Below are 226,565 nucleotides of genomic sequence, written 5' to 3' on the forward strand. Positions count from 1 at the left end.
GTGGAGCCTCACCTGATTTCTCCATAGAGAGGGTGCAGGGGAAGGAGCAGGTGTGTTGGGAGGATTGCAAAGTCCAAGCAGACGTCAGCTGAGCTCATTCCACACGCCGCTGTCCCACTCTTTGGGGGCACTCCCAGCCCTTGTTGGTCTCAATGGCATTTCTCCCCTCCTGGGTTTCCTGGTCTGGTATCCTACCTACTGTACACATGCCCCAAACTCTGCTTTGAAGCCCAATTCTCACCACGTGGCATGACTGTCCCAGCTGGCCACCTTCCTGGAATTCAGCCCAAATCAGTACTTTTGGGAACTTCCTGCAAGGTTTCAAAGAAGCTTTTCTGACACACAGCCACCATGGAGGGTGTTCCAGTCCCCGGACCCTGCTGTGGACATGAGGACACCCATCCCCCACCAGCCGAGCCAGCTGCAAAGGCCTCATAATCCAGCCCCGGCCACCCAGAAGGACAGTGAGCACAGCCTATCTGAGAATGGTATTTGAATCTTTAAGAAAATGAGACTGACTCCAAAATCTAAAACTACCTTTATTGTGGTTGGCTCGACATAAGATGCCGCCATCAGCAGAATTATAAAACTGTACAGGAGGCACAAAAATAGGCTGTTTAACTTAGATAATGACCCTCATGTCTTCAAGCTTTAAAAATGCACATAAAAGTTGTACAATCTGGCAGTTTATAAAATATAAAGCTAAAAAGAGGATTTTGGGTTCCACAAAGAAGACTGTATCACACAATTAACACGTACTAATTAAACAATTAACCATCCACACAGAAGACATAATGGCACAGAATTCTTAAAAATCACCTAAAAATTAACATTTTACCCCGACCAAATTAATCACCCTTTAATAATAAGACTACTGTAAAGCATCCATCCCATGGAAGGATACAGTATCACTTTTCCAGTTTTAAAATGGTCAAGGGTGTTGTCCAAAACAAATCTGATGTGCTTTAAGCAAGTACAATTGTAACTGGATACATTTCAGAGTAAAAATTAAATAAATATAAATAGGTTAAATAAATAGGTCATTGCAAAAAGAACACTACACAAGGTTTACATCTGAGAATGCAGAGTAGGTGACTGGTAATGCTTTCTAGGTAAGTGGGGACTCCCCATCACAGCTTTAGGGACACTGAAAAGGAATACTGTATCCACCAAACACACACACAGTACACAGGGGAGGTGGGGGGGCTTTGGCCAAAGTGTTGGTTAAGGCTGCTCCAGTGGGAGGCTCACTGCAGTCACGTTCTTTGTGGCTTTCCAACGTCTACAGAAAGAATTTAAGCGCCGGTACAAAAAATCAGAACCAGAGTTACTCACGGGAAATCACTGTTTCATAAAGAAGGAGGGGAGTAGACCATTGGGTTTAAAAGATGATGTCCAACCTGGGAGGGTGGAATTTCGGCTCACCTGGAGAGGATGCCTGATGACTTCCTGCCAGGAGAAGCCAAAGCCAGGACATAGTCAACCAAAATAACTCCAGGTTGGTGAGGGAAGGGACAAGGAAAAGAAACACTGGGAAATTCAAAGAAAGGCAATCTCAGACACTAAAAGAGCAGAGAGAGAAAGCGACATGGGGGACTTAAAGAGGCTCCTTCCAGGGCGCTGGGCTTCTCTTCCAGCACAGAAGGCTGCAAAAGTGGAACTGGCCCCCAGTTCCCAGAGGATCACAAGGCCAAGGATCCAATGGGCACACCATGAGGACCCAAGGAAAGGACAGAGAAAGGAACGGCTCTGGGAAAGCCAAACCTGGCCAAAGTCCAACTTCCTGAAAAGAAAGCAGCCAAGAGGAGAAAGCCGTACAATCCAAAGGTCCCCCCATCTGCATGAACGGTTTGATCAGCAACCAATTAATCTCTCACTGCAGCAAGAAAAGAATTGCCAAAGATAACTGAATCGCATGCACACAAAACCTTACCAAAGGCTCAGGGTCAACTCTGATAAGGCCCTTTCTTCTAGAGTTGGTGGGAAGAAACTCTGCTGGATCTACTCACCTGCAGATCTTCCAGAACATCTATCTGTAACTGATCAGAGTGATGTCTCCTTGGAAGGGCCTCTGACCACCACTGCACTGAGAACACGGCGGGAGTGAGAACACCTGCGCACCCAGGATTTCACACTTAGCCACTAGATTGCTTCACAGCTAATCAGGGAAATGCCAGTGTTCCCCAGGTGAAAATGTTTTGGTGCCTAATGACTTGTGGAGCACTTCAAAAACTGAGATTAGGCCGGGTGCGGTGGCTCAAGCCTGTAATCCCAGCACTTTGGGAGGCTGAGGCAGGCGGATCACGAGGTTAGGAGATCGAGACCATCCTGCCTAACATGGGGAAACCCCGTCTCTACTAAAAAAAATATAAAAAATTAGCCGAGCGTGGTGGCACACACCTGTAATCCCAGCTACTCGGGAGGCTGAGGCAGGAGAATTGCTTGAACCAAGGAGGCGGAGGTTGCAGTGAGCTGAGGTCGTGCCACTGCACTCCAGCCTGGGTGACAGAGCGAGACTCTGTCTCAAAAAAACAAAAAACAAACGAAAAAACACTGAAATTAAAAAGACTCAAGAAGCAACAAGAGAAATTCTGGCACACGTGCCCAAGAGAGGTTTAGTAAGACAAGATTTAAATAAGTCATAGTGTCCTTTGGATTCCTAACAGATGTGACCAAGCTCCATCTTGAAGATAGCGTACAGTACTTCTAAAAAGCTCAACAGCCTTCCAGGATTGGAGAAGTCCCATAACCTGAACTACAGACCAAACAGCTAAGCCGCAACACGATATGTGATGGTGCAGAGCTGTTCTGGCCTGAAAAGAACTTTCCACTTGCTGAGCACAGTGGGAAACCAGAATTCTCGAGACTAGAACTGGATACACCAGATGATGCCCAAGGTGTTTTCATGACAAGTACCCACACGAGATCTCTTCAAACAAACCCCCCAGAGGATGGACGGGAACCAGGGCTCCTAAAGGCGACTAAGAGGAAAGACCAGAGGTGACCGGACCAGATCCCTGTGATTCTGGGACAGAAGAGATGTAAACCGCAAACACGCGCCCTTCCCCACACACTTTGGTTTCTTTGTGGCAGCAACACTTTTTTATTGTTCTCTCTCATCACAAGTTTTAGGAAAGCAGAAGTTTTGCCTGTCTTGTTCATCGCTGTATCTCCGGCACCCTATATCCTGCCTAGCTCAATACACTAAGTGCTCAAATAAAATACATTGAATAAATGATTTTGAGAAATCTGCGTGGTTAGAAACTAGTATGATAAGCAGAAAAGGCATCGGAAACAGTTGTCTCTAGGCAAGTGGGGCTAAAACAGGGAGATGACACAAAATTGGGTCACTAGAAATCACCTGGGTACTCCCAAAGAGAAAACCTGTGCTGAGAACGAGCTGGGCTGGGGGCACTCCCTGTGGCAGGCCTGTTAAATCACTCGTGGCACCTTCTCCACCTTCTGATCCTCTCTTGGGTTACTGCCAAAGCCCACAGGTAAAGCACCTTGCAGCCGTATGGGGAGCTCTGTCTCAGGCCACCTGGCATGCGGCATGGGAGCAGCAGGAAATGCGGTCTGGCCACGTTTCTGAACAACGCACAGCCTTGCTTAGAAGACGCCAAGGACACCGACCAAGGGCCAAGGTTCCAAGGCCTAAGTGAGGTAATCGATGAGATTTAAGGATGTAGGATCACGTTAATAGTAGGGAAAAAAGTCACTTTAGCTATGATGAAAGGAAGGGAACTGAATTCTACAAAGGCAGAATGAGAGCTTTTGATGAGTAACCATGATACAAATACACAAACAGAAAACATCTTACAACATGAAGAAACAGTGATTTCTCTGTGAGTAAAATTCAACAATCCCATTCTTAATACTGAATGGAATCTCTGAGTTCACCAGGCCTGAGCTGCAATGATCCCCCAACTGGCTGGAGAAAGTACATGGACAACATCTCCTTACACGGTAGGCTGATTGCATTTTAACCTCTAAGGCTCTCGGGAGAGAAAAGACAAAGTTTTGACTGAAACTAAAGCTAAAAATTATGTTAAGTTTAGAAAAAAAAATATGGTACAAACAATTTAGAGACTATTTCTTTGATACTGTTCAATACATTTACATAGTGTTGCTATAATGTTTTACTCTTCAGCATTAGAGAATGTTCTATACATGAACACTCTTGAGGGGATGGTGATTTTTGGTACCACAAAAAATAGAAGATGTATTCTATCTTGCATTTATTCTTCACAAGAAAGCTTCAAGTTTAGCTTACTTATGCTGACATAGCATTCTACAGTATAATCAAAATATAGTTATTAAAATTTGCCAAGAAAAACAAAAAAGCTGGCCCATGAAGCACACGGTGACCCTGGCCTTGGCCACCCACCCTGGCCCTGACTCACCACGAGCCTCTTGTTCCACCGGCCTTGGGGACGAAGGAGTTTGACTGCCTACTCGCTGGCCCAGGGCTTTCTCCTGGTGACCAGGAGGGTCCCATTCGGCGGCCTCCCTCTGGTCCTGAAGGCTGGCCCCTGTCTGGGTCTTCGCTGCTCTCCTTGAAGGCCAGGGAACTCTTTACCTCTTGCCCCAGGCGCTCCTGAGCACCACCCCGAGATGGCCCGGGACACACCCACCAAAGGCCACTGTTCTGGCCACTGGCACTGGGCCACGGCTGCCTCCAGAACAGAGCAGCCTCTTCATTTCTGAGACCTGCAGACACAACCCCACCTGCCAGCATGCATAGCTGACCAGTCCCTAATGCCACACCTCATGCTCATGGCTCCTGCTGCCTCTGCAGAAACACTAGTTAACAGTGACCTGGGCTACTCTGGGCACATCTGTGATCAATGAGAAATCTCACACTGCAGGACGACACCCTCTGAACTCCGTCCTCCCCCTCCTCAGCATCCCCCACCTCTCAATTCCGGTCTCCAGTGAAGGCTGTACTTGGTGCATCTCAGCCTAGCTGTCCCAGCACGCAAGCAAAATGTACGATTCCCTCCTCTCCCTTCCTGAAAGGCCTGTAGACTGACATTAAGCAGGAATTTAAAAAGTCTGAAGCAAGTTTATCCAGTAGATGGCTGGGGGTGCTACTCGCGCTGTCTCTGAGGCCCTCCTTTGCAGACATCATGACCGTAAGGCTTTTGGGGCCAGCATCTTCCCAGTTCCCTGTAGGTCACGAGGGGCCACTTCTCCCACTTCCTGGGGTCAGCACTGTCCTCTGTGGGCTGCAGAGCAGGCAGCTCAAGGCACTTGGTTTGGGAAGCCTGGTCTCCCTGCAAAGCCGGGAGGCATCAAGCTCTAATTGTGGTGACCAGGCCCTCAGTCACAGCTGGGGCCACCAGAACAGAGGGGCCGCCCTCGCTCAGAGGGCGTCTGGAGTCACTGGGGGCTGGGGCTCTGGGGGCTCGTGGAAGTAGTAGGGCTGGAAGAGTCTCTCGTGGCTGCACAGCTCCATGGCCCGGTAGGTGTGTGCGAGGAGGTGGGGGAAGCGAGATGTGAAGTAGCACACGAAGTCGTCGGGGAGGGACCCCAGCGTCTCCCGCACCTCTGCAGGCAGCTCCCGGTAGTGGTGCTTCTGCAAAGAGTTAGAAAGCTCGGGAGATTAGAAAGGGGTTAGAAAGCTCGGGAAATGTTGGCAAAACACCCTTTCATCATGCAAGGAAGAGACAGAATGTGAGTGTTGGTTTTTGGTAAAGAAAAAGAAAAAAGGCTTATGTATCCAAGAATCCAGCCCCGTCATCTCGCCTGCTACCCTCACTCAGGAGGAGGCCTTGAAGTGAGCAAGGCCCAGCCAGTCCAGGGGGTGCTCAGGCCTTCTGTGACAGTCAGGACCTGGAGACACTCCTGGCCACCTCAGGAGGAGTAAAGTCGCCTGAGATTGGAGTGTCCGTCCCAGTGGGGTCCCCGCATTTGAGGTATGTTTATACATGTTTACACACAGTGGCTGCATCAGACAGGGAGAGGGCCCCACAAAAGTCAGCGACCAGAGACCATGAGGGACATGGGCCGCAGAGCACTGCTTCCCGGAGCTTCACCTGCACCTACGTCCCTGAAGGGAAAATCAGCGTAAGAGAGGCAACAGCCTGCAGTTTGCCAAGTCCAGCTGAAGCCGCCTAGCTCCTGAGAGATGAGAATGCCAGTACAGATAAAAGATTTATAAAGAATGGATGAAAGGAGGAAGGTGTCCATGTCATGGCCACTGGGTCTCCTCCCCAGCATTTACAAACTGCTTACCTTATTTCTCATGGCTCGGAGGAGATCTCTGACAGAACCACCTTTATAGGTCCTGAATTTACGCAGGTCTAGAAAAACATTGAGGGAAGCAATGGGTAATCAAATTTAAAACTAATACATTTTAAAAGAAAACAATTCATGGGGTCCTGGGATTAGGGAGTTGGACTGAAAGGTGAGGTCACTCCACACCTAGGCATGGGAGCAGATCCTCCCATCCAACCCAAGGGTGGTATCCCCCTGAACCCCACCTGGTGATCACACCCAGGTCAGAAATGACCACCTAGAGCACGACACCATCACTCACCTGTCACTCTAGGGAACAAAAATGAAACACACATCAGTGTAACCAAACCACAGAGGACACACCCAAGAAAGTCTCAAACCTGACAGGTGGGATGTGGGGCCTGAACAGCCTGGAGCGGCCATTTCCACGTTTACTTTTTGGAAAGGCGGCAGCGACTTTTGCAACCTGCCCTCTCACACGCTGCAGCATGATCACCTGTCTGGAGGGGGACAGTGATGTTCTCCCGCCAGTCCATCTTCACCACGGCTCTCCCGCCTCTCTCTAACTGCTTCACGATCGGGCCATCCAGGGATTCCTTTTCTATTCTGTCGCTCACGTCCTGTGAGAGAAACAAGGGCAGCAGATGATGGTCAGTGCTGGAGATGCTGAGAGCTGTGCGACTGGGACTCAGTAACAGATCATCACTGACACATAAGCCTGCCCCAGAGCTGGGCAGCAGGCACCCTGCCCCCTCCCTCCCTCATCCATGACTTTCCCTGTGAGCTGCTCTGTTCCTCACGAAGCACAGGCCCACAGAGAGCTTCTCCCATGTCAGAGAGGTGTCACAGAGTACACCTGCATATAGACCACGAACGCATACCCTGAATTTCACATGTGCACACACACGCCATGTGTACGGAGCCGCAAGTGCAATCTATATCCAATGAACCAAAACCAAAAAGAAAAGGAAAGCTCAGATTTGATGTGCATCCCGTGCTTTGTCTACTCACTGAAACAGGGTATGCTCAAGCCCATAACTGGTGGAGGGTCGCCACTCTTCCCTCCACCAGTAGAAAAGACCTGTGAAGCTGGGCCTTCTTCTCAAAGAGGAAACTTGGTGGCAAGAGTATGGGCTCCAGAGGCTCCTGTTGGGATTCAAACCTTGCTCTGCATTTGACTTTGGTAATAAGGAGAGGGTCAGGAAGCACCCAAGTATGGCCTCTTGAAGTCCCACCAGTAAGACAGGTCGACAGCTGAGGACACAGGGAGTGGTGAGCCCTGTCTACATCAATGTTAAGTAGCCTTAGGAGACCCTTTTCTCAGAGCAGCCTTTTCTATGATGAAGATGAAGCCAGACTGGCTGAACTCCTAATTTACAATTGTCAGAGAGAAGCTGTGGAGAGGTTAGATTGTCAACTTGGGTACACTGGGAACACACGTGTCTGAGCTGCAAAGCTGTTACGGCTAAATGACCTGAGTGGAAGCCAGGTGTGTTCGAGAGACATATGACCTGGAGATACTAAGCATTTAAATCCTGTCCCTTGGTGGGTGAAGGTCCCTTTGTGTGGGTTTTATTCCTGTTCTATATTTTGCGATCAAAATGACCTGGTTAGTTTTCACAAGTCCCTGGAAGACATATGGACTTGAGAATTTTCACATTATGTCCATGGACACAGTGACCAATCCATATGCTACAACATGGAAGACAGCATTAAACTCTTCCCAACCCGATCCATCTGAATGGTTGGGCCAGGCAGCGTCCTCCCTAGGAGGCAGGGACACAGTAGTGAATGCAGCAGTCAAGCACTCCTGTCCTCGAGGAGCTTACATTCTGGGGGCTTCCCTCTGGCCAAGGCCCCAGTCAGACCCCAGGAGAGCATGATGGTCACTTCTCAGTACGGTGCCCACCAAGCTGCACTCTGCCTGGACCCAAGGGGAAAAGCACTGCCCCACAAGCCTGCTTTCAGAGCCACGTGCTGGGCAGGAGGCGTTCGGGTGAGTTATGTTCAATTCATACATGGAAGACTTTGAAAAACACATTACCTCTTCAAAAGTCACCTGACATTGTCACAAAGCTTTAAAACAGTCAAATCACCAAAGGAGTTCTAACTTTGCAGAACCTATTTTAAGCAAAAGGAGATCTGGGCCAAGACTGTGTAAAAGATGATAGAAACAAATACAATATAAGAAAGCACTGAAATTTATGACACTTGGGCTGGGCCTGGTGGCTCATGCCTGTAATCCCAGCACTTTGGGAGGCTGAGGCGGGCAGATCACCTGAGGTCCGGAGTTCAAGACCAGCCTGGCCAACATGGTGAAACCCCATCTCTACTAAAAATACAAAAAAACTTAGGCAGGCGTGGTGGTGCATATCTGTAATCCCAGCTACTCAGGAAGCTGAGGCAGGAGAATCACTTGAACCCGGGAGGCAGAGGTTGCAGTGAGCCAAGATTGCACCACTGTACTCCAGCCTGGGTAACGGAGTGAAACGCTGTCTCAAAAAAAATAAAAATAAATAAATAAGCTTATGACACTTGAATGAAATTATATGATGCCTGAGATTTACTTCGAAATAACCTGGGGTGGGGAGAGGGTGAAGGTTAATATTTATTGAACCTGAGGGATGAATAAAGGAGTGCTCATTATAGCATTTAAACATTTATGTATTATATATTTGGAAATTCCATAATATAAAGCTTAACCATTATGGCACATCCATATGATAGAATACTATGGTCATTGGAATTTTAGAACTTTAACATGAAAGAAACTTAAAATATCATGTACAGTTAAAAAAAGGGATTCTGAAACTGTATATACGGTTAGATCCCAATTATACTTTTATATATGAAGAAAACATTAAAACATCAGCCATGATTATCTTCCAGTTTTAGGGTAATGGGCAATTTATTTTATTCTTTGTCCTTTTCTGTATTTTCAAAATCTGAAAAACATTAAATGAAGACTCTGGATAAAGAGAACAGACGTCTCTACCTGGAAGAACTGGAGCTGCTTCTCTAGGCTCCAGAAGAACGGGTGTTTGAGCACATGCTTCGCTGAGGGGCGTTTCTGAGGATCCATCGCAATCATCTTCTCTATCAATTCACGTGCAATGACGTCTTCTATAAAGGAGGAAAATAAGCAACTCATGACTACCAGTCCAAAGCCACAGTGAAATACCAAAAACTTTAAAAAGCTGCACACCCTCTCATTTATGATTCTATTTACAGGAATTTATTCCAATAAAATAATTAGGAACAGACACAAAACCTCAGCCAAAGAGGTGAGTCCTCACTGCATGGTTTGTGAAGGAAGTGACTGTAAACATCCAGTATCAGAGGCCCAAGTGGATACACTACGGTGCCTCCCTACGCTGGGCCATGAGCTGTTAAAGTGCGGCTGTGACTAAATATGGATTGACGTGGAGAGAGATTCAAGGTGACGCTGAAAAACGTGCATGCTGCAAAACAGTATGCAGGATTTAACTGTATTTTTATAAAATATGCAATCACGTCTAGATAAATGACTGGAATAACGTATATGCAAAGGTATCAATAGCCATCATTCATCCCTGTATAATGGGAATATATGGGCCTTTATGCTAATCTGTGTTTTCTATAATAAGAAAAATTAAGCATAAACAAAACAATAATTTAGTTGTAATTTTTTCAAAAGGCAGCACTGGAGTGTCATGGGCCAATTACCACCCAGGAAAACCTGAAGTCTGGAAGAAAGACTTGTTGCACCCATACCAGGAGACCAGGAGGGTGAGGATAAAGCTTGTCTGTCCCCAGCCCAGCACAGACTGCACCTACTGACCACTCGCCATCCCAAGAGAGAAGACAATTTGTCTTCCCAAATGCCAGTGCAGGAAGGGACCTCTGATTATTCAACCCTCATGTCACCAGGTAGAAAAAGAAGGTCTCCAAAGGGGGCTTTGCCTAGGTCACACAAGTAGTTGGTGACCTGGAGGAACCTTGGAGCATCTCAGCTTTAGAAGGTGGCGCCCCAGAGATAACCCTACCAACCCTCTACCAGATTTGGCACAAGTCTGGAGGTCCTGAGGCCTGCGGGGTGAGCAGCTGGGGCACCACGGCCTCTGTGAGTGCAAAGGTGGCACCAGCCCAGCTCTGCAGGGCCACCTGAGGCAGCTGAGGAGCTGCTCCCAACCCCAACCCCTGGACCGCTCACCGTGCTTCTCTGGGTGCAAGCAGTCAAGGCTGCAGGCACCCAGGAGGATGTTGGCCTGCCGCTGCAGGGACTTGCCAAAAGGGTGGCTGCCCTCAGAGATTACGTAGTAAAAGACGCAGCCTGCAGAAAAGATGTCCACCGTGTAGGTCTGAAAAGAGACATGAGGCGTGAGAGGTCTGGGAGCAGAGTTTTCATCCTCACTCACAGTCAGGGAGGGAGGAGCATTGCTGCTGCTTCTGCCACCTAGAAGGTGTCCTGGGAGAATCAGCTGACATATGTGAGCTGCACAGAGCAGCGAGGGCTAACCTGCAGCACTGCATGGGTGTCAGAGGTCCCAGTGGAGAACCTGGGCTTGGAGCCACCTGGAAGCCCCTGGTTCCCTCTCATGTGAGATGAGGACACTGACAGCATGGGGCTGTTGTCAAAAGAGATGCATTAATATGCAAAAATGGTTGCTTACGACAGTGCTTGGCCCATCAAAAGCCCTCCTGGCTGTTATATATTCCTTACCCCCAACACGAAAGTGCTCACAGACAGGGTCTCTGTGTCGTTGCTTCCCTGCTGTACCCCCAGGGCCCAGAATGGTGCCTGCACACAGTAGGTATCAAAATTGCTAATAAGTGAATAAAACAGCTTATGATTCAAAAACAGCCCTAGAAAGAAACTATCTGACAAGTTACCAAGGAGGTCATGTTTGATGTTAATCCGAGAAAGCCTCTCACTTATCCCATGAAACCATTCTGTGTCTACAGAATAGCTTCCTTCGAGGGAAATGTACGTTTGTGTTTTTTAGCTCATGCTACCTGGGGTGTAATACCAAGGTGGTTCCTGAGCACAGCTTGGGTCCCTGTTAGTAGGCCCTGCCTCTGAGATTCTCCACCAGGTGAAGTGAGGGTCTAGTGTGAGGAAGCAGGGGCTCATCACCTCCCATGCTGGAGGAGACACACCTTGAACAACACAGCACTCTCATTCAGCCTCACAACAACCTTGTGAGGCGAGCAGAGCAAATGCTTTCATCCCCAGATGAGAACGTGGACAGAAAGGTTGCATGACAAGCTCAGGGTCACTGCTGGATGTGATAAACCAGGATGGGACTCAGGTCTTCCAATCTCCAAACCTACCATGCTTTATTCTACCTCACTGGATTTTCCCTTAGGAAGGTGCTGGATTCGGGACAGGAGGAACATGGCCACCACAGCTGGAGCTCGCCCCTGACTCCCAGAGCTCTCTGGGTCTTTCACGCCCCCCACACTCTCTGCAGCCTGCTGTCCCCAGCACAGACAACACTAAGGTGAAGAGGCATCTTTCCTACCTGCCTGGCCCCAATTATGTTCTTTCCCAAACTTATTATTGCCACTTGTCCTTGTAATTTGGATATTCCATAAGCTGTTAAACATGAGTGCCACGAAGTCTGAGGTAAGCTGAATCTTTAGAAAGACTCGATAAAGGAAAGGGAATGGTTACAAGAGCTGCTGCGGCATTTGGTGTGGTGGATTCAACCGTAAGGGACTGGGTCATGAAGCGTTAAAAACCAGGCTTCTGCTCTCAAATCGCTTAGGAAGTGTTTGAAGTGTCCAAGCCTCCATGCAGAAGTCACAGAAGTGGTACAGAAGTGTGCTTAATGCAAGGGGGAAAATGAGGACTCCAGTCAGTCAGACCCAAATCTGAAAAGACCTTAGCCTACAGCACAAGATTTCTATGACTTAAGGGCTAATATTACTTGCTTTAAGTTAAAATTAAGTGTTACGGCGTGCGTGCGTGTTTTTATGATTCTTCGCTGTAACTGACTTCTTTGATGATCTGACCAGCTGCTGGTCCCCAGTGAGCTGGATAAGAGGCAGCCATATCTAATCCACTCAAGATGACTGACCCACCCAGGTCTCCATCGGGGAGTGTCCAAGGTGAGCCTCGGCGACTTGTGCTAGAATAAGGTGCTCAAGTGTGAGTGCGCTCCCAGCAAATGGATGCAGAAGCCAGCTTGAAGGGGTTTCCAGGTTGGCCAAATTTGGAACAATTTGTGTATCAAAAGAAGTAAATAACAAAAAAAGGACTAAAATGGATTATAACATTAGTTTCAAAATCCTTGAGCCCATAGCGATTAAGAAAAAAAAAAAAGAGAGAGAGAAGAAAGTGAAAAGAAAGCTCTGCTTTACAGAAAAATGTCAGCTAACAATGTAGAAGAATTTCTACTCAACTGAGTACTTCAGGCAAGGGTGATCAACACATGCTAAACCACTGGGTGAGTGACTGTCAGTAAACAGGATATTCACATTGTGCTGAAGTATCACCCCAAATACTAACAAGAGAGGAGGAAATGAACCCTTATGGTAGAGAGATCAGCTGTAGCATCACTAAGAGGAGGTGATAATAATCTTACAGATACAATCTGCCATCACATGCTTTCTGATGTAGAGACCTGCCAAAAACATTCGTGCCAAAAACATTTAACTTGAACCTAATCAAGCCTCTCCACCTAACTTCTGGTTTCCAGGAAATACAAGGAATACAGAGAAATGTTCAACGCTGTCATGAGGAAAAAAGCAAACAAACCAGAATGGGGCATCCTATAACCCACTGCCTGGACTCTTCAAAATGGAACTTCAACATGGAACAAAATATAGGTGGAAAGATTTGTAAATTCCAAGAGACAGAATCAAATGTAACGCAAGACACCTGATTCCATCCTGGTATATAAAACCCAGTAGGTATCAAAACCCAGTAGGTAGCAAAATACCAACTCTATAAAAGACATTTGGGGACTAATTGGGGAAATTTGAATATGGATTGAATATGAGATGATGGATAGAAACAGTATTAACTGTTGAGGTGGGATAATGGTATTGTGGTTGGAAACACAATGTATTCCTTAGGAGACACGTGCTGAGGTCTTCAGGGATGAAGGGCCAGGATGCCTGCTACTTATATTCAAATGGTTCAGTAATAGGTAAAGATAAAGCAAATGTGGCAAAAGTATTAACAAATGTTGAATCTAGGTGGAGATACACAGGTATTCATGTTAACATTCTTTCAGCCAGATGCTGTGGCTCATGTCTGCAATCCCAGCACTTTGGGAGGCTAAGCCTGAGCCCAGGAGTTCAAGACCAGCCTGGGCAAAATAGCGAGATCGCACTTCTAAAAAATTTTTTTCTTTTAATTTTCTCTATGTCTAAAAATTATCAAAATAAGTTGAGAAAACAAAAACAAAATTTTAAAAATAATGAAAACTTGAAGTTTGCTCACGCTAAGCAAGCCCTGACTTCCCAGTTTACCAAAATTAAAAAGGGGTTAAAAAGTGATTGATTTAGCTGGGTGTGGTGGCAGGTACCTGTAATCCTAGCTACTCAGGAGGCTGAAGCAGGAGAATCGCTTGAACCTGGGAGGTGGAGATTGCAGTGAGCTGAGATCATGCCACTACACTCCAGCCTGGGTGACAGTAAGACTCTGTCACACAAAAAAAACAAAAAAACAGCCAACCAACCAAACAAAAAAAAAAAACAAGTGATTGGAAGAATAGGGAAAAAAAATAGATAATTGCCCACATTTGCCCCTTTAATCAGCTGAACATGAGATGACACAGAATGTTCACACAGAAGCTCTTGGTGAAAGGAATGCCATTCTCCAGCTACACGGGCACCAGCCCCCAAACCTGGAATTTAAAGGTTCTACTCCTGAAGATACAATGGGCTGGTTCTGTAGTTTTCAAAGGGCCATAGCCTATTACTCACAGGGTTCTCCTTACAGTCTTCGCTCAGCATCTCTGGAGCGATCCAGCCTTCTGTGCCAGGCACCCCAGATCGGCGGCTGAAACTGTGTCTGCCCACTGCCAGCTTCTTGCAGAGGCCAAAGTCGGAGATCATGGCCTTGATCTTGCCGTGTGCATTGGGCATGGATATGAGGATGTTGTGTGGCTTTAGGTCTCTGTGAACTAACAGAGAACTCCAGATTAGTCCAATGCTTACCAGGAGCAACCCCAGGCCTCCTCCAATGGGGAATGTGTCCTCGTCAGACTCCCAATATGCCTGCCGCCACCTCCAAATGTTCTGATTTTCAACTATGTCGGATTCCTCCTCAAATTCTTACACCACTCATCTTTGCTACTGGTGATATAGCCAAGAGCTTGAACAGAAGCAAGGCCCACCCGAGCTACTGGTTAGCCCCACCTGGGCCACTGATTCTCCCCACCCGGGCCGCTGGCCTGGTAAAGTGCAGCCTCTCACCGATGTTGAGGGAGTGGAGGTGGGCCAGGCCCGAGGTGGTCTGCTGCAGCAAGGTGATGGGCTCCAGGCCGAGATGCGCAAAGTCCTTCTGCTCCACATACTGCAAAAGACATGACAGCAAGGTCACGGCACACAGTCCTCAGGACTTGGCCCCTCGGCTCACTTTCTTTGATACCATTTTAAGAAAGAAATGGCAAGTTTTACTGACAACATTCTGTCTAAATCCATGTTTTCCAGCAAGGAGCAAACCTCCAAATCTACTAATTTACAATGAGAAAGATAAGAAGGCAAGAAACTCAAGTTCATTGCCTCATATAAGTAAACCTACAAAGGAATCCAAATGATACTGATATGGTTTCAAAGTGAGCCTGGAAAATGAGCAAAAGGAGCTTGCTGGATGATCTTAAAGCCTGGAGTTACCAACTGGCATCCTCCAAGCCCACACCAGCCATGACTGAAGAGGGAAAGAACAACTGTCCAGGTTTCCTGGAGGCAAAGAGGGAGAGACATGCCAACTGCAAGCAGACTGCCCAGGCATGCTGGGGGGACCACCCTGTTACAACCAGAGGGATAAAAATGCTCCACATTTTGACTGTGTATGTGGTTAAATGGGTATAGACATTTGTCAAAATTCATCAAGCTATTACATTTAAAATTAGTACAATTCACTGTAACTTTTTTTTAATTTGACGGGGTCTCACTCTGTTGTCCAGGCTGGAGTGCAGTGGCACAATCACTGCTTACTGCAGCCTTGATCTCCCAGGCTCAAGCAATCTTCCCACCTCAGCCTCCCAAGTAGCTGGGGCTACAGGAACACATCGCTAGGCCTGGCTAATTTTTGGTTTCTTTGTAGAGATGGGGTTTCACCATGTTGTCCAGGCTGGTCTCAAACTCCTGAGCTCACGTGATCTGCTCACTTTGGCCTCCCAAAGTGCTATGACTTTAATAAAGTTAACAAAATAAAAAAAATAAATCCACCTCTTGCAGGGTGGCTGCACACAGCTCGATGGCAATGTACTGGAATTGCCGGTCCTTCTCCGTGCAGAAGTAGCGGATCACGTTCGGGTGCTCATCCGATTCTCGCAACAGCTGGACCTCACGGTCTGCGAAGCTAAAACACTCGGGGAGGATCCTCTTCACGGCCACGTCGCGGTTGTCAAACATGCCCCTGCGGGATGAGGAGTGGGAGTTGTGTCTGGGAAGCACGAGTCAGGCTGTGTAAATGAGGTGAGAACCTGGGTCCACAGCATTCACCTACTGCCTCCCAGCCTAGAGAGCCCCGCCTGACTGCCTGGTGGCCCCGGAATCATCGCTTGTCTCAGTGTGCAAGCTCCCTGGAGGCCGGACTCCATGCGTCTAGGTCACTGCTTTGACCCTGCTGTGCTCTGAGCCTGGCACCAGGCTCGCAACCTGACAGGCACTTAGACACCAGGCGGTGAGGGCAGGGGGCTGGCTAATCCACTCACCGGTACACAATTGTGCCCTCAGCTCCATGGCCCAGGACATCCTTGGGACAGAAGGAAATTTTCCCAACTATCACCACGCTGGTTTCCTCATCTGGGACAAAATAGGAAAAAGAGATTGTTTCAAACAGATATCACCTAAAGAACCTTGAGGTTAACATAGTGACAAGCTTCCTGACCTCAGATTAAAAGATGGGATTTAAGAGGCACTGCACCCCAGACTGCTGCTCAGCAAGAGCCTGCCAGGCCCACTCCCCATGTACACCCAGGACTGCCTCTTCCCCCTGCCCCTGCATTCTGTCTCCGCCTTTACCTTATTGTGCGATTGCATATCTTAAAACCTTCTGGAAGGCAGGGATTCTCCATAGCGTTTCACACACTTATACATATTCATTGTGATATAGTTAGAATGGTTTAATAGTTAACAACCACCACAAAGTCCACTGTAAAGATCCGCACTGAAGCATTCAGGTGGCGGCAATGGACATGTAAAACGAGGAGACTCCTTGGGACAGAGGGCTCTGAGTTCCCTGCACCAGCTCTGTGCCAGTTCCCTCAGAATTGGGGCTCTGACAACTGGCTTGAGCCAACTTCCACAGAGGAAAGCAGACCAACTGTGACACTTCCACACTTGGCCACCGGCTGGCCCTGGGAACTCTCTTCAGCCCAATGGGCAGCTCACCTCTGGTCAGCCGCGACGCCCAGCCCTTGTGGAGAAAGACAGGAGGATGGCCAGGGTGGTTCCCAGAAGGCCCTCTGAAGGGGAGATGCCAAGGGATGGGGCAGAAGCCTTCCCACAGAGACCCCCAGAGTGGAAGTTAGAGGAGAACACAGTGAACCCCTGAGAATGGTAGTTTACAATCTTATGGAGACTCCTTGGACTTCTCAGGAGGTGCTCGAATAAAACATAAAATAGCACCAAGATGGCAACTGGCTTTACCTCCATCGTCTTGTTCCAGGGAGGGGCTGCTGCCAGCCTTGGAGGCAGAGCTGCCGGAGCAGAGCGAGTGGTTGGAGGCCCTGGGGGACGTGCTGGGGCTGCTGGTGCCCGAGCTCTCTGAGTACGGGCCAGACGTGTCCAGGAGCTCGCCGTCCTGAGCCGTGTCTCCAGGTGGGTGGAAGGGCAGCTGCTGCTGCTGCTGCTGCAGGAGCTGGATCTTCTCCAGTTCCTTCTGGAACTGCTGGTGCTGGAGCTGCTGCTGCTGATGCATGCTCTGGGAAGAGAAACCCACATCCAGACAAGGGCAGCTGTTCCCACAGGGAAACAAGCAGCTGGGAAGGGACAGGTCCCAGTGGCGGAGGGAGCATGTGTACTTTATGTGACCCAACAGGGCACAAAGAGACCAGTGAGAAGGCACCTGGAAGCAGAATTGCTTCGATGACTGGACGTCTTTCCACCGACTAGTTAGATCCTTGCTCATACAGCCCACTCCCCAACCCTAGGAGGGGCTGGATGGCCACCAGGGGAGGGACTGTGCCCTAGGTTGAGGGCTGTGCCAGTTTCATTCAGTTCTAAAATTCTGTGATTTTCATGAAAGTCTGAGAGTTGTTGCAAAGGTGAAACCAAACAGGAAGCACAGGTAGCATGGCTGAGCCAGTGGTGGGTGAGAGCAAGCCCCAGGTTCGCCACCCACCGTGTCTGTGTGTTGGCTAGAGGCTAGCGCACAGACACTCAGTAATCCAGAGGGGCAGGTGAGGAAGCTCTAGTATTCTAGGTATGCAGAGTACATCTGCATACACATAGCCAGGAGGTGGCAGTGGGGCTGACACATGGTGAGCCTGGCTGAGGTCCTGCTTCCGCCTTTCATCCCACTGCCTTCCCCGAGGCCACATGCCTCTCAAATACTCTGAAGGATTCATTCTGTCATTATCTGAAGTAGCAGCGATCTGTGATCATCCCTACCCATGTGCAGGAGGTGGACTGAAGGGACTTCTGTGAGCCACCAACCCACCAGGGAGTCGTCTCTTCTTCTCTCCACCATGGGGTGGAGTCCTAGAAATGCCGTCTACTAGCTGGGTACCCGTGGGGAAAGTTACTTAGCTTCTCAGGGTCTACTTCCTTCTTTTGTGGACAAGGGATCAATAATAATGACCTCATAGGACTGAGTGAGGTGAAAAGTGAAACTATCAGGTGCAGACGTGCCAGTGGGGAGTGCCATAAAGAGTCTGTCATTCCCATTCCTGGGCGGGTCATTAGCTTCCTGAGCTCTCAGGTAACAGCATCTCGATGCTCTGAGCAACCTGCTGAAGGACCATGCCCCTCACATATTTCATCCCACCCATGGCCTGTTCTGCTACAGAACTTGCTCATTTCCAACTAGGAAGTAAAGGGATGGCCACACTGCCTTTTTCACACAAGCTGATCTCACAGGCAGCTTCTTTTTTCTTTTTTTGGTTCTTCTCCCCAGCAGAAGTTCTAATGGCAGTTTTTAAGGGAGGAAAGGTCTTCATCTATTATCCTTATTCTTTAAAAATACAGATAACTATTCAAAATCATCTTTGAGCAAGGCTTATAAATCAGCTCTTAGCTGAAAAACACTAAGATTTAGGAACAAAATTGTCCTTTTCTGGGAGGCTAGTGTCTCTTTAATTATGTTTTTGAAGATAAACAAACACTGACTTTTTTTTTCTTTTTTTTTGAGATGGAGTCTTGCTCTGTCGCCTTGCTCTGTCGCCCAGGCTGGAGTGCAGTGGTGTGATCTCAGCTCACTATAAGCTCCGCCTCACGGGTTCACGCCATTCTCCTGCCTCAGCCTCCAGAGTGGCTGGGACTACAGGCCCCTGCCACCATGCCCGGCTAATTTTTTGTATTTTTAGTAGAGACAGGGTTTCACTGTGTTAGCCAGGATGGTCTTGATCTCCTGACCTTGTGATCCACCCGCCTCGGCCTCCCAAAGTGCTGGGATTACAGGCGTGAGCCACTGTGCCCGCCCGGCCAACAAACACTGACTTTTAAATGGGGAAAGAAATGTGCTGGTTGTTTTTGTCTGGATCTCACTGACATGAGGCGACAGGCAGAGAAGCCCCAGAAATAGGTGGATGGCAAAGGGGAATTGTTGAGCTTTACCAGGGGATAGGTGATGATGAAGGCCACCCAGCCAATCAGCAGGAAGGTGCTCAGGATGATGGTAGCCATGTCCTTAAGCATGGAGTCCACGGGGGCCTCGGGCCGGGCAGGGGCATGGGCGGGCTTCTCCTCCACATCCCGAGACACGGTGGTAGGTGCGTTTTCTGAAGTCTGGTCAACCAGGTTGATAACCTTGCATGGGAGAGAGTTGCGACATCACTGCAAAATTTCTAGCCAGATACAGATGAGGCCAGCAATCAAGAGAAGCAATCACTGTTTACAAGGATATGACTGTACTGCAGGGGGTTTTATTTGTTTTAAGCTCACCAAAGATCATGTAGCCAGATAACTGTTGCCTCTTTCAAAGCAATTGCTTTGAGAGGCCATGCATCTTTGCAGTGAGGTTATCATTATTCAAAAATAGTTTTTGGAGCAATACTTTTGGCAGGTGTCTTCAGACCCTACATATTTTTTTCAAAAATCCTCAAAAAGGCAAACACTTCCTCCTTTGATGGTAGGTTCAGTATCCAGGAAAACACTGAAGTCATCTGTAACAAAGTCTGGTGAAAAATTGGTATTTGATTTAATAATACCATTTCACATTAAAAGGAAATCCGCACGTATACAGAGGCACATGGCTAGAAAGCAATAAAGCAGTTTTCTCGTGTTGCCTGTAAACTGTCAGTGCAATCCCAAAATTATAATTTATTCCAGTAGTCCACTATTTCTTCAAAGTTTTTAAGAAGCATCAGAAGCGTTTGTTAAAGAAAATTTAGAAGCCCAAAATTAAATCAGATAAAAATGGAGCTTCCCTAGAGTTCCTCAGAATCTCTAAGACTTCACGGAACAGGCATTTAGAAAAATGCATTGACTCACTTTCAAATATCTAGTATTCTAGGTATGCCGTTATCATTTGCCCAACAAAACTAACACAGCCTCCCTGGCACATGCTGAATTTCCCACATGCTAAACCTCCCACACGCTCACGCCATTTCACCCCTCCCCCCAGATGGCTGCCTAGAATGTTCTTCTCTCCCCTCCAGGTGTACCCCTCTTATTCATGCCTCTCCCACAGTGCCTCCCACATTTTTGGGGGTTTGTAGCCTGCAGAGTATATAGGAAGCACCTGGGCATGTGGCCAGGGACATCTGTATGTCTCATCACCATACAGATGCACCTGAGAGTATTTTAAAACATACTTTTTCAAAGACCGTTATCCAAGACCAGATGGTTAAATACAAAGATTTGACACGTGGCTACCTCTGGGTGTTAAATTAAGGGCACTGTCTTATTTTCTTCTGTATGTGTTTATTTTCTAAGTGTTCAATAATGAATATGCAGGACTTTAATAAGATTATAGGACAATGCTGTTTAAGATTGCTGTTTTAGGAATCAATGTATTTCTCCAACCTGGCTACTTCCGTAGATGATGGTAAACAGATACTGTGCCCTGGAATCTTGAAAGTCTACAATTTCCTTTGTCTCTGGATAAAATCTAAATCTCTCAACTGAGTTTGTTGTGCTTTTGGTCTCGGCATCAGTCAGCCATTCTCTTCTTCTTCTGACCCTACTCATGTAGCCCAGGTGCATCTCTGTCCCTGGGCCCTCCATGGCAGGGCTGCTGAAGCTGCCAGGCCTGAATCGGTCACTAAGCCTCAGACGTCCCCTCTTCCCCTTCCCTGGCCATGTTGGGTTCCCTCCTGCAGAGCCACCCTTCCACCTCCTCCACCGGCTCTGTGCCCCAGAAGGCTGACCTGTATGGGCCAAAGCAATGGCTTCCCCAACCCCCTGGGGTTTTTGACTGGGTAAAGCTAACAGGGGACACCAGCAGATGAGAGAGAGAGGTAAGAGAAAGAGGTTGACTTCTGTGGGGCTGCTGAATTCCTCAACTGATGCTTTCAGCTCCCGGTCTAGAGTCCTTTCTACTCCCTCTCCTCTGGCTTTAGGCCAAGGTGTGCTAAGAGAGCCCCTGGAACTCTGTGCAAATAGTCCCAGGCCACTCTCTGTCTGCTTCATAAAACTTCAGATCTCATCACTTCTTCAACAATTTTTTTTTTTTTTTTTTTTTTTTTAGCAATAGGGTCTTGCTATGTTGCCCAGGCTGGTCTCAAACTCCTGGGCTCAAGCGATCCTCCTGCCTTGGTCTCCCAAAGCACTGGGATTACAGGTGTGAGACACCCAACCCAGCCTTCAACAACTCTTAAACTCCTCCACAGGGCTTGTTTCAGGCCCTGTAACATGGTTCCTTTTTACCCATGTGAGCCCATTTCCTACTACCCCCTACTTAGTAGCCTCGGGTCTGGCCAGGCCTTTCTCCCCACAGCCTGTGAGCTGGGCACACCAGCATTCTTCCCACTCCAGGCTTTTGCCCTTGCTGTTCCATTCCCTCCTGTGCCCTCTTGCTCCCTCCACCTGGCCAAATCCTACCCATTCATCCAGGTCCAGGCCTAGCTTGGTCCTGCTGCCTTTCCTGCACCTTCTTTCACAAGTTGCTTCCTATTCCTCTCCACTAGCCCTTAACCATTTATGTTTTTTGCTTTGGATTCTGGTGCATTCCTCTTCCCTCCCAGACTAGGCTGCAAGCTCAGAAGGCAGAGTCAAAGTCTAATGCCTCACCCTCCCAACACCTAACACCAACAACCCCCGACTGGTCGCTTCCTCACTCACTTCCTCAAAGCTCTTTTTCTCTGAATCAGCAGGAATCACATTTTCCCGATGTTTGGGTAGATTGTTGGGAAATCTCTCCAGCATCTTGGTAGACGCAGACAGTGGGGTTTCATGGTGTCCTATGACAGGAAACAAAACCTTTAGTGAGAACAATTTCCCGAGCTGTGGTGGCACTCAATGCTAAACTTAGGCAACAGGTGCTACCCACTGAGGGGTCCACAATGCAAACTCTCAGCAGGACTGTGAGTTAGAGAAAATGAGTGGCAGTTACCAGAAAATTCCATCAAAGCAGGACCCTTATTACTTCATGGCAGAATACAGTATTCCAAGTCTCCTACTGAGGAGTGAAGAAGTATCCTTGCATGACAGGGATCAGGACATTTGGGAGGCACCAGACGCAAGGCTCGTGGGGCTGCATGGGCCCGATCCACAGGTGAAGTATGATGAGGCTTCATTAAAAGTTCAAGGAGTTCTCCTTTCAATGCTTTTTCCTGTAACATCACTCTTCTATGGCCGCCGAATTCCCATCTTGGTATTTAAATTGCTCAGGTGGAGTTCCAGTCCTACTATTATCTAAATGTGAGCTTCCATCGGGGAAAGTGGTACATTACTTGCGAGAAAGCAGTAGGACACACCTGCTAGATGGATGGGGCCATAGCTTGCTCCACGTTCATTTGCTGTTCACTACACAACTATCGCATGGCTACTGAGCATTCATTACACATTTATTGAGCATCTATTGTGTGCAAATTGCTGTAAGAGATACAAAGCTGACTAGAATAGGGAACTGGGATTTGATAGGGCTTGATAATCCATTCAGCTCTAAAAATGAGTCCACATACTGCCCCAAAGAGCCAGGTCACTGTTTCAGATTAGGCTGCCAGTAGCCTGGCTGACTTTCCTTTCTGTTCTCTGGCTATGAGCAGATCTCACTCTGACTCACGTCTCTTTCACCTTATGATCTTTCCATTGTTCCCCTAAACCTATCAAAGATTTCATGACATACATGCCAAGATGACAACAAACAGGAACTAGTCTAAGCTGTGTACATTTCTTGATCTGGAAAATTCCTCTTTGAGTTCCCATCTTTAGGTCAGTTCTCTATCTACAACATAATATCATTCTTTAAGGGAAACCTACTTTTGTTTTGAGCCACCACTAGTTTCTCTTGTGTACCAAGGAGCTCTGAGACATGCTTTGCTTGGGAGCAGGATTTCTCCACTTGTGGTCTGCCCACTTCAGACCACTGAATCAGACTTGCTGGTAGGGCCCAGGAATCCGAATGTGAGTATGTGCGGGTAACTCTGAGGCTCACTAACAAGAGACCTACGGTCTAAGAAAAGTGAGGTGTTCTTCCACATGCCACGCTGTGCAGCAGTGTCCTGCCCTTCCCACAACACCCACTCAGTGCTCAGGGTCCTACCTGTCTGGTAGGACACCTGCCAAGAGACTGCTATGGAAGGCATTAGCCTGAATCCCCCTAGTTCTTCTGTCAACCTTCTTGTAAACAGGCTTCTCCTGGAGCTGGGCCTTCACTGATATCACGCTGTACACACTGGACCAACCACTGTACAACCTTACTCATGAGACCACTAAATATTTTGTACAAATATTACCTGGTCTCCTTGATGTATTCATCTATCATTATCTCTTAGGTCCAGATTCCAGAGCAAAAAGCAGATGGCTAGGCCCTGCCCCAGACCTACTGAATCAGGCTCTCCCGGGCTTATATATGCCTAGTTAACTAAGCTCTGATGCCGAAAGCACCCAAGGTCAGGGCCATGGCTTTGGGGCAACCCACAGACCATGCCTCTCAAGCTAATTGGATCCTTGTATTTTCACGATTAATGACAACCTGGAATATCTTTAATGCTTTCCACAAAGAGAAAATGAAAGGACATATCTGGACATAGTAGGGCATATCCTTTTACTTGTGGCCCTCGTCAACAGGAGACACTGCCATAGTCTCAGTGCCATATTTTAAGATGACGAGCTTTGGAGGTCCTCAGAAGAGGCTTTCGAATTGTGGGATCCTTACACTTAATAGATTCCTTATACTTTGCTGTTTTCGCAGTTTCCTTACTTGGACAACCTTTCCATTTTAAAGGGATCTCATTTTACAAGTTAACCATGAAGACTCCCTGCCCCCATATTTTCTGTATTCTCATATATACACATTTCCTTAATTCCACTTCTTAATCACTGGTGGGCAGTCTGTGAGCCCCTTAACTGGCACATAATGCTGAGCAGCCTTGTAATTGCAATGACCTCTTCTCATTAGCTATTTTTTTCTCACCATGGGCCTATTCATACATGCTCCTCCAACTACTTCTGTTAATAAAAACGTATTATTATTTTGTCATCTCCTTTACCCGTTATTTGGTAAAAATAAAATAAAAATGGCTACAAGGAAACAGGATGAAAAAAGAAATGGACCTTGACAATCTATAAAGGAAGCGAGCAGGGCTCAAGGATACCTGGTTTCCCCCCATAATACCTGGTTACACACATCCCCACCTACACCGCACTGCCTGGCAGATCCTGCTGTTTCCTGGTCCCCACATGCTCCCAGCTGCCCCACATCTCTTTTCCAGAGCCCCAGCCCTGACCTCTTTCTCCCCTAGTACCTGTCACCAGCAAGCACGACAGGAAGAGAACAGAGAGAAGAAACTGCACCGGCCCCTGGGTGCTCCAGCACCCGACTGACCTCCTGCCCTGCTCTGCCCCTACTGGGGCTGGGAGGTGGCAGAACAGTGAGGGATGGGGCACAGGAAGGGCAGATGGGGTTCAAGAAAACTCCCTCCTGCTCTAATGACTTGGCACACTTGCCAGGAACACAGCTCTTCTCACTTCCGCCTTCGTTTGTCACACTCACTGCCAACTCAAGAAGTGTCATCTCAACTTATCTCTCTTGGGACAGGGCCTCTAGTTCAATCCCTGGCCATTAGTGATGGCAGCAAAAACAAGAGAAAGAGGAAAAAAGGGACCTTCCCACACACCTGGGATGACACTGCCCTAGAACCACAACCAGCCCCTGACTCTGCTGCTCTCAATCCATCCTGGGATTTAATCCCTCCCGGGTCCTCAGCCCTCGCCTCTCCAACCCCTCACCCTCATGCCCACGTGGACTCCAAGTTAATTCTTCCATAGAAACAGTCTCAGTTTTCTTAACTATAAAATGGAAATGACAAGGGTACCTACCTCACACAGGGTTGCTGTGAGGAGTGAGGAAATGCATTCTAAAGGGCTTAATGTCGGATACTCACACAAGGTTTACATTAATTTAGTACCTGAGTTTTGGAACATTAAACAGTTTTCAAAAACTGACTCAGAAACACAGCTACCTTGTTGATTTTCCTTGGGGGTAAAAATGTCCCAAGGTCTCAGGGGCCAGCCGGGAAGGGCTCTGAGCACAAGGCCTTCCGAGCTCAGTACGGTGTAACTACCAGGGCCGGCGGTCGCCCACCAGGAGGCAGCACGCTGTCACCTCAGGCTACTGTGGGAGACCTGCTCTTACCTATCAGAAGCCAGTAATTCCTCAAGTAGTTGAGCTTGTTCTTGCTTTTGAGTCCGGGATCAAACTTGACGTCCGTGCTGGGCGTGATCACACACTCCCCCTTGTCCCCAATGGTGACGCCATCAGTCTGGGGCCCTTCCAGCAAAGGAAGTGTGCTGCCGCGGGGCTGTGGAGAGGGTGCAGTGAGGGTCAGGAGCCCTGGAGGGAGAGCGGGTCCCACGGCACACCATCCCAGCCACTGTCCTGAAAGGTGAGCAATTTCTAGTGCAGGGCTAGTCCAGGACAGAGCAAGACACAAAGGCCCAAAGTCTGGGCAAAGAAGCTTCTCCCTCAGGATGTGACAAGCTGCACTGATGTCTTTATGGACGTCTTTTTAGATTCTTATGTCTGGGTACTGGGGAACAAGAAGTGTGTGTGTAGAACTCCAAGAAGCTATTATGAGAAGCAGACATAAGTGAAGGAGAATGAATGGATATCTCTGTTAGTCACAATCTACGCAACCAATGGGGCGGAATAAAGTCCAGCCACACGCCCAGTGCTGGCTCAGGTGCTGCTGGAACTATGACAGAGGCAGGCGCTGTCTATTCACAGAAGCAGCCGCCCAAATCACTGGGAAGACAAGAGAGCCAACCACACAGCCCAAGCATTGTAGGGATCAGGACAAACAGCTAGGATTATGACGCCTTGGACTTTCAGAGACAGAATGCTTGAGGCAGGCTTGTGAGGCCCAAGGAGGCTCGGCGAGATTGCAAAAGCATGCAAAGGGTTTGAGTAGGGAAAAGGAAGAAGAAAGGGCATTTGAAGTGTGAGGTGAGGAGCAGCCTGAACAAAGGCCCCGGGGAAAGATGAACATGGGGCTTGTAGAAGTCAGGGAGAAGGTGCACATGGTTGGGCCACGCAACTCACATAGAGAAACTAACAGGGTGGAGGAAGGGCATCGTGGGACTGGATGAAGCAGGGCCATGAACACCAGCCTGGGGAGTTTAGATTTGATCACAAAAGCAAAAGGGAATAATCAGGGATTCCTCGGCTTTAAGAAGCTGTTTTTGTCATGTATCTTTCTTTCAAAGTAGAATGTGGCATGTGCAGAAACTGTTTTTGAGAACTTAAGATTTGTGTTTTTCATTCTTAACCTGCAGGATGCTCATGCATAGCAAAGTCATTCTTTGCTAAAATGGAACAGAAGTGGTTAGGCAGCTGCGAGCCCTCCGTAGTGGACTTACCACGACAGCAACCCCCTCGTGTACCATTGAGGGAGAGGCATAGAGGCTGGTAGAGTATTTCCCAACATACAGAGTGGGCCTAGGAGAAAAACAGATACATGCATTCCAGAGTCATTGAATTTCCAGATCCCACAGAAGGGAGTAATCATCACCCCAAATACCACCCGCAGGGATGACCACATTAACCCCCCAGACATGGAGGAACGCAGTAGGGGTGTGAAGCTAGGGGCACTGCCCTGGGAACAGGACCACAGGACTTCATCCCAGCTGTCACTCACTGCAGAAACATGGACAAGCCACCTAATGGCAAGCCTCAGCAAAATCGCAGGGCTGGACTAGACGATGCCCATGATGCCTGCAGAAAGGACTACGCCCAGTGGCCACAGAGGAGACTGAGTGCTTACTACCACCGCCGAGGCCCCTCAGATGACTCTCTACAACACACTTTCACTCCAGCGATCACTCCAGCGACCACCAGAACTACCCCCATTCTGCCTTGTGCTTTCTAAGGATCCTGGAGGTTTTACAGAACTCCTGAGAAATGGTCAGCTGCTCTACTCTGGATGCTGAGAGCAAAAGGGATGCATAAGAAATTCCAGACTTGGTGAGACTTCTGGTTCCCCAGCTGTGTAGTCTGTCCCCATGTGGGACATCAGGGAGACAGAAAATGGTGAGAGCTACACCTCCTGGCCCTTCTGCTTACTGTCAAGAGCCCACCTGGGATCGGTCATCCACTACATTATCTAAACCTCTCTCAACGAATACCTTACATTTGAATGCTGTTTTACAATCTAAACACTTGCCGGCATATTATCTTGTTTGATCTTCCACACAACTCTATATATAAAGTAGGAAACTGAGGCTTGGGGAGTTTAAGTGACTCGGTGATAGGCTATGAAGAGGGGGATGGAGAACAGAAGCCTGCTGAGTCTTGGACACACACACACACTGTAACTATTTTTTCTGATTTTTAAAATGAATATAACCTAAAAACTTAGAAAATATAGAAAGTTAAAAAAATAAATCTCTTGCATCCCTACCACCTAAGATAGATCCAAACTATACTTACACTGGCAGTCTCTTTCCTATACCTTTATTTGTGTGTGTGTGGTGGCAGGGGGAGGGTCTTGCCATGTTGCCCAGGTTGGCCTCAAACTCCTGTGCTCAAACAATCCTCCCACCTCAGCCTCTCAAGTAGCTGGAATTACAGGTGTATGCCATGGTGCCCGACACCTCCCATCCATGATTTTTATGTAATATTTAATAACTCTGAAGTGTTAATGGGTGCCCCTCAGCTCTTGTATTCTGAGGTTTCCAAATGAAACAGTCTTGGCTCTGAATATTCCTCATGGCTTCAGAGACTGCCCTGTCTTTGGCCTCCCGTGCAGGGCCTGCTACACTGCAACAGCACCAGAACACGAAGGCCACGGCCGCCCTCTCCTTCCCCGAGCTCCCAACTCACGTCAGCTTGCTCTTGGCCTCTGTCTCCTTGGGGAACGGGTACTTCCACTTTGTGATGCGCCCCACCTCCCCAGACATGAAGGTCAGATAGCGCAGGGTCTCCACAGCGACATTGATGTGCATCACCTTCCTCAGACCCTCCCGCTGCCAGACATAAAAGGCCACCACAGGGGAGGCGTAGTTTTGGATCCACAGGACGTCCCCAGATTCACTGTCCACAGTCACCACCAGCCCATCACCATTGGACACAAAGTGGGACATCTCTGTACAGATCAAATAAACAAAGCATGCTGAGTCTCACCCCATCTTGCAACCACATCCTCTACTCTTGTGGCAGGCTCTAGTCACTCAGTTAGAGGAAACAAGACTTCTGGAATATTCTCAGATCTCCTCTGAGCAATTTCACTTGTTTCCAATGAACTCGCTTAGTCTCTGTAATATCAAGACACTGAGAGCTGGCTGGCGTATAAACACAAGCCAGGATCACTCTCCCAAAGGCAATTTATTTGGTGATGTTCTTTAACACTCTATTCAATAAGTGAGAGTAAATACTGAGGAGGAAGGAGCCAGTGGAGATGCCTATTAATCTGGCATTTCATAGCAGTCACTTGAAACCCATCGATCAAACTGAAAGTCAGGGACAGCTGTGGTGGCTCATGTCTATAAGCCCAAGAATTTGGGAGGCTGAGGTAGGAAGATCACTTGAGTCCAGGACTTCAAGACCAGCCTGGGCAACATAGTGAGACCCCCGTCTCTACAAAAAAAAAAAAAAAAAAAAATTAGCCAGGTAGGTGGGGGAGTGGCGGTACGTGCCTGTGGTCCCAGCTACTCAGTAGGCTGAGGTGGGAAGATCGCTTGAGCCTAGGAGTTTCAGGCTGCAGTGAGCCCTGACTGCACTCCTGCACACATCCTGGGGAACAGAGGGAGAACTTGCCTCAAAAAAAAAAACAACAAAAAAACACCCTGAAAGTCAGACCTGAACCACTGACACTGTCCCATCAGATTCACAAAGGAGTCCTCAGAGAAAAACGAAAATATTCTAGGTCCTTGACAAGAAAAAGCAGAGTCCAACTTTGATACCAATGTTAAGGTGGCAAATTGGTTTTTAGTTTTCATTTGAGTTGGGTGAATGTTAACTGCAGAAATAACTAGGGATGAGTCACATTTGCAGAGTGGCCTTCTTGACAGGGTTGTTAATGTCCTATGCTGATTTTACTTCTACTTTCCATGGGCTTGCAGTAAATTCCTTCTGTGACATAGAAAGACTCAACGAGGGATGTCCTCCTTCCTCTCTGGCTAAGCTTGTCACCATTTTACTTCGGTTTCCCTTCAGACTTCACCAAGGCCCCTGCACATTGACTGTGGGAAGTATTTATGATAAGCCCATGAAAAGTCCATGGAAAGAAAGAACCTGGTGACAAAGAGTATCTTAAAAGAAAATCCTACTTTCTGGAGCCACTGTTTCCACATAGGTCAAAAGTACTGGCCCAAGCTTGTGAAATCCAGCAGAGAGCACTTACTGTAGTCCACGTCGTCCTCAGGCAGTGAGGCCGCATAGTCAAAGTAGGTGGCATTCCACCGGAGCTCTCGGGTTTTGGTGTCGTACATGGTGATGGTGTATTCTAAAGAACACAGACCAGCCAGCCCATTACCACGGAGGGGCCATAGTACCTACTGAGGTGTGGTCCTTATCTAATTATAACAAACAAATCCTCCCTAAACTGTAGGCCAAAAAGTCCAGACTATCCATGTCGATAGAGAAAGGCAATGTGAGGAGAACTGAAGGCCCAGACACATGAGTGAAACTGGCTGACAGCATGTGGAAGCAGAGACGACCCACCCTCGCTATGCCCTTGGACTCATGGCTCACAGAAGTGTAAGCAATAGAATGTTGTTGTTAGCCATTAAGCTTCGGGGTGCCTTATTACATAGCAATGGATTGCTGACAATTAAAAATTGGCACCTTGAAGCAGGATGGCGCCATAACAAACACCTAAAACATGTGGCATTGACTTTAGGACCAGCTGGCAGGTGGAGGCTGGGAGGCTGATAAAAAGGTTGGTGGAGACTTGCTAGTGCAGAGGGGGCACTGCTATTGAAAATGGAAAAGGGGTGACCCAGCTTGTGGAGGGTGCCATGATGAGCATGACTATTGCTTGCAGTAACTTGGAAGACAGAAAAAGTACCTAATCAACTCAGGGATCCAACTAAGGAGATTTCCAGACAGAAGGCAGAAAATGTTGAATGGTTTCTCTTAGCTGTCTATGATATATTGTGAGACAAATGAGCTGAGGAAGAAATCATTCAGCAGAATACAGAGGAACTATAAAGGGTCCAGGACTGAATATCGCTGGAAAAGATTCTCAATATAAAAAATAACTTTAGGGAAAAGATCAAATCCAGGGTACTGCCAGCAACAAAAAATGGGCTCAGGGTAAAGATCAACCAAATCAAAGTTGAAGCTGTAAGATCCTTCTTTGAGACCTCTGAAAGATTTTAAGGTGGTCCCTCATAGACCCTCTGCCCCCATCAAGGGAGTTCTAAAAACCATGTGTTGTCCCATTGCACTCACATTCCAAAGTCTAGAAACTTGTGGGTATGGCTTTTATCTAATGGAATAAATTATAATTTGACACATGGGAAGCCCACATAGTTTTTAAAGGAGTGGTATCAGCATAGACTAAAAGGAACAGAGACAGTCAAATTGAAAAAAAAGGGCTTCTAGATCCCCAAATTTCAATGGACAAGGAACGGACTGAGAAAGATACAAAACTGGCCATTTGTTATGGAAAAGAAAGGACTTCTCAGAGGGCAGAACCAAGAGCCACTGAGAGCACTATATTAGGGAACCAATCCCAGAGGGCAAAACTGGGCCCTAATGAAGGAATATTCCCTACCCCTGGAGGAGGGGAACCTGAAAACATGTGCCTGGCTGGATTTCAGAATTACTAAGGCCCAATGTGTGATATGTGTCTCTCTTTCCTGCCCTTTTTTGAGTGAACATGTTTACTGCAGCTATCCTGTCTCTGTCTCACCACTGCATGTTGGGTGGGGGATGGGAAGGGGAGAAAGACCCTGTCTCTTTAATTCACAGGTCTCCGATCAAGAGGTGCCACACTTGAGGAGCATCATCTACCTCCAGACCTCATGCAGATAATGAGAGGTGAGATTTTGGGACTGATGCTGGGATTGGACTTTGGGGGTCTTTGGAGGGAGTGGGAGGGTTGTAAACTACTGCAGCCTGAGGGAGGACTGCAGTAGAACATCTCTAAAGGTCACTACCACCAATTCTTCCCATTCCTGTAATGCATGTTACTCTTCCCATCAAGAAGCCGAGTCTATATCTCTACCCTTGATTCTCAGCTGGCCTTGAGACTTGCTTTGACCAACAGACTGCAGTGGAAGGAAGGTTCTGGAACTTTTGAGCCCAGACCTTAGGAGGCACTGTAACACCCATTTTTACTCAAGAGGGAGCCCGCTGCCATATCAAGAGTCCAGGCTATCTGTATGGAGAAAGGTCACACGGAACTGAACTGAAGTCTCAGATACATGAGTGAGGCCAACCAAGCATGTGGAATAAAGATGATGGGTTCTTGTTGAGTCCTTCCTGAATTCCCTACAGAATCATTAACAATAAAATGCTAAGTTGGGGTGGTTTGTCATGCAGCAATAGATAATGGAGGCAATGGATTTACACACCTATGCACACACATTCCACCTCATGCATATCCCAGCTCCTTCGAACACCACAATTTCACCTGAGAATGACGCAATTTTTATATCTGGATGAAGCTGGGGCCACTGTAAGAATTTACTTAATGGAAAAGGTAAACACATAAATCCTAAGCAGTCACTACAGTCAGAAGCTGGAATACATGATTTCTACAGTCTAAGACCTTCCACCCATTTCCAGGAGAGCCCGGCCAGCTTCTGCAGGGCCCAAGATTAGTCTCACTGAGTTTTAGAAATGCAGTGCTTTCCCCAACACTTTCAGGACGGTTCTCTTTTTTCAAATCCTTGGCTGCCTGAAAGTTTAGACCTAAATGTAGTGCTCAATTGTAATGAATTCATCCTAGGTTTTTGGTATAATTTCTTCCTTCTAAATGTTTTTTGTTTCTCCTTTTAGCTTTAAGTATCGTTCAACAATTTTCATGGCATCCCCGACATGTGTGAGGTGCTGCACATATGGTAATAAGTAAGGCAGGTCTCTGCAATAATGGGACCCACCCATTCATACATTCAAACATTGAGCCCCTGCTACACATCAGGCAATATGCCTGATGTAGAGAGACAGCAGCTGAGCAAAACAAAGTCGTACCCTCAGGGAACTGATATTCTAGTGAGGGAGGCAGGAAGTAGGCACATTGAATTTATAAATATGCAGTGCCAAGTGTTAAGAAGAAAGAGGCTGAAAAGGGAGGAAACACAAAATGGTGCGGTGAAGAGGGTGCAAGCCATGCCTGTCAAGGGACAATGACGAGGGGTGAGATGGCTGCCACTACAGGCCTGTTAACTGCTACGTGTGCCCCTAGAATGGGAGAGCCGGGTGTTCCTGAGCAGGGTGCAGGCTGTGAGGCTGCAGAAGAGGCTTCACAGAGAAGGTGACTTTTGAGTACAGTTGTGAGAGAGGATATTTGCCAGATAGGCAAAAACAGGCATACCTGGTGGAGAGGACCACACCACTACAAGTCTTTAAAAACAACACTGCTATTCTGGGAGCTGCAGGTAGTTCATCCTAATTGGGAAACTTTTTTTTTTTTGGGCAGGGGGGATGGAGTTTTACTCTTGTTGCCCAGGCTGGAGTGCAGTGGCTTGATCTTGGCTCACTGCAACCTCCACCTCCCCAGTTCAGGCAATTCTCCTGCCTCAGCCTCCTGAGTAGCTGGGATTACAGGCACATGCCACCACACCTGACTAATTTTGTATTTTTTTAGTACAGATGGGGTTTCGCCATGTTGGTCAGGCTGGTCTCGAACTCCTGACCTCAGGTGATCCACCTGCCTCGGCCTCCCAAAGTACTGGAATTACAGGCGTGAGCCACCACGCCCGGCCAGGCAACTTTGAAATGAGAGAAATGAGGCGAGAAAGGTGGCAGCGGCGTCACAGGGGTTTTTCTGGGCCGTGGTGCAGTTTGGACTGTATCCCTTGCACACTGGGGGGACACTGAAGGGTCTTATAAAGGAAAATGACATGATGGGACCTGTGTTTGGAAAAAAGCAGCTCTGGCCACCTTCTAGGGAAGGAGGCTGGGGAGCTTCTTCCGATCTTCTGGAAACAGGCAGGTTGTAGAAGACAAAGGTTCATTTCTTACCTGTTCGCCCAAGATACAGAAGAGAGGTTGATGGGCAGAGACTATCTGCAAAGGCCGATGACAAAGTCTGCTGCTTCTCTCCGGTCAGGAGGTCAATAACATACCAGATGTCCTGCTTTTTACCTGAAAGGACACAAAAACACATCGTCGTTTACACCATATGGAAAAAAGTATCGCTGCCAAACTAGCAGCCAAGATGCTCTGTATTGAGAGAGATAGACCTGAATTTCTTAGGATGTCATTTCTAAGGTGATGATATAAATGGTAATGCAGAGATAATAAAACTTCTTAGGTCCATAGGTCTTATAATAATTTAATAACCTAAACATGGTATACAAATTCCTCCAAACCCAATAACATAATTATAGTTTCAAAAAGTTCCCCAAACTTTCAAGTTAGATTTTATTGCTTTGATGAGTGGCTTTAAATATGAAAAGTCTTGCCTGTGAAGGGCAATCCTTTTCCCGTGGACTGGGATCTATAGAAATACAGAAATGTGCCCAGGGGTTCATCTCCCTAATAACCATCATTCACATTTCTCAACCTCCCTAATAACCAGCCACCATGTGAGAAGGATCCACAGTTACTGTTTATGACTATAATTAACTAGTACCTGGGACTGGTCAGTGGAGTTGGTTGCAACCTGATGCTAAGGATGTCAAAGTTGTCTCGGCCTCTGTTCCCAGCCAGTAAGTAATTCCCTGGCCTCGGGCCATACCCCCTAATCTTGGTCAGCTGATTATGACAGGCAGACAGCACAGTAAATAACACTATATATTAAGAAAACCCAAAGCATATGTATCAATGGTATATACCCAACAGCATCCTAGGAATGGAGAGTCTGTAGCAAGGGCCTCCAATGTGAAGGTCAACACAGTCACTGTGATGCGTGTATTTCCATTTTGTAAAGCATGATCTCTGGTGGTCATTTTTATCTTCCTAACTTATTGGAAAAGTCTCCTGTTTTGGAGACTCTTAGAAGAAGAATATTGAGATGCTGGAGAAGGTCACAGAGCCTTTGAAATTTTTTTTTTTTTTTTTTTGAGACAGAGTCTTGCTCTGTCGCCCAAGGAGGAGTACAGAGGTGTGGTCACGGCTCACTGCAGCCTCAAACTCCTGGACTCAAGTCATCCTTTTGCCTCAGCCTCCCCATAGTTGAGACTACAGGCATGTGCCACTATGCCTGGCTCTTTTTTTATTTTTTTTGGGATGGAGTCTCGCTCTGCCGCCCAGGCTGGAGTGCAGTGGAGTGATCTCGGCTCACTGCAACCTCCACCTCCCAGGTTCAAGCGATTCTCCTGCCTCAGCCTCCTGAGTAGCTGGGACTACAGGTGCGTGCCACCACACCCAGCAAATTTTTTTTTTTTTTTTTTTTTAGTAGAGACAGGGTTTCACCGTGTTAGTCAGGATGGTCTCCATCTCCTGACTTCGTGATCCACCCAACTCGGCCTCCCAAAGTGCTGGGATTACAGGTGTGAGCCACCATGCCCGGCCACCTGGCTAATTTTTATTTATTTTTTATTTTTTTTGAGACGGAGTCTCGCTCTGTCGCCCAGGCTGGAGTGCAGTGGTGCAATCTCAGCTCACTGCAACCTCCGCCTCCAGGGTTCAAGCGATACTGCTGCCTCAGCCTCCTGAGTAGCTGGGACTACAAGCATGTGCTACCACGCTTGGCTTATTTTTCGTATTTTTAGTAGAGATGGGGTTTCACTGTGTTAGCCAGGATGGTCTCGATCTCCTGACCTCGTGATCTGCCCGCCTCAGCCTCCCAAAGTGTTGGGATTACAGGCGTGAGCCACTGCACCTGGCCTACACCTGGCTGATTTTTTAAAAATGTTTCTTCTGTAGAGACGGGGTCTCACTATGTTGACCAGGCTAGTTTCAAACTCCTGGCCTCAAGCAAACCTCCTGCCTCACCCTCCCAAGGTACTGGGATTACAGTTGTGAGCCACTGCACCTGGCCTGTAATTTGCTAATGCTATACCTCTAAAGTTCTAACAGATGTTGCATACATGCCTGCTCCACATGTGTGCAACTTACCCATGGATCGCAACTCTGTTCTCACTGACAAAATCATAATATGAATATGATCTGAAGGTAGAGGAGAACAGAGCTAGGACCACGAACCTTTTCCATCTAGCATGACATAGCTGGTTACTTCAAGAACCACTAGAGTTTACATAACTCAGTTATTACTTTAATGGGTAGATTGGGCAACTACCATGCTCTTAAATATGTTTAATGAACTCGCCTAAGAGGCCACAGCACAAAGATGATAAGAAGACAATATCCTAAGCAGACTATAAGTGATGAATTGCTGGCAAAAGCTGGAAGACCAGATAGGACACAGTGACATGGATGGTCAGAAGATTATCAGATGTTCCCAGGTCACGGCCCACAGAGAGAAAAATCTGTGCCGATCGTTTCCTCCAAATTCCTAGGCTGGGAGTTCCTCATTCTGAAGGTGTGGAAGGAAGCAAGAGTCTCAGTGTCCTGAGCAAAACCTTAAAAGTCTGGCCTGCACTTGAGACCCAGAAATACACATAAAGCTCCTCGAGGCATGAATAGGCAATAAGCACTTTCAGTTCCTCAAAAAGAAAGCTGCTGTATAAATACGGGCTATTATTGCTACTATGATTTCAAGATAAATACAGCTCTCCTTTGTGTTGCAAATGCTTTTTTATTGACATTTTGGCAGCAACATAGTAAAAGAAAAGCAGGTGATCTGATGCTTTGAAAGCTGTGACCCCATAGGTATGAAGGCAGTTTATCTAGGCAAGCTATTAAGTGCTGTTCTATCAAACATTCTGATAGCAGGAAATACTAAGAAAGCGCTATAATTAACAGGCAGAGCCTGGCTTTCCTTCCTTGGCTTAGATGATTGTACTCACTTTAAATTTCATCCATTTGCCACTGGGTATGTTGCAATCTTGGAATCTCAGGACTAAGTCAACACAGCAACTAAAAGCTTGTTAAATGAGTAACCATATTAATGATGTCAATTCTTCTCCCAAGTTGGGGGAGCCCTTTCTTAATTGGTCAGCTGATCCTGGGGAGAACAGCACCTGAAGCACAACCCAGGAAAGAAAGGGTTGGCAAGGCGGTGACTGCGCCCTCTCTCTCCGCATGCCACTTTCCCAGATTCCGGGACTTACATCAAAGAGACACAAGTTTCTGGAGACAGGAACTCTTACCCATGTAGAGGATTCCATCTGAACTTCGGCATGGGGATGCCTGCACCAATTCTGGGATGGTAAAAGGAAGTTTCTTTAAAAAAAAAAAAAAAGAAAAAAAAAAGTTAACCAAGTCTTGTGCAATTATTACAATTTTACCAGGCAGTTTGTTTCTATTACCTAATTCTGCTAAAAAGAGAGAAGCACTTTGCAGATGAGAGTTTTCCTAACTGAATACAAAGGAGAAGGGGGCACCCTATGCTTCCACATCTACTGTGTTTTTATTTTCATTTTTTTGAGACAGGGTCTCATTCTGTCGCCCAGGCTGGAGTGCAGTGGCACCATCTTGGCTCACTGCAACCTCTGCCTCCTGGGTTCAAGTGATTCTCTCACCTCAGCCTCCCAAGTAGCTGGGATTACAGGCATGTTGCCACTACACCCAGCTAATTTTCCACATCTATTTTGACAAGCTCCCAGGTCCCTGAGCTCTGTAAACATCCACTCCTTTACTTGACACCATGTGCAGAGGCCCCTCAAGGTCTCCTGTCCAGGGTGCTTCCCAGGGGTGACACAAACCTTTTCTGAAAAGATTTACACAAATATGGAGAGTTATATATTCTTTGAAATGCTAAGAAAGAATTGTCCTGGCTTGGAATACAGAGCCAGAGCTGGCTAGACTGAGTAAAATGACAGTGCTTTGTAGAGCCCCATGGGAGGGAGCCAGGACATTGATGCTGAAGGGATGCAACCTTGGTGCCAAGCTCAAGCTTCGAGGGAAAGGAGAAGTCGCCATTACAGGGGCAACACAAGAGTTTGAGGTGGAAAAGAGTTTTGATGTTTTCTTCAGTAAATAATTCACTATTGAAAAACAAGAAAAATTGAGACTTTTGGTTTTAAAGAGGAAGTTAAGATAGGTGCCAGGAAAAGAAACTCAAAGGAATCCAAATGTTTCAACTGCATTTCATCATAAAACTGATTCTTCTGAGTCTACAGCTGACATCTGACGAGCTCTTTTGGTTAATGCTTGTTTCAGTATACTTTATTTTTAGAACATTCTGTGTTTTTGAAATTGTTCTATAGATACCTGCTTTTATAGAAATGCCTCTACTGCATGGTCACCTTTTTCTCCAAGAAAGAAAAGATTTCTCTCTAGCTTTAATAAGCAGAGCTTTGCATACTAAATAACTTGGATTTTCCCATCATCCCAACATTCAAACCAAGCCTCAGAGGAGGAAAAATGCTTCAGAGAGGCTGCAATGACTGGGTTTTGCCATGTGTTTCTGAGAATCAGAAAGGCACTGCAGATCTTCTAGTCTTCTGGAGTCCTGTGGTCTCTGCTGAGCACTGCCACTGGTGCCCTGATTCAAGGCCCAAGCTTGGGAAACATTGTTTCTGGAGCTGCTAAACCACAACCCAGAAAGGAGCACAAGGGAGTGATGAAGGGCATCCTCTTTTTTTTTTTTTTTGAGACGGAGTCTCACTCTCACCCAGGCTGAAGTGCAGTGGCGTGATCTCGGCTCACTGCAAGCTCCGCCTCCCGGGTTGATGCCATTCTCCTGCCTCAGCCTCCCAAGTAGCTGGGACTACAGGCGCCCGCCACTGCGCCTGGCTAATTTTTTGTATTTTTTAGTAGAGACGGGGTTTCACCGTGTTAGCCAGGATGGTCTCGATCTCCTGACCTTGTGATCCGCCCGCCTCGGCCTCCCAAAGTGCTGGGATTACAGGCCCGGCTGGGCATCCTCTTTAAGAACCAACTCCAACACTAGAAGACTCAGCCCTGGACATATTCCTTCACTTCTCCAGGCTGTTTCCACACCTCTAAAACGGGGATATCACCCACAGGGCTGCTGAGAGATTCCAATGAGATAACTTATACAACTCACTCACCCCAGTTTCTGGCAAACAAATTGCTTAAGAAATGGGGACTACAGAGCTGTGGAGAGAAACCAACGGAGAGCAGTGTTGAAGGTGAAATACACACAGCTCTATACAAACTTGCCCTCCTCCCCTCTGTTTTGGTCACAGGCATTCACAAAATAATTTTAAAACACCCAAGTTAAAGTCCACAATCCACTTACAGCCTAGATCAGTGGTTCTCATCCTTGGTTGCCCATGAGAATTACTTGGAAGCTTTAAAAACTTCCTACTGATGCATAATACGCAAACAGAAAAGCACTCATCATCACACAGCTCAGTCAAGTTTCACAAAGTGAACATACCCACGTAACCGGCATCCAGGTGAAGAAACAGAAGCCCCCCTCCTCTCTTGCCCCCCTTTCTAGCCATAACTCTCCAGGGGTAACTATTATCCTAACTTCAAAACAGCAGAGACTCGTTTTTCCTGTTTTTGGCTTTACATAAGTGAATGGCAGCGTGTGGCCTTTTTTGTCTGTCATGTTTTGCTCAACATCACGCTTGTGAGTCATCCGCGGCGTGTGTCGTCATAGACTGTTGGTCCTCATCACCGTGCATGCCGCTTCCAGAGTTTATTTTTCCACTCCACTGTGGATGTTATTTGGCCACCCTCTGCTTATTATAAATGGTGCTGCTGTACATTTGGGCACATGTCCATTGGTGAACAAAAGTGCATTTCTTCTTTTTTTTTTTTTTGAGATGGAGTCTCGCTCTGTTGCCCAGGCTGGAGTGTAGTGGCGTGATCTCAGCTCACTGCAAGCTCCACCTCCCGGGTTCACGCCATTTTCCTGCCTCAGCCTCCCAAGTAGCTGGGACTATAGGCGCCCGCCACCGCACCTGGCTAATTTTTTGTATTTTTAGTAGAGACGGGGTTTCACCATGGTCTCGATCTCCTGACCTCGTGATCCGCCCACCTTGGCCTCCCAAAGTGCTGGGATTACAGGCATGAGCCACCGCACCCAGCCACAAATGTGCATTTCTGTTGGGTCTGTAACCTAGGAGGGCATTACTGGGTCCTAAGGACTTTAGCACTTACTGCCAACAGTTTTCCAAATCACTTGTGCCACCCTGCACTTCCGCCAGCAGTAGGTGAGAGTCCTGGTTGCTCCACATCACCAACATGTTTTCTTTTTCTACTTTCCTTGTTTTGGCCATTCTGGTGAGTAGCAGTATGGCACTGTGGCTTTAATTTGCATTTCCAAATGACTAATAAAATGGAACATCTTTTCATATGTTTATGACCATTTGGATATTCTCTTCTGTTATTCTTCCATTGGGCTGTCTTTTTTTAACGTACCATAGGATTTCTTCATATATTCTGAATATGAACTTTTGTTGGATGTGTATACTACAAATACTTTGTGGCCTCTTAATGAGGAAAAGTTCTTAATTTTAATATAATCAATATATTGATTTTTTCCTAAATTTATAGTGTTCTTTAATATCCTACTTAATAAATCTCTACTTACTCTAAGATCATGAAGATGGTTCCATTACTTTTTTTCTTAAAGCTTTATTATTTTGCATTTCACATTTAGATGTGTGATCTATCTGGAACTGATTTTATATGTGTTGTAGGGGGGTAGGAGTCAATACTTTTATTCCTATATGGATATCCCAATTGACCTACACCACTTATTGCAAAAACACTGTAAGCTGGGTGGTGGTGGCTCACGTCTGTAATCCCAGCACTTTGGGAGGCTGAGGTGGGTGGATCGCTTGAGCCCAGAAGTTGGAGACCAGCCTAGGCAATATGATGAAACCCCATTTCTACCAAAAATACAAAAAATTAGCTGGGCGTGGAGATGTACACCTGTGGTCCCAGCTACTCAGGAGGCTGAGGTGGGAGGCTGGCTTGAGCCTGTGAGACGGAGGTTGTAGTGAGCCAAGATTGTGCCACTGCATTCCAACCTGGGTGACAAAGTGAGACCCTGTCTCAAAAGAAAAGAGAAAAGACAAGACAGGACACTGCAGTGTCACCTTTGTCACATATCAGATGACCATATGTGTGGGCCTGTTTCTAAATTCTCTTATCTGGGGAGCTTTTAAAAAGTCCTGATGACTTAGATCAATTAAATCGGGACCTTCTGGGATTGGGCCCTATGTTCTAGGTCCTAATGCTGTTTTTTCGAATTCCAGGTTATTACAATGTATAATTAAGGCTGAAAACCACTGGTTTAGATTCTCAAATGGAAATGAGGGTAGAATATCACATGACTCCCTTAAGGAGTCATCGGAAGGTGGGGCAGGTGGAGACAGCATTTCAAACTATATCCCTCCCTCCTAAGGTGAGGGTCACCAGTTAGAGCAAACCCTGTTCTTAACATTATATCCTCCAGTGTATGGGCTGGGCCATGAGAACCTGCTGGTCTGCATCCGTGTTTCTGAACTCTGGCACCACATTTAAAAGCTCATTTAGGAAGCTCTCTGAAAAGACTGATGCCCAGGCTCCTCTCTAGACCACCTGAATCAGAATCCCCAGGGGTTGTTTTTAAAAGCTCCAGGTGGGAGACACAGTAAGACACTGTGCAGACACACTTAAGGACCGCTGGTCTAGAACCCCTGGAGTACAAAAAGCAGCTAAATATACTCACCGTCAGGCCTTCATTATTCTTGCTTCCAAGCGTATACAGGCTGCCATCATTAGGATCTGGGAGAAAGGCAGGCCTAGAGATTAAATAATAAATATCAAAGATAAATTACAGCCCAGGGCATGGAACAACATACCAAAGCCACGCAAACCCATGATGGAGGAATAGAGAGTGGAGGGTGGTTGTGTGTAGGTGTATAAGTGAGTATATAAGACAATTCCACCCACTACTCTCTCTCACTTCAACCACAGATAAATAAAATACCCCTATGGTGGTATACACTATCCTTGAGTGGAGAAAAGCGGCCTGAAAGGAAAAATCATACAAAACCATAGAAGACAAATTATCATTTGGTCAAAGCACTCTGGATGAAGGCAAAATATGTGAAAAGGACCCAGTAAGTCCACTTTTCAATTTCTACATCAATTGTATATAGAACTCCAGCCATTAATATTTGATAGGATGGCATGGTACATAAACAGGTAGAACAAATCTGCTTTTAGTTTTCAAGAGATATTTTTTGTTTAACTGGAGGCAATAAAAGCAGACTCTAACAGCTTGACATCAGAGAGAACCCGCCAAGGGGACAGATCAAGGTCCCTCCGTCAGTAGCTTCCCTTGAAGCAGATGTGAAGTGGTCTTTTGTCAAGTTAATCTGCTAAAGACTAAACTATAACTACAGTCCCTCAGAAACCCTTGGCTGAATCGTTCCTTAGGTTGTGCCATCATTTAAGGCTCTTACCAGTGCTATCCAGCTTTTACCCCAACACACACTCTGTAGTAGCAGGTCACATTCACCTTTTTTCTCCATGATATGACACAGCAAAGAGGAAGAGGTCCAGTCCCCCTGAGGACTTTGGAAGTTTAAGTTCAAAGCTCAACTTGAGTTTCATCTCAAATAAGCCTTTTTAAAACCACTACCCTTCTCCCTCAGGAAACTGACCACCTCCTCCTCAACACAAGCTTTCATCATAGCACCTGTAAGACTTTATATGTCACTCACTGTTATTCCTCAAACTTACACATATATGCACTCCCAGCAACTGGCCTCATAAACACTGATTGAATGAAGAAGACTGAATTAAAGGGAAGTACTGAGCGAATCAGAAAACTTACTCTTCCACATGTGTTGGGACCTGCAGGACTGGATCTGTGCAAAAGAACAACAAAGCCATCATCAGAAACATCCCAAAATGTCAAGATTCCCAGAGGCTTCCCAGGACCAGGCCAAGTTGTACCGGTAATAACTTTCTCCCTCCTGTTAACCTACATGGGCTAGTGCACGTGAAGGTTATATGCATTTTTGTATCACCGTGCATATCTTTTAGAAAACATATCCACAATGATGCAAATGTAAGCTCTTGGATAGTTACTGAGGCTGGATAGAGAACTGAGACCAGAACAGAACTGCTTTCAAGAAACTTGCATATAACTTGGGGGATGGATGCAGAACGAAGAACCAGTCACCACACACCGTGGACAAGGGGTCAGAGCATCACTATCTGACACCTCAAAGACTTCTAAAACCTTAATCATTACCTTGTCCGATGCCTGGAGTAGCTCTACATATTCCCATTAGGAAAAGTAAAATGGGTTTAAGAACTAACTTTGATTGGCCAGTAAATGGACACACCTCTTTGGAGCGGCAATTCTAGAGCCTCCAAGTGTTCATTCCCTTTGGCCCCCCCATTGCATTTTTATAAAATCTAATTTAAAGACAATATAAACTATAGAAAATGGTTTTTGTACAAAGATGTGTACGTAGCAGCATTACAAATGACCTACCCAATAATATGGTTAAGTTATAGAATGTCCACTTGGCAAAAAATTAAGGCTTCTAAGAGGGCTAATAAAATTTTAAGACATATACAAACCTATGCTATTATGTTCAGGAGAAAAGATAACATTGTACATAGAGTATTAATGCAACTATGGGGAAAGGCTTCAATGTACCTAATTAGATGGAAAGATCAAAAATGCTAATTGTAAGTTATCCTTGTTGGAAATGCAACTCCCCCCAACCTTTTCTATATCTTAAAATTTCTGCAAGAGCAGGCATTACTTTTTAAATTGAGAACACGTTTTTTTCTCTAAGTCAATTTTACATTTGCAGCAATTAATGGCAGAATTCTTCCCTCCCTAGATTTTCCTGGGCACAAAGCAAGAGGAAGCTCCTGATTCCAGGGGCAGATGGTGGTGGCAGTGAGAGAGCATGAACACTGGCACAGCAGCACTGTGTAGTGACAGATCCAAAAGTCCGCAGGCAGGAGACTCACAGCGATGAGGTATTTCCAGCAACCAAAACCCCACAGCCATGCTATACACAACTTAATCTCTGGGGGGCAAGAACAGCAAGTATTCTTACATGATTTTGTATGCAGAATTCCAGACTCTGTAGGCTCTGCTTATGGTGACAGACGGCTGTCCAATCCATCCAATTATTGGATGAAGGAAAATCTTTTAAGCCTTATCATATGTTGACTTTGCTTAAAAGCCCAGCTCCTATACAAAGGCATATGGTGTTCACAACAACAGAGGTGTACACACACCATATGCGGTCTGTGGGCAGCAAACAAACAACTCACTAAACCAAAAACACTCTAGGAAACAGGAAGAACTTTCAGTCAGTAAGCACATGTTTATCTTTCCCATTAATCACCTCTCGGTACACTCTCACAAACAGACTGATGCAAGAGACAGGAAATAAAGGCACACCACACTCATCCTACTGAAACAAGCTAGTCAAGGTGCAATAACCCAGTTATTTTAACACCGGCCTGAAGGCATGCAAGCCAAGAAGAGCAAGAATATCATATTCCGAAGAAAACACAGCAGTAAAATGGCATCTTTTTTGTTTGTTTCAGCCACTTAAAGGTATCACAGATAAACACAGATTAAGAGGACATGGCCAAATTCCAGGAATTCACCAGAAACAAGACATGCAGACCAACATGATTTAAATTCCTGTTCATAACCTGATCTTTGCTGTACAGTGTTTGCTCAGTCACACAGACTCGTCTTCAGATGCAGATTTTCCTGGTTTTCTATAGCTTATCCACTGGTCACCTGACACTGAGGCCTCAGGTCCCAAGATATGCCCTGTATCAGGAAGGTTCCAGTTAAGATTCAGGACATTGGCAGGAGACAGGGGAAGATTCCCGGGACAACTACATTGGTGTTTAAGAACTGTGATTTTTTTTTTCTAGGCTTAGGAGAAGATAAACTCCAGTAGGAGGGCCTTATGGTTATCTTAGCATTTCCCATCCACTCAGTAAAATAAGCACCTGGAATAAGCCTCTTCAAAGCTGCAGCCCAGGTAAAGACACAATTATTAAGACAGTTCTGACAGAGGCAGACACACTGCTGCTTGGCTTCTGAAATGTAACAATGACCTAATTCTGTAAATGTTTTTCTTTAAGAATCATCTGAATTCAAGATTTGCTTTAAAATACTACAGAAAATAATTATACGGGGGGCGGGGAGGACAGATAAAACAAGAAGTGGCAGGCTGTTGATAACAGTTAAAGATGAGACACGGGAACACTGGAGTGTTATTTTACTACTCTCTGTACATATGGTTAAATTTTTTCATATTAAAAAAGGTTAAAGAGAAAATTATCTTTGGAAAGTCAGCAAAAATAAAAAGAGCATTATCTGAAAATGTGCACTAAAAGAGTAACATGAAAAAGTGGTTTTGATTTAATAATGAGAACTGATATCAGGTAAGATTCTTGCTTTAAAAAAAAAAGTTTTCAGCCATGTGAAAAGAAACACTGTCCTACCTGTAGGGATGTAAACAAATACTGCTGTAAAATAAGCCACTATCTATATGGGGCCCGATAAGAATAAAAGCCAATGTCACCAAGTTGTTTTACTTTCAGAAAAAAAAAGTTGTGGGGGAGTTACTTCACAAATATAAAAAGTGGCTGTTATGTAAGGTAAAGGTAAGGTTATCTGGTAAAGGTAGAGGGAAAATATAGCTGAAATCAAGGTTTGGTCTCCCAGGATTAACACGGGAAAGAAACAAACCTGCTCACTGATCCCCTGGGAGCAGCCACTGGCCTCAACTCCACTCCCCGGCCCCCATCGTGTGTCCAGCTGAGGCCTGGAATGGCACAAGTTTTACACCTGCAGGAACTGACATCCTGGGTGAGGTCACAAGATGCTCATTGCTAGGCTAATCTAAATCACTTCTTTAAGCTCAAATAACAAAACAGACGTCCACATCTTTCCTTTGTCCAAGTTCATAAGGGTAAAGTTTTAAACATTTCTGTCCCCAAAAGCAGTGAATTTTTGTCCCCACTCCCTCCTCCACACAGGGAGGAACATTGCCAGCTTCTCCCTTCAGCCTTTCTTCTCACTCAGAGAGCACATGCCTCTCTATAACTTCCACCCTAACCACAGTGGGGTTCTAGGCTCCCCTCTCCCGGGTCCTTTCTCTGGATCAACTGGACACGCCCACTACTTCCCACCAACGCCTCAGCCTCTGCTTGCCCAAGTCACGCCCTCTGTCTTTTGCCTGAGACTGGCTTCTACTCCTGACTACCGTATTTTATTAACAGTACCACCATTCTCCTAGAAGAAAGCCATGACTCAAACGACACTGTTGATGTCTATTTCTCCCTAACACATGCTATCAGTTGCCAAACTCTGTGGTCTGTTTCGATGCCAACCATAATTCTGTGTCCTGTTCCCATTCCCTTCAACACCATAGGAACCCTTTGTCTCTCAAGCCTTCCCTCCTCTCTTAATCTGTGTGGACTTTGGAATCAGACAAACCAAGGCATAAATCCTGGCTCTGCCAATCACCAGCTGAGTGACCTTGGCAAAGTTACTTAAGCTCGTGGAGCCTCAATTTCCTCATCAGTAAGGAAAAAAAAAATAGAGATAACATCAACCTCATGGGGCATCTCTATGTGGATTAAATGTTTGTCAAGACTATAAGTCAATGCCTTGACACTGAGAAGAGTGATCCTTTTAAAGGCATAAATCAGATTAAGCTTCTCTGTGACTCAAAATCCTTTGGTGGTTCCCCATCTCACTCAGTGAAGGCCAGTGTTTACACAGTGGTTCATAAATCCCAAGCAGTCCCTCCCTTTCAACCTGTCACCCTTTAACAATCTCCCACTATTTCCCACACACTCCATTCCAGCCATGCCGGCCTCCAAGTATTCAACAAGCACTGCCAGGCCTGCCCATGCCTCAGGACCTTTGCACTGGCTGTTCCTCTGCCTAGGTCTTTGATCAACTGTTGCCACCTCAGAGCGGTCTTCCATGATCACCTCCTACTGCCCAGGATTTCCAACCCTTCTTCCCTGCTTAATTTTTCTCCATGTCACTTACCACCTCTGTAGTTCTGTATATTTTATTGCTTACTTAATGCCCAACTCTGGCCACGGAGGGTTGGGATTTATTTTTTGTTGTCTGCATCTTCCCAAGGATCTAAAACAATACCTGACACACAGGTGGTAACCAACGTATTTGCTGAATGGAGTAATTAAGTGTCATTTCCTGTCTTAGTCTGTTTGTGTTCCTATAAAGGAATACCTGAGGCTGGGTAATTTATAAAGAAAAGAGGTTTATTTGGCTCACGTTTCTGCAGGCTGTACAAGAAGCATGGCATTAGCATTTGCCTCTGATGAGGGCTTCTGGCTGCTTCCACTAGTGGCAGAAGGCAAAGGGGAACCGGAGTGTACAGAGCTCACAGGGCGAGAGAAGCAGCGAGAGGGGAGAAGGTGCCAGGCTCTTTTTAAGAACCATCTCTCACAGGAATTAATAGGGTGAGGATTCACTCACTACAATGAGGACAGCGCCAAGCCATTCATGAGGGATCCACCCCCAAGACCCAAACACTTCCCATTAGGCTCCACCTCCATCACTGGGAATCAAATTTCAACATGAGGTTTGGAGGGTCAAATATTCAAACTAGCGCAGTTTCTTTCCTACTTCCACTCTTGGCCAGCCTGGAAATCCATTGTTGATCACTTTTAATAATCCAGCAGATAAGCTCTACTCACCCTGAACCCAGGATCTGCATAGCAGTCCCTGTTCCTCCACCCAGCCTTCTGAGCACAGCTGTAGAAAACACTGCGATCATTAGTGGAGATACCATGATACGTGGTATCTCCATGGTGTGGCCAGCTAGGCCCCTGCCACTAGGAGATCCTGGCTGGCTTCTGTTCTCACCCCTGTAGCTGATATTTCAAACTACTCCTTGCCTCAAGGTCCCTGTCTCTCCACAAATGACTCTGCCTTCTGTGTCATAGGGGATATTAAGGGAGACTGAGTGAGCTTGCTGAAACTTCCTACCCTTTGTCTTCTACATTTGCCCAGCTCCACCCTTCCCTTCACATCTCTATAAAGGGACAATGCTTTTGTCTTCACACTCATAGATTTTTCACACTCACATCTAGATCCTGTCTCCAAGGATCTTCAACTCCTCCTTTGCCTATAAACACAAAAACCTCTTGGCTCTGCCTGCTCTTCTGCACACTCTCCTTTTCCTCCAAAGTGCAACCATTTTAAGTTTACAGTTCAATCAATCTTGAAAAACACACACCCATGTAACTATCTTCACCATCAAGATACAGAACATTTCCATCACCCTAAAACATTTTTTCACATCCCTTTGGATTCAGTATTTCCAAATCTTGCTCCAGATAAGTACCAGTTCATTTTGTTTGTTCTAAAATTTCACAAATGACCACGTCATAGATACTCATTTGTGCCTGGCCTCTTTATCTCACATAATGTCTTGGAAATTCATCCATATTGTTGTATGTATCATAGTTCGCTCTTTTTTATTACCAAATAGTATTCTACTATAAGAATTTACCACAATCTGTTTACCTATTTACCTGCTGAGGGACATTTGAGTTGTTTTTATTTTCTTGGCTGGTGTGAATAAAGCTTCTGTGAACATTTGTGTACGAGTGTTTATTTGGACCTATTTTCATTTCTTTTTTTTTCTTTTCTTTCCTTTTTTTTTTTTTTTTTTTTTTTTTTTGAGATGGAGTCTCGCTCTGTCGCCCAGGCTGGAGTGCAGTGGCACAATCTCAGCAACCTGCAACCTCCACCTCCTGAGTTCAAGTGACTCTCCTGCCTCAGCCTACCGAGTAGCTGGGACTACAGGCGTGTGCCACCACACCCAGCTAATTTTTGTATTTGTAGTAGAGATGGGGTTTCACCTATTGGTCAGGCTGGTCTTGAATTCCTGACCTCGTGATTCACCCGCCGTGGCCTCCCAAAGTGCTGGGATTATAGGTGTGTGCCCAGCCTATTTTCATTTCTTAAAACAAGGAGGGGGACTGGCTGCATCATATTGTTTACCTCTGACAAAAAATTGACAAACAGTTTGCAAAACTGGTAGTACTGTTTTATATTTCCACCAGCAATGTATTAGAGATTCCTATGGAATTTTTAGAATGTTGATTCCTAGGTTCTTCCCCCAGGAAGCTGGCTTTGTAGGTAGAGACAAGGAATTTGCCTTTATAACCCAAGCTGGGTGATTGAGCCATGTGGGGAAACTACACTGCTCCGAATCCTCTGTTCCACCTTCCTGCCTTCTTACCTTCCTCCACTCACTGCCCTCCGGCCCCTACCCTCAGAATAAGATCAGAACTGCCACTGTCAAGTTCCCGTGATCAAAACCAACACTTGCAAATCCTCCGCATGGCATCTGAGGATGTTCTCCCTTGGACTCCTGACCCAGTCCCACTTGCAACTGCTATGGGTGTCTCAGCCCAAGGCCATACCCCCAGGACCTGCTCCTCAGTTCACATTCCCCAGATTGGCTAGTGGGTCCCACTTCCACCCAGTCACACAACCTAGAAACTCAGGAAGTCCCCAAACCAGTCCCTTTTAAGTGTACCTCTAGCAGTGACTGTAAATGTTTTGGGTTGGCCCTTTTGAAAAGTATTTAAGGGAGAGGGACAGGGATTACCCCGCATTGATAATTATTGAAGCTGGGTGCTGGGTACATGGTTTCATGATACTACTCTTCTTACTTTGGGGTATGTATAAAGTTTTTATAAAATGAAAAGTTAAAAAAAAAGCTAAAAACAGAAGCTATTTAAGGCAAACATCTGCAATAGGTTGGAGAGAATGGCCTGTTCCTCCTGCTCTCACCTGTGGCATAATTCTGAAGAGCCTGCTCTTCCAGTTGCACAGGGCACAGAGAGACTGAAGGGAAACCCAAGTTAAGAGCATGAAGGACCCTGTCAGGACCATCCCAGGCTTCCCTAAATGCAGGGCTGGCAAAATTCGTGAGGGCCTGGGGAAAACATGGGGTGATAAGTCAGCTGAACAGAAAAATGTCTTTGATGCAATCAACCAAAATTTAAATAATTGTTTCAAACCAGACTTCGAGATTGACGGCCTCTCTCTGGAGGTAGCTCTGGGCAGACTTCCTTCCATGTAGGAAGAAGTAAGATCCCTTTGATTACAGAAGCCACAAGAACAGGTTGCTCACTTAACTGGAGCTCAAGGAGCCTTGCAAGATCCTTCTCTTATCTTTCCCAGATGAGCACGGATATTTCTGGAACACCCTGCTTTTGCTTTTCCGTTGGACTCTAGATGACCTCTGGCTTTACTGCCCTCCTCCACCTTGTTCTTTCTGACCCCATCTGACCACCCTTCTGACCCCCATAACGCAGCAATGGAAATCAGCTCTCTCTTCTGCACAACTAAGATATTACCACACAGTTAGAAAGTCCCCAAACCAGTCCCTTCTAAGTGTAACCCTAGCAGTGATTTTAAATGTTCTGGGTTGGTATTCAAAATACCTTTTGAAAGGTATTTAAGGACCCAAAGAGCAGAGATGAAGTCTCAAATGCTTTATAGTCTGTGTAATCCTCTACACACATGCACCCCCATTCCCCGCCGAGGAGGAAGAGGACTGACAACCCTGCTACTAGTAACTTTCTGTTGAGATGCGCCAAACACATCTCAGAAACAACTGTCAGATATCTGCTTCAGCTGGGTTCTCTGTTAAGTGCCATGCAGGATAAAGAAGGGAGCTTATGGTTTGAGTTACGAAGCTAATACACATGAACCACACATAACGAACTGCTAGAACATGGGGCATGCACCACAGGCTTTCCTAGGTGGGGACCGGAATACTCGGAGCAGAAAACCCTCATAAAGGCAGCCGGCCCCAAGCACAGGGATGACAAGACAACATGAGTGAAAAAATGTCACTGTGTTCACGGGACAGAGGACGCAGGCTCAGTAAGTGTGACATGTTCCTCCTGAGGAACAACACAAATGAAGCTGGACTGCAGGCAGTGACACCATGGGGAAGAAAGCCTTGAAAACTTTGTGATGTGGAATGTTGGTCACTAGAGTCCAACTGGAAGCCTCTGAGAAAAAGAGGAATGTGGGCCGGGCGCAGTGGCTCACGCCTGTAATCCCAGCACTTTGGGAGGCCAAGGTGGGTGGATCATGAGGTCAGGAGATCGAAACCATCCTGGCTAACATGGTGAAACCTTCTCTCTACTAAAAATACAAAAAATTAGCCGGGCATGGTGGCAGGCACGTGTAGTCCCAGCTACTCAGGAGGCTGAGGCAGGAGAATGGCGTGAACCTGGGAGGCAGAGCTTGCAGTGAGCCGAGATCGTGCCACTGCACCCCAGCCTGGGCAAAAGAGTGAGAATCCATCTCAAAAAAAAAAAAAAAAAAAAAAAAAAAGAGGAACGTGACACAGGGTGAGCATCCCAAATCCGAAAATCCAAAATCTGAAATGTTCCAAAATCTGAAGCCTGAGCGCCAACGTGATGTGCAAAGGAAATGCTCACTGGAACATTTTGGGTTTCAGATTTTCAGATTTGAGATGTTCAACTGGTAAATATAATGCAAATATTCCAAACCTAAAAAAATCCAAAATCAGAAACACTTCAGGTCCCAAGCATTTCGGGTAAGGGATATTCAACCTGTACAAGTCCTCTGAAGGCAAGTTAGACAGGCGGGCATTGAGGCACAAAATGAAGGGAAAAAGGGAGAAGGAATCACAAAGGTGCTGCAACAGATAGACCCGAGCCGGGGTGGAGGGGAGTCAGAAACAGACAGGAGGGAAAAGAGTGTCAGCAAAACTGAGCCCTGTCTAGATAAATGCAGTGGGAGAAAGGAACGATTTAAAGGTGACATGGAGATTTTAACCCTGGCTGACAGGTAACAGTGAAACTAGAAAGGCATAGTCTGAATGAGGTAAACAACTGCTATTTTCTCAAGAATGTGCTTAAGGTTCTAATACTGTTTTCTTATTAAAAAAAAAAATTACTGGCAGAAACAAAGCCATTCACCCTTCCTTAACTCAAACCTTCAGTCTCCCAAATATGTTTCATACATTCGAGTGGCCCAATTAGGGAGTACTTCTCCCCAGTGGCAGCTCATTCCTTCCCTCCAGAGAAAAAGCACTTCATTAACCTAAGCCATAAACTCCCATTAAAGCTGTTAGGTCCAAATTTTAAGACAGAAAGTCTCAAACATTCTTTACAGTTCAGCTTTCATGAGGAAAGCATTTTTTTTTAAAGACATCTAATCAAAAGCTCCTCAATTTCTAATCTCAGCAGAACTGGAAAAGGATGTAATAAGTTTTCTTTGGAGGTAACCTCCATAAGTCACGAAGTGTCACACTTGGCAAAGACGATCACATAGAAATGACCAAGTAATCCGGAAAACTGCCCATACTAAAAGCAGCTGAAGTCTACTGCGTTCTCATTTATCTCTACTTTGGCAGAAGTAACTCAGGCCAAAAAACACACTGAACGTTATAATCAATCATGAAGGCACTGAAGACAATTCAACACTACAGCCTGTGTCCAAATGCCTCTCAGGATGTCATAACTTCACAGAATTCATTCCTGAGTGATGGAGTGCCATCAAACCAGACACTCAAAAGTGAACAAAGGGACAGGTAACTAAGTCACAGACAAAATAAGGCACTTTATCCATGTACTTCAACAATCACAACCATATTCCAACACACACCAACCAATGCTGCAAAGACGACCCATCGGAGCTGAGATCCACGCTACTACGTGTGTGGCAGCTGCTAAGAGGAGCCATCCGAAATGAGAAATGCATTACTTTGAAGCAAGTCCCAAAAATAAGGGAAGAAAGTGAGTGGGGGTGCAGGTGAACAAGGCTAGATACAAACCAGTCCCTGTTGAAGCTGAGTGATGAGTACATGGGGGTTCTTTACATAATACTTCTACATTTGGATATGTTTTAAACCGTCTATGTTTAAAAGTAAAATACAAAAAAAGAAAGAACCAACACATTTCCAAGATGCTCAAAAGTAAAAACAGGTTTCTCTCACAGCCCCTTTCATAAAACTTAATTTTCAATCCTTCACAACAATGAAGAGGAAATAAACACCTTTCTTATACTTAAGCAGTGAGGGTAAAAAGGTAGATGATGCATATTGTAAGCCTAGAAAAGTCCTTGAGAGAAAACAGGTTAGATCTATTAACAAAACATCATCACTTTTCACAATTTCCCCTTCTCATGTTTCCATTGCACTTCTGAAGACAGATCTCCAACTCTTCCAGAGTCCCACACACTGCCTAAAGCAGGACAGAAAAACCAACTGCCAAAGGCCATGCAAAACTCAAGATCAGAAACCAGAACCGGAAACTGTCATGACTATGATACAAGCAACAAATGATTCATCCTGAGAAGGCAGTCAAGTCCCATTTGTTTCTCAGGACTCCCAAAAGACGTCCAGGCAGAAGAGTTCTGGGACCCGAGTCAGCATCAAGTGCCTTGGACATTTACTGAGCATCCTGGCTGCCCAGAGCCCCAGTAAGGAGGTAGAAATCCACTAGGAAGCAAATGAGAACAAAAATTTACAACACAAGCCAGAAGTGCCACAACAGAGGGTTCAGAAAAGCACCTCCAGAACCCAGAGAAAAAATGGGCTCACCCTGCTTGAGAAGCCAGGGAGGTAAATGGGGTCTTCACAGATGAACAGGAGCTTGTCTAACATTGCAGGCTGCTGGTAGAGAGGGAGCATGAGCAAAGGCCAGAGGTCTCCAAGGCCTGGTAAGGAGTTACATGGCTGCAAGTAGGGCACCTGCTGGGCAGGGGAGGGAGCCCAGGGAGTTGGGGCGGGGGGGCGGCGGTGAGAGACCACGAATGGCCTTGCACATGCACTAAGGAGCTTAGACTTGACCCTGTGGAGCAGCACTTCTCAAACTAGCAGTGGTGAAGGGCCAGTTGTTGAAACGGCCAACCCATCATGGATGATGCTCACGCTCCCTATTTATCCTTTCCTCATCATTCACAGGTAACACACCACACACACTGATGCAGGCACAACGCCACCACTATAGACAACACCAAGAGCATTTCAGCAGGCAGGGGTACAGCTAGGTCCAATTGGTCTTTTTGGGGGTGTATCTGAGGGCAGTGTGATGAGTGAACGAGAGGGCTAAGGTGCGGGGGGCATGGATGGTGGTCAGGAGGCTGCTGCATTCACCTAGGAAATAAGTGCCAAGAGCCTGGCTAAGGCACCAGCAATGGGGCCAGAGAGGAGTCAGGTTTGCAGGGTCCTTCCCAGTCTGCATGACAGGGCTTGGTGACCACTGGGCATCAAGGGGGAAGTAGCACAGCATCATTCTATTTTCTCTAGTTTCTATACTGCTTGGCCGTGATTCTGTCAGCACAGGGAGGAACTGTGGCAAGAGGCACATGTTTAGAAAGAGACACTCACGTGAGAATAAAATTGTCTTCAAATTTCAAATAACTTTGTTCTGACTCTTCCCTCCTAAGAAATCTCCAGTATTATGTCCTGTTTTGTTCACCTGCTGTATACTCAGAACCTGGAGTAGTATCTGGATAGCTTTATCATTTATCTAAATGTCCACTCAAGGGACATCTCCGGAGTCTGGGCCCAGCTGGCTAGGAGAGTAGTCATATTGCATATTTAGCAGATTTTCATGATTAGTAAAGAATGGTTCTAATTTGACCCAGCTCTTCATGCCTACTATTATTGGAAAGGAGACAGAAAAGAATAGAGCAGGGTTGCTATAGAATAACCTGTAATTTGATGGGGATTTGAGTGTTAAATATCAGCATTAACTAGTATTTTAAGGTGAGCTCAAGAAGCCCTACACCAGCCCTGGAAATACTAAAGAAAGTCCTCTCAACTCCATCAGGCCAAAGCAAGCTAATCTAAAACAAAACATGATGGCAACATTCTCAGTTTGCATTTCGTCTAAAAGTACAGAGATGAAATATATTCAACTCTATTCACTGGTGAGGTTTTAGAGAAAGACAGACTACAGCTACAAAATCAGTGCTTAGAAGGATGGCCCCTAAAGTAAAATGTCACAACCCAAATGAGTTCCAGAAAACAAAACGCATTTTCTCTATTACGTATAATTTGCCACTATGGTGTAAGAAACCACCATTTCTGGGAACTACAACACGTTTGGCTGAGGAACAAAAGCACCTGCCAAACCACCACAGAAAGCAAAAAAAAAAAGTAAATAAATACATAAAAATGTCCAGTTCATTGGCTCCTGAAAAAAGTAAACAGCCGAATGGAGTTGCAGGCCTCTATTCTGAAGAACCCCAGTTTGGTGAGTTAAAGGTATGTGTTTGCATCAGCAAGTTTATTCCATTCAGCTCTGAATCCCTCTTTGAGACTCAGACCCAAGCTTGTATCCTCTCTTGTCTGGACTAGTGCAGTACACCCCTGCCTGGCCTCCCAGTTTCTTCCTGGCCCCATCTGTTCAGTTTCAACACAGCACTTGTTGATCTTGTAAAGTGGAGGCCATGTGCCTTACTCTGCTCAGACTACTATAACAAAATACCATAGACTAGAGGGCTTGAACAACAGAAATTTATTTCTTATGGTTCTGGAAGCTGGAAGTCTGAGATTGGTTTCTGGTGAGGGCTCTCTTCTTGGCTTGCAGACGGCCACCTTCTCACCATGTCCTCACATGGTGGAGAGAGAATGAGCGAGCTCTGGTCTCTCCCTTCTCATAAGGACACTCATCCATCCTAAGGGCCCCATCTTCATGATTATCTCCCAAAGGCCCCATCTCAAAGTACCATCACACTGAGGGCCAGGGCTTCAGCTTATGAATGGCAGTGGAAGGATGACACAAATATTCAGTCCAGAACAACAGGGCATGTTGCTCCTTGCCTCAGGTTCCTCCAACGGCTGAGGAAAAGCCAATGTCCTCACACCAGCCACTAGGCCCTACACCAGTGGTATCCGTAGGGAGAGCACAGCTCCCCAGGGAATGCTTGAGAAATCGATGAAGGTATTTTCTGGTGGTCACAGAGACTAGCGGACTTTACAGGCACTAAGTGTGGGGGACCAGGGATGCTAGCGGTCCTGTACAACCAAGGATTGCCCTGCATCTGCATGCCACTCTGATGTCCTGCCAGACATTCTCATGGGCCAAAACCCTTTACTAATTATCCGAGGCTATAGCCTGTTTTACACATAAGCACAAATGTACTTTTTCATAATATACAGAATTTTCTTGGAACGTAACTACTGTGTAAGGCAGGTAAGGCTGTACTTCTTTTGTTTGAAACACTACCAAGAACAGTTCACCGTCCTGGAAATCCAGTTGCCGTGGCTATGGTGGTAAACTATCCTGCACTTGTCTCCATCTGCATCAACAGGCACAGCATTTGTTCCTGGGGGGAGTGTCAGCGTGTGTCCGAGCATTTACATGCTATATCTATGTGATTAAAAAAATACTTTCCTATTATTTGTTTTAGATTACCAGTTCGGTAATATGTTTATTTCTTTTTGAAACTGTGTATACGTAGTTTACTGACTATAAATTTTGTTTCAGTAAGCAACTTTATAGTACATGTGAAGTAAAGGAAGCGCTGGGTCCCTCCTGCCCTGTATGACTGGCCCATCTCTCTCTGAGCTGATCTCCTCCCGCCACATCAACTCTGTGCTCCTCCTCTACCGTGCCAGGGACACTCCCATCCTTTCTTTTTTTTTTTTTTTTTAAGGACACTCCACCTTTGACCCGCTATGCCGGCTGTCTACAAGACTCCCTTGCCTCCTTGAGCTCTTGCTCAAATGACACCTTCTCCGTGGAGCCCTCCCTGTTTAAAACTGCAGACTCCCACCCCAACCTGGTACTGCCCATTCCATGTCCCCACTTCATTTTTTCTTCAAACCTCTCGTCACTACTAAGTAACTGATTTCCTGTTTTCCCACTAGAATGAAAGCTTTATGATAAAAGGGTTTGCCTGTTTTGTTCACTTGCTGTATCCTCAGGACCTAGAGTAGCATCTGGATACCTTTATCATTTATCTATATTTAACAATTTAGAAAAATGTTGAAATCTTCAGTTATAACCACAAGATTAAACTGAAAACTCAGGGTATCTGCACATTACCATCTTTAATCTTTGTATAGAAATATAAGTCAAGGCCACTGGTATCCAGGGCTGAACTAAAACATGCCAGTTTATTCTTAGAAAAACAGATCATCATGAATACTACTGGAAATTATTAGGCTGGGCACAGTGGCTCACATCTTTAATCCCAGCACTTTGAGAGGCAGATCACTTGAGGCCAGGAGTTTGAGACCACCCTGGCCAACATGGTGAAACTCCATCTCTACTGAAAATACAAAAATTAGCCAGGCATAGTGGCGCATGCCTGTAATCCAAGCTACTCAAGAGGCTGAGGCATGAGAATCACTTCAACCTAAGAGGCAAAGGTTTCAGTGAGCCAAGATCGCACCATTGCACTCCAGCCTGGGCAACAGAGGGAAACTCTGTCTCAAAAAAAGAAAAGAAAAGAAAAGAAATTATTAGACCTTAATTGGATTTATCTAATTCTTCTTTAAGTGTCTTGTAACTCCTCCTCCCTAGTCAGTCACTAGATTCTACTGATTCTATTTCTGGCTTGCCTCTCACCCTTCCCATCCCTCCTCCCTTTCCAGGTCTGCTTCCTGTTTCTAGTCATCCCACACACAGCTGCTAGAGTCATCGAAAAGCGAGCACCTGTTGAGTCACTCACCTGTTCAATCACATTAACAGCTCCCAATTTCCTGTTCAGTCAGATACAAATGCCTAAGTGCTCCATCCAGTAAGGCTCAACATCCCCTTGTAATCCTCCCTCCCTCTACCTGGAAACGCTAAGCTCCTGCTAAACGGGATAAGCTCCTGCACCCTAGACCTGCTGCCTCCTTCGCTCTTCTCCAGGCCTCACTCCTGACTGAACTCAATTCATTCACCAGGGTTTACCTCTGACACCCCACTTCACAGAGCCTCCTGCCCTCCAAATGGATGTGGGCTCACAGCACATTACTAGTCCCTCTCATGAGTGGTTACAGGACTCGGCTGTGTTGAAGTCCTGTGTTCTCATATTTTCACCATGGGTTTAGATCATGGGCTTCTTGAGGACAAGGTCTGCCTTTTTCATTTTGGGGTCCTACAGAACAGGGGTCCCCAACCCCCAGGTTGTGGACCCATACTGGTCTGTGGATGGGTCTGTGGCCTGTTAGGAACTGGGCCACACAGCAAGAGGTGAGCAGTGAGTGAGCAAGCAAAGCTTCATCTGTATTTACAGCCGCTCCTTGTCACTGGCATTACTGCCTAAGCTCCACCTCCTGTCAGATCAGTGGCAGCATTAGATTTTCATAGGAGTGTGAACCCTATTGTGTACTACGCATGCAAGTGTAGTGTGGCATGTTTCTTATGAGAATCTAATGCCTGATGATCTGTCACTGTTTCCCATCACGCCCAGATGGGACTGTCTAGTTGCAGGAAAAGAAGCTCAGGGCTCCTACTGATTCTACATTATGGTGAGTTGTATAATTATTTCATTCTACATTACAATGTAGTAATAATTATAGAAATAAAGTGCACAATAAATGTAATGCACTTGAGTCATCCCAAAACATTCCCTGCCCCTGCTCCCCCGGTCCATGGAAAAACTTCCACGAAACTGGTCCCTGATGCAAAAAAGGTTGGGCACTGCTGCTATACAGTATCTCTCACATTCTAGGTTCTCTAAATACACATTCAATTGAGTTAAAAAGAGGCAAATTCTTTCAGCTCTAAGTTAGAAGAGAAAACAGGTTAATTCTTATGTTTGACTAAGTAACGGAGAGGACACAGTTTTGTTGCATACAGATGACATTACTTGCAGAAATGAAGACTTGGAAAAAACCAACTTAAAGCATTATGTGCAGGGAAAAGCAAAGCAGAATGAAGTGGCTCAGGGTGAAGATGCCCTGCCTGGGAACAATGAAACTGAAAGACATGCCCTAACATTCCACAGCCAAAGTGTTTCTCTCAATTCTTGTGTGATTTGTTGATTTTCATCTCTGGACAAAATAGGAAATCCTGAAGTTTGAAGGACTCTGTTTCATTTTAAAAACATTAAAAGGCTTAAATGTGATGGAGATACAGTACAGATGATGTTCTTGGAACCTGTAATAAAACACTCTACAGTCTTCCTGTGGCCACACACTCCTGAGAGAGCTGGTCTTTGGGCTGCTTAAAGTTCCTGCTGATCCAAGCAGGGCCCATGCAGGTGGGGCAGGATGGCTTGTGGTAACCCAGCTGCCATCATCTATGGATGGTAACGAGGTTTGCTGCTGAATTCACAAGACAATGTGTGACCTTCTGACATATGCCAATATTTTTCCATCTAGCATACTGTTTTGGAACACTTTATTAAGGAAGGAAAAACATTGGCTGTGCTCGTGAAAGTAATGAGTCACAGAGTAGTGACGAAAGAGAACGATGCTGTTCAGACCCGAACCTCGGGCCAAATGAGATTTATTACTAGACAGATTAAATAATATAGATGACTCTGAAAGTCCCAAATCCTGGGATTTGCATGGCTTTATCTGGAAAGATTACTTTGGAAATCAAATACAATTTCCCAGCTGTAGGGCTTGACTCTGCTAGTTACCACCAGGAAGATCAGATCATAACATGGACGCATGGTATGTTAAGTAAGAAAGAAGCTCAGTCTTTATTCCCCTCACCATAACAACCCAATAAAGTGGTTAACTTGGATGAATGTCAAATCTTACAGCCCTCTATTATTTCAGCCTCTATAAAAACAAATGAGTAATTTGAGGTGTTGAGAAGATACCTTCTTGTAATTATGATTACAAGATTCTAATCATGAGAACAAATTTAGTGCAGCATGTCTTCATAAAGACCAACTAGCTAGAGCTATTAATAGAAAAGCCTAGAGCCATTTTAACATGAAGTCTAAACAGAAGCAAAAAAGAAGATAAAACGTGCTTCTTTAACTGATGCACTTAGTGGATAACCACAGCAAAGCTATAAACGTCCTTTGAGCAGAATGCCTTTTCCTCTCTTGATCCCATTCTTCTTTATTTCTTATTTATTTTATTAGATAATGAGTAATGTTTTCTCTTTCTCCAGAATATGTTTCTGTGGAACCAGTTAAGCAAATGTCCATGTCGCCCAAGGACCAAATCCAAATTACCTTCTTTTAAAGTCCATTTGATTGAGCCTGTCCTCTTGCTGACAGCATGCAAACTTCCATCCAGCGTTGACACAAACAACAAGGTTTCAGGAAGCGTCACTGTGCTGGTACTTCCAAAAATCTGCAACGAGATGTAGAAGACTCTTAATGTTGATATGATTCTTCACCTTGGGCATGTACAATCACAGACCCCCCACTCCCAAGGTTATCCTACTAAAACCCTCCATTTTACAGATGAAGAAATGGAAGGTGGAGAGCCTAAATTCCCACTCAGTCAGGACTAGAACCCAGGTCACCTCACTCTAAGCAGTGATCCTGCCTGCAGACAGGCAGGCTCATGACCTAACATTACAAGGACAAGAATTCTGAAATAATCCATGGGCAACCTCCACTGAAACAGAGGGGCAAAGTATGCTCAGCTTTCTGACTTCCTTCTCTTGGGCCTATTCTATTCTCTAAAACCTGGGCATCTCATAAGACGTTATGATAAAAAAGAATGCCAATACCCACGCATACACACATTCATGAAATTTTAAAAAGCAAAGAATTAGGGGAAAATGCTTAAAGCAAAATAGGAAAAACAGCTTTCATTATACAAAGAATTTATAAAATAAAACACTAAGATTCCAGTAAAGATATGTTATAAAAGTAAATGAATAAAAAGCATAACCCCAAACTGGTCCTCACTTAGAATAAAAATAAAATTTAAATTAAAATGTACCTTTTTTCTCAACAAACTTAAAACAAAACAAAAAAAATTTTAAAAGAAATAACCAAAGGCTGTGACATTTCCCATCCATTGCTAGTAGCACTGAAAATTACTAGTATCATCTTTCTGGAAAATATAAAAGTGCTCTTAGTTTTTGATCCTGTAATTCCACTTCTATACTCTAAAGAAATAACTCCAGAAATGGAAAAAGTTCTGTGCACAATGATACTCATGACGTCCCATTTATAAACACAAAAACTGGAAAGAACCAAACTTCCAATAATATCTAAATGGCTAAGATAAATAAAGACATATGTTCAGTGAAATAATTATCATTAAAATAACACTTGGAAAAATCTACAATATAGAAAAATGCTTATATACATTATCAATTAAATATAGAATCCAAGATTTGATATCCACTGTGGTTACAATTATACTGGACAGATTTTTTTTTTTGTCTGCCTGTCTTCTGGCTTTGCTAGGAATTGTACCCTCATTCCACAGGGTTTCCATGGGAGCAGGTGTGTGCGCACATGTACACACGGACGCATATGCAGGTGACAGCTGGTAAGGTTTCCTGGATAAGATTTCCCTTTTGAGGTAGGGGTCCCTTCAGCAACCCCACCCTTGTAATGAGATTTTCTCTTCTTTTGTCACATACTATCCTACAAATAGCTTTTTCCCCAGGTCTTCAATTAAAAAAAAAAATGCCAATGCAACTTGCTTATACTGCAACAGTTTGAATTCTGGCACAAATGCTATTTTTGAAATACAGAAGTATGGAGCATTAAATGTAAAAGGATTGGGGTTATTTGTGCATGGGAGCCTGATCCCAGAAGGCCCGGCTACTCTCGGTAAGAGCCAGGATGCCTAGTTAATCCTTCAAAGGGAAGGCCCCACAGGCTCTCTCTGGGGCAGCCTGAGGTGGCAGGACAAATACTCTGGGGTCCCGTATTCCTTTTCTGTGGTGGAGACCCACCAACGGAGGGAGTGAAACAGCTGCTAGAACTTTGCACATCCCACCTCTTCGCTTTGCCCAGGGCCAGGGCCTGGGCCCACTCCCTGGAATGGGAGAAAGGACAGTAAGCTGTGTTGCCACCTACCGAGTCTACTCTGTGCAAAGCCTGAAGTCTGAGGAAGAAGAGTGCTTTTAATTCTACCTCTGGAACTAGGAAATTAATATCAGAGTATAAATCGGCCAGGAAAACATAAGCCTCAAGGGTGGTATCTGCCCTAGCCGGGGATGCAAAGGTCACTGTTTGGGAGTGGTTAGAATTATTTCAGCCCAGAGGGTCCAGATGGTGACAAGCCACCTGAACCACAGGTACCTGGGCCTGGAGAACTGTGGCCCTATGACAAGGCCACTGGGAGTTCATGAGTAAACAGGGGCTAAGTGAATTGGGGCTGTCTGCCACTGAGGAGGGGGAATGGGTGTGCAGCTTGGTGTGGGATGGCTGGATTATGTTAGGTGTGACAGTTTGGAGGATGAATAAATGAAAGGGCAAATTATGCATACCTGGGGCCAAGAAGTGGAAATCCCTGCTGAGCCCTCCTCCACCCCCCAAAGTTACCACAGGAATAACCACTCTGTACAACAGGTCTTGGGAGGCCACACAAGAAAGTGAGTTAAACTCTGGGTGGCTAAAGTGGAAATAAGGCCAGGCGTGGTGGCTCACACCTGTAATCCCAACATTTTGGGAGGCCAAGGCAGGCGGATCACTTGAGGTCAGGAGTTCGAGACCAGCCTGGCCAACATGGTGAAAACCCATCTCTACTAAACACACAAAAATTAGCCAGGCATGGTGGCATGTGCCTGTATTCCCAGCTATTCAGAAGGCTGAGGCAGGAGAATTGCTTGAACCTGGGAGGTAGAGTTTGCAGGGAGGTTACACTGAGCCAAGGTCACACCACTGCACTCTAGCCTGGGTGACAGAGTGAGACTCTGTCTCAATAAATAAATAAATAAATAAATAAAATGGAAATAAAACTTCAGAGAGCTCTGTGAATGTGTTTTCTGCCACATGGAAAAAGCTGAATGAGAAAGACACAGAAACAGAAAGCAGCCTGAGAAGAAACATGACTGAAAGGACTGGGAGAGCCCACCCTGGCTTCCACAGCTCCTCAGGCCCAGCTAAGTTCTTGCCCTTGGGCTCAGAGACCCTCCAGTCCTTACAATAAATTCCCCTCTTTGCTTAAGCCTGTTAGAATTAGGTTTCTGTCACTTGCAGCCCAAACAGTCCCCACCACACACCCAATGAGGAAAAATGCAGATAGAAAAAGGGAAAAAAAGGGCCAGGCGTGGTGACTCATGACTACATGTAATCCCAGCACTTTGGGAGGCCGAGGCAGGCAGATCACTTGAGGTCAGATGTTCGAGACCAGCCTGGCCAACATGGCGAAACCTCGTCTCTACTAAAAATACAAAAATTAGCCGGGCGTGGTGGTGGGTGCCTGTAATCCCAGCTACTAGAGACGCTGAGGCAGAAGAAATCACTTGAACCCAGGAGGTGGAGGTTGCAGTGAGCTGAGATCACGCCACTGTACGCCAGCCTGGGGGATAGAGCGAGGCTCTGTCTCCAAAAAAAAAAGAAAGGGAAAACAATACTGCAAAATTATAGCAATATTTCTTCTTTTCTCATTTTTTAAACTTCCAATAATATGATTTGCTAATCTGTAGATTAGCAAATTTTTCACAAAGTAGAAGTTTTCACAAAGTAGAAAGGAGATGGACAAGCTAGCAGGTAGGAGAGAAGCTTGAATTCGAAGGAGCTTCAGCAAGTGCCTAAGTTCCACATGAAGCACTTTCCACCTCAGGATAGTAGGCAAGTCAACCACCTTTGATCATTAATCTCCACCAAACAAGGGACCAGAGTTTAGAAACACAGGGGTCTCCCAATAAGAATGTATGCATCCAAGAATAAGAAGAGTTTGCTGTTATTAAAGCCTACAGTACAACCATAATGAACTAAGTGCCCCCAAGTATATCTTATCACAGTATTAATATTAAAAAGGGTTAATATTCACCAAAACATATCAGTGCTCCTTTGCTACTAGTGGAAGCACTAGTGGAAACAAAAGCCACCTGCCTTGTCTGAGCATCTTGGAAGCCACTGGAAGAGCAACATTCTACAATTGGTTTATGGATCAAAATAAAACACTAATCATGGCCGGGACCGGTGGCTCATGCCTGTAATCTCAGCACTTTGGGAGGCCGAGGTGGGTGGATCACCTGAGGTCAGAAGTTTGAGACCAGCCTAGTCAACATGGTGAAACCCCGTCTGTACTAAAAAAAAATACTAAAAAATCAGCCAGGCCTGGTGGCAGACACCTGCAATCCCAGCTACTTGGGAGGCTGAAGCAGGAGAATTGCTTGAACCCGGGAGGCAGAGGTTGCAGTGAGCTAAGATCATACCATTGCACTCCAGCCTAGGCAACAGAGCAAGACTCTGTCTCAAAAACAAAAACAACAACAACACTAATCACATGACTAATTTAGTCTTGGAAAAATCTCAAAAATACAAAGTTTAGAGAGAAGCTGAATTTGGCAACTGAGAATTCTGTCAATCACAATGTCTACAGAAATGCCACAAACTATTACAACTGGCAGGTTCTTCTCAAGGCTCTCAACTGTACCAAATCGAAACTCCTGGGAGCCACTCGGAACAGTGTTATTCTCTCATAAGGCAAACAAAAATGACAAATTTTCTGGCTTTTTCCCCTCTGGCATTTTTAAAAGCATGAACATGCCTGAGTTCAAATGTAGTTGCTATAGCTAACATGAATTAAACATGTTTCCAGATGCCTTGTGTGATACTGAGCACAGCTGAGAACTATTTGTACCTGAACACTGAAAAACGCTGCTTCACAAAGATGAACTTGTGCCTTGTCTTTGCCCAGCCATTTCAGTCCTCAGTGCTCACTTTTCTCTACAAGCAACATACCCTACGGCACACACACTGGTTTCCAGAGAGCCTGAAAATGGAAAGAAAATGTCGAGTCTGCAGATCTGTTTCAAGTTAACAACCATTTGAAATTTGATTCAGTTTTAAAACTAGTAGTTGGGAGGTTAAAAAAAAAAAGTGGAATATATACTCCTGGCTTTGATGGTGACTTGTAGGAAGTAACCAACAGTAACTGTGGAGGGTGGGAAGGGTAGTGGCAGGCATCTAGTCTAGCCTAAAACTAAACATCCATTAGCTAATTGGTCCCCACAGACATCAGACTCTGTCCAGCATGTGTCACTCAGTGGGCTTCAGCAGTATAAGGGTCCTCACTGCAGCCCTACTCAGCTGGACTGCAGCAAGTCTCCCTCCTATGAAAGCCAACACAAGACCAGCACTGGATCCTGATGTTCAATGTTCTGATCATAAAGCAATGTTACGGCTGGACGTGGTGACTCACACCTGTAATCCCAGCACCTTTGGGAGGCCGAGGTGGGCGGATCACTTGAGGTCAGGAATTCAAGACCAGCCTGGCCAACATGGTGAAACCCTGTCTCTACTAAAAACACAAAAATTAGCTGGATGTGGTGGCAGTCACCTGTAATCCCAGCTACTTGGGAGGCTGAGGCAGGAGAATCGCTTGAACCCAGGAGGCGGAGGCTGCAGTGAGCCGAGATCACGCCACTGCACTCCAGGCTGGGCAACAGAGTAAGACTCCATCTCAAAAAAAAAAAAAAAAAAGCAATGTTACACAAAATCCAGCAGCTTCCCCATTCATAAAATCCACCATTCACTCTGCATTTACTACAAAGATACAGAAGTGGCTATCAACTGCTTATGCAGAGATGATTGAAAGGTACATCACCAACAATTTAATCATTCCCTAATATTGTGAATTCAGCTAATTGTTAGGGCTCTTCCATTAATTAACTACTTATATATATTTCAGGTAAGAAAAAAATATTTTCTTAAATGCCTTCTGAAATAACTTCATTTAGAAAAAGTTTTCAGTAAAGAGAATTATGGACACAGGGGCAGACAGGTGTTCAAACAGCACAAAAACAAATGAAATGGCCTCTAACAAAAAACCACCAGTTTCTAAACTTGCATTTGGGACTGACTGGTCAGGCAGGGAGGCAAGCTCATCAGTGGCTAGAGAACAACCAGCAAAAAAACCACAGCTTCCTGGGCATGGTGACTCACGCCTGTAATTCCAATACTTTGGGAGGCCCAGGCAGGAGGATTGCTTGAACCCAGGAGTTTCAGGCCAGCCTGTGCAATATAGGGAGACCCCATCTTGACAAAAAAAAAAAAATTAATTTGCCAGGTGTTGTGGTTTATGTATGTAGTCCCAGCTACTCAGGAAGCCAAGGAGGGAGGATTGCTTGAGCCTGGGAAGCAAAGGTTGCAGTGAGCCAAGACAGTGCTACTGCACTCTAACCTGAGCAACAGAGCCAGACTCTGTCTCAAAATAAAACAAACAAATAAACAAACAAAAAACACAGGGCTTGATTTCAGCAGCCTTATCACTGAAGTTTTGGTTTGTTTCCACTTACCACTGCCTTGTTGCCCCCTGCAATGGTAAGTACAGCAGGGAAGACCCTGCAAGCTCCTCTGAGATTCAGAACGTGTGAAAGCTGAATGTTCCTTATCAGGGGTTTCAGAAATGTTGCTTTTGCCAAAAAAAAAAATGCAGCTTGTCAATTTCAGACATACATTTCAAGAACTGATTCCCAGGTTGACTACCTGATAACAAGGGTCAGGGCCAGGTGTGGTGGCTAATGCCTGTAATCCCAGCACTTTGGGAGGCCCAGGCAGGTGGATCACCTGAGGTCAGGAGTTCGAGAACAGCCTGGTCAACATAGTGAAACCCTGTCTCTACTAAAAATACAAAAATTAGCCAGGCGTGGTGGTGCACACCTGTAATCCCAGCCACCCAGGAGACTGAGTCAGGAGAATCGCTTGAATCCAGGAGGAAGGGGTTGCAGTGAGCCAAGATCGCACCACTGCACTCCAGCCTGGGTGACAGAGAGAGACTCCATCTCAAAAAAAAAGGGTCAGAAATAAGATCATTAAAATGGCACAGACTTTTCACCTCTAAGTCAATGGCAAGATACAGTGTCATGCACACGTGTTCCATACCCACAGTTTTCCAGTGATCTATACTTAACGAGGTTTATAATCTCTGCTCCATTTACAAAACTGGAGCATCTTATCCCTGCAAAAAAAAAGGCGTGTACACACACACACACACAGAAAACCTACGATTGTGAACAAGAGAGTCACACACTTCTCAGGTGGCATGTAAATGGATCAAGTCCAACCCAACTGTACATCCCTCTCTCTTTTTTCTTCTTTTTTCCTGAGATGAGGTCTTTGTCACCCAGGTGGGAGTGCAGTTGAGCGATCAGAGCTCACTGCAGCCTTGAGGCTCAAGCAATCCTCTCCCCTCAGTCTTCCAAGTAGCTGGGACTACAGGTGTGTGACACCAGCCTGGCCAATTTTTAAATTTTTTGTAGAGTCGGGAGTTTCACTACATTGACCAGTCTGGTCTTGAACTCCTGGCCTCATGCAATCCTTCCACCTCAGCCTCCTGAGTTGCTGAGATTACAGGCATAAGCTTAAAAATAATAATAATAAAAAAAAGACTTCAAATAAAAATCTTTTCTATGAATCTTCTTCCCATCACACCTCCACTCCAACAGACCAGAAGTTTATATAATCATCTGGCTAATAATAAAAATTTGTTTTAGGAATATCACACCAATGTCTAGAATTTGTTCAGAGGCTGGTTTTTTCTCTGTGTGTGTGTGTTTTTGTTTGTTTTGCTAATAGTCCTCTGTGTTCATTGGATTACTGTTATATTGCATAATCCCAACTTTAGTTTTATTTATTTAAGGTTAAGAAAACAGCCGGGCACAGTGGCTCACGCCTGTAATCCCAGCATTTTGGGAGGCCAAGGTGGGCAGATCACCTGAGATCAGGAGTTCGAGACCAGCCTGGCCAACGTGGTGAAACCCTGTCTCTACTAAAAATACAAAAATTAGCCAGGCATGGTGTAATCCCAGCTACTTGGGAAGCTGAGGCAGGAGAATCGATTGAACCTGGGAGGCGGAGGTTGCAGTGAGCCGAGATGGTGCCGTTGCACTCCAGTCCAGCCTAGGCGACAAGAGCAAAACTCCAACTCAAAAAAAAAAAAAAGAAAGAAAACCATTCCTCCAAACTAAAAATACTTACATAATTTGAGCAAGGACAATAGAATATCATACAATACCATGTGTACCTCAGTTCCTGGAACCCGCAACCTGCCAACAACAGCCAGGCTGCCTTTTGCAGTGCAGGGTTCCTTGCCAGGACTCAAATCTACTGGATGGTTGGCACAGAGGTAAAGCAATAAATTGGCGTTAAGGGTTCCTTTTAGTTGGCTACTGAATACATATTACAGTATTAAAGGTAAGACTTGAAACAAGTTATGCAAGTGAGAGAAGGATTATATAAGAAAGATTTCCAAGATATTTTGTTTTACTGCCCAGTTAGGACATATGAAATCTTGAGAACAATTAAAAGTGCATGTTGCTAAATGTAGAATAATGATTTCAAGTGGATTAGAATGTGCTAAGGAATTAGAGCTTATAATTATTAACCTTGGCAATCATGCTTGGAGGTGGGAAGGGCATGCCACACAGGGGAATGTGCCTATGCCAAAGCACCTATCAAAAAAAGCAAGATAAGGCTGATCCACCACACATGTGGATGTGGTGAGGGGTGCTGTCTAGATGGATAAGAAAGTAGGGGTTAATAATGAGTAATGGCAAATAGACTGGATTATTCTGCTGGCTATAACCGGCTGAAAGCCACAGGATGGATCAGCTGATTTTAAGAAATACCAGTAAGACACTTTCTGGCATGCCATAACAGGACACCAGTCCTACAGGGTTTCTTACACACACACACACACACACACACACACACACACACACACACACACACAAGCTCGCTGTCTCTTTCTCTCATAGGACACCAGTCCTACAGGGTTTCTTATACACACACACAAGCTCTCTCTCACTCAACCTGTGCAGTAACATCAAAACAACAGGAAGAAGTACCTCAAAATGGTATTCTATAACACAGACCCTTGAAAGGCACTAAAGGATATTCAAAACAAGGACATCTGTGTCTACAATTCTTCTACTTGCAGCAATATTATCTGTCTCAGACTATAAACTCAAAGCCTGGGCATTTGTGATTCTCTGCTTTATAAAGGCAGCCAGCAGAGTACCGCTTTCTAATACCATTTCATCACATAGTAGGAGACTGTCCGATCATGGCCAAAAAGACATCAAAAATTCACCAAAGCAGTAGAACACTGAAATCAGTGCCCAGTAAGTGCAAAGGTCCATGACATAAAACTCTCTCAATGATTAAAGCAAGCCCTCAGAGTAAAAGCCTCACAATGATCAGGAGGGGCTCAACTCTCCGCTCACAAAGGACTATCTTTGAAGTTATGTTAAGTAAAGACTTAATTAAGACAGATACAAAAAAAATTTGTTTTGTTTTGTTTCTTTGAGACAGGGTCTTGCTCTGTCACCCAGGCTGGAGTACAGCAGCACAAATCATGGCTCACTGCAGCCTCGACCTCCTGGGCTCAAGCGATTCTCCCACCTCAGCCTCCCGAGTAGCTGCGACTACAAGCATGCACCACTATGCCTGGCTTTTTATTTCATTTTTTGTAGAGATGGGGTCCTACTATGTTGCCCAGGCTGGTGTTGAACTCCTGGGCTCAAGCAATCTTCCCGCCTCACCTCTCAAAGTGCTGGGATTACAGGCTTGAGCGGCTGGCCTACAAAACAGATTTTTATTCAAATCAAACCCTGTTCCCTGACCCTCATCTCATTTACACATACTGCAGCAAAGTACTTATACCCAAATATGGAGATTTCTATACAGCCACCTGAACAGTGAGTAACAAATATTTCACTACTTTTAGTCTCCTGTCTGTGGAAGAACATTCAGAACTGAATTAAAACATCAGCCATAGACACAAACAAAAGTCTTACTGTTTTAAAGATTTCAGTCCACCAGTAAATCATTCCAAATTCTGTTATACTTCGTTTACCTGTGTGTAGGTCAGCAATAATCCATCAACCATACAGTTCCTTCTAACCAGTCTATCGGCTGTTATGTTTCCTGATATTAAGTCAATAAAGGCAACCATGACATTTGCTTTGGATGGGAGTCAAGTGTCTAGCTGGGATGCAGAAAAGGCCAAGGCCTAACTGAACAGCACTGTGTGGTTTCCAAACTAAGCAGCTGAGAGAGTTAAACTTTCAGTGTTTGTGGCAAGTCTGCCGTATGGTGTAATTAACCACCACCCAAGACAGTTAGGACTCTTCTTCAGTTTAGGCTACTGTCCTCCTTTAATAGATCTGATTAAAAAAAAAAAAAAGTACCTCATAAATCCACTGTATTCCTGAATGCAAAGGTATGCTAATTTCATAATAGGTGAATACAGTTCCCCCCAAACTGGTTTTGGGGCCTGGGCTGAGTGTCTGAGTTCAACCATTTGCAGTTCTGTTTATGTTCATGGTTGCTCTGCCATCAACTTACATTGCCATCATTGGAAGAAGAAACATATCTGGACATGAATGGTGCTACATGAAATCGTTTTCCCTGACGTGGTTAGGAAAACAAGCCCTTTTTCTTAGGGTGGTATCAAATCCCTAAGGTCCCTCAGGATACCTGGGGAGCTAAGCCAAATCCCACACTTTAGGAAAACTGAAACCCAAGGTTACATGCTCATTTAGTGGCTGAGCTTTAGAATGCAGGTGTCACTACTCTATTTTGTTGTCTTTGCTAAAGGGAAACAGCATCAACTGATATCTAGTAACAACCAAGAAACGTATCAGGCTAATTTACTTTAATGGAGAAACATCCTAAACAAACTAAACTAATACAGGCCTGACAGACTATAAATTTGTATGTGCACCATTGGCCTTACAAAAAGTCAAATTTTATCCATTTGAGTATGTCTACTCATATGCAGTTAAACCTACTATTAAGAAGTCCTGGCCGGGTGCAGTAGCTCATGCCTGTAATCCCAGCACTTTGGGAGGCCAACGCAGGTGGATCACCTGAGGTCAGGAGTTCGCGACCAGCCTGGTCAACATGGGGAAACCCCGTCTCTACTAAAAACACAAAAAATTAGCTGGGCGTGGTGGCGGGCACCTGTAATCCCAATTACTTGGGAGGCTGAGGCAGAAGAATCACTTGAACCCAGGAGGCAGAGGTTGCAGTGAGCTGAGATCGCACCATTGCACTCCAGCCTGGGTGACAAGAGGGAAACTCCATCTCAAAAAAAATAGAAAAAAAAAAGAAGTCCTCACGTAGAAACCCCAAGGGAAAAAAATTTAATTACATACCAAGTTTTTCAGTCCTGGTAACAGCAACTAATCTGAAACTGTCAATTTTGCTCTTCATATTTAGTTAGGAATTTCTTGCAGGGGACAGTAGAGGAGTAGACAGGAGAGTCAAGTAGAAAGTGGAAAAATACTCTAGTTAAATTAAAATTACCTACAAACAACTGTATTTATGACATAATTGCTACCTACACTGGCCAGATGTTGCCAAACTTTAGGCTAGAAAAGAAGTACTATGAAATACACCCCGAGTTGAGATATCTGGCTTGACTGACTTCTGCCAGCCAGGACCCCCATTGTTTGAAGTTGATTTGAGGATCACACACTTCTCTACCGGCCCAGGCCACCATACCACCTTCCTCTCTCCAATTAGCTGGATAATCCTTTAAGTCCATGCGGTTCCACACAATGCAGATCAACCAGTAGGGACTGTTTACTGCTTCTGGGATGTGTAATTTTTGAGATGAAAAGGACCGAAGAGATTACCTTACCCAACCCTCTCATTTCACAGGAAAAGAAATCAAGGCTCAGAGAGGTGAAGTGACTTGCCCAGGGCACCACAGACAGTTAACCATAGACACAGGACTGGAACCAAGGTCTCCGCCTCCCCGTCTAGCCCTTTTGCCCACTATGCCACACTATAATTTCACTACTTTAAATCACGGTTCACTGAGAGCCAAAGCCTAAATTACTTCAGGCCTGAAGCTCCCCCTTTGAATCCTGCTGGGGTAGATGAAGATCAGCACTCCACTTTGATATGAGGGTTGGATCTTTTGGATGAGACCAAAATGTAATTTTTAGAGTCTCTATAGAAACCCAATATACCAAATGGCACTGCAAATTATACAGGGAGGGGTCTTTAAAAAATGTTCAGCATGAAAATTCCTGAGATCTCACTGTACATCTAAGTGGGTGGGAATGGGAATAACACAACAAAAGGTCAAAGGTCTCAGCTTTAACCACCATAAAAAAATTCCTACAATACACACTTACCCAAACCAGTCTTTTTAAAAAAAGTTTGTTTTTATTTTTTACACTGACATATAAAAATTATATATACTTACGGTGTACAACATGATGTTCTGACGTATGTATACATTGTGGAATGGCTACATCAAGCTAATTAACATATCCATTACCTTACATACTTATCATTTTTTTGTGGTGAGAACATTTCAAATCTACTCTCTTAGCCATTTTCAAGTATATAATATGTTGTTATTAACTATAGTCACCATGTTATATAATAGATCTCCTGAACAGCCCAGTTCTAATGGTTTTAAAAAATGTCCTTTGATGAAGACGATGATAATGTAGCCACTGCCAATTCCTTTGATGAAGCCAACATTCTTTTAATGTCAGTGCCAAGGAAACGCGCATTACTGATCAGCACAGGACAACTCCTTTGAACTGTAAGGCCCATTTTAATGACCAAGCATAAACTGATGGGCCCCACACAGTAAGCTATGGCTGCTTCACTTGGTAGCAATAAGATGCTCACACAAAAGAAAGCCTATTCTGATACTGACTTTTTCATGTCAATATTACATCAGATTTCTGTAATTTCAGCATAGGTTTTCTATTATCTAGGCTTCTCTGAGAAGCGATCTTTATGCAGCCTCACACGTTTGAATAGAGATTGGAAAGCACAAGAAACTGCTGGGAAGACTGTGCTGGCACAACCAAACCTTCCGAGTTGAGGCTCGAAAACAGGACTCAGAAAAAGGGGCAAAGCATGAGGAACCGGCCAAGAGCGAACAACGTTGCTTTCTCCAGCTTATCAAGTGGTCGGCAGGAAACAGAAGCAGGAAAGAATTACCAGCCAGAAGATAGCAAACCTATGGGCTCAAAGAGGAGGCCTTTCCAGACATCAAAGGAAGAACTCCCTCGTGAAAAGGGAAAAATGGCTGTCCCAGGCAGGAATGGACAAGGGACCATATTATAAAATATTTTTTAAAAGTTTGTTTTTATTTTTTACATTGACATATAAAATTTATATATACTTATGGTATACAACATGATGTTCTGATATATGTACACATTGTGGAATGGCTATAATGATCCTATAAAGGATATTCTCTGCTGTCATTCTCAGTTTTCCCAGGAATCTCTCTTTCTAAAGTCACTACCCTGGTCAGGCTTCCGCCTAGCCTGGAGGTCATCCAATGTTTTTTTTTTTTTTTGAGACAGAGTTTGACTCTTGTTGTCTAAGCTGGAGTGCAATGGCGCAATCTCGGCTCACGGCAACCTCCACCTCCTGGGTTCAAGCGATTCTCCTGCCTCAGCCTCCCGAGTAGCTGGGATTACAGGCACATGCCACCATGCCCAGCTAATTTTTTGTATTTTTAGTAGAAACGAGGTTTCACCATGTTAGCCAGGCTGGTCTCAAACTCCTGACTTTAGGTGATCCATCCACCTCAGCCTCCCAAAGTGCTGGGATTACAGGCATGAGCCATCGCGCCCGGCCAGGTCATCCAATCTTATTGCCATCTTCTCTAGGTCCCAGAAGTGGACCTGGGCATCTGGATTGTGGGGCAAGGTGGCTAAGCTTCCACATTTGTTTTTTCTTTTAAAAACTGAAGAATAGCAACATCTCTCTAAACACTAAGAAAGCAAAACAAATATTGAGAATTTCAAAAGTAAGAGTTATACAAATATTAAGGGAGACTATTTAATTTAAAAAAAAATTGGTGGCAGCCAAAGAAATCATCAGGAAGTAAACCAAACTCAAAAACCTGATAATCCACTGCTCCTCATCTCTTACCTCCATTGCTCCTCATCTCTTACCCTCATGGGCAGACAGCAATAATGTAACAACTGGTGCTAGGAGACAATCAGGAATAATTAAGGAAGAGTTAAAATATGTTTGGCTCGTGGTGTTCAAGAAGGAAGCAGTGGCCGGGAGCAGTGGCTCATGCCTGTAATCCCAGCACTTTGGGATGCCAAGGTGGGCAGATCACTTGAGGTCAGGAGTTCAAGACCAGCCTAGCCAACGTGGTAAAACCCCATCTCTATTAAATACTCAAAAATTAGCCGGACACGGTGGCACATGCTTGTAATCCCAGCTCCTCGAGTGGGTGAGGCAGGAGAATCACTTGAACCCAGGAGGTGGACAGCGCAGTGAGCTGAGATTGCACCATTGCACTCCAGCTTGGGCGACAGACCGAGACTCTGTCTCAAAAAAAAAAAAAAAGAAGAAGAAGAAGGAAGCAGAGTATAACTGCTGAGGAGGTTGTCAGTAAACATTACTATATTTTAAGTTATGGGATTGTATTTCCATCATTTGGAAACTCACCTATGATGCTGCGGCTAAACGATTCAATAGATACTTGTTAAGTTCAGTGTAGTTCCTGAGCAGTATAATGTGGTTGTTAAAAAGGTAGATTGTGGAGCCAGACCACCTCAGGCAATCACTTACCTCTCTGTGCCTTCAGTTTCTCATCCATAAAATGGGGATAATGCTAATTAACTTTAAAAAGTTGTTGGGAAAAGCTTCTGCACAGCTGAACACATGGAGATTCCTGATGGGTGGGGCATACCCCAAGGGCATGAGATCTCCATGCCCCTTCCCGCATGCCTTGCCCTATGCGTCTCTTCATCTGTATCCTTTATCATAAACCAGTAAATGCAAAAGTCACCAACTCTAGTCTAATTGGAGTGGGCTACACACAGACTCTGAGGCCTGGTGTGAGGCTCACACTGTCTGCTCTGGTAGACAAGAGATCATCAATGCTGGAGATCACAAACTTGGGTGTGCTCTGGAGGTGGAGGCTTAATCTAGCTGAAAGAAACCTCTGGGAATGGATATCAGAAGATCGGGCCTTAATATATTTCCACTGTGACTAGCAGGCTTTTTTCCCAAGAAGGTGATCCAAAGGATGATCTAAACAAAAGCTGTATTTTAAATATTTTAACAGTTACTGGTTAGTTGGTTCCCTGGCTATCTAGTTACCAGTGCGGCATCATGCAGTGACCTATATGTTTAAGCTGTTAAATGTGCTACCCCCACCAATAATGAGATAGACTTTCATGAGAACTGTGCAGCTGTGTGGATGTTTGTTTTTATGTTCCCTTAACCACTGCATATTGCCATTGAATGAGATGGATCAGTGGATATTTTAGGATGAGGTTAAAAACATTTTATTAAATTCAACCATGATTCACATTACTTTTGCTATCCTAGACCATTACAAATTATGAATAAAACAAGTATACATAATTAGTGGCTCCAAGTATTCGCAGAGTTAAACATTTCCAGCTATGGCCAAATCTCCCTGGTATCTAACACTTTATTTTTCCAGAGCATTTTGCCCTTTACGTAAATCTTTTTTTTTTTTTGAGACAGAGTCTCGCTCTGTCACCCAGGCTGGAGTGCAGTGGCGTGATCCCGGCTCACTGCAACCTCTGCCTCCCAGGTTCCAGCAATTTTCCCGCCTCAGCCTCTGGAGTAGCTGGGATTATAGGCACGAGTCACCATGCCGCCAGGCAATTTTTTTGTTTTGTTTTGTTTTGGAGACAGAGTCTCACTCTGTCGCCCAGGCTGGAGTGCAGTGGCGTGATCTCGGCCCACTGCAACCTTCACCTCCTGGGTTCAAGCAATTCTCTGCCTCAGCCTCCCGAGTAGCTGGGATTACAGGCGCCCACCACCATGCCCGGCTAATTTTTGTATTTTCAGTAGAGATGGGGGTTTCACCATCTTGGCCAGGCTGGTCTTGAACTCCTGACCTTGTGATCCACCCACCTCGGCCTCCCAAAGTGCTGGGATTACCGGCGTGAACCACCGTGCCCGGTGACCTTTACCTAAATCTATGCCACAAAGTCCTCTGTGTCCCTAGAATAATTCCATGGGCTTTCAAAGACTGTAATAAGAAGGTAAATGCTAAAAAAAAAAAAAAAAAAGCTTTTGCAAGGAGTGTTGAGTCAACATAAGTAAAGCTCTTGAACGGGCCTAATATACAGTAAGCATCATGTAAGTGTCAGTTACTATTATTCATTAAGAACTGTATGAGACACTAGGATCTAATCACAACAAATGAGATCTGGTTTCCTGCTTTCATGGAGCTTACAGTCCAATAGGAGACCCCAGTAATCAATAATGACACAAACATAAAATGACAAATTGTAGTAAGTGCCATGAAAGGGACATACTGGAAACTGCGACAGCATAACAGAAGAAGAGCATCTGGTCTTGTGATGGTGGGGGAAGCACAGTGTTAAAAATGATGTTTGAGTTAAGATCTATAGGAAAGGGAGAAGGAAAGAAGAATTTCCTGGGCAGAGGGAATAGCCTATGCAAAATTCTGAGACTGCAGAGAATTTGTTGTGTTTGAGGACCCGGTGGACCAGTGTAGCTGGACAGAGAAGGCAGAGGGGATATGGGACACGGTGAGGTTGGGGGAGAAGTCCCAGAATGGCGTGGGCCACAAGAGTCAGAATCTTTTTTTTACGTGTCTTATTTGTTATCTATGCAGCTGAAGGAAAGAACAGGAAGGTTGCTGTTCACATCGTTGTAAAGCCACCTGGAAGAAAAAAAAGCACTCTCCCTAAGGTGAGGCGTGTAATACACCAACCACAATCTGTTCACACTCTCGGTGAGTCTCCTCCAGTGTTTTAATTTATACTAACATTCGACTGATGTTGCCTAGCTGGTTTACAGCTGAATATTAGCAGAACACATCAGAACTTCGTAGGAGAGCGTAGTAAATATGGCTGTTTTTGTGATGAAATGTGGCCTTCAGAACAAACCCCAAGGCAGGTTTTCTTGCTTCCTAAGACTCCTCATTTGAGGGGGAGCCATTTCTCTGACTAGCCATCATGCATGGAATCAGAAAGCTCCCTCTGAAGGGTTGAGGAGTTAAACCTGCACCTTCCCGTCTTTTTAATCTTCCAGGCGCCCCATCTCCACAGTACCTGCAGTCAGTGCCAGGACTATTTTCATTACAAGAGGCAGAAATCTTGGGGATACTAAACTTACAGGACAAGGTAAGTCATTGGCTCATGGTCTCACATTACTCAAGTAGGCTGGCAAGGACTTCAGGATTTGCCAATCTCTTCCAGGCACTCCCTGCCTCATACTTCTTCCTGTTGGCTGACTCTTCTATTTCAACTCCTGTGTGCTAGTTCACTTACTCCAACCCTGCCCCTAAGCTGGACTCTTATCCTACATATATGCAGAAAGAAGGGTCCTGTTACACACAAGGCAATGCCGCCCCAAGGCCTGTAAAACTCCTGGCTTCAAGGGGTTTGCCGTCTAGCAGGAGAGTCGTGTAATGCAGAAAAAAAGACGGCAAGTTCCATGGCCGAACTTCCCGAAAGCTGACTTGGCAGCATATCCAGGTCCTGCCCAGAGCAGTTCCAAGAGTCTGGTCCCACCCTACCCTGCTCAGCTGTCTTCTCACTCCTTGCCCTAGCCTGTGTCCATATAGCTTCAAAACCTGTTATTTTATCCTCTCAAAACTCTTTGGTTTAAAAACAAAACCAAAGTTCCTCAGGTATCCTCATGAGTCTGGAACATATAGATGCTTTTGGGGTGAATGAAGCTGACAGAAGATGAGGTGGGCACACAGATGCATGGTCTGGTTTGAGCTCTGGGCAAGTCATTAGATTTTTCCAGGCATGGGTTTCCAAGAAAGTAAGAAGCCTGAGGTGGATGGTGGCTGCAGCTCTGAAGCATGATGATCCATGACTTACCAGACCCTCATCTCTCCTCAGGCTTTGCTGCAGCTTCTTCTAGCCCCAACCAATCAAAACATGCCCAAAATCCGCATAACAATTTGACAGAGTTTAGAAGTCCTAATGCCTTTGAACATAGTCATTTCCAATCCTGGTCTTGCAACATCTAAGTGTCTCCGCTTATCTCAAAATATTGCAACATTAGAAATTAGTAATAATCTGACTCACTTTAAGGTTCAGGATGGGGAAAAGAAATACCATGAAAATCAACTAATGTTACATGGGACCAGGTGGCTGATTCCCAGGCACACCTACCTACTATAGACTCTAAAAGCAACCATCTCCTAAACTGAAAGGGTGATACCTTTTCTTCTGCCAACCACAAATCAGATAAGTGATTGAACTTTTACCAGGCACCGAAAGCCCCAGAGATTTCCAAGCACTGAACCATCAAGATCAAGATAACTTAGGGTCCGTTTTACAAGCAACTGTGGCTTGGTTCCCAGTTAGTCGAGCACCAAAACTACAGATAAACTTGTTCTTAATCTCCACATATAAAGGAAACCGTTTTCTTCTTTGCAAAACCAGCTCATGGCAAGTGGAAAACGAACCCTAACAGAATTCTAGAATAAGGTCACTGGATTGCTCATAATGAGGTAGTACCTTTAAAGGTCAGAGATTCCCCAAATTTGTTCTTAGAACTTTCTTACCGCATTTCAATTTATCGGGAGATGTTACAAATACTCCTACAATGGAAAAAAAATGTAATCTTATTTAATGTAAAAAAAAAATAACACACACACACACACACACAAACACACCCATTTGTGTATTTGGGTGCACAGCCATCACAAAAATCAAAGAATGGCTGGTTCTGACCCCTCTGAGTTGTGGGGGTTTTCTGAGGTTTCCCTGACAGGATTTAATGTCTTATCATGTTATCCTTAAAAATCAACAACGTGGCCGGGAGCGGTGGCTCATGCCTGTAATCCCAGCACTTTGGGAGGCCGAGGTGGGCGGATCACAAGGTCCGGAGATTGAGACCATCCTGGCTAACACGGTGAAACCCTGTCTTTACTAAAAATACAAAAAAAAAAAAAAAAAGCCAGGTGTTGTGGCGTGTGCCTGTATTCCCAGCTACTTGGGAGGCTGAGGCAGGAGAATGGTGTGAACCCGGGAGGCGGAGCTTGCAGTGAGCAGAGATCATGCCACTGCCCTCACTCCAGCCTCAACGACAGAGTGAGATTCCATCTCAAAAAATAAATAAATAATAAAAATTTTTAAAAAAATCAACAATGTGGCCAGGCGCAGTGGCTCATGCCTGTAACCCCAGCACTTTGGGAGGCCAAAGCAGGTGGATCACTTGAGGCCAGGAGTTTGAGACTCACCTGGGCAACATGGCGAAACCCCGTCTCTACTAAAAATACAAAAATTAGCTGGGCGTATTGGCACATGGCTGTAATCCCAGCTACTCGGGAGGCTGAAGCACGAAAATCACTTGAACCCGGGAGGCGGAGGTTGCAGTAAGCCAAAATCACGCCACTGCACTCCAGTGTGGGCGACACAGTGAGACTCTATCTCAAAAAAAAAGAAAGAAAAAGAAAAAGAAAAGAAAAAAGAAATAGAAAGTAAAGAAAAATCAACAATGTTCACGCTCAGTCCCTCATATTTGCTCAGGATTTTCAGACATACCTGAGGACTATCAACACCAGTCCTCCAGAAGATTAGACAAGAAACAAACAGGAGCACCAACCTGTACATTACCCCAACACTAAGTGACGTGGTGCTATTTGGAGTGCAGGAAGGGATCTAGTCTACGAGAGTACAGTGGTCAGGGAAGGCCCTAGGCCCTATACAAGACAGGTGAGCGAGAGCCGATGAAACCACACCACGGTGTGTGGCAACTTACGAGGCCTCCATCTCCCTTGCTCTGCTCTATGTTTCTCCCCTGCAACCCCTGCAGAATTTTATCACCTTATCACATTCTATATAATGTATTTACCATGCTGTTGTCTATCCCAACCAACTAGGTAGAAGTTCCATGAGGGCGGGGGTCTTTGTTTTGTTCATGTTTCCCAAGCATCTCAAACAGTGCTTGGCATAAAATATGTACTCAAAAAGTTGATAAATAAATGGATGAACAGATGAAATTCACTACATTCAAGAGCTAGGAAGCTGGGAGGCTCAAAGCAAAGCAGCCCTCCCATCTTCTACCTCCCCGTATGAGGCTGCACCAGAAAAAGAGGCGGCTGGGGGACTAGTCGCTTTCACCTAAATGGTGATCCTAATTTGGGAAGACATTTGGAAACAGGCCCACCAAAGAGATTTTCTGGTTCCGTTGCTTTGTTTTACAGATGAGGAAGCAGAGGGGGAAATAACTCATTTGCCCAAAGTTGCACAGCTAGCTAGTACAGAACCTCCGGACTCTCACTTGCTGAAAGAATGCATACAATTTCATCATATGGGGCAAACACACATATAGAAACAAGATACTGGCCCTATGATTACATTTAAAAACAGCTAAAATGATTTTACATTTAAAAACAGCTAAATGCCTATCTGCTCAAGGAGTGCAGAACTGGTCTGCCACTTGGGATTTCCTTTAAGCATTAAGTTAAATTAGGAAACAGCCCTGGTGCTGGAGTCCACACAGCGCTTTCAGGCCAGGTGCCAAGCCCCATTCCAAGGTTGTATTCAAAGAGCGGGCTCCCAATTCTACTGACATTTGTCAACTTGGTTCCAGCAGAGTTTTGGATTTGGTCCAGCCCACTCAATGTGATGCTTGAAAGCAAGTGTCCTCCTGTTTCTAAACCAGCTAATAAAGATCCTCTGAGAAACAACTGAGATGGGTCCGGGAGCTGAGACAACTGACTGGTCCTCTCCTGTGTTCTACAGTTGGGCTTGTCAGCTCGGCACCTGCTATAAAAACCCTTCGAGGGAACTCTGCCTGACTCAGGCAATGAGGCTAATAGCCAGCTCTCACATGAAAAGGGGAAGGGAGTGTCACAGCCTGCACCCTCCCACCATTTGCTTCCAAAACATATGTTCCCACCCTGATAGGAAAGTTCCTGTTGGTTCACAAGCTTCTTCTTGTGCTTTAACTAACTCACTCCTTCTACAAATCCCTTCTCCTCACTCGCAATGGCTATTTCATTTTTGTTATGGAAGGTTCTTTTAAAACCATGAAGATGATTTTACCCATCAGGATACTGTGAAGGAGCCTGGAAAACAACATTGTTTTGATTTCTTAAGCCTCTTAATATATGGAAAAGGCAATAAACAAATATATAAATAAATAAACAAGCATAAGTCGGGTAACTTTAAATAAACATTTAAACATCTTACAATTCAGTAACTAAATATGTTTTAATATAAGGCCTATTAGTTAAAGCTGATAAAAGCAATTTCAACAGTTTGTATTCAAAGGAAAAAATCCATTAAATTACCTGCTCTTTAAAAGTTGAATGATATAGTACAGTAGAGAAAATGTAATATTAGGTTCCTTTTTTTCTAGGTTTTTTTTTTTTTTTTTTTTTTTTTTTTTGAGATTGAGTTTCACTCTTGTTCCCCAGGCTGGAGTGCAGTGGTGGGATCTTGGCTCACTGCAACCTCTGCCTCCTGGGTTCAAGCAATTCTCCTGCCTCAGCCTCCCAAGCAGCTGGGATTACAGGCACGCGCCACCACGCCTGGCTAATTTTTGTCATTTTTTTAGTAGAGACGGGGTTTCACCATGTTGGCCAGGCTGATCTCCAACTCCTGACCTCAGATGATCCGCCCGTCTCAGCCTCCCAAAGTGCTGGGATTACAGGCATGAGCCACCACGCCTAGAACTAGAAATAAAGTTAGAACTTTATTTCTAGTTCTAACACTAACTAGCGGACTCTATCAATCCTAACCTCTCTGTAAAATGAGCCAAATGCTGTGTCTAGTCTGGTCCCGTGCTCTGTGACGTGACTGGGAATTTGGAGATGCATTTGTTCTTTCCAGGATTAAGGTACAAAAATTACTTGAAGGCCTCATCCTGGCTGCACATCAGAGTCACTTGGGCCTTAAAACATTTTTTGCTGGTTTATTTGGTAGAGATGGGGTCTTTCATTGTTGCCCAGTCTGGTCTCAAACTCCTGACTTCAAGTGATCCTCTTGTCTTGGCCTCCCAAAGTGCTGGGATTACAGGTGTAAGCCACTGAGCCTGGCCTTAAACATTTTTTTTTTAAAAAAGAAAAGATGCCGGCCCCCACTCCCAGAGATTCCAATTTCATTCACATAGGATGGGGCCCCAGCACAGCGTTTTTAAAAAGCTCCCCAGGTGACTGAGTCATGGCTGGGAAGCACCGCCTCAAGTAACACATTCCTAGCCACAGTTGTGGCCCCCTGTACAGGTGATTCTCTCACTCCTAGTGGCCCCTCAGGAGTCATGGGCCATTTGCTTTAAGAGAAGAGAGATCTGATTTACCTTGGTCAACAAACTTCTCTGACTCAACTGGAGATCAATGACAATGTCAGGTTCTAGGGATGTGACAGCACTGTTTGTTCAGAGAATGTACAGAAAAATTCGGTTTCCATGACAGACACTCCTGCAGCCCAGACAAACAATTATTCCTTCATCTGACAGAGAGGGGGGAAATAATCCACTGGAGAATGGGATGGTTTTGAATTATAATTATAAATTAGTCTACTAACAAAGGAAGTCATGTTTAATACATGAGAGGACAACTCTGGGCCAAGGTTCATTTTTTTAACAGTGAAACATCATGCTGAGTGAAAAATGAAACTGACATGAAATAATCACAAACTGTTTACCTCATGGAGTTTGGCAATGGAAAAATTAATCTCATTACTGATAAGAAGAGCCCACCAAAAGAACACTACACACTATGGGTCACGTCCACCCAAGCAAATATCCTGAAAGCTCCTCTAGTTCTGTAGAAAGACACACAACTGGTGCAATCCCATTAAAGAATATAAAATATAGCTGAAGCAATACCTCCCACCCCCATCCACAACCCACTTGCTTGATGATATAATACAGCCCCTTTATTGGTCTTAATGAGTCTCAAAGAAGAATTCAATAAATATTTGCTGAGTGCCCCCTACAGTGGGTATAACCAGCATGCCACGTTAAATGCCACAGAGGATGCAACCATCAGCAAGCCAGGGTCCCTGCCTTCTCGGATGAACCAGCAAGGGAAGTGAGACACACTCCCAGGGGCACCTTCCTTCCCCCCTTGCTCCTTCCTTCCCTCATTAGTCTCCTCTGAGAGCTACCTAAGCTAACTTGAATCCCTCCATTGTGGTTTAAGAGCCAGAGTCACAGCCACTGTCTCTCTCCTGTCATCACAGACCTGCTCCCTGGTGCCAGAACTGCTTGGCAGGTGGCGCCTCTGCAAAGGCAAACACCCAGAACCAGCACGGTAATGCAAGAGTTCTATCTTTTCAGGACTTCTTGGTGAAGGCTGTGACTGAGCTAGAGAAGAGCGGCTTGGGTTAAAGGCCTCTAAGGAAAGAACTTTCAGTTTTGTTCTTTCAGACATATGACTAGGCGAGATGTTACTGAAAACATGCACCTGCTTGGATATTATTAGACTCCAAGCAAAGAAATTAGCTTAAACTGTGAATTAGGCTTAGCAGGCAATTTTTTGTTGTTGTTGTTGAGACGGAGTCTCTGTTGCCCAGGCTGGAGTGCAATGGCAGGATCTCAGCTCACTGCAACCTCCGCCTCCCAGGTTCAAGCGATTCTTCTGCCTCAGCCTCATGAGTAGCTGGGATTACAGGTGCCCGCCACCATGCCTGGCTAATTTTTGTATTTTTGTAGAGATGGGGTTTCACCATGTTGGCCAGGCTGGTCTTGAACTCCTGACCTTATGATCCGCCCGCCTCAGCTTCCTGAAGTGCTGGAATTACAGGCGTGAGCCACTGTGCCCAGCCGAGCAGGCTTTTAATCCCTACTCTCTCCATGATTGCTGGATTTGACTCTACAGTTGAAAATGGCCAATTTCCTTGATGGAGACTCTCAGGTGAAGGCAGCATTCCCATCTCAAAATGGCATCTTCGCACAACTGCAACAAAGGGTAGAAGGCCATGATTCTTAACGGAGGAAAAATAACATTATCTGGGTATTTTCCTGAAGCTTACAAGAAAGCCTACTGGCCTAGACCTTCTCTAGATCCTTCTCTCATGGCCACATAGTTTGGTCAGCTCCTCAGGGTATGACTGAGGGTAGCCAGACTGGTTTGTCCCAACATACGCACCAGAACATAAGCACTGCAGGGGCTTCTCTTCAAAGGGAGGTAGGAGGATCAAGTTTAAGGTTTGGTTCTGCCACTCACACATGACCCTGGACAGGTTACCAGCCCTTGCTGGTTGCCTTTTCCCATCTGTCTGCTCTGGAAGACAGAGCAGGGTAGTAATTTTTCTCAGCTTGGGAGAGGAGGGTAATGCCTGAGAGAGGGTGCCCCAAACACCACCCTCCTAGGTTCTGATGTGCTCATACTGTTACTGAGGGATGTGCGCCATATTTCTTATGTGCAGCTGGAAGGGGAAAAAATTGAGACTCATTGGACTACATGGCCGAGAGCCCATCAAGCAGTCTAATGCACTCTGATTCCAGTTATCTTGGGAGGCTACACATCTATTCATACATGCTTCTAGGGCTCAAAATATTTCTGGAATTCTTTGGAAATTCCCTTCAAAGAATATACTTTTGAATCCCCTAAATGGTAAAAATCCTGTTCACTTTAGGATGGATTTCATTTTAATAAATAGCTGAAAACCAAATCCAAGTGTCCTCAATAAATTGTGTGATCAAACTGGGTAATAACAATTTTGATCAAAAGTGTAGTGTGAATCATGTAAAAGTCCTATTAAGCAAAGACTGGAAGGAATTGGAGAATGTTTTAACTTGTATAAGGATAACTGGCTTAAGAGTAAATATTTGTTTTCAAAGGTTCGTTTTTGTTTTAAAGTTGAATTATTAAATGGGTTAGATAAGTTGTTAAATTTAACTGGAAATTTTTTTAAGACTGATTTCAATAACCCGTAAATTCACGCCAAAGGGTGATTATTTTGAAAGGGACATTTTTTTTGGAAGAATAAATTTGCAGGAAAAGCAAAACAAAACAAAAAATAAAACACCACAGATATTACATTTTATTTTTAATTTTTTGTTCCCTTTTTTTTTCCAGGTAGATAATCCCAGCAAAAGGTAGTACTTTATTATCAAGTGGTACTTAAATATTCCTAGGAAAAACAGCCACATGTTTTAAGAACTGCAGCCTCCAAAAGGGACAATCAATGTATCAACTCTGATTTATGAAGTCTTAAGGCAAAAGTTTTAAATGGCCTCACAACCGACCATACAAAGAATCTTATCTGTAGGAGGCGGGCCACCCTCAAAACCAGAGAATTATCCCGAGGTATTTCAGGGTGCTCATGGGTGCCACATCTCCTAGAAAGTTGATCTGAAACCACTGCAAACTAAAGGACCCCACAAATGAGTCATTTAACAAATCCAAATAAAACATTTTCTCAATAGCTTTTAGGTACAAAGGGTATCATCCAGAGACTGCCTTGGTTTATTTACATCTTCAAAATATAAACAAAATGTAAACATTCTATTTTCATCCAACTTTTAAAGTCTACGCTCCTAAAAGAAAGTGGCCACTGATAAAAGAAAATAGCATACTTTAAACCGCCTATCATAAAAACAATTTAAGGTTAGTTTTGTTTTTAAAACACTCAACATTGCTTAGGGCTGGGGGAGAGGGCTGTAAAATACTACATACAATCAGCAAATTTCAATTCTAGGAATCTATCTCCAGGAAATAACTAAGCACTTAAAACTCATTCAAGAGTTTAGCAACAAGAAAGTTCATTACATTGTTATAATTTTTATAATGAAAATAAAAACATATCTGTGTAGTGAAAAAATAAAAAAAAATAAAAACAGCCTCAATATCTAAATGATTGAGTGGTCAAATTATGGTACATCCATTCCATTCAGAGAAATACTACGCAGCCAATTAAGAATAATGTTGCAGAATTAAGCTGATTGACATAGATCTATATGTTCCAGTGTGGGGAAGAAAAGTATTACCTGTAAATATGTGCACAGAAAAAGCATCTGAAAGAACATATGTCAAGATATTAGATTAGTTATTAGAGAAATGCAAATCAAAGCTATAATGAGTTACCACTCCACATCCACCAGGATGGCTAAGATTAAAAAGATAGGTAATAACGAGTATCAGTGAGGGTATAAGAGACACTGTAACCCTCCTTCCTACATTGCAGGTGGGAATGTAAAATAGTGCAGCTGCCTTGGAAAACAGTCAGACAGTTCCTTGAAAGGTTAAACAAAGAGTTACCATATGACCCAACAATCTCTTTCCTAGATATATGCCCAAGAAGAGTGAAAATAAATGTCCACGCAAAAATTTGTACACAAATGTTCATGGCAGAATTATTAATAGTCCCAAAGCAGAAACAATCCAAATGTCCCTCAATGGATGGATGATATGGTTTGGCTCTGTGTCCCCACCCAAATCTCATCTTGTAGCTCCCACTATTCCCATGTGCTGTTGGAGGGACCCCGTGGGAGACAACTGAATCATGGGGATGGGTCTTTCCCGTGCTGTTCTTGTGATAGTGAATAAGTCTCACGAGATTTGATGGTATTAAAAATGGGAAGCTCCCTGCACAAGCTCTCTCTTTCCCTGCTGCCATCAACGTAAGATGTGACTTGCTCCTCCTTACCTTTTTTCATGATTGTGAGGCCTCCCCAGCCACGTGGAACTGTAAGTCCATTAAACCTACTTCTTTTGTAAATTGCCCAGTCTCGGGTATGTCTTTATCAGCAGCATGAAAATGGACTAATACAATGGATAAATAAAATGTGGTATATTCATATAATGGAATATTATTCAGCAATAAAAAGGAACAAAGTACTGACACATGTTATTATACAACATGGATGAACCTTGAGAACATGATGCTAAGTTAAAGAGGCCAGTTACAAAAGACCACATAATGTATGATTCCATTTATATAAGAGGTCCAGAATAGGCAAATTTATAGACAGAAAGTAGATTTGTGGTTGCCAAGGACTAGGAGGTTTGGGGGGAAACGGTGTGTAACAGCTAATAGGTATGAAGTTTATTTCTGGGATGATGAAAATGTTCTAAAATGGACTGTGGTGATGACTGCAGAATTCTGTCAATATACTAAAACCCACCGAATTGTACACTTTAAATGGGTGAATTGTGATGATAGGTGAATTATATCTCAATAAAATTGTTTAAAATCTTCATAGAGGTAATGTTTGGAAAATAAGATAATAGAAGGCTTGTTTTTTATTTTTTAATTTAGGCTTATCTATCCTTTCTAACTTTTCTACAATGAATATGATTACTTTGAGATAATGCCTCAAAAAAAAATATCTTCCCCTGTTATCATACAGAAAGCACCAAACATAAAATAATTGAAAAAATGAAAATACCCCTTTCTTTATGATCCCTATGGCCACAGCAAGATGACTGGCAGGCAAAGCTCGGCTTATTACCACATCAACCCTGATCAGTTATAACCCCAGTCCCCAACCCACGGCTGGGCACAGAAGCTCAATGTTTTTTGTTTTTTGTTTTTCTTTTTGAGACAGAGTCTCGCTCTGTTGCCAAGGCTGCAGTGCAGTGGTGTGATCTCAGCTCACTGCAACCTCTACCTCCCAGGTTCAAGCGATTCTCCTGCCTCGGCCTCCCGAGTAGCTGGGATTACAGGTGCATGCCACCTTGCCCAGCTAATTTTTGTATTTTTAGTACAGACGGAGTTTTGCCATGTTGGCCAGGCTGCTCTCGAACGCCTGACCTCAAGTGATTCACCCGCCTTGGCCTCCTAAAGTGCTGGGATTACAGGCGCAAACCACCAAGCCCGGCTGAGAAGCTCAATGTTTTTTTACATGGATGATGGTTTACTAAGGTGCTACTAAAGTGACAAATGTGATGGTGTACTCAGAACATTTTCTACCGGGTTACAGAAGATGTTCTGTGGGGAAAAAGTGAACAAAAATAGATAACATCGTATTTTTATACCGTTGTATTTGCTGTATGTTTGTACATGAGCAAAGATTATAAGATATTGATAGAAAGACTGTCTAAAACCAGCTGTGTTGCTCTAAGGCAGGGAAGTTTGAAACCAAACATGGGATATAGGTAAAGATAGAAAGGAAAAAAAAAACTGCTTCTGGGAAATATTTCCAACCAGTAGTTTATTATTCACAAACTGTGATTCACCAGTCCTATTTTTTAAGCCAGCATCACGCTCTAATCATATTCCTAGGTTACAAGCCCAGTTATTTGTGCATAATAAAAACTGAATCCATTAAGATGATACATTAGGCTTTTCTTCCCTATGTCATCTCTTTAGGGAGACATTTGATTATAAAACCTACAAAATATTGAACCTACATATTACTTTGGATCCCGAAACCAAAGAGGTTTCCTATGAAAATGAAACAGTTATCCAAGGATTCTTTCACCTGAAAAACGGAGTCCAAATCTGGGGCAGGCAAATAATGAAACCCTCAGACCTATGCAAGTGACACTATTCCATCCAGACATGAAGAAACTTTAATGCGGCTCACTAGATTTATGTTCGGAAATATGGGCTATTGTTGAACTCTCTCTCGAATAACTCTCAGATACATTTTTCTCCTGTGCTCTGAGAAGCTACATTACTGCAGAAGGCTGAATAGGCAGGCAAGTTAATGAAACAATACACATGTGCACAACTACAGTTTAATTTCATGATCAGCAGCCCTGATAACAAACTCAATGAACATTCTACTTATGGCCTCAGTATAAACACTTGATATCGCCTATTAGGATAATTAATGCAGGTGATCACTGTCAGAATAAATGATAAGCAAAGACATTGCTAGTTAAGACTCATCTATCAGATTACAGTGTTTCTATACACACATGATCCTCAGTTCTCGGTGACTTTTTAAAAACCTCCCTCTAAAACCAAAATATTGGCTAAATGAAAGAAATCTGATATCTTATAGCTTTTAAAAAAAAAGGTACTTTGCCTCACATTGTACTGATCTCTTTGGTAATTGAGAGATGTGGCACCTAAATAACCATAAAATGAGGACTGCTGACAGTGATGATGTAACCCTAACCAACTCTAGGAGCAAGATATAGGTCTAGGAAGAAAGGAAAAACTCACTGACTAAATAAGCACATTCTGGATTAACAAAAGACAGCCTCAAGTGCTTAATAATACCAATGTTATTGCGTTTTGGATCTGGTAGCCTAAAGTCTCAACTCATAATGAGTCAATGTCTGGCTCAATAAGACACACACTGAAAGAAAATCACAGTATTGCCTCCAATGCAATAGTTACTACATCAATCAAAAAGAAATATCAAAAACTATTTCTTGCAGAGGCATAGTATAACATTCAAAAAATGATGGCTTAGAGTAAAAAGCATCTTTGGAGCATAAAGAGAATTTACATTTATTATCTATTAAGCACGTGTGAAGGTGGTGCCTTCTTTCACATGTTAGCTGTCCCCATTTCACCTATCAGGAAGGAGTCTCTAAGAAGTAAAATCATGGCCGGGTGCGGTGGCTCATGCCTGTAATCCCAGCATTTTGGAAGGCCAAGGTGGGTGGATCACTTGAGGTCAGGAGTTCGAGACCAACCTGGCCAACATGGTGAAACCACGTCTCTACTAAAAATACAAAAATTAGCCGGGTGTAGTGGTGGGCTCCTGTAATCCCAGCTACTCGGGAGGCTGAGGCAGGAGAATCGCTTGAACCCGGGAGGCGGAGGTTGCAGTGAGCTGAGACCACACCATTGCACTCCAGCCTGGGCAACAAGAGCGAAGAAACTCCATATCAAAAAAAAAAAAAAAAAGAAGTAGTAGTAGTAGTAGTAAAAGAATATGCCTAGGGCACAGCTAGCAAGTGACCAGTTAGAACTCAGGTTTGTCTGATTTTATACCCACTGCGTTCTGCACATCACTGTTGCCTGGTTTAACTGCAAACTTTGCTATGAGTTTCATTTACAATTTTAAAATAATAATTCTTACTATGTTTGGGGGTAAAAACCCTTGGGAGAAAATTCTAGGAGTGAAATTCTGACCTTTCTTTTTTTTTTTTGAGACAGAGTCTTGCTCTGTCACCCAGGCTGGAGCACAGTGACTCCATCTCTGCAACCTCTGCCTCCCAGGTTCGGGTGATTCTCCTGCCTCAGCCTCCCCAGTAGCTGGGATTACAGGCCTGCGCTACCACGCCCGGCTAATTTTTTTTTTTTTTTTTTTTTGTATGTTTAGTAGAGACAAGGTTTCACCATGTTGGCCAGGCTGGTCTCAAACTCCTGACCTCAAGTGATCCACCCACCTCAGCCTCCCAAAGTGCTGGGATTACAGGCATGAGCCACCGGGCCCGGCCTGACCTTTCACCTAAATATAGTTACGCTAAACTATAACCTTTTGATAAGGGTCTGGAATATTTTATCATGAACTCTGAGAAGTTTGGATTTCTAAATACAAATTGGAAATATTTACACGAACTGAAACTATAGTTCCAACTACAGCTAAATCGTTATTTTTGGCTCTTTAGCCTAAGTTATTCAATAACCAAACACTAGAATCCAGTGACAAAGTAGCAAAAGGAAAGATGTGGCAAAGGAAACCATTATACACCTATCCCTTGACGTTATGAAATGATCGAATTCATGTCAAACATTTGGTCATTCTGCTTATACCTTCGTTTGTGAACAGATGCCAGGCAGTAGTTACCAATCCAAGGTGAGGTGCTCAAGTTCAAAACCTGACCTTAGTTGTAAAAGTGGGGTTTTTATTTGAAAGAAAAACTTAACTTCCACAAGTTCTATTATAAAGAGTCTACAAATTTTCCTTTATTTAAAAAAAAAAACCCTGAATTTGAAAAAGGCAACCTTATTTATTTACTTCTCCTGTTTCCAAATTCTTGTTACTCCAAGAGTACAGACAGTTATTTACCTAAAATGCAAAACCTCCAAAGAGTTCACACGGTGGCTGGCACTCAGGCACACACATGTCAGTGCTCTACTGGGACACCTGGTACATGATATCCCTATTAAAGAGTACACAGTACCTTTAAAGAGGTCATTAAACAGAACACGGACAAATTTGCCACGCTCACATCCTGAACAATACATTTTGTGAAAAACATTCGCTAATTTAGGTTCTTCCAACCAGAAGAAAAAAAAAAGCCAAGTCTCCCACAAAGTGCCCCCAAATCCACAGCTGAGTGAAGGTCATAAAGAGTTAAATGAATGTAAACCAGGCCCTATCATTCGTCTCCTCCAGAAAAAGATGAAAAGACATTTCTGATGGCCCCAGGTGCTCTCCCACGAGGAGACAGTCTTTCATTTGAGGTTCTGAAGCGGCCTCACCTCGAACCCATGCGGGATCTTCCAAGAGTGCAATTCCCACAGCTCCACTTGCTCAAGGAAGTCTCGGTGCACAGAAGGAAGCCTGCAGCCTCCCAGTACCAAGAAACCGGCAGGGCAAGTGGCAGAAGCCAGCTCTCGGGTGAGAGTCCTTACTCCCTGTTGCATTCGTTCCCCAAAGTTTTCGAATTTTTAAAAAGTTCAAACAAGGATTCGAAGCGCAGGACAGACCCTTCCCCTGGATCCCAACGCCCTTTCGGCTCCTCCGCGGCCCCCGCCAGGCAGCGCCGGCGCCCGCCCGCGAGGAGGAGGGTCCCGCAGGTGGGCGGCCTCCTCAGGCCGGGGCCTTCTGGGACCCCCAAGTGCCGTGCAGGACGCCACGAAGTTGCGCCCGAGCCCGCGGGGTCCGGGGAGCCGCTGCCCGTGACAGCCGCGCTGGCTTGGGAGGCTCTTCGGGCGGCCGACGCCTCGGTGGGGCCGCGACTCCCGTCAGGGAAGCTCTCCCGGCCCGGTGCCGCCTCCTACGCCCGGCCCGAGCCTCCCACGGCTGGGCTCACGGGGCATCTGGCCGCCGCCGTCGCGCTCCCAGCTCGGACTCCAGCCCCGGCGCCGCGACGCTGCCCCGGCCCCGACCCGGCCGTCGCGAGCTGTCCTCCACCCCACGCTCCCCGGTCACTCACCCCGAGGCCGGGCAGCAGCAGCGTCAGCAGCAGCAGCAGCCGCCGGGCCGGCATGGCGAGGACTCGGCCCTGGCTCCGGGGGCGGTACGGACAGAGGACGGGGCGGGGGCGCCGCGACGACAGCGAGGCGGTGACCGAGCCTCAGCGGACGCAGAACTGACTAGGCAGCGGCGGCACCCCCATTCCCGGCCCTATAAGCGCTGGGTGCCGCGGCTTCTTCCGGTCGGGGCGGAGTTGCGGGCGGGGACGGGGCGGGGCCAATCTAGGGGCGTGTTCGGGGCGGAGATGGGGGCGGGCCGAGGGCGTGCCCCGGGCGGGGATGTGGGAGGGGCTGGCTCGGGGCGGGGCCGAAGGCGGTGCTGGCATCTGGCTGGCTTCGCTCATGAGGCGTCGGCGGCTGTAAAGGACCAGGCCTCGGCATCCAGCGTCTGGGGGCGCTGGGGGATCGAGGCGCGAAGCTTGTCTGTGGCTGGGAAAGACCGGCAATGCCCCACCAGGCCGTCCCATTAACCCTGCCGAGGGACCTGCCGCGTCAGACTTCATCGGGGAAAAGGGCGGGACACGGGCGGTCCCGGGTGCCTAGAAGCCTCCTTTTCGTCTTTCCGCCGTGGTGGAATCATCCGCAAGGTTTACCGAGGCGACCTCCGGAGCGAAGGTTTCAGCAGCTACCGGAGGCTTCCAGCAAACACGGCGCAGCTGCCCCGCGCGGCAGTCGCAGTGTTCACAGCCCTAGGGTTCTCCAGCTGTGCCTCGTCTTCTCTGGGGCCCCTTTCTTCCTTTTCCTTGCCCTCAGGAATTCCCCTCAAGTCATATCCACCAGCCATCACTTCCGCTTGGAATGAACCACGGCCAAGTCACTCACCAAAAATTATAAGGAGGAAACCATTTCGGCCACTTGTGTCACGTGCGTTGATGTGACACGTGTGGATGTGAAGTTTGAGATGGTCTGCGTCACAACTCGTTGGAGGGAGTGGGTGGGTTGAGGCCTCCTGCAAGGTCTATGTGAGGGTGTGGAGTACTAATTAGAGTTAAAGAGCTCGGCAGCTGTTTGGTCACTGGCACTGGCCTCCACTGAGAGGGACATGGGTAGGGAGGACACGTCTTTTGCAAGGAAAGACAGTAAACTGAGATTTGGAGCCCAGGGAAAGGTATCTAACTTATCCTAGGAGAAAAAGAAAACGGCTATGAAATTCTCTAATTTTTCCTGACTTGCTTATATGAGAGCCTAAGATTTTTCAGGTTTGAAGGAAAAGAATAAGCACTCCTAGACAAAACAACAAAGTAGTAGTGGGGGACTGGCCAAATGTCCAGTCTGTGTGCATTGTGGTCAATCTTATCCAACTAAAACAGACCAAAATGACAGTAAGCCCAAATCCTGCAAATAGAGCTCCCCATTCCTAACCCCCTAGGCCTGGATTACAGTGAAGGGACTAAGTCCTACCGCATGCTGGAGACTCCAACACATCTCTGTAAGAGTGGGAAGAATCTTGGCAACTGTGAAAACAGTAGAGACATTTTGAAAAGTGTTACCTGAATGTCTAAATGCAAACAGAGGTTTGGGATTGGCAGAGAGATGTACTGAGAGGCCCAGCACTCCTGAGCAGTATAGCCGGGCTTCCAGGGAGGCCTACAGCCCTGAAACTGGGAGGAGCTCTTTATTTCTTGACCTTTTATCTTTTCTTTTTAGAGATGAGGTCTCACGGTGTTGCCCAGGCTGCTCTCAAACTCCTGGGCTCAAGAGATCCTCCCCAGTAGCTGGGACTTCAGGTGTGCCCCACGACACCTGGCTTGGGAGGACCTCTTTAGTGATTACCTGTCCAGTTTGCCAGCTGACAACAGCATCTGTTAGACCCTGTATACTTGACTTAAAAGAGAAGCTTGACTGAAAAATGTCACTTTCACATCCCCCCCTCTGGTGCTTTTTCTCAAACAGAGTAAGTCTAGGAGGGGAAAATTTGCTGTACTGGAACTCTGGCAGCCCTTTTACAATTCAAAATGTCACTGTGACCCTGTAACATCAGCAGATGAAACACAAAGGGGAATGCTGACCTCAATTTCACTCATAAATCAGTTTTAAAGATCGTAGAAAGAAAAAAAATCTGTTCCAAGAAGCCTGGACAGTTAGGTATTATTTATCTTACACTCAGTTGGACCAAATCCCCAGGGCTTAATTGCACTGTTACATGTTCTCTGAATTTCTTTCTTTTTTTTTTTTTTTTGAGACAGAGTTTCACTCTTTTGCCCAGGCTAGAGTGCAGTGGCACGATCGTGGCTCACTGCAACCTCTGCCTTTTCGGTTTCAAGCGATTCTCCTGCCTGAGACTCCCGAGTAGCTGGGATTACAGGTGCCTGCCACCACGCCTGGCTAATTTTTGTATTTTTATAGAGACGGGGTTTCACCATGTTGGCCAGGCTGGTCTCGAACTCCTGACCTCGTGATCTGCCCACCTCCGCCTCCTAAAGTGCTGGGATTACAGGCGTGAGCCACTGTGCCCGGCCCCATTCTCTGAATTTCTTATGCATCGTCCACATGCTTCATGCACTTCTTCACTTGATTGGCAATCCAGACAGATAAGCACTGGTTTTATTTATGGTGGCATTGCCCATAATCTTGCTCTACAGTCAAGTACTTCTTTAGGCAGCTTTTTGCTTATGATAAAGTAAAAGCTGATAGCACTGATAAACACAAACAGAAATGGAATATTTTGTAGGGTGCCTTTGAAGTGGACCTGACCATATAAAAGACCTGCAAATGGGCAGTAAATGACCTTTCTGCAAGTCACATTAAATAACATCCACTGAATAAAGCAAAGGTCATGGTCTTAGTGTAAAGATAAGGCCTCTTTTCCACCAGTGTAAGAAACATATATACATCAGATTCAACAAAGAAGTACAGCAGGATCTGACTATGGGGAGGTGGGAGAAAATCTTATTTTCACTTCCCTTTAAACCACTGGTTCCCAAACTTGGAGAGCTAAAAAAACAAAACAAAACAACAACAACAAAAAACAGATTTCCAGGCCAGGCATGGTGGCTCACGCCTGTAATCCCAGCACTTTGGGAGGCCGAAGCAGGAGGATTGCTTGAGATCAAGACCAGCCTAGGGAACATGGTGAGACCCTGTTTCTGTAAAAAAAAAAAAACAAAAAACCAAAAAATTAGTCAGGCATAGTGGTTCACACCTGTAGTTCCAGTGACTTGGGAAGCTGAGGTGGGAGGATGGCTTGAGCCCAGGAGGTCAAGGCTGCAGTGAGCTTTGATCGTGCCATGGCACTCCAGCCTGGACGACAGAGCAAGACCCTGTCTCAAAAAAATAGAAATAAAAAGCTGGGCATGGTGGCTCACACCTGTAATCCCAGCACTTTGGGAGGACGAGGCAGGTGGATCACGAGGTCAGGAGTTCAAGACCAACCAGCCTGAGCAACATGGTGAAACCCTGTCTCTACTAAAAAAACAAAAATTAGCCGGGCGTGGTGGTGTGCGCCTGTAGTCCCAGCTACTTGGGAGGCTGAGGGAGAAAAATCTCTTGAACCCGGGAGGCAGAGGTTGCAGTGAGCCAAGACTGCGCCACTGCACTCCAGTCTGGGCGACAGAGTGAGACTCCATCTCAAAAAACAAACAAAAAAAAAGAAATTAAAAACATATTTCCAATAACTTCTTGTACCCCTTTCCCTGACTGATTCACAATGTCCAGGGGCAGAGCCCAGAGACCTGTGCGTTTTGCAGTTTCCACCGTACACTGAAGGCAGTCAAGATCCAGGGCTCCAGCTCAATCATGATGTCCAGCCTTCATCCCTGCAACCATGAATCCCTTTTAGTTTAGCAAATATCGCCCTCTAGTGTAATAAATTATGACCCAAAAAAGGAGCTTGTGCCTGTCTCATTTGTGTTTAAAACCCTTCAAAATCTCATTTAAAAATGCTTGTGAGGTTGATTTGCAGATAGCTAGTGACAGGATAGATACCTTTGAAGGCGGAGACTTGAAAGAAAAATCTAGTAAAACCAGAAAGAAAGGTCATGGTTGAAAACTCCAGTAACATTTCAAAGGAATAGTATCTTTATCAGAATAAATCAAGTCAGTTTTTTTGTTGTTGTTGTTTTTAGTGATATCGCTGCTGCTGCTTCTTGAACTGAACCTACAGAGTGTGTGGAAGTAGTTATGGGATAAATATTAATACAACCATAAAGGGGCAAGGCGCTGTGACTTACACCTGTAATCCCGCACTTTGGGAGGCTGAGGTGGCGGGTATCTTCAGCCTAAGAGTTTGAAACCAGTCTGGGCAACATAGTGACACTTTGTCCCTACAAAAAAATAAAATAATTAGCCAGGTGCCATGGTGCACACCTGTAGTCCCAGCTACTCTGGAAGCTGAGGTGAGAGGATTGCTTGAGCCTGAGAGGTGGAGGCTGCAGTGAGCTGTCATAGCACCACTGCACTCCAGCCTGGGCAGCAGAGCGAGACCCTGTCTCAAAACAAACAAACAAACAAACACAAAAAACAATGAAGCAAGAGTCTCTGATAGCAAGCTAAATTCTCATCTCCGTCCTCCCGTCACGTTTAAGGGACATTTTAAAAGTTGTTCTCACTGTGAACACTTTGGTTTTTAGGTAAATAGGACTTTGGCTTTTCCTGTTCTAGGATGACTGGATTTGAAAAGATTGTGACACTTGTTTAAGAACTTCCCTTTACCACAGAATCCCACTCACTACACACTTTCTTAGGTTGCAAAAGTGATTATTTCTTTTTTTTCACATTATACCATAAGGAGTAAAAAGTGATTATTTCTTATTATCTTTTTTATTGGCTGTTTGCTGTTTGGAAATGTGCAACTACATGCTTTATGGTATCATCTTGTCTTATCTTTACTCTAAGACCATGACCTTTGCCTGATGTAGTGGATGTTATTTAATTTTAAGAGACAAGGCCTCTGCCCCGCTACCTATCACTCACCACCCCACTCCCAGGTTCTACCCTGTGGGGTAGCTTAGGCTAATCCTGACTGGTTATTTGTTCACTTGTCTCTGGGTGTTGTATTTCACACGCATTTGTGCCAAGTCTATACACCGCCACAGAAAGTATCCGTGTCCCCAGTTTATATACATTAATATTCTCAAAGGGCCAAGGCAGCACCAAGATGGAAACGGCCATCTCTCAAAGTACCTCCACTTCCTCACTGGCCAGGCCGTCCTAATCCCCTGAGGTCTGGCTTAATTCCACAGAACTCTCTGGAAACTTCTCTCAAGCACTTCATAAACATTCTTCCTCTTGTAAAATCCCTTTGGACCTAATTCCTGGGTTTGTTTTTTTCCCCCCAGCCACCGGGCCTCTTTTCAATTCAGGTATATTAAGGGTTCTTTTCTCTTGAACTTTTCCTCCTTGGATATTACCATTTTCTGGCTTTCCTCCTGTGTCTCTGCTTTTTTTCCTCCTTCCAGATTCTGTGTGGTTTATTTGGGGGGCAGGGGGTGGGGGTAGGGACGGGGTTTGAGTCAGGGTCTGCGTCTATTGCCCAGGCTAGAGTGCAGTGGTGTGATCTAGGCTCACTGCAACCTCTGCCTCCCAGGCTGAAACCTCCAGGGGCATACCATCCTCTCTTCTCGGCCTCTGGAGTAGCTGGGACCACAGACAGGCACCATCACACCCAGCTAATTTTTTTATATTTTGTAGATGCCAGGCGAGTGGGTCTCACTTTGTTGCCCAGGCTGGTCTCAAACTCATGAGCTCAAGCAATCAGCCTGCCTAAGCCTCCCAGAGTGCTGGGATTTGGCCTGGTGCGGTGGCTCACGCCTGTAATCCCAGCACTTTGGGAGGCCAGGGAGGGCGGATCAGGAGGTCAGGAGTTCGAGACCAGCCTGGCCAATATGGTGAAACCCCATCTCTACTTAAAATACAAAAATTAGCCGGGCGTGGTGGCACGTGCTTGTAGTCCCAGCTACTCGGGAGGCTGAGGCAGAAGAATCACTTGGACCCCAGAGGCAGAGATTGCAGTGAGCCGAGATCGTGCCAGTGCACTCCAGCCTGGGCGATAGAGCAAGACTCTGTCTCAAAAAAAAAAAAAAAAAAAAAGTGTTGGAATTACAGGCATGAGCCCCTGTGGCCAGCCAGTACATTGCTTGAGGCTTAATATGTAGACCTTATCTATTTTCTCTTTCCTTTCTTCCTAGGAGGACTCATTTAACATATTTTATATACCAAATTTTATTTTATTTTATTATTTATTTTTGAGACAGAGTCTTTCTGTCGCCCAGGCTAGAGTGCAGTGGCGTGATCTTGGCTCACTGCAACCTCTGCCTCCCGGGTTCAAGCAATTCTCTGCCTCAGCCTCCCAGGTAGCTGGGATTACAGGTGCCTGCCACCAAGCCTGGCTAATTTTTTGTATTTTTAGTAGAGGCGGGGTTTCACCATCTTGGCCAGGCTGGTCTTGAACTCCTGACGTCATGATCCACCCGCCTCAGCCTCCCAAAGTGCTGGGATTACAGGCATGAGCCACCGCGCCCGGCCTTTTATATACCAAATTTTAGAGCAGAAAGGCACTTTAGCCATAATGTAGTCAGCTTCATTTCGCAGATGACTTCATCTTTGACCTCTACATGGATAACTACAATGCATTCATTCAACAAAAATCACTGAAGGCTTCCAAGTACCAGGGATTAGTGCCATAAGGAAATATTAGAGAATTTTCAGGTTGATACAGGACATGCACAGAAATAACCAAGGTACAAGACTGATGGTGAAGGCCTGGTGTGGTGGCTCACGCTTGTGATCCCAGCACTTTGGGAGGCCGAGGCAGGCAGATCACCTGAGGTCAGGAGTTTGAGACCAGCCTGGCCAACATGGTGAAACCCTGTCTCTGTTAAAAATACAAAAATTAGCTGGGTGTGGTGGCAGATGCCTTTAGTACCAGCTACTTGGGAGACTGAGGCAGGAGAATCACTTGAACCCCAGGAGGCAGAGGTTGCAGTTAGCTGAGATCATGCCATTGCACTCCAGCCTGGGCGACAAGAGCAAAACTTCATCTAAAAATAATAATAATAATAATAATAATAATAATAATAAAGACTGACTGTGAAAAGTGCAAGAGGGAGGGAATAAACTTAGAGAAACAGAACTTTGGTCATCAAGAGAGAGATCAGGAAGGAAGGTGGTGGATGGATAGAGCAGGGAGGGCTTCATGGAAGAAGTGATGTCTGGAATGTGCCATCTGTCAGATTTGACTAGAAAGGACATTCTAGAGGCACAAGGAGGATCTGAACAAAGGCCTGGGGAAAGGAAAGCACCGAGTAACTTCATGGAAGCCCTTCCCACAGTAGTTGGTTCAGGATGAACCCATGATATGAAAAATCTTCAGGGGGAATGCATGTGAGGGAGCAGGGAGCCCAGGAGCTGCTGGGTCTGCCCTTAGGATGATGCTGTCAGCACGGTGGCTGAGTGGGGCCATGGGGCAAGTGTTGCCTGGAGTCTGGCTCCTCTGGTTTTTTTTTTTTTTTTTTTTTTCTTGAGACGGAGTCTTGCTCTGTCACCCAGGCTGGAGTGGAATGGCACAATCTCATCTCACTGCAACCTCTGCCTCCTGGGTTCAAGTGATTCTTGTGCCTCAACCTCCCGAGTAGCTGAGACTACAGGTGTGTGCCACCGTGCCCAGCTAATTTTTGTATTTTTAGTAGAGATGGGGTTCCACCATGTTGGTCAGGCTGGTCTCGAACTCCTGACCTCAAGTGATCCGCCCACCTCAGTCTCCCAAAATGCTGGGATTACAGGTGTGAGCCACCATGCCCGGCTGTGGTTCCTCTGGGTTTTCAAGTTGTGTCAGCTGGTCAGTTACTTTACGTTTTCCATTAAAATAAAAAGCATTCTGAAATTATATATATATAATTTATATATATGTAAAAATTACATAATTTTACATAGTATTTACGAACAGCACTAGAGAGAACTTAGAAAATTTTAAAAGGTGGCTTGATTACAAATTACTACAGAAGATGAAACAAAATGAAACAAAACATAGTCAGCATAGTAAATTACAAAAAAACAAGGGGAACTTCCCAATTAAAAAGCAAATACTTCCCGAAGAGAAATTAAAACACACTGCCGGGTGCAGTGGCTCACGCCTGTAATCCCAGCACTTTGGGAGGCCAAGGCAGGCAGATCACCTGAGGTCGGGAGTTTGAGACCAGCCTGACCAACATGGCGAAACCCCGTCTCTACTAAAAATAAAAAATCAGCTGGGCATGCTGGCGCATGCCTGTAATCCCAGCTACTCAGGAGGCTGAGGCAGGAGAATCACTTGAACCCGGGAGGCAGAGGTTACAGTGAGCCAAGATCACACCATTGCACTCCAGCCTGGGCAACAAGAACAAAACTCTGTCTAAAAAATAAAAATAAAAAAAAATACACCCATACAAAAACTTGTACACAAATGTTCATGGCAACATTATTCATAATAGTCAAAAAGTGGAACCAACCCAAGTGTCCATCAACTGAAATGGATCAACAAAATATGGCATTATCTATTTAATGGAATATTTAACAATTGAAAAGCAATGGAGTATTGATACATGCTCCAATAGGGATGAACCTTGAGGAAGTTATGCTTAGTGAAAGAAGCCAGTCACAAAAGACCATATGTTGTACCATTCTGTGTATATAACATGTCCAAATCTAGAAAGACAGAAAGTAGATGAGCGGTTGCTTAGGGAAGGGGAAGCAGATGAGGGAGACTGGAGAGTGATGATAAAGGAGTGTGGATTTCTATTTGGGTTAATGAAAATATTTTGAAGTCGATGGCAGTGATGGCTGCACAACTCTGTTAATACACCAAAGCCATTGAATTTGTACTTTATTTTCTTTGAGACAAAGTTTCACTTTGTTGCCCAGGCTAGAGTGCAGTGGTGTGATCATGGCTCATTGCAGCCTCAACCTCCTGGGCTCAAGCAATTCTCCCGCTTCAGCCTTCGGAGTAGCTGGGACTACAGGTGCCCCGCCACCGTGCCTGGCTAATTTTTTAAAAATTATTTGTAGAGATGAGGTCTCCCTATGTTGCCTAGGTTGGTTTCCAACTCCTGGGCTCAAGCAATCCTCCCACCTTGGCCTCCCAAAGTGCTGGGATTACAGCCATGAGCCACGGTGCCCAGCCTGAATTTTTACCTAAATGAGTTCGTTGTATGGTATGTAAATTATTCTTCAATAAAGCTATTATAAAAATATAAGTGGTCTATACAGGCCAAGTAAAAGGCTGAAAATGACCAAGCTGAAAAAAAATCGGCCGGGCGCGGTGGCTCACGCCTGTAATCCCAGCACTTTGGGAGGCCGAGGCGGGTGGATCACGAGGTCAGGGGATCGAGACCATCCTGGCTAACACAGTGAAACCCCGTCTCTACTAAAAAATACAAAAAAATTAGCCGGGCATGGTGGCGGGCGCCTATAGTCCCAGCTACTTAGGAGGCTGAGGCAGGAGAATGGTGTGAACCCAGGAGGCGGAGCTTGCAGTGAGCCGAGATAATGCCGCTGCACTCCAGCCTGGGCAACAGAGCAAGAGAGCGAGACTCTGTCTCAAAAAAAAAGAAAGAAAGAAAGAAAGAAATCAAGACCATTATATGATGACTACAAAAATTAAACTTCAGATACAAAGGCATAGGTAGACTAAAAGTGAAAAGATGGAGAAAAATAAGATAGACCTTGTGAAACCGATAAGAAAGTTGGAAAGGTTATACTGACATTGGAACTGACTTTAATACAAGGAATGTTACCAGAGATAAAAAGCGGCATTTCACAATGATAAAGAGTCTGTTCATGCACAAAACATAGCAATCCTAAACGTGTAAACACCTAAAAACGGTTTGAAAATACGTGAAGGAAAAATTGAAACAACTGATGGGGTGAAAAAAATAAACCCACAATTAGATTAGATTTCAACACTCATTTACTGATAGGATAAGTAGGCAGACACTAAATTATAAGAGAACGATTTTCAGCCTCTGTGTTACTGACATTTTTGGCCAGATAATTTGTTTGTTTGTATTTATTTATTTATTTATTTATTTGAGATGGAGTCTCACTCTGTCACCCAGGCTGGTGTGCAGTGGCGCTGCCTCGGCTCACTGCAACCTCTGCCTCCCGGGTTCAAGTGATTCTCCTGCCTCAGCCTCCTGAGTAGCTGGGACTATATGTGAGCCACCACGCCTGGCTAATTTTTGTATTTTTGGTGGAGACTGGGTTTCACCATGTTGGCCGGGCTGTTCTTGAACTCCTGACCTCAGGAGATCCGCCCACCTCGGCCTCCCGAAGTGCTGGGATTACAAGCGTGAGCCACCATGCCTGGCCAAGTTTTTAATTTTACTTGTAATTGACCAGCTCAGTCTTTGTTGTGGGGGGCTGTCTTGTGCATTGTGGTATGTTTAGCAGCAGGCCAGGTGTGGTGGCTCACGCCTGTAATCATAGCACTTTGAGAGGCCGAGGAGAGCGAATCACTTGAGTCCGGGAGTTTGAGACCAGCCCAGGCAACATGGTGAAACCTCATCTCTACAAAAATAAATAAATAAACAAACATATATATGAATGTTTAGCAGTATCCCTGGTCTTTATCTGTATGAGTTACCTAGGGCTGCCATATCAAAGTACTGCAAACTGGGTGGCTCAAAACAACAGAAATTTATTCTTTCACAGTTCTGGGGCTAGAAGTCTGAGACAAAAGTGTTGGCAGGGCCACGCTGTCTCCGAACCCTCTAGGGAAGGGTCCTTCTATGCATCTTCCAGCTTCTGGGAGCCCCAGGTATCCTTGGCTTGTGGCAGACTAACTCCAATCTCTACCTCTGTCCTCAAATGGCTGTTTTCCCCTCGTGTGTCTCTGTATCCAAATTTATCCTGCTTCTTATAAGAACATCAAATTGGATTAGGGCCCATCCTATGAACTCACCTTGATTATATCTGTAAAGACCCTGTTTCCAAATAAGGTCACATTCACAGGTGATGGGGGTTAAGGTTACAACATTTTTTTTTTTTTTGACACAGAGTCTCTGTCACCTAGGCTTGAGTGCAGTGGCACGATCATGGCTCACTGCAGCCTCCAACTCCTGGGTTCAAGCCATCCTCCTGCCTTAGCCTCCTGAGTAGCTGGGACTACAGGCACAAATCACTGTGGCTGGCTAACTTTTTAAATTTTTTTGTAGAGATGGGGGTCTTGCTTGTTGCCCAGGCTGGTCTTGAAATCCTAGCCTCAAGCAATTCTCCTGCCTCAGCTTCCCAAAGTGCTGAGATTACAAGCATGAGCCACCATGCCTGGCCAGCTTCAGCATTTCCTTTTGGAGGATACAACCCATAACACTACCTAATAGGTGTCAGGGCATCCCTCCTAGTTGTGAAAAACAAAAATGTCTCCAGATATTGCCAAATGTTCCCTGGATGGCAAAATCGCCACCCTCCCATTGAGATTTGAATAACACTATCAACTACCTTGATCTCCTTTACACTTATAAAACATTATACCCAACAACAAAAGAATACACATTCTGGAAACACTTATTCTATTTTATGGAATGAAGTGTTGCCAATTTAAAAAAAAAAAAAAGGAGGGTAGCATGGTGGCGCACACCTGTAATCCCAGCACTTTGGAAGGCAGAGGGGGAAGGACTGCCTGAGACTGTGAGTTCAAGACCAGTGTGGCCAACATAATGAGACTCTGTCTCTAAAATAAAATTTAAAAACTTAGCGGGGCATGGTAGTGCACTCCTGTAGTCCCAGCTACTTAGGAGGCTGAGGCCCAGGGATCTCTTGAGTTCAGGAGGGTGAGGCTGCAGTGACCCATGATTGCACCACTGCATTCCACTCCAGCCTGGGTGACAGAGTGAGACCATGTCTCAAAAATAAAATAAAAACACATAAATAAATAAATAAATATTTAAAAATATAGGCCAGGTGCAGTGGCTTATGCCTGTAATCCCAGCACTTTGGGAGTCCGATGTGGGTGGACCACTTGAGGTCAGGAGTTCAAGACCAGCTTGGCCAACATGGTGAAACCCTGTCTTTACTAAAAATACAAAAAAAAAAAAATTAGCTGGGCATGGTGGCATGTGCCTGTAATCACCATATTGGCCAGGCTTGTCTCGAACTCCTGAACTTGTGGTCCGCCCACCTCAGCCTCCCAAAGTGCTGGGATGACAGGCGTGAGCCACCATTCCCGGTCACTATTTGGAAATTAACATCATTCTTCTAAATAACCCATGGGCCTTTTCTGCCTCAACTGCTTCCAGGGCACCTGTGGAAAAAGCTTGTGATGAGGTGGGGCAAAAAATAGAAGCCAGTTCTCAAGTTCACCTTTGATTGTACCCACCCTACAGAAGATGGAATCAATTTACAAAAATTTACCAAATTACAAAAATTTATTAAAATGATTTTAGTAAAATTAGATTTAAATTAATAGAAATTGCATTTCTATATACCAGCAATGAACTCTTGGAAATTGAAATTTAAAAATAGTATCTCTCATGTTAGAGGCTTGACTAAAAAAAAAAGAATAAATATAGTATCATTCATAATAGCATTATAAATGAAATCCTGAGGGATAAATTTCACAAAATATATGCAAGATTGTACAATGAAAACTATGACATTGCTGAGGGAAATGAATAAGACTTAAATGAAGAAATATACTGTATTCATGGGATGAAAGACTGAGTGTTGTTAAGATGTCAATTATTCCCAAATTGATCTACAGATTCAATATAATTTCAGGCAAAATTCCTACTGGTCTTCTGTAGAAATTGACAAGCTGATTCTAAAATGTTTCTGGAAATACAAACAACCTAAAATAGTCAAAATAATTTTGAAAGAGGACAAAGTTACAGATCTTGTATATCTGATTTTAAGATGTACTATAAAGCAATGGTAATAAAGGGTAGATAAATAACAGTGCAAAAGAAGATACTGCTTAGAAACAAACCAACTCATATATGGTCAATTTTTTTTTTTTTTACAAACATGACAAGGTACTTTAAGTGAAAGGATATCCTCTTCAACAAATGGTGCTGGAACAAGTGAATATCCATATACAAACAAATGAACCTAACTCTTGTCTCACACTAGACACAAAAATTAACTTGAAAAAGATAATAGACCTGAATGCGAGAGCAAACACTATAAAACTTCTCGAAGAGCGGGCGCAGTGGCTCACGCCTGTAATCTCAAGAAATTTGGGAGGTCAAGGTGGGCGGAACACGAGGTCAAGACATTGAGATCATCCTGGCCAACATGGTGAAACCCCATCTCTACTAAAAATACAAAAATTAGCCAGGCATGGTGGCGTGCGCCTGTAATCCCAGCTACTCGGGAGGCTGGGGCAAGAGAATCACTTGAACCTGGGAGACAGAGGTTGTAGTGAGCTGAGATCGCACCACTGCACTCCAGCCTGGTGACAGAGCGAGACTTCGTCTCAATAAATTAATTAATTAATTAAATTAAATTAAATTAAACTTCTAGAAGAAACCATATAAAAGAAAAATCTGTATTAGGCCAAGATTTCTTAGATATGAAACCAGAAGTACTGTCTATTAAAAAATTGATAAATTAGATTTTCATCAAAATTAAAAATGTCTCCTCTTTGAAAGACACTGTCAAGAAAATAAAAAAGCAGGCCAGGCACGGTGGCTCATGCCTGTAATCCCAGCACTTTGGGAGGCTGAGGCGGGTGGATCACTTGAGGTCAGGAGTTCAAGACCAGCCTGGCCAACATGGTGAAACCCCGTCTCTACTAAAAATACAAAAATTAGCCGGGCATGGTGGTCCGTGCCTGTAGTCCCAGCACTAGGGAGGCTGAGGCAGCAGAGTCGCTTGAACCCGGGTGGCAGAGGTTGCAGTGAGCCAAGATAGTGCCACTGTACTCCAGCCTGGGCGACAGAGCCAGACTCTGTCTCAAAAAAGAAAAGAAAAGAAAAGAGAAGAGGAGAAGAAAAGAAAAGAGCAGGCCGGGCGCGGCGGCTCACGCCTGTAATCCCAGCACTTTGGGACGCTGAGGCGGGAGGATCATGAGGTCAGGAGTTTGAGACCAGCCTGGCCAATATGGTAAAACCCCATCTCTACTAAAAATACAAAAATTAGCCAGGCATGGTTGTGCATGCCTGTAATTCCAGCTACTGGGGAGGCTGACGCAGGAGAATTGCTTGAAGTCGGGAGGCGGAGGTTGCAGTAAGCCAAGATTGTGCCACCGCACTCCAGCCTGGGCAACAGAGTGAGACTGTCTCAAAAAACAAAACGAAACAAGTAATGGAGCAAAGCTTCTGTTGCTCCACATCCTCACTGGCATTTGGTATTTGAGGCATAATCTTAACACATCACAATCAAAGCCAACAGCCAACTTCCAAGCAAGTACATAATACACAAAGCAGAGCTGTGGACAATGTAATTACAACACAACTAAGGTTGAATTAATAAATAAATATTTTATACCATGTTTGTACTTGATAGTGAAAACATCTTCGTTTCAACAATCTGTGGAACACTTATAAAAACTGATATTTTAGGTCACAAAGAAAACTTTCATACATTGCCCAATGCGGAAACTGTACCATAATGTAATAAATGTTGAGATAACGAAAGTTAAAACAGCAACAAAAATAAATAGAGACTACTAAACACTTGTCAAAGTCATTATTGCTTTGGATTAAAGAGGTTTTTTTTTTTTTTTTTGAGATGGAGTCTCGCTCTGTTGCTCAGGTTAGAGTGTAATGGCGCGATCTCAGCTCATTGCAACCTCCGCCTCCCGGGTTCAAGCGATTCTCCTGCCTCAACCTCCTGAGTAGCTGGGATTACAGGGGCCTGCCACCACGCCCGGCTAATTTTTGTATTTTTAGTAGAGACAGGGTTTCGCCATGTTGGCCAGGCTGTTCTTGAACTCCTGACCTGATCCATCCGCCTCCGTCTCCCAGAGTGCTGGGATTACAGGCGTGAGCCACCGCGCCCGGCCAAAGAGGAATTTTTTGAATTTAAAGTCTATATAGAAAATAAGGAAAATAAGAGCCCATTCAACTACAAACCCATAGGGTGAAATGATTTCACTGTCACATACACACACACACACAAAACAATAAATTTTCCGTATTAAGAGGAAAAAAAGGAAAAGAATTCCCAAGGAAAACAGGGAGGCAATAAAGATAACCGGCGACTGTGACTGCTGGTGTACTGTGTCCTCCCCCAGTTAAGCAAACTATCATTCATCCACCTGTATGTCCGGGGAACAGGCTCAATCAACTCTGCGAAGCTTTCCCAAAGTCAGGCTTTCTGTCCTTTGGGCTTCTACAGTAGGCTGTTCATAGCGCTATGTTAGTATTTATTAAAGTTTTGCAATCCCAGGAAGTTTTTCACATCACTCTGCCCTTTAAATACCTTTGTTTACCACTTAGAATGTGCCAGGCAATTGGCATTAATTCACCGAATCCTTACAATTTTTTTTTTTCGCGGTGTGTGTGTGTTGGGGGGGGGCGGCGGGGGGGTATTCCTAATTTCCAGAAACTGAATCTCAGAAAGGTTAACTGAGCAAGGTCACAGAGCGAACGCATCACAAAGTCAGGATGTGGTGCAGATCGGTCCATTTTCAATACAAGCTCTTTCTACCACGACAGGTTATTTTGCACTTGGGGACAGTTTTTAACTTTCCATTCTCAACTCCTATCCTAGCTCCTGGCACAGAACATGTCATCCAAGTTAGGCATCATCGTCGCCTGCTCTTGGTGAAGTTTTCTTTTGCGTACTGCGGAGAGATGCGCTCATTACCAGCTGGCGGTGGAGTCGCTGAAACGCAAATGGATTTGAGACTGAGCGACTCCCATCTCTATGGTTGGTATGTGACCCATCTATCCTCTGGAGGACTCAGCAAGGACTACCAGTCACCAGACAACTTTACGCGCACGTGGTCGCAAGGTGAACTTGCTATTGGTTAATGGCAGTAAAGCCCGCCCATCAGCGCTGGTCTGCTCCTTTAAAAGAACGCCATCGACGCTCCCCTGTCTTTCAGCGCCTGCAGGTTCCGGGAGGTCAGGTTGTATTCCTGGCGGGTCGTCTGGCTGGGTGGGCCCCGGAGGTCGTGGCTCGGGAGCAGGGAGGCGTAGGGGGGCCGGCCTGCTGTGATGACATTCCAATTAAAGCACGTGTTAGACTGCTGACGCGGGTGATGCGAACTGGAGTCTGAGCCTGCCCGAGCGGAGCTGGGAGGGGGCTGGCGGGCGGGCGCGCGCACACCCGCTGATCTATCACTCTCGTTCTTGTAGCTCCCAGCCGAGGACGTCGGATGTCATCGTCCTTGCTGCTTTGCCACCCCATTCCCGTCAATAAAGTGGTTTGAACCCAACCCTGGTGTCGGTGTGTGTCGTTGGCGACGCGCTGTCTTTGAGCCCCCGCCGAGCTTCCTCGTGGCGCCGGGGGTCAATCTGCAGCGCTAGAGCATGTGCTTGCGCATAACTGGGGCCGCCTGGCCTCCCGCGGGCGGCCTTTTTAACCGCGAGCGACAAGAAGTAACCTGACTGTCCGGCTGCTAGGCTGGGCAATTTTCCAGCTGTTTTGCCACGACAGGCCTCAATCCGTAATACCAAGGCTGGAATGGCGTGTTAGGGGGGCGGTGGCTGACGGGGATACGCGGACTCTTGATGCGTAAGGAGTGCCCCTCTGCTCCCATACGTTCCCCAGCCCAGCCTTCCCTGAGTGTATCGCGCGCGCTGTGCCTTCGCCGTGAGTTCGACATAAGTCCCAGGCTGTCGCGTCTGCCATCAGACGCGCAGATTTAGTTGAAGGCAGCGTGGAATGGCGTCTGCAGGGCTGTTGTGTACTTGACATAAACAGATTCGGTGTGGAACTGCATTGAGTTAACTCCTGACTAAAGGGTAATCGACCTGTTTACAAATAACCATGCAGGAGTACTGACAAGCATGGGACTAAAGCTTTGGGCAGGTTAATCTGTCACTCCTAAACAGTTCAAAATTATAGGGCGGTTGTGAAGGTGAATTAGATTTTATATATGGTTGGGGACAACATAGACACCTAGTTACACAGTCCAGATTCAGTGATTGGTAAAAGATCTTCCACAAGGGCTCCAGTGAAAGGTGCATCAGTTCTGAGTACAGGGCAGCAATGGTGGGCAAGGATGCACGTATGCGTTCACTACATGGACATTCGATGAATGAAGGTGTCCCGAATTAACATTATACTAGACAATGAAGGGTGTAAACTGCAGCCCAGGAGCACCACTGCCCTACCCCCTCAGTTACGAACTTTCACTGGATTCTTTAAATGTGGGCTGAAGATAATGGCACATAGTTTGAAGGATGTAGTGAGGATGGCTTTGTAGCCTTAGGACTGGGCAGTGATCAACGCAGTAAATGAAAGCTGCGATTGCCAGGTGAGGGCCCCGGTGCTCTGTACTCATTTTATTGTGCCCCTATCTGAACAGGATTCCGTAGAAATGACTTAGATGCTTATCTAGTATTTGACATTGAGATATTTATTTTGTGAAACAATGCAAGCGATTTTAAATCCCCACATACTATTTGATTAAGTGCAACATGGTACAGTCATGTGTAATCTCTTTACACGATAGTGCATCTAGTCCTTAGCCTTTAGTTATTGCACAACAATTATAAAGACCAGTGACCAGGACACGTGGACTCTGACAGGCAGATCGGCCTACACAACGAAAAATCAGAACAGTACACCAACTGGAATGGTCAAACAATTTAAGTCAAATGTTTTAATGGTGCAATTAAAATAAGGGTTCAAACATGTTTTCAATATATTAATTTCTTTAAAGTCATGTTCAGGCAAGGTGCTGTTTAAAAAACCACTATTAGCTTTGTCCACACATGTAAGTTATCAAAAGTTACCCAAGGTAATTTTGACGTTGAATGCAGCTTTAAACAATAAAAAAATGGTATTAGGTTTACTTCTCGAAGCAAAGAGAGCCCCCAACCTTGTAAACTAAACATTCTGACACAAATGCACAAAATTAAGTTGGCAACATTAATTTTGAGATGTAGTGTGATGCTGAGCAAACTTTTGGTCTTGACTCTTGAAATAATTAAAGAGAGCAGTTCTCCGTTTTGGCCTTCAGGAAGGGAAATCTGCCCATGGAACTCTCCCAATCAGATTAACAAACTGTTTCGATTCCCATATAAACCTGGAGGACACAGGAAACGCCAGATGGAAAAACTGGCTCTGGCTTTCTAACCCCATCCCATCTGTATGAGAGGACCCATCCTGTCATGTGCAGTGTTTGATGTTTTCACATACGCTCCTGTCTCAGGAAAACATTCAAGATTAGCTAGCCCCCAGGTGGTTGTACCTCATTGGTGAAAGGCTTGGGATGGTTTGATCTCATGGCTTTGCCTGATGTTCACATAAATCCCACTGTCCTTACCCAAGCTGATAGCGTGTTGTGTGTGTACTATGGCTACTTGCTTCCCAAATGCACAATTTAATGTGGAAAATAAGTTGCTCTGCCCATCTCTTCTGTCACCGAAATGAAAAGGCTCACAGAATTCCTCTCCCCACCCTCCAGACACATTGCACACTGACATTCTCTGGAAGTGTGGAAGGCCGCATACAAAGTATAGAAGTGAAAAAGTCCACTGTGCACCGGCTGCCTGAAGAAAAGCTTTGGAGGAGTAGAGGAGGCAAGTTGTTCAGCTTTGCTCTTACTGTGCTCATTTGCTGCCACAAACATGGGTAGACTTTTAAAAGCCATGGTGTGGGTCACGTATAACTTCTGGATCCACCATGATTCTTCCATGGTCTCCTTTGCCAAATCAAAGCTTTGCAGCAGGCAATCCAGACAGTTGTCACTAGATGCAGGGAATGACACCTCACAGTGGAATGGGCACTGGCAGGCAGAGGGCAGAAGCAGTCCTTTAAGAAACAGTAGCTGTGGCACAGAGGCCAGTGCTACAGTACAGATGGCGGCCAAGAACCCCACACATCCAGCTCGATGTCACAATATGGGGAACATCTGACATCACCCATCATGGCTGATCAGCAGCCTCCACAGGTGGGTCTTTCAGGAGGCAGGAAGTAGAGCGAGGGTCCATGGCTGAGTGCATTATAGTGATATAAACATCATCCATGTTTGGCATGACAAAAACTTTCTGTAGGAAGATATTAAAGAACAGCTATGTGGAAGAATGCCTTGCCAGGCTGTCACCCTCCTTTGTTCTGATAATTTTAGGGCTTAGACTGATTTTTAAAAGTACATATAAAAACTTGCTATGCATTCCAAACTAATTCTCCCACCATACATACTTTAGAAAGAGTTGAGGAATCATACCAGCGCATGGATACGAGAATCCTCTAATATATCAGCTCGGAGGCAGAAGTGGCCTTTGATTTTGTATACATATAATAAGGTTGCCCATATGCACTGATATATATCCAACAATTTAAGAGAATTGGCTTAAGCTGTTCACAGTAGTTCCCAGTTACTATGTCTAGAACACATATTCCATGTGAATTATCCTTTTATTAATAAATCCTAGCGATAAAATGTAAGCTAATGGCCAGGTGCGATGGTTCACGCCTGTAATCCCAGTACTTTGGGAGGCCAAGGCAGGCAGATCATCTGAGGTCCAGAGTTCAAGACCAGCCTGGCCAACATGGTGAAACCCTGTCTCAACTAAAAATACCAAAAAATTAGGCCAGGCATGGTAGCTCACACCTGTAATCCCAGCACTTTGGGAGGCCGAGGTGGGCAGATCACGAGGTTAGGAGATCGAGACCATCCTGGCTAATACAGTGAAACCCCCATCTCTACTAAAAATACAAAAAATTAGCTGGGTGTGGTGGCGGGTGCCTGTAGTCCCAGCTACTCGGGAGGCTGAGGCATGAGAATGGTGTGAACCTGGGGGACGGAGTTTGCAGTGAGCCGAGATGGCGCCATTGCACTCCAGCCTGGGCGACACAGCAAGACTCTGTCTTAAAAAAAAAAAAAAAAAAAAGAAAGAAAAAGGGAAAAATAAAAGGCATGATGTTCTTTCCCCTCAGTAGGTTCAAAGTACTTTTCTATTTGGTGATGACATTAAGCTTTTTCAGAAATTGGTTATCAGTTATGTTTAATCTCTAGTTTTTAAATAAGAGGATTTTTTTAAGGCAGTAACTCAAAATATACCACTGCAAAAAGAATGTAGGTCTTCTTCAAAAGGTGAATTTCATTAAAAGTAAATAGTTTGCTAATCCATAAAACCCCGACAGACAACTGTGCTTCAAATATCTGATAAAAGTTTGATGGAAATAGCTCATCCTAGGGCCTCAGCTATACTGCTATTACCTTTGGTGGCCAAATGCAGAAAGAAAAGCTGAGAGAGTAAGCTCTGGCTTAATGAACTCCCAGACTACACTAGAAGCTACCCAGGGGAGGGAGAGGCCAGATTCATCTTTGGACTCCCAGGGCAGGTGGTACCTGGCACACAGAAGGGTTTCCAGGAATGTTTGTTGAACTGAACAAACTGAGCAAGGTGAACAGCACACAAGAACAGGGGGCAGCCTCCCTGCCCACAGGCCGGGTGCTAAGAGTTGGGCAAGGCCAGGCCTTGCATAAGAGAAAACAAAGCCTGACAGTCCTGGCAGGCTTGCTGGGAAAAGACATCATCATTTTGCTCTGACCCAAATCTTTTGGGTTTCCTCTGAAGATGACTTAGTAATGTTCTGTGGATAAGTTTCAGGGCTTTGATACTGTACCTGAAGTTTTATTCCCATATTTGATCAAATGTAATACTCTTCCGGGATGAAGGTCACCATCAGATTTTCAAAAGAGGATCCTGACCCAGCTGAAGTTCAGAACCTCGGCTAAACCCAGAGCTTCTATACTTGGTGTGAAATACTAGATAACACTAGAGGTTTACCTGAAACTCTTGCTCCAGTTTCTTCTCTATCCAGTCTGTCACATGAACTAAAGTCACTTCTCTCTCTCCAAGTTTTGGCCGAGCTTTCAGCTCCACATGTGGTGGCTTTCGGAAACCATACCTTTTTGAAGACAAGTAATAACCACATTTAGAAGCAAAGCAAGGAATGAGACAGGCACTGACAGCAAACAGTTCTCATTTACATGGGGCTTTATCACTACTTAAAATGTTATTTTCTTCTGAAAATGCCCTCTAAAAATATTCCACACACAAAGTATGAATTGTGAACCCCCTGTGTTCCCTGGATGGTGTTAGGGCTGTGGCGGATTTAGAACAGTTCTGACAAACTGAGAGAGCCAGGAAGCACCACTGGAAAAGTCCATGACCTGGGCATTGGTTTCTGTTTTTTTCTAAAATGGCAATAACCTTTTTTCTTTCAATTTTTATAAAAGTAGTATATGTACATTACAAAAACAAAACATACATACAAGCAGATAAAGCAGAGAGTGAAAGACACACTGCCTCTCTCTGAATGTCATCCCCAAGAGAGGACTATTGACAGAAGTAGGGTGAACTCCCCTTACATTCTCCTGTGCATATGTCGATCAATAAGGTTTGAAACCTGTTTTTTCATCCTACACCCCAACAATACGCTTTGTATGACTTCCCGAGGGAGCAGACTGGCAATCAGAACTGTTGGCAAAGTATCCAGACAAGACCCTGTATGCTATCAACTATCTAAAACCTTAAATCTGTCCTGGACCAGTGCTTTTGGAAATACAGTAAAAATGTCAAGTTGCCATAAATATTTCTAAACACTCTATACTTATCTTTATGGATCAATAACACATAGTTCAGCATTTGAGCATGCCTTGGGTAGCACTATCCTAGAGCCCTTTTATTTTATCTCCCCCTGAGCAGAGGCATTTAAAACTGATAAATCTAAAGAATTGGCAGTAAGGAGAAGAAATGTATCAATTTTAACTATTAAAATTTTTTTAAGGTTTGAAAGACCATACAATATATTAACAGTGGTTATTTCTGGATGGTGAGATTATGGGTTTTTATTTATTTATCTATTTTTCACCTTTTCCCAATCTTTCTCTTTTTTTTAACAATGAAAATATTACTTTAAAAAAGTATAAAAAGGCATTTTAAAGTTTTATTGGGAAATACCAGCATTATCGTTAAATGGTTAGTCAATTCAAAACCCCTCTTCTGATCATTCCTACAAATCCTTCTGAATACCGATGGTATGTACTAGCATGTTGGTTTTACTCTATGATAGAACAGAGCTATATTTTTGTTATGAGTGTAGTTTATGGTACAATGAGATCTCTTATGCAATCACTATTTACACTTATGCCCATTTTTATAGGACTTAGCATGTCAATTTTAAATTGAGATTCACAGGCAGTGATGCTGAACTCATCAGTAATTTATTTCAGTGACTCTCAACCCTGGCTTCATCACCCCCGACCCCTGAAATCCGGGGGGATGGGCCAGGCATAGCTATATTTTTAGCAAGTCCCCAGGTGATTTTAACATGCAGCTGGGGCTGAGAATCCAGTCCTCAGACACCAAATGCACATGCTCCTGACTCCTCAGCATTGAGGCCTAACTCAGGGAAGTCTCCCTAACTTCCCAGACTCTGTTGGATGTGTGATCCCCATCTTTAAAGTAGGGATAACAATGGCATCTACCTCAACAGGATGCTATGAGGACTAATCAGGTAATGCAATTACAACCAGGGCCAGGCAGAGAATAAAGGCGCTATCTACAAATGACAGCTGTTATTACTGGCAGAACAGTTGGCTTTACAGAGGAGGAAGACCAATAATAGAAACAGCTTATCTCATAAACTTCATGTATTGACTTTAACTTTTCCTACCATGTGAACATGAATTCTTGAATGTGAATTCACCACTCACAGAAGAAAGTACCATCAGATTTGCAACTAATATTAAGGTCCCATGAAAATTGTTTGGAAGTGCTTCTGCCCGGGAGAAGGTACTTTCCATAACCTCAAGGTTAAGCAGGCTGGGATTTCTGTGGCCATGCAATAGGAGGAATCACTTATTGTCCCTGAGGGCCCTCTACGCACCATACTCGGTCAGTCGGGGGTGGTGGAATGTTGACCGCCAAGGTTCCTCTACATTCTTGTACTTCAACAGTGAGCAGCAGGGGTGTGTTGGAGACTTCTTCGATCTTCTTTTTAATAAACTCTGTCTCTGTTGCTTTTTGGAAATATTTTGACTTGGTAATTTTATCAACAAACCTCATAATCTTACTTGTTCGATGACCTCCAACGTACCTTCAAATGTGGAACACAAAGGGCGGTTAGCACAAACTTTGCTCTTTTCACAGACAAAAACCTGTGGCTCTTCGTTCCCCTTACTTTAGAGCACCACTCGATGTTTTGGATGTGGTGATTCTGTGTTGGGGCGGGGGGCATCCTGTGCATTGCAGGGTGTTCAGCAGCATCCCTGGTCTCTACCTACCAGATGCCAATAGCACTCCCCCTAGTTATGACAATAAAAAATGTTGCCAGACATCGGCAAATGTCCTCTGGGGGGCCAAATCACCCCCAGTTGAGAACTACTACTTCAGAGAAGGTGTAAATGTCTGAAACAGTCCAAACCTTGACAATGGAGAGCTGGACAAAGTCCTCATGCAGAGGTTTCTCACCTGTCCTCCTTTATACTACTCCAATACCAGACAGAAATCCAATGACATATCAATCTCATAATCTCCATGCAGCAAGTAACAAATCATGCTGCATCAATAGGACATAAATCAGTAATTAATGGACTGTCTTTAGGTGGTGTCACATGGCTACCTTGAGTGGCAATTACTTTTCAAAGGGCTTGGAACTTCTTAAAGAAAAATGTAGCCTGGGCAACACAGTGAGACCCCCATCTCTACAAAAAACAAACAGAAAATTAGCCAGGAGTGGTGGTGTGCATCTGTAGTCCCAGCTACTCGGGAGGCTAAAATGGGAGGATCACTTGAGCCCAGGAGGTTGAGGCTGCATTGAGCTATGATCGTGCCACTGCACTCCAGGCCTGGGTGACAGAGCAAGATGCTGTCTCAAGAAAACAAACAAACAAACAAAATGCTACACCAAGTTGACGTGCTCACAGGCCAAGAAAATAAGCTGTTGTATCAGGTCACATGTACCATGAGACTCAGAAGAAAGGATATTTGCTTTTTAAAATCCCCCACAGTTCCAGAACATGAGGAAAAGTATGTGTTCAGGGAAAAGCAATCATTCTTAAGAGGGTCAAGCAGCTAGACTGTAAATAATACACACAAACTTTGGCACCAACTCCTCAAACATCTGAATTCTCATCTCCTGTAGGATTTCAAAAGTGAATAGGTTGGTTTTTTCTTATAAAAGTTTCTGAATTATTTGGCTTCTTTTAGTTTCTTCAATTCACTTTATGTAATTAAAAGATCATTGTGGATAGGCTATTTAAGCACTTTGATCATTTCACAGCCCAAGTTAACAGGGAAAGAGTAACCCCCTCCAAATGAAGTTCATGATCCAAAAGATCAGCTCAGTCATCAGCGCTTTCAAAACTCGCCAAAGAAAATCATCTGAATGTTTCTGCTTTGCAGGAACTTGCAGCTCAACAGAAGCAAATGCACTCCAGCTGAAGCTGAGGGGAGGGAGGCTCTCCGGGGGGAGGGGGTGTATGCTCGGTTCCTTCTGAAGGCTCAGGGAGATGCTTTTCATCATCAGCACACCCTTCAACTTCTCTATTATTTAATCAAACAGCAGCAGAAAGCCATTTTAGTAAGGAAAGCTATATGGGTCTTTTTGCTTGGTTGCCTGGAATTTAAACAGACCACTGACCTGGGATATTAATAAAAAAACCATCTACTCAACATTAAAGAGGAAGGAAGATCACAGAGGAAGGAAGGGAAACAAGGTTCACTCCCAACTTGCTGTCCTGATCCCTGGAGACTCAGAGGCACAGAAGCACTGATCCACTCACCCTTCAGCCCCTGGGAGGAGCTGTTTGTCTCCCCCGCTGGGCTCTGGGGCATCGTCTTCCTCGGAGGAGCCAGCGCTGGAGGATTCCTCATCGCTGTCCGCCAGACAGAATGCCCGGGGCCTGCAACTGGACAGAGAGAGAGTCACCACCACTGCCTGCCCTCACCCAAGCTCTGCTTAGAAAGAGAACACACACACCCATGCACACACACTCAACCACAACAGGGTCGGGATGTAACTGTTAACTACATCTCGTCATTCTCTCCAACCCACCCAAACCAGAAGAGGCCCAATCCAAGAATCCTTGGATCAGCGCAGATGCTCAGGACACTCTTCAGCACCAAGGCCTCTGACAGGACCACAGAGGCCTTGGACCCAGAAGAGGTTGCTTTTGAGCATGCGTCAGAAGGACAGGAGGTGGGAGTGTGATGCGCACATAAAATGCAGTGATTTCAACCAGCAGTGCAGCGGAGCCACACGGGAGGATGAACAGAAAGAGCGGATGGTTGCAAGAGTGAGGTGACAGCTTATACTGGTGACATGGCCACTTCTCACTGATGATGGGATGTTGAGGCAAGTCCCTTGGCTCTGGCTTAATTCAGCAACTCTGATGCTTTCTGGCTTAGTAACCCTCCAAGTGAGTTTTGACTCATGACTCCTTTCCAGTGAAATTACGTATTTCACTCCACACCTGCCCTATCTCCTGAGGGTCACAGAAAAAGCCAACAACCACATACACACACACACACAAAAAGTCTCAGGAGACTCTAGGAAGCAACTGACATGAGAACCCAGGAAATTTTCCGGAAAAATACATGTCTAAAGACCATTCCTTTGACTGAAGTAAGGGAAAGCCTCATGGGACAGCAGTGTCCCTCACTCAGCTCTCCAGGGCAGATACTCAGTTCCAGAGGTGTGGGGTTGCTGGATTACCCGCAGAGGTGAGGGGTCCAGTTCCCGTCGGAGGGGACCTGGGGGCTTCTGGGCTGAGCCTCGGGCCTATAGAAAGCAGCTTCCTCCCTGGACCGTGGCTTTGCTTCAGAAAGTACTGGCAGGGCTGTGTCTGAGCCCAGAGACTTAAATGGGACAAAATGAACAAGGGACAGAGTAGTCTCTGAACACTATTACACAACCAAATGGTCACCAAGCAGAGGCTGGTCATTGTATTTTTGACAAGGACACAGTTACATGGACAAGGGAAGGCAGTGGGGCTCAGGGCCTATCTCCCTGCAGCTGCAGTCCTTTGGTTTTCCTGATGCTGTCCTTGGGCCACCAGAGGCCCACGGGGACAGTTATCGCCTGACCAACAGGAGCCAAAGGCACCCAAGGGCACAGCACACATGCCAGTGTGGAACTGAAGGCCCGGCAGTGGCCCCAGCCCTGTGCACTGGGAGGGTAGGACTGAAACCTCTACACTGGAAACAGGAGCCGGCTGTAAGAGGACCCGGACTGTGTCCTCCCTGGCAGGACACACAGCTCCTCCCTACCCCCACTCTGAAACATTAGAGCCAGTGCTCCAGCCAACAGGCTGGACTTCCACATTAAAGGGAAACTCCCTCTGCAGAAACAAAAGCCTCTTGTCCCTGGCCATGGGACAGCACGTAACTGAGTCTTCCTCCTTCCACCAGAGGCCTGGCTGGTCCAGGAAATGCTTATGTGTATCCACTGGCTGCAGAGCCATATCAGAGTGTGCTGTGGTTAGGCAGCCCTCACAGGAATCTTATATTTAAAATGTATATAGCAAAATTCAATTCCTATGAAAGCCTAAACCGGGTCTTGGGTGAGGAAAGTCAGAGATGTAAATCCCCAAAGATCACACGCCCCTCTCAGAAGAGCATCAGAGTTCTCCATCAGTAGGATGGCAGTGCCTGAGGCTCTCTGACCTCATGCTGCCAGGTGTGAAATCTGTCCCCACAGCACAGGGAGCCTGCTCCTCACCCACAAAGCACAAAAGGCTGCCTGCAAGCTCTGGGACCCCAGTGAGATCTGCTGAGCCACTGCTCCTTGTGTCCCCACTGGGCCATATCATCTGGCAGCTCCAACCCTGGGCAGAAGATGCCAGAGGCTGAGCGCTGTGGCAAGCTCTCAGGTTACTGAGTTAATCCTCTGCAGGTCACAGAACAGGACAAATTTTGTGGCTTGAAGTGAACACTTTAGGTAATGCTGTACCAGTTCAAGCTGATCAGATGATGTGAAAATCTGATTTTGACCGAGTGGTACCTCTGCTCTCCGCGCTGGGGGCAGTATTATGCGGCACCCAATACTTAGGAATTATAAGTGTAGCCCAGTGTTTGCCTGATATTCATTTTTATAAATGAACATGCATTTTATGACCTCAGCATGAACTTCAGAGGAAGATACACCACACTTACTTGTAGAAGACGTGCTGGAATGTAATTAGCCTACTTGTTTTAAACACACCTCAGAATTCCAGATGAGTGTGGTATCCTTTCAAAGAGACACCTTAAAAGGCTTATTCCAGTTATGTTCCTTCTGCCAAAAATCTTTTGGAAATGTCAGATATATAAGAAAAAGTGAATTATTTTATCACTGACACTCTTAGACCAAATATTTTATTTCTTGGTCTCATAATGACCACCACCTCTGATGACTTCTAGCAATTTCTCAAAGGTCCAAACCATCTACAAAGCAGGACAATTTGCTGTCACTCAGGATAGCTAAAAGAATGTCACGGACTGTGGAGGCAATTCTAAAAAGAAGCCCCCAAAATGCTTTAAATGAAGACGCATAATTAAATTAAGAAGCCCTGTGAGATGTTTGCTTTGAGGGAGACCACACTCAAGAATGCACTAATTTTTCTTTTGAGAAAATCAGTTCTATACACCTGCCACAGGCACACATGTGCATACACACCCACAAACTAGACTGAGTCACAGTGTAAACTGCAGGCACTCAGTGCCCAGAACACCAGGGGCCTGGGGGCAGATGGGTAGTTTGGGGTAGATGTGAACTAGTAACCCAAAAGAGGTCAGATGGGGCCACCTTCTGACTTGGGGACTTGTACAAAGGGCCCAGACTGCAGTGGTGGAGCAGGAAGAGGCCAAGTGCCTTATAGGAAACACTTCACTTCCATGCCACTTTCCATTTAAAGGCCACCCAAAAGGCAGAGCGCTCCCTTTAACTAACTCATTCTGGCCCTCTGCAGGGCAGTTCCTAAAGCAGAGGCTGCTCAGGTTACTATCTCAATCCCATCTGAATGTTGTATGTTATGTTACCTGCAGTGTGCGACAAAAGGACTATTTGGGAAAAGACTAAAGGAAAAATGCCCATGAAAATACAGCAGACACATATTTCAAAGGGAAGAGACTTTGCTAGGGCAAAGCTACACAGGTTAAAATCTCAGTCTAACCCTCAGGGTGCTAACTAAAGGTGAACAAACTTCCTACCAGTAAGGAGGACATCTCACAGGTTAAGCAGCATCTCCTCAGAGACTCCGCAAAAGCACAATCATTTGCACACTTGAACAGGGACTGAGAAAAGCAGTGAGATGAAGCCGAGGCCCTGCCAGGCAGGACACCAGGGAGCAGACCCTGATGTGGAGTGAAGCCCTGGACAGGTGGCCATGGGCTGCAGGGAGAGCCTGCAGGAAAGGGCTGCTGCTGGCCAATTCTTCAGATGTTCCGTGCTTTGGAGGTTTAATATTAAGGAAGATGTCAGTTCCAAAGGTCACACGCTTCAAACAGCTAATAAGTATGCTGACCCCTGTCCCTCCTCTGCTACTAAGCCGCGTGGTGATTCCGTAAACCTCATGACTGAGGAAGTGAAGTGGATTCTGGAATCACTTCTGGGATTAGGTTCTTAACCACGGATGGGCTTTCAGAGATTCACAATGCTCCTAGAAACTGTGAGCCAAATGGTGCATGTGGAAGCATTTGCAGAAAGAAGGACCCAGTGCTCTCAGGTTCCCGAAAGGGTCCTTTCTGAAAAAAGGGGTAAGGGTCCATTTTTCTGGGCCTTTTTCTCCCAAATGAAGTGCTGCTGGATTGTATTCCTCCTTACTTTTAAAAACAAATGATAGCCAACTACACATCAACATATAATTTAACACCCTCACAGGAAGAAGCAAAACATTTTATAACAGACTGTTCTAGAAAAAAATAGTACTTTAGAAATATAAGTGAAATATAATACCATCACATTCCTAAAGCAGAGGATCTTTTTTTCACTCAGTCTAGAGAAGCACAGCTTTCCAGAAACACGTCCACCCTCTGATCGGCCAGAGTTTATGAACTTGAAACTGGGCTACGAGGGCTGCATGAATAGCAGTGAATGTGGACGCATACGTGGCAAGCACCTCAGGGACCGGCCTGGTTGCCACCCCCGGTGCCCAAGACCCCCTTTGCAATGGAGTCCCTGTGCCCCTGTGCCCACATGGTGCTGTTTCTAGAAAGGGCTCCTTGCACAAACGCATCTGCCTGAGGTTGCTCTGCCACACTCCCTTTTTATTAGATCTCATTTTCAAGACTGCTTCTGCTTCAGGTGCTTCATTTTCTAGGCAGCTGGTTCTGCAACTCTGTCGTCATGAGCTAGATTTAATGTGCTCAGCTATGCGTGGGGGTGGGGTGGGGACAGCAGGACAAGGAATTGAGTCTGACTAGATCAGGACTCCAGCAATTCAAATTGGGGAAGTCTATAAGACTTTCCCTGTCAGGAAAGCCTCTTAACTACTCCTGGTGTCGGTTCTCTCAGGCTTTTATGTCCAAGAACGTGATGCCTTTATGTCCAAGAACGTGATGAAAAGACAGGTTTCCTCATGGTTTCACATGGGACCGAACAAGACTCAGAAGTTACAGGGTATGAAATGCTATGTGGAGAGTTGATAAATACCACACTCACCAGAAAATATAAATCCACAGATTGCCGAATCCAAACATATTTTAACAAATAGAAAAATGAAAGGAAAATAGCACAGACACCGGTTAGATTGCATATAGCTGGTAAAATTCTCCAATTATTAAAATAGAAACATTTCATTAAGTAACTTGAATAAATCAGAATAATCTAAGTAAAAGAATATTCTCCAATGCATAACCCAGCTCCCCCAATCTGCTACTACCACAAGCATGAATAAAAGCATTAGGTCAGTACCAGAACCAAGCAAAAGTCTAAGAGCCAGTATCTTATATTTAGACCCCATGGAGGTAGCTCCTTGTGACATTTTCATGTCATCATACTGTTGATTCCATGCAAAGGGCTAAAGATGTGAGAAGTAGCCTCTAGTCAACATTTTTAATTTGGTAAAAACAATAATATAATTTAAATTTATAGTCAAAGCAGTAATTTTAAGGAGAATAGGATGTAAAAGTTCCAGTTTATCTATTCTAGGCATTTAAGAGGGAAAAAAATTAAGCTTCATGAGTTACCTCACAATTTTGGAATATTTACTAAATCAGACAAACCCTAGGCAGCAGATACACTATCTACAAAGAGAGGGATTTACTACGCAAGTCAATATTGTATTATTTAGGGAAAATGCTTCTCAAAACACTTTTAGGAGCACCCTCTGTGCTACAAAATCAATCATCTAATTATAAATAATTCTGACTTTGTGATTAAAGCAGGTAGATTCAGCCTGCTCCACATATTGCTGTTTATGACCGGAAGGATCTTCATGATTCTATTCGAGGATCATTTTATTGCTCGGATGAGTCTGCCCTGCTTGTCTGAGTCAGTGATGTTTTCTGGGTAATCAATTCCATGTGTACCACCACCAGCACTGAGGTCAAAGGCGCTGTCACAGCTGAGCTGGGTTGGGAACTCACAGGCCACTGGGGATGAGACTAGGAAACCATTCCCTGAAATGCTCTGGTCCAGGAGCACTTACACAGAAGCTCACTCAACATCCAGGGGCCACTACACATCAAATCTGCTTCTCAAAGGCTGGAGGGAGAAGCTGGTGCCCCAGGATTGGATTAGTAAATTCATATATAGCCCCTTACCCTTCTTTGCCAATTTCTCCAACCTTCAGGGCTTCAACAAGAGGCTCTTTACCTAGTTTGGTCAAATTCATTTTGGTCTCGAGAGTCATCAGAAAGGACCCATTGTAGGACATTTCCAAATCAATCCAGAGTCCTGGAGAAATGGTGAAAAAACAGAAGGTTTTTTTCCCTCAAAAAAACACATGACTATAAATGACTTACATTTAAAAATATCTAAATAGGCACCATACTGAAAGTCCATGTATCGTCTACTACTCTAGTTGAGAAGAGGACTGAGAGCACATTGTGCCATCGACACACACGAGAACAGGTCATGGAATACATCGAGCCCCTGGTAAACAGCCAGCATCTGAGGACCCATTCACAGGATCCTGGGGAATTCAGTGCACAAGTCAGCATTGGAAGGGTCCCATCCTCTGGCTTCTAAAATCTCCTTGTATTTAGTAAGAAGACATATGCCTAGCGGAAGAAAATGGCTTGACCCAGGGCAAAGCCAGGACAAGGCATGCTGATGCCCAGCCAGTTACGAGGCACAAGGGAAGTGCTAAGACTTCTCTGTAAGCTGGGTTGTTCTTTAAAGACACATATGAGAACCGCTGTCTTTCTTAAAATTCTCCAGTATTGGGAGTGGGACACAGAAAATGGCTCAGATTTAACAGGAAGAGTGACAAAAACGTTTAAGACCTTCCTTTCTTTCTGGAAACTGCCCACTGATGGGAACCAAAGAATTAACTTTCAATTCCCAGGATTATCCAGATACAATTGCATAATCACTTTGTACCTTAGGCTAAAAATCAGCTCCTTAGGAAAGATACTATGCCAATGAGATCATATCTAAAAGGCTTGTAGCTTCATGGAATTTTACTGCAATGGCCGCTGTTCAGTGGTTTAAAATGCAAACAGGGTTTATCTCATGACCCTCTTCTACTTGAGGATTCTATGATTTGTCAAGTATTTTTCTGTGATTTTTCAGACTCGGGGCTCCAGAAGACCTCATGGACTTTCTATCAAAATGTGATCCTTTAAGTGGGTGTTTAAATGTTAATAAACTTTTATAGATCCTCACATGACAAATGACATCTAAAAGGAAGCAGGAAATTAATCTAAAACCATCGTTCACATACAGCATTGTTTTCAAGCAATTACAGTAAACAGCCCATCCCCTACACGGCCACCACCTCAGATAAAACCACTGCTTAACCCCACCCAGCACTAATGGTGTCATTCCTCACTAAAGGCAGGATGATTTCCATTTTGTTTTCAACAAATTCTTTTTACCATAATGGAAGGTAATTATTTTCCATGAATGACCTGGTTTAATTAAGTGATATGGAGATCAATTGTGATTATCTTCTTTGCAGCAATACTCACAAAACTGTTGTATTTCTTGTTTACATTAAGCAGTTAGAAAGAATTAATTAGCTTGCTCTTCAAAGGTACTATTACTGGAAATAAAGGGTATATCTGCTTTAATAAAGACATTTAGTTTTTAATCACTTCAGGAGAAAGGGGATTAGAGCAAAAGGCTAATATTAATAGATTTAAACTCAATGTAAAAGAACAACAATAAAGGAGATATTTATTGTTGTATAGTATTTCCAGCTTTGAAAATTAATATTCAAACTACCTAGTTACTATATACATCCAAACATAATCGTTTCTTTTGAAAATTCTAGTCAAGTTTCTAATAAATATTAATAGTATGCGTTGCCTTTGAAAATGGACATATTAAAGGCACCAGAATTATACTTCTTACAAAATGGAAAGTTTTGCTAGTCTGTTTTTTAAATGAAGATATATGGATTTAGGCTTAGTAAACTGCTGGCTCATGCCCAGTCACGGGGACATTCTACCAAATGATGTGTGGTCCAGCGTCCCTGCCAGGAGCTGGGAGGTGGAGGAAGGCCCAGGGAAGAGCAAGGAGCCCAGTCACATAGATTGGGGCTTGTGTTTCACTGGAAGTTTCTTCACTTCTGTGCCATCAGTACCTTTGTCTGCACCAAGGAGACCTATACTGCCTCTTTCAGGGAGAGCTGTGTACACCCTGGCACCTGGCACAGTCTGACCAGGCAGCCTCCCTTTTTCTGCATTCACCAGCCCACCCTTACTTCTTGCTCTGTCTCCCTTGCTGCTGTTGCCAGGGAAGAGGCTGTACTGGTCAGCCATGGAGCCTGATATCTGAGGATGAGGCTTGGGCATCTGACTGAGCCTCTGCCTGGGTGAGGGGTCTGTTTTAAACACTGAATATACCTCATGAGACCCACTCACAGGGCCCTGCTCAGCCCTGGCACTCATAAAAATATGAAAGAGTCAAGAATGCTTTAAGAACTTTTTTCTTCCCTGAGATGGGGTCTCACTCTCACCCAGGCTGGAGTGCCACCTGGTACGATCTTGGCTGACTGCAACCTCCGCCTCCCAGGCTCAAGTGATCCTCCCACCACAGCCTCCTGAGTAGCTGGGACCACAGGGGTCCGCCACCATGCCCGGCTAACATATATATATATTTTATTTTTGGTAGAGATGGGGTTTTGCCATATTGCCCAGGGTGATTTCAAACTCCTGAGCTCAAGTGATCCACCTGCCTTGGCCTCCCAAAGTGCTGGGATTACTTTGGGAGGTGTGAGCCACTGCACCTGGCCTGGAATGGTTTAAGAACTTTTAAAAGCAGACATGAATGGTAAATAAATATTCCAACAAATGACTCTAATATGATGTGCTTGCATTCAGATGAGGGTAAGAAGACTATTTTAGCATTAAGTGTAGGAGAAATTTGCTTTTGTAACAATGATTCAGCAGGCAGAACGTGACCTGAAAACCTGGGGACACGGGCAACTCCCAAAACTTGGAGCAAAGACCAACCGGTTACGTGACAGGTGAGTCAGGAGGCCCCTGCCTTGCAAGACTGAAAGATGAAATTCACAGTTACTAGAAAGGTTGTCTTCCCCTTGGGGACTAACATAGCAACAATGAGCACACGGGGACATACACTGCCCCATGAGCACCATCTTCCACTGTAACCCAGCTAAATGCTACTTAATCTAGAGGAATGCGGTTACAGGGCCCTTTCTTTTGTAGTCTTGACAAATGGTTAAGACTTAGCTGTAGGCATTTCACTGAAAATACTTTCTATAACCATGTGCCCTGGCTGGTGCTCAAGAACAAAACCAGAAATTGAGGAGTGGGATAATCTTTGATGCCTTTAAATAGGAGTAAGCAGGCAGTCCTGAGAGGTTCTCTGGGAAAGGGGGCTGGAGGCACGCATACGAAGGGTCTATTCCACATCATGTTGAGAGGTTGTCCAGTGGTAACCAGTGGCACCCGATTATTAACGAGCCCCTATAAAACTGGCACTTCAGGCTGGGCACAGTGTCTCACGCCTGTAATCCCAGCACTTTGGGAGGCTGAGGCAGGCGGATCACTTGAGGCCAGGAGTTCAAGACCAGCCTGGCCATCATGGTGAAACCTCGTCTCTACTAAAAATACACAAATTAGCTAGGCATGGTGGTGCGCACCTGTAGTCCCAGCTGCTAGGTACGCTGAGGCACGAGAATGGCTTGAGCCTGGGGGGCAGAGGTTGCAGTGAGCCGCGATCGCCCTACTGCACTCTAGCCTCTGTCTCAAAAGAAGAAGAAGAAAAAAAAAAAAAACCCTGGCACTTCATGCAGCAACACGAGTGACAATGTAGTAAGACTTAGTCTGTGTACAAGGACCTGGAAGGAGCTCAGATGCTGTTTTTCCACTCTTCAGTTTCACAGCGGCAGGATCAATTACCACTACCACCACTACACAGAGACACTGTGGCAAAAATTACAGCTTATTCCACCAAAAAGCGTGTATGCGTTCTTAATGTACAATATCAGAGCCAAAAGCACTGAGATGAACCCCTGCCCTCAGGAAGTGTATGTTTGAAGAAAAATAAAAGTGGCCTAGGCCAGCTGCTGCAGCTCAGACCATGATGCCAGTTGGTATCATAAAATGCCTTGGCGTATGTCCCCACAGATAAGGGGTGGCCACAACCACAAGAGGCTCTTCTGCCTTCGGCCTGGTTTTCCAGTTAACAGACCCCATGGCCTCAGTCCTCCCGTGGCCATGTGAATCTAATAATCTCACACAGCAGTTCACTGTTTTATTACTATTTAGGCATCTGTCTCACTGGAGTAGGCTTGAGAGGGCACCTGCTGCTTGGGAGTAGTTAAGGGAACCAAAACCCTGCACACCTGAACTTGGTCCTCACGTTATTTTCTCCTCCATTTCCTTCTACCTGTAACTATTAACAGCTGATTTCACTCTGAAAGTCAATATTTGGCATCCAAAGAACAAAACTTCTTAAAATGGAACATTTGATAACATTATCAAGAACAGATGTTGGAGTTATTCAGCTCTGGGAAGAACACACCAGTGACTGTTGTGCTCCTGGCAAAGAGACTGGTGCCATATTGCTCATTCAGATACTACAGAAAATTAGCAATTCCTTGTGTGTGGATGTGTCTTTGATGATAGACATCATTTTTAGCCTTATCTACCTGTAACTGTCCTCTGAAATAGAGCTCCACCCCTTCAAGGTTGACAAGCTGCAAATCAGGGTCCCCTGTCCCCCACCCGACCCATGTTCCACAAGAGGTATGATTTCCCCTTCCCACACTAAGCCCTTTCCACACTAAGTGTTTTTCTTCCCGTAGCACAGTCTGGTCAGAGCCACTCCTATCAGCCCCACGTGCTAGAGTATGGCCCTGCCTTGGTGCTCAGGCCCAGGCAGCCCCAGTGGCTGTAGCTGCCCTCTGATGTCACTCTTGAAGCACGTGTGGCAGGAGGAGTGGGCAAGTCATGACTGACTCTGGCTCCAGTTTTCTGTCATTACTCAGGTGGCAAAGTAGCATCACTCCCAACACTGGATGTGAAGGCACCAGGCACACAGGTAGTGGATCCTGGTAGGATCCAGTCTGGAACACTGGATGTGAAGGCACCAGGCACGTGGGTTAAGGTCTGGAATATCAGTCCAGATGACTAAGGGCAGCTCTGGAGACAGACAAGGTTTCTATTTCTGTGGGACATGGTAATATTTCCATAGAATCTGAGACATTCAGTCTAAATTTGGGCTGTTATTTGGTATCTTGAAAACAAGGCAAAACCCAGTCGGGTCCTCTGTCTGTGTGGACACTCAGTGGCTATTTGCAGTTTTAAATTCATGTTGCAAACATCCCGAAGACTAAATGAATTCATCTAAGCCTGAGGGGTTGTGGTCTGCATCCTTGGATCATTCTGACGCTGCTGACACACCTGTGGGCACCTGTTCTGAAACCGCTGGACTCAGGCACAGAAGATAAAAACCTGCTGACAGAAGCGGCCCCCACCCAGCCTCTTCAGGATGATTTTATTAATACTAACACAGTGGCCGGAGAGCAGCAGCTAACACTGATGCTTACTACGTGCCACGTGCTCCGAGTGCTTTACACGTAACACTGCATCTCTACCACACCCAAACGAGGCGGGCAGGACTGCCATCAGCACTTGAAGGATGAGGAAACTGAGGTATAGAGTGGTTAGTGGCTTCCCCACAGTTGTACCGCTGAATGGTGTACGAGCAGGACCCAAACACAGGTGACCTGGCTGTAGAGCCAGTGCTCATGGGCAGCCTCTGATGGGGCCTAGACTCCATGAAACAGGTTGGAAGTGTGAGGCTGCTGCTGACCCGGGCAAGTCACCCCTCTCTGGGCTTTGGCTCATACACACATGGCAGGGTGGATTGAGGCAATCTGACTGCCCTTTCAAGTCTTCCCAGTTCTTCAAGGGTTTTGAAAAAGAGCTATGTTTTCTAAATTTTTAGCCATAAGAAAAAAGATTTGGAGAGCATATACCAAAAATGTACTAAAAAGGTAACCCTGGTTATCTCTGAATGGTGGGATGATGGGTAATATTTTCCTTTTTACCTTTCCTGAATATTTCTGTTTTTCCCACAATGAGTATTTGTTGAATGAATGAACAAACATTACCCTAATGGAGTTAATAAAATGACTGGAAAGAGTTTGGCTGAGTGGCAGGCCCTGGAGGTGGCAGCCCAGGGTAGGGATGAGGGCTGGGTAGAGGAGGCCAGTCTGGTGGGGGAAGGGTAACATACACAGGTTTCTGGACCTTGCTGTGTGGCCTAAAGGAAAGAAAGGAAATCCATATATATCCCACAGGTAGAGCAGCTAGTTCCAGGGTGTGTGTGGAGTGAGGAGGCGTCAGAGCTGAGGCAGGAGGAGCACAGCCAGTTTCTAAGGGACACAGCTTGCCTATCGTCCAGCCATCTGCCTTTGGTGGGAAGTGAGGCTGCTCTGGAAAAGGTGGTCATTTAACCTCATTCAATTCACTTGAGACAGGTTGTGTGTGTTGGAACAGGGACAAGCCAACATGGCCATTGTGTGCGATTTCATTCAGAAGAACCACAGACTTGACTTCTTACAGCAGCAAGGCCATGAAAGCTGAGAATGCCATTTTGTTTTGTTTTGTTTTGTTTTTGTTTATCCTAGTAGGATCTGCCAGCTTTGATCTGTAGGATGGTCAACTGGACACTATGGCCGCCTCCATGCTAAATGCCCTAACAGCAGCATCCAGGCAGCCATGATAATAACAATCCTTAGTTGACATGCATAGAGCTCCTCCTTGCTCCAGATGCTGTTCTAGTGCCTTTTTTGTATTGACTCATTTAATCCTCACGACAAGCTTATGAAGTAGGTGCTGTAAGAATCCCTGTTTGAGCTGGGCGCAGTGGCTCATGCATGTAATCCCAGCACTTTGAGAGGCTGAGGTGGGTGGATCACCTGAGGTCAGGAGTTCAAGACCAGACTGGCCAACAGGGAGAAACCCCCTCTCTACTAAAAATATAAAAATTAGCCAGTCATGGTGGCAGGTGCCTGTAATCCCAGCTACTTGGGAGGCTGAGACAGGAGAATCACTTGAACCCAGGAGGTGGAGGTTGCAGTGAGTTGAGATCATGCCACTGCACTCCAGGCTGGACGACAAGAGTGAAACTCCATCTCAAAAAAAAAAGAATCCCTATTTGAGAGATGAGGAAGTGAAGTGGTTCAGGGGTTTGCCTGAGGCCACGAAGCTGTGGACCAGGTAGTCGGGTCCAGAGCTGGTGCTCAAAACCAGTGCTGCCTCTTGCCTCAAGAAGAGCATCCCTAGGATGGGATAATCCAACCAGTTGTGGCCAAAATATCCCTTCTGAACATATTCCTCCAACAAACAAGCACAAGCCAGGAAATATTTTTAAAAAGAATGTGAGGGGATCCCATAGGAGGTGGCGCTCCTTAGAGCTGTGAAGGCCTCCTTCACCTGGGTCGCATTTCCCTGGAAGGTGAGCTCTGCTTTTCAGAGTCAGTTTGCTTGTCACCCAGATTCAAATTTCACTAAAAGGAAAGATTCCCCCGTAGAGCACTGGAATCCAAAATGCTTATTTATTTCTTTCACGGTCATTTCTGTTTTATCATCATACATGCATCATTTGTGGACTTGGAAAAACCTGATTTGATCAAACTTTGAAAACCCCACTGGCTTTATGTCTTTATCGTTCCTTTAATACCATTTTCTCCCTTGTTACACAAGCAGGCAAGTCTCTAAAAACGTACCCTGAAAGGAGTTAAATAGCCTCAAATGGATTAAAAACTGGCAAAGCTTTGATCTATATAGTGAAATATCTCACCATAGCTCCTGCTCTAGAAGAACAGTTAAGAAGCTTGACACTTAGGTGTTTGGTGAATTTTACTCAAAGCCTGACCAAAGCTGCCCTGAGAGGCTGCAGAGTTCAAAGCCACAGGGGCCTGGTTGTGGCCCTGCTCCCCTCTCCTCGGAAATTTCTACAAATTCAGCAAAGGGCAGTCCTGAGATAAGAGGCTGCTTACACATTAGAAAATAGAGCGTGCACACTTATTATTTAGTTTCTTTAAGCCTCACATGAGGTTTGTGTTAGCTGATCATTCACCAGCTTCTTATACATTTCTAAAGAGGCAAAGAGCAAAAAGGAATAGAGAGGCCACCTGAGTTAGAGGAAGAAAGGTAGCAGCTGTACACTGATGGAGTGAAGATGCTAGCTAGCTATGCAGTGAACACATAGATGGTGCTTTTTTTTTTTTTTTTTGAGACAGATTCTCGCTCTGTTGCCCAGGCCTCAGACTCCCGAGTAGCTGGGATTACAGGCCAGGGTGATGCTAGGGCCCGAGGTTACATCTTCATCTTATTTCTAAAGCTCTGTTATTTTCTTTCTTTCTTTTTTTTAAGACAGAGTCTCGCTCTGTCGCCCAGGCTGGAGTGCAGAGGCACAGTCTTGGCTCATTGCAACCTCTGCCTCCTGGGTTCAAGCTATTCTTGTGCCTCAGCCTACTGAGTCACTGGGATTACAGGCACACACCACCATGCCCGGCTGACTTTTGTATTTTTAGTAGAGACGGGGTTTCACCACGTTGGCCAGGCTGGTCTTGAACTCCTGGTCTCAAGTGATCTACCTGCCTTGGCCTTTAAAAGTGCTAGGATTACAGGCGTGAGCCACCGCACTCAGCCAATGCATCTTTTACAATTTTGCATGGGGTTAAAAACACTCTAGTTCAGCCATTTGCCAAGAATTGAAAGGTTTTCTACTTTTACTTTCAGTGAACCAGAAATTCCCAAACCTAGACACACCCAGATTCATCAAGGTATAGACATAATTGAGGGGTTACAGGTGAGCTCAACATGCAGGAATTAGATGGACTTCTCTGGATGTGCAAATACTACCCTGGTCTTTCTTTCTCTGAAATTGATGTGATGCGAAAAACATGGATGGGTTGTCCACTGAAATATTGCTGGAGAGATATGCTAGAGCTGCTAACTATAGTGCTAGAAAAATCTCTTCATATTTACATCAAATGTACACAACAGCAGAAAAACTGATTTCACTAAACACAATTCAAGAACCATCTGATACAGCCAGAGAGAAAAGTAGCTTCCATGCTCTACAAATTTTATAAAACATTTACTTTAAAACAACTATCACTCTCTTGAAAAGCTATAATTAGTTTTTCTCCTACCTTGTTCCTAAGCCATTTTAGGAAAAATGTAAATATGGTTGAAGTGGAAAGAGGCTCACTTGCCAAGGGAGGCTACAGTAAAAACGTCAGTGAGAATTCTCTCTGCATGCTAATGGGCTATTCTGGCCTACCTGGCTCATTCCTCTTTTTTTACCAAACTCCTGTGTACTAAATTTTCCCTGTCAAGATCCTTTTAAAACCGTATTTATGGTTTATGTGACATAAGAGATACAAATCCTTACATCATCATCATCATCATGTTACACAAACTCTCTACAATCTGATCAACTCTTTAACCCCCCACCCACAAAAGCAGACATAAATAATGTCTTAGTAACATGTTTAAAAACTCAAATCTGAGAACTTTCCTCCAGCAAGGAGCCCTACTCTCAAAATATTGCCTTTGAATATACTGTACGTCTTCATTTCTCAAACATGTACTGAGCACCTACTAGGAGTAGCAAGGAACATAAAGACAGAAGACATGAAAGTCAAAAAATCTGGAACCTACAAGTCAGGAGAGGTAAGGATGTGAACACATGTGAGGAGAGGCAGCTCCTGGCAAGCGGCTAGGGCTGGGGCAGCTGCACCCGTGAGGGCCATGAGAGGTGAGCGGAACTGAAATCCAGCCACTGCCTCATGCCCTGGCAAGGGCTGCAACCCCTACAAAAGCACAGGCCCCATCAGCTGGCATGTGTGCATCACTGGGCTGGAGGAGGCCCTATAATAACCAAGAGACTAAAAGACTTAGGATGGGAGCTTGGATCTATTCCAAATCTTTTTTTTTTTTTTTTTTTTTTTTTGTGAGACAGAGTCTCGCTCTTGTCATCCAGGCTGGAGTCCAGTGGCACGATCTTGGCTCACTGCAACCTCCGTCTCCTGGGTTCAAGCGATTCTCCTGCCTCAGCCTCCTGAGTAGCTGGGATTACAGGCACCCGCCACCACGCCCGACTAATTTTTGTACTTTTTTAGTAGAGACGGTGTTTTGCCATGTTGGCCAGGCTGGCCTCGAATTCCTGACCTCAGGTGATCCGCCTGCCTTGGCCTCCCAAAATGCTGGGATTACAGGCGTAAGCCACCATGCCCGGCCCCAAATCAGTTTTAAGGCCATGACTGGTAAGAACAGAAAGACACTCAACATGAAACAGATGATTTAAAAAGTCCTCAACACCCTCCAAACACAAAGCCATCATGGTACTGAATCTGCAGCAAAGGATATATTTTAACACTCATAGAATGGTCAGTTAGGAGTTACCTTGGTGATCAACGTAAGGCTTGAAGGCCTGGAGGATTTTTGGCACAGCCACGCCCATGTCAAGTTCCGTCAGAGTGAGCTCATTCATAAAGTAGGGGAGCTAGAGGAAACAAGCAAACAATGAGTGAGACCCATGAGCAACCTACAAAACATGCTGTTGCAAGTCAACATGCTTCCGGAGAGGATGGTGGCCAAGGTTTTGGGGACATATCATTTATGTAACGAAAACGTAATGTGCACACATCATGTACTAGGCTTCGTACTCCAGACAGAGCCATGAAGAGGTCAGGCCAGGGCCTGGCTCTCACGGGGTTTATAATAGAAAGGCAGAAACAGGTAAATACATAGACAATATACTTCCAGAGAGTGATTAGTGCTGCAAAGAACATCAAGCAGGTAATGGGCAGAGGGAACACGGGGGTGGCTGTTTTGGCTGAGGAGGTCAGGGATGGCTTCCCTGAGGAGTGGCATTTGAGCAGAGGCCACCTATGGAGAAGGAGCCAGCCATGCTGGTTAACAGTACCCCACATTTGCTGAAGTATGGGAAAACAGACCTCTCTCAGACTCTCAGTGGGTAGTAAGAAACTGCTACAACAAGGTCAGGTGCGGTGGCTCATGTCTGTAATCCCAACACTTTGGGAGGCCAAGGTGGATGGATCACTTGAGGTCAGGAGTTCGAGACCAGCCTGGCCAACATGGTGAAACCCCAACTCTACCAAAAAATACAAAAATCCACCAGGCAAGGTGGCATGCACTTGTAGTCCCAGCTACTCGGAGAGGCTGAGGTGGGAGGATCACTTGAACCTGGGGGCAGAGGTTGCGGTGAGCTGAGAATGTGCCACTGCACCCCAGCCTGGAGGACAGAGCGAGACTCTGCGTCAAAAAAAAAAAAAAAAGAAAAGAAGAGAAATTGCTACATTTCCGATAGGCAAACTTACATGTGTATGAAAATCCTTGAAAAACAGCACATGCTGGCCAGGCGCAGTGGCTCACGCCTGTAATCCCAGCACTTTGGGAGGCCGAGGTGGGCGGATCACGAGGTCAAGAGATTGAGACCATCCTGGCTAACACGGTGAAACCCGTCTCTACTAAATATACAAAAAATTAGCCGGGTGTGGTGGCACGTGCCTGTAGTCCCAGCTACTCAGGAGGCTGAGGCAGGAGAATTGCTTGAACCTGAGAGGTGGAGGTTGCAGCAAGCCAAGATCGCACCACTGCACTCCAGCCTGGGTGACAGAGCGAGAATCCGTCTCAAAAAAAAAAAAAAGAAAAATAGCACATCCTTTGATCTCATGCTGAACATTTTCTGTTTGCCCTGCCAGATCTACACTCTATCCCCAGTGGTTGGTCTGCGTGAACTGTGCCAACGGTCTCTTTTACCCTCCAGCTTCTGGTTGGGCATGGCCAATGGGATACACCAATGGGCAGTTGATGGGGAGGCACACGGAGAAGAGTGTTGGGCATTTGTCCCCCCCATCTACTGAAGGCCACAGCTCCTGTAACACAGGAAGCCTCTCCACACAGCTGCCCTGTCCAAGTTCTCCTTGCCTTTGCTGCTCCAGAGAGAGTAACAGCTCCCACTTCTGCTAGTTCTGGAGTGTAGCACTCTCCCTACGAGTTTTTCTCCATCTGCCCACACCTTTATAAATCTTCCCTTCAGCAAACTCTCCCCAGAGTTACTTATCTGAGTGTGCCATCTGCTTCCTGCTGGGACCCTGACTAATACACACCCCCAAATCTATCCGTAGGAATTTATTCTACAGGAAATAACATAAGAATACTGGCATCATGTTTAAAAATTCCTACTTCATCTCAAGATTATAGAATTAATTCATCTATATTTTCTCTGCTTGGATTTGTGGATGTATATGTATTTCTTAAAATATTTATTCCATTCATAATTTTAATGTAAGATGTAAATTAGGGATCTAGTGTAATTTTTCCCCCAAATGGTTGGTCAGCAATCTCGACCTATTTATTCAGCAACCAACACTTGCCCTACTAATCTGTTCCGCCATCTTTAAGTGCTAAATTCCCACTGCACTGGAGTCTGTACTGAATTTCTACCAGTATCAAACTGCTTTGACTACTTTAGCTTTATAATATATTTTAGCTTTATAATACACTTTTAACTTTATAATATACTTTTAAATCTGGCAAGTCCCTCTCCTTTTTTTTTCTCCCAGAATTCTCTTAGTTATTTTCATAAGTATTTTTCCAGTTGAATGTTACAATAGTTTTATAAAATTTAGAATAAAATTAAGAGGTTTTTAAAAATTAAATGTAAACTAAATATTCCACATAAAATGAGGTAGCATCTAGTCAGGCATGAATTTAATACCTAACTTGGCTGGACCTCTTCAGCTGTTTCCCTGCAGAGAAACATAAGCTTTCAGGATTCACCAATCAGAGAATGTAATCTCTGATTTTTTGTGGAGGGGATGTTAAAAAGGTTATAATGTCTATGACGAACAAAACGTGAGTAGACAGTGTTCAAAGGCATAGTTTTGAATTGGTGTTTGCTATATTTGGAGAACCTTTTTCCAAAGCATCAATGTTATAAGTGGTATTGGCCTCTCTACCAACCTATAAAATGCTACTTGGCTAAGAATGTAACCAAAGTCTTGCACAATTGCCCTGTCCTTTTTGTCCACTACTGTCATTCAAATGCTGTGCTTCAGGAGCATGCCAAGTTAGAGAGACTTCCAAGGGTGAGCCAGGGAATACTGTCACCTCCAATGGTGTTTCTTTTCTTTTTTTTTTTGAAACAGGATTTCGCTCTGTCACTCAGGCTGGAGTGCAGTGGTGCAATCATGGCTCACTGAAGCCACAGCCTCCTGGGGTGAAGCGATCCTCCCACCTCAACCTTCTGAGTAGCTGGGACTATAGGCATGTACCACTACCACGCTTGGATAATTTTTTTTTTTTGTAGAGACAGGGTCTTACTATGTTGCCTAGTCTGGTCTCAAACTACTGGGCTCAAGATTTCCTCCACTTCGGCCTCCCGAAGTGCTGGATTACAGGCATAAGCCACCATGCCCAGACATCCAACGGTGTTTCTATGGGAATGTCAGTCTGACACTGAGCCACAGGAGTGAATAAAGAGACAGCAGGAACATAACTGTCCCTTCTCTTCCCCTGTCAACCACTACCTGCCATTCTGCAACCTCTAGTCCCTGCAAAGGCAAAGGAAGGACCTGAGACAGGACCTGAGACAAAGGAGGGACCTGAAGGACCTGGGGACTGAGGAGGACTTGGCAGGGGAAGGTGTCTACCTACTAGTAAGCAGAATGGGGAGGGGAGATCAGAGGGCCTGGTTTCCTATTTATTTGCCCATCTATCCAACCCGAAGACCCCAGAACATCTATAACCAACCCTCCAGCACTCATATACTCCCCTCCTAGTTCACATCCCTGCCCTTGAGCAGCCTTCTTCTGTTAAGGTCATTCCTCCTGTTCTTTTCGACAATAAACTGTTTTCTTCCCACCCAAAGGGTACCACAGTGAGACAGAAATCCAGGGGCACATTCTTTACCCTCTGGAGTAAACCCAATTAGGGACTAGGCATTCAAGGGTATGGGACGTTCTCAGGCTGGTGGGTGCTAAGTTAGAAGCTGTATGCGATCTCAGCAACATTTGCTGACACAGGCACAAGAGGCTCATAACCACTGAGGGCCCTAGGGCGGTTATCTGAGCAGCTGGCTAAGGCCAAGAGCACACTTACTACTGGGGCAGAAACTCAGCTTGTTTTAAACCCATCACTGGGCACCAGTTGCACACACAGGGCTGCTTTTTCACAACATGAGTCATGATCATGTGCAAGGCTGACAATCCGAGACTACAGGGCAAGGCCAGCAAAGAGTTCTCCATATGTCAGGCCTTCCAGGGAAACCAGGGGATCAGGGAGATCTGTGTCACAGGGGAAAGCTCAGGCTCCTCTAGATACCACTTCCCTATTCCCATTTTGGCTCTTGACTGGCTATTAACCAATACCCACTCACTACTAGGCTTAAGGCTTAGTTCCTCCCAGGGGTACTTGGATATTTGGTGGCAATCAGTTCTTTTCGTAGGGGCGGTGACAGCTTCAGAATTTGGTAATGTCCTTCTGCTTTCCTGTTTATTCTGTAACCAGGGGCTCCTCTGGTCTGCAGGCACTTCACAGTGCAGCAGATCAGGAGGCGGGTGGAGGGTATGGATGGAACACACTGAGGGAACACAATGCCCACCTCTAGCCTCTGGCACTGCTGGATCTAGGCCACACTTCTCCATTCTAACCTTTTAGTACTTCTGACCTCAAAAAACAAAAGGAAGTTTAAGTCTGTGAACTACCAGTGCCTCCATGATTATCAACGGGAGAAAATGAAAACAGACTTTCCCTCAACTTTCTCCAGGAGGACGGGGGCACCTTCACAAATAGGGCAGAGGCTCTGTGGACTTCCAGCTCAAGAGAGAAGGGTGGGACCTCTCAAACCAGTTTGGTTTTGTTGGTGTTGTTGTTGTTTTTAGAGATGAGAGTCTTGCTCTGTCACCCAGGCTGGAGTTTGGTGGTGCGATCATAGCTCAGAACTCCTGGGTTCAAGTCATCCTCTTGCCTCTGCAACCCAAGTATCTGGGACCACAGGTGTGCACCAGCACTCCTGGCTCAAGTCAGCTTTGGAATGCATGTAGCAGGGGAGCAGCATCCCACCTGGAGTTCAAGTATGTCCTGCTTTCTTTTTGCACACTGCCAAGAACTGCAGCCCTGCTGCTCAGGGAAGGGCCCCTCTTGCTTACAGAAGGGCTCGAGATAGACCCTGGGAAAAGAGCAGGGCCAGCCCTACCCATATGCCTTGACCTGGGAACTCAAGCCTTCCATCATTTCCAAAAATGGGGAGAGGCTGAGTGAGCTCTAGGTTGGCTGCTGACACTGCATCTCCCAACACAGAGGGTTACTGCTACTTGTTGTCTCCTGCTATGGAACTGGCTAGCAGAAGCACGTTCAACCCTCAAACTACCTCAGGAACACAAACAGGCTGACACCTGTCAACAGAGCCCTCCCCCAAAATCTGCCTTGAAATCCACCCTTCTGGCTCAGAAGGCAGCCCCTCCTTCCTCTTTCTCAGGAGCTGGGGAAGAAGGGACACTGGCCCACAGACAGCAGCCAGAGCTTGACAAGGCCAGGAAAAGCTCTGTTCTTTACCCAAAGGAACAAAAGAAATCAACCTGAAGCTCCTCTATGCCCATATTTTCCTTCTAATCTAGTTTACCGTAGTTCACAGTTTCTTAATCTAGAGTCCTTGAACTTTCTGAAATAATGGGCAAAATTTTGTGTCAACGTGTTTTTCTAGTGAAAGGATATCATAGGCTTCTGCTTCTCAAAAATGTCTCTGATCCATACAACTTCAGGGCTACTGACTTAAGCTACTGACTGTTCAGTGAAAATTTGGGATCCAAAGTGACTCTTCTTGGCTGGGTCTTCACTGGGTCAAAAAGTTAATTTTAAAGAACCTCAAGATCCTCAATAAGGTCTCCTGGTTGGCAAATGAGTCTTTTAATGACAGCCATACTTACACAGTTCAAACTCACTTCCAACTGGCCCTGGATTAGCACCAGAGTGTTTCTTCAGGAGAGAGCCCAAAATAAAGTACCATCTGGCCAAAAAGTAAAGGTCAAACACAGACACATTTAAAGTGCAATGCTAACTTTCCCAGCTTGAGAGGGAGCACAGCCTGGGAAAGAGGCCTTAAGTAGTCTGGTGTTTTCCTCAGTCAGTATACTAAGAGGCCTTAAGTAGTCTAGCATTTTCTTCAGTGAGTATACTAAGAGGCCTTAAGTAATTTGTATTTTCCTCAGAGGATATACCATGTGGCCTAGACTGCTGTGGGGCTGGGTGGGCTCTGGATGTACAATTTAAGTTCATTTCCAACTTAAAAATAACAATTATATAAGACGAATCGGTTATAAGAGCTCACATTTTCCCAAACTAAATTCTGGATTATCACCTGGAGTGGATAACAATGAGGGCAACACAAGAAAATGAGTAAACATTAATGTTCACTAAGCCCCCAGATGCAATTAATCATAAGGTCAGTCTGTGATCAAGGTCAGATGTGCTGTTTGAGAACTTACTACCCTCATATGTTATACGTTTAAACCAAATTATTTTTCACTTAGGACATAAGGGTACAAAATTTCCAGAAATGAAGAAGTATAGAGGATTAGAAGCCTCTTGTGTGGAAAGTGATACCTTTATTTTGCTGAGTTTCATTTGGATCTTCTTAGACACCAGATCAGACCAGTATTTCTCTCCTAAGAAGTCCCAAAATATTCTTCCAAGCAAGGCATTCACCCAGGCTTCCTGTTCTTCCTCCTCAGAGGGTGGAACCTCTGGCAACTGGCAAAAGAAAAGGGACCAAAATTAGCTAGAAAGCAACTGGAGAATAAGACAGGTGCTTATTTTTATAAAGTCACTGAAGGTCCCTCCTTATAGAAACAGGAGACCACACGAGTCATACTCCTTCCCTATAAATTACAAGTCCCACATTGTATTGGTGACTAGGAAAGGGGAGAAACGAAAGCTGCCATCACAGCTAAAACCTTCTCTTTGTCTGTTTTCTTTTTCTACCAGTCTTCCTGTAAACCAGCTAATATTTCATACTATTAGCTTAGCCAAACTGCTCTGCGTCCAAATTAGCTTGGTATCAACATTATGCATCAGTGACACATCTGATAAAATGCCTGCCCATCTTTCTTCAAGCTAAGGCTTGGACGTGTAATTGTCAAGCTGGTGCTCATCCGGGCAGACGCCACAGTTCCCCAATGGCCAGGACTCAAGTTCAGCCTGAACCCTGTGAGGTCAAAATATTCCCGGGATGCTTAAAAATACTGATGCCTGGATCCTACCCCCAGAGTCACTGATTTCAGTGGGCATCAGGAGTTTCAGATGCTCCCCTGGTAATGTAATGAACAGGCAAGACGATGAATCACAGATCTGGATTAGAGAGAGCTGCTCTCAGGGCTTCCATGAAACATCTACAGCTGTTCTCACCAATCTCGGCCCAGCGAAATACCCTGATCCTTACTTCCATTTGATACAATCCATCTGAAGCATCTGCTGTGGCCAATGTGTGAGGTGGGGGAGAAAGTAAACCCAAGTCTCCGATTTCCTTGGCTAATCATTAGACTGTGCACTCTGGCCTGGAGGGGGTCAGGGATGGAGATAAAGAAGGGTAAACAGCAGCACCCACAGACGGTGTTGTAAGGTTTATGTGGTTGGTGCAGGCACGGGCTGAGAGCTCAGTAATGTAGCAGCTGTCCACTGACCACATGCCAGCCCTATGGGCACATTCCTGTCTCAGGTCCACTCATGTCTCACAATACCCTGGAAAGACAGGAACTTTACTTCCATTTTAGAAATGAGTGCAGCGCCTGACACACAGTCCTGTTCTCCCATCCTCTATCTGCTCTGTCCTGTGTGTGGCGGTGGGGGTGGGGGAAGGGGAGCTGGCCCCCTGATATGGCAGACATTTTCCTGTGCTGAGGTCTCTAATTAGACTGTAGCCTTGCAGAAACAATGAGCTTTGGAAAGCAAAGATGAAAAGATTTAGAAATGCAGAATCTGTGAATTATTCCCCCTTTCCCCTCCCTCTATGGCTACTATAAGTGCATCTGTTCTGCCCTCATGGGCTGGCTGCAGCTATAACACACACCAGACACTCTCATCACCTCCACGCTTTGTGCTTGTGCATTCGTGCCAGTGCTATCCATTCTGAGCAGCTGTGACTGTGCCCACATTGAAGCTGTGTGCCTGGGTCAGTGCTGTGGTGCACACGTTGTTGCTTGGTGTGTATGGATTTGAATCTGCAGATCCAATTGTTTGTGAGTACTCCCAAGGTCTACAGCACATAGCTCCGTGCACTCATTCTGAAGCTTGGTGTTCACCAGTCACTGAGCTGTGCCTGAGCCAGCACACTGCTCAGTCCCACCCGTCTGCCAGTCTTGCTGAGAGGTGAGGCCAGCTAGACTTCCTGGGTGGAGTGGGGACTTGGAGAAATTTTCTTACAAGAGGATTGTAAAATGCACCAATCAGCACTCTGTAAAAATGTACCAATCAGCACTCTGTAGCTAGCAAAAGGATTGTAAAATGCACCAATCAGTGCCCTATAAAACGCACCAATCAGCGCTCTGTAAAATGTACCAATCAGCACTCTGTAAAATGCACCAATCAGCAGGATCCTAAAAGTAGCCAATCGCAGAGAGGATTGAAAAAAGGGCATTGTGATAGGACAAAAACAGAACATGGGAAGGGACAATAAGGGAATAAAAGCTGGCCACCCTAGCCAGCAGCAGCGGCAACCTGCTTGGGTGCCCTTACACAGTGTGGAAGCTTTGTACTTTTGCTCTTCACAATAAACCTTCCTACTACTCACTCTTTGGGTCCGTGCCACCTTTAAGAGCTGTAACACTCACCATGAAGGTCCGAGACTTCATTCTTGAAGTCAGTGAGACCACGAACCCACCAGCAGGAACCAACTCCACATACATTGCCACAGCCTGTGCCCTCTCTTGCTGGGGGCCTAGGGTTCGCTTACGTTTTTCAATCACATGTCACTGCATGACTTTATATTTTACAGGAGTCCTTCACATTTGAGTTTTCAAAGGTCTCCTTTATGAACGTTGGTGAGTCTCATTTAAAAAAAAAAATGGTTTAAAAAAGAAAGCATGCTGGTCAGCCCATTTCAGAAGACATGGATCTGCTTCACCCTTCTTAATGGACATGGATTATTCTCTCTGGGCTTTTCGAGTGCTGTGACGTTTTCTGTCATTAACCAAGACATTTTCCACCACTAGGTCCTGGATGGAAGGGCAAGAGTCTGCAGCGGTGAATGCTTGGCCATGCCATAACTTGCACTGTTTTTTTGAATCCCTTTTTTCTCTGACTGAACATCTCCTTCCCAGCCCCAAGGGTAATTCATTCAGCTTTTCTGAGGTTACTGTCTTTGAGTCCCATCCGATTATTTATACAGACTTCTGCATAAACACTCATCCAAGGGCAATGACCACCTGGCCCCTCAGACAGTACTAAGTTGCTGCCCACGTAAGACACCACGTGTCTTATTTTAGATTTGTAGGTTATACAAGAGAATAAGTTACTTTTTCCCTTCCCTAGAGGGAGCATCTACCCTTTATTAGCCTTTCTTTACAACCCTAGTTACTCACAGGAAACAGTTTTAGCACAAAATAGCAAGAAACAAAGGCTATTTCACAATGTATGTCCAAGCCAATGGCATATGATGTGGTAAACAAATTTCTGAAATAACCGACAAGCAGGTTGTTTTTTCAACAGTTCCTTTTTCCAAAATAAGCTTCTCTCCACAGACTCATTGGGAACAAAGAAAAATTCCAGAGCAGAACATCGATAATGCATCAAAGAAGCTTTTATGAGCAAAACCTGGATTCAACAGCCTGCTAGGAAGGCCCAACGAATGTCATAAAAATTTAAGAGTTTAAAGAAACAATGTGCATACATTTCCTAATATTGCCATTTGGCTATAGGATGAAATGTGTGGAGGATATTCATTTCGCTGTCTCAACTGTATAAACACACTAAGAAATGGTAACTTTCCAAAAATGGCTTCCAAATAAGTGTAGAGAAAATTCAATGGTTTGAAGCTGAAGCAAGCCCATCAAAACTGCGTCACTCTTGGGATATGTGTTATTTAAAACTAACCTCTAAAACTAAAGTAGGACAGATTTACTGAAGTCTGTGGTGTAACATTTCCTATTACAAATGGCCAGGAGGCCAGCCCAGTTTTTCTATTACAAAGAGTGTGTAGTGCCCCCACTCCTTTTTGGCCGCACCCAGTGTACCGCCAGGGGGGTTGCACAAGGGACAGTGTGGTCCAGGAGATGACACAGCGGAGGACCCTACTCCTGTGTGTTTCTTTCCCTTGATTATAAAAACAATGCATATTCACTGCAGAAAACACCCATAAACCTGCTACTCAGATTTAAAACATTTTAAACATTATTTAAAACAGTTTTACTATATTTTCTTTCAGTCTCTTTTCAGTGTATATATACATTTAAGAATACAGAACTTTTAAAAAGCAAAATTAGGCCGGGCGTGGTGGTTCATGCCTGTAATCCCAGCACTTTGGGAGGCCAAGGCGGGCAAATCACGCAGTCAAGAGATTGAGACAATCTTGGCCAACATGGTGAAGTCCCGTCTCTACCAAAAATACAAAAATTAGCTGGGTGTGGTGGTGCGTGCCTATAGTCCCAGCTACTCAGGAGGCTGAGGCAGGAGAATCGCTTGAGCCCAGGAGGCAGAGGTTGCAGTGGGCCGAGACCGTGCCACTGTACTCCACCCTGGCCACAGAGCAAGGCTATCTCAAAAAAAAAAAAAAAAAAAAAAAAAAGCAAAATTAGATCTGGCTACATGGTTTTGTATTCTTTGAGAAGGAGTCTCGCTCTGTCGCCCAGGCTGGAGTGCAGTGGCGCGATCTCGACTCACTGCAAACTCCGCCTCCCAGGTTCAAGGGAGGCTACCTCAGCCTCCCAAGTAGCTGGTATTACAGGCATTCACCACCACGCCTGGCTAATTTTTTGTATTTTTAGTACAGACGGGGCTTCTCCATGGTAGTCAGGCTGGTCTCAAACTCCCAACCTCAGGTGATCTGCCTGCCTCGGCCTCCCAAAGTGCTGAGATTACAGGTGTGAGCCACCATGCCCGGCTGGTTTTGTATTTTTTTTTTTTTTTACAGTTTTACTTAGATATAATTCATAGATCATACAATTTTTCCATCCTTCCATAGCTGCTGTGGAAAACAGTATTGCGGTTCCTTAAACAATTTAAACAGAATTACCCTTAAGATGCACTAATTTCACTTCTGGCTATATACCCCAACAAATTTGAAAGCAGGGTCTCAAAACAAGATATGTGTACACTGATGTTCAGAGCAGCATCATTCACAATAGCTAAAATGTGGAAGCAAGCCAAGCACCCACCGATGGAGGAATGGATAAGCAAAATGGCGTACGTACACAATGGAGCATGATTCAGCCTCAAAAAGGAAGGCGATTCTGACTTACGCTACCACATGGATGAATCTTGAGGTCATTAGGCTAAGTGAAATAAGTCAGTCACAAAAAGACAAATACTGTATAATTCTACTTATATGAGGTACTTAGGATAGTCAAAATCCGAGAGACAGGGAATGGTGGTTGCCAGGGGCTGGGAGGAGGGGGACAGGGGAGTTACTGTTTAATGAGTATAGAGTTTCAATTATACAAGTTGAAGAGAATGGTGGGGGTCAATGCATAACATTATGAATGTATTCAATTCTACTGAACTATACATTTTAAAATGATTAAGATGGCAAACTTTATGTATTTTACCACAAAAATAATTTTTAAAAATAGAGTACATTCAATAGTTTTCAGTATATTGAGAGTTGTGTAGCTATCACCACAGTCAATTTTAGAACATTTTCGTCACTCCCCAAATAAACCCTGTACCCATTAGCAGTCACTCCCTATTCCTCCCCAACTCCTCCCCATCCCCCTGCCCACCAGTCTAGGAAACTAGTTTGTCTCTATGAATTTGCCTATTCCAGACATTTCCTATAAATGAAGTCATACAATGTGTTCTTTTGTGACTGACTCCCCTCACTAATGTTTTCAAGGCATATCCATGTTGTAGCAGTGCGTCCTTTTTATTGCATAATAAACTTATTTTTATTGCATAATAATATTATCATCTATGCATATACCACACTTTATCCACTCACCAGTTAATGGAAATATGGGTTGTTTGCCACTTTTGTTGTGTTTTTTTTTTTTTTAAAACAGAGTCTTGCTGTGTCATCCAGGCTGGAGTGCAGTGGTGTGATCTCGGCTCACTGCAACCTATGCCTCCTGAGTTCAAGCCATTCTTGTGCCTCAGCCTCCCGAGTAGCTGGGACTACAGGCGTGCACTACTACGCCCGGCTAATTTTTGTCTTTTTAGTAGAGATGGGGTTTCGCCATATTGGCCAGGCTGGTCTTGAACTCCTGGCCTCAAGTAATCCACCCACCTCAGCCTTCCGAACTGCTGGGCTTACAGGCGCAAGCCACTGTGCCCCACCATTTTCCACTTTTGGCTATTGTGAATAATGCTACTATAAATATTTGTGTACAAGTGTTTGTGTAAACATGTATTTTCATTTCTCTTGGATATATATTTAGGAGTGGAACTGCTGGCTCATATGGTGACTCTGTTTAACTTTTTGAGGAAATACCAAACTATTTCCCACAGTGGCTGGACTATTTTACATTCCTGCCAGCAACGTATGAGGACTCCAATTTCTTTCTTTCTTTCTTTTTTGAGGCAGAGTCTCACTCTGTTGTCCAGGCTGGAGTGAAGCGGCATGATTTTGGCTCCCTGTAACCTCTGCCTCCCAGGTTCAAGTGATTCTCGTGCCTCAGCCTCCCCAGTAGCTGGGATTACAGGCATGCGCCACCATGCCTGGCTAATTTTTTGTATTTTTAATAGAGATGGGATTTTGCCATGTTGCCCAGGCTGGCCTCAAACTCCTGAGCTCAGGCAGTCCACCCGCCTCGGCCTCCCAAAGTGTTAGGATTATAGGCGTGAGCCACCGCACCCGGCCAAGGATTCCAATTTCTCTACATCCTCACTAATACTTGTTATCATCTATCTTTTTAAAAATTTTTATTATTTATTTATTTATTTGGTAGAGATGGAGTTTTGTCATCTTGCCCAGGCTGGTCTCGAACTCCTGAGCTCAAGTGATCCATTCGCCTCAGTCTCCCAAAGTGTTGGGATTACAAGTGTGAGCCACCACTGTGCCTGGCCACCATCTGTCTTTTTCATTGTGGCCATCTGGGTGGGTGTGAAGTGACATCTGACTGTGGTTTTGATTCACATTTCCTTGATGACTAATGATACTGAGCATCTTTTCATGTGCTTGCTTATTTGGGCGTTAGTGTATCTTCTTTGGAGAAATGTCTATTCAGATCCTTTACCCTTTTATTTTTTGAGACAGGGTCTTGCTCTGTTGCTCAGGTTGAAGTGCAGTGGTGCAATCACTAATCACTGCAGCTCTGACCTCCCTGACTCGAGCAATTCTGATTCAGCCTTCTGAGTAGCTGGGACTGCAGGCACATGCCACTATGTCTGGCTAATTTTTTTTTTCTTCTTTTTTGTAGAGATGGAGTCTCAATATGTTGCCCAGGCTGGCCTCAAACTCCTGAGCTCAAGTGATCCTCCTGCCTTGGCCTCCCAAAGTGCTCAGATTATAGGCGTGAGCCACTGCACCCAGCCCCGTTGCTTAATCTGGTTATTTATCTCTTTGTTATTGAGTTGTAAGAGTCCTTTATACATTTCTAGGTACCAGTCCTTTATATTTCTAGGTACCAGAACCTTATCAGATAAATGATTCGTAAACATTTTCTCCCATCCTGTGGGTTATCTTTTCACTGTCTTGATGGTATTGTTGGCAGCACAAAAGTTTCTAATTTTGATGAAGTCCAATTTACCTATCTTTTCTTTGGTTGCTTATGCTTTTAGTATCTTAGCTAAGAAGGTTTATCGAACCCAAAGTCACAAATTTTACTCCTGAGAGTTTTATGGTTTTAGCTCTTACATTGAGGTCTATGATCCATTTTGAGTTAATTTTTATGTATGGTGTGAGGTAGAGGGCCAGCTCCATTCTCTTGCCCATAGATATCCAGTTGTTCCCGCACCTTTGTTGAAGAGACTATTCTTTCTCTCCACTGATTTGTTTTAGCACTCTTGTCTGAATTCTTTTTAAAATTTATTTTTAAATTGGATATATAGCTTCATTTTTTAACTTAGTGCAACAAAAACATTTTCCAATTCAACTTCTAAGTGTTTAAAAAGCCTACTTTGTGGGGGTAGCAAGGGAAGCCCTGGAAAACTATTCTGCCAGTTACAGACTTCCTGGTTTCTATTTGACTCCTATTTGCTCTGTAACATTCTCATCTTCTGATAACACCAAACAGGTAATAATATCTTGTAATCCAGTTTATAGATATGAGATGATGAGCACGACGAGTAGTAATAAGGACAGGACTCTCCATACCGGGGTGGCATATGTTAATATTATCTCTAACATTTTTTAAAACTGTCTGTTGAAATGGAGAGTGGAAGTGCCTTATGCAACCTGAACACCAGAGCCTCACTACTGGAGGACAGGAACCATGGCCTCTCTCCCAGGCAGGCAATGCAGGGCACACAGAACCAGCAGCCTCCCTGGACTCACACCCCTGAGCAAATCTGCAGCTGACCTGTGGAGTCTCTCTTCCTGATGTACCCATGCTGGAAGTGGTACCATTGCACTTTCAGACATTTTTTAAAAAAGAGTTCCCTTGTTTCCTGAATTAAATCCCCTTCCAAACCAGGCACTAAACATTTGGAAAACTAGGCCCTTGCCCCCCAAAATAGTGATATTTTCTAATTCAAATTTTCAGCACCACTGCACTCCAGTCTGGGCGACAGAGTGAGACTCCAACTAAAAAAAGAAAAAAAAAATTTCATCAGAGGCCAGGCACAGTGGCTCACGCTGTAATTCCACCACTTTGGGAGGCCGAGGAGAGTGGATCACCAGAGGTCAGGAGTTCAAGACCAGCCTGGCCAACATTGTGAAACTCCGTCTCTACTAAAAATACAAAATTAGCCGGACGTGGTAGCGTGTGACTGCAGTCCTGGCTACTCAGGAGGCTGAGGCAGAAGAATTGCTTGAACCTGGGAGGCGGAGATGGCAGTGAGCCAAGATCACGCCATTGCACTCCAGCCTGGGGAAAAAGAGCAAAACTCCATCTCAAAAAAAAAAGTCATCAGACTTAGAAGAGGGAAAAGAAATGTCTGGGTGCTTAAAGGGTAAGTGCCAGGTGGCTGGAACAAGAGAGCCCCTGACAGCAATGCTGGGCTGTGACATCAGGGACCCCAGTGAACATAGCATACAATATGCACATGTAACACAAACCAAGGAAACAAAGCTCTAAAATCAGGTTTGTTTTTTAATTTGGGGAAATCTTTCAAAAGGAAGCATTTTATTGGATAATTTTCTTAACGTCAGTGCACAATTCTCCTCTTGATTTTCTTGAGTCTGATGAGAGTCCAGACAGCTGACAGCCTCGCATTTGGAGGGAGGGGAAACTCACCAGTGGTAAACAGGACCATTTGTAGAAAAGTTTTATATCACCCCACTCTTGCCTAGAGGGAGGTCTGCTTCCCACTAAAGCTGGGGTGACTCAGTGCAGAGGTAGTGGGTCGCAGGCCAGCAGAGGCATATGGTCTTTTATTGCCCTGACAAATTCAAACAGATCAGGTGAGTGACCTCTTCCACACTGAAGAGGATCAACGGATCAAGAGCAATGGCTTGCTTCTCATTAAGAACAGAAATACACATGGTCATTGTAAGAGGTCAAACACAGCCAAGGGCGGTGGCTCACGCCTGTAATCTCAGCACTTTGGGAGGCCGAGGCAGGTGCATCTCTTGAGCTCAGGAGTTCAAGACCAGACTGGGCAACATGGTGAAACCCCATCTCTACAAAAAATACAAAAATTAGCTGGGCATGGTGGCACACACCTGTAGCTCCAGCTACTTGGGAGGCTGAGCCCAGGAGGGTGAGAGGATCACTTGAGCCCAGGAGGTCGAGGTTGCAATGAGCCATGTTCACGACACTGCACTCCAGCCTGGGTGACACTGCGAGACCTTGTCTCAAAAAAAAAGAGGTCAAACACCTGGATATGAAAGAGAGGTTAAGTGTCCCCCAGGCAGAGACTGTGACTCTGAAGAGTGTGCAAAGTAGAGGCAGGAGGCCTCAGGCCAAGCAGGCTTTCAGAATAACCCAGCAAAATAGTCTCAGCGAGCCAAGGGGCCCCTGGGTTCTCAGGTGAGGTTTGCACACTCCATCACTTAGCAACTGTGTGACTAGGCTACCTAACTTCATCAAGCCTCAGTTTCTCCGCTTACAAAATGGAGACAATCCTGTCTAGTTTGCAGGACTGTTCAAGAGAGCAGAGTAATTCTATTAAAGTGCCTAACAGAGCCTGGCATCTGGCAGCTTACAGGAGTTATCTTATCAGAGATGATCCTAAGTCCGTGTCCGGTTACACTTTGTAAAGAATGTTCATGGTAAATCTTCAAAAGCACTGGGCATAGCCGAGGAGACTGAGAATTTGAAAATACAATGGTTTTGGAGGAATGAGACCTGAATCACCAGTGATTCTGCAACAACCCCTAGTGATCATCCAGTTGCTCAGGTCAAAGTGCAAATCTTGGCCTCTGCGTTCTCTCACGTCAGCAAATCCAGCCAGCGCCTCCTGCCAAGCACACCCCAGCCGAGCCTCTCCTCACCACCTACTGTCACTACCTTCACATTGATCCAGCCTTCACTATGACAGTCACCTCCCACTCCTTTTTTCCCTCTACAGCCAGTTCTCCACCAAGAGCCACTTATCTTTTTATACTTAGATCAGTCAACATCATACCCTGCTCAAAACCCTCCCATGGCCTCCCATCCTGATCCTCCAGCCTCCCTACCTCCCCATTTCCCTTGCTCACTGTCCGGCCAGGCCTCCTTGCTGTTCCTCGAATATTCCAAGCACATGCCTACAGCGGGCCCTTGGGTTGCTGCTTTTCCCACCTGGAGTGCTCCTCCCACACCCATCACCATGGCTCACTCCCCCGTGACCAACAGGTCTGTGCCCAAAAGTCACCTCCTCAAAGAGGCCCTTCCTGACCACCCATCCAAAATAGCAGAGAAAAACAGTACAAACTTTTTAAAATTAAAAATAAATAAATACATAAATAAATAAAATAGCAGTTCTGGCCACTTCCCCTCCTCCCTTGTCTGACTTTATTTTCATTCTTCCCACCACCTGGTGCTTGTTTCTTGCTGTCTTCCTGAGTAGATTACAAGTTCCCCAAAGGCAGGGTCCTTCTCTGTCTTGTGTACCACTGTTATCCCAGTGCCCACAACAGGGCTTCGGAGCACTTACGCATGAAGAAATGTGTCTAAGTCGAAAAGTGAAAAAGGTCCGGCCCAGCAGCCAGCTTTACCTTCTTCCCAGCTGTGGGGCTGCTCTCCGCACTCTGCAGGGGGCTCCTCTGGGGGCTTCGGCTTTCCTGGGGGACACACCTGCCCATGTACACGCTGTAGTCGAGAAGCATCTTCTGCCGCACGCTGCCTGCCAGCTCCTTCTGCTTTGGCTGTGACATGATCTCCTCCACACTGCCTTTGCTGCTGCTGCGGCTGTGGGTCAGGTGCCCGGACGGACTGTTGTGTCTGCTGTGTGCAGGCAAAAGCCCTGGAGCCAAGAAGACGGGGGCTATTCACACAATGAAGAAAACAACTGCAAAGTAAGCGGACTCCCTGAGAAAAGCAGCTACAATGCTATCAAATGACTGTTTAAAAATATTTATAAGGGGCTGGGCATGGTGGCTCACGCCTGTAATCCCAGCACTTTGAGAGGCCGAGGCGGGCGGATCACGAGGTCAGGAGATCGAGACCATCCTGGCTAACACAGTGAAACCCCATCTCTACTAAAAATACAAAAAATTAGCCGGGCGTGGTGGTGGGCGCCGGTAGTCTCAGCTACTCGGGAGGCTGAGGCAGGAGAATGGTGTGAACCCAGGAGGTGGAGCTTGCAGTGAGCCAAGATCATGCCACTGCACTCCAGTCTGGGCAACAGAGCGAGACTCCATCTCAAAAAAAAAAAAAAAAATTTTATAAGTTTATTTCCCACCCTGAAAAGTACCTTTTTCTCTAAGGTAATTTTTAAGAACGGTTTTTATTCCTCTCCAAGATAATTAGAGTAATGGAAGTAAAGAAATATAGTTGGTAGGTACTATTCTCTTTTCTCCTGATGATCTTTTAGGAAAAGGTCAAATATAGGACCAACACATCCCAAGTAGTGGCGAACTTGTCAGTGCTATCAGGGGTAAATGGAAAGTGGGTAGAGAGCTAATTAATTGTTCATCCACAAGCTCACAGCAATTCCAAAGATGTCTTTCATTCGACAAATTATGCATCAAGCACTTTCAAGCACACCATGCTAAAAAGAAGACATAATCCCTGCCCTTGAACTCACGCACCTAAGCAGATAAATCACAATCTTCTGTAACAAGTGTCAAAATTGTAGCACAACTAAGGGACTCTCTGGGCAAAAAGAAGGGGGTGACTACCTCTGCCCAAGAGACTGGAGCGGTGCTTACCCTAGCTGACTTTCACAGCAGTGACATCTACGCTGTATCTTGAGGGAATAGTTGCCATTTTCCTGGCCCAGGTGGGGAAGAGTATTCCAGGTACAGGAAGCAGCATATGCAAAAAGCAGTGACAGGGCACAGTATGTTTGGAGGCCAGTGAGAGATTCAGTGAAGTTCTAAGCATAGTACGGGGGGCAGAGGATAGGAAATGAGGATGGAGAGATTAGCCAGGAACAGACTGCAAAGTGCCTCAAAAGCCAACCTCGAATTTAATATTGACCCTGTTGCGCCAGAGGTTTTAAGCATGGGATGCGCCTGATGCTAACAATTTTATTTAGATTTACTCTGATGGCCAGGTGAAACGTAAAGTGGTTAAAATCAAACCAGGCTGGGCGCGGTGGCTCACGCCTATAATCTCGGCACTTTGGGAGGCCGAGACAGATGAATCACTTCAGGTCAGGAGTTCGAGACCAGCCTGGCCGACATGATGAAACCCCATCTCTACTAAAAATACAAAACATTAGCCTGGCATGGTGGCCTGTACCTGTAGTCCTAGCTACTGGGGGAGGCTGAAGGCAGGATAATCGCTTCAACCTGGGAGGCGGAGGTTGCAGTGAGCCAAGATCATACCACTGCACTCCAGCTTGGGCAACAGAGCAAGACTCTGTCTCAAAAAAAAAAAAAAGAAAGAAAGAAAGAAAGAAATCAAAAAATCAAATCAAACCATTTTCTTCTTAAGAGGCTCCAACCATCAGAACCATAATTCCCCAGAGCCTCACAAAGGGTCACGCAAGCCATTTCTTAATTTAAATTTTAGCCAGATAATTTCCAGCACTTTAATATTTTACACTGCATAACTATAAAAATACATTTTTGTAACTTTTATTATCCTTATACCGTTTTCATGTTTAGCATTTTTTTAATTGCTAGGATAAAAGCTACATCAAAAACATTAAAAAATAGATGTAAACTAATATTACATTTAATATCCTGGATTGGATCCTGGAAGAGAAAAAGGACATTAGTAGAAAAACCAGTGAAATCCAAATAAAGATTACAGTTTAGTTAATAGTAAAAAAGAGAAAAAAAGATGAAATAAACAGGGCAGCATGATACCAACACTTCAAACCAAACTGATCCCATTGTGACTGAGCCACACTCCATGTAGAGGAGGAAAGGAACCCCCTACGAGGCCTGGCTGGTGCTCATTGCCCACAGAACAGCCTCTTCACATCACCTCACCCTTCCCCTGAGTGGGACAAAGCACAGGAGTCGTCACTGCACTGTGGGTCTCATGGACAATAGCCCCTGATAAAGTCAAGGACCTTCCTGTGCAGAGACCATACTGGAATTCTGCCAAATGACCATGTGGCTTTCCTGCTGTCTCCAGATTCTTATTCCTCCGGGAGGCCTTTCCTGACCTGCAGCCTGGGCACTGCTGGCTGGAAATGCAGAATCTCAGCCCCACCCATGACCTCGAGTCAGAACCTGCATCTTAAGATCCCGTCAAACATTCAAGTCTGAGAAGCACAATCCGTGTTGCTAGAGAAATCTATGATTTTGGTGACAGCATCCCTGAGGGAGAGGACAGGGCAGGTCGTCGAGCAGGAAGACTTCTAACTTCTTGGTACTGATAGATGTACCTGGCCTCAGAGAATCAGACCAGTCCTACCTTCACGGCTGACCACCTATGTAGTCACTGATTCAGAGATGGTTTTGAAGAACAGCACAGTGCTCACCAATTTACCTTGCTACTAGTTTAATCACACTTTTGGTGGCTTAAACTTACCATAAATATCTCAATTCATAGCTTTCAAAGGCAACCCAGACTTACAGATGTACGAAGACATTAGTGGTGTGTGAGCCTTGCTTTAGTACCAGTGAGTGCACTGAAGGTTTTCCCACATCTCTGACTCTTACCATTATGTTTGTTGTGTGCTGAGTGGAACTTTTGGCAGGATTTCCAAAAATTGAACTCGTTAAAAATAATCAAATGCTTTATTTAAGTCCATGAATAACATGCCTCTTTTGAAGGTGCTCTGGGGGGCCCCTAAGTACCTAAGGTGGTGTTTCCTGGTGGCCCCATATACCCCCGTGGGTTACCTGATTCTGAGCTTCAGTGCCTAGACCAGTAGACCTTTATATTTCCAGTAGGAATACAATCTGAGCCACATAAACAATTTTAAATTTTCTAGTAGTCACATTTAAAAATGTAAAAAGAGGTCGGGCACAGTGGCTCACGCCTGTAATCCCAGCACTTTGGGAGGCCAAGGTGGGCGGTTCACTTGAGGCTGGGAGTTTAAGATCAGCCTGACCAACATAGTGAAATCCTGTCCCTACTAAAGATATAAAAAATTAGCTGGGCGTGATGGCGGGTGCCTGTAATCCCAGCTACTCAGGAGGCTGAGGCAGGAGAACTGCTTGAACCTGGGAGGCGGAGGTTGCAGTGAGCCAAGATCGTGTCACTGCACTCCAGCCTGGGCAACAAAGCTAGACTCCATCTCAAAAAAAAAAAAAAAAAAAAAAAAAAGAAAGAAAGAAAAAGAAAGGTAAAAAGAATACAATTAATTTGAATATATTTTTAACCCAATATATCTAAAATATTATTTCAACATGTAACCAATATAAGAAGTTATTAATGAGATATTTTACATTCTTTTATTGGACTAAGACTTTGAAATCCAATGTGCATCTTATACTTAGAGCACACCTCCATCTGGACTGGCCACACTTCAAGTGTTCAAAAGCCACATGGGGCTGGTGGCTACCGTAAGAAGCAGCACAGGTTTAGACCTACCAGGAGAGCTAGGCAGTGCCTGGTGCTGAGGAGTTCTTACCCACTTGAATTTTCTTTTACTCAGTGTTATGGGTTGAATTGTGTCCTCCAAAAAATATGTTAAAGTCCTAACCCCAGTATCTCAGAATGTGACCTTATTTGGAAACAGAGTCATTGTAGATGCCATTCATTAAAATAAAGTCATACTAGAAACAGGGTGGGCTCCTAATCCCATATGACTGGTGTCCTTCCAAGAAGACACAGAGCCACTGACAGACAATGCCATGTGATGATAGGCCAGTGTGGAGTGATGCGGCTGCGGGCCAAGTATTGATGGTCACCACCAGAAGCTGCAAACACGCAAGGAAGGATTCTATGCAGAGTCTCACAAGGAGCATGGCCCTGCTAACACCTTGATTTCAGACTTCCAGCCTCCAGTACTGTGAGAGAATACATTTCTGTTGTAAATCACCCAGCTTGTGGTATTTTGTCCCAGCAGCCCTAGGAAATAAATATATCTAGTAATCTCCCCATTCGTCTTGATTCTTAAAAGGGACTTCTTAGATCTCAGTGCTGGGATTAGGATGGAATCTGGTGTTGAAGCTGACAGAATGGAAGGTTAGCAAAGGAGTTAGGGCAAAGGCTCAGATTATGTTCCAGGGGAAGGAACCAAAGCACTCTGAAGCAATGTGTGACACTCATGTGACCAGCATAACTCCCGGATCAACACAAATGCCTTGTTAGAGAAAGCCCCAGAGTGGCTCCCTCCTAGTCTTTGTTTCAGATCCATGTAAGAAAGCTTTCCCTAATAACACCCACACTGGTCTTGTCCCAATTATTTGTTACACCACACTCATTTTAGCATGGCAATTTGTGAACACCTGACTCATACGTGCCAGTTTTGCATAACAGGCACAACACCTGAAGGACAGGGGAGCTACTGCTTTTTACTGGTTTTGTGTCTCTTGCAGCTCCAAGCCCAGCCAAAGCTGAGCAAAGAGGTGCTGCATGGTTATCAATCCGAATGACCACGATCTGACCTGAATGGTCAGGAAGTGCAAGGATTCTGCATTCTATGGCAAGCTCAGGCTCGGAAGACATATTGAGGGTCAGGTGCTCGAAAGTACCAGCCTGAAGGATCTCCCTGACTCACCTGCCATCTCAGAACCAGGGTTTTTCTGTTGCTGCTTCTCTCAGGGGAGTCACATTATATACAAATAAAACATAACCAGCAAAGGCTAATAAACATCATCTGCAAATGGATCCATCATTGGTTAAATGATTTGGGACAGACGGCTGCAGTGATCAGCCTAGATGGTAAATGAGTCATGAGAATGCACATTAGGTGGCAGACAACCATCAGTTCAGGGTGGGCTTCCTTCCTTCCTTCCTTCCTACCTGGCATTCTTTCTCTATTCTCCCTAGTGGCCCTTTAAAAATGCATAAGCATTTAGCACAAACATCATTACCTGGTTTACCTCCAGAGACACCCGATGACTTCTTGATTTCCGACTTTAGCTTAGATGCCAGAATAAATCTCCTAAACCATTCCTCTTTTTCTCGGCCAGTTCTCCCAAAGAGATAGAGTATCTGATCTCGCTGGCTAGATCTTGTTCCCTCCTGAGGGCGGGGTGGCTTCTTAGGGTCCTCACTTCCCTCAGCTGGCGGCTTCTCTTCTGAAGTCTCCTTATCAGTCTGAGCTTTAGACATAAAGTCATCTTGCTGACCAAGCTCGATACAAATGGGGTACTTTTTATTCCAGATTCGCTTTCGAGCCAAAGTTTTAGGTACAAGATAAATCTACAGAGAAAGAAAAATGATGATTTATATATTAAAGATTGGCTACACTATGCATTAATATTATGCATAGCACAAAGTGCAAACCTTATAGACTTTTTGACTAAAATGATGAATATGAAATAACTTTCAACACTTGTTCATAACATGACTACAGAAACTGGAATTTTCAGAAGTGTCTTGTTATTCTTCAAAATCATTCCACAAAGTAGGCATTTAATAATTTTGCGAGAGTTATAAATATCCGTAATTTTCAGGTGGCAGTAGCACAATAATAATGTTTAGCTGCTTATCATCAACTATGTTTGGCTATCAACTGAATTTAATGACCTTGGACCAAACTTAAGTTGGAAGAAAAAAAAAGATAGCTAAAATCTAGATGGGAAGCTAAAGTCAACCTTGAGTATCAAACTCAAGTTAAGAATAAACTTATATAAAAACTATTTTAAGTACTTCTCTCACATTGGAGAAATCTAAAGATCATTCAGATGAACTGTAAGAACAGAGAAACAATAGCTTTGTGGAATACATAATTTACATTTCTCACAAAAATAGAAGTATATAATACTTAATCAAAATGTAGTTATTTTGCATATCTATCATTTGCACATGTACAAAGACTTCAATAGTTAAGTACCGCAGAATCACCACACATAGCCACACAGCTTTTTGTTTGACTGAAATAATTAGCTTTTAAAGGCAGAATTCTGAGTGCACAACACTTGTTCCTCAAGTTGTGGTCTGTGGACCAGCAGCCTGAGTATCATCTGGGAGCTCATAAAAATGCAGGCCCGAGGCCCTGCCCACAGCTACTGAATCAGAATCTGCATTTAACAAGATGCCCAGGTGATGTGCATAAACTTTAAAGTGTGAGAGGTACTGTCCCCTAAGGTATACTGTTCAACGACCACAAACCTTTTTAGGGTATAAAAAAATGCAGTTAAGCATCCAAGATGCCATATGCTTTTCATTCATCTAAGCTATCCTTCCAAAATTGCTCAGGCTCACCTTGCTGTCTGAGAGGTCATAGATTTTCTGGCTGATGTAGGTGACCTCTGGCTTGGGTTCATTGTAGCTGGCCCTCCTGGATATATTTTTATTGGGCTTTGAAAGTCTTAAGGTTCCACCCTCAAGTCGAACAAAGACTGAATGTGTCAAAGTCGCATGGTAGGTTTCTGGATCATAGTTGTAAATCTCATTCATCCATCCCTGATGAAGAAAAACTTCCATTAGTAATATCAGAATAATCGCAAATCTGATTTAGTGTGAAATGATGAACACTGTGGTATTTGGGACACTGAAACCAAACTTGATCACGACACAGATATCAGCTCACCAATGACTACAGGTTGCAAAGAGAAGTGCTTAGCTGGGAGGATAACTGGAACTGAGGAGGTTTTTGATAACCAAAAATCTGGATTTGGAGGAAAAATGGCAATGTTCATTATCCTAAATAAAAGGTTCTTTCTTTTTTTAAAGCTTATAAGCACATCAGGAAACTCAGAAGATTTGTTCATGTGACTGAGCAAGCCTCTCTGCCTGACCTCCTTTGGGGTGATTAATCCCACCCAGTCTGGCCTTCTTAATTAGCTAAACACATGCTCTTCCCAGCCCAGTTGGAATCTTTGAAATTTCAGGTATTAATTCATGTTATCACAGGACTCAGAGAACTACCTCTCCACTTCTGTTGCACTACAATATGTACCTCATTGAAACCATGCAGTAAAGCAGATGATTGAGAATTAGGCATTAAATACATCGTAAATATAATCAATAATATATCAAAATTCAAAGATACATAGTAACTTAAATGGGTAAAATTGTGCTCCAGGTCCCCCTGCCAAATTGGACATAAATGATTTTGTGTTACATATCTTGATTTTTTAAAAGAGCCAACACTGAAATGTATGACAAAAAATACATACACAAAAGCCTAATACACTATACACTGTGTTAAAGCTAATCTCATAGCTGTCATCATCATTCATCACTGAACACTTCTCCTGCCTCAAATACTTTTTCAGGTTATGAGTAGCCCAGATCTCACAAAAGAAGTCCTCTGGGGAGTTTTAATTGATATCTTCCTACTCTCCCCAACTTTTTAAAAATACATGTCTTTGTAATGAGCAGAGAGATGCTAAAGCTCACTACATGGGAGTTGGGACTGTCATTCTTTTCAAGCAATAGCCATTTCCATGCTAAGTATTTGAGTCTCACACTAAAGTCTTGAATTGAAAGCCTATGAGAATGAGGACTCCTCAGAATTCTTTCATTCATCCTTTTATTAAAACACGCATTGAATCTATGTGCGAAGCAATGGGTTAGGAGTTGGGACAAAGATTTTTTAAAAGGACAGGATTCTTGATCCAAAGGTGCCTCCAAAAGAGTAGAGAATTAGGTCTTCATTCCCGTATCCTATGACCCCACTGTAGTAAACATAATAGAGACAAGTTGTCACAAACAGAGCACCTAAGTGTGAAGTGGAAGGAAAAATGGACAAACATATCTCTTTGTCATGGGGGAAAGAGTGTGAAACTTATGAGCCAATTATATGGATTTATATACCTCAGTAGATGTTTTGGCCTGAGCTGGGAGGTTCTCTCCCTCCTCCCAAAGAATGACCGGACAGGAGCAGCATCTATTCAACAATATTGAGTGAGCAAGCAGTGGCCATGGGAAGAGGCGTTTGTGAGGAAACAGCAACAATCAGAGCAATGAAGAGAAAAAGATGACAATTACAGATCACAGTGGGGCCTGAAGTGGACTGTATTGTCAGAGCATCCGTTTGGGTGGGTGTATTTTTGCTAAATGTAGAACTAAGTACTTTCTTTGGCTCACAGTTTTTTTGTCTTTTTCTTTAGTCTGTTCTTATGGCAAATTACATTCATTGACTTTCAAATGTTGAACCAGTCTTGCATTCTCAGGATTAAGGATGTATGAGTCATGATGTGCTGAAATTGGGCTGTATCAGCTCACAAGAACGGATTCTACACATCTCTTCCTAACTCCATGTTCAGTGACTTCACGTTGGTAGCTTTCAACTGGCAACAGTGGGAGTTGCTACATCACGGAAATCAGGGAATAGTCAAATCAAGATTTTTTTTTTTTTTTTTTTTTTTTGGAGAGCCAGTTTACCAGCATAACACTTTGCTGATATTTTGTTCATTTGTCCCTCTAAGTTCATGAAGGAAAATGGTCTATAGTTTTCTTGCAGTGTTTTTTGGTATTAATGAGCCTCAGAAAATGCAGGTAAGTGCATTTGGGAAGTGTTCCCTCTTCTCTATTTTCTGGAAGTTTGTGTAGAATTAATAATATTTCTTCCTTAAAGGTTTGATAGCATTTGCCCATGAAGCTATCTGGGCCTAGATTTTTCCTTGCAGAAAGGTCCCAAACTATGAATTCAATTTCTTTACTTGCTATTGGACTATTTAGGTTATCTATTTCTTCTTGAGTAAGCTTTGGTTTGTATCTTTCAAAGAGTTTATCTATTTTATCTATGTTGTCCAATTTCTGGGCATAATGTTGTTTACAATATTTCCCTATAATCCTGTGAATATCTGTAGTGTCTATGGTGATGCCCCCTCTTTCAGTCCTGACACTGGTAATTTGTGCTTCTCTCAAATCTTTCTTTTCGTATGTATGTATGCACATATATATGTATATATGTATGTATCTATCATCTATGTATTTGATACAGGGTCTTTCTCTGTCATCCTGGCTGTACTGCAGTGGCACAATCATAACTTACTGTAACCTGGAACTCCTGGGCTCAATTAATCCTCCCACCTCAGCCTCCCAAGTAGCAAGGGCTACAGATACGTGTCACTACACCAAGCTAATTTTTTTAAAAAGATCTTTGTAGAAATGGAGTCTTGCTATGTTGCCCAAGCTGGTCTTGAACTCTTGGTCTCAAGCAGTTCTCCCACCTTGGCCTCCCAAAGTGCTGGGATTACATGCATGAACTACCACACCCATCCTCTAACAAGCTTTTAATACTATTAATTTCCCTCTAGGCACTGTATTACCTGCAATTTCTGATAGGTTGTATTTTCAGTTTCCTTCAGTTAAAAATATTTTCTATTTTCCCTTATGACTTTATCTTTAGGCCCACAGGCTGTTTAGAAGTATTTTGCTTAATTTCCAAATATTTGAGAAATTTTCAGATATCTCTCTTACTGGTTTTTAGTGTAATTTCATAATAGGAAACAGGCTTTGTATAATTTCAATTCTTTTAAGCTTGTTATATGGTCTATCTTGGTTCCAAGTGCAGTTAAAAAAAATGCATTCTGCTGTTGAGTAGGGTTTTCTATAAATATATTTATTTGTCTTTTTAAGCACAACCATTTTCACCAAAGATCTCCTGACACAGAACACACAGCTTTCTTCTTATTCAATTTGGTTGCAGAAAATACTGTCTTACATATATAACAGGTTTACCAGGGCTAAAGTTCTAAAGGCAACTAGATTAATAAAGAACTTGAAGCAGATATAATCGTTTTTCTAAGATACTTCAGAGGTTGTTTATGCTTGCAGAGCTACTAAAACCAAGAAGAATCCATGAAGGGCGGGGGGAAGTTGGAGCTGATGAGAACTCTATTAGATCAAAACAGCCACTTGTTATCAGTGTCATTTATGAGCCATTTGGCCATACAGTCCCTGCATGCAATTGCTCTTCTTGAATCATTTCACTCTGAGCACACATCTGCTGGCTAGAGTAGAGGCTACTTGAGAATATGGATTATGTGTGATACTGCCTTCGTCCATCCTAATACCTAAGCTGAGATGCTCAGCATTTATTTAATGGCTGTTTTTGAATTATGATAATCACAATTTGATATAAGATAGACATTACTGCGACAAATCACCATATAAAATATTTTTCGTTATTTCCAGGTACATAGAATTACAGATACATGTACAAAAGCCAGTAGAATTAACATGATACTGGCACCAAATGAGAAAAAAAGGATTAACATGATACTGGAATTTCAGACAAAAATCCCTGCATTATGTTTATCAACCACTCACCACCAGACTAGAAGGGCTAAAGGAGAAAAAAAAGACAAGTATTATATTACATGAAACTGTTCTCCAAGAAAAGGACAGTCTCTGAGAAATAGAGTAAAGTAAGCTGTGGGGATTTTTCCCATTTGAAACTGCTGGGATTGTACAGGTTAATTATCTGATTTATGAATAAGAGAAACTTAGGGATAAAAGTTGTTTCTCTCCAATTGCTTTCATTTCGTCTTTCCTAAATCAGAAAATGCAGACTTGTCCAGGGAGGTGCTGTACAATGGAAATATTAATATAATGTGAGCCATAAATGTGATCATGAAAATATGTAATTTTATTTTTACTTTATTTTTTTGAGATGGAGTCTCGCTCTGTTGCCCAGGCTGGAGTGCAGTGGCGTTACCTTGGCTCACTGCAACCTGCACCTCCTGGGTTCAAGCAATTCTCCTGCCTCAGTCTCCTGAATAGCTGGGATTACAGGTGTGTGCCACCACGCCCGGCTAATTTTCGTATTTTTAGTAGAGATGGAGTTTCACCATGTTGGCCAGGCTGGTCTCAAACTCCTGACCTCAAGTGATCCACCCACCTTGGCCTCCCAAAGTGCTGGGATTACAGGCGTGAGCCACTGCGCCTTGCTGAAAATGTGTAATTTTAAATGGTCTAAGAGCCACATTAAGAAAGAAAAAGCAGGTAAAATTAATTTAAACAATGTATTTTATTTAAATTCATATCAAAATTATGATTTCAACATGTAATCAATATTAAAAATTATTACTGGTATTTTACATTCTGTTTCATACCAAGTCTTCAGAATCCAGTGCGTACTTTACGCTTAGAACACATCTTGATTCCAACTAGCTACACTTCAAGGGCTCAACAGCCACATAGGGCTCAGGACTAGTATATAAGAGACAGTTCAGGGCCAGTTATTGGGTTCAAGCTTTTTAGCCCTAGACCCTTGGCTCAACTATGAATAGAATGGGCAAAGCCTTCCTTTCTCTTCTTGTGCATGCTTTCAACACACTCAGTCTTAGTGATAAGAGACAGTCATTCAGTACATGGCAGTTTTCTGCCATTTTATTAGATGCTTTGCATAATTAAATGAGAGAAGATAATCTAAGTAATCACCTAATGAAATCTATTGTAGAAATTCAAAATCCCTTTTAAAAGTTAACCTGCAATATTAAAAACTCAGAAATATTAATAAGAGTATTCTATGTAGGAGGCTTTTGAAAAACTCATAGTTCTATAGGAAAATTAAGATAATTAATAGACAAACATATCATTTTTTTAGCTTATTCTTTTGATTTTTAGACTTAGAAAACAAAACAAGACATACAGGCATGTGTGTTGAGATACATACACCAGCTCATCTGTTCACAGGTCAGTTTCAGGTGCTGAGCTGTTACTCTGCCCCAGTCTAACCAACTGCTACTCAATTATTATTCCTAGGAAAATTCCTGTCCCTGGATAACAAGAGCAACCATTTCCACAGTGCTTCAGGGATTCGGTTTTTAGCCACAAAGCCAGGCATTCAACCCAGCAACCTGAGCTACCACCTTAGCTGAAGAACAGCCACTGTGGAGTTCTTGCTGGCTGCAGCCTGTGTGCTCGCTCACACATGGGCACAGTTCTGAGATGAGTATGCAATTACCTTCTTTGCTGACAGCTCTGACAGATAAAGGTCATCCTCTACCACTTGCCAAATTCAGGAATCCCAGAACAACCTGATTCAGAAGAATGTGAAAGAGAGAAGGGAGTTTCAAGTCCTACCTACACAGTTCAAAAGCACAAAACCTTACCTGCTGCACTGCAGGAGGCAGAAGTGAGAGGCAAGAAGTAGGTAGGCATAGAAAGAGAATCTAGGAGATGCTTTCCTTCTCTTGCGAAAGCCTGGAGGGGACCCAAATTCCTTTATTCTGCTTGGGCTTGGCTTGGCCCTTCTTCTCCCTACCCCCATCTTTTCAGAATCACCAGCTGCTGTGGTTTCTCCTTCCCTTTTATCTTCAAATTTCCTCCTTCCTGAACTACCATGTTCCTATCTTTGTGTTAAAGATTCATCAGATGCTAAAGTCCACAGCTGCTAAAAAACAAATAAACACAGCACACAAATCAGGATTTGAATTACACATTTATTGTGAACAATCATTTGTTAGCCTAAATGAGACCCTACACTGATCGTATCCAATTACACAAAAGACTGCTGGTCAAAACACATGCGCTGAAACCAACTCACCTACCTTAGCAGAAGTACTGGGAATCTGACAGACCTGGGTTCCAATCATGCCTGCACCACTTACCTCCTGCCAAGGTAGGTGATGCTTATCCCTCAGACACTTGCTTTGCTCACCTGTAAAAGGGTCCAGGTGGCTTACTGCCCAGTTTCATGCCTCCCTGGCCCCTACACCTCACCCTCTGTTCAAGCCATAGTGATTTTTCTCCTACTGACAGTTTATTAAGGTACAATTTGTTTAGAGTTTATAAAGAAATCATAAGCATATGGTTTTTTAAACACTAATATTACTATTCATAATAATAGCTGACATTTAAGCTCACCTTATGGCCCAGGTACCCCAGGTGCATTATCTCCTGTATTTCTGTCAATTCCCTACGATTTTACAGGTAAGAAAAGTGGTGAGAGAGGGGATGTGATTTGCCTTCCAATGTCTACAGAGTGGCAAATCTGGGACTCAAACCAAGTGTTCCTGACTCCAAGGTGTGGGATGCTACCTCAGCTCCATGGCACGGCCCCACCTGCAGTCTGGCTTGTGCCTAGTCACCCCTCAGGTCATGGCAAAGACGGCACTTCTCCTAGGAAGCCTCCCTCCTCACCTAGGCTCAGTTCTCTGGTACTCTCCCATCACTGTATCTGTTAACTACCTGGTTTACTAAACTGAGTTATAAACTCCACAAGAGCAGGGATCATCATGTCTGCCAACCACAACTGTAACAAATGTTTGTTGACTGAATACATGAGGGAAGCCTAATTCAGAGGTGGCTGTGAGGATTAAATGAAATCTATGGGAAGCAGGAGTAAGCAGGAAGGCTAGCGAGCCCCTCACAGCTTATAAGTACAGTGCTAGCTGTGTGAGACGAACAAGCAAAGGAAGAAGCTGACGCCCTAATAAGTGCAAGGAGCTGTAGAGGTTACTTAGAAGACTTGGTCACTCTTCTAAAAAAGAAAAACCAAGGTAAAAATGCACAAAATAGCACAGAACAAGAAAATAACCCCAGAAACCAAAGATTTTCAGGACAGAAATCGGATGGGCTAAGTCTTATCTAGAGCAGAGAGGGGTATTGTGACTGGAGCCCATGTTTCCTGCCCCCTATCTAAGGCTCTTTCCAGAACACTACAGGCTTTGACAGGAAATCTTGAGAGGATCACAGGAGTTGCTACTTGACCCCACTGTCAGGAACCAGGTTGCAGACTGGCCTTAGGGAGGCTCAGGACAAGAGGCTGAGGCACAACTTTCCTCCAAGCCTCCCTAATTCTGCCCCTTCACACTCCTACTGACCTGAAACCAGGTTGCTCTTGCAGAAAGCAATTTCCCGGTGCAAACCTAATCACCTTTTGATACCATTAATCAGCCATTTCCCCCCACCCAGGATCTGACCAAGTCCCTGGATTAAGCTGCAAATGAAATTTCCAGATTTCAGCAATTGTCGAATCTTGAGAGAAGCAGCAACTCCAAGGTCTTCATCCTGTTCTCCATATAGTGCCCAACTATCCACTGCTCAGCTGTTCTAAAATTCTTAAGCCTGAATTTCTTACCAGGTAAAGTATTCATCCAACCTTGTTATGAGACATGGGAATGGGTATAGAGAGATATGGCATATAGATAGCAACATTCCATTTCAACAGCTCAACCGAAAACTCTGAGATGCTCTCAACCCACACTAAAGTGACTCAGACAAGCTTTGTTTCTTTCTGAAGCTAGAGCTGTTAAAATGGACACAGTGCACCCCGCTGGGGACAATGACCCAGTCAGCCAGGCTGCAGCTGTCTGGCCCACAGACTGGTCCTGTGATGGCATTTGTAAAAGGTCAGGGGTTTCTCTCAATTCTCTGCTGGATTTAGAAGCCACGTATGGCTGAAAGTACAAAACCACAATCTATAAAGGGGCCATTTAATATTTTAAAAGATTAAAAGCTACAATTAACCTTTTGCAAAATAATAAAGTCTGGAAGAACTACTACCGTGCTTTCAGTTACAGTGCCAATCAGAAGTTCAAGGCCAATGCTCTATTGCTCAGCTTGATACTGAGCTGACCAGAGAAAAGTGCCAGCCCTATAGCCCGAGGAAGTGATGAGAATTCAGGCACTGTGTGCCTGGCTGACAGCAGTAACAATGCAGCATGTTTTCACCCTGCTGACATGTGGCTGTGCTGGCATTTCAGTCCACCTGTCATTCAGATCCCTGTATCATTGCTTCATCAAGTGTATCAGGGAAGGAGCAAATCCTACACAAGAATAGAGCCAGGGCCTGAGGCCCCTCCTGTTGAAAATCATCTCTGAAGCACATAAAAAGGTAATTACTCTCTGTCTCCAAAACTAAAACATAAGCAGGATTTTGTCTTTACCAAGCCTAAACCTTTTTTGATGTATTAATGGTTTAGGACCAGCATCATCAGTATCAGAAACACAGCACCATAGATCATGGAGTTTGAGAATATGGCAGGGGTGGGACCGTCTAATAAACTTTATAGGTCCTGAGATACAAATTTGATTTTACCCATGAAAGGCAAGCAGACCCACAGACATCCAGAATTCATACTATAAATGATAGCCTTAAGCAGGGAGTCAACATTCAAAATAAATGCTGCTCAAAGACACTATAAAGAACATTAAAAAAAGAAAAGAAAGAAAGCCCATTAGGGGAGGGAAGCGCCGTTAATACCGTCCACATCCTCCAACTGCCTGCTTCAAGGTCACCTTCCCAGCAGTGACACTAGAAGCACTGGAGTCAGGGCTAAAGCCACAGCTTTATCCTGCTCTCCTATCCTCCAGTGCAGAATCTCCCAAACTCAGGTGGCCATAGAACATTTTTGAAATTATAATGCACTGACAGACAGTAATAGAATAGGAGATAACGTGGATTCAAATTAGAAAGGTAAAATGATCTCAGATGAACCACTGAAATGACCAAGGTCTGAGTTACATTAATACATGATAAACATTAAATCATATTAACAAGGGTTAAAATTGTAAGATAAATAGATCAGCAAGCAAATAAATTAGCAGCCTCTGTCACTTTTCAGATCACGCATTCTATCAAACAACTTTTTGGGTATGTACAAATATATACTTTACTTATAATTTATACACATGTCCCAATATATACAGCTTTTATATAAAGTACAGAATAGAAATAAAGAGCAAAAGATGAAATAATTATCCTTTTGATAATTTTTAGTTTTTCCAGTATGACAGCTTTGTACTATCTTCAGCTGACACCTTAAGGCACAATACATACACTCAAGGTGAGGATCACTGTTGATGATCCTGAGTGTAAATCTGTATTTCAGAGTCTTACTGATAATTTCCAAGGTTTTTGGCCAAAAGTCGATATATGGTCATCTGTATGTTAAATATCAGCAAGGCTTATTTACTTTCTCAACTAGAAAGAGCAAAGACTGATACAGACGGAAACTTTACTGTTTTCTTCTTGATTAGTGTCTTCTGCAACCCATTTGAACACCACTGAAAGAAGCAATGGAATGAAAACAGTGAGTCAACAACTATGGCCTGGGCACCCACAAAAAAACACGCTCATGCCCTAGAACCATCTTGCTGGCAAACTCATCTTTGGAGTACAGCAAACCTCTTCTTAACGGCTAATTATTGAACAATAATTACAATAAGAATCTTCGATGTTTTTGCTACTTTTCTTACAGAGTTCAGAAGGTATTTTCAGGATGCTAAAAACTGTACTTATATATAGGTAACCAGAATTACAATTCAGCCATGCCATAAGTTAATGAATTGAGTGAAAAACTGGCAAAATGTTGACAATTGTTGAAACTGGGTGTCAGGCACATGGGGGGTTCATTTTACTATTGCCTCTACTTTTGTCTGTATTTAATATTTTCATCAATAAATAGTTTAAAAATGAAAGTTCAAAAAAGTCATTTTGGGACTACCTGACATCCTTAACCATATTGTTCCTATGGAATTCAGGAAGCACGTTCCACACAGCTGCCTCTCCAACTTCAACACAAGGGGTACCTTCTGGTAAGTGAGGGCTGCCTGCATCAAAACATCTCACTGATTAGCCGTGCATGGTGATGCGCACATGTAATCCCAGCAACTCTGGAGGCTGAGGCAGGAGAATTGCCTGAACCCGGGAGGCAGAGGTTGCAGTGAGCCAAGATTGTGCCACTGCACTCTAGCCTGAGCGACAGAGCGAGGCAAAACAAACAAACATACAAACAAACAAACATCTCACCTGAAAACTATTCTACAAGGGGCACTGGGAAATAGCCATGTTTATAAAAACCATACATAAAAACTCAGGTAACCCATTATAGGGGCAGGATATTTTCAGTAAAGTATAATGTAGAAAGAAATGCACTCACATTTCTTGTCCTTACTCTAAGTTATAAGAGACCAACAAAAAGCAATCCAAGTCTCTTTGGGCTGCATGTAATGGCCATTTTCTCCTAAAGACTTGCTTACTCTAATTTCTTGAAAGAATTTCAACAAATTGAGATTAAATTTACAAATTGGAATTTCTCCTCAAAATTGATCATGTCCTCCCCCCAAAATTATTCTTTTATATATCAAAACCAAAGCCTATATTCAGGGAACCTATTTTTAAAACCTATCCCTCTTATTAAATATCTACATGTGACACAATCTAAAGAAAAAAAAGTTCTCCAAAATCCATTTCTATTAGTTTCTGCAATGGCCTAAATATAATTTTAGTCAAACTTGCAGGCCATATCTTTAAAAAAGAGATGGATTATCACTCTGGAAACCAATATGCTACTGCTGTGTTCTGCTGGTGGTTTATAAATCTGAGATAAAGAATTTGCTCGTGAATATAATTCAAAATTGCATCTGAGTCATATACTCAAACATAAATCCAAGACCCTTATGAAATCTTCAGGAAGCTTTTCATTATAAACATGTAGAAAGTTAGTGTGCAACAGGAATGGCTCTGAATTAAAAATAATCCTGGGCAAGGGACCATCTGATTTGGCTAAGCAAACATGCCAAGTGCAGTTTGCTGACTCTAAATGCCCCATTTTCCCCGTGCCCAAACCCACCCTTTCCCAAGGTCCCCAGCTTAGGGCATCTAGACAGTCACCCAACATAAGAACTCCTGAAGGCTACCACACAGGGGGTGTCACTACAGGGATGCCATTGGTCTGTGGCACACACGAGGCTCTTTGCCTTGAGCTAACCTGCCCAGCCCACCATGCTCTAAGTCCTATGAGCTTCTTCTCACATTTTGGTATTGGCCTTTGTGCCAATACCATGTGCATTCACATGCCACTTCCTGTTGAATGCCTGTAGCAACCTTTCTCCTATTTGCTGCTTCTCATCAGCTATGAACTCCAACATACTAAGAACAAGCAAGCTTTGGAGGAGGTCCTAAGAATTCTTCTGTGGACTTTGTGACAGCTCTTTGGCCACATAGAGGTCTTACTTTTTTTTTTTTTTTTTTTTTTTTTTTGAGACGGAGTTTCGTTCTTGTTGCCCAGGCAATAAGAGTACAGTGGTGCGATCTCAGCTCACTGCAACCTCCACCTCCCAGGTTCAAGCAATTCGCCTGCCTCAGCCTCCCAAGTAGCTAGGATTACAGGCATGCCCCACCACACCCGGCTAATTTTGTATTTTTAGCAGAGAAGGGGGTTCCACCATGTTGGCCAGGCTGGTCTTGAACTCCTGACCTCACATGATCCACCCACCTCAGCCTCCTAAAGTGCTGGGATTACAGGCGTGAGCCATCACACCCGGCCTCTTTTTTACTTATATTCTAGACAGTACAGCTGCTGATCAAATGGGTTCAGAGCGGGAGACGGCGGAGTACCATAGGGCCTAGACAACCACACAACAGTCTTTGAGATTAGCTACTACTTGGCTGCAAATTGGTCTTTTTGGTTTGTCATCCCATAAATGTATCACTGCTGCAGCATCATATATAAATACATATGTCTGCAGTGAGGACCCTGATAAAGTACACAAAAACTTTCCTTTTCTCCATTCTTTCCTCAGCATGTGAAGTTACACAGAAGAAAAACTGCAATGCTCCTTGAACTGTTCATGGAACCAGTAAAGGGGCAAGACTCTTAGTCCAGTCTGGCTGCAAGCAGTTCCTGGACCCATCAGTGAGAACTTATACGGCTCAGAGGTTCAAAACCACATGGTCTCCTAAAACAGTCCCTGAGCACCCAGCTCACTGCCTGACTGGTTCACAGCTCATATATGGAGTCCTCTTAGGGCATAAAGTATGCGGGATCTCGGTCCTGGGCTGGGCCTGTCTTGGAGATCTCGGTCGCAGGCAGGTATTATAGTCTTCCATATTGGTGAGCTTTTTAAAAAGGCTTCCGTACCTTCCCTCAAGAATTGCACCATCTTCTGTAAATACCAACTAAATTGGATCAGATGTACACAAAATAATTCAAACCAGCTCACTTATCCCCTGAAATCAAACATTTTCAATAAGTGGCTCTTTTGGCTTGCCCTAGAAACAAGTTCACAGGCCTGTTTTATAAAGAAACCAAGGTCTATCTCCTACATCACTTTAAAGCCATCAACCTGGAGGCAGAGTGGAAATCTGGAACTCATCACTGCCCACTTCTCCAATCCTCCACTTAGTATTTGCCTTTTTTTTTTCTTTTTTTTTTTTGAGACGGAGTCTCGCTCTGTCACTCAGGCTGGAGGGCAGTGGTGCGATCGCAGCTCACTGCAAGCTCTGCCTCCCGGGTTCACGCCATTCTCCTGCCTCAGCCTCATGACTAGCTGGGACTACAGGCACCCGCCACCACGCCCAGCTAATTTTTTTGTATTTTTAGTAGAGACAGGATTTCACTGTTAGCCAGGATGGTCTCGATCTCCTGACCTCGTGATCCACCCGCCTCAGCCTCCCAAAGTGCTGGGATTACAGGCGTGAGCCACCACACCCGGCCAGTATTTGCCTTTCTACTACTCCCTTTGCATTCAGGAGGGCAGCACTGCGTGAGCACTGGTCACAGGAGAGCAGACTTGGGTCACCAGTCGATTTCTAAGCAACAAATGTCAAGCTTCAAATCCTGTTAAAGATGGACTGTCTTGGCTTGTCCACTTTCAGAAAAAAAGCTTAGGAAAAGCTTTACTGTTTTGTTTTTGTTTTTGTTTTTGTTTTGTTTTTTTGAGACAGGGTCACACTCTATTGCCCAGGCTGGAGTGCGGTGGCATGATCACGGCTCAGTGCAGCCTTGACCCCCTGAGCTCAAGCGATCTTCCTGCCTCAGCCTCTCGAGTGGCTGGGACTGCAAGCTGCGCCACCACACCTGGCTTTTTAAACAAAACTTTTATAGAGATGGTGGTCCCACTATGTTGCCCAGGCTGGTCTTGAACTCCTGACCTCAAGCAATCCTCTGCCTTGGCCTTCCAAAGTGCTGGGATTACAGGGGTGAGCCACCACGCCCAACCAAAAGCTTTACTTTTTAGTAATTATTTTCATTTTCTTAAAAGATCACTCCTATTAAACCCTATTTTTTTTAAAGCAAGCATCAAGGATTTATTTTATTTTTTTAGAGACAGAGTCTCATTCTGTCACCCAGGCTGGAGTGCAGTGGTGTTATCATGGCTCACTGCAGCTTCAAACTCCTGGACTCAAGTGATCCTCCCACCTCACCCTCCTGAGTAGCTGGGACCACATGCATGCACCACCATACCTGGCTAATTATTTTAAATTTTTTGTAGAGATGGGATCTTGCTGTGTTGCCCAGGCTGGTCTCAAACTCCTGGCTTCAGGTGATCCTTCTGCCTCAGCCTCCCAAAGCTCTGGGATTACAGGTGTGGGCTACCATGCCCAGCTAGGGATTTCTTTTAAAAAGCAACATCACCAGGAGATGACAGGGTCAATACCAACTCACTGCTCAAATCTTCTGATAAAATCTCACTCCTTCATTCATCTACCCATCCATTCAGCCAACAATTACCTATCACATACCTAATACGTGGCAGGTGCTGAGGATACAAGATGAACAAGATGGACAGGGCCTATGCATTCATGAAGCTTATGGAATATTAGGGAAGACAGATAACAGTAAACTTGGGTCCTAAAGTTAATGTCAACGCTGCTAAATGTTTTAAAGTACCATAGTTTAAAAACGGTTCCCAAGAGTATAATCTCCCATTCAGTAAAATTAACTAAGTCCAAAGAACATTTGCATTTGAAATTAGCTTGTAACAGACAGCATATCCTTCTAATTCATAGTAGTGTCCCTTTTCTAAATAGAGAATGCATTCAGCCCAGTTTCTAAAAACAACACCGCATACCCAACAAAAGACTTCAGGCTAAAATATACTTTTCCTCTTTAGTAATGAAACCATTCTAAACAAGTTAAGGCTAAGAATGAAAAAAGAATTACCAAAGTGATCAGAGTTGTCCAAACAGCAATAAGGAAGAATAAATGCTTAGTCTATGACAGTTTGCTTGGATTAGGGGTGTCAGTCTATGAGAGCATTAAAGTACTTGTTCTCTACAAGGAAAATTCAAATACGTTTATCCTAGCCACTGTGGGCAAAACACCTTCCTTAAAAGAAAACACTGTCCTACAAGGCTCCACCACACACTAGCTGTGTGACCTTGGGCAATAACTTAACTTCTGTGGGCCTCCATCTGCATGAGCACATATACGCTAACTGAACAGGGTTGTGACGAGGATTGAATGAGATAATACACCCAACACTTAGCCCACTGCAGTGCTCAGCATCACAGTGTTGCCTTTATTCTTCCAGTGATCAGATCAAAGCAACCAGGCTGTGCTATAACATTAAAATCCCATTCCATCGGCACCCTGTGTAGTTAGTAAACTCTTGACATATCACAGTGATTGGATTGACACTAAGTAATTTACATCTGAGAAGAGGGTAGGAAAAAAACACTAAAGATTGACTGGATTAAAATTAAAATCTTCCTAAGACAAGTCAGTGCTCAAACCAGTTTAAACTGAATGCCACAGTCAGTCATTAGGTACTAGAGTTAATATAAGCGCAATTTTTCCTTGCTAAAGTTAGCACGAACTTACTTGGAGAGCACGTACTTCAGGTAGTCACTGCACCACCCTATCAGAAAAAGCTCAGCAACCACGCGTGAGTCATTTTTGCTCCACTTCATTTATTAACGCTAAGCTTAAGGGTGTCACATCCACAAGACTCAACACAGCTTCTCTTAAAGAAGAAAGTGTCATAACATATTGCCATGTGAAAGAAAGAAAAAAGGTCAGACTGCAAAATATATGATCCTATTAAATCAAAACAAAAAGAGTGGGTGAGTATGCATGTATGTGATGCATATCTTCATATATGCAGAAATTTTAAAAACCCAAAAAACTAGGATATATACCAAATCATTAACTGTAATTCCCTTCCACTAGTGTGATCAAAAAATTTTTTTTCTTTGGGTTTCCTGTGTTTTTAAAACATTAACCATGTATTTCCTTTGAACAAGGAAAAAAGTCAATGAAATTTAAAAACAAATATTATTTTGGATCCTAAAAGAATTCTCCCCAACCCCCAGCTTTTTTTTTTTTTTTTTTTTTTTTTGCAATAGGGACATCACGCTGCCATTTTTAGAGCATTCTCATTTAAATAGATGGGAGAATAATACCTTTAATTTAACTAAGAAGCCAAACAAGCTTTGAATTTGAAAAGCTAAAGATTAAAACCAATAATTAAGGTTCAAAATTGCTCCAGGGAAACGAAGTTCTCCTTTTCATACATCTCCTGTAACACAAGGAATTCTCCAGGCAGGTCTAGGCATGAACCTTCTGCAGAGAGGTGTCATGGGAAAAGCAGGAAGAGGACACACAAAGGCTCCAAAGCCTACCTCTGTTACTTATTTTATTATTATTATTATTATTTTTGAGACAGAGTCTCACTCTGTCACCCAGGCTGGAGTGCAGTGGCGCAATCTCAGCTCACTGCAGCCTCAGCCCCCAGGCCCAAGCAATTCTCCTGCTTCAGCCTCCCAAGTAGCTGAGATTACAGGTGCACGCCACCAAGCCCAGCTAATTTTTGTATTTTTAGTAGAGACAGGGTTTCACCATGTTGGCCAGGCTGGTCTTGAACTCCTGACCTCAAGTGATCTGCCTCCCTCAGCCTCCAAAAGTGCTGGAATTACAGGCGTGAGCCACCATGCCCAGCCTCTATTACTTATTAAGTAGCAAGACACCTTGGACAATGACCACCTCTCTCAGAGCCTGAATCTCCTCATGTGTAAAACTGGAAGCATCAAACTCCTGGATGGTTATGAAGCTGAATTAGATAACTTTTATAAAGCAGTGGTCTCTAAACTTTTCTGGCTTTCCACCTTATCTCTAAAAACATATACAATCAGCCCTCTATATCCATGGATTCAATCAACCTTGGATTGAAAATATGAAATTAAAAAAAATAATAACAATCCAACAGTAAAAAAGATACAAATTTAAAAATACAGCATAATAACCATTCACATTATGTTAGGTATTATAAGTAATCTAGAGATGATTTAAAAGTATACAGGAGAATGAGCATAGGTTATATATTAATACAAATACTATGCCATTTTACATAAGGGACTGAAACATTCATCGATTTTGGTATCCTTGGGGGGGGTCCTGAAACCAATGCCCCCTTGGATACTGTACATAAATGTGTGTGTGCATATAACTTACAAACTATATAAGTTCTAATTGTACTTTTATAGTGTGTATACACATAACCAGAAATTTTAATATGCAAAAAAATAATAATAAATAGAAGTTCTAGGCTGGACACAGCGGCTCACACCTGTAATCCCAGCACTTTGGAAGGCTGAAGCAGGAGGATCACTTGAGCCCAGAAGTTTGAGACCACACTAGGCAACATAGTGAGACTCCGTCTCAATCGACAGATTAGACAGCTAGATGAATGTTTCTTCCTGCTTCCCAATGAATTGTCCCAGGGACCCCTCAGGAGGCCCAAAAGCCTGACATCTGATATGCAGTGAAAGATGACATCTTTCTCCATCCCATTCCCCACCGTGCAAAGGAAAGAGGAGCACCAGCAGGGGCCAACAGCTGACATTAATTTGCCTTCTCTTCTTCCTTCCCTCCTCTTGCAATTCCGGGAGTATTTAACCCTTCTTCAAGGTCTCAAGAATAGTGAACCCTAACAGACTCAGCCATTAAAAATGCTCAGCAAGTAGCACATTCCAAGTAAGTTTAGAGACAGACCAGAACAGGAACTGATGTAAACACTATTCTCTAGAGTCACAGAGATCTTTCAGAAACTACTTTGTGAATCTGCAAAGCTTGGGTTAGAATGAGGTTTACCAGATGAGTTGACTGGGTGCCTGGAGAATGAAGTGGCCCCAAGCTCTTAAAAAACACGGCCTGTGCAAAAATCTTTAACAGCTAACCAAAAAACAAGTCAGATCTAAAATACGGCTGTATGTGAGAAGTGTGTGTACTAGCCAGCTCCCGGGGAGAGGCTTACCTTCAGTATTTCAGGTTCTTTGATATCCAGAGATCTTGTGTTCCAGTGTCGCAGATTTTTGTGTAACTTGTGATATTTATGAGCACTTGGTGGTGTAAAAAACCAAATCACGCAAACTGCAGTCATGAATCCAAGGCCAATTCCCAGAAAGAGTCCACTCACATAGTGGGGGAGGGGGAGGATGAGGTACACATAGACACACATTATAAAGAAGCCCAACGTCTTCACTGGCAATTCCGGGTGCTGCACGGCCGAGTCCACCTCGTCCTCACTGTCAAGGACCACACCATCTTCCGCGAGCACCTCTGGCTTGAGAGGAATATCTGAGAGCTTATCAACTTTACTCTCCCCCTCCGTTTCCAAATCGAAGTCCTCAGTGTACAGTTCACAAAACTCTTCATCTTCTTTGCTCACTAAGGCAGACAAAGAACATTTCTCCAGAACTAGAGAACTTGTCTTCAGGCCTAAATCCTTCAGACTGCTCCCCTGGGAACTTTTCAGTTCTATCTCTCTTGTGGGCTCACCAGTGGACTTTGGGTGGTCACTTCTGGGGATGTTGGAATCACTTCCGTAGCCATCCCCCTCAGAATCACACTCCTCCTCCTTGATGCTGTAGTTGTTATTGCTTTCCAAGTGCCCATTCAAGCTGGACAGATTGGAGAGTTCTGAAGCACTTGAAGATAAGGCTTTGGGCCTATGGCTGCCACTTTCTTCCCCTATAATTTTACTAAGGAGCTGAAAAGGCTCATAGATGACTTCTGAAAGGCGTCGTTTAGTATCTTCAATTTTAGCCTCCATTTCGGGCACTTTAAAAAAGGAACGAGTATCAGAGGGAGAAGTCAGTGGGGAAGAAGGTGCAGTTTTGGAATCTCCACCTGTGTTTCGGGGCTGTGTGAACTGCTTGAACAGGTGTAAGTTCAGTTTGGAATCAGGTGGCTTATAGGACACTGTATCCGACTCCTGCCGGGAAGTGTCCGTGGACAGAGACTTGACTAATGTCTTCATCAAGTGCCTGTGCCTTGCGGGGTGTGGGGATTCTTTTGGCTCCACCTCGGTCGACAGGGACTTCACAAGGCTCATGAAGGGTTTTGCACTGGAAAGGGTGGAGGTTGAGGCACTGGATGAGAGGATGGGAGACTTAGAAGGAGAGGACAATGGGGAGGAAGAACTGGTTTTCTGCTCAGAAAGGGATGACACACTGGGAGAGCTAGCTAAGGGCCCCGACGAAGACGACCCTGGGGACACAGCCAATGGCACTGTACTTAATACTTGTGCTGCTGGAACAGGGGACTCCAACAGCTTTACAGTGTTCTTGGAGACGGGCAAAATGGCAGGGGCCTGGGACACGGACAGTCCATCTGCCAGGACAGGCGAGGCAGCAGGGCCGGCGGGGTCATGGCCAACTTGGGGTTCAAGATAGAGGTCTTCCTTGGCTTCCAGCCCTGTTACAATGCTTTGGTCATCCAGCCCCTCCTCAAAGTACTCCCTGAACTCCTCCTCCTCTTCCTCCTCCTCCTCGCCGGATGCCGAGAAGTGAATGGCGATGGTATCTCGGGACACGGACCTCTGCACGTGCACTTTAGGGGCTGATGGTTTTGGCATGTCAGTGGTTTTCTCGGCATGGCGACCATACAGACTTGTCATTGCCGGCTTCACAAGGGCTCAGGCTCTGTGAAAACAGTGAGAAAACCAGAAGTCAGAGAGCAGTTTCTCCACAGGAGACGCTGTCATTCGCAGATAGGAGCACAGATGAAGCTGTTTAAGTGGTGATTATGCTTTTACTTGGCAGATGTCCACCGTTTTTCACTTCATTGGGTTTAATGGTTTAATTTTCACTAAATTCCAGTTAGGCATTCTCTTTTATGAGCAAACTACATAACCAATGTTATAAATGCCATACAATCTGTCTTACTTCACAACACCTGAGTAATCATTTCCTCCCTTTTAACTGGTTAATTTCTACCAACAATTTTCTATCTTAAGCCTTAAAATACCTGAACAATAGATGTTACCAGCATTGCTTGAGAAGCCCAACAGGATAAAATGTAGCATCCTGTTGAGTTTGAGGATCTTGGAACAAAAATTTCACTAGGAGTCTTGTAGCTGTAACAAGCTAACCCAGGAGGGGTATTGCGTTCACTGCAATTTTCACAGCAATCCTAACAATTATTTGGCCTGCATCTCCCAACTTCCTGCTATTGCAAGTAAGTAGCAAAGTATCCAAATGTGGAAATCTGTAAACTAATTGCCATGGTCTGTTGGCCTCCTCAAATGGTAGGTACCATAAGACCAGAGTATTTAGGCAGCCATGAAGACATGAGGCAGCCATGAGGACATGGCCACGTTCTGAGGCATCAGGATAAAGCAAACATATTTTAAACTGAATGCAAGATTCATGTGTCAGGAAAATGAAGTATCACTGCTGTAACCCACCACCAACCAAGAACTCTACCAAGGACTGTGGTGAGAGATGTGGAAGCTATGCTTTCTGCCCTTCTGGAGCTTAATAGCTGATTGCTTCTTTCTGGAGCTTAGCTGGAACGAAGTCAGAAGCCTGAAAAGCTGGGCAGCAAAACAAGATGCCACGCCCACCTTGTGACATGGTACAGTCATCTCTCTTTATTCACTCATGGCCCATTTACTGGGCACTAGCCCTACTATGTAAAAATTAAGACCACACCTGGACAGAGACCATGTAAAAAGAGCCAAGACACAGGGCACGCTTCAGAAGTTCTGAGGAGGATGACACCAGTGTGGGAGGTGGGACATCCAACGGGTCTTTGGAACTGATGGGTGAGTTGTAGTGGGATGAGCATGATTAGGCAGAGGGAAGGGACAAGGGCATAAAGATGGCAATGGGCATGGTGTGTGCAGCCACCTGGCTCTATTCTGTTTCCAGGACAGAGGGTGAGTGTGGGGAGCAGTGGGAGGCCATTGAGACAAAAGGGGCATCGTGGGGCAGTGGAAAGAGCACCCAGCTTGGGCCCAGGACATAGGGCTTCTAGTACTTGTCTTTCTACAGCTGACTCTGTGGGACTTTGAACAAGCCAGGGCCTCTCGATGTCTCAGTATCTTGGTCTGTAAAATGGAGGTAGATCCACAGTCCTTTCCAAATTTAAAACGCTACACGTTTATGTTTACAGGTGACTGTATCCAACCCAACACAATACGCTTACAAGTAATCTACCACAATCGACATTATGTGGCTTGCTTATTTCTTTAATTTGAAGAGCTCCTAATTTAAGCCTTCTGCTAAATATTCAGGTTCAAAATGCTGGCAACTGATATTACCAACAAGAGAAATCATAAAATGGGTAGGGGAATAAGGGGGTTTGGGAAACAGTGATCCTGGATCACTAGAAGGAGGAAATATTCCAAGGATGACAAGAATTACATTCAAGGGCCCAGCTGCAACATGGACTCAAGCTGAAACTACACAATTTCAGTATCAAATATTTGAGAGAAGTTACCGTAAAAACTTTCACACACAGTTCTGTCCAGGCTCATTTGTGACCCTCAGGCTTTCCTATCCTGAATCCAGGAAAAGGGAATGATCTCTATCCACCAACAAAGCAATTTAAATCCAGGAACTGGCAGCAGCCAGAAAAACACAGCCTCGGGTCCAGGACAATCCTTCCCTGTTATCTTAAGCTAAGGAATTTGTAGGCTTAGTAAGAAGAAAAATATCAGAAGCAACATATGTTTTTCATTTAACTATCACCTAGTTTTATAAGGGCAATTTAAAAAGAAAATTATAGAGGTAATTTAAAAAGAAAAGTTTGGTATTTGATAATTCTCAGTGGGCTGAAAAACTCATTTAAGTTGCTTTCATAACATAAAAGGATGATATGTAAGGCTCTGCTGTTCTGAGGCTGCTTCACCCACAGCGGTGGCTATAAATGAAGGTAACTGTGGGCACAAGTCCAAGTACAAAGTGCATGATTTTGAGGTTGAACAGAGTGAATCGGTCCTTCAGGAACCAAGGCAAGAGTGGAGAGGCCCGTCTGCAGTTGAGGATAAGAAGGCCTGGGAATCTAAGGGCAAAGTTAGGCCCAGCCTAGCGCCAAAGGGTGAAAACAGCAATGCGTTCAGAAGCCTGCGGTCTCAGCAGTCAGGCCAGGCCCCAGGGAACAAAAAGCTGGCACCTGCTCAGGAAGCAGAGTTATTTTTCGTGTGGAGGTCACCAGGACCCTGCTTGCCTAATCCTCCACACACTTGGGCCCCCTGACTGGCCAGGTAAAGCGACCTCTGATCAGACTGGGCGGACAGAGCTGAAGGTGGGCCCCAGGGAGAGCTGGGTGTCAGGTGGCCAGATGGGGGCAGGCTCTGGCTCACTGTTGTTATTGTCCTCCAGGGCTCACTCAGACAGTGGCCTCAGAGGTTCACAGTAAATGCCCCCAAACCCACACTAACCAAAGCCTGGTTCCACTTCTCTAGATTTTTACTAAAATAAGCCACACGAGGCCGGAGCATCACTACTGCTCTTTAAATACAAGAAAATGTCCAGGCTTCTGTTTGCTCATCTGCAAAATGAGGGGATTAGGCTAGATAAACAAAGGCTGCTTCCAGGCCCCAAACTGCTGGGTAATTGAGTGTGCTAGAACCAGAGACCATGGTTTGGGCTCTAGACAACCTATCAAGTGGTCACTGCCTCTGCCTCCTCCTGGGGACCACTTCAAGTTCCCTCTTCTCTCTGTCCTCCCAGTGGCTGGCTGCTAAGGCCAACTGAGCCGACCCTCCCACAGCCACAGCCATGCAGGACAGCCAAGGCCAAGAGGAAGGACCTGACTGACACCCAGGAAGACTACATGGTTTGTCCAAGGGCACAGCACTGACAACATGGGCTTCCTGACACTGAGGCCCGATGCCCGGCAGGGTGCCTTTTCAAACATGCCACACACGCTCTTTATTCCTGCTTTGTCCCAGCTTTTGTACCTGCCCTCTGTGCTCCGTCATGGACAGCTCACTTACAAGCTAAGACCTCAGTTCTCAACCAGCAGCATGTGACTGGCCGCACTGAGAAATGAAAGGTCTCATTATCCATCTGACAATCTGGTACCATATAAAATGGCTAGCCTCCTGCCCTCTACTCCTGAAACTCAATTATACCCAGGCTCAAAAAAAGAGACAAGCTTCTCTCAAGCCCTCAGGAACTGAAAGGCCAAAAAAGAAAGCTTCCTTCTCAACAGTCTCTTTTTCCCATAGTTCCAGCAGACTACAAAGCCCTTGGGTTTTAACACTGACCCCCCAAGCCTTGTGATGGGAAGGAGAGCTGTAGCTCATGTTGTCGCCAGGCTCCCATAGGTATGATTTCGTGCTGGAGAGGTGTTTAAGCAAAAGTCTGACATGATCAAAGTGGTACACAAAATTAATCACGTCCCGTCCCAGAATGGATGAGGGTGGCAGAGGCAACATGGAAAAACAGGTCTGGAGTCTGGTTGTCTGGGAAGGCAGGCTCCATTATCAGGCTCACAATTCTGCTGAACACAACTAACAATGAATACATTGAAAAAAAATTTCTGAATGGCTGGGCACGGTGGCTCACACCTGTAATCCCAGCTACTAGGGAGGCTGAGGCACAAGAATTGCTTGAATCCATGAAACAGAGGTTTCAGTGAGCTGAGACTGTGGCACTGCACCCCAGCGTGGGTGACAAAGTGAGACTCTGACTCCAGAAAAAAAAAAGTCTGAAAGGCTTTGAAGCTTCAAGAACTGAGCAAGGAATAACAGTACAGAAACTAAAGAAAACAGGAACCCCGAGGTATGAGCTCTAGAGAAGCCACCTTGCCCTCAAGCATTGGCCTAGCCTAGTCTGGCAAAGGACACTTTCACTTTTTTTTTTTTTTTTTTTTTTTTTTTTTTAAAGACAGAGTCTTGCTCTGTCACCCAGCCTGGAGTGCAGTGGCACAATCTCGGCTCATTGCAACCTCCGCCTCCCAGGTTCAAGTGATTCTCCTGCCTCGGGCTCCCCAGTAGCTGGGACTACAGACGCCCGCCACCACACCTGGCTAATTTTTGTATTTTTAGTAGAAATGGGGTTTCACCATATTGGCCAGGCTGGTCTTGAACTCCTGACCTTGTGATCCACCAATCTTGGCCTCCCAAAGTGCTGGGATTACAGGTGTGAGCCACCACACCCGGCAGCCTTTCACTTTAACAGCCTCCTGAGCAGAAGTCAACATCCAGGGCTGGCCAGCGTGGAACACCAACTGGAGACTCTTCCTCAAGGAGCCGGGACCCCAAAGGACTACAGCTACTAGGTAACAGGTGAACCAGAAGCAAACCAGGCCTCACTTAGACTGGAGGCCTAGGTTTGCCTCCTCTGAAAGAACCAGGGAATCTCAACCATGAGCTTCTTCCAAGGTGGTCTTGGACCAGAAATACCTCCAGGGACCTGGCAGAAGAAATTCTCTCCCCACGAAAGCAAAGCACTTTCACCCGAAGCCTCAAGTTATTCCGAGAAATACTTTCTCAAATACAATGAATGGTAAGCACATAACCAAAGGTAACCAAGCAGATGAGGAAACAAGACTAAGGACCAGCAGAAATAGAATATAACAGAAAAATAAGGACTTCAGATAATGGAATTATCAGGCATAGATTTGTTTTTACAAGTATGCATCAAGATGAGTTTAAAATACCTACAGGGAGTCCAGGCACAGTGGCTCACGCCTGTAATCCCAGCACTTTGGGAGGCTGAGGTGGGTGGATCCCTTGAGGTCAGGAATTCGAGACCAGCCTGGCCAACATGGCAAAACCTCATCTCTACTAAAAATACAAAAATCAGCTGGACGTGGTGGCGCATGCCTGTAATTCAAGCTACTCAGGAGGCTGAGACACAAGAATCGCTTGAAACTGAGAGAAGGAGGTTTCAGTAAGGCAAGATTGGGCCACTGCACTCCAGCCTGGGCAACAGAGTGAGACTCCATCTCATCAAATAAAATAAAATAAAATAAAATAAAATAAAATAAAATAAAATATCTAAAGGGAGAATTACAGGCAAGCAGACCAGTTTTAAGGCTATTCTGGCAGCCAAAGCATGATGTAAGAAATGCCTAAACTAGAGGAGTGGATGTGGAGCTGGCAAGAAAAGGCAGATGGAAAGAGAAGGAAAAGAATGAAGCAACAGGACCAGATGGAAGGTTGGAAAGGAAAAGAAAACATGAGGAACAGTCCAAATTGACTTAAGTCACTAAAGAGATAAGTCTAGTTCCTGTGAAGGCAGGCAGGGGAGATAAGGGACGTGGTACACAGGTAATGCTCCTCCCCTACCCCACTCAGAGACGTCCACATCCTAGTCCCTAAAACCTGTGAATCTGTTACTTCCCATGGCAACAGAGATTTTGCAGATATGATTGAGATGGAAAGATTATCCTGGATTGCCTGGGTGGGCCCAATGTAATCACAAGTGCCCTTAAAAGATATGAGGAAGGCAGAAACTCAGAGAAGGCGATGTGAAACAGAAGCAGACATCAGAGTAATGAGAGCAAGGAGCATGACCCAAGGAATGCAGGTGGCCTATGGAGGGGAAGAAAATATCTGCAAATCATTTATCTGATAAGGGGTTAATATCCAGAAAATGTAAAGAACTCTAATAACAAACAACTTGACACCTTATACAAAAATTAACTCAAGATGGATTAAAGACTTAAACGGAAAACCCAAAAACTATAAAAACCCTAGAAGAAAATCTAGGCAATACCATTCATGACATAGGCACAGACAAAGATTTCATGATGAAAACGTCAAAAGCAATTGCAACAAAAGCAAAAACTGACAAATGGAATCTCATTAAACTAAAGAGCTTCTGTGCAGCAAAATAAACTATCATCAGAGTGAACAGGCAACCTACAGAATGGGAGAAAATTTTTGTAATCTATCCATCTGACAAAGGTCTAATATCCAGAATCTACAAGGAACCTAAACAAACGTACAAGAAAAAAACAACCCCATTAAAAAGTGGGCAAAGGACATGAACAGACATTTCTCAAAAGAAGACATTTATGCAGCAAAAAAAATATGAAAAAAAGCTAAATATCACTGATCATTAGAGAAATGCAAATCAAAACCACAATGAGATACCATCTCACACCAGTCAGATGACAATTATTAAAAAGTCAAGAGAAAACAGATGCTGGTGAGACTGTGGAGAAATAGGAATGCTTTTACACTGTTGGTGGGAATATAAATTAGTTCAACCATTGTGGAAGACAGTGTGGCAATTCCTCAAAGACCTAGAACCAGAAATACCAGTTGACCCAGCAATGCCATTACTGGGTATATACCCAAAGGAATATAAATCATTCTCTTATAAAGATACATGCACACATACGTTCACTGCACCACTATTCACAATAGTAAAGACACAGAATCAACCCAAATGCCCATCAATGATAGACTGGACTAAAAAAATGTGGTATATATACACCATGGAATACTATGCAGCCATAAAAAGAAATGAGATCATGTCCTTTCCAGGGACATGGATGGAGCTAGAAGCCATTATCCTCAGCAAACTAACACAGTAACAGAAAACCAAACACTGCATGTTCTTACTTATAAGTGGGACCTGAACAATGAGAACACTTGGACACAGAGAAGGGAATAACACACACTGGGGCCTGTCAGGGGGCAGGGGGCAGGAAGAGGGAGAGCATCAGGATAAATAGCTAATGCATGTGGGGGTTAACACCTAGGTTGACAGGTGCAGCAAACAAGCATGGCACACATTTACCTATGTTAACAAACCTGCAAGTCCTGCACATGTATCCTGGAACTTAAAATTAAATTACATTTTTAAAAAAATGGGCAAAGGACTTGAAAGGACAGTTCTCCAAAAAGATATACAAATGGGCAACAAGCACATGGAAAGATGCTCAACATCACTAGTTATTAGGAAAATGCAATTAAAACCGCAATGAGATATCACCCCACATCCATTAGGATGACTACAATTAAAAAAGAAGAAAAGAAGTGTTGGCAAGGTTGTACAGAGATTAGAGTTTTTGTGCACTATTGGCAAGACTGTAAAATGGCGCAACTGGTATGGAAGTTTCTCAAAAGTTAAAAATAGAACTACCATATAATCCTCCAATCCCACTTCTGGGTATATATCCAAAAGAATTGAAAGCAGGGTCTCAAAAAGATATTTGCACACCCATGTTCACAGTGGCATTTCAGACAATGGCCAAGAGGTGGAAGCAACCCAAGTGTCCACTGACAGATGAATGGACAAACACAAGGGAATATTATTCAGCCTTAAAAGGAAGGAAATCCTGTCACATGCTACTACATGGATGAACCTTGAGGACATTATGCTAACGAAATAAGCTGACTAGTCACATAAAGACAAATACTGTATGATTCCACTTACAAGAGGTATCTAAAGTAGTCAAATTCATAGCAACAGAAAGGAAAATGAAGAGTTCCATGGGCTGGCAGAGGAGGAAATGGGGAGATGTTGTTTAATGGATACAGAATTTCAGTTTTATAAGATGAAAAAGTTCTGGAGATTGGTTGTATAACAATGTGAATATACTTAATACTACCGAACTTAAAAATGGTTAAGATGGTAAAATTTTGCTATACGTATTTTATCATAATTAAAAATAAAATTTGAAGGCCAGTATATGTGCAGGTTAGTTACATTTTAAAAAGCAAAAATTGGTCAGGCGCGGTGGCTCACGCTTGTAATCTCAGCACTTTGGGAGGCTGAGGTGGGTGGATCACCAGGTCAAGAGATTGAGACCATCCTGGCCAACATGGTGAAACCCGTCTCTACTAAAAATACAAAAATTAGCTGGGTGTGGTGGTGGGCACCTGTAATCCCAGTTACTCGGGAGGCTGAGGGAGGAGAATCGCTTTAACCTGGGAGTCAGAGGTTGCAGTGAGCTGAGATCGCGCCACTGCACTCCAGCCTGGCAACAGAGCGAGATTCCAACTCACAAAAAAAAAAAAAAAAAAGCAAAAATTGGAGGTCAAGATGGGAGGACTGCTTAAGGCTAGGAGTTTGAGACCAGCCTGGTCAACACAGGAGACCCATCACTATTTTAAAAAATAAACAAATAATATAAAATTTTAAAAGATTTCACTCTTCAAAACTACAAAGAAATAATACTCTGAACCACTTGTTATGCCAACTAAAACAATTCTATTCAAAAACTTCACATTGTTCTTTAGTGTTTACACTACAGTGTGGTTAAGTTATAAGATAATAGATGTAAATGTATTTATGCTCCCATACATTTGGGGTGGGGCAGGGGTGGGGTGGGGGAGGCTATTTGGAGCCAAATGCCCTCTAAACCTTAGCCTTGATCCGGTATGTTTCCAGAAAGCAGGATGTCTCAAACTCTTCTGCTGATGGGTCCTTCCTAAGGTCTTTGCCAGAATCCTCCTTTAAGGTTGCTATCCCTATGAAGAAGTTCATCTCTCCCATTAAGACTGAGAAAGCCTCTAATAAGGGCTTCTCTCTCCAGAATTTATGTAGGATTCTGTTCTATCTAGTTTACAAATTAGTAGCTGCCATCTAACTTGAACTCATAAAAAACAAAGGCCTCAAACTGGAGCCAACTGCGCTCTGTGTCAGTGGAGTCAGAGTGAGCGTATCAAACAGCAATGAGGTTTATTTGCTTTCTGTTCACCCAAAAAGGTCATCATCATCAATTAGGCCATGAAAAACCAATCAACAATAAATCAGGCTGTATAATAAAAAATGAAGAGCCATTTCAAGACTCAATATTAGCATTTATTAATTCCAAGATAATATTAACCTCACTGAATCTGGCTTTTTTTTTTTTTTTTTCACTTTTTTTCTTTGGTCTCATTTTCTACTAATAACTGCCCTTCCTAGCTCTGTCTTTCACAATCCTGGGGTTCTAGAATCAGAGCCATAAAAAGAGCAGATGGTTCGTTCCAGGCCACTCAATTATCACCAACACGTGTTTGTTCATAGCAAACACACTAGGCCAAATAGTAGTATAGCCATGAATATTATTTACTTCTAATTCATATACTAGATTAGAGGAAATACTGGAGGAAAGAATGAGAGACAGGGTAAGGCAGGGAGGGAAGAAAGCAAATTTCATTGAAAATGGAACCAGCCTCCAGGTACAGTGTACAGTGAGCACGGTAACAGAGCATCTTTTTTTTTTTTTTTTTTTGCGATGGAGTTTCACTCTTATTGCCCAGGCTGGAGAGCAATGGCACGATCTAGGCTCACTGCAACCTCCAGCTCCCAGGTTCAAGCGATTCTCCTGCTTCAGCCTCCTGAGTTGCTGGGATTACAAGTGCCTGCCACAACACCTGACTAATGTTTTTTATTTTTAGTAGAGACGGGGTTTTACCATGTTGGCCAGGAGGCCGAGGCAGGTAACACAGCATCTGAAGGGGCAAGCCTGGTGTCGAGTGTGCTTCCTTTCTCGGGACCATCCCTAATCCTTCAAGGTCATTATTCACATTCTTTGTCTTTGTAAAATTCAGCCTGTTAGGCATTTGCTACCTCTGAACAAGCTTGCATTTGGACATTTGATGTATGAGTACCATCTGCTAGCTTGGGTTATGTCAGTCAACAGTTTCAATCCAAAAGCTCCTGGCAGAGGAAAAGAAGGCAAGCTGCATTCTATTGCAGAGGATGTCTTAATACTTCTTACCTGTGCATTTTTTAATAGGAGTTGGTTTTGTAAAAAGGAGGGAAAAGGCTATAAGATTCTGTATTTTTCTGCCTTGATGCCACAGAGCAAAACAGTGAATCTGGTCAAAACCAACCACGGCAGGAAGGTCTGATTTAGCCTACAAATCTCAAGTACATCTTAAGAGCTATCCCTTGATTCATTTAAATTCAATGAAGCAGCTGAGAACTGCCAGCAGCCATTCTAATCTGTTAATACTCCACCTCACAAACAAAAATCAATATGACATTGTAGATAATGAACTAGCTCTAGCCTTAGTTTCATTTAAAGAAAAGAAAAAGACAAGACTCTATCTTCATCACTGGCAAGAAACTTGGAAATCCTTTCCCATTAGTTGTTAGGTTCCCAGGCCCCTACTCACCATCTCTTCCGACCCAGCAGGGTCCTGCACCACCACCAACACAGCACAGGGTTTAGACGAAGAAACTAGCAGGCCCACTCCCTTCCACCACCGCATAGACCTTTTACCTGCCATGAAGAAAGCCCACTCTGGGAAGAGTGCCACATCCCAGAGGAAAGGGGGGTTCGAAAGCATCAATACAATTAGAATTTTGCTTTATAGATTGCTAGATGGCTCAAATAACAAAATCAAATTCAATTCACAGTAACTCATTGAAAACCAGGTCATGCGTTCAGCACAACCATACAAGGCCTGTGGAGGTTTATAAAAAATAATAATGGGGGCATCTACAGGGGAAAACTCAAGGAGACAACACATAGACATCAGAAAATGACATCAATATGGGGTCACAGAAACCCTAGAATAAGTAATGATAACTCAGGACAGGTGTGTCCTAAACAGATGGTACTTATCAAGTAAAGAAGTCTGGGAATAACTTTTTTTTTTTTAAAGCAGAAAAGTCATCTATGTGTCTTAGAAGGAGGATATGCAGAGAAGAGAATATTGCAGGCTGGGCACAGTGGCTCAAGCCTGTAATTCCAACACTCTGAGAAGCCGAGGCGGGAGGAATGCTTGAGTCCAGGGGTTCGAGACCAGCCTGGACAATACAGCGAGACACTATCTCTATTTAAAAACAACAAAAAAAGAATATTGTGGATATGAAGCAACAGCACATGGAAGGGCATTGAGATGGGAACAAGGCAGCTACACAAGAGGGACGTTAACTGCTACCTGAAGCTGAGGGGTGGTGCTAGGGGTGAGGAAAGAATATTAATATTTGAGTTCAGGAGCAGGCAATCAATTGTTCCAAACCTCTAAATGTGCTTGAATTTATATTTAAATCTTAAAAAGAAAACCTTTCCATGTACTTTTCACCAATCATTCCTAAACCGTAGGCTCTTGAGAAATCTGAAAACCAGGAGTAAGCATTTTTCTTCAGAGGAATGAATGCCTGGAAGCCAAGAGAGTATGGTGCCGAAAGCCCAAGATATGAGAATAGTGTGTTGTGGCTGTGGTCACAAAACAACACATTTTTCTTTTCTTTTCTTTTTTTTTGTTTGTTTTTTGTTTTTTTGAGACAGAGTCTCGATCTGTCACCCAGGCTGGAGTGCAGTGGCAAGATTTCAGCTCACTCCAACCTCTACCTCCCGGGTTCAAGCCATTCTCTTGCCTCAGCCTCCCAAGTAGCTGGGATTACAGGTGTATGCCACCACAACCAGCTAATTTTTGTATTTTTAGTAGAAACAGAAATTCGCCATGTTGGCCAGGCTGGTCTTGAACTCCTGGCCTCAGGTGATCTGCCTGCCTTGGCTTCCCAAAGTGCTGGGATTACAGGCGGAAGCCACCATGCCTAGCCAAAACAACACATTTTCAAAAGCTGATGCTCATGGGGTAACATGTTAACAACAATGTACCTTTGGGAAAGGGTTTAAGATTCCATTTTTACTTTTGCATCCATTTTAAAGTTTGAAACTATGTCCAAATTAAAAACAAAAGCAGCATTCCTAACCACTGTTTGGCTTTGGGGATATCATGAGAGCTGCTCCCCTCCCGTCCCTATTGGTTCTACCAGTTGGGATTATCAAGCAGGGTTCCAGGCAGTAAGAGGAGAGAGCTGAAGTTGTACCATTCCTTAAATTCTCAAGCTTCATTTTGAAATAATGACAGATTCTCAGGAAGTTGCCAAAGTAGTACAGAGAGGTTCCATGTACTTTTCACCAATCATTTCTAAAATTTTAAAGGCAAATCTTGTAAGTCAGATAAATTCCAAGTGGTTAAGAAATCATGTTTTTAACTTTCATGCAATGTAAGAAAAATGCATTCCACCTGGCAGAGTAAAACTTCCCCTTAGAAGGACTTACAGTCTTTCTTAAGGTCTTTCTTTAATGGTCAAATTTAGGAAGGCATCTTCAATAGGTATCTCCCAAGTACATGAACAGGCACTTCACCCAAAAGTTCAAATGGCCAAGAAACAAATAAAAAACTCAACCTTACTAAAAATAATACAGAATTGGAAACAAACCGATGAAATAATTTCTCTCAATGATTAAAACATGTATGATGCTGGCAAGGGCACAATGAGACAAACCCTCTCTTGCACTAAGGCTGGAACATAATTAGCAAAAACTTTGCTGAAAACTGGTATTAGAAACTAGAAAATTAGTAAAAACTTTTCTGTAGTATAAAAGTAGTATAAAAAATAATAAAATATTTATAAAAAATAATGGGTGCATCCACAGGGAAAACTCAAGGAGACAACACATAGACATCAGAAAATGACATCAGGCTGGGCACGGGGGCTCACGCCTGTAATCCCAGCTCTTTGGGAGGTCGAGGCAGGCAGATCACAAGGTCAAGAGATCGAGACCATCTGGGCCAACATGGTGAAACCCCGCCTCTACTGAAAATACAAAAATTAGCTGGGCGTGGCGGTGCGCGCCTGTAGTCCCAGCTACTCGGGAGGGTGAGGCAGGAGAATTACTTGAACCCTGGAGGCGGAGGTTACAGTGAGCTGAGATCCTGCCACTGCACTCCAGCCTGGTGACAGAGTGAGACTCCGTATCAAAAAAAAAAAAAAAGAAAATGACATCAATATGGGGGCAAAAAATCCCTAGAATAAGTAATGAAAACTCAGGACAGGTATGTCCTAAACAGATGGTACTCATCAAGTAAGTACTCATCAAGCTGACACCAATGTACAAATGTCTGCACTGGGCAAAAAAAAGGAGAGGGTAGCATTAATTCTCATTTTCTCCATATAACAGGTTTAACAGTAATTGTTATTTGCTAATTTCAGGTATTTCCAAATACTTTTGTGATCTGGAAAAAAAATTATATGTAAACACATGTCAATCTTTTAAAAATTATTATAATCATTATCTTCAGAATATAAAATTGCCCTAGCCAATCCTCCGTGCCTTACCCACAAGAAAACTAAGGCAGAAAGACTCATTTTTATTAAATGAGGACACACTGTATGTATGTATGTAATCTGCTTTTATACTCAAGATTACACACTGAAGTAATCTATCATTAGCAAGGCCTTTAGTTTGAGTTCCACCAACTTGGTAGCAGTCTGGCCCTCTGGCAAATCATTTACCCTAACCAAGCCTAAGCTTCTTTTCATCTGTAAAATGGGAATGGCAACTGACTGTTCAGAAGATTAAACGAAACAACTTAAGCAAAGCACTGAGCATGATCCCTGGCACAGAGCAGCCCTCCCTAATTGTTTACTGTTCTTATAAGCATTTTCTCAAATCAAAGATTATTTCATGCATGATTTTTAATCGCTGTATAGGATGAATATTCCATAATGTAATTCAAGAATACCACTTGAATTTCTTATTACAAACAAGACTGCAATGCTGCACATGATGCTATAGATAAACCTTTGACTAGCTATAGATAAACCTTTGACTGCCCTCTGGTTATTTCCTTAGGAAATATTTCTAGAAGTGAAATGAGAGAGTTGAACCATATGTATACATCTTCACTTCAATAAAAAATATATAATTTCAAACTCATTGAAAAAAACTTCAAAAACAGATGTAGAGGAAAAGTGAAATTTTCTCCTCCTCCCTGCAAAATCAGCTTCATGGAAGACAATTTTTCCACGGACCAGAGGCAGCGGGGTATGGTTTCGGGATGATTCAAGTATACTGCATTTATTGTGCATTTCATTTCTATTGTTATTACATTGTATATAATGACACAATTCTACAACTCACAATAATGTAGAATCAGTGGAAGCCCTGAGCTTGTTTTCCTGCAACTAGACAGTCCTATCTGGGGGTGCTGGGAGACAGTGACAGATCATCAAGCATTAGATTCTCATAAGGAGGAGCAACCTAGATCCCTCGCATGCGCAGTTCACAGTAGGGTTTACACTCCTATGAGAATCTGTGCCGCTACTGATGTGACAGGAGGTGGAGCTCAGGCAGTCATGCGAGGGATGGAAAGGGGCTGTAAATACAGATGAAGCTTTGCTCACTCACCCACAGCTCACCTCCTGGTGTGCAGCCTGGTTCCTAGCAGGCCATGGACCGCTCCTGGTCTGTGGCCCGGGGATTGGGGACCCCTGGTTTAGAACGTATCTTTCCAGACCTTTCATAGGCATTTTGTGTGCATACAAAAGGTAGTGCGCACAAATAAAGTTGTTTTTGTTTTTACTTTTAAATGAGATCATATTATACAAATTGTTTTGCATTTGTTTTTTACTTACTATTTCTTGGACCACCTCCTATGGCCTATACCTATGGACTGACAGGTACACACACACACACACACACACACACACACACACACACACACCTTTTCTACACAGTAAGGTATGCCACTATTAACTTAATCATTTTTTTATTTGATAGAAATTTGCAGGGTTTCCTGTTTTCACCATTAGAAACAACGCTGCCTTTAAAAGCTGTGTTTCCATATAAATCTTGTGCAAAAAGAAAGTCTATCTGTAGGATGTATTTCTAGAGTGGAGTTGCTGGGTCAAATGAGGTACATATTTAAAATTCTGAAACTGTTTGCCAATTTGTCCAATTTACTCTCCTAATTAACATTGTATAAAATGTCCACCTTCAACCCTGGTCAAGACTGAATATTATTTTAAATTTCTGCCCATTCAGTGGGCAGGGAAAAGGTATCTCAATGCTTTGATAGTCACTTCATACTTTTCCCTCATTTGCTTCTCTTCTTCTGTTAACTGGTCGTTCATATTTCTTGCCCAAGGACTTTTGTTATTCACTTCTTTATCAAGGATAGTTAATACTTTGTCTATTGTATGTGTTCCAAATATTTCCTTCCATCTCTGACTTGCCTTTTAATTGTATGGGTTTTTTTTTTAATATACAAAGTTTTACATTTTGAGATGTTGAAGCTCTCTATCTTTTTCTTTATGGCTTCTGGATTTTTTTACAGCTTCCTGATGAAGCCTTCCCATTCCATCAGCATAAAAACATTCGTCTTTGAAATCTTTTTAGAAAACGCTGACAATAGTGTATATAACACACATAACACACATATTGCTCTGTTTCCTATACAAGGATCTAAATTTTAACTTTGGAAAAACTGACTGATATGGACAATCATTTCTCTATTTTCTAGCTATAATAAACTGTAAAGCATTGAATTTATTCCCTTCAAATCATATTAGGAAATTAGACAACCTAGCTTACATCTAGGTTGATCACTGGCCATTCAGCTTCTCAATGTGAGGAACGTATTTCAGATTAATTCTTCAAAAACTGAAAAAACTCTTTAAGAACTCAAAAAAATTAGCCGTTTCCCCCAGTCAGAAACCCTCCTTTTCACACAGGCATCAGCAGACTTAACCTTGATATAGGGCAGTAAATTTGCTAAGTGTAATCTTACATCAGAATGTTATTTATAGGTAAGGCATCTGAGGGCCAAAGAAGATAAATTTTTTTAAACCAGGTTTAAGATGTGTGCATGCATGTGTGCACATGTGTATGTGCATGTATGTGTGCACACATGTGTGTGTAGGGGAAAGAGTGGGACTGAGGGAAATAGGAATTGATGGGAGGAATATGAGAAGGCATGGTGGAAGGTTTCCCAGGGGCCCCGTGTGAGCTGGCCCATGGGGACCTGACAAGGTGCCCCGCCAAGACAAAATGGAGAGTACATTTTAAGTGGAGGACAAAGCAGAAGAAAAGGAATAGAGGCAAGAAACCCAGAGCCATGTTCACAACTGGCAAGGTTAGGAGATACTGGTTCCTGGCACAGGCATGGTCCTGACCTGGCCGGCTGGCCACCTCATGGTTCCCTGAGGAGAACCACTTGCCTATAGGCCCTGAGGGGGAACATTCCCCACCCAACTCTACCTCTGTTGTGGATCATGCCAAGAAAGGATTGCCCACTGATGAGATGATTGGGATTCAGACAATTGTTCAGTTAGTAGTAAATCAGTCATTGAAAACACAGACCGAGTGAGGCCATGAGGCAGCAGAGGGAGGAGCTCCACGGAGGACCACAGCCCTCAAATGGCCCTCAAATGACAGTGACGGAGCTCCCCACTTCACCTCCCTGAGCCTGGGGTTCTGCTGTAAACTGAGGGAAGCTTCCTCCATTGTCTTCAAGGAATTTTCCAGAAGGCTCTAAATTCTAAGAGTCTATGACTCAATTTCCATGGAACAGAACATACTTAGAGTCCTACTTTTCTCTTTTGTAACAAGAGAAATTCTTGGCAACTGTTAAAGTCAAGGAAAGCAAACCAGAGTGCACATCAGCTGACTAATGTGCCTAAGGCAATTAAGTCAAAATATTTTTCAAATAGTACTGAAACAGCTCATCTCCCATTAACAAATACTTCTAGACTTTCCAGACTTGTCTTGCTCAGCCCAGCTGTAGAAACATCCCTTATGTGTGCTGGCCATTAGGTGGAGAGTTTCCAACCTATGAGAATGAGCTGCAGATCAGCCGCACCTGCATGTGCTCAGGCACCAGAGGACAGGCATCAACTTGGCCTCCTCAGCAGCCCCTATCTTTCCCCCACCTACTGCCAAACAGTACAGAAGGTGACTGTGAGGCTGCTCCTGCTCAGGCTGTGATGGGGTTGAACTTCATGGGGCTCTCTATCCCAGTGCTTCATTAGTTCTTACTCTGTACAAACATCACCCAAGCACCACTTCTCAGCCTCACTAAGAATCTTGAGTCTCCCACCAAGTACCATATATGTGCTTCAGGCAACCCTGTGTGGTCACTGTTGTGCCCATTCAAGTCTGAAAAACTCTGAGGCTGACTAAAGGACGGAACCAAAGGAGAGACTGAATGCAGGCTGGCCCTTCACACCACTCTGCTCTAGGAAAACTAACACAGCCTCATGTGGACAGGACCGTCTCTGGGGTTCCTGTTCGCCAGCAACATCCACTCTATCTTGTTTCAGTATTAAGCTTCTGTCACTTTAATGCATATTAATAGATGTGTTTGTCATTATTAAGGTGGAAGGTGGTTAGATTCTGAAGGGAGGTGAGAACTGAATAGGTCCTGGGGTGCAACACAATTGCACAGAAAACCTGGTTAAGAACTCAAACTCTGAAATTAAACAGACCCAGCTTTGGATTCCAGTTCCACCTCTTATCAGTGTGTCACCCTGGACAAGTTACGGCAAAAGGCCTCTTTTTCCTTACATATAATGCAGATAATAGTGCCTATCTCATAGGGGCTGCTGGGAGAATTAAGAAATAACACTTAACATATGTAAGCTACTATAATCAGCATCCACAGCAGGTGTGAGCACATCTTTTTATCCGTGCCGACTCAGCCTGTGGACTCACCGGCATGTTATCCGGGATCAGACAGCTTGTTTCCAGCCTTCTCTAATCACCAGCACTGGACTGTCCTGACTGTCTGACTTTAGGTTTAGTTCAGGCAGCTGTGACCATTAAGAATGACACAATGACAATGTAAAAATATGTACTGTACATATACATCGTAATACAAAATGAAAAGGCAGAATTTAGGATGATGTACATCACCTAGGTAAATGAACACAACAGGATCCTAGGAGGCTTATAGAGACTAAGTATTAATAGTTGGTGTTTCGTGGTGAAAGAGTTATTGGTGTTTGATTTCAGTGAAAAGCTGATGAAAAAGGATCTTTTTTAAATGAGAGCTGTGGATAAGATCTGTAGTTTCATCAACCTCTTTTTTTTCTGTCCCCTCCCCATGTTGGCCACATGTTTTTCAATATTCTTACATTGTTTACCAGTAAACTGATTAATTCTGTGTATTATTCTTCCATTTCAATACTGATCCAAATTTTAATCAACAATCCATATTTATAAGGGGTTCATAATGACATTATAAAAATCAAGTCACTGCCACAGGTGTGATAATAAGCATAGCTGAGCAAGCAAGAAACAATCAGTGGCTTCATTTCCATAGTCAAGGGCACTCACATTCAAGGTCAACCTCATTCTAAAGGTAGTGGGAAGTGAGACCTGGTACCAGCTCCAGTAACAATATCTACAGTTAGACCAATCCTGTGTCAGAAACTCCTATTATGTCATCCACAGCCAATCAGAACGTGGAGTCAGCATGAAACCTTCCATACAGGGTTGCAATTCCAAACAAAAGCAAGGAAACTTGATGGTTTGGGTAGCTTTTGTATGTTCATCCTGGGTAAAAGCATAGTTTCTGTTAAGCCTTTTCAAATGCTGAAAATGGTCCCTGGTTCCCATGGGTTCCTTTGCAGATGGCATGAGCCCAGGTCAGCTCCACCTAACAGACTGCTGGTGAGACAACTGATCATCCCTAATCATTACCTTCTTAATCACAGTTCTAAAAAGGCAGAGGCATTTGGGATTGAGGGAAGGGTTAGTGTACCAGAAAATCCTAGGCAACATCTTCAACACACAAATGACCCAGCTCACCCCTATCCATCTTGAGGCTTATCATGATTGTGGAGTTTCACAACTGATGGATTGGAAGACATTTTTTTAATTCCCCAGTCATCATAAGCCTATATGTGCACAACCACACACACAACTACCCCACCCCCAAACACACACACATACCCTGCCCCGGGGCCCACCCTGGAACTGAGATTCACTGGTGTAAAACAACTTGGACCATTAGGAATGCATTACACTTTAAAAACACACATGCGGCCTGGTGTGGTGGCTCGCGCCTGTAATCCCAGCACTTTGGGAGGCCAAGGTGGGTGGATCACGAGGTCAGGAGTTCAAGACCAGCCTGGCCAAGATGGTAAAACCCCATCTCTACTAAAAATACAAAAAATTAGCCAGGCGCGGTGGCAGGCGCCTGTAATCCCAGCTACTTGGGAGGCTGAGGCAGGAGAATCGCTTGAACTTGGAGGGTGGAGGTTGCAGTGAGCCAAGATCGCACCACTGCACTCCAGCCTGGGTGACAGAGTGAGACTCCATCTCAAAAAACAAACAAACAAACAAAAACACATGCATACCCAGAAAGAGACAATGGAATCACGAGGAATTCAGGTGGAGATATAGTACCAGTTATTCCCTGGCACCAATAACTAGTTAATATAGTCTACACCTACCTTGCAAGGCACCATGTTAGAGGCAAGTGCTTTCTAACAGGCTATTGCTGTGTAACTACATCAAAGAAGGGCAAGTCTCTATCAAGGTCAATGAACTCATTTAAAATATCTGAAGAATCAGAAATGGGCAGCTGCTTCCATAGACACAGGGCACAGTGAGACCATGTCCTGCTCCTGATCTTCACTACACATGCCTGTACTGTTTGCCCTTGAGTTGTGGCCTTACCTCCTGGGACGTGGTCCTAACCCCCCAACTCAGATCCTAGGTACAGAGCTGGCCCCCGCCAGGGCCTCCATGGACGCCCATTCCTGAAGGTCTGTTCCATTGCTGTCTAAAGGCCAAAAGCAGAGCAGAAGGCAGAAATAAGGGGTAAGGAAAAAAGGCAAGTGGAATAAAAAAGAAACGTGAATGCATAAAGGAACAAGAAAAAAGTGTTTCTCAGCAGATTGGGGAAAATAAGCACAAGGAGCATTTCATAACCAGAAATACAAGTACACAGCATGGAACCACACCGTCTAATCTAATTCTGGAGGTGCTATAAACCTGATGGCTGTATTGGGGCTCCATTTGACATTTCAAAGAAACAAACGCTGTAAAATTGTGATCTTGATGTTTTTCTGTTCACAGGTCCAATATCTGCCTAACAGCAGTATCCTGTCTTTCCAGATGATTAGCGTTGAGTTTGTTGTTGGGTTTTTTTCTTCCAGCTTATGTGAGTCCTCAGAGAGCACTGTCTGCCAAAGCAAAACGCCAAAACAGGAGCAGAACTTTCTGGCCATCCATGTGCAATTAGGAGCCCATTAAATACCACCCAGATAACTCAACACCCAAAATCATCCTCCATGGCGCAGCTGACAGCTGAGGCTAACTGGAAAAAACACCAGCTCAGGAGCAGCCTCACTGGGTCTGGATCTGTCGAATGAGGACCATGATGGTAAAACCCCACCCCTCAGCTTGTTGGGAGAAAGAATAAATGGGACGGCACTTCATACACTGTCAATTTAGGCAGTGACAGCACAGGAACATCATAATTAACCACACTGCTCTCTCCCCATGGATCTTTATGATGGAGTAAATGACACCAAGAAATATTACCACTTGTTCTCAAAATATCCTATTGATTTGGCAGTTACTCTATTTAAATACAAAGATACAATGGTTATTTATTTCTTCAGAAAATACAGGTATTTTTTTTTTCCTCCAAAAACATTATGATTGCCATTTTAATTTCTGTGGTTAAAGAACACCTTTAGGTACTGGGCAGCGCATGACCCAGTCCAGTAAAGTGGCAGGAATTCTTGGAAAAAAGGGCCATAGAGATCCAAGTCAAACGCAGTCCTGATCTGTGAAGATGTATCAGAGGGACCCTGAACCAACAAGAACAACAATCAACGTTTATGACTGCCAGCCCTCTAGCTAATCACTTTACCAACATTATAACACTATCTCATCTAAGCCTCACAATTCTGCCAGGTAGGTACTATCATCATTTCCACATTTAATACACGAGGAAAAAGAAAGTGGTTTAGGCAACTCACCAAGGTAACAAAGCTACTAACTAGCAGAGCTAGGACTCAGGTTCCAAGGCCATCCTCTTAACCACTGTGTGGCACTGCCTCATGCGGATGCTTCCGTTGACAAACCAATCTGGAGCCAACAGAAGCTTTCTGCAGGTGCTCTGTGCTCCAAGAAAGTGTTCCATCCACTCAGTACTTACTGAGCACATCACTGGAAAGACAAAGACTTTCACCCTATCTACCCAGGGGGAACATCAATTCTGGGGGACCTTGAGTGTAATGACAACTCAGGCAAGCACTGAAAGGTGCTTTTAAAAAGTCACAGTAATTCACAGACCAGGCTATAAAGCGCTTTTGTCTATTGTGATAGGCCCCTCAAAACTTGTTTGGGGTAAAAAGCTGCCTATTAGGGATATATGTTCCATACTGTGAAGACTTTCTTACAAAAAGTAAACCACAGTTTACAGCAAAAAGAAACCAGCAGGCCTAGGTCATCCCTGAGTATGACCCATCCTATTCTGCTCCTCTAATTCATTGCTATACATAAGTAAATGTTCTACTACAAGTACTAAAATCATAAAAACTCCCAAATTCTGCACATCCCTTTTTGAGTGCTATGGGAATATATTTCCATCTTTAGGGAAGTTGGTTACATTAGCCTAGGACTTTACCGAGACACAAACAAGCTATATCAGATGAGCTTTCCTATGAAATTCCACCTGTAGCAAATGTTCATCCATATTACTGTTACCTGGTGACTTTGTTGATGACTCTGTCTTCCCCTTTACACTGGCCACCTTGGGCACCTGCAACACAGATTTTTCCCTATGTAAACTCCTCCTTGAAATAGCAATCTAAATAGCTTAAGGTACAGCCGGCTCTCCATACCCACAGGTTCCACATCCGCAGATTCAACCAACTACAGATCGAAAATATTCGGGGAAAAAAAAATACAACTAAAAAAAAATAAAAATTTTAAAAACAATACACAATATAACAGCTATTTACATAGTATTCACATCTTATTAGATATTACAGGTAATCTAGAGATTATTTAAAGTATATATGAGGGCTGGGCCCAGTGTAATCCCAGCACTTTGGGAGGCTAAGGCAGGAGGATCGCTTGAGCCCCAGGAATTTGAGACCAGCCTGAGCAACACGGTGAGACCCCGTCTCTACAAAAAGTTTTAAAAATTAGCTGGGTGTGATGGCTCACGCCTGTAGTCCCAGCTACCTGGAGGCTGAGTGGGGAGGATCACCTGAGCCCAGGTTGACACTGCACTCCAGCCTGAGCGACAGAGTAAGACCCTGTCTCAAAAAATTAATTAATTTAAAAATAAAGTATATGGGAGGATGTGCATAAGTTATATGCAAATATAACACCACTTTATACAAGCGACTTGAGCATTCTCTGATTTTGGTATCTATCAGGGATCCTAGAACTAATCTCCTATGGATACCGAGGGATGATTACACTACAATACAGGAATTAATTTAAGAATAACACCTAGTTAAAGATAAACTCTTATTTTTCCCTCAATTTATTATGCACACAAACATTTGGAGTTAGCTATAGATCTATGGCTCTCTTAATTTCACAATTTATTCACTGTTAAATGTCTGTTTGCATAAACATTTTAATGTAAGCCAAATCTTGACAGTTGGACACGTGGAATTTGAGCTCTGAGAGTGAAGGCAATGATTGAATATTCCGGACTTACTTGTTTCCTGTCTTATAATTTGCAAAGTGGTGCAGTACTCAGATTGACCTCAGGGAGCTTAGAGAGGGGTGAGGAGCGAGACAATCACATAATCAATGCAAGAACTAGGAAGTGATGTGAAGGGCACCAAGAGATCACAGTCAGCAGGGAAACCTGATCCGTTTTGAATATTAATCACAGAAGGGCCCCCTGAACAAGTGGGCATTGGGCTGACATCTCCAGGATGAGTCGAGCTGGCTAAGTGATGGCAGCGTGGGCATTCCAGAAACAAGAAGGGTAAGAGTAAGGGCCTGAGGCAGGCGCAGAGCCTCATGGGGGAATCTGAAGCAGCTTCTCGGGGGTGAGTATTATACACACAGTATGAGACAGGAGTGCGGCAGGGGCTGGGTCATGCAGTGCCTTGAAGGCCACATTGAGGATCTAGTTTTTTTCCTAAGGGAAAGGAGGAACAAGTGAAGGCTTATTGTATGTGGTCTGGAGACAGGTATGCAGGTGACCAGATGCGTATTTTGAAAAGCTTTTTCTGGCTGTAGTGTGGAAAATAAACTGGAAAGAGGCAAGAAAGGGTTCAGGAAGGTCAGTTAGACAATAACAACATTTTAAGTGAGAGACAATGGCAGCCCGGACTAGCGGGGTGGCTGTGGAGATGGGTGAAGGGATTTGAGATTAGGAGATGAAATGCATGGAACTTGATGGGTTGCATATGGGAGTAAGGAAGAAGGTGTTCTTAAGCCCTAGGTTTTGGGCTACAAGACTGCAAGGACAGGCTCCCATTCACCAAGTCTGGGAATTTGAGAAGGGCTGGGTTTCTGGGAACATGGTAGGTTCAGTTTGGGACATTTTATTCTGAGATACTTGGTGACCTCCCAGTGTGAGTATCAGAAAGGTGTTTAAAGTTCTGGTTCAGTAACTGATACTATTACATGTCCACCCAGATAGGAGACTAACAGTTCCTTACAAATAACCTACAACCAGCAGAAAAATAACCTGTTGAATGACGAAGTATTTTCATCACTGTTAAAAGTCACGAACTTCTAACAAAACTGCACAAGCAACATCTATAATAAAAACAATTTCAGCCAGGCGCGGTGGTTCATGCCTGTAATCCTGAGACTTTGGGAGGCCGAGGTGGGAGAATCACGATGTCAGGAGTTCGAGACCAGCCTGGCCAACATGGTGAAACCCCGTCTCTACTAAAAACACAAAAATTAGCTGGGCATGGTGGTGGGCGCCTATAATCCCAGCTACTCAGGAAGCTGAGGCAAGAGAATCGCTTGACCCTGGAGGTGGAGGTTGCAGTGAGCCGAGATTGTGCCATTGCACTCCAGCCTGGGCGACACTGTGAGACTCTGTCTCAAAATAAATAAATAAATAAAACTAAAATAAGACCATTTCAAAACTGTCTGTGTAAGTTCAATTTTTTAAAATATATCTTTCAAGAGAAAGTTAATTCCATCTACTATTCAAGATAAAAATTATTTAAATTTTGGCATTCTAATTTAAACCAATGTATTAGTCTGTTCTCATGCTGCTTTGAAGGAATACCCAAGACTTGGTAATTTATAAAGAAAAGAGGTTTAATTGACTCACAGTTTCACATGGCCGGGAGGCCTCGGGAAACTTACAATCACGGCAGGAGACACCTCTTCACAGGGTAACAGGAGAGAGAATGAGTGCCAAGCGAAGGGGGAAGCCCCTTATAAAACCATCAGCTCTTGTGAGAACTCACTCACTATCACAAGAACAGCATGAGGGTAACCACCCCCATGGTTCAATTACCTCCCACCAGGTCCCTCCCATGACATGTGGGGATTATGGGAACTACAATTCAAGATGAGATATGGGTGGGGACACAGCCAAACCATATCAACCAGGCAGCAAACAAGAAACTTCAAAATGGAGAAAGAAAAATAACTGTTCCTTAAAATGAGCAAAGCAGGGTCTTTGCATCACCTAAAAAGCTCACTGATAAGCACCAATTCACTAAAAGGTTTGAGATAACTGTAAAAAAAAGGAATTAGCTTTTATTGAAGATTTATGTCCCAGACACTTCAAGACACCCCTCATTTAATCTTCATGGCCCTATGAGGCAAGAATTATGCTTCCATTTTCTGAATAAGGAAACTGAGTCAGAGAAATTGAATAATTTGCCATGGCATAACTACTAATAAGGGCTGAAACAGAAATCAAACATGTCTAGACAACTCCTTTTACCAATGCCCAAGACAGGAAAGGGACGAAGCTGCCATTTCCTTGGTGCCAGTCTTCTGCCTTGGAGGTCAAATAATGGGATGTTTATTTCCAAGTTTTTTCTGTTATTACCTGCAATTAAGCAGTTATGTTCTTAGTCTTGAAATAACCTTAATTTTTAAAGAGCTGTCTTTGTCAATTCAATCCTCTCTGCTTCATCTTCTTAAAAGAGTTTTACCTAGACATATAATCATACCCCAAAGAGCTTTGTAAATTTAGTTATAACTGTTCGCAGAATTTAGATCAAAATGTAAACTGAAACCTGGAAAATACAAATGTTTGTTTTCTGTCAAATGCTTACTGCATGTTTCCAACCCAAATCCACTAAAACGATGAATAAACTAAGCTTAACTTACAAAAAAATTTTCAAAAGCAACTTATTTTCTTAAGGAAATAATGCTGGCCAGGCATGGCGGCTCACACCTGTAATCCCAGCACTTTGGGAGGCAGAGACAGGCAGATCACCTGAGGTCAGGAGTTCGAGACGAGGCTGGCCAATATGGTGAAACCCCGTCTCTACTAAAAATACAAAAATTAGCCAGGTGTGGTGGCAGGCACCTGTAATCCCTGCTACTCGAGAGGCTGAGGCAGAAGAATTGCTTGAACTTGGGAGGCAGAGGTTGCAGTGAGCCAAGATCATGCCACTGCACTCCAGCCTGGACAACAGAGTGAGACTCTGTCTCAAAAAAAAAAAAAAAAAAAAAAAAAAAAAGCAGAGAAGATAAGAGAAGAGAAATAATGTTATCTGGTAAGTTCCTTACCAGGCCACAAAAGGTTAACAACTTGAATTGTTAAATAAGGACTCTAGGTGTGCTAACAGGAAATATTACAAGTCCTTACAGATGGTAAGTATATGCACTGCCTAGAAATGCATAAATGAAATCATGATAAATGAGGGGGAAAATACAAACTAGTAAGTACACTGATTATACAATGTTTAAAAATGTAAATGAATGCCTGCTATGGTAGGGTCATATGAAGCTTAACTTTCCTCTATGATCTTTATATATACAGATGTATATAAGTATGTGTATATGCAGATGTGTGTGTGTGTGTGTGTGTGTGTGTGTGTAAAGCTCTTTGTTAATAAATGTTTAAAAGCCTATTCATCCTCCAGGAACCTAAGATAACAGCACTTGTCACTGCCCACCCACGGGCCAGCCCACGACACCCTGTCCTGGCTCAGACACTGGGCAAGGTGACTGAGGGGACACTGAAGAGGAAGAGGGTGGAGGTGGAGTTACGAAGAGGAGGGAGCAAGCAGGGCTGTCCTCAGGCAGGTCAGACAGGCGCCTGGTGCAGTAGAAAGAGTATATGCTTCCAACTCAGACTGACCCCTCTGAGCAGTCAAACTCTAGCTCTGCCCCTCACCAGCTGTGTGACCTCAGGCAAGTGACAGAAACTTTCTGAGCTTCAAAATGAGAAAAATAAAGTCTACCTCCTAGCATTTGCATGGGGAATGAAAGGAATTCTACAAAATTCCTGGCATAAGTGTCTGTCTCCTTGGATGGCTAGTCCCTCTTCTTCCTTGATCGGTTTAGAGTCAGTTGCCTGGTCGATGAAGGGGAAAGCAAGGCAAGAGTAACAATAGGGTATTGTGGGGATTAAAGGAAGATGTATGGCAATGGATCTGTCAACTGCAGCCCTGTACAAACACTGATTATTAATGTACTCTGGGACTCTGGAGTAATAGGAATAACTTCAGGGCTGAGCAGGTCACATGTGAAAAAATTTTTAAACAGCAGCAGCATCATTGGCAGTATTATACTGCTGCTTAAAAGACTTAGAATTTTGTGACTCAGTGCTTAAAATGACATTCAGAAGAAAAATAGCCTCAGGCCAACAGCCGCAATCCTTCACCCTGTGCCCAGGCTCCTGTGTCTGGGATTCAGGGCCATGCTGAAGCCAGCTGGCCTCCAGATGCAGTGACAAATCCAGGGAAAGCATTTGGGGTTGTCAGAGCTCATGGAGTGACTGCTGAGGGGTCGGTTCATGCGTCTGGAAGACAGTTGGGAACTACTGTCTAATGTCTGGCAGCTAGGTTCAGTGCTGAGCTCAGAAGCCGACCAGTGAGCAGGAAGATGCTCAGTTCTGCTTTGAACTGCGGCCAAGAGGCCAAGCGGTAATTTCATCTCTCCTCCAGTTCTTGCCGCAGGAAAACTGACAATAAGGAAAAAACAGATATGGCTGGGTCTCTCTCTCAAAAGGACACTGACACCAAAGTCCTAACTCCTCAAGAGGTCCTTCAAACAAATCTATCAAAATCTGTGAAAAGAAGCCTCACTGAATTCCAAGATCCCAAAGATAATTGTTACTCCTAAAATTTGTTGTAGTAAAAATAACAGCGGGTCTCAGCTCAAGTGTCACATTCTCAGAAAGACCTTCCTGACTACCTCATCCTAAAAGTGGGGCCTCCTCATCCCTTATTATCTTTCTAAAATTATTATTATTTTTTTTTAAAGGCAGGATCTCACTCTATCACCCAGGCTGGAGTGCACTCGTGCGATCATAGCTCACTGCAGCCTCGAACTCCTGGGCTCAAGCAATCCTCCTACTCAGCCTTCTGAGTAGCTAGGACTACAGGCACATGCCAGTACACCCAGCTAGTTTTTCAATGTTTTAAATAGAGACAGGGTCTCACTGTTGCCCAAACTGGTCTCAAACTCCTCGGCTCATGTAATCTTCCTGCCTCAGCCTCCCAAAGAGCTGGGATTACAGGAGTAAGCCACTGCACCTGGCTCTCTCTTTATTTTTGAGAACGGTACTGTCTGACATTGCCTACCTGTTACTTTTTGCCCCACAAGAAAAATATGCTGTATGTGGCAGAAAGTTAGGTTTATTCACTGCTGTATCCCAATGCTGGCACTGAAATATTTATTAGTTTAATGAATGAATGAAGGAACACTGCACATAATACCTAAGTAACCTATTTATGTCCTTTTTAGAAAATTCCATATAGTTCAGAAGAGGAATGTTTATAGTTGAGTATATTTTACAAGTTGAGCATCAGGTTTTAGCTTCCATAATGTAACATTACAGCACTGTTGCTATAAGAAAGTGAAATCTACCTTAAAACTCAGATGTCACTATTCAATGGTATCCTTTCCAGGAACAAAAGCCTTCCTGAGGACTATAACATGGTAATTCTCTCCTCCACGGAACCACTTTGTATAAGGTTGTTTCTGCTGGGAAAATACATTTCTTTTAGGACATGGAAAATCTAATCCAGTTGCTGTAACAAAGAAAAGGATCCTTCCAGAAAAGGGAGGAATTACTACTTCTGGGTGGTGGAAACTTGTCATATCTTGATCATACAAATAAAGGCTCCTCTGCAGGATGTGATCTACCAGGGGTTTGGAAGTAGAAATCAAAGGGCTGTTGCCACCAAGAGGACTGCAGTTTCAGACCTGTGGTGCCAGGGCCTGCCTCTGAACCAGAATCATCCTCCTCCCAGCCTGTGAGAAAGTACAGCAAAGGACTTAAAAGCAGGACACAAATCCAACATATGCAGTTTTCATAACGTACTTTGTTAAAAACATGTATTCTCAAATTGTGTTACACATAATACAGGCACGCAATGCCTCCTTCATAACTAATGTAAAAAACAATTTGGCCAGGTGCAGGGGCTCATACCTATGATCCCAACACGTTTGGAAGCCAAGGTGGGAGGATCACTTGCGGCCAGAGTTTGAGACTAGCCTGGGCAACATAACGAGATCCCATCTCTAAAAAAAAAAAATTTTTTTTTTTTTTTGAGATGGAGTCTTGCTCTGTCACCCAGGCTGGAGTGCAGTGGCACGATCTCAGCTGACTGCAACCTCTGCCCTCCAGGTTCAAGCGATTCTTCTGCCTCCGCCTCCCGAGTAGCTGGGACTACAGGCGCACACCACCACACCCGGCTAATTTTTGTATTTTTAGTAGAGACGGGATTTCACCATATTGGCCAGGCTGGTCTCGAACTGCTGACCTCGTGATCCGCCTGCCTCGGCCTCTCAAAGTGCTGGGATTACAGGCGTGAGCCACCACACCCGGCCAAAAATTTTTTTAAAGATAAAGCAATTTCTCTAAAAAATTAATTTCAGGCCATAAAAACCCACAAGGTCAAAGGTTAAACCCATCTTTTGACTCTCAGGGGAAAAAAGCATATGAATAACCAGGAAAATGAATACAGAGTTGGTACAGCTTTTTCAATAATAAAAATAATAAAACTGTTATTAGACAAAAATGTCTTCTTCAAAAAGACCCTTGGGGGAAACACTGGGCCTCAGCTCCTGATGTGAGTGGGGAGGTGCATCTTTTGGAAGCACTACTGTCAGGCTGTACAAGTCTCAAAATGAGGCCTGGCTGGCAGGTTCCAGCTCTGCTAATCTTACTGAGGAACAACCAACAAGGGACATTCCCAGCTGAACGCTTTAACACTCAAGGGAAAATGGTGTCTGTAACAGCAGCAAACTTTCTCTTCAAAACTTTGCATCTTATTTTAAATGAAGGGTTCTTAACACACACATGCATGCAAGTTTTGGTCTGTGTGTACATGTGCGGATTTCTGCGGAGAGAGTTCATAGTGTTCAGAGTCCTAAATGGTGACTATGTCCCAAAAGAAGTTAAAACACCACTTTTTTTTTTTTTTTTTTGAGATGGAGTCTCACTCTGCTGCCCAGGTTGGAGTGCAGTGGTGGGATCTCGGCTCACTACAACCTCCACCTCCCGGGTTCAAGCGATTCTCCTGCCTCAGCCTCCCAAGTAGCTGGGACTACAGGCATGCACCACCATGCTCAGCTAACTTTTGTATTTTCAGTAGAGACGGGGTTTCACTATGTTGGCCAGGTTGGTCTCGAACTCCTGACCTCGTGATCCGCCCGCCTCGGTTTCCCAAAGTGCTGGGATTACAAGTGTGAACCACCGCGCCCAGCCAAAACACTACTCTTTTAAAGGGTGGCAGAACTTTAGCCTTTGGATTATTTTGGGAAACCAAAGTTTTTCTGAGCTGCCTCTAAAGATTTCTGTCAAGCTGGGAGCCACTTGGGGTCAAAAACCTTTTCCCAAGAAAAATCCTAGGAAGCCTGAGAACTAACACACAATCCTGATGTGGGTGTGGGCCTCTCGTATCTTTGGAATGCCTAACCCGCTGGACCTCACCGCTCAAACAGCCCCTGACGTCTAGACAGCAGGTCAGGAAGGTCTTCACTTAGGGTTTGGATTCTTGAATTTGCCTCGCACTCATGGATGTTGACATTGTCCAGAGCAGGCTTTGACATTTCATAAGTTACTATTTTTTCTCAGAAATGCATTATTTTCTCCAGCTTCCCAAGAAAGATCAAAATTAATGCTGAGTCTTTGATGCTTCAGTACATCACTCCAAATGCAGGGTACATCTCCACAGAAACTTTCCTCCCAGGCAAGCTTTTTTCTTCAACTAGGCATTTCTACATCAAAATGTAACCCTTTAGTCACTGTTCCCACTGTCCCCTGCCCCCTCAACAAACTGTATCGCAGCTATTTAAACATTTTTCAACATCCTGTAAGAATAACACGTACATTTCCCCCTCCTGTTTAAAAAAATTATTTTTTTCTCTTTGTTTTGACAAAATCCTGTTCTCTAGTTGCTTTTTCAAATATGGAAATTTAAGCATGATACAAATTACATGAACTCTCTACTCCCCCCAACCCTGGCTGCTGGACCTGTTGTGATCACATATCTGTTTCTACAAGCCACAGAAGAAAGTGACCTTGTTACTCTGAAAATCTCACTTTCATTCCAACTCTACCCCATTACCAATATTCTTTCATACATATGGCAATTTTGGGCCTTTCTTCAAAAATGTGACCAAAGGTACAATAAAATGAAAGGCTGAAAAATGACTGCTTTCTGCTTGCTCTCCTGAACTACAATCTTCTTCCATCATTTTTTTTCTAAACCAAAAGGTACCAGTCTATTTGGAAAATAATCAGTTTTATAAAAGGTACCCTTACACTATTATTTTTACAATGACTACATGTATGGCAGGAGAAATTACAATCTGCTGAGAAAATTGCAAAATAATTTCTAACTCTATTTGCTATAATTTGACAATTCTATCTTAAGAGTCTAGAAAATATACCATTGTGAAATGTCTCAAACCCATTATCCTAATTGAAATCTATTTAAATGGAATAGTTCCTTTGCAAGTCACATAAAAGCACATACAGAGCAGAGATCCTTCCTATTAAATCTAGAAATGCTATGCCTATAAAGTACATGACATCTAAGCAGTAAAGATTTTAGCCTCAAAATTCCTTAACCATTTGTCATCGTGTATGTGAACGCTCATCTAGAGACCTTCACCTGCTGCCATAGATACAAAATCGAGGATTGAACAATGCCCTTAAAAAGTAATAATAATAAAGTCAAGAAAAGCAGACATATTATGGTCATCTAGCTAGATTTCACTGCCCAGTTTTTATTCTCCACGTTTGTTTTCTTTTTAATACGATGAACCTTTTTCACTTTTCTGATCCTAAACCTTTGACTTTGGAATATACTGCATATTTTGGTGGTGTTCCATTAAAATGGGTCTGTGTCATAGGGATACGAACCAACTGGACAAGACGGAAGGGAGCCCCCAGCACAACAGAGAGCAAAGGAAAGCCCGCAGACAGCTGAGAGCTAAAGCCATTACTGCCTCTGTATTTAAAATCCACAGTGCTGACTCTTCATTAATTTTAGATGAAATTCCACAGTAGGTTTTCTGTAATTACCAACAGCTTGCATTACTTGCTCATGAGATGGCTCTATCAATAAAGAGATCCGGTTTCTTAAGCAGAGTCTCCCAGATCATACGCCCACCTTCATGTGAGGACGTGTGCTGCCAATGGTCTAAGAAGTCCTCAGAAGCAATATGGAAAGGAGACCTTTCTCCAACACCCTTTAAGAGCCAGATCCCTGACCTCCTCCTGAGCACTAGAGGCTGAAATTCAGAAAGGAAGAAGCTTAAATGGCCAAAGGCAGAAGATGACCATTCTTGACTCTAAATTTCTGCTAACAGGGATCTGCTGCAATCATGCATATTTGTCACCAGTGTTGTCCTTTTTTTGACAGAGTCTCGCTCTGTTGCCCAGGCTGGAGTGCAGTGGCATGATCTCAGCTCACTGCAACCTCTGCCTCCCAGGTTCCAGCAATTCTCCTGCCTCAGCCTCCTGAGTAGCTGTTATTACAGGTGTGCGCCACCACAGCTGGCTAATTTTTGCATTTTTTAGTAGAGACGGGGTTTCACCATATTGGCCAGTCTGGTATCAAACTCATGACCTCGTGATCTGCCCACCTTGGCCTCCCAAAGTGCTGGGATTACAGGCGTGACCCACCACGTCCAGCCTACCAGCATTGTCTTAAATATTGGGCTGCCCCCTAGAAGAATGGTCTTTCTGAAAGCAGCAACTTCTGTCTTTAAAAAAAGGTATATAAAACAATCATACTTTCATGAGCAGAGCCCACCATCACAGGACACACATGATGTTCATGAGGAAAGGAAGGAGTCAGTAACAGGCAACAGCAGATGTGTGTTCTAGAACAGCTGGAGGCTGCACGAGGAGAAGGCTGGACTTCTGGGCTAAAAGGGGTAAGCTGAGGCCCTAAGGCCTTCCAAGGAAGGGCAGGATCCACCTTCCAGAGTCACAGAGCTGGGAGGACCAGCCTCCTGGTGCTGTGTCTACGTGAGGGACCCCCTTTTCTTGCTGCAGATAAGAATCACCAGACCTAACAGAAAAGCCAATGACGGGGAACAGATTATTCAGGATACAGAAAAATAAAGAAGGCGGCAGCTGGGCGTGGTGGCTCATGCCTGTAATTCTGTAATCCCAGCACTTTGGGAGGCTGAGGTGGGCAGATCACCTGAGGTCAGGAGTTCGTGACCAGCCTGACCAACATGGTGAAACCCCATCTCTACTAAAATTACAAAAATTAGCTGGGCGTGGTGGCAGGTGCCAGCTACTTGGGAGGCTGAGGCAGGATAATCGCTTAAACCCAGGAGGTGGAGGTTGCAGTGAGCTGAGATCAGGCCATTGTACTCTAGCCTGGGTGACAGAGTGAGACTCTGTCTCAAAAAAAAAAAAGAAAAAGAAAAGAAAAGAAAGAAAGAAGAAGGCAGAGGAGGAAGAAGAGGAATAAAAGAGGCAAACCCAAGAAAAATAAAAAGATGCCCTGTGAAAATTCAGTAGGGTTCTGGTCAAAACAAATGGACTAAGAAAACTGAAGGAGAAAATATCCTGGCACAGGACACCTGGCTAGGATGACGTGTATCTCCAATTCTCTCCCTCAAAGGTCTTCTAGGATTTGAGGGGAGTGGGGCTAGCAGTGAGGAAAGAGAATGTCAGGGCTCCAGAGATGATCTGGTTTGAGCAGTGAGGAGGCGGCCAGGCTTGCGCACGGATGCCCCGCGCGGGGAGCCTGCAGTTCGCTCACCGGTGTTGTCTGTGCTCCAGGTTCTTCTACCGTGAATTGGTCTCTCCATTCTAAAAAGCTGGCTTTAGAGCTTTTTAGATGAGAGGTATGAGAGATTTAGACCTGAAGTTCCTCTTTAACCTTTCTCAGTTGCGGGCTTTTTGAAAGCCTGATGAACATCAAAGATCTCTCCCCACCACACAAATATACATACACAAATATCCTCAAGATTTTGCACTTGATTTTCAAGGAGACACAGATATTTCTCTTCCCCCTCCCCAAGATTAAAAAACCCAGATGTACAGAATTCATTACACTCTTTTGAATAGGAGGAGTAGGGTTTTAATCCACATTCCTTTGGATGGTGAGTGCATGGTCCTAGGGCATTTGGGCAAGACAGAGACAGCATGTGAAATCTCACTCCAGGAAGAAGACAGCCTTCTGGTGCCTCCCAAAGCTTTGCCAGCAATTTTACTCCTGGAACCAAGACTGTAGTGGGAAAACGGCTGGTTACTTTCTAGACAATAAATAACCAATCTATTGAAAAACAAACTATAACTGCAAAACATACCTAAGTGCTTTATGTTAGTGAGAGAAAGAATAAGAAATAATCAAAGAACAAGAGAGAAAGACAGAAAAGAAAAATTGGTACACTAATTTATAAGCTATTAATTTGGGAGAAAAGAATCTATTTTATAAGAATTTTCCATGCTTAATGCTACTTAAAGAGTTAAAATACTTGTTTAAGATTCTTCAAAGACCTTCCCTAAAAGGAAACACAAGATGGGTAAGGACCTCATTTTAAAGATTCACAGGAGGCTGACTCTCACCAGTGTCTGGACCTGCCCAGTGACAGTCCCCAAGCATAGCCACTGTTTTCTAAGCAGTGTCATCTGCTGAATGCTGAAGGGATCACTGGATAACCAGTCCATATTAAATAAATGCAGGTATAGCCTATTTTATAAGCCTTTTATCAGGCCTCAAAGAATTTGGCTTGAAATCATCCCAGTGATTAGACGAGGGTTCCCATGCCAGATGGTAGGCTTCCTGCTTGTCTGTCAGGGACCCTCCCTCCCTTAGCAGTAGCATCACACTTGAAAAGATGTCCCTGTGTACCCACATTGACAGAAATAAGAACTAAAGGGCTGGCCAGGCAGGGCTCACCCCTGTGATCCCAGCACTTTAGGAGGCCAAGGAGGGTGGATTGCTGGAGGTCAGGAGTTCGAGATGAGCCTGGCCAACATGGTGAAACCCCATCTCTACTAAAAATACAAAAATTTACCAGGCCTGGTGGTGCATGCCTGTAATCCCAGCTACTTAGGAGGCTGAGGAAGGAGGATCACTTGAACCCAGGAGGCGGAGGTTGCAGTGAGCCGAGATTACGCCACTGCACTTGAGACTGGGCAACAGAACAAGACTTTGTCTCAAAGAAAAAAAAAAAAAGGAAAAAACATAAAGGGCTGACCCCAGGTACCTGCCCCCATACCTACTGTTTACTGCTGTAAGAACAGGAAAGCAAAACCTCTCATTCCAACTTTAAATACTGACTTAAGCACTTGTATAAATGAGCTCCTAAAACAGAAAAACATCGTTCAAAAAAATTCCTTTTTTCCTTAGCTTGAATAAAGCACCCATCTCACTCAACGTTAACCAATCGACAGTACAGCCTGCTTTGTGCTTACTTAGCAGTGTGTAGGGTGAGAGGCTAGGACACTCCACTGGAGCACTGTGGGAAGGAGCTCAGGAGGAGCTGGAAGGCAGTTCTGAGAGGGAAAACGGAGGCTAATGGTTCAGTTCTGTGACAGATCCCACAAAATGGCTAAAATGCTTGCAGACCATAAGAAAGCTAAGTTTTAGAAATAGTGAAATTTGCAATTTCTGGAAGGCTTCTTTGGAGCTGTGGGTCAACAAATATACATATATTAAATTTGTTTTCAATTGTATTTTTTGAGATTAACACTTTGGCATTAAAAAATCATACAGACTTCTGGAAGGATCTCTTAACCATCCACCCCAGAAAATTCTGGGCCCTGCACTTGCTACACTTGCTGCCAAAACAACTCTATCATCTAACTGAAAAACTAAACTCAAGATGTGTTTTTTCTCTTCCCTAAGATTTTAGTACCTCCTGAAATAAAATTCACTTCAGGCTATTAGGCCTCCTCTGAACAATGATCACAGTCAGCCTTAAGACAAAAGCTAGGCTGACCAAATGAGTTTGGTTTCTGGCTCAGAGCATGATCAACAGCCATTTCTGCTGGGAGTTTTAGCCTTAAAAAAAAATTAATGTTCCTGCTTCACTATTAACCTACCCCATCAGGATCGAATACCACTCACCGTATCCCCACAGACATTAGCCTACCCTGGGAAATTAAAACAAAAGCAATTCCTTTCCCACGGGTTTTCAGCTACTGACTTATTTCCCATTTCGATCTTGCCCCTGAACTTAGCCAGGCAAAGAGGCTCAATTCCTGAGGGCAGCTCCTGCCAGGCTTCCTACAGCAGTTTCTGCTCCTAACTGTAGGTGAGGTGGATAGGAAACTGGGGTGGCCACATCAGATCAGCCACTGTCAGGGACTAACCGTCAAGCAGTCACTTCTAACACACATCCAGGCACTGAGGATACCAAGATGGCTCCTGCTCCAGGTTAAGTGGGAGCATTTCCATCATTTTTATCAAAGGAAACAATAATAGAAGGTAGGAAATGCTCAGCCGTTAGTGAGCAACTTTAGTGAGCAGGTGCCAGCCTGCCTGCCTGAACAAGAGTTCTGTGCTTACTTCCCAGCCCCAGTCACAAGCTCCCTTGCCCTCTGGATGGCTTTTCCTCATTTGTCATCATTAAGTCCAACACACACACTTCCCTCTACCTGCTCTCAGATGTAAAATTATCAGCAAGGTAGGGTTAGAGTTTACTGCATGGTCCACTTGTAATAGACTTCACCTTATACAAACATCTGCATGGTCTACTACACCTGCCGGAGGCCTACTTTAAAATCTGTCTATGGAAAATAACACTGTTGTCTCGGTCTGGCAGGCAGCATCCTACAACAACATAACTTGCTCCCCTCTCACTTTTTTATTTTTTTTATTTTTGACAGGGTCTCGCTCTGTTGCCTGGGCTAGAGTGCAGTGGCACCATCTTGGCTCACTGTAACCTCTGCCTCCCAAGCTCAAGCAATCCTCCCACCTCAGCCTCCTAAGTAGCAGAGACCACAGGTGCATGTCACCATGCCCAGCTAATTTTTGTTTTTGTTTTTTATTTTTGTAGAGACAGGGTTTCACCATGTTGCCCAGGCTGGTCTTGAACTCCTGAACTCAAGGGATCCACCTGCCTCAGCCTCCCAAAGTGCTGGATTACAGGTGTGAGCCACCAGGCCCAGATTTCCCCTTTCCATCATAAAAGGAAATGCTTTCCACCAGGTTTCCATGATCAGGGCACACAGAGTAAATTACTTACAGGATTTTCCTTTGGGGCTAGGTGCACCCCATAGTACTTTGCTCTAACTCCAATCCTAACAACCACCAGATGGTATTTGCCTGCCTGTGCTGTTAAGGTTTCCAGCACATGGGGAATGAGCTGTTCACACTCAGGCATGAGCTTACAGATACCAGAGCCCCTCCCTTAATGGTGTTCCCAATCAGCTTTGGTGCTGGTTTCCACTCGAGAGTTCCGAGGCACCACTTTGGTACCTAGAATGCTACTAAGTCACACAGGTCTCCTCATTATCCGATTCTGTGATTTTCCTGTAGGCTTTTCTCTAATTACTATACATTAATACAAATTTCTAATTAATATAAAGCTTAAAGCCTTCTTAACTTGCAGTCTCCCAGAAAACGCATCACTCTAGTCTTCACAAAACATCTTCTCTCTGGTTACCAGAGGTGCTGGTCTGGGGAACCAGTCCCTTCCTTCCAAAAGAACATTATCTCGGCATCAAGTCCTTCGATTTCCTATTCGTAACTTCAAAGTTCCCGGGGAAGACCCAGGTTTCTCCTTTTTCCTTTTGACATGTCAGGTGGACCTGATGAGCACTGGCAGGCTCCCCCACTCATCTGGAAGTAGCCCTCAGGAAGAGAGAGAAGGGGGAAGCCTCCCCATCTGCAGGGTCAGTTCTAAACACAACTGCCCAGCTTCTTTCCAACAGGGAATCCAGCAACAGCAGGAAGCCTCCCCTGCACAAGGTACAACCAGAATTCCCTCTTATTACTGCCTAGAGCCCTCTTTAGTGTCCACCAGGTAGTACCAGGGTCTACTCAGAAACACTTGGCAAACACCCCCGACAGGCAAAGTACTCTAGTTTGCTGATGGCAGTGAGGGAGGTCAGAGGGAGGAGAAAGGTGCAAATATGAGCAGGGCAGAATCCCTACCCTCTAGGAAGAGAGGAAGACTACTGCACCCCTGGCTGTGGGCTGTATATGGAATACTCCAACCTTAAGGTCTCAAAATGGAGCCTCATGTCAGTGTCTCCTGAGGCTGGGTGCAGAAAACCCATCCAGACAAGAGGATCAGCCTCAAATCCCATCCTTCCAACATGATGGGCAAATGCCTTTCAAGTCTGGGACAAGGGCATGGAACATGGTTTCTCAGAACATGTTTTTGTAGGATGCTCCAAACCCTCTGTACAGTTTTCATGATAGATCCCTGTGAACTCTTTCCCCCCATTTCCCTTCCTGGGTTATTCTCTAAAAACTACTTAACCTCTCCAATAAATCCAAGTTGTTTTTGTCTGTTTTTGAGGTGTCACCCAGGCTGGAGTGCAGTGGCACAATGATGGCTCACTGCAGCCTGGACCTCCCAGGCTCAAGCAATCCTCCCACCTCAGCACCCTGAGTAGGACTACAGGTGCACACCACCATGCCTAATTTTTAAATTTTTTGTAAAGAATTTAAAGATGGGGAGGTCTCCCTATGTTGCCCAGGCTGGTCTTGAATCCTGGGCTCAAGCGATCCTCCCACCCTAGCCTCCCAAAGTGCTGGGATTACAGGCATGACCCACTGTGCTCAGCCATATAACCAAGTTTTAAAGAGAAGTCCTCAAGTTGAGTTTCCCTTATTTTCTAATGTGGCTTGCATTCTTTCATTCATTCACCCCGAGAATATTTAAGCAGCATGTCTAATGGGTCAGATACGAAGCTAGGTACTGGGTATATAACGCGGAGCAAAATAAACAAGGTCCCTGCCTTCTTGGAAGAAGAGGAAAAGCAGGTATCTACAACAGAATATATAGTAACAAACTGTGATGAGTGCTACAAAGGACAAGAGAAAATGGGGGTGGGGGTGAGGTAGGGAGTACAGCTGTTTCCTGCAGAGGGTTCAGCTCCTAAAAAGTCTAGCTCCCTTCCAACTGGGAAGAGAAAGGTGGCCAGTGTGCCTGGAATACAATAAACCAGGAGAGACACAGAGGCCCAGGCTGGAGAAGGCAGGAGGGGCTAGATCACACAGCACCTAAACATGTTCGGAATGTAGATTTTATCCCACAGGCAACAAAGAAACATTCAGAGAGTTTGAGCAAGGATGTGACATGATGATGTTAGAATTATTTATTATTTATTTGAGACAGGGTCTCTGTCACCCAGGCTGGATGCAGTGGTGTGATCACAGATCACTGCAGCCTCAACCTCCTGGGTTCAAACAATCCTCCCACCTCAGTCTCCCGAGTAATTGGGACCACAGGCACAGGCCACCAAACCCAGCTAATTTTAATTTTTCCTTCTTTCTTTCTTTCTTTTTTTTTTTTTTGTAGACAGGGTCTCACTATGTTGCCCAGGCTGGTGTCGAACTCCTGGGCTCAGGCAGTCCTCCCACCTCAGCCTCCCCAAGTGTTGAGATTACAGGTGTGAGCCACCATGCCCGGCCATGATAGGAATTTTTTAAAGACCACTCAGACTGCTGAGAGGTGAAGAGATTAGAAAGGAGTAGAGGTAGATGAGGGCAGGTCAGTGAGGGGCTGCTGGAGTATTCCAAGCAAAAAGATGGTTGTTTGCACCAAACTAGAACAGTGGCAGAGAAGCTTCAGAGAAAAGAACCATCCAAGAGTCGTTTATAAGATAAAAATCAGCAGTATTTGGTGCAGGACTAGATAAGGGCGAAAGGAGGGAGGTCGAGCTTGCATTCGTAGTGAGGAGAAATGTCAATTACCTCTGGCAGAAAGCACAGGCTGAACAAACTCTGCAGCTCACTGGCACTGCACTTCCCTCGGCACCTATTTTTCAGAATTTCTAGAAAAATTTCAAGCCCATCTCTTATTTACTCCTAAATCTATTCCTGAAACTGTCATCCATTTTTAACACATTTATCAAGCATCTACGATGCTCTGGGGATAGAGAGGTGACCAGCAGCTCATGCTCTCTGCGTCTGTCTTCTTTGAGCCCCTGGGTGTTGCCTAGAGGCAGCCTCTAAACCCTCCTGGCAGCAAACACAACTCCCAAAGCTGGGGCTCATCTTACCTTCTGAAACCTTCATACAAGCCACTTAACAGACGCCTCTCTACCTCTTAGAGACATTCCGCAATGCAACAAGCAGCTTGAGTTCTTTTCACTCAGAGATTCACTCCTCATTTCATAATATTCTGAGCCCCAGGAGACATCATAGCATCAAATCAAAACTCCCCAGGTCTTTGAGCCTTGCTCTTAAAGGAAGATCATGAGTCCCACCAGGCAGTTCTTCCTTCTACTACATAATCAAACTCCTTTTCTCTAAAATGTACTGAGTTTGGAACCTACATGCGACTTGTGCCCTTTGATTTGTTGCCCAGATTAGTTTGTGCTGGGCTCTATCCTATCACCAGGAATGGTGGTTTAATAAACCCTGGAGCTATACTGTCCAATATGGGCACATGGAACTATTTAAATTAAAATTAAAGCTTCGGTTTCAGCTTAATTAAAATTAAAGCTTCCAATTCTCAGTTGCACTAACCACCTTTCAAATGTTTAATGGTCTGTTGTACCATGATGCACAGAGGCACTGCTACAGGGTTGTTTGCATGTTTGATGTGAATTTCCCCTTTAAAAAATAAAAATGAAATTCAACATATAGAAACTTTCGACATATTAACTTGTGTCCTGTTTCATGCTACAAGTGAATACTATAAATTGAACTTAAAGTAACATATGCCACTAAAATACTGCTTCTTAATCAGTTTCACAGTTTGGGCTTTGTGTAAAATTCATTTGCTAAGAATGTTTGAAAATAACCTGTGACTTCATCATGGGCTCATAATTTTATGAGCCACTGTGGACAAACACTGTCCTTTTTTGTTTGTTTGATTTTTAGATACAGGGTCTTATTCTGTCACCAACGCTGTGGTGCAGTGGTGCCATCATGGCTCACAGCAGCCTTGAATTCCCAGGCTTAAGCAATCCTCCTCCCAGCTCAGCCTGCCAAGTAGCTAGGACTACAGGTGTGTGTCACTGCATCTGGCTTTTTTTTTTTTTTTTTTGTAGAGGCAGGGTCTCACTATGTTGCCTAGGCTGGTCTCAAACTCTTGGCCTCAAGTGATCCTCCACTTCGGTCTCCCAAAGTGCTGGGATTGCAGACATAAGCCACAGCACCTGGCCTTTAAAAAAAAAAAATGTACCTTGCACACTGCCCAGTACAGTTGCTACTTAGTAAATACATAGACTAACTGGTCATCTTGAAAGCACTCTTAATTTTATATGCCTACTTCTCATACACAAGTCTGTAAGAGGTTTCCACTAAATGTTCATTTCAGATTCTGAATTTCAACTACCTAACACCAGCCCTATAATTATGCAGTGTGCAGGCATTTTTTTCTCTAGAATATCTACCAAATGATTTTATAGTCCAAAGACACATTTATACTGTGACAGAAAATCCACCAACAATGCTTCATTGTGGAACTATCTTGGAACAAGATTAGCAAAAGTTGATAATTATCAAAATTGAGTAATAGATGCCTGATATCCATTATATTATTCTTCACTTTTGTGTATGTTTTTTAAAATTCCAGAGCAAAAGATATTTTGAAAAACTTAGTCAATTATATACAAATTTGATGAGGCCTCACACATACTTTACAAGATAACTATAACTTAAATATGGCTGGGTTCATAGCACTTTATTGACTATCCCAAGCCAGTGACCTGTTTCATGAAGTCCTCTCCTTGTATGGTCCTGAGGCGTGGTTGTTCCTTTGAATGGGGAAACATCATCAAATCTCGCTGGAGATGGGGTTCAGGCAGGTTTTGCACACAGCAACTCCGAGTTGTCATGTTTGACCACCTGGCTGTAAGGCCAGTAGTCTCTGTCTCCTCTTATCAGGAAAAAAGGTGAAAGATCTGCCCGCATCCAAACACTAAAGCAAACAACTGCAGGCAAGAGCAGAGGAACAGCTGCTTCCGGTCCACCTTGCTCCACACTCAGGACTGCACCCACTGCAGAGATGCCTACAGGTAGGGCCAAGTCTCCCAGGTACGGGTGCTGAATGCTTAGCACACCACAGAAAGTCCAACATAATCTACCTTAGAATGCCTCCATGGATACACCTACTCAGCTGTCTTAGTTTTACCTTCTGCCCTATGGTTACGCTACACATGGAATCATGGGAAATGCTGACTAGGAAGAGAAGCTCATCCACTCGAAATCAAGTTCCCCACAGCCCTGAGAGTCAGCAAACCCTACCCACAGTCCTTTCTGTACATGCCAGGCATGGCTCTCAAGGCTCATTCAACCCTCATAGCATCTTGGAGGTGGGAAAGTGAGGCAAAAGAGGTTAAGAAACTTCCCGAGGCCCCTTGAGCAGTGTCTGGTTCCCAAGCTTCTGCTCTCCCTGCTACACTATGCTGCCTTGTGACATGTCCTCTGCAGAATGGCACCTTCTGAGCCTGCCCTTCCCATATTCCCCTCTCTGCCCCTCTGCACAGCAGCCAGACATCCACGTTGCTCTCTCTCTTGAAATGCTCTGCCCAAGACCCCCAGTTGCTGGTTTCTTCCTTTTCTTTCTTTCTTGGTGCCCTGTTCTTTTCCTTCAGAGGAAGGAGATTTTACACATATTACAATCCAATATATATGATGCATATGTCTATTGACTTGTTTGTTGTCTAGACTAGATAATGTGCTTTGTGCAGGAAGGAACCACATCTGTTTTGCTCCCCATCAGATTTCCAATGCCAAGCACAATGCTTGGCCCTGGTAGATGCTCAAATACTTGCTGAATGACGATCACTGTTCAGTCAATCCTTTCAGTAAAAAGATTTTTAAATTCTCTATTTTGAGCCTAAAATAATAAATATAACCATCTATAAGAATACAGCCCAAAAGACAGCATGAGGTCCAAGAAAGGACTGAAAATTGAATAAGAAAACAAGCCAGCTTATGTCAGCTTTGAACAGCAAGAGAAATGAAACTTATAAAATGCATATTGGGATTCTGAAAGGTTATTTGCAGGAGCAATCCAACGGGTAGGTTTTAATCTCAGATCCTAAATAAGCTTATGACTGAAGCCAGCTCCTCTTGCCCAGTGCTGCTTTCAACTGTTAGAATAAGCTGGGGAGGCACTTAATGTGTTTGTTGCAATAATCTTCTTAGGGAAAAGCCCTTAGAACCAATATTCCAGGCAAATCCAGCAGACAAAGGTTACCTGGTTGTTTCAAAGCCCACCCACATTTCCCATTCTCCCAGCTTCCACACAGAAAGGTTAGATTCTTCTCTCAATAGTCCCATTTATGCTCACAGTGACCTGGCACATGGCTTTTGTTCACCAAAGAAAAGCCTTTCCTTTCAAGGACTTAAGTCTTCTGCAATAAGAGTTAATTCTTTAAGTTTAACAAAGTTCTCCCAATACAAGTAGTCCCCACTTATCTGCAGTTTCCGTCACCCATAGCCAACCAAGTTCTGAAAATATCAAATGGAAAATTGCAGAAATAAACAATTCGCAAGTTTTAAACTGCATGCCATTCTGGGTAGTGTCATGAAATTTCTCACTGTCCAATCCCATCCTGCCCAGGATGTGAATCCTCCCTTTGTCCAGCAGATCCACGCCGTAGGCGCTACCTACTCATTAGTCACCTTTAGCTGTCTCAGTTATCAGATCAACTGTCACCATATTACAGTTCTTGTGTTCAAGTAACGCTTATTTTACTTAATAACAGCCCCAAAGCACAAGATTAATGACGCTGGCAATTTGGATACGCCAAAGTGAAGCTGTAAAGTGCTTCCTTTAAGTGAAAAAGTCAAACTTCACAACTTAGGAAAGGAAAAAATCTTGTACTGAGGTTGCTAAGATCTATGTTAAGAATGAATCTTCTATCTCCGAAAATTGTGAACAATATGTGGTTGTTATAACCGTTCTTTTTTTTTTTTTGAGATGGAGTCTCGCTCTGTCGCCCAGGCTGGAATGCAATGGTGCAATCTTGGCTCACTGCAACCTCCGCCTCCTGGGCTCAAGCGATTCTCCTGCCTCAGCCTCCTGAGTAGCTGGAACTACAGGTGCACACCACCACACCTGGCTAATTTTTTGTATTTTGGTAGAGATGGGGTTTCACTGTGTTGCCCAGGCTGGTCTGGAACTCCTGAGCTCAGGCAATCTGCCCACCTCAGCCTCCCAAAATGCTGGGATTACAGGTGTGAGCCACCGCACCTGGCCCAACTGTTCTATTTTTATTAGTTATATTGTTAATCTCTTACCGTGTCTAATTTATAAATTAAACTTTATTATAGGTATACATGCATAGGAAAAAAACGTGGTGTATATACGGTTCAGCACTATCCATGGTTTCAGGCATCCACTGGGGAGCAACATAAGCCAGTATTCTAGGCCCAGCTATCAGTCCTTGACCTTGCTGTGTAATCTTGGAAAGTTATTTAACCTTTCTGAGCCTCAGTTTTCTCATCTTAAAATAAGATTGATAATAGTATCTACTATTCATAGGGTGGTATAAAGTTTAAAGGTAGGAACAGTGCCTGGCACACGATTCCCCGTAAATGATAGTTACTCACATTGTTATCACCTGCGTATTGTTTTGTTTTTCAAAGCACTATCACAAACACCTGAGACTTCAAAAGTCCTGAATACAATCATTTTCTTTCAATTGTTTAATTTCTCAGATTCTTAGAATCATAAACTCATATAATCTATGAGACTGCTAGCAGTAGGGGATGGCACTAAGAAATCAACTCTTCATTTTGGAAGAGAGACTTTTTTTTTTTTTTTAAACAGAGTCTCACTCTGTCACCCAGGCTGGAGTGCAGTGGTGCGATCTCGGCTCACTGCAACCTCTACCTCCCAGGTTCAAGCGATTCTCCTGATTCAGTCCCAAGTAGCTGGGACTACAGGCATGTGCCACCACGCCTGGCTAATTTTTGTATTTTTAATAGAGCCAGGTTTTCACCATGTTGGTCAGGCTGGTCTTGAACTCCTGACCTCAGGTGATCCGCCTCCCAAAGTGCTGGGATTACAGGCATGAGCCACCGCGCCCTGTCCTGGAAGAGAGACTTTTAAAAGTCCAAATTAGTGAAGTGACGCGCAGCTGGTATCCTGCCTTGCTGCCCAGTGCAATTTTGGGTGATCCACGCAGCCATTGGGAAATATGTTTCTAATGGTGAAGCAGGGATGACAGGTGAAACTGTCAGGACTGTAGCCTTCTGACTCCAAGTCTAGTGTTCTCTCCACCCCACCAATGCCAGTCAAGGGCTTCTGAACTTTCATGACCTCCTAGCATCCCTCTCATTAATGGTGCTTCATGGACATTTCACGCAGTGTAATTACGCATTATAAAGAGTTTGGAAAGGAGCAACACAAAATCTTGTATAACCTATGAGTTGCTTTAAAACTCACATGTAAGAATATTCACAACAGCATGGGCTTCCAGTCTTCTTATTACAATATTTACTTTAAACTTGGGATTTAAAGTTGACAAAGACCTTAATGAATAGGAAGACAAAGGGAGCTGTCTGTCCATGGCTCGTTAGCTCCTGAAGTTAATGTTTCTCACAGGGACAAGAGTCAGCCAAAGGATAGTGCTCTAGGCAAATTGGAAAATGTTCCTCCAGCCACAAACCATGGATTATTGCCTAGGCGTTGAGTGGCAAATCTTACGAGATGCTTCCCAGCTTTTCCCAGTTAACCATTCATCCTGTCAGTGGACAGCATGACCTGTTATTGGGTGCTCACTAGAACCAGGGACATAAGTGATCTCATTTAATTCTTACAACTACCTATAAATAATATACTACCCTAGTTCATCTAAGACCATTGACTATAAGACACACTGTTATTTTATGTGCCAAAAAAGGAAGCCACTGCTGACTACAAGTCTAAGACCCCATACATTACAAGATGCTTTTTTTCCCCAGGAATGTTAACATTACATAAATTACACTGTCTTAGCATTGTTGAAATGGGAATATTTTCCCACTTTACAAAGAAACTGAGGTACACAGAAAGAGAAGTAATTTACCCTTAAGGTCACAGAGCTGGTAAGCAGAGCACAAGGATACAGACCCAGTCAGTCCAGTCACCTTTTCATGGCAGTAAAAGATTTCCCAATAGCCTCGTGAATTACTCAAAACTGCACTTGGCAGAGAGACAGACATCGGCATCTAACTCTGGCTCCAGCAGGAGCACAGGAGCTCATTAGTGCAGCAATTCTCTGAACATCTCTGAACCTGACCACTCTGAACATGTCCACTCAAGAGGACACTGCAAGAGACATCTCTAATAAACTGCCATTTCTCTCCAGGGAAAAACAACGTGGTACAATGGAAAAAGTGTGTTTTGTTTGCTTGGACACAGGGTCTTACTCTGTCATCCAGGATGGTCTCAAACCCTTGGCCTCAAGTAAACCTCTTGCCTTGGCCTCCCAAGGTACTGGGATTACAAGATGTGAGCCACTGTGCCTGGCCCAAAAAGCACGTTTTTTGAATCAATGTCCTAGACTGACATTCTTGCTCCACCATCTAACCAGCTTGTCACCTTGGGCAAGTTACTACTTTGCTCTGAGCCTCGGTTTCCTCTTCTGTAAAATGAGGCTATCACACCTCCATTAGAGGGCTGCTCTAGGACTGGAGAGGATATATACATAAGGGGCAGAAAACAGTACCTGGCTGAGTTGGAACTCAACACTGCTCTCTTTTCTATACTAGTCTTCTGCCTTGGGACAGAATCAAAGAATAAGCATTCCCTGTGACCTCAGCAATTCCCAAGGAGACCTTCAGGAGATAAGGATCAGACAGAAGAAAGCAGACCCTGAGGGATATTCAGGCAAAGAAAATGAACTAGAAACACCTAGAGAACAAGAGACAGTGTGTGTTTAATGAACTTCCTAACTCTGAATGAATGAATTGACAAATGGAAAAAAAGAAAGAACAGGCACTTTCCATCAAAAGATACCAGTCAACAGACGTGAGGATTAATATAATTTTATATTGAACCTGACACAGAAAACTGGTCTTTGAAGATTCACTTTGATACTGAAAGTAATCTACAGTGAGGAGAATTTCCCCATTGCTCTGTTCTCATATTAAGTAATAAACTGTGCAGTTCTCCCCTCTCTTTCCTCAAGGGATTCAGAAAACCTTCCAGAAAACAGAAGCATTTGACTTGAAGGAAAGGCAACTAATATGGCATATAGAAACAAACTCTTCATCCTTTAAAAACAAAAAAACCCTCCATCATTTCTATAATGTCTAGCAGTTTCTGGCATACAGCAAAATTATTATTATTTTAATAAATAATTTCTTTTTTAACTCCAGGCAACTGCTTTTTGTCCAAAACATGCTACGTATTTATTCTATCGAAAAGCCTAATCTTTCCTGCTTCTTCTCCAGAAGCATTCTAACATAACCTCTAATAATGAACATTATGTTTGGTATATGCTGTGTCTAATCTTCTCTCACGATGACATAACTTGCTCTTCAGACCTCCAACAATCAGCCCAAACCAAACTCCTGAATTTTTCCTCCCTCCTCGTCTGTCCCAGCCCCTCGGTTGCTTGTCAGTAGACTCAATTACCACCATCTTCTGATCTGAATCAATTTGTTAATCTCCTTCCTCTCAGGCACAGTGCCTTTTACTGGAGATAAACATGCAAGCAAGTTCAGTTCACCCAGAGCCCTCCACATCCTCTCCCTCCAAGCCTTCACACTCCCAAAGGGGCCCAGAAAAAAAAGAAAGAAATGATATGGCAAAATCCCACTCTATCCACATCACCTCAGGGGGCTTGTTTACCATAACTTTAGACCAACTACCATTTTTGGGGAGAATCTGAAAGAATATTGTTTATGGGCTAGGTAAGAGCTAACAGAAATGGCAGTTTCATTCTTCCAATATGAGACAAGCGTCTCTGTGTGACCCAGCCCTAAAACTCACAAACCTAGACTCCTCAAACTCCCCATACTCCAGAGTTCAAGGATAACCTGCCCTCCATTTTTCCTTATTGTTTTCCATATAAAAGTCACTCGTTGTTTCCCCTCCAGCTTACACCTGGCTCCTGAAATGACTCCTCTGAATCCTCTGAGAATCCTCAAAACATGTAAAAGCCTCATTCCTTTTAATGCATGTGCAGAGCGGTGATGGTGTGAAGACGCTGGCACTTCAAACGTGAACGTGGCACGAGCCCTGCCCTCAAGGAGCCCACAATTTTCCCTCAACTCTAAAAAAGGATGTCCTCCCTGGACAGTGTCTGTAAAACACAGTGACAAAGTACTTCATAGCTCTGGAGAAAGAGCGAGGGTGGAAACAGACTTTGCCCTTACATTTGACGCCCAGTAACCATAACAACCGATGGTTTAAGTAACTATCAACCCACTGAGGGGCTAAGTTTTCCAAAAATCGTTTTCAAAAGGGGAAGACTCCCCTGCACCAACTCCCATGGCAGCCGTACGCTCTAGGCAGCGTGTGGTGCAATGTGGCCAGCCGTTCCCCGCCTTCTCCGGTTCCACCGTATGGTTTCCGTGCTCAGCAGCCAGCAGCGACGGCGTCCACGGCCACACCGCCTCCCCGCAAGGCACCTGGCGCTAGGCCTCAGCCCAATGTCACTTGTTAACCTTCCGATCCCCCGGATTTCGGCACGCCGCCGCCTCCCTGCTAAAGCACACAAACCACCCCACCGCCACCCGCGTTCTCCAGGAGTTGGAGAAAAACCACCGGGGCGCATACAACCTCTGACAGATTCGAGTAAAAGTAACTGCGGTTCTCGACTTTCAAGCATTTCGCGTCGCCGGTGAGGGGGGCGGCAGGAACCCGGGGCCCCATTCATAAAATTGCAAGCCGTTTTCCTCTAGTTTGCGCGTGACGGTGCCTCCCTGCCCGGGGCCGGGGACCGCAGGCTGAGGGGACGGGGCCGGCAGCTCCTCCCGCCGGAGTCGAGCCCGAGCCATCCGGCGGGGCCCCGAAGGAAGGGATTGCCCGGGGGTGTCGCGGGTGGGCGTCCCCTTCAATACCTGAACCATGACAGCGGGGTGGGGGGCCGAGCCCCGCCACGCCAAGGGCCGCCGGACCCGACCGGTACTTTGAAGCCCGCGGGGTCGATCCGCGCCCAGCCCGGGCCTTATCCGCGGGGCGCTCCCTCCACCGCCCCCGCCTGGCCCTGAGACTGCTCACCCAAGATCCGCTGGCTGCCTCATTGTACTATGCCGGCGCCCGTGCTCCCGGCCGCGCGACTCCGGCTTCGGCTGGGGCACCGGCCGCGGTCCTGCTGCCCTGCCGCCCGCCCGCCCCCGGGCACACGCCGCCCCGCCCCGCCGGCGGACCCGCCCCGCGCCCGCGGCCGCCGCCGCCAACCAGAGGGCGCGGGGGCGGAGCAAACGGCACGCCAGGCCCAACCAATCCAGTTCTACCGCGCGCCGAGGTGAGGCCGCGGAAATGGGGGAGCGATTTGTCAGGTCTGTTAAAGGGGCCACCGCCCTTGGAGCTAGGGAGAGGAGTGGTGGGGAGGGTTACCTGGAAGAGCCCCAGGTGAGGGGGACAAAAGCTTCACTCTCCCAACGGGGCTGCACACTGTCCCCAGCTCTTTGCACTTCTTAATTTCCTCTTCCTGCAGTCTAGCAGCAACAAGTGCCCTTGAGACGAGGGCTGGGGGTTGAGGTGGGGTGACTGAGGCGCGGAGAACCAGGGGTATCCCCCTGGGCAAATTCACTCGATTTGCATTTTAGAGGGCCATCAGACGTATCTATCCCCATCCAACTGCAGACATTGATTTAAAAAGGCAAATTCCCAGTTTCCCGCATTATGTACTTCCCCCACCTGACTACCACACTACCACATCCTATCCTGAACTAACTCTGTTACTAGTTTTTTTGTTTGAGACGGAGTCTCGCTCTGTCGCCAGGCTGGAGTGCAGTGCCGTCATCTGGGCTCACTGCAACCTCCGCCTCCTGGGTTAAAGCGATTCTCCTGCCTCAGCCTTCCGAGTAGCTGGGATTACAGGCGCGTGCCACCATGCCCAGCTAATTTTTGTATTTTTAGTAGAGACGGGGTTTCACCATGTTGGCCAGGATGGTCTCGGTCTCTTGACCTCGTGATCCGCCGGACCCAGCCTCCCAAAGTACTGGGATTACAGGCGTGAGCCACCGCGCCTGGCCACGAGTTCTTAGAGCTTAGAACTTATATAGTATTAACTACTCATTTTTAGAGAGGCAATATCTGAGGCTCAGAGAGGTAAAGTGACTTCTCGAGGTAAATTCTCACTTAGAATGAGCTTCCTGGGATGGCAATGCCCATTGTGCATTTATCTTCTGCGAACCTGGGTTGGCTGGCAGAAGCACTGGCACATAGGGAGAGTTCCCCCTTCCCCCGTAGTCCTTGCCCCTCTGCACTTCCCACCCACCACAAGAAAGGACCAAGACAACAAACAGATGTGTCAGTGTGTCTCCTGCATTAGTGGGTCCCAAATGTCAGATCTTCAACGTCAGATCATCCTGGAGGGTTTTAACATGAAGATCTCTAAGTCCCACCCCAGAACCTGTAATTCAGTAAGTCTGAGATGGCCTTCGACACCCCTCCCTCCAGGTGATTCTAATGCAAGTGGTACAAGGACCACACTCAGGTGCGTGTTTTGAGTCTATCATAGTCATGAAATTCAAATTCAATTGGCAAAATGAAAGCCAAACTCCTTTCATCCTCAGAATTAGTAATATGGTTGGGAGACTTGCTAGTAAGGGAGGAGGTCACCTACTAAGACACTCATAACAGAATAAGTCATGCCAAGAACTGAGTGTAGAAGGGCACTGGACCCAGATGAAACAACATCTGAAAGATTGAAATCCTCAAGCAGGAAGAAGATTTGATGCCTCAAGCAGAGGGAAGCCAGGCTAGTTCTCTGACCCGTGAGACAGTGCATAAATATCTTAATGGCAGACACACTCCGGCTCACCACCAGGCCCAGTCATGATCCCAGAAGAATGCCCTGCTACTCTGGTGCCTCATTCCAATGCCAGCAAGCCCTGCCTACCCTCCTGGCAACATTCCTCTCCCCTTCCTAGTATCCCAGACACCTGCCTGACCCAGAAGTCATTGTCCTCAGACTTGGAGGTCAGCCCTCGCCCACTAGATCTTGCAGGTCAGCTGCCTCCCACACAGATCTCAGGCTCTTGGAATGGCCTCCACACAATAACCCTGTTTG

General features: G+C 44.4%; 2 protein-coding genes, 1 long non-coding RNA gene and 2 other non-coding genes across 18 annotated transcripts, besides 26 other annotated features; 3 read left to right on the forward strand and 2 right to left on the reverse strand.

The window, feature by feature from the left end:
* Window positions 1-519: 519 nt before the first annotated feature.
* ERN1 (endoplasmic reticulum to nucleus signaling 1) lies at window positions 520-91,522 on the reverse strand. Its single transcript, NM_001433.5, has 22 exons — window positions 91,354-91,522; window positions 59,499-59,619; window positions 42,153-42,186; window positions 41,040-41,112; window positions 36,553-36,625; window positions 33,359-33,481; window positions 29,568-29,669; window positions 28,049-28,310; window positions 26,587-26,665; window positions 25,364-25,529; window positions 21,847-21,965; window positions 19,180-19,371; window positions 17,053-17,326; window positions 16,116-16,206; window positions 15,628-15,817; window positions 14,650-14,749; window positions 14,158-14,357; window positions 10,433-10,580; window positions 9,236-9,363; window positions 6,737-6,860; window positions 6,238-6,305; window positions 520-5,578 (listed from the first exon to the last, which is right to left on the reverse strand). The coding sequence occupies exons 1-22, from the start codon at window positions 91,405-91,407 to the stop codon at window positions 5,366-5,368; spliced, it is 2,934 nt and encodes a 977-aa protein (NP_001424.3). The 5' UTR covers window positions 91,408-91,522; the 3' UTR covers window positions 520-5,365.
* Window positions 16,635-17,378: an enhancer, noted in NCBI's record as "H3K27ac-H3K4me1 hESC enhancer chr17:62132617-62133360 (GRCh37/hg19 assembly coordinates)". NCBI's record gives its function as "activates a minimal SCP1, AML or CMV promoter by ChIP-STARR-seq in naive H9 embryonic stem cells {active_cell/tissue: H9 hESC(naive)}" and the evidence as "EXISTENCE:reporter gene assay evidence [ECO:0000049][PMID:30033119]".
* Window positions 17,379-18,122: an enhancer, noted in NCBI's record as "NANOG-H3K27ac-H3K4me1 hESC enhancer chr17:62133361-62134104 (GRCh37/hg19 assembly coordinates)". NCBI's record gives its function as "activates a minimal SCP1, AML or CMV promoter by ChIP-STARR-seq in naive H9 embryonic stem cells {active_cell/tissue: H9 hESC(naive)}" and the evidence as "EXISTENCE:reporter gene assay evidence [ECO:0000049][PMID:30033119]".
* Window positions 17,911-18,030: an enhancer, noted in NCBI's record as "active region_12575". NCBI's record gives its function as "activates an Ori minimal core promoter by ATAC-STARR-seq in GM12878 lymphoblastoid cells {active_cell/tissue: GM12878}" and the evidence as "EXISTENCE:reporter gene assay evidence [ECO:0000049][PMID:35858748]".
* Window positions 18,341-18,390: a silencer, noted in NCBI's record as "silent region_8837". NCBI's record gives its function as "represses an Ori minimal core promoter by ATAC-STARR-seq in GM12878 lymphoblastoid cells {active_cell/tissue: GM12878}" and the evidence as "EXISTENCE:reporter gene assay evidence [ECO:0000049][PMID:35858748]".
* Window positions 24,392-24,461: an enhancer, noted in NCBI's record as "active region_12576". NCBI's record gives its function as "activates an Ori minimal core promoter by ATAC-STARR-seq in GM12878 lymphoblastoid cells {active_cell/tissue: GM12878}" and the evidence as "EXISTENCE:reporter gene assay evidence [ECO:0000049][PMID:35858748]".
* Window positions 25,472-25,521: an enhancer, noted in NCBI's record as "active region_12577". NCBI's record gives its function as "activates an Ori minimal core promoter by ATAC-STARR-seq in GM12878 lymphoblastoid cells {active_cell/tissue: GM12878}" and the evidence as "EXISTENCE:reporter gene assay evidence [ECO:0000049][PMID:35858748]".
* Window positions 35,784-35,843: a silencer, noted in NCBI's record as "silent region_8838". NCBI's record gives its function as "represses an Ori minimal core promoter by ATAC-STARR-seq in GM12878 lymphoblastoid cells {active_cell/tissue: GM12878}" and the evidence as "EXISTENCE:reporter gene assay evidence [ECO:0000049][PMID:35858748]".
* Window positions 36,064-36,143: an enhancer, noted in NCBI's record as "active region_12578". NCBI's record gives its function as "activates an Ori minimal core promoter by ATAC-STARR-seq in GM12878 lymphoblastoid cells {active_cell/tissue: GM12878}" and the evidence as "EXISTENCE:reporter gene assay evidence [ECO:0000049][PMID:35858748]".
* Window positions 36,327-36,621: a silencer, noted in NCBI's record as "tiled region #10488; K562 Repressive non-DNase unmatched - State 15:Elon". NCBI's record gives its function as "represses a minimal TATA promoter and a strong SV40 promoter by Sharpr-MPRA in K562 cells {active_cell/tissue: K562}" and the evidence as "EXISTENCE:reporter gene assay evidence [ECO:0000049][PMID:27701403]".
* Window positions 43,736-43,855: an enhancer, noted in NCBI's record as "active region_12579". NCBI's record gives its function as "activates an Ori minimal core promoter by ATAC-STARR-seq in GM12878 lymphoblastoid cells {active_cell/tissue: GM12878}" and the evidence as "EXISTENCE:reporter gene assay evidence [ECO:0000049][PMID:35858748]".
* Window positions 65,453-65,502: an enhancer, noted in NCBI's record as "active region_12580". NCBI's record gives its function as "activates an Ori minimal core promoter by ATAC-STARR-seq in GM12878 lymphoblastoid cells {active_cell/tissue: GM12878}" and the evidence as "EXISTENCE:reporter gene assay evidence [ECO:0000049][PMID:35858748]".
* Window positions 82,416-82,475: an enhancer, noted in NCBI's record as "active region_12581". NCBI's record gives its function as "activates an Ori minimal core promoter by ATAC-STARR-seq in GM12878 lymphoblastoid cells {active_cell/tissue: GM12878}" and the evidence as "EXISTENCE:reporter gene assay evidence [ECO:0000049][PMID:35858748]".
* Window positions 82,706-82,845: an enhancer, noted in NCBI's record as "active region_12582". NCBI's record gives its function as "activates an Ori minimal core promoter by ATAC-STARR-seq in GM12878 lymphoblastoid cells {active_cell/tissue: GM12878}" and the evidence as "EXISTENCE:reporter gene assay evidence [ECO:0000049][PMID:35858748]".
* Window positions 91,033-91,482: a silencer, noted in NCBI's record as "silent region_8839". NCBI's record gives its function as "represses an Ori minimal core promoter by ATAC-STARR-seq in GM12878 lymphoblastoid cells {active_cell/tissue: GM12878}" and the evidence as "EXISTENCE:reporter gene assay evidence [ECO:0000049][PMID:35858748]".
* Window positions 91,573-91,702: a silencer, noted in NCBI's record as "silent region_8840". NCBI's record gives its function as "represses an Ori minimal core promoter by ATAC-STARR-seq in GM12878 lymphoblastoid cells {active_cell/tissue: GM12878}" and the evidence as "EXISTENCE:reporter gene assay evidence [ECO:0000049][PMID:35858748]".
* Window positions 92,123-92,322: an enhancer, noted in NCBI's record as "active region_12583". NCBI's record gives its function as "activates an Ori minimal core promoter by ATAC-STARR-seq in GM12878 lymphoblastoid cells {active_cell/tissue: GM12878}" and the evidence as "EXISTENCE:reporter gene assay evidence [ECO:0000049][PMID:35858748]".
* Window positions 92,373-92,422: an enhancer, noted in NCBI's record as "active region_12584". NCBI's record gives its function as "activates an Ori minimal core promoter by ATAC-STARR-seq in GM12878 lymphoblastoid cells {active_cell/tissue: GM12878}" and the evidence as "EXISTENCE:reporter gene assay evidence [ECO:0000049][PMID:35858748]".
* Window positions 93,327-93,386: an enhancer, noted in NCBI's record as "active region_12585". NCBI's record gives its function as "activates an Ori minimal core promoter by ATAC-STARR-seq in GM12878 lymphoblastoid cells {active_cell/tissue: GM12878}" and the evidence as "EXISTENCE:reporter gene assay evidence [ECO:0000049][PMID:35858748]".
* Window positions 94,982-95,031: an enhancer, noted in NCBI's record as "active region_12586". NCBI's record gives its function as "activates an Ori minimal core promoter by ATAC-STARR-seq in GM12878 lymphoblastoid cells {active_cell/tissue: GM12878}" and the evidence as "EXISTENCE:reporter gene assay evidence [ECO:0000049][PMID:35858748]".
* Window positions 107,035-107,589: an enhancer, noted in NCBI's record as "NANOG-H3K27ac-H3K4me1 hESC enhancer chr17:62223017-62223571 (GRCh37/hg19 assembly coordinates)". NCBI's record gives its function as "activates a minimal SCP1, AML or CMV promoter by ChIP-STARR-seq in naive H9 embryonic stem cells {active_cell/tissue: H9 hESC(naive)}" and the evidence as "EXISTENCE:reporter gene assay evidence [ECO:0000049][PMID:30033119]".
* SNHG25 (small nucleolar RNA host gene 25) lies at window positions 107,348-107,687 on the forward strand. Its single transcript, NR_132278.1, has 2 exons — window positions 107,348-107,378; window positions 107,608-107,687. It is a non-coding gene; the product is annotated as a small nucleolar RNA host gene 25 (long non-coding RNA).
* SNORD104 (small nucleolar RNA, C/D box 104) lies at window positions 107,456-107,535 on the forward strand. The gene has a single exon (NR_004380.1). It is a non-coding gene; the product is annotated as a small nucleolar RNA, C/D box 104 (small nucleolar RNA).
* Window positions 107,567-107,776: an enhancer, noted in NCBI's record as "active region_12587". NCBI's record gives its function as "activates an Ori minimal core promoter by ATAC-STARR-seq in GM12878 lymphoblastoid cells {active_cell/tissue: GM12878}" and the evidence as "EXISTENCE:reporter gene assay evidence [ECO:0000049][PMID:35858748]".
* Window positions 107,717-107,849, forward strand: SNORA50C (small nucleolar RNA, H/ACA box 50C). The gene has a single exon (NR_002995.1). It is a non-coding gene; the product is annotated as a small nucleolar RNA, H/ACA box 50C (small nucleolar RNA).
* Window positions 108,605-224,638, reverse strand: TEX2 (testis expressed 2). Of its 14 annotated transcripts, none has more exons than XM_017024846.3 (12): window positions 224,546-224,638; window positions 173,952-175,620; window positions 156,273-156,473; window positions 154,937-155,267; window positions 149,546-149,793; window positions 138,703-138,849; window positions 132,478-132,577; window positions 122,179-122,311; window positions 116,220-116,339; window positions 114,323-114,532; window positions 112,219-112,339; window positions 108,605-110,469 (listed from the first exon to the last, which is right to left on the reverse strand). In XM_017024846.3, exons 2-12 carry the CDS (start codon window positions 175,593-175,595, stop codon window positions 110,347-110,349), a joined length of 3,378 nt encoding a protein of 1,125 aa, XP_016880335.1. In that variant the 5' UTR covers window positions 175,596-175,620; window positions 224,546-224,638; the 3' UTR covers window positions 108,605-110,346. The 14 variants fall into 14 exon arrangements, with proteins under 14 accessions (XP_016880335.1, NP_001275661.1, XP_011523302.1 ...); NM_001288732.2 differs by having other exon boundaries at window positions 116,220-116,345; XM_011525000.3 differs by having other exon boundaries at window positions 149,546-149,814.
* Window positions 177,587-178,419: an enhancer, noted in NCBI's record as "H3K27ac-H3K4me1 hESC enhancer chr17:62293569-62294401 (GRCh37/hg19 assembly coordinates)". NCBI's record gives its function as "activates a minimal SCP1, AML or CMV promoter by ChIP-STARR-seq in primed H9 embryonic stem cells {active_cell/tissue: H9 hESC(primed)}" and the evidence as "EXISTENCE:reporter gene assay evidence [ECO:0000049][PMID:30033119]".
* Window positions 178,018-178,217: an enhancer, noted in NCBI's record as "active region_12588". NCBI's record gives its function as "activates an Ori minimal core promoter by ATAC-STARR-seq in GM12878 lymphoblastoid cells {active_cell/tissue: GM12878}" and the evidence as "EXISTENCE:reporter gene assay evidence [ECO:0000049][PMID:35858748]".
* Window positions 178,420-179,251: an enhancer, noted in NCBI's record as "H3K27ac-H3K4me1 hESC enhancer chr17:62294402-62295233 (GRCh37/hg19 assembly coordinates)". NCBI's record gives its function as "activates a minimal SCP1, AML or CMV promoter by ChIP-STARR-seq in primed H9 embryonic stem cells {active_cell/tissue: H9 hESC(primed)}" and the evidence as "EXISTENCE:reporter gene assay evidence [ECO:0000049][PMID:30033119]".
* Window positions 201,623-201,832: a silencer, noted in NCBI's record as "fragment chr17:62317605-62317814 (GRCh37/hg19 assembly coordinates)". NCBI's record gives its function as "represses an EF-1alpha promoter that drives an FKBP-Casp9 reporter gene in an ReSE screen in phorbol 12-myristate 13-acetate-treated (for megakaryocytic differentiation) K562 erythroleukemia cells {active_cell/tissue: K562(+PMA)}" and the evidence as "EXISTENCE:reporter gene assay evidence [ECO:0000049][PMID:32094911]".
* Window positions 224,226-224,835: a silencer, noted in NCBI's record as "silent region_8841". NCBI's record gives its function as "represses an Ori minimal core promoter by ATAC-STARR-seq in GM12878 lymphoblastoid cells {active_cell/tissue: GM12878}" and the evidence as "EXISTENCE:reporter gene assay evidence [ECO:0000049][PMID:35858748]".

Source organism: Homo sapiens, chromosome 17 (assembly GCF_000001405.40).
Source record: "Homo sapiens chromosome 17, GRCh38.p14 Primary Assembly".
NCBI lineage: Eukaryota > Metazoa > Chordata > Mammalia > Primates > Hominidae > Homo > Homo sapiens.

Bases quoted from the DNA above. Each gene is read 5' to 3' on its own strand.
- ERN1 (NM_001433.5), bottom strand. From the start codon at position 91,407: ATGCCGGCCCGGCGGCTGCTGCTGCTGCTGACGCTGCTGCTGCCCGGC. The intron at 26,666-28,048 runs GTGAGTTGGGAG...TTTTTCTCCTAG, and splicing joins GAGGCCAAGAGCAAGCTGAC to GCCCACTCTGTATGTTGGGA. The intron at 19,372-21,846 runs GTGAGTGAGGAA...CTCCCATGCAAG, and splicing joins AGAAAAAGAGCTTTGAGGAA to GTTATCAACCTGGTTGACCA.
- TEX2 (NM_018469.5), bottom strand. From the start codon at position 175,595: ATGACAAGTCTGTATGGTCGCCATGCCGAGAAAACCACTGACATGCCA. The intron at 114,533-116,219 runs GTGAGTGGATCA...CCACATTTGAAG, and splicing joins CTCCTCCCAGGGGCTGAAGG to GTACGTTGGAGGTCATCGAA. The intron at 112,340-114,322 runs GTGCGTAGAGGG...GTCTTCAAAAAG, and splicing joins CCCCCGACTGACCGAGTATG to GTATGGTTTCCGAAAGCCAC.